The sequence below is a fragment of the Hetaerina americana genome, unplaced genomic scaffold, assembly GCF_022747635.1.
Source record: "Hetaerina americana unplaced genomic scaffold, ioHetAmer1.1.p SCAF_1, whole genome shotgun sequence".
NCBI classification, from domain to species: domain Eukaryota; kingdom Metazoa; phylum Arthropoda; class Insecta; order Odonata; family Calopterygidae; genus Hetaerina; species Hetaerina americana.
Window position 1 is genome coordinate 17,715,596 of NW_027286069.1, and position 288,358 is coordinate 18,003,953.

Genomic DNA, 288,358 nt, shown 5'->3' on the forward strand with positions numbered 1-288,358 from the left:
GTCAGTAAACTAATATAATGCTCTTATCACACAAAAATTATTCATAAATTGATAACAATGGGGAAAATTTTCCCATAACTATTCTTTTAATACTATAGATGCATTAAGTAGCTAAATCAACGGTGAAGGAGCAGTAATTATGCGTTCATACGTGATTCAAATCATCTAAACGCACATTTACATGCATTAAATTAGAAAAATTTATTCATTTAAATTAGAAATTAATACACGAAGTATTATAGGTTAGCACTTAAAAGTTTACAAGTATGCATGTTGATAAATTCACACGTTTTACTGCAACAAAATTAAAACCTAAAAATGTTATTTTTTATTATTGTTCATGAGTGTAAAACTAAAGCCTTCATTAAGAAGAGATGTCATAACCCTAATGGTAAAAACTATAATCAAGCTAATTATTAAAATACCACCTATTGAATATTTTTTCTAGTCCAATCTTACGTCGCATGAGTATCGTGACAACTTCACGGTCATGTGTGCAGTTGTCACGATTAGTAACGTCTGTAATTCTCAATTATGGGCATATATGGTGATAAAGTTTCTCTTCCGTAAAAACAAATGTAAGGTGCAATGCAAACTACAAAAACTGAAAACCACATACTTAATATCGTATATAGCATAATTCCAAAGCTACCCTCAATCATTGTTGCCGATTGCTCCATTTCTAGCTTTTAACTAAGGTAAGTTCGTGGAAGTTTAGGTCAAATTAGACCGACCATAGCTAGATAGACCCTATCGCGAATAGTTAATACGCTAGATTCACCCAAGTTCTCCAGATAAATATGGAATGCTTCTCTAACTCCTTTGACCGCAATCTTTTTCCACTTTGCTCTTGCCCACCCTTGCACACCTCCGTCGCCGGCGCGCAGTGTTCGACTCTCGCCTCTAACCTGCCACTCTTCTGTCCACAGGGCTCCGCCGACTCAAACTACTCGCAGCCGTCTTCCGACTTGTCGCTGGACGAGGAGAAGGAGACCCTTAGGCGGGAGAAGGAGCGGCAGGCCCTCGCTCAAATCGAGAAGGCCAGGGTGAGTACCTACGCCACATCCGTCCCACGTCCCTTGACCCCTTTCACCCCATCCTCCGGGGATTGGTCAAAATGGGCCAATAGCAACTATTCAACCAGTAAGCCCCTTCCTTCTCCCCGGAAACGACCCTCTTATATTCATCCCTCATAATAATATCTTACTGTAAATTTTTCAAGCATCACGGAACACTTACGTGCTTTATTGTAATGTTTAAAGCATTTCTTTTGCCTCTCCAATGTAACCAAAATTTTCACTGCGGAAGCACCGACAAGAATTCCTAGACGCCCCGCGATATTTCTGGTCTCGTCTCTGTTCTCACTCCTCCCTTACCGATTGCCTTTTTATCTTTCTTCTTCTCCCAACATTTCGTTTAAGGTTTCAGGAAATGTTATCTTCCAGACACAAAATATTATGTGACAATTTGTGGTCATCCCTTACTCAAGATGTTATATATATATATATATGTATATATATATATATATATATATATATATATATATATATCTGAACATCTTGAGTCACAAAAGGACCTTATATATATATATATAAGGTCCTTTTGTTAAGTGTCCTTACTCAAGATGTTTAGATATATATATATATATATATATATATATATATATATATATATATATATATATATATAACATCTTGAGTAAGGACACTTAACAAAAGGACCTTATATATATATAAGGTCCTTTTGTGACTTAATGGATTATACAGATATGACGGGACAGGATAGATGGCGCGCGAAGGATTGAAGCAATTATGAATATTAATATGATCACATTGGGTTTATGTTTGTATATCTGCAGCCAAAAAAAATATATTATCCACCCTGAAAGACCCTACAAGGGTTTGAGCTTGTACGTAAATTTAATGATTCGATCCTTTATGGAGAAATTAGTAGCATTGCTTAAACTTGGGAGGAGTTTTTGTTTAGTTCATTATTTGTTTACACTTATTAATAAAATTAAATTTTTGGGAATGGTTAAACAACAAAAAAATATATGCACATTAATTTGGGGATTGTTTTGATAGTAAGATGACGTTTTAGCTATTTGCTTATGTTTGCCCCTCTCAGTGTGATCTGGAACGGCGTTGGTGTCAAACTAACACCCGATGCTTTTTTTACATGATACTCATAGTTTTTGTTTTTCTTCGGTAATATAAGCTCTAAAATCGAATAGTTCAAGCGTTTGATGGTTAGAGCTGCCAAAAAACGTTTCTCTTAGTTCCTTAGATATTCTCGCTTAATTATGAGTGTCTTCTTTAAGTCAAACAAAGGTTATTCGAAACCTTGAACTCACCCCATTTCTTTCCTTTTTATTATGACCTTTCCTTGAACTCTCTCTGATGTAACCGTTTTTTCCCATCTTTTGTCCTTAATTGCTGCTTATAAGGAATTTGGAAAATTAAGTTCCAGCAATTTTTTAAATTAATAAAATGACTCTTTCCACAACAGCGTTCAGAGTTCACAGACTACATTCTTAATGGTGTAAATAAATTGGTACTATGAGTGATTTCAACGAAGGTCTTTATGCGTAGAAAAAATATCGATAAATAAATATCTTAGATCAGTGTATCATTTTCATCTGTTTGTTGCACAGCTTATAGTTTTATAGCACAAGTTATAGTGTTTATAGCACAGATTTACATGTAATAATATCATTATCCCTTTCCATATATCGGGAGAACACTTTACTATCATCCTTTATATTTAAAATTTCTTTCATCTAACCTAGAACTGATACCTATGACGAAGAACACTGATCAAATTTCATTTTAATTAAAAAATGTATAATAACAGTTCAATCATCTTATATTCTACAATTTTTAACATTTTATTGGAAAATCAATTCAAACATTTGAAGAAAAGAACGTCAAATATCTTGTTTGCAATCACAAGTTCTTTATTTAATGGCTGTAATATTAAATACACATATTTCTTATTCTAAAAACTTCAAATAGCTTTTCAAAACGATTGAAATTGCTGAAGGATCTAAATGGTGTTTTAAAAGCGATATAAAAAACTTTAATTGATATTAAAGCTAATAAATAAGCTACTGAATAAAATATCCATGCAACTTTATTCAATAATTTTGGAAAAAATAAGATGTACATGGTCCGGTGTCGAAACATACTATTAAAACACTTTGAACACTCTCCAAAAAACTGAGTAGTTAAATAAGAGAAATATAGGATCATTGGTAAGATTTGGATTTTACACCAAAGTTTGAGGATCAGAGAAAACAAGAAACAACTACTCAATGAAGATCACTTTGAGTATAGAAATAAGGAGAGTGTGCATGGCGTTTCATCGACAGAGGGACATTGAGGTAATGAAAATAATCAAATAGCATCATTTGTTTGTTCATTTGAGATCAATAAATATTTCAGATAATTATTTTATGAAATTGCAGAATACGTTTAAAATTCACTTTCTAAACCTACGCCTATACCATAATGATCGGTCTTTTCGCTGTAGTGCAAAATTTACTAGTCAGCTTTATTAAATCACTCTAATTATAAATGCAATCAAGGTGAACTACATCATAGATTTAGCGTGAGAGGTGTGAAATGAAGAAAGTATTAAGATTACAAAGCAACAGATAAGTTGTATTGTAATTTATGTAAGCGGCTGACTCCGTCAAAAAGTTACTGTGGCGGCATCTCCCGTAGTTTCTTGGAAGTATTAAGATAATGATATTAGTTAAACTCTCAAAGGAGTATTTAGGACATTATGATCATTTTGGTAGTCTACCGCTTAAGGCAGATTTTGGATAGGCACTGTCACACCTCTAAGCTCAACCTAACAAACTACAACCTGACACTCGACAATGCATTAAACTCTTCTATACTTCAGTATACATTCCAAATCTCCTTAATCCGTCCACAATGCCTATTTTTTTCCTACCACTATCACACCTGCCTAACTTTTTTCCATTCTATTAGTCTTCAACATTATATCACCAATGAAAATGCTCTGTACCCTCCTTTTATGCTTCTTGTAGACTTCTCTCAATACTCCTCTTTCCTCCCTCAACATGCTTAGCACTAATTTGTTTGTTTTTATTTCCGTCCATTTCATCTCTTCCATACTTCTCCACACCCACATCCCATAATTATTCAATCTATTACTATCACCTTGCTTCAACGACTAAGTTTCTGCTCCGTACAAAACCACAATCCACATCAAGCTGTTCATTAATACTTTCTTAACAACCTTACTCAACGTTCCTGTCATCAGCTCTCTCGTCCTTGTGAAAGTTTCTCTGCTTGGTACAATTTTTCTTTTTATGTCCCTAATACTTTTACTAACTTGGTCCAAAACACTTCCAAGATAGATAATATGCTGCACCTGCTCTAGTATTTCGGCGGGGTAACGTCCTCGCCTACCAACCCATAGGTCGCGGGTTCGATTCCCGCCTAGGTGGTTTTCCCTCCATCTAGGGCTTGGTTGTATGTGATTGTCTTCAATATAATGTCTGCAATGTAAGGGTTAGGTGGAAGAAGGGACTTGAAGTCTCAACCTCGCCCAATTAAGTCGATAAATAAATAAATAAATTTTAATATTTCACTTTCCCTTCCTCCCTCTTGAAAAACTTGGTTTTGCTCACGCAGATGCTCATCCCAAAACTATCACAATGGTTATATAATCAGCTCAGTAATGATTTCTATCCCTAGGCTGACTGAGCCTGAATAAACTAAAATTAGCTTAACTGAAGCTTGATCAGCCACAAATTTAAGTGATTTTACGAATCCCATAACGACTTCCATTCCTATTTCCAACACTCTCCACCCCATTCCTAACACTGCACATTCCGACTCTCCATCCGTCTCTAGCACCTGAGCAAGCTGAGACGTACACACGTTGCGGTAAATCGCGGTTCTAGGTACTCCCATCGTTTATAATATTTTTTTCAATTCCACAAGATTTATTCTGTTGACGTGGTATTTAAATTTTCGAAGCCAGTATACAAATTCTATCAGTGTTCTATCACTGAGGTTGCTATTAGTGTTCTCACGATTTCTACGGTATCACTCGTACCTCTTATTCCTCCTAAACTCATGCTGATTATCCCTCAATTAAACATTTTCCCTTCTCTTCATTCATTTATTGATGATCCTGAGAAGCACTTAAGCGTCGCGCACTCTCAAACTTATTGAGTTATTTCATACAGCTGCTTTGCTCTCTTTTCAATTGGAACTAATACTGATCTGACGAAGTCTTCCAGACAAATTTCTCTCTCGTTTAGGATACGAAAGAGCGCAAAAAAACTTGACCTTCCACGTTTTCCTGAACCCTGAAGTAGTTCCATGTGAGGTTTATCTATCCCCGCGGCAATTTTTCATTTCCCTAAATGCCCTTACTATCCCTGTAAGGAAGGATATACATTACAATTCATTTCGTATGATTGCAAGAATCAGAGCTGGTAAAATGAATCGCGAATTTTGCTAATATATAATTTAAACGTCAACTACAAGGTGTGAGGAGAACATTTACCCGGAAGAAAAGAGCATATAAAAATAAAGAAGAGGTCTTGACCGGGACTCATAGTAGAGAAGCAAAGGAAGTATTCCCAAGAAATTTAATATGACTCGTGCGTAGAAATTTGTATTTATGGTAAAGAAAGTTTGCTGGAATGGTTTCAAATCTAACTATCAGGGCCCTTCATTCATCTAATCACATCTTTAGATATATTCCATAGTTCGTGAGATTTTATATTGTAGTACGTCTCTCTACATGAACTATATTACACTTAGATGAGCTTATAATTTTGCATAAATAGTCTCAGTGCCTAATATTTTTAACTGGTGAATACATAAATATTCTCAATAATTATACGTTATTACCATTATTTTAACTGAAAAGAAAACTATCAAAAGCTCATAAGTCATCCCGATCTTTATTTTGAATTTTTCATACTATAATAGATGATTTCATGATAACTAACTTCCATTTTTTACTGCACGATATATTTAATCCCGTCGAAAAAGGATTTGGTAATATATTTTTTTAAATTAAGTCGTTTACCCTCACGAAGATCTGACGCGAAAAGGTTAAACTACTTTCAATAAACTTAATTCCAAATTTGATACTTAACTGATTAGCTGTCATCAAGAACTAAAGGAAATTTGGACTTAAAGTTTTTTGAGTGGGGGTCTCTGTAATAAATTGAGAAATCATTCTAAATTTCCAAATATTTTATCAGCAACTTATTTTACCCTACCTCGCCATTTCCAGGTGTACACTTATAGATCCGATTTAGTACTAAAATCGTAGGAATTATCAAATTTTGTTTGTAATTACATAAAAGAGAGATTTTGAAAATTAGCATTGAGTCTTCTAGTTAGTGAATCCATTGAGTGGTCGTTACTTATAAGCTACTTTGGTATTATTCTCATATTTATCGAAATAGTTTTTTTATTACTACATAAATAAAAATGGTATAATGTTCCCATGGGCACTTCAGCATTTTAGATTTCCAGAAACCTCTACCATTTTCAATACGAAGCCAAAAAGTGATCAATTCTTTTTTGATGCGCAAAAAAACAGTTTATATGAAAGGCAAAAATCACGCTACATAATACAGAAAGTGTTGGTCTAAATATTGCGAGAGGATGAATCTTAAAGCATTCTCATTTGCAGTCCTGATCGCAAAATCGTCAAGTGGGTTTGCGTGTGCGGAGGTAATATATTGCTTTTTCCAGGGGAACATTTTTTCATCCAGGAAAAAAATAATATAATGCGGAAAAATGCATCCACTAATCAAATGTGCCCGCTGGTACTTATTTTTTGTTGAATTTATTTAGGCTAATGCAGGAAATAGAATAAACGCCATCATCTCAAGGCATTCAGTGGATGTGATATATGATAAAAAGCATTCATGGGCGTTTTCCTAAAGTATTAATAAATATAGAATGGTATTGAAAAAACTAGCTTGGATCGCAAAAATGACTTTAACATGTTGTTTCTCTCTAATGGCACGTCCGCAGAGCAAGCCCGTTGCGTTTGCCGTTCGCACCAACGTCAGCTACGATGGCGCCCTCGACGACGACTCCCCCGTCCACGGGTGTGCCGTCTCCTTCAATGTCCGGGACTTCCTGCACATCAAGGTAAGCCAATATTCCTATATTCTATTCCACTTGAAATTAAACCAGCAATTTTGTCCATGAGCCCAAAATAACTGAATGTGCGTGTATTTATCGTACATACACACTCGTGGAAGAACGCCGAAGGGCGTCGCCACCATTTATAACAATAAAACACGTAGATGAGATTAGAAAAGAAAACGTGCTTGTATATTTATTCCGTTCTGCCGTTCATGTCTCCTGTAACAGATGAAGAGGTGTCTGATGAAGGTGAGCACTTCTCTTCATCTGACGAAAGCGACGTGATCATCGAAACGTAAACATTATTCAAACGAGTGTCCATTTCTATTATGTGGTCCTAGAGTGATTGGCTTGAAATAAATCATTGTCTAAACAAATACATTTATATGTAATGCCATCATGTCTTATAAGTGTCTTTATGGATATATGTTAGAGAGATACTGTATAAACTTGAACAAGATACGGCGTAATTATGGAATAAGAGTATGCTCCCGTTCTTCTCCATTCCGACATTTCAGTAGTTATTGTTAGCCGAGAGGCCAAAAGAGCTAAAAGGAGCTCATGATGGATTTACTATGGTAAGAGACTGAATGAATATAAGGAAACATGCAATAAAAGCAAAGTTAGTCTTGTTTTATTAAGAAAATGGTAAAAACTATTGAATAGAATAACTAAGCATCAATGGCAAAATACTTTGTTCGTTCATTAACTCATCAGTTTAAAATAAAAATGAAACAAATTATTTTGAGTATATATTTTATTACTTTTTTAACATTATCTCCTTTTAGCTCGATGGGCTTTTCCCAGCGTTTCTCCAACTTCATCAAGTTTCCCTTACTTTCAAAAAGCAGGATTTCGGAAGATCCTCTAAATGGGCATCTGTGTTGGTGATGACTTTCTCGTTCAACGTGAATCGTTTTCCGCCCGTTCCGTGAATTTTTTTCCAAGTTCGAAAATTAAAAAGATCACTGGGGGGAAAACCTGGTGAATACGTTGGATTTGTAATAACGTGAGCTTATATTCCATAATTTTTGCCGTGGAAACTGCGAACGTGTGCACCCATACCTTGTCTTGATGGATAAGAATTTTTCTTTGCCTGACGGGGACGTTTTTTCTTTATTTCTTCGCTCAAACGGTGAAATAACGTCGCATAATACTCTCCACACATCGTTTGTCTTTTTTGCAAGTAATCTATATAGATTATATTGTGTTCATCTGAAAAAAAGTGGTAATCACCTTGTCGGCCGATTTCCCCGCCTTTGCCTTCTTCGGAGCCGGATTGCCTTTGGAAACAGCTGTTTCGACGGTTCCTTTGTCTCTGGAGTGTAATGTGTAATCATTTTTTGTCCACAGTTGCGAATTGACGCAGATACTCGTCAGGGTTGAACTCCCTCATACATTACCACATTGAAATGAAACTTGTATATGTAGGAATAATCACTAGGATCGGCTAAATTCGTAAGATATAGGGTCCTCGAGGAGTTTTTGTAGTCAAAATATAAGAGAGAGTATTAGGAATGAATGGTTCTTGCAAGGACGTAGATTAGACACATTGGTATAAAGGGGAATGTGAAAGAAATGTGCTGAGATGAATAATTATGTCGAAGGAATGGATGAGAGAGAATGAGGAAAACACCAAACGGATGTATGAGCAAAGAGCACACTTTTAAAGACCAAGTGGTTTTCCAGAAATTTTATGGGTGAATATAGTTGAACTGACTATGAAGACCTGGATTAACACAATTAATAAATCAACGTATAAATTCAGATGAACACGAGGAACGCGAGGAACACAATTAATAAATCAATGTATAAATTCAGATGAAGCAAAAGAGATTAGGAAATATGGAAAAAAGGCAGGAAAATTGTTTGCTTTGTTTGATACACAAGATATAATAAGTCCCCAGGATAGAATAAGTCCCCAGACATCTTTAATTTAAGCAATTTTGATCTTATTTACCTAAAAATATCCACTGAAAGTTATGAAGGATATTCGTATATTTGTGCTTATGTGACCAGAACAAATTGATTCCGTTCTTAAATTTGAGCTGAAGTTTATGACTTTTTTTATACCAAGCATCCAGTTTTGCTAATCTGGAATGATAATATATATTAGACATGTCTTTGTATACGTGACGATAGACGTAGAAAGAGATGGTAGTGAGGAAGGAGACAACGGTTTATAATTGAAAAATGAAAAACTCCAGTAGCCGTAAACAGTTTACCTTTCAAAACAAAATACAAGGAGATTATTTGGCTAATGCCACAAGTCAAAGGATAGGGTAAATGGAAAATAAGGAAAGGGATAAGAAAGGTGATTACGTGTTCACCTTTCTTATCCCTTTCCTTATTTATCATTTACCCTATACTTGTGGTCAAATAATCTCATTTGAATTTTGTTTTGAAAGGTAAAAGGTTTAGGGCTATTGGATTTTTTTATTTTTCAACACTACTAGCCGTAAGAGCTCAATTCTATCTTTAACGGTTTATGAGCAAAGAATGATCGCGGGAAGAAACAATAGACTTTTGCAAGAGACAGAGCTTACACATAACAAACAATTGATTTAAGCACCACAACAGGGGATTGTTCACGTGTTAGCAATGCAATGTAGAATCATCAATCGGGGGATTATTACGTTTTGAGGTAATAAAATCATTCAGTTCGGTAGCACTTCAAATTAACATGTTTTCTTCCAACAAACGAATTCTTTCTTAATTATTTGTGTGGGAATATTTCACCGCCTATTTAATGCAATCAATCCTCTGTAATTCTCCCTTGATCAATTATGACCTTCGGTTAATTCTCTTTCATACATTCAAATAGTTTCAGTCTTCTTCGTAGGCTTCTCTCTTCATCCGATCTTCAAGGTACTTCAATTGTGACTTTTTTTCTCCACTTAATTTTCGCCATTCTTCATTGTTACCGCATTTCGACCGCTTCTAAAAGTTTCGCTAATTTCCTATCGTTCATTTCTCACCACCTTTAAAATGAAGCCACACATTTTTCAATAATTTGCTTCTTTACATCTGCTAGAGTAGTAGGTAGGTCTGTGGTAGTTGATTCTTCGAGGAAAGCCATCTTCACTATTTCTATTATGCTAATTCAATCCCGTTTGAATTTTACCAGTCTCCATCAATCTTACTGCCTACATATCAAAAACTGTTCCACTCATTTCAACGTGTCTTTCACAAGTTTTGTTCGAATATTATCTCATTTAATTACAGACCATTATCTTGCCTTCACTGTCTTCATTCCTTCGTTCTAGACTTCTTTTTGCCAGTTGGTTCAAGTCTTCAGAGGGTAGAGAAACAAAAAAAAACATAAACACAGTAATCAACCCGAAGGTCGGTTTGGTAGGTGATGGTAGAGTTCATCCGGTACGAAGCCCGACGGCGTGTGAAATCCACACATCAGGGTAGAGGGGGCAGTTCCTTTCCCTGTGCCGGCTATGGTTTTCCAGGGAGATCTGGTACCCGAAAAATCACAAAGTTTGGTTGGAGCTGAGGGTGCCCGGAGAGGCTTGCAAAGGTTAAAATTAATTATTCTCTCTCTTTTTGCCCGCAGGAGAAGTACGACAACAACTGGTGGATCGGGATGCTGGTCCGAGAGGGGTCCGACGTGGGGTTCATCCCGTCCCCGGTGAAGTTGGAATCCTTGAGGCTGCAGGCGACGCAAGCCGCGCGAAACTCCCGCCTATACGCCTCGAAGAATTCCTCCTCATCCAACCTAGGTGCGCTCTCCCCCCCAACGGCCACACCAGGCGCGGCCGCCGCCCCCGAGGCCAAAGGCAGCAATTCTCGAGGCTCCACCCCTCCCACCCCCGGTACGTTCCCTTCCGGGCGCCCCCTCATCCCTCCCTCCCGACCCTAACACCGCCCCTCGACGTCCCCCCCCTCCTTTCAACTCCACTCACCAATTGTGTGGAACGACCCCATCCCCCCCTCTAAAAAAAAATAACTCCCTCTCTCAACGTTCACCTTCCACTTCTACTCCATCTCAAAATGAAAAAGACGACAAAAAATGTCTCTGATCCGCCTCTTTTTCCAGGCGCCCAAGGAAATATGTATGTCTGTCTGTCTATCTCTATCTCTGTCTGTCTGTCTCTCTATCTGTCTCTCTCTGTTTTTCTCTGAGTGGTGTTGGTCGTCCGTGGTGGTCGCATCTGCAGCTTGCATCCGCAACCCCCTTCCGCACAGTCACTTTTAACCCGCAACCAAGGCTACTACCACCGCCCGTCGTCTGAGGCGATCCGTTCGAATGCAAACGAAACTGGGAGGAGCAAAGGCGCGACGTTCGTCCGGAGTGACTCGACAAAGGCGTTGTCCGTCAATCTAAGGTCGGGCCCGGGAGCCCAGAGGGCACAAGGATGGAAATGCGCCTTGTCTTTAGCCCAGAGTTTCATTAAAAAAATCGTTTCTCTCGGTAGTGGCGTCCGAAATATAACTACCCGAATATTAAGTAATTAATTAGCATCAGATTCTCGAGATACAGTATTGCTCTTAGAGAATTTAGGAAAAAAGAGGAAAAAGTGATTAATTTTATCTTTAAATTCATTTTATTTTATCAAATAACGTAATTTACGGAAAGTACGCGAGACATTCCAACCTACAGACTAGAATGAGCTTGGTTAGAAATATACTAATGAATAAGTTGTAATTTATAGGTACGTTTTGAGGCTATTAGATGGATTGATTTGCGTAAGTTACAACTATTAAGGATAAAAGAGTGTCATATCATATCATATTCTAAGGCGCCTTCTGCTGACATGGACCTTTGTCAATTTTCTCGATTTAAGTTAATGCTTGGCGTTCGCTGTAATCAATCCGAGTTTTTACCTTTTAAAATCGAAAAGTATAGCTTTCATCATCGTTTAGATGATTTAAGCGATGGATAAAAAAGCCGAAAAAGTTACGAAAGAGATATTATTCGCAATTGTGGGTGACGGACAGGTTAGATGAAAAGGGGTATTACTTTGCGTTATTTGAAAATCTGTTTCAATAATATGCAAATTTCTTATCCTATGCCATGGTTTTGATTAAATTATATTTAGTAACAGTGATTTACCAATGGAAAAAATGGAGGAGTGCATAATGATGAGCTGAAATGCAAAAATAAAAAAATTGTCTGCAAAACGTAGGAATTCAGCATCATTACAGGATTGCAAGAGACTATACAGACAACGAAAGTGAAATCGAATACCAAAAGGATACGATGTAAATCACAGCGAAGTAAACTGAGAAGATAAAAACCGTCTCTGGAGGAATGAAAAGTAAATTATATGGAAAATAATCTGTTAACGATGATACAGGAAAGCTGAAAGAGCGTTTCATAGTTATCGAAATATGAGATCATTTATCGTAGATCATTTCTTATGCTTTTTGATGCACGAGTAGTTAAAAAACGAATAAATATCATTAGCTTCTTAAAATTGTATCACATCATCCAAGAATTACATCGCCTAATCACAATTCATCCATAAATTTTACTGCTTTTGGCCTAGATTATCTGTGATAGGTAATAAAATTGTTCGTTAAATGCGCATCTCCTCGCCAATTTTTTTACTCCGATCATCTTTCAAATACACATTTCATGGATGCTGCAATGAACGTCTTTTACAATATTTCAGCCAAGTCACCTTCCACAACTAATCAACGCTTTTCATATTTCTAAATCATATACCTCTTAAGTATCCAGTTTGAAGCACTTCCGTTGCATTATATATGTGTATATATATATATATATATATATATATATATATATATATATATATATATATATATATCCCTAATATTTAGTGCAGAAAAATAGTAGCTCAGTTGTACGAGATATTCTAAGACATTTAGTGAAAACGTCCTGACTGCATGAGCATACGTTAGTTGGTAAAATTTTGAAACGTTAGTTATCCATCAGTGATGGTTGACTAATGCTTGTGTAGTTGGCCACCACCGCAGAGTATGTCATTCACAGCTATCATTCAGCACACGCATCTCTTGTTTATAAGATGTAGTATTAGACGTCGTCATTGGCACAAGCTACCCAAGTCATCACCTACCATCAAACCTCATTCAAACCTCCTAGCTTTTCCAGCTCGCTTCGCCAACTTTGATTAAGTTTCCCCGCCAGCTATGTGTTTTTGTGATTGTCTATGCATTGGCTTTTGTGCATTTTTGTGTTTTATTTTGCATACTTATTTTGCTTATGTGTTGAATCATTTTGTTTTAACGTTTTCAGTGTGATACTGTATTACGTATTCTTTTTACTAATTTTTTTTTTAATTTACTAAGCATCTCACTTGCCGTGTTTGCTTTCCTGTGCGCTTTTTGCTATCTTTGGTGCTTGCAATCAAAGATACTTTTTTCCATTTCCTCACCCTTAATTCAAACTCTCTGCCTACTCATTTCACCAATTTTTTCGATGCTTAAAGGCCGGGACTTTAATATTCCTTTGACCGATGGATTGTAGTAGTAATATAATTCTCTACAATCATTTCCAACATTAGCTTATTTGTTGAAAGTATATATCAAAGGGGAAGAACTGTTTCCTTCATGGTAAGACCTTCCTTCAAAATTGCTGAAAATTAATTTTTTTAGATTATTTAAGGGTAGAGGTTTCAATTTTGAATTTAAGTTCCAAGGGATACGAAGGAAACCCAATAAAAGTGGAAACGCTATGTCTTTCATTTTTTCTTCGTGCTTTACAAATAAATTTCCACAAAATATCGGCCTCAATCACCTCTCAAATATTTATTGATTGGTTTTTTAGAGGATTTAGTCGTTATAGTTTTATAAATTCTGGAATATAACTAGCAGATTGCAAGAACCTTGACCATAATTACACTTCCGCGCAGTCTACCTAAACTTGATCTAATCGACTATCCATTTTCGCTTGTAAAAATCATATTGTAATCGCCGGTTCCGAAAGACTGAGACGTTCAATTATTGTTTGCTATCATATGCGGACGAGCATACGAGAGATTTGCCGCGGATGGTTTGGAATAGCACCGATGTTTCTTCTCTGCCGGCGAATTCGTCAGATTCGTAAAATGATTTTTTTCGTTGAAGCATTGTGCATAATTGTACGTACATCATGACAAAGTCACCAAGGATAGAAGAAGAAGCGTTGGTGGCATCTCAAATCTAACGGGAAAACTCAATAATGTCCAACAAATGGACCATGCAATTTGTAATAAGGTGCTAAAAAATAGAGCATGCAAATTATGAACTCTGTCAAATGCAAATCCATCAAATCCCCCCAAGGGAAACGACTTAATTACCTCAGAACTAGTCTAAAACGTGGCGTCAAAGCATTAAATCCCGCAAATAAATAACGGGATTGATTGGGTTGAGGCCAACCACTGAACTTAGGATTAATACCATCCTTGCTATCCATCTATATTACAAAGCACGCCAGATTTTTACCAATCCAAGGTCAAAGTTTCACCCTCTTTCGCACGGCTCCTCTTTTTCTTCACTCGCGTAGTTCAACGGACAAAGATGATTTTCATAGCGCATCCATCATATTCCAAGCCATTCGCCGCCATCCAGCTCCCCGTCGAAATTTCACTTGCGCCAATCGCCCCTGTTTTGACAATGGAGGATTTCACACTCCTGACCCGATTGAGTCGAACGCGAGGGACGATTGGGTGTGGTGGGTGGGGAGTTAGCTTCGTTGATTCCCTAAGGCCGTCCCGAACTTCGCCCCCCTTCGGCCTCCCGCCTTCATCCATTTGTATGCCGAGGGGCGCATCCCCAAGTTCCAGCGCCGGCACTACTCTCCTTCGTTGGCGGGGAGAAGGGAAGTGGAGGGATTTCTCGGCGATTGGCGCATTTTCACAAGAGTAGGTGATCTATTTTATTCTGGCATAGGCCTTCCCTCCCGGCTACTCCAGCTCATGACTCCCCCTCCCTTTCCCTTCTGCTTATCTCCCTCCCATCTCCGTGGCCCATCTCATCTCTCTCCGTCGCCCCCTCCTCACCTCCCCGCCGTCGACTTCTTCCTTCCCTGGAGGCAGGGAATGATGAGTTCATAGGTTTCGACTCGGCTCCAAGACCTTGCAATTCATCAATGTCGTCCCTTACCTCTCCTCCGGCTCGGCTACCACATCCGTTCCATTTCCTCCACATTATTCGCAACTGGCCGCGTCATCCCCATTATGCCCTCAAAATCTTCGTCCCCCACCCCTCTTCCGGAACCCCTTCCCCATTTTACCGCAGGCGAGACGTTAGCCAGTGCTGTCTTTTGTCCGGGACGACTCGACTTTGCGAATTCATTCTGCTTCCTTTCTTTGAAAGTGCATCGCACCCGGAGGCATTCGTGTCTCTTGGGCGTGGAGAATTATTTTAGCCATACCGTTGATGATTTCGATGGTTTTGGTTTCTTTTAGCAAATAATGGCATTATTCATGCTCTTGATTTTTTTATTTTTCTCTCAAATTGACCTACCGACATTTTTTCCAATCCTTACGAACGGGGTTACTTCGTCCATAGGATGATATTTATTCGAAGATGCTTTCTATGCTAATTCTTAAGTAAAGTGTCTGATTTTATTGAACTTACTGAACGGCACTGGGTTTAACGTCAAGCTGTACTTGTCGAATTCATTCATATTCATTCACTTACCCTCCCCATTACCTTCATCTACTCTAAAATTTTCTTTTATCGGAATAATAATTTCATTCACGTGAATCTCACCGCGTCTCGCATCTTACATCTTACGACAGATAACATCTCCCACTATTGCCATCTCACTGTGAAAGAATAGATTTAGGGAGATAGCAGTTTATAGTTACTTTATTTGGCAATCTCATGCAATTTTCGGTGCAACATCATGACAGCATAAGTATCACTCATTTTCCAACAGGTGAGGCACAATAATTGCTTATGGTTTTCCTGCAGTGCCATGATTTTTATTGAAGTGGCTAATTTCGTTAAATTGTCCTCTTTCCAGTAAATTAAGAAGATCATGTTAGTCGCGGATTAGAACCTTTCTTGAGTTTGCAAGGACTAAAGATGAGATTAAAAGCTTAGTCCAATGCCAAGATCTTCGATGGAAGCAATAAATATTTGCTTCAGCTTGATAACTCAAAGTTGATTTAGACTTGAATATCGTTTGCGTGTAAATCAGATAGCCTTTCTCGCATGAAATTTTGAAATTTTTTAATTATTTAAAAGCTAATGAAACGTAAAAATCAAAATTAAAATGGATTTCTGTTTCTATAAGCACAAATTATTTTCCATCACCTAGTGAAGAAAAGGCTAATGCTCAAGGAATAAACCATGCAAGGTGGCCACAGAGATAAGCAAGACACCGGCTCGTGACTCGCCACAGATCACGATATTTCCTATTCTGCCATAATTCATCCTCGACTGACTTCTTGGAATATCTGAAATATCACTTTCTGAACAGAAAAAAGCTAACTTCAAATAAAAACGTTGCTTCATACTCGAGAACATCTTCACAACGCTTCCATTCCATCAGTGATGACGGTGGTCATAAAAAATAATTAGTTCCCTGTTTTGAACAATCTCAAAAATACTTATTCAGCTGCATTGGCTTCAGCTAGCTAAGACGTCATGAAAATATATTCTATCTCTCGCCAAACTTAAATTTCTATGAATGTGTTCCAGTATTTATCTAAGTATATAAATAGACTTTGAATTAAAACCCTTATTTTTCAGATTCTGAAATCATTTCTGTAGAATTCACCATGCACATTCATTTAATGAAGCAGTAATATAAATTTGGCCCAGGACTCAATATATATCATAATTAAAAATGTTATTCCTAGTTGCTACAAATTTCTAAAACTACTCTTCTCGTTGGTTCAACTTCATATATTTGTAAACAAGCTTTAAAAATATCCACCCATATGAATTCGTTTCACTTGTATCGATCAATGGTGCCTGTAGACTGCCGTAATACCTATTGATATTTAACAGTAACATTTTTGAGAAAATAAATATGTATTTCATAGCGTAGTTACTCCTCTAGAATGCCAAATAAATAAAAAAACAACGAAGTGATGCATATATCAGAAAAAGACCACCGCATTAGTCTTTCCTCAAAACGGTACCATAATTATGATTATTCTCCTGACATACTTGTAATTGTTTTAACATACCTCTGATAACCCTGAACTCGCCAGCACCCATTGTTTTAGATATCTGCTCTCCAAACTCATTGCTCGTAGATTTCATTTGGTTATTTATTTCTGTGTTCAAGCCCCTTATACCCCATTGACATTTTCCCGCAAAGAAAATCATTATTCTGGGCAATGATTTGGTCTAAAATTCTAACATAATAAACATCGGAATAAAAACCATATCACAGTTTTTCATGAAATTCAATGAATTCAACACTTGTACGAAAATATTTCGAATGCCTACTTCCTGCACCTTTTTCAAAATATAACTCCACGGGGTCGAGATGAATGTGCTCGGACGGAATAGAGCGAGTTGAGCTCGAGCCGAGTGATTTCCAACGCATACCTTCGCGAGAGGATCGTTTCCCCTCCCCCCCTTTTGTCCACGAAGCCGATGAAGGGTCGATGGCTTGGCACAAGGCGGCGTTGCTCATGGGCCAGGATTTAAAAGAAAGGAGACACACCCGAAGGTATTTAAAAGAGACCCCCTCCCTCTCTTAATTGCTCACCGATCCCTTACTCCTTTTATACTATTCACCCCATCCAAAACTCCTTCACCCCCCTCCCCCCAACACAGCGCGCGCCCCACCCCCAGTCCAAAATGCCCTCGGGTCTTCTCCCATTTCCGCCTTTCTTCTTGCCTCCCTTCCCCCTCTGCCCTCCCTTTGTAAACTCTCTCCCACCTCCTCCTCCCCACGCCCCTCCACTTCCACCCCAACACATTTTAGCAGTCCTCCTTTCCTTTTCATGAATATAGAGAGAGGAAGATATGCCTCTTCTCTATACTTCCCTCTCACTTTCGTCTTCCATCTTCTTTTCTCTTTTGTTCCTCCCTTCTCCTCTCTCCGAAATCACCTCACCTTCACTTTCCCGTGGGTTGGTTCGTTCAACTGGTGATATGACCCCGTGAACTGCGGTGAAATATCAAGTGAGATAATATCATTTTTCCTTTTCGGTTGGATTCTAGCGTTGAAATATTTAGCGCTGCTCCGAGATACAGCTTTTCGTCAGAATGCTGGATTTTAATAAATATGTATGTACGAGTACATGCGTTTTGCCATACTTTATCGGTCGTATAACACTCTCTCTGCCACGGTGCAGTAAAACGGGAGGGTCCCGTCATATAAGGTGGCATCTGTCGTTTAACGGAGTGACGGAGACCGAGAGCAGAATTTGACGGAAGAGGAATAGCGCCGGGAACCTTAGACAAGTTAAGAAGCAATGAATTCTTCGGCGAAGGAAACGGGGGACTGTTTTGCATTGTGTCAACACTCTCGTAACGCGAGACTATCCATGGTGATCTAATCTAACATTCGCGATTCTGTCCTATTGGGCGCTAGGGTTTCAACGTGGTAAATCACTTTCCTGATGGCTATGCCACAGTTGAATAACATTGATTATGCATTGACGTGGCATACGTCTTTAAGCGGTCGAAAAATTAAGAACAGAAGTGGCAATAAAAGTCAGCACTAAAAAAATTTTAAAAGTTTGGTTACAGGGAGCGGAGGGATTGAAATGGAATAATATGGAATACAACTCTAGGTACGAAACTTAGGACGAAGAGAAACCGAATATGGAATTACTTCATCGCATGCTGTGTAACGAAACGAAAATAAATTCAAAATTATATAATTTGAATACCAGTAAGACTACGTGATTCCTTTTTGTTTGGCTTACTTTCGCAGCACAAGTCAAGTGGGAAATAGTGACTCAGTTTCATTCAATTTGTTGTAATGCTCTTGCGTTTAGTTAAACTTTGATTACTTTAATATAAAGTCGTCGATAAGGACGTGAGATCTAACTCGAGAGTTCATTAGCATAACTTACAGTTGTGTTACTTTTTCAAAAGAGATTAGATCAAAATAAGATATATAATCAGTAGTGAACAACGAAGCAATGCTATGTTCTCGAATTTTTTTAATTCAATTATTATTGGCAAAGTAAAACTAACTTTTCGAGTTATCACGCACCTCACCCTCCCGTTGAAGTCACTTATTGGATCGAAAATATTGCCACTTTTCCCCCTCAACCCCGTCCTTCTGAGACAGGCAATAGACCAAGTGTAAAGGAGTTCCCAACAGTGCCGTTTCTCGGTTTTGAGAGTTTAGTATTTCATTCCGTACTGGGAGGAAACGAAACAAGAACATTCTAGTTTCGGTTCACCCCGGGTCGAAATGAAAATCATTCGTTCCGTTTCCATCCCTGTTTAAGGATACCCGAAAAACATTCGCGTGCCTAAGTATGGGGTCAATTTGTACCGCGCGAACGATTAGCTATTGTGAGCCCTTCCTCCCTCTCTCCCCTCCCTCTCACCTTCTTTCTCCTTTCCTCAACTTCATCGAGTTTCCCATCCCTTTCCAATCTCTTTTCTCTCTCTCTCTGTCCCTCCCTCCCTACCTCTAGTTCCAAGTATGACGATGTACACGACCTTTAGATCCCCGGCCCTTCTTACCACGCATCGAATGCACCCCGGCCCGCACTGAGTCTTAAAATGACGAATAGCAATGGTCCCCCTCCCCCTCTGCCCACACTCCCAAGCTCTTCCCCACCCCACACCTTTCCCGGCCTCGCTATGTATTCTACTTGGTGTGATTTTATTTTTTTTTAATTTTTTTATTGTTAATGTTAATCACTGTTCACTCTTGACTTGAGTTTTTTTTTCGATAAGTAATCTAATATGAGTGTGTGCATTGATTAATTTAATGCTTTTTTATGTACGTGTTTGACGGAGTCACTAACCTTTATGAAACAAGGAATGACTCTTGGAACGTATTCCCTTCGAAATTTTAACAAGCTGTTTGACCGACAGTTTGTTATTTATTTGCCGGTGACGGCAAAGGTGAGCCAGTCCCCAGCTCTCTACGTATCAATGAACAAATATTAACCCGTATGCCTTCAAGGTACTGTCTCTGCCAAGAAGAGTTAGTCACAGGATTTGTTAATAAAGAACAGATATGCACTGAAGTCTTCCCAAGTTACAAACTACAACTTCGTGAAGAAAAATTCCGTCCGAGTAAATGACTGATTTATTACGCTATATTAATCCTTTTACTATCAATATCTCATTATTTACACCACTTCAGTTTCCAGTCAAAATTGTCGTCCATCAATCAGATTCTTAGTAATGTATTTACCCAATGTTTGTTCATTTTGAATATTTCCACTCCATTGCAGTATGAAGTAACGTGTCTAATGAGGAGAGGGAAAATATCAATATTTTTTTCGAAATATCTCTTTCAAAGAATGCAGTCAAGTATTAATCCTTGAATTAATAATTTCCAATAATAGATAATATTTTTACGGTTTCAGAAGTATGGCATTCTGGCATTGTTATTTTGTGGTAACTTCCTTTCCTCCAATGTGTTAAAATTATATCCAGGCTAATAAATAGAAAATTACAACTGCTCAAATCTTACGGTAGGTATATTAAGAATATCGTTTATTTTGAGGACGTAGAACTGCATGGAGTAGTTGGTAATAACCTTAAAACAGATGATTGCTGAGTAGCTTTCCTTCATTATTCAATCGTATTTCTTACTGCTAAAATGTTGAATAATTAATTCTCTTTCAGAAGGAAGAAGTGAACTAGTTTTCTCTTTCAGTATTCTATCATGCACATATTTCGTTGTAAATACGTTTAGTATCGACTCTTGGCACCGAAGTTGAAGTTAAAGTACAGTAGGTAGAGACTTAGAACAAGCTACCATTGTAGATACATCCCTTGGAATGGATACAGTAAAGCGAAAACCCAGTAGCATGCTCTCTTCCTATGTCAAGTAATGCAGTGAGGCTTTAGAGAACCTTGTGGATTAATGGTGGATCAATTGAGAAATTAAGAAACAGCTCTGTGGTGTGATGATGTTTTGAAAAAAAATGATTATAGAAGGTCACTTCATTTTATCCTTAGTTTATTAGTATGTCCACATATTAGACAGCTGTTTCTCGGCCTTATAGAGGTACTTCTCAGTGAAGTATATTTTTCGAGTGGCTCTGACACTTGTCATGAAGGCCTCCTCACGACTGGCTCACTTTTCTTAGCGCCGGCCTAATCGTCTTTCTCCGACGGTTTTACTTAAGCAATTGTCTTGTGTGCGTGTGTGTGTGCGCGTGTGTGCGTGTGTGCGTGCGTGGATGTGTTTGCGCGTGTCTGCGTGCGTGCGTGCGTCGCCCCTCTCTCTCTTTCCCTCCCTCCCCCGACCGCCCGTTGTCGGACTCGCAGGGGATGACTCGGATTCGGTGGGGAACGCGAGGCGGGGTGCCGCGGCGTCCTCCCTGACCACGCCGCCCCCCACCAAAGAGAAGCGGAAGCCGTTCTTCAAGAAGCAGGAAAGTCCCTCGCCATACGACGTGGTGCCGTCCATGCGACCCGTGGTGCTGGTGGGGCCTTCACTTAAGGGATACGAAGTCACGGACATGATGCAGAAGGCTCTCTTCGACTTCCTTAAGCACAGATTCGCCGGAAGGTAAGGGAAAGCTCACCAACCTCTCTCCCCGCTCACGTGATTTGTCGTGGCATCTGCGCGGGCAATTAATTTGGTCATTTCGGCGCCATCTAGGACGTATCTTCCCAATCGGAGTCTTACCAAACCTTAACTGTCTTTAAACACCGTGGGCAATCCCTACTCTTATTGTTCTGAACTTAATCATAATACGAATCTCAGAAAAGGTTTTGCAATATGAATACTTTTTTAATATGTTCGTGGTGGATTACTTACCCACCACCCTCGCTTGCTTTACCGCAAGGTCCCACAGTTTTAACCGATATTCATTTTTAATGTGAATCCGATGACGAAGACTTCAAGATGACTTGAAAATCTAAGAAAGGAAAAAATCGGCATTTCATGAATGAACGGGCAACTTGAATCGCCCAAGAGGAAAAGAAAGAATTCACTTCCGAGCATACATTTCCTGTACACTGAAATAATGTACGCTAGATTATTTTTCTTTTATTTTCAATTTAACGCATCATACGTTATATATTTTTCCAATGATTATCATTTTGCATATTTTCAGTAATCCGCGATAAATATTTGTTCATCAGCTAATGTGATTTGACTGTCTACCCTGTTTTTTTTAAGTTCAAACCTTAAATAATTTCAGTGACAAATCAATCAGTACATGATTTCTGCATGAGGAATTTCTGCATCTGCAGGTTGGGATATTGATTATGTTGCACTTCGTGAAGAGTAACCTCATGTCTACACCATTTTGCAAGTGTATTTCTGCTCCCCTCTTCTTACCTAAACCCCAAAATCGTATTTATTTCAACATTACTCACTTACTCCTGATGACATAAATTGCGTCATAATAACTGCAGTCGCTTAAGTTTTGTTTATTGAAAATACTATAACAACTTGGAACGCGAAAATTTTTGCAGCATTTTACATTAAAATTTTGTTCCAGAGTTCCGTTCGAGAATTATTATTAAAGCATGGACATACTTGATTTTGAATAAAAATGGAACGTATCAGAAAATTTCTATGCAATGAAAACTATAAAAATATCAAACAAACACAATTTTTTTGGCAGTGAAAACTTTAGAGTACCATTTAAGTTTGTTAAATAATTGCTGAAGACTGGATATTTTGTTGCCAACTCTTAACTATGATTTTTTTTCTTTTGTCAGTTCCTAATTCAAAATGGGGCGGAAATGCCAGTATTAACTCTAATGGGGAATGATTCACTACCAGGATGGAAAACCTGTTTCTCCCTCGTTTATTCATTGCCAAAATGAAACATTATTCCAATGTGATCCATTACGATGAATTGATAATTAACCAAATTAAAGATATCTGATATATTAAGGTAATATAAGTGCGTTATAATTGATATTCAATCTCGACAGTCTCCTCATGACTCTTATAGCTCCTCCAAATCACTCTACCAGGAGAGTGATAATTTTATAATGCCTACGTAAAAATCTGCCAGTTCCATCAGCGACAAAATTAGTGGGATACGCATTAGTTTAATCATTTCCAGTCAGTTCTCTAAATAGCTATTTTCAAGAGAATATTTTCCATTCATTTTCATGTGCAGGTTTTATTGCTTCAATTTGAAATTTTCATTGCAGAAAATATCCACCCTTTCGTATTTTCTCTAATTGGATTCATAATGATAAATGAATAGCAATATTTTATCAGTTGTTGCAGCGGTGGTAGAGTAACCAAATTTTGGTAATTTGCGCCACAAGATAAGTTATGCAAGGGTAAAAGTGCATGCGACGTTGAAGTTGGCCCATTCAAAAAAAAGTAACAACAGTTAAATTCACATCCTAAAGATGGGTTATTGTGACTGAGCTATTTACACGAAAGACGAGGGAGGGCTACAATATCACAGGGATAAAAATTCACCACTAAAGTAATCGAGCCCAGACATTTGACTTAGGAGGAATGTAAATTCATTCACCTCTAAGATCCTATAAATATTTTCTGATTGAGCCAATGGTCGCCATCGCCCGAAATCGTACGTGTGAAACGCTGTAATAATCCGAAAATCGATTAAGCTCTACTTCTTTGGAATCAACTTATTAAATAAAAATTTTGAGAAAACGATTTCAATAGATTTTTGATTTTTCCCATAAAAATTATGAAAAAACTATTTCAACCCATTGAAATTTCTCTGAAGTGGGCGTGGTGTGTACTGACCACTTCATTATGCTGAACGTTTCTTTTAAGAACACAGCATTTTCATCAGGGTGGGTTTGTGGTCAGATCAATATATCGTTTTGGGACAGAAATTACACCGGTAACTATTTTACTTTGCTACAAGGATAATGGAAAATTGTTCTTGATCATGTATTGTCCTTAATTTCACCGAGCATGTATATTTATTAGTAAAGTTAGAGAAGCGGTGGGCCCAACAGCACTTTGGTGCTTGGCAGTTCGGTCCTCGACGAGAAAATACTGTTGACCCCGGTAAATTAACCTATTAATATCAACAAGACGGCTATTTTTAAGTAGCATTTATTGTGTTCTATTCATTTAGACAAATTTAAAGATAATAGGTAAAGGAGGGTTTGTCTAAACATCATTATTTTCTTAACTGTGGCATCAGTAGAATTCCCTCCCCCTTTCATATAATTGGTTCATCCTCACTCAAGCGCAATGGCGTTATAATATATGTGCATAGAAGTGAATTAAAATTACCTCGAGACATGTAATGCATAGGAAGACCCAAACATCATCCTAGAGGAAGGGAAGCTACATCTAACTGATATGAAATAAATTATTTCACAGCATTGTTTAATGCACATACATTTTACTCAGAAAAATGAAGCGAGGAAATTGATAGCATGCCTCGTTAGTAAGTAACAGCTGTAGCTATTACTTGCTTACGTGGTCAGTGGTGAGTCCAGAACACCTCTAAGAGCTTACATTTATCAACAGAAATAATGGTAGAACATTTTTATCTACAATGAAAGCTGAACAATAATGCTGCATTTGAAATTATTCGCACTAATTTAGAGACTGTAACTCGCCCTGCAGTGGATAATTTTATGCTCGGAGGGAAAAAAGTTTGCAAAATTAGTGCCGGTCATTCATGCATGCATAAAAACTTATTTTGAGTTGCAATGAAATTAAAAATATTGTGCAAGGGAGGATGGGTGTAAAAGGGATTGTATTCTCAGAAAGATCAATTTGGTAGCCTTCAACATGACCTATTTGCTCTCTTTTGGCAAGATCAGTTTTCCACTGCACACAAGCTTATTCATTAATTAATTTTTAATACTGCTGACTGAGAATTACTAAATTAATGAAACTAATACGATAAATCATTAATTGAATTAATTTCATAAACAAGAGAAAATATATTGATGCTATGGAGGATCTAGGAAACCTTTATAGGGGAGGGAGTCCATTTTCACATGCAACCAGAAATAATTTAGTAAGTTTTTTCTGCCCAGAGAAATGAAAATTATTTTAAATTTGAAAATAATTACACCTATTTAGAGAACAAAACTCACCCTGCTACAAAGAATTTATGTTCAGGGTGTAAAAGATATTCAAAATCATTGCCCAGTATATAAGCGGTAATAAATTTGAATTGTATCAGATCCCTAAAACATTTTCTGCCAAGGTAGGGTGAGTAAGGCATGACCCCCACCCTCCTAATTCCTTCACCCTAACTCCACCATCCGCCAATCATATGACGGAGGGTATGTTTTTTCACATGTCTTACATATTCCCTTTCCTTTCCCCGTAGGATCATTATTACGAGGGTGACAGCGGACATATCGCTGGCGAAGCGTTCGCTCTTGAACAACCCCTCCAAGAGGGCGATCATGGAGCGCTCCAACTCGAGGTCTTCGTGTCTGGCCGAGGTGCAGGCGGAGATTGAAAGGATCTTCGAGCTCGCGAGGACGCTCCAGGTAAGGGGGATCGTAGGGCGTCTGCCGCCGACAAAAGCAATCCACACGGGAGAGTGGAAGTGCCTCCGCGCTGGACGGAACCACCCGCCCTTCAGCAATGAATTTATGTGAGAACACTCCCAGCGTCACGATGCTAATATAGGCAGCTTGCACCGGGATTTTGATGCACAATTTCAACACCAGTGTCCAAAGTCGGCATTTCATTTCAAACGGCTATTACTCACAAAATGTTCTATTTACGCCTAGGGCTTAATATCAATGATAAAAATTTTGTCACTAATAAATTCTGATACATAAACCAAAGGCATGTAAAATTTTCCTCCTGAGCGTTTTGCTCCATCATCTCACTTTTGAAAAATGTTGGTGATTTTTATCAGCCGGATTCTGCAGATTAGATACTATAATACATGATGACACCGTATAAATGCATTTCAGAGTGAAAATTTTATAAATATCGACATCCAGAATCAAGAGGATATTTACCTTCTCGCAGCTGACAAATGTATACCTTTTACTGATTAAAAATGAACATGTTTTGATTAATAAGATTAACTAACGAAAATTGAGATTTAGTAATGTTTGACACATGGTTAATATATATGTGGAAAATAAGCACTCCTCCGTAAACTTACTCATATCCAAGCACCAAGAAGATATTTAAGGAGTATTTATATTCGATTATCTTCCTTTAAGTATAATTAGTATGAAATCATCCAAAGTATCTAAATGCGTATAAAATTTTGAATAATGGTCTAAAGAGAAAATATAATTTGTTTTGCTGCTTTCCACTTGCATTCCTTTGATAAAACCAAGTTCATTACCCACGACGGCTTCTTAAAATTGAATCGGTCATGTAGAGAAAAATATTCTCGCACAGGAATTCTTTCATTATATTAAATATTTCATCTAATTTTAATTTTGTATCGTGCAAGGACCTATCATTATCTTTAAATTTAAAAATAATATGTTATTTCGCATTAACACACGCAGCTACCATATCTCATTGCCGCGAGTTAATTCATTCACGTAACACTTTTTTGATTGCATCGGTACTCTTTTCATACCTTATTAATTGATAATCTAGTCTTACTGGTCAGTTTGTTTCTACTTTTAAAATCTTTAACTCCAATTGTCCTTTTATTTGCAGCTGGTCGTCTTAGACTGCGACACGATAAACCATCCGTCGCAATTAGCCAAGACCTCACTCGCACCAACAATTGTATACCTGAAGATATCTTCTCCAAAGGTAAGAGAGAAAGTACCCATCACATGTTTTCCGTTCCCCTTAAAAATCCTCGATCTTATAATTTTTCTGTTTGTTTTGTCTAAAGATTTTTTGTGATATTTAATAGTTATACTACGATTAGTGAGGAGCATTATAAGAATATGCATTCTATTTATTAATCTCTAAAAGGTCCCAAGCTAGGTCTAAGCTAAGAACATACTAAAATCCAGAATAAATAACAAATGAAATGAAAATCTCTCATTAACCGTTTAATCTATGCTCACTCTGGATTTGCGATGTTACGAAACCTTGATAAGCCAATTATGCAGTCGTGCTCTAATATTATGAAAAAATGTTTTTGTCCGGTTTTCAACATTAACGGATTTAATTACTATTGAATGGTTACAAGAATAAACTATAGATAATAGATATCAAAATATAATAAGTTTTTTTCTTTAAAAAGGTAAGTTTATCTCCAACATAGAGAGCTGTTAAAGCGCCAGCTTTCCTAGGGAACAGCCAAAAGAATTGGTTAAAATTTATTTTAAAATGTTTTGAAAATCAACGTTACCACTAACATTGAGACAACTTGATGAACAGTACAGTTTTAAATGCCAAATATCAATTCACACATACAATAATATACGAATCATTGATTCATTTAATTAACTCCCAAAAGTAGAGCGTAGGTACATATGCATCCTTTAAAACTAAGGCGAATGATTTTTACACTCTGAAATTATTGCATTGAAATGTATATTAGCGGATGACTCCGTTAAAAGTTACTGTTGCGGCATCTCGCGCAGTTTCTTTGGAACTTGAGGAAAGAAGAGTTAAAAAGGTATTACGCAATATAATTATGATTCACAATTTCAGATAATGGTTGAAATATTTTTGTATAGTTCGTCCTACTAGCAGTGTTGGAATATCATCACTTACTCGTATTTAGTCTTAATTTACCAACATGAACCCAAATACCAAGGTACTTGAAGGAATATGGGGATCACGATAGAGCAGAAGCTAATATACTGGTTTCCCACCCCGAAGGGACGGGTTTGGATCCTGGAAATTACAGTATTTTTCAGTCATATCTCGATCCCTACTTGGGGTACCATATGATACCATATGAGGAGGGCACTTAAAAGTGGAGTACGCTGTCCGTAAAATAAGATGCTGAATTTTGTGACCCCTCCAAGTCTTTTATTAAATAGAGTAGGGTAATGCCGACGCCGGGTCTCTCTCTTCATCCTACCTTCATGTCCTGAACGTATTATCGCTAGCAAATTTCCCACCTATCCCTAATTGCACAGTTGACCTTAGGTGCCGGCCGCCTCCCCTATAATGATTACTACCATTCGAGGAGATGTGGCGCGTGTAAAATGTAACCCCGAGTGTGCTCACATTTCACCTGAACACGTTCGTTAAGGAAAACAAAGTTTTGCTTTGAGTGGATTCATAAGTGATTTTGAGGAGCTTGATGAATGCATCACCCAAAATACGAGTGAGTATCAACGATCAATGACCATTAATTTATTGACATTATGAAATTAAGGTGTCTAAACATTTAGCCGATTATCCTGTATGGGTGGCCTGAAAAACAAGTGTGATTCTCGTAATGCCTAATATACAGGCGCACCGAGCAGCACACGCTGCCACCTTGTAGTCCCGGTGTAGCACGATATCAAAATTTATCTGACAAATAAAAGAGGCACTTTGAATATTCTGTGCGATCTACTGAATTTTTAACTCGCTTGTGAAAGACAACCTTTTTCAAGTTAGTCAAAGCAAGTGTCAATTTTCTCTAGTTAATGGACGTTAAACATTAATCATTTTTCGCCCTGAAGGTCCTGCAGCGCCTCATCAAGTCACGAGGAAAGTCGCAAGCAAGAAATTTGAATGTCCAGATGGTAGCTGCTGAGAAATTGGCGCAATGTCCACCAGAGATGTTTGACGTCATACTGGACGAGAACCAGCTGGAGGATGCCTGTGATCACATTGCGGAGTACCTTGAGGTATCTCACATCCATCCGAATTAAGAGCACCAGGACATACAGTTTACAAGCATAAATCGTGCAGTTACCTTCCCATTTTATTCATTCTTATAGCAAACGCATTTGAGCCTTGTGTACTTTATAGCAGTATTACTTAGAGATTGTACAAGTTACAATATCCATATTATTAATAGTAATCTAGCAGTAAAGGTGGGTTTTTGATGGATTCAATGCCTAAATTTTGCTCTATTTATAAACCCAACCTAACATAACATCAAATGTATACCCTAAGGCCCACATAGCAGCAGGTTATCCTTCAAATTCACATAACTCTACCCTCAATTCTTTTCCTCCCACTTACTGGCTAACAAACACACCATACAAGACCATGACCCATATCAAAGTTTTCAAGATAGGGATCATACCATCGGGTTTATTAAAATATGGGTCCATAAGCACATACTCTAGAAGTTATGAATGAAGTCTCCATAGTCAAGTACACAGCTTGAATGGCTAATTGTTGACGATCGAATTGTTGACGTTTCTAATTTCTTTGAAGAAAAGTTCCCAATTTCTCTTTCTCATAGAGTTCCCAATGTTTTGAAAAGCAGTTTGTGCTAGAGTACATTTTCCTCACAAGCCATTTTTTTTAAAGTATCGATTAGCGTGCCTTACACCCATCAGGATCATGTGTACTTTTTTATTCATAAATTTCATTTGTTTCTAATTTGAGGTGCTTAAAGATAATAGGTCTCATTTGAAAAAGCTTCAAAATAAGCCAAACGTAATAACTCCAAACATTGCATATTGCACTGAGTATAGTTTTGACTTTTTTGGTACCACATACATATATGTTGTCCATCTATAGCATATGGTGCTCATTAAATGGTTTCATTATCTCTTGCATGGCACCTTATGAAATATGCTTAGTAACTCCAGTTGAATCACCTCTATCAGTGAAGTAATAATGTCTTTTGCCAATGTTATAATTATTTGAAATGGGTAGAGAGAATGGATAAAGAATTTCTATGGGTGGGCAATATTTTTATTTCAATGATAAACTTTGCAGAAATGACGTCTATCGGTAGGATTTGTGAACGATAGCTTTTGTTTACTAATTTTGTGGAAGTTCAAATGTATGGAGCTATTTTTTTCAAACAGAAATAAAGTTCATAGAATTAGCCATATCACAGTCAATAAATTTAGGAATTTACTGCCTGGCATTATTAAAAGTAGAGAGAAATGGTAAGCCATGAGTCAAATGAGATGAGGGATTGATGGCATTACCAACGTATGTATAAATTCTCAAAGATAATTTTTGTGTATAGTGATTGAGGGTGCAAGATCCCCATATTTTGACTTATGTACAAAAAATTCAAATGTATGACATATTTTAGAACAGTGGATGGAATGAAAGAATTAATTTAGGAAATGATGTGAAAAATATCTAAACATTTCACTTAAAAAGCACTCTTTTGAAATTTAAAATGAACCAGGGGACAGGTGTATAATAAATGCTAAAGCAGGGTAAATATTAATGGTTGGCTAAATATAGTATGAATTTTATCCCTTGGTTGGTACACTAAAACCCAATTTATAACCTATGACTATATTATCTATATGTTCCCACTATGTAGTCTTGAATCAACTAATTTCCTCTCCAAAACCAAAACAAAATGTAAACAATATTGGCGTTTACATTATAAAATATAATACAGATTACAAATTACAATGTTAGTAAGTCTAAATAAGAAAGTAGCAGTAATAACTGTCTTAAATTTGCAATGAGAAACAATATAATCATGAATGTTGAATTTAAATCAAAATTTCACTTTAAGAATCTAAAAATTTCATTGATCACTCAATTCTATATTTTTATGAATCAACGAAAAAAATTATTGCCCATTCAGAAAAGAAGTTATGAAAGTAATTCCTTTCTTCCTATAAAAGGTTTTATGGAATGAAGGCAGTCTAAAGGATTAATTGGATCTTTGGGATGAAAGTGCTAGGCTGCTGTAAAGGAAAAAAGCATTTCATATGTAACTATGAGCATGAAAAATATGATCTAAGCAAATTTTTATTCTGAACATTTTTGAGGATCACATTTATTAATAAAAATGTTGAAATTCCAGTTGTTCTATGAGAAATGTTCAACAAAAAGTGGTCTTAATGTTTAAAATTTGCATTATCTTTTGTACAAAAAATTAATTTTTTATTAAATTGTATGCTTAATTTCCTTAGTACATGTAGTACAAGTTTCATTGCTTTAATACTAGTAATACTCCGGTGACAACCATTGCAGTTTTAATCATTCAATTTGTCTACACCTGCCTATGATGATAAAAACTCCTTTCCACAAAAGGTTTTCTTCACATTAATGAATATAACAAAGCCAAATGGCACTGGGTCGGGACTATAGGGAAGCTGAGGAGAACACTTCATATTGTTTTGTGAGATAAATCAACCATGCACAGACGTCTCTTTTGCAATTTTTCTGCTACCAATATGTGGTTGGCTCCAAACGAAATTTAAAATATTTTTGATAGTGCCCTTTACATTTATCAAGGATCTTCTATTAAAATGGCAGCAGCAGTGTTAATATTTACTCCCAATTGAGCAGTGACTGGAGCTTCAGGTCCATCATCCTATGAAATAGATGATCTTTCTCCTTCAAAAATTTAAACCACCTATAGCTGTGCCACAGGGAAGAACAGGCTCTTCATAAGTCTTTTGTAATTTACATATTCCTCTGCTGATGACTTGTTCAGGCAAAAGCACTCATTTCAATGCAGCATCAAATGTTACTTCCATTGTTGCTGAGATAAAATTGATCATGTTTCAACTTGCAACAGCTGCCATTGGCAAAATATTGGAATCAAATAGATGGACAACAGGATAGTAATTTTGGAGAGAATTTTATCTTCTACTGCACGCAGTAAAATTATGATTCACAGGAGTTCATAAATATTACTTTAATATTGTAAGAGAAATGACACCACCTCTCTTCTCCTAGCCTAGCTTCCATGTTCACCATCATCCTCGTTCAGTGTAGAGTACATACAACAGAGATTTAAGATATCTATAATTCATGATTATTCTTAAGCAAAAGCTTCTTCATTACTGCCAAATAATTTTTTATTGTCAGTTTCTTATGAATCAAGCAATTTATCATCAAATATAACCAGCATCTGTCATGGTTACATATTCATTCCTGTGTGCAAGAAAATAGATTACCCTTATTTTGTTCATCAGCATTCATATCTTTATCATTCAACATGAAAAATGTCTGTTTTCAAAGTTTCATGTGGTTAATCAGATTCCTCAGAAGGAGTGTTTGCTCACAAGGTATCTATATGTTAGCAAGATTTTAGTCAACTTCAGTTGGCTGATAGAATGTCTGATCAGTTGCCATTGAGTTACACTGGGCTTATTATCATATTTTCCCAGAATTCATCTTCAGTGACCTATTTCCCATGCCCAAAGCACCACTCAAATCCTCAGTTTTTGGCTTAATAGTCAATCACATTACCCGCCACACTTGTCCTATCTGCATAGCTCCATTCCGCAAATATGTTTATTTTTTTCAAATAGAAAAACTGATACATGACCGGTAAACTGAATAATCAGTTGTTTTCTGAAAAGCCTAATGCAGATTTTTTGAAATTTCCTGTCATAGGCATACTGGCGGGCAACTCATCCACCCACAACGGGGCCATCAGCAGGGCCGACTCCAGCAGCAGTAGCTGCAGCATCTTCATCAGGTCTCCAGCCAGGAGGAAATTTATCAGCAGCCAGACCATCACCCCATGCCACCCCTGGCATGGATCACAAGCTCAACTCCACACCTCCAGGTAAAATTAAATGTTTGTCAAAGTTGTAGCAGTTTCCATCAGAGAGCGATGGATAATTTATTATTTTCCAGAGAATATTTCTGCCATAAACACACTAATCAATGTCAATCAACATTTCTAATAATCATAATTTTTAAATAAATGAAAACATTTAAAGTTGGCTATCATTTGTCACTTAAATGAATTTCTGGTACCTTACACTATAGTATGCTTCAGTTACAACTATCAATGACCTGGGTGACATGGAATTTCTTTGGTGTTTCTTGGTAAAATTATTAGCCACTTGGTGAGAACTGCACTTCATTCAAAATACTTATGTTTCCTTTGGTGAAATCGACAAAGCACCTTTCTCCCGTAAGATTGAAGGTACAGCAGTATATCTCTTAAGATAGTTCAGAAGATCTTCACTGAAGAAATCTTAGGTGTTTGAGTGAACAGTAACAAGTAAATATTTGCATTACTTTTTATAAAAGGATCATCATTCTAAAAAGTTTATTCAATAATTCCTTTGATTTAAAATTATGTCATGCAGGTATATTTTAATACCTTTCAATGGCATAGGCAGAAGAATAAATCAGAATCAGAAGAGCAACGAGAATCAGAAGAATAAATCACCTTGCTGATGTGATATTAATAGCTTCAATGCTTTACGATAAACATTACAACCCTAATTGTATAACAGCTAAAAAGAAAGGAACTACTCACTCAAATAAAGGTTTTCCATTTTTGATATTTCCTTATATTTTCTCCATTATTACCACATGGTAGATTACTTTGTTTAATGCAGTTCATAAGATTAACCAAGTACCTGGGACATCACAGAAAACAGGATAAAACACAATAGAAACCATTTCCTTAATAATCAATATTCTAACGGAACAACTTTAGCAATGTCTAAAACATCAGAAATTCAGTTAATTCTGAAAGCTCTAGATCTCTCCAATAAGCAACTATTTGTCAAATGATGTAGGCATTTTAAGACCCCTTTAACGGATCGCATTATCCTCTCAGAATTAAGTGGTTGTGAATTATTTGTAAGCTGGCATCAATCAAAGGGAAAAGTTCCATTTCAATTCTTCTAGAGTCATTTTGTTCCACATTGAAACAAGCATTTGCCATAGTTTACAACATACAGTTGTGATTAGTTTTAAAGGTAACATAAAAAGTAGTATTATACAATAATAACCTTTTCCTATTATGAAATCAAATTCATACCCACGTTTTTGTTTGACATTTCAATCATTTTAGTTCATTTATTTTAATAGCATTTTGCTGTACTTTCCAGGTCTTCTTCCAAGCCCATATTATCCCTTCTCAAGCAAAGAGAGTTTAGGAAGCTCAAAATGTTTACATATAGGAGTTCATATAAATTTATTTCATAATATAATGTTATACTCAGAATAAGGTATTACTCTTCATAAACTAAATGTATAGTCCATATAAGTTTGTATATATTAGATGATTGAATATATGACCAATTTTAGATTTAAAATTTGTTTACCAAGTTCCAAATTTGTCATTCGAGACCAACATAATTTCAGTTTCTCATATTTAACTCCAATCAAGCTCTTTTCCATATGAATATTGAGGCACATATACAATTGAATTTCTACCTTTATGGATTAAGAAGAAAATATTGAATTAAACCAATTCAGATTTAGGCAGGCATGCATACTGTATTAGGATTTTTCTGCTAAAACATCATGCAAATTGCTCACAGTTTCAATGTACCTAGGTTACACACTCTAAACAAAGCCCAATTTAGTCTAGCATTCATTATGATAGAAAACTTCTCCGAATACTTATGAAGATGCAAATGATGCAACATTGTACTGATTATGTGGCTTGCTAAAAGGAGGTGGGTGCTAGTTAAATAATAATGGCATTTTTCTATTAGAGGAATCTTCTAGAGTATAGATGGTGCTAAGAAAAGAATTCCCGATTGATTCCCTTTACAGAGTGGGCAGAATTTCATACAAGATACCTACCTATCTTTTTAGAAATCAAATCACACTATCACTTTTGCAATGAGGGAAAATTTACATGCTATATTTTTTACCCCCTCATAACTGATATAAATATCAATGATGAAATCAAGAAACAATTAAATGAACAATGCATTACGATATTTCCAATAACTTAAATGAATATTGTATCATATGACCATAACATAGATGGCAATCCATTTTCTAATTTTGCTGCTAATTGGACTAAGTTAGTCCATATCACACTTTTTTCAGTCTATGTTAATAGGCTGGAATGGTGATCAAAGAACTTGAAGCCTTATTAAAAATCTAACCTAAGTTATAGATTTTGTACTGTCATTTGATGTTTTCTGCTTGCAGAGGGCTATCATGGAGTATGATTTCAACCAGTAGCATTTAAAAAAACAAACATATCAGGCCAGGAAAGTTTAAGATGGTGAGGGAAAGTTATTACATCATGACTTATCACATCTTTGAATCTTTTATAAATAAATTTTCACTGAAAGATGCAACACTTAATTTTAAATTTTTTGTTTAGATTTTTAAATTGATTGAGCCTTTATTGTAGTTTCAAACCACATGAAAATTTTTCTGTCTCATTCAAAGCTCTGTTGATAGCAATCAATGCAGAAGACTATGGCATAGCATGCTGATGATCATGGCTTTAGCATAGTGAACAGATCTCAAATCAGGAGGGACTCTATTGTTCCATGGGATATAGGCTATTTATATTCTTTTTTTGACTTTTGACTTCTTATTGCTCAGTTTCCCCCAGTTGTTAGAGAATGTCTGATGACTCTGGAGTAGTCACTGGCCTATTTGGATGACAGTATATAATTTCATTAACATCTAAGCCATATTTAGTTTTTGATAGCCCCAGTTCACTGAAATACTATGCCATATGCAGGTTCTAACCCAGATTTAGGATGTTTTCTACTCATGCTAAGCACATGTTTCATTCATGGTCTTCTTTGAACAGATGATGGCACTCATAAATTCACATCCAAGGAATACCAGTTTGCACTGAGCTTACTTGTGTTATACTGCACTGTTATACTGCTTCTGCTCATCCACAATGAGCAAATGGATAGCACCAATAGCAAGCAAATCTTGTTGTGCTTTTCATTCAAGGCTTCATCTATCACCAAAGACCTTTCCACCAGTATTAAAAAAATCGAATGGCACTTAGTAACTACTCACACATATCACAAGGATATATCTTCATGGTTGACCAATAACTTTATGATAATTCCACTAGAGTCATTAAAAATTTTACCTTAACTGAAAAAAATTACTCATTTCCAAAAGAGGTTCCTCAAATAATTGTGTTTAATGAAGCTCATGACTGATAGGCAAGGAGAAGTTTGTGAACAATGTAAGTAGGAATAGTGAGTGAGGGTTAAAGGTCTGGGGTTAATATGACTGAGGACAGGAGACAAAGTCAAGGAAGAGGGAATGGAAAGGGATGATGATGTTGCTTTCTCATTCAAAATTTTTCTTGCAAAGTAGATTTTCCAGTTTCTCCCACATATCTATCCTGCTTCCCTTTCATATCATGTTGAGAGTAATGACCCGGAACTTCAAATGACTTGAGTCTATGAAATGTCTCACAAATTAACACTTGTCTTTCTGAGAAGATAGGAAGGTTTGCTGATGTCTTTATGATCCCATTCTTAAATTATGATCCGTTTGACCCACATAAAAGCTTTTGCAATCACTGCAGTTGAGTTTATAGAAGTCCAAATATTGTTGTCGGTCTTTTTTTCCAGATGATTGGCAATAAAGCTTTTTAGGTCTTATCCCTCCAATCTACTCCTATTCTCAGTAATAAATTCATTAATTCTTTTCAATTAACAATATTGAATGCCTTCTCAAAATCTACTTCAAATTCATCCTGATTGTATTCTATGTTCTCTCTATTATTGACCTTGTTGCTGCGATTATATCACACATGCCTCTCTATCTTGCCTGAATCCAAACTGATCATCCCCTGAGTAATCAATTGCTCCGCTCTCCATACCTTATTGATGACTACAAGTATCACTTTAAATGTGCTTGAAATCAAAATTACTGTTGCATAGTCCTCACATATGGGTGCCTTTCCCTTTTTCCAAATAGGTACTTACATTGATCTGACAAAATCTTCAGGCCCTATTCCTCCCTCTTTATTTCCACAATTTAGCCCAAAAAATCTCTTCCTTCCTTGTTTTCCTAAACCCTTAAGTAGTTCCATGGGAATTATATGTTCATATGGCCTTATTTGACATCAACATCCTTAATGTCCTTTTAATCTTGCAATCAAGTGTGCCTAGACCTAAGCATTCCATCTGTGTCATATTCTCTTTTTAAATCTATAATTTTTGACCAAATGTCTTCTCAAAATAGATTCTCTATATTTTCCTCCATCTCTCTTGAATCTTTCCTGGTTCAATGAATATTTTTCCTAACTTATCTTTGATTGCTTGCATGAAGTTACCTTCAATCTTCCTAGCAATGCTCTCACCTTCCTGTTAGGCACACCAATTTCACCCTTCCTTTGTTAATTCTCCATATCCTCAAACTATATCCCTTTTCCATTTACTGTTCCTTTTTTCACTAGCAGCTTTCAATATTTCTTTTTTGATATGTTCACAGATTTCTTTTACGGTACCCATCTCTCTGCCCTCACTCATAATTTTATCGATGACTTCCTTTCTTATCCCAGTTAATGCCTTCAAATTCATTTTTCTATATGTCTTCCTATCTTCCTACTCTACCTTGCATACCTTTTTGAATCGGATGTTACCCTTCATAATTACCTAATTATGGTCTGAGTCTTCATCCGTTCCCAGGAAACTGTGCTACTTAATCACGCTGTTCCTAAATCTTTAGCTAACCATGATATAGTCTAAATAATACCTTCCTGAATCCCTGGGTATTTTCCTTGTATACCTATGGATTTTATGGTGCCTAAACCATGTATTCGTGATGATTAACCCTGGTATCCTACAGAACTCTATTGCTTTCTTCCTGATGTCATTCCTTGTTTATTAACATAGTCCCCCACTTCTCTACCATCTTCCCCCTTACCCGCTGTCACATTCCAATCCACCATCATTATAAAATGCTTCCTTCCAAAAACCCCCAAAATCATTTCCTCCAATTAATTATATACACTGCCGAATTCTTCCTCCCTTTGATTGCTAAGTGGCATGTCGACCTGAATAATTACTAAGTGCATTGGCTCAGTTTTTACTTCCATTAATAATATTCTGTCACTCATTAGCTTTATATTTACTATGCTTCTTCCTACATTTATACTCAGTAGTATTTCCAGTCCTTAATGGCTCTCTTCGCCTCCTCTGTATATTACTTTACAACTATCACCCCAGTTATCCGTGCTGTCCTTCTGTCTCACCTGGAGCAACCCAAATACTTATAATTCCTCTCTTTATTTCCTGCATTATATTTATTAATTTCCATGTCTTTAACATTGCCCTATCCTTCTAAGTCACTATTTTAATTGGCTCGGTCCTCCTCTGTCTCTTCTTCACTGCTAATTCTGTTCATTCCACTTGACAAGGATTTGAGCTGACAATCATGGATGCTTTGCCTATCCCACTGCCAGTCATGCACACAGTCTAGTGGCCTGAGCCCCATAGTTGCCTGGATTCAGTCTAATATTTATTTCATCATCATTTCTTGGGATAAATAATTGAGGTGGTTTCCTGTTGCTTTCCTCAAAAGTGTTTTAATGAGACAACATCACTCAAATGTCAGAAGGGAGAGTAATGTTGGGGGTTGAGAAATATTATTTCAATTCAGAGATCATTTGCATCCACTGATGATCTTCATAGGTCCATCTGTTCAAATGCATTTGTATTTAAGCCCTTAGGAACTACGTGTAACTACTGAAGTAAAAATGCCTATGTATCTTTAAACTCAATTTTATTCACTACAACTAGTTTCGATGAATTGGCGTCATCCTCAGGTAACAAAACTAGTTGTATAAAATAAAAATGAGTGGAAAGATGCAATATTATTTTTAATTCAGTGATATTGGGTTTCCACAAAGTTAAGCTTGAAAGCATCGAATATGTGTAACTATTTAAGCTCAATGTCACTTTTGTGGTTATCCAAGTGTTTAGCAAAATTCAAAGTGAAAGCTGTTTAAGTGTTAGCTGATTTTTTAAACTGTTTCAATTGGTCTTGGAGTATTTATCGATATTTCTTCTGGCCTGCCCAATTTAATAGTCAAATTCTGTGAAATATTAAATTTTTCCTTCCATTATCATAGATATGTACAACTTCCACTGTGTGAAGCCTTTATCCATAAAGTGATGTGGTCACTTAATTATAGAACTGCAGAGATAGAAATTGCTGGCATAGTATTGAACTGTAATGCTATCACCATTTCATCCACCAAGCTGGTAGAATAAATTAATGCATTACAGAAAATAGAAGTGGACTGGAAGCATATGAGGCTTATCCAAAGCCTGTGCATATCTCAGAGTGCACAGGTGCATGTGGCAGATGGAGAACTGAGATTGGCCACAATTATCAAGTGGCTACAGTAATGGGGCTTTCTAATGCTAACAATGGGGTATAAATAGGATTTTGCTAGGCAAAGAAACTTTTACAAGGTGGGACTTGAGACACAGATATTGAGTACAGAAGTTGAGAAAAGATCTTTCATCTTTTCCATGAAAAATTTTAATGAAGCCAAGTTTTTTTATGGTACAGAAACTTGGTTATTGAGGCAAAATGATGAGCATATACTGGAGGCACAGGTGTGCTGAAGGATAGAAAATGTATAAAGGTCAGAAAATAAAAAGAATGAAGAAAAATTAGGCATTTTAGGGCAGATGGAAATGTTTTCAAGAAGAATATATTCAAAAGAGGCAGGAAATAAAGATGCAGTGTGGGTTTATTGGCAATGAAATGTTGTATACAGTGATAGAGGGGAGTGTTGGTCATGTGAGATAGGGGAGGAAAATAATATCCATATTGGTTTGAATGAAAGGAGGCAGAAGTTATTAAGTATTAAAGAATGATTTTGGTATTCTATGTTGTCACATATATTGTGTTAAGTGAGGCTTAGATATTTTGAGCTGTTTGTTAGTATGTGCATTCACCCAAAGCCTACGTTAAACAGTTGACTACCACAAATAATGAAATAGTAATGTGGGGCAATTCCAATTATTCATAAATATGACACACATCATCCAATGCTCAACTTGAAGCAAGTTCTTAAAAGGGTTGGGTGAGTCATTGTTTAAAAATCACAATTATAGAGGGGGAAAACAAAAACAGGCCCTAGGTTTTTTGAGTGATTCATAATCTGAAATGAAGACAGACTTTTTATTTTATATTATGGTCTGGAAGATATTCATGAATGTGAATCAATCCATACCTTAAAAGAAATCAGAATTGGATAATGATAGATAACTTGGGTATTACTCTTTAAAACCATATGCATGTTTATTTTCTGGTTTCAGTATAGTGCTAACTACTGTTAATGTTCCATTTACCATTCATGTATATAATTCCATTCTATGTGCAATACTCTGAAGCATAATAATGAAACCAACTTTATATGCAAGAACTTCAGGCAAATCAATTTGGAAAAATATCACTTGATTGGTAAAAGAGAGGAATATGGTTAAATTTTAGCCATGGCTATATTGATGGGTTATAATTATCAGAGCCTATTCAAAAATAACCCTCAAATACTTTTAAGAGATTTGATACAGATCATTAATGATAATAATTTTGATTATTTGATTCTTAGAATGATGCATCTACTTTTGAATTTTTCTCATATTTAAGAAGGCCTAAGAATCATATACAAACTGATGAGATACCAAATTGTCCTGCTTCCAGTGGCATTAATATAGTACCATTTTACTTTTTTGGAAGTCTCTTCTATCTTATTAAGGGTATTATTAATTTTAAGGTAATTACATATCTTGTTTTTATTCTTAAATACTCCTATTTATATATACATGTAGGTGAATTTGTGAATAAAAATGCAGTTCATACACACTGTAAGGACAGTTTGTACCTATGACTTCTCTTGATACTATTTCTATCTATACTCTCCATAATTAAGAAGTTTTCCAACATTTTCATCTTTTTTGTGTATTATCTAATTGGTGAATTCATCAGCAGTATGCACAATTATTTTTTTACAATTAATATGCAATGAAAATGAAATAGCCCACTTCTTACTTCCAGTCATCGATAAACAACAGTCTTCGGTTGCTACCATTTTGCTCAATGTGTACATTTGAAAATTTTTTTTTTGGTTGAGTGCAAACTGCTTTCCTAGAATTAAAAAAATGTTCATGTTCTCCATATTTAGAATTGTGCTTCCAAATCCACATATCCATTAAGCACCATTCACTACCCACACCACAATACTAGGTCCCATATGCCATCCTCCTTCCTATGTGATGAATAACATAACACTTGGATAAAACTTGTCGCATACCACCCTCAAACCATTAGGTCCTTCCACACCAAAATGGATCATAGAGTGAGTGATGGCTAAGTATGCAAATTGTGCTTTCTCCTGTTCTGACCATTATTTAAGCACTTCAGGTTGTCATGCAATCACCCTCCTACCCTGGCTTTCATAGAAAAAAAATACTATTTGCACTTAGTTCCTAGGAAGCTATCCAGTATCTTTAAAGCCAAAAAGCATCATGTCCACATGAAACAATTAACTACATATGTGTGGTTTTTTGAGAGAGCGAGTGAGGGAGGAAGAGTGGGAGGAGTGTGGCAGGCAGGAGGAGAGAGTGGGGAAATGGGGACAGGATGACCAGTTTTCATCCCTCCTCCTTCCCCCTCCTCTCCTCCCCTCCCCATTTCCCTCCCCTCAAACCCTTTCAAGCTTCTCGTTTTTATTTTGTCTCACTTCCCTGTTCATATTTGATTATGTCTCTCTCTCTTTCTCCCACCCCCCTCACTTCCCTGCCTCCCCTATCTCCTCCACATGTCCCCTTGTTGCAAATGCTGTTGCTGCACACCCTACCGTGCCTTTGCAAACCCTTGCCACTTGTCCCCAAAAACCAACAGCGCACCACGACACCTATGGATACTCACACGACCCAAGAGGTAAATGCCAACCCCTTCCTCAAATTGCACTTTTTTAAAGTATTCCAGAGGCACTCCTTAGGCATAAATGGGATGAGATTCAATGAATACAATTTTAAATTTGCTTGATGGATTGATAACAATTTCTAGTTTGCTGAAAGAACCACCAGCTCCACAATATATAAGAGTCATTGTTCACGTGAATTTTAAATGGTGACTTTTTGAAAAATATCAATATTCCATTGATTGAATAATGAAATTTCACTTTCATGTAATTGAAAATTCAGAGATGGTTCCCTTCAGCAAACTCAAGGATCGGGTTGATTATTCTGGGTATAAAAAATCATTTGTGAAATATTCTTTACATAGAATTTGCTAAGGAGTGTCTTAATTGGATACCTTATGTGTTGTGTTGATGTTTTCTTATATCAGAGTGTCTGTTTGGCAAGCTCAATGCATAATTTGCATTTCTTCACAACTAAATAGATTTTTTCTGCTCCAGCTAATGAATTCCTTTGGCATAAGTGAATCAAATTTAATTTACTATAACATTTTATGAAGCTTCGCACGCATAGCTACTGGAATGAAGCCTATTCACTATCTATCTCTATATTTGTCTCTCTCTTTTCTAGCAGCATCTTCTATTTCATCTATTTACTTAACTACAAATTTTGTGTTCCCATTTCATTTATTTTGTGGATATGAGCAACGTGGAAGATGAATTGTGCTACTGATCTTCATTTTCATGAAAATAGGCTGTTTATATTTAAGTACTAATAAGTGGTGATATATTTAATTTTAAAAATTGTTTTGCAAGTATTTAACTCTCAAGTTATTAATTATAAGATAGTTTTTCAATCAAATGCATGGATCTAAAACAAACTTCCCTCAGAGGTCACCAATAATCTCTTGCCTCATTATAAATTAATACTTTTATTACTCTGAATACTGATATGAATATATGGCCCCATATTTAAGAAAGAAGCTATTATTATTTTATTCTGAGATACCAGTTTTTAACTTCACCTATTCTTTCTTGAATTGTTAACAATTCATTTTCACCTAATGTCATGTTCAGATTCATTGTAAGGTAACATGTTTTCATCAATATAAAGCAATTATAAAAGCCATAGATTATTTTCTAAACAAAAAACAGTTTTAATTATATCATTTTGTTATGTTCAAAGTATCTACCTTTCAATGACACATGTAAGCAAAGATTTCTGTCTGCTTTAGTTTAATGTATTTGCTTTCTTTTCTTGTATTTTATTTCTTCTTGGCTATCTTTCCCCCCTAGTTCCCTCAACAGGTGTTATTCGCACTATAACTGAATAGCAAGAATAAAAAAATGGGCAGAGGAATTTAAGTTAGACAAGTGATTGGACAAGGGCTTTAGAACATCCACTGATGAGTAAGTACTTAGTATACAATTATTTCTCATTGCAAACTAACCCAAGAGGACAGTGGAACTAACCAGATCGTTGACACATAATTAAAGAACTTATTTTAGCATAGTTGCAAGCAGATAGCACTTTACTAATCATCAGTGGTTTTACTAATGTTTAATATATTTCATTATCCCACTTTAAAGCTTTATTTTAATGGTCTGACATTCCATATTTACAGTAAAATTTGCAAAATGAGGTATAAATTAGGTAAAATATTATTCAACAGAAAGCACATCATTAATCGCAGATTTTAATTTGCTAACATGATAAGAGAAATAAAAATGCCAATCTACCCATGTGAGATGACATCAGTTTGTGCAATTACATTTGATTTTTCCTACACTTTTTATGTTGTAAAGAGTAATTCTTAAAAAGAAATAATAAAATAGATTGCTTTAAAGCATAATGACTTTTTTAGATAAAATTATAAGACTAAAATTCAGTGTGCACTTTGCATAGTTTTTTTCTCTATTTTACATACCGGGGAGATATCTGAAGAGGTTATAATATGTTATTTTGATTTTAGATTGAGCAATAGTTTTCCATATTGCAATCAACCAAGTATCAAGGAAAGCCAGAAAAAAATTATGACAGAAGGTAATATCAGGGGATTTCATTCTATTCTCAACAGGGAAGTTTATAATCTCTATCTCTTTGCATATTCTTTGATATTTTGTACAATATTATTGATACTTGACCTCAGTTAATGTGCATGAGTTTTTATTCTAAATGACAAATTGTAATTATATAAGTAATATTATTATTATTGTGTAAAATATATATTTATGTAGTACCTAAATAAATGACAGGGGTATGTATCTGTTAAAGCATTATAATGTTGGCATATATGAAATCAGCACTATATCATTTTTAGATTAATATCAGTCTGCATGATTTGAACTGCTTTTCATGATCCATTAATTTAAGTAACATGAAATTTAGCCAGTACCTACCTAATAGCATAACAAAGTATTTATGTATGTATGCAAAGCATGTATACCTGCTCCTCTTCACTAAACTTAAGAAGCAAAATTAATATGCTTTTATAAAATGGGTTCAACAAATATCTTCAGAGCAATATAATTTTGATAGAGCTTAAAGATATTGTCTGTGTATTGTGTATTTTTTCTGCCTAAACGTGAAAAAATGCTAACCTCAAAGGTATGCTATTTATTTCTGGAATGATAAATCAAGTCTACAAGTTAAACAGGGTTATTTATATTCACAATGACTAGTTTTTAGGACTATATATGTATATGTATACACTGTTAGAGTTATTTCAATACTGATATCCAAACCTTGTAATACAGGCAATCAAAATTAACATAATTTTGTAAATTTAGATGCATTTCTTTATTTTTATTGTGCAATTTGGTGTTTTGATTTTTAGCCCAGAGCTGATAGAGAATGTTGAAAAAACAAAGTTTTAATATTCTGTATTATTTTTCATGAAAGTTTTGAAATTAAACATTCGGTATTTCTGAATTAAGAAACATATGTAGAAAGTGATTCTCATTTTCTTTTTTCAACATTTCAACTTCATTACCTTGAAATCATAAACGGTATGATTTCTGATAAAGCAGTTGGCTAAATAAATATTTAAAATTGGCTTCCATACCATGGATGAATTCTTTTTGAATTAATATAAGAAAACTTTTAAAAATATCAATGTTGATAGCATCTGAAAAGTTGAATACTATTTCTCTTCTCATGTAGATGCTAACAGTATTAGTCAAGGGTGCAGACATGTTATTTTTAATTCTGGTAAACATATTCTATTATTTTGCAGATGAATATAATCAAATATGATTTCAGTGGATAAATAAAATTATTAAATATTCAGCCTTAATAATTAAAATGGTACTCAATTACCGTGGTATGTGTGTATGTTCAGCGGTCTTGGGTGAAACAACCCACAAATTTAGAAGGAATCACTACCTTGAAGTTAAAAAATTAAGTGCAGTGTTTCATCCTACACTATAAAATGCAAACATAATCCACTCAGAAGTACCCTATTCATACTGTCCTCCCTTAGGAAGGAAAATAACCAGTTTTATCAAGAATTAATCCACTCAGAGCTTGTGCAGTTCAGGGCAAAACGTGATTTGCATTGCATGTCTATTGCAATTTTCCCCTGGCTCCCTCTGGGGGATTGCATGCATCCACCGAGCTGGCCCACTCTCTTTCCACTCCTCATACTCATAAGCAGCTCATTTGCCCCCCCATTCAGCAGCCTACCACCGGCACCGATCCAGGGGACGTTCGCGTCCGGACTACGAGGAGGAAGAGGAGGAGGAGGTGGAGGAGGGCGAGGAGGAGGAGGAGGAGGAGGTGGAGGAGGAGGAGGGAGAGGAGGAGCCGATCGACGAGGAGATCGACGAGGAGGCTGACGAGAGGGCCTTCCACCACCGTCGCGCCCGCCGGGGGCCCCCTTCGGGGGGGGGCGCGGCCCCACGCAGCCACCGCTCTGCGAGGGCGGCTGAGCCCGCGATGGCATATCACCACCGCCGAGGGATGACCGAGGATACGGGTCAGAGGGCGGGTGGCGGCGGCGGCGGGGGGAGGCAGCGGATGGAGGACGGGGGGCGTGGTTGGGCCGTCGAGGACCATTCGCCACACAGGGCATCTTCGCGCAGAGCCCTTAACGCCATCTGAGGTACCGCCGGGGAAGTGGAAGGAGACTGGTTTTAGCCTTGCGCCCGGGCTTTCAATCTGATCAGGGAAGTGGAATCTCTTCCGATAAAAATCACTCAGTACATGTTAATTGACAGAATAGGTGGCATGATGACGGGGCAGAGTGCACTTTTGGTCCTGAAAATTATATCATTTTCCCCGAGTGTTGATTTAGTTTTATCTCTTTGGAAAAGCATTGAGGCACAAGAATGATCGGAATTATGGTGCAAGGAGTGATGTTGTCCTCAAAAGGGTGCAAAAGAAAAGAAGAGCATCTATGAAAGCAATGCATACCAGTGAATGCTCCATGCTGTGGGTGAGGGAAGCAATCGCCTGAGAGTGTGTGAGGAATACCTCGCCGAGTGGTAGTCATCTCCTGTGGTTTAATGGCATGCACGCAGGAAGTGTTGTGTAATGAAGTGAGCTGTTCCTATGGTCCACTCCTCCCACGTGTCTGACCACGAGGTATATAGTTCGAGCAAAGGAAGAGATCACAGCCTAGGGCCAAGGCTATATCGGTACAGTTGAATTGCAAGTGGTGACCCTTGATGAATTAAGGCCTTCAATTTTTTGCGATGCACACAGATTACTAACCCTCCCATCCCCCCTTCCTCAATACAGGGTTTAAAGAAATCTTGAGGTCATCAGCCTCTTGGTCATTTCAGCTCTGTAGATTTGTTGGTATTGTGGTCCAAAAATTACAAACCGTGAATGGAACTTTGGTGTTAAGCTTTCTTTCTTAATTGGATAATCTAATTAACAAATATAGACCAACAATGATATTTCAAAATTATTAAAAGTAATCCCCAATTATGTCAAGGTTCTATGAAGTACAATGATCTCAGACATTGTGGATTCATTTACATCAGACCTTGCTCACTACGTACAAGATAAGTGAACATCTCTTAGAACTGAAATAATTTGTGGTTTACAGGCATGATAATCAACACTTCCTGACCACAATACCCCCTAGCAGTTAGATGGGTACCCCTTGTTTATTCATGTGGACTATGGCAAGGTCATTCATGTGTACTGATGGAACAGGTTTGGTGATAAGACCTGGCTGTCCCCTTATTGACTCTCACTTCTGAGCTTTCCCTACAAGGGAGTGTGATCCTTTGTTCAACTATATGATCAATTGATTCCTTTCACTGCGCAGAATATTAAGTGATATATATTGGAATATCGGACAATGACTATGCAAATTTTTTTCTAATATTGGGGAATACAAAAGACTGTGTTTAAAGAAATTAAGAAGAGGAAAAGGAAGAAGGTTGAAAATATTGTGTTTTTACATGACCAATGCGACTGACTAATGCTGAAGTTAAAAAACAAGAGTGTCAGATTAAGAGAGAGAGAGATAGAGAGATATAAACATTTCCTGCCTTAATTTAGCGAGCCTGCTGTTGATATTTAATAATTATCTAGTGAGTATGTGAGTACGTATAGCCTTTCCATGGGTATGCATGCACACATACATGATGTTATTGTAAATACATATATAAATATACACATAAATTCTGGATTTTTTTGATAAAAATATCTTATATCATTTACCTGCTTATATACTGAGCTATATGTGTTATCTGAATTATTTTTATTTCCATAGATAAAGTGATTAGGAATAGCACATATAATTAAACAATGATTTATGCTCCTCATGAAAACAAGTTTAGTTGAGAGAAAATTACCCAAATACTCAGAAAGATCATCAACATGATACCACTATGCATATCCTTATAGTATTGTATTAGTTTGTTTTAAGATAAATGATATGAAAAGGGAGTGATGCTATTTGACAGATTATATTGAATGTATTTGAATTTCTTTCTCTGCAATACAAGAAAGAAGGATTCCTTACTAAGAATCTAAGTAATTTTTAATAATTTGCTTATTTTTGGTATTTGAACTAAAGAGAAGCTCTATTTTTCACACTCCACATTGGAAGAGATACTATTGGAACTCATTAGCTTAAGAAGTGGTTGTGGTGTTTTATAAAATACCTTTTGCTTCAATAATATGTGTAAATATTTCATGGATCCTTGCTTCCCAAAACAATATACACAGCATTATGTTTATCACATGAGAAAATGTCAAACTTTCATTCTTGTGAAAATTGAATTTATCTGCCTGGATTCATAGCTTATCCTTATTGCAGTTAAAATGATTATTGGAAATGTGACACTTTAACACATTAACTCTTCAATTAAACCTTTTGATCAAAAATATCTTCCTCCATGGAATTTCCAGAGGTACCTTTATAAAATAATAATGAATCAGCCCTTATTGTGTTTACTTTCAATAATTGAAACTGCATCAACAATAAGTAGGTATCAATGCATATGACCTCTTGAAATTTTGATTAAATATTAAATAAAATTCTTAATCATTTTCATTTCATGGCTGCACAAATCCTTATTTTATTTTCTTCTCCTATAGTAGACACTGAACTACATTTCCTGATACATACACGAAACATTTTTCTCACCCGTAACTTTTGGCAATTTGGCAACATTTTGAAATAATCATGTTTCCATTAAAATATACCTACAAAGTTCTTCTTTGTCTGAAATCTCACATATTTATTAAAGTCAGCTTTCAGAGGGAAGTATCAAGATGATATCCCATATCATATGTTTACGAAATGAGGAACCCTTTATTTCCTTGCCGCTATCAGTGTTAAAAGCTAAAGGAAAGCGAGAAGCTATATTGTTATCTGGTAAGTCAACTACCATTACAAAATGATGATATTCTGTTTTAACATTTTGGGTTCACTTAAACCCCATAAAATGAAATTTAAAATAAGAAAGGTAGCTAAACTATTGCTATGTAAAATACCTGTGTAGTTTGTAGCAACGAGTTAAAACAACCTAAATATTTAATAATTACATTTAACTTGAACTCAGAAGTTACATATTTTCATCAATGACAGTAGACACCTCTCAATAATTTTCTTTACCAAAAATCCACTTATGGTCGAATAAGCCTTGTTAGAATTAAACATGCTTTGATAAATTTTGGAGTTCCTTGAATCAGAAGTGCAAACATCATCACAGAAGTGAAACTATGGTCACAGGCAAACATTTTGATTTTACATTAAAATAATTCATTTTTAGTCATACACGTTTATTTGTTTACAAGTAATGCTTATCCTGCAAATGCAGATATTCAATAAAAAGCCGTCAAGTTTTAGCTTAAGCAGCCATTGGATTTCAATAGGAATGTGAGTGTATATGCCAGTGGTGGCATTTTTATCATGAGAGACCACGGAAAATGGCACCATTCTAAGAGCCAACTCCAAGCAAACATGCACATGGCTATGAGTATAACTAATAATAATTAATTCAAATTCGCCTACATGGTGCAGCCATTATGAACAAATGATATTTCATCCATCAAAAATCAAGAATATTCTGAATTCAAAACCTCAACCTTTGAATCCTCATTTTCAAACTTGAGTCATTTATGAATAAATGCATTATACCTGCAGATTTACGAGAGTTCCAAGTTTAGGAATTTTTATCCAGGAAGCATATGTTCAATACCACATCAAATGTAAACAAAATAATAAAATTCTATTAAATATGTACTAATCAAAGTTTAGGGAGTAAGCCCATGAAATGATTAAATAATTAAAAATGCCAAAGTACTGATGTTATACCAATATTACCAGGATTAAAGTTAGGAATTCATGTTTGCGTACCTATAATTCTATTGTCACTTCTGTCAAAAAGCATCCATTTCCACCAATGAGGAGATATAGAATTCTCAACTGCTCTAAGTAGGCTTACTTACAAACAAACTTAGTAAAGTCACCAAGATTTCAAAATGGCACACAACTCTTGGCACAGTGTGAAGGGTATTTTTTGATGTTACTCATCTCTCTCTCTCGGTAGAATTGTTTTTACAAATGAATATGAATGACTGAGAGTATATATTGCAGTTGTTTCACCCTTGCATGAGACTGAGAACCCACACCTTCATTACCACTAACTATATTTTATCTACATACAATTAAGAAGTAACTCAATTATCACTGTTAATCATGTAGAATCTTAGTCATAAGCTGAGCTTACATATATATTTTTTCCAAAGGAAATACATCGTGGGAAAGTTAATTTTTTATTATTAGTCCTCATTTGTCAAAAATGTTTGTTTTTGAAAGTATTACTGTTCTGTTAAATATTTTGAGGAATGTCCATATCTTTAGAGAATATAAGTTTTAACTGAATTGTTCCTGCAAAATATCTCCATATTTATAGGATTTAAAAAATAGCCATTGGAAATAATAATTACATTTCTATTCATTTTGAATTATAATGTTTTTATTGGCTCTGAAAGATTAAAGGCAAAGGAATATTTATATTATTTAAAATTTTCTGTTTTCAAAGCCAACTTCATTTCTCTGTATGTTATTTATGCATTAAGTTATAACAGAATGATTATGATTTCATAATGCAAGTGTCAGTACCTATATTTGCATTAAGCTTTACTACATCATTTTACCAGCTATTTAAAAATGTATAACTACTATTGGTCTTTAGCGGTCATAGCTCAGAAAATGAAACAATGTATTGGTATATTTTACCATGTAAAGTTAAATTTCCATCTTGAATATTCAGATATTCTCAATTTATATCCAATACAGTTCAAAGCATTTAAAAATGCTAAGTGACATTAGATAAATTGGTTATAATCATGCTTTTAACAATTGAAAAAAATCCAATTTGCAGCTTTCAATGTAGCCATTAAAAAAGAAGCAGCATTTGTAAAAAATGATCAAAATTTCCTCTTAGCAATGGAGCACCTGAGGAATTTATTCAAAAGAATATTTCATTTTTATGACATCCAAAAAAATGAGAATATCTATTCGTGTTATCTTACATTTATGACTGAAATTTATTTTTGTCAATTAACAAAATTATTTTATTGAGGCTTGGCCAGAATATTAGTTAAAAAGTAAGACACATAAATCATTAAAGTAATGCCTATTATTTGAAAAATTATCATTCTGATGCCCAATCAGAGCACACATAACAGTTTCATTTTGCTTTGTGTGTTATCTTTCCCACTTGAAGACCAGACACTCTTGAACCTTACAGAGCAAGTATGTATATGATTTGTCTTGCTTTTCTAATGAATTACATTCATCAATATTATCTGGATAATACAAAATGTTAATTCTCGGTAATGCTAACCATCACCATAATTATTCTTAGTGAAACACAGTGACATTGCTGTGAGAAGAATATGCATCCTTAGCCACAAAATTTTTTCTTACTTTCCTCGCATTGCAATATAGGATTATTGTATTGTTCTATATACGTTTAAATGAAGTCTATATTTACAAATTCATCTGCTATTCCTTAGGGAAAATTTAATTAAAGAATAAAATAAAAGAAGTTTGTCCATAAATCAGCATGTAGAAAGTTAACCTCCTAATAATAAAATTTAACTGTTGGCTGTGGTTGAGTCCCTTGGGATTGTGCAATGAATGACACAATGCTAGAAATGATTATGTACACTATTTTTCTTTAATTTAAGCAATTATTATGGTTTATCGATAAAGCTCAAGTACTATAATAGCATTTTTGCACAGATTAAGTTGAATTTAGGTCAAATTTGTATGCATTTTTAAACAAAAAAGACATTCAAGTTCTGAATACACTTTAGTATAAATGATTGATTAACCAAAATTTTGGTTTCTATGGAATTAAGAGAATTCTGAGTGAATTTCATAATTTTGTTGACTAGTTGATTTATCTAGCACAGAACGTGGTGAGGTTAATGCATGTATCAGTTGTTTTGGGATGGAGGTTTTTTGTTGAGAGGTAACAAGAGAACTTTGTATAAAAATGTCAGCCTATGGTTAAGAAGTGGCTAAAAGTTAAGAAATTAATATCTTGGAGGATGTGAAGATGTGGAAAAAACAAATTTCCTTCCTAAATATCCTTCCATGTGGTTGGAACCAAATATTGTAAATAAATACTTTTTATCACTGAAGAATACCACAGGTGTTTTACTGTAACCTCCCTTTGTATGACTCTTAAGTTGAAATTCTCTTTAATGAAATTATAGCCATTCATTATTTCTGTTCTCATACCTATCCATATCATAACTTAATGATAAACACAAAACTCACCTCATACGTACCATATCATAGCCATTAATCTAATACAAAATAGATTTCAAAGTTGCAGTCATACAGTAAGTGTCAAATTTCCTAAGGGTTTGGCCTCTTTGAATACACTAAGTAGGCTACAAAAATTACAAAAAACAGGGCTAAGTAGATAAATCTAATTAAAACAGACAAGTAGATAACTCTCACCAAATAATGAGATCATTATCAAATGGTTTACATGAGCTTGCAGCTCCTTGGTGGGACTGTAAAAAAATGGTAAATAGAGAATCCATATATACTGAAAGTATATGCATCAATATGTACCTTAATTGAGGTGTGTCAATGATATCACAGTTGATATTAATATGTAATTGGCAAACATGTTATTAGCATATTAGTAAAGAACAGGTTAAATAATTGCTAAAATGAGTCTTGAAAGTATTACATGCGTGCAAAATTTATAAAATTGAAAATATATTAATTTTGCTAATTATTAAGTACCTTGACAAGTTTCGTAAGGGAAATAATAAACGATTTTATTAGTACAGTCATATATCTTCTACTTGCAATTTTGTTAACCTCATCAAATAATAGTTGTACTTCTCAAAAAATACACTAAAAAAACTAGAAATAAAGATACACTTCCATTCAGTGTCAAAAAAGTAACATCCCTTTTTGAAATAAATGTCAGTTGCAAGTTCTAGTTTTTGGCAATTCATTATGGAGGTAAAAAGGATGTATCTTTACAGTGTTTCATCGTGTATGGTGCATCTTAGTGTTCATATATCTCATAATAAGATACAACAAATGAAGTGCTCATTTCATAATAATTATATCGTTTATATATAGGTCATAAATAGTCAAACTCAATGGGCAGTAAGGACAGAAGTTGCCATGGACATTTCAATTTAGGAAATGGAATCAACGGATTCAAGGCATAAAAAATCATTGATTTTCATTTCTTAAATGTACTGAATAGAGGAATAAATGTAATGAAATAATTGCAGTAGTAAAAAGCTAGGACTCATAGAAAGAGTGATACATTATCTCAGTAAAATTAAAGTCATTTCTGATATGACCTGGAGGCCACGTCGATCGTTGAACCCGCCCCTTGTTACAAACTTCGGAACATTTTAGAAAAAATGTCCATCTTAAATACTTTATAATAGTCTATTACAGTCAAAAAAATCTTTCAAAGCTATCATAAACCAACCACCTAGTTAACCACCCGAAAGTTGGTTTGATATGCGAAGGTACAGCCCCTTAGCACTAAGCCTAATGGAATGTGAAGTTCGCACATCAGGGAAGGGGAGCAGTTCCTTTGGTATCCGAAAATCACAAAAGTAGATTGGGTGAAGCAAGCATAGGATGAACTCTGCACCGTTCCACAAAACTCTTACAATATAAAAAACAAATTCGATGAAGACTGTACAAATGGAATGACGAGATGGGTCCGGCGTTCGTGGTGAATTCAGTTAAGATGGGGAGAAATACTTATTCAAACAAGGAATGAAGGCAAGAAATGTGAGGGCAGAGGAGCTTGATCATTGCCCAATAAATTAAAAGATGCTTTTGAAAATTAGTACCAGGGAAAGCTATTCCAAAAAGAGTGCAACTCCTAGTACTGGCTGTATGAACCATTCAGTTAATCAGTGCAAGTAATGCAGAAGACTTAATACGTGTACGTATTATATTATTATTTGTATTATGTAATAACAAATACAAATACATCGTCTATGTTGCTTCTCATTTGTTTCCGTTTCATCTTGCATAACCTTGTCTCCCTTTCGTCTTACTTTACACTTTAAGTAATAATCTTGAAGATAATTACGCTACTTGAAAATAAAAGAGTAAAAGGGGGTTTTTGGGTTGGCACAATGAACACGGCTACATTTCTAAAACTCGGCTGAAAAAAACCCAGCCTGGAAACCTTACACTAAAAGAAATCCTCCTTCAATTCCACATTCATTCTATTTAATTCCGTTTAATACAACTATCCTTTCCCTCCCGTTCCCCGCTCGTCTAACTTTTTTATTTCATGCCAATCCAAAAACAGTCAGGTTTCGATCTTTTACGTCGGATTAAAAACATGCAACAACGACAACGACAAGAGCTAGTGCTCAGCCTTTAGGTGTATGAAATTCACACATCGGGTTAGGGGGACCAGAGAGTTTCCCGGTGCCGCCTGTGGTTTCCCAGGAAGATCTTGTGCCTGAAAACTCGCATAGCCGGGTGAAGCTGAGGTTGCCCCAGGGCCGTCACCCGAATCCTCGGGTCTAGTGCTGTTACAACTACATTATTACGTCCCCAGTCTTTAATTATATATTTGTACATTGTAAAATAGGTATGCATGCCTAATATAATTTGTACAGACTCTTGATTTCATAGGCGGCGGCCGTTTAACGGGCGAAGCTCAGTTTTCAAGGTTCTTGTGCTGGTAAGCACAGTCCCGCTAATAAGTACGTACTCGTATGTAATAAGAAGGCTGGACTGCACTGGGCATTGTACCATGATAAACTTCAAGAGAGCAGAATCATCTCAGCGATAGGTTCAATGCTCTTCCCTCTCTTAACTGCAATTTATTATTTCTCTCCCCCTCCCCCGCTATGCAATGTATTCCAGTTGCCTCAGGAACACCAAAAATTGAAGCCCTTCCCACCGACAGCGGTAACAACGTTGAGGTATTCCAAGGGACTTTTTCGAGTGGCTTTTAAGGCTTCACGCCGCACGCAGAAATTGAAAGCAATGGGTAAGTTCACCTAGTTTTGAGTCACTTTAGGTCCAATTGCGAATTTAATGATTGAAGACAAAAAATGACTGTTGGAAATATTTACGTGTTTTATTGGGTGTAGGTACATAAGAATTTAGGATGCAGGTTCACTCCTGTGGAGCGATGTCATTCGGTCCTCGGTTGAATTATCCTCCCTTACTACGACCAGCAATAAAAACTGGACAGCATGAATAAGAGGAAAAAACAATTTCAGGTCACCTGAATTTGAATTCTATTTCAACAATTTCTTATCGGGTGTGTTTTGCGGATGAACTTTTAATCCTTGATGACATTATTATCTTATATCTGCGTCGCTTTATTTGAAGTTCACACCTTACTTTTACTAACCGTATACACCTGAAAAAGTTAAAGAGTCCTTTGGTTTATACGTGAATTGACTACACCTCTAGTACGTTCTTACCTACTGGAATGCAGGATTACACTGAAAACGATGAAACACGGTCGAGATGTATTGTGACGCAATACTTCACAATGTGAGGACTTAAATTTGACAAAAAAGTTACAAGTTTCCGTCGTTTTTTCATTTCGCGATTCCCTTGAAACGACTTTGACATTTCAAATCCGAAATCTTATCAGTGCGCCAATAATGATATAAGGGGAGGAATCCCTGGCGGGTTTTCGCTTCGCCCTGTCTATTTTCAGTAATTGGATTGAAACTGTGCACGCACTCAGTAGTGTGAGTGTTAATTTTGCCCGTTAAATAGACTTTCAAAGTTATGTTTTGCTATTTATGTCTCGTAGCGCTACCAACTACCTTTCAGAAAAAGCTTAAGCTTTCCATATCAACAATAGTTTTATTTTTTACTTTAATATCAGCTCTTCTTATCAGTTGGTTTAGATGAACATACTTCACGGCGTGATTTCCTCAGTAACTGTTTGAAAACACTATTCAAGGATTAAATTTAATCTCATCACGAATTTAAAATTTAAAGGTCCGGAGAAAAAATGAGGGAGAACTTAAGAGAATCTGCCTTCCTTCGACTGCAATAGAGCATACTTCGACAACCTACACGGATTTGTATTAACATTGGCTAAATGAAAGAGACCCCACTTACCATTTGGATTTCTACGGCAATTACCTTCAGGGCATTCGGGAAGTAGTGCCTGGTGCTTAGAGCGAATGCTGGTCTTCGATTGTAGCACTGGAAATAATTCACAAACACACACCAAATCCGGGGACACTGGTAGAAGGAGTCACTTAAACACTACACTATTGAACATTGTGGATTCATTCGGAGTCCATATTGGGAGTTTTCTTTAGTTAATTCACTGTCAAATAATAATTGCGACACCGCAGAAGCGTATGACTTCACATTTACCTTTCAGACTATGGTCACTCAAAGCAATAAATCAATATCCACAGCTGCCCAAGTGAAAATTGGGTTGGTTTTTACATTATTCGGAAGAGTGGCATTTTTCGTGCGAAGTACACCACGTGAAAAAGGCTCTCTCGTGATTCTTGGTTTTCAATGCGGAAGACTATCGCCGACTAATTTCAGACCCAAAAATTCCTACTGGGCGTTTCTTTGTACAGATACCTGAGCAGGAGTACCTAACGAGCGTAGCTGACTACGTTGAATCGAGGTCAAAGCTGATCATTTGAACAAGTGTTTTCCCGTATTCAATCGAAGAGGCACGAATACCTTGAGTCCGATAGGGCTAAAGATTGAATGGTCAAAATGGTGTAAATACGGGCAGATCAAATCGTCCAAGTATATCACAGGGCTTGCTTTAGTAATTACCCGAGAGTTCGGATTGGTTCGCCTTAGTGTTCGGGTTGTGTGGGGCAAACATGTTATTAAACCCACCAGTACAAAACATTTCCCATGGCATTATTGAACATATACACGGAAAACTGAACAAAAATATTAGTTTCTTCAGTAAGATTCACATTTTCTTCCTGGCATGATTATATATTACATGCCTGATTTTATATATAAGAGTGTCTCTTTTGAAGAAGGCCTCTGAGAGGGCCGAAAGCTCGAACAATTTACCGTGTGAGTGTCCTTTTAAATGTTGCTATTCTATTCTATTTGTGTTATATTGTGCCGCTCGTGTGAGTTTTTCCGTACAATCGTTATATTTATATATTTATAATATAAATAAATAAATATATATATATATATATATATATATATATATAAACACAGATGTAGATTTTTAGAATATAGAGACACAAAGAAAGGACACTCACAATTTGTTATTTTACGTTTCGACAGCACGGCTGTCGTCTACAGATATATATATATATATATACATGTATGTATATGTATATGTATGTATATATATAAATACTATATATATATATATATATATATATATATATACATTAACATACATATATGTATATGTATGTATATATGTATATATATTTATATATATAAATATAAATACATATATACATATATACATACATATACATATATGTATGTTAATGTATATATATATGTATATACATGTATATATTTATATATTTATATATATATATTTATGTATGATTACTTCTATGTCTTCCGATGAAGACGGGAGTGATTCCGTCGAAATATCAAGAAATAACGTGTGAGTGTTCTTCTTTTTTTGTTTCTATATTGTGTGTTACTGTGTATTGTACTATATATATATAAATATATATGTATATATATACACATATATATATAATAAATATATATATACAAAATATTTATATATATTTATATATATACATACATATATACATACATATATATATATATATATATATATATATATATATATATAAACACAGATGTAGATTTTTAGAATATAGAGACACAAAGAAAGGACACTCACAATTTGTTATTTTACGTTTCGACAGCACGGCTGTCGTCTTCAGAATCAGACTGATGATTCTGAAGACGACAGCCGTGCTGTCGAAACGTAAAATAACAAATTGTGAGTGTCCTTTCTTTGTGTCTCTATATTCTAAAAATCTACATCTGTGTTTTTATATATTTGTGTGTCGCCGATGAGCGTTCCATTTCGAAGATATTTTATATATATATATATATATATATATATATATATATATATATATATATATATATATATATATATGATATGCTGGGGCGTCCAGAGCGAGGTTCGTCATTGGCATATTCTCGGCCATCTAGGAAGAGTTTGTACCATCAATTAACAGTTTTTTATTCAGAGCAGACTCTCAGTATGCCACTTTTAACACTTCAAGAGTTGGCACTTGCAAGTGGGAGCACTTAATTCCATTTTTTACACAAAATGTTATGCGAATTCTTGGATCCATTTGTTTACAGCAGAAAATCGCCGGGCAAACCTCAAACACGTCTAATATTTGTATCTGTCAATAACAAACTAAATATGCTACATAGTTGAAACGGTAAACAAATGTTTGGGGCATGTGAACCAACACAAAAAAAACAAAAAAATCGAATGTCCCGCGAAATTTGAAATTTGTTTTCCGCGAAATTTGATAAGTCACCTTACTTTTTGGACACACATAAATAATGTGCATGAAGTTAGCACTGTTGGACAAAGAAGAAAGCAAAGAAACACAAAAAGAAAAGAAACCCACTAGTTTTAGAATTTTCGGTGGTCCAAGCCACATTTCTCAAGGGAGAGAAGGAAAGACTGAGGAAAACTGGGGAAAAGAAGGGGCTTGAAATTCTGGATGGAAGGGGAGGTGGGGAAAGGTTTGCGAGGGGAAGAGTTGGGAGGGGGATTTTTAGAAGTGTGGGGATAATATGAGAGGTGGTGGGAGCGGAGGGGGGATGAAAATATTTGAATATTGAGGTAATTAATGTCAAATAATGATACCTGGGCAATTCCAGGATTCCAGTAGGTAGATACAAGACACCTGTAAATGCCTGCTCTATTGTTTTGAGTTTCAGTTGAGGGTCGGGGGGGGAGGGATGTTACAATGGATACACTATAGTATTTATCAAAGGGAGTGCTGTGTTTTTGAGGCGTGTTTTGGAATTGGGAGCATCCCAATCAGGGAAAAATTCTTGCATGATGCATGGTGGTTTTTTATTATAATATTTAGGGGTATGGTACACCGTCCAATATGCACTTTCTGCACTGTAGTTTACCTTTGGAAGTGCCAACTATGTCCTGCCTTTTATTTATTGGAAGATAGAAAACTAAAAATCTTATTAAGTCTTATTATCTTGAATAGAGGTAGATTGTTGTCTCATGGGATAGGTATTAAAAAAAAGCAAGTGTTCTTTATGATAGCTTTCATTTATCTGTACAAAACATTTAAATGTATCATACAATGAAATTACAAATACATATCTTTGGTATCAGCAATGCATGCCTTGTATAAATGTTTTTTGTGAAACAGAATACTAAACAACACATATGTAATGATTCAAATATAATAGTACAAAACATATTAATAATGAGCTCTGCTAACTCCTTCATCACACTGAATCTCTTATAACTGCCTAAGAGAAAGTTGATGCAAAGCACTTTTCTAATTCTACTGACAACACACTAAATAACGATTACACATCAGGGTAGTAATATATCTTTGGATTTGTCCTTCACAAGTACATGACAAATTTATACTTGCAAGTTTTATATGATAGTAACTCTTAAGATTGAATGTTTCAATCGTTTACAAAACATTTGGCTTCAGTATTCATGCTTTGGCAATTATTCACCTTCAAAACAAGGCACCTTATAGATATACATTATGTACTATACATTCAGGAAGTGGATTACAAATAAAATTTTCAAACTACATAAAATACCTTGAAAGAATGAGCCATATTTTTTTAGTCATACATTCATTTGATATCAATAAATGTCAATGATAAATCCAATTTTTCCAACCAAACAAAGGTATAGAGAAAATTAAAAAGGTCCAATTCAATAGTTTTTCATTTTAATTCACCTTTCATTCACTCAATTGTCAGCAGCCTTTACTCCCACAAGGGGCAATAATAATTTCCATTAATTATAAAAGAATTTCAAGGGGCACATTCTATATTCATATCTATGCAAAGGGATATAGCAGCCTGAAATAGCTCTAGAAGCCCTTATTTTGTCCTAACTAAACTTCACTATTCGTAAAGCACTTTTATGTTGACTTTCATTCCTTACTACACCAGGTGTTCCATACAAGCACCTGCATAATAGGGATGGAACTTTGGCTTGGAAACTAGTATCAGTTGGACATCAACGTTCATGAGGCCAGGAAGTTCCAGCATACATGCACAAATAATTACAACCATAATTTTAAAGAAACATCCTCCTTTGCTCTTCAGCCAAAAGTTATCAGCATTGACAGCCTTTGCATTGAGTTCTGAAATGTAAAACAAATACTATCAGTTCTTAAGTCTTCATAAATCTGTTTATTTTGCATAATTTTAAGTACTGGCTTTGAATATAAATTAGCATGAAGTAGGGAAAAAGGTGAAAAACCATCCATGGTGGGAAAGGATTTTGAAATTCATTGTAGATTTGCATGCATGTGGATTTTCATGCATTTGGGGTTGAAAGGAAAAATTTGTTTTCCATCCACTCCTGACGCATAATTAAAGTAAAATATAAAAATATATAGTACATAATGCAAGTGGAATGGTTATTGGTAATAGGAATGTGGAATGAATCTATTAAAAAAGGATAATTTTACTAAGGCAGCAAATATGATTTTATTACAGTGTCCTCCTCCCCACTTTACAGAAATAAAACTCGAGTATTTTATGATATGAGTAATTGTTGAACAAATTCAGTTGGAATGTGATAACTTTGGGATAGACATTGTGGGATAAAAAGAAAAGAGGAAGGGTTATGAATGAGTGGAGTCATGTAATAATCTGAAAACAAAGCACAATTGACAGACAGATAGTAAATGTCAGAGGTGGGGCTTTGGTCAAGTTGGTTACTGATAAATAACTGAAGGTCAAATAACCAAACCACTACATATACTGGAGAAAGTATGTGGGGTTGAGAGGAATCAGAGGAACAAGAGAGTCAAGACTGAATGTGGTTGAGGAGACTGAACATTAAGAATTATAGAAATCTCAGGGACAGAAGAGGATGGGACCAGGATACAAGTTTTACAGAGGTGAAAGAAGTATGCAAGTATAGTGCAGTATGAAAGAAACCAGTAAAAAGGATGAAAGTCCTTAGAAATAATTATTCAGCAATTATCAGGATTTGTGTAAAAGATTTCACATGAGCTTAATAAATGTATGTTAGCTTACAAAAGTATTTTCATAATTGAGCACTTTATTGTGTTCAAAATATTTTTAATGAAACATTTTCATGTTCAATGACATCCTTAACATAGGTGTGTTGATTAATAATTCAAAAATCCCCAATTCATGGCTTCCACCAGCCATGTTCATTCATTTCTCATTTGTGTGTATTCAATTTTGAATATCTATTGAGAAATAACATTATGCATCAATAATAACTTCAATGATAGTAACTTTGTTCAAATAATACCACATACAGGGTAAGCCCAAAAAAGGTTTAGGTTTTCCTATATGAAACTCAATTTTTGAAATTTCACAAATTCCTTGAGTGTGTGATAATTAAACATGCATCAAAAAGTAAGAAATCTTTGGAGAAACATGCTGTTTTAATTTTGATTCACTAGGTTACCAAGAATCTCTCCATTCTCAGCACATCCAAAATGGTTCTGAAATAACTTAACCCTCAGCATATGGTTATGATAAAAAATTCATGCGTGGGAAAGTTATGAAGCAAAGAAATATCGTACACTGCACTACTAAAACTATATTTTTAAAAGGATTTCAGTAAGAGATGAATCGTCTTTTTCTTAGAAAGCAACTAGTAGGGAAGTGATGGTCTTTTGTCATCAAATAATTTATCTCCAAAGAAACTGCGGGAGATGCCGCAGCCTGTGACATTGAATGTACGGTATTTCGTCACAACATCTTGTTCCTTTGAAAGCCCCAAAATTTCAGATTTTATCCCGCAGTTTCTTTGGAAATTTCAAGGTATAAACAGCCGAAGTGTTGAATGTTGGCTTTTACCTCGTGGGCATTGGCGCATCGCGCACGACCACGAATGCCTGTGACATTCTATGTACGGTAGTTCGTCACAACATCTTGTTCCTTTAAAAGCCCCAAAATTTCAGATTTTAAGAGGACACCACGATAGCTTAACTGGCTAAAGCACTCGACCGGATATTGAGGGATCTGGGTTCCAATCCCAGTCAAGGCGAATGATTTTTACACTCTGAAATTGTTGCATTGAAATAGTTTATCAGTGTACATTTGGATTAGTGGGGTAATGATAGCCAACATACTTTGTGGTGCTCTCTCCTTACTCATATTTTCAGGTCTATGCCCAATGGACGATCCCAATAAATAATTTCATATTTATATTTCCTATAATTAACATAAAGTATGCACTTGGAGTGCACAGAAACCAAATTCAAACTTATCTAGCCAGCAAGAAAAAAAATTTACATAGCATTGATGATATTAAAAACTTTTATATGACATAATTCATGGTAAGTTCATGTTTACATTCCTACATGTTGGATATTTTTAGGCGGACACCTCACTCACCTGTTTACATTCTGGCTCTTATATGTAGAAATAGTTCTCATAGTCTCCATATGTTGCTGATGTTGATAGGGGAAGAGATCTCAATCTAGCCTGAACCTCATCCAGAGGTCTCTTGTGCTGCAACAAGAGCAGTGAGGATGTTGGCCGGTGAATGTGGTTCTGCAGGCAGCTTCGGCTGAGGGCAGGAGAGCCCATTCCTGATGACTGTATTCCATAGAGAGGCTGAACCTAAAATTGAAGGAATCAAATTGTATTTCTACTTTTCTTATATCTAGATAACAACATATAAAATTAATATTAAGAAATCAAGACAAGAGATTGAATAAAAAGTTGCAAGTTTTAATCAAATAATGCTCTTCATATCATTATCATCATTATATAGGCTCGGATTTATAATGCAAATGAATCCGAGCATTCGATTCAATGATGATATTGCAAATTCCAAAGTTATTAATAGTTTTAGCATTGTTTTTATGAAAAGGTATCAGCTACGAGCTTTTCAGCACTTTCCACTTCAGAAAATTATTGAATTCGAGCTCAAATCAATACAATTATCTTTTAACGTAGGTTATTTTTTTTAGGTGCACAACAACGCTAACGTTAGATTTGTCTTCTGCTGAGCAGTCTGTATCAAAAGGCACTATTATAAACGCATGAGTATGAACTCATTATATGAAGTTGATATCAAGATGCCAGCCGGAAATAAAGTGGGAAAGTTAAAAAGCAGTAAATGAGTAGTTATCACCAGCTCCGGTGATTTCAACGCATGGCTTTAACGGTTAATTGAGAAAATACCGATAGCTACATCAATATCGTCGGTGCAATGGGTCTTCCGCCCCTTCCCGTAAGAGTCAACACTTACACTTCTCGCCCTCTCCCACTGCCTCTGGTTCAGCTGCTGCTGCAGTTGCGCGTGCTTGCACGACATCGTCCTCTGGTGGTCGCCCGCACAACCGCCGCTGGCGAAGCGCGGGTGGTGGTGTGACTTGGGCGTGCTGTGCGAGATCCTCTGCTCCTCCTCATCCTCCTCCTCCTCCCCCGCGCCCCTCTCAATCAACCTCTGTGTCTCCCACCTGCCCAGCTGCCCGACCCGTCCGCCCTCCCCCTTCCCCACTGACTCTTCGGCCTCTCGCGACCCCAGCGTTCGCAGGATGCTCTGCTGCTCGGGGTTCCTGCGGAGCAGGAAGTGGAACCCTTCGGGGGACGCCTGCCACGCCATCTGCACTTGGAGCGGGGAGTCGTCTGGGTGCAGTTTCCTCTCGTACTCCTCCCCTTTGCACACCTACGGTGGTTGGAAACGAATAAAAAAATGCGACGATTTTTTGAGTAAAATTTTTCCGGAAGGACAACTACGGTTGCATGGGGCCAACGGGCCGTGATCGCAACCGGAAACATCCGAATGACATAAGGGAAATATTTGAAAAACAGTTACAATCTTTCAGAAACATTACGCCTTCTAGATAAAACACAGTGATCAAACTATCCATGTTTACAGATTCCTACAATTGCATTAACATAGTAGATATACTTGTGGAAATAATAGGGTAGTAACACAGTGAAAACGATTATATAAGAGTAAAAAATGGAGGGCACGTAGCGAAAACCACAGACGCGATAAGCTAAATTAAATCTATACAATTCTAATATTTCGTGAAAACCTGAGAACCTCATAAAAAATTTCTGATCCATTTTTCAAAGGAATAAGGTAATCCACAAACCTTTGTAGTTCACTCAAAGGACTATAGCAAAAATAAATATTTCACAACATTTATCACATCTGTACATTGGCAATAATTTAGGATGCTTTACAATGCGTTTAAGAGTGCTTAATAAAATTTGTATTTATCAAATTGTCCTTGAGCTTAAGAACCGTAGAAGGCACTATGCTTGTTTATAAATACTCAAGGATGGTGAAAAGTTGGGTACCTAAACTATTGGATATAAGGCATTCCATTTAAATTCCATTGCGGGTTCGAAGTATGGATACACGCGTACCTCGTATATTAATAGTGGTCTGAGGTGACGATATTTTTCCTGATTATTTGTATTAACCTCGTAAAACAATAGAAATCTGTATAAACATCAAGTTAATTAATGCTTCCAAACGTACAAAAGTAAGTCTTACCTCATAAAGGGAGAATTGTTCAACACGCTCCTTGCTGTTGTAACAGTTAAGAAGAATCTGAATGAGTTCGTCCACTGTTGTTCGATCGGAGATTAAGATGCTCTTGTACTGTGACTAGAATGACAAAAAAATAAAAGAAGTATAAGAACCAAAAGTAGCCATCCAAATAGTTCATCACATTAGCAATCTCAATTCTAAGAGAATATTGAACATATTGTGCACGTAGTTTATCATGACGAGAAAACTGATTTGTTAAGAACCATGGCATATTGAACGATGTCCTACCATGGCAGTATTATCAATATTTTATGCGCTTTATGAATTTTTTAAATGTTTTCATTTCAATATGCTTCTTTATTCTTATAGGGTAATCCTAATTTTCTGACATGATCTCAGTATATGTCAAAGAAGCATCCAATATTTATGTAGCATGCTCAGTATAAACTGAAATAATGGTTTCAACTTACCCCTGTCATAAGGACGCTGTCGTAGATTTTCACGAGACCACCTCTTCGAGTTTGCAAGGAGAACCTGAAAAACGTTAAAAATACATAGAATTGTATATTTAGGGAGTAACCCTATCAACAAATTTAGAATATATGCAATATAACGTCTAGGAAAGCCGGACGGACATTTAAATAATTAAAGGTATTCCTCCTGTTTTAATCATCAATGCGAAATATGAATGGCATTTAAATTTACATTTCATACCCCACTGTTTTCGCACACATAGGGACCGAGATTGGCAATCCTTGCTATCGGATTTCCCATGAGCCCATTCAACAGATTTCAAACAAAGTCAATGACCGAGGATACTTGAGTTAGTTAAATACAAATTCACGTTTAAGAACTTCAAGCTCAAACAGCCATGTCATATAATTCGCATGTAAGTGAAAATTTATCGTGGAAAAATTCATGCAAGTACATAAATTTGCATTAAAATGGCCACCGTCGATTTTGGAGGCAAATCGCCCTTACCTCGAATCCCCGCGAGGGTGACAGGATTGTAGCTCTGCAGGCCTCGCTTCTTCATCCAGCACAAGAACTGTGTGATTACCTGTTAAAAGAGAGAAATAGTTTTGTTCTATCAATATGACCAAATAACTATCGTCCACATAAATCAGATTTTAATAATCCACTCGACAAACCTATATTAATTAAAGTTAAGGAACTAAAAGGAGAACTATTAAAATGAATAAACTCCTACCCCATTGGTGGTGCATCGGCAAAACCATGGGTGGAACAACTTTATAAGTCCCACATTCGGTGCTTAATACAATTTTTTACGTACCCAAAATTTTTTTTTAGATTTTAAGTAATTGGAGGTAGGGAGAGGGGAAATAAGAGTTCAATGTGCTTCATCCAATAGAAAACATTGCCTTGTATACATTTTCCACAAAAGTTTTAATATTGCAGTATCAATATTAATTTTGGTGAGTTTTATTCACCGGGGAATATTTCAAATACGTGATGCCATATACTTCGGATAAGAAGGAAGTGTTCTTCCGCAGATAGCAAATTCTCGTTTAATGCATTGATTTGGTATACAATAACCGAGAGTGCTAACACTAGAGATTTTCGCATCAAGGGCATTTACATAAGTTGAGATGGACAATATTCATCTTGCATGAAACACATGAATGAATGGCTCCATAAAATTTTATTACTGCTTTGATACGTTATTCCTGCATCTTTTAATATATTTTAACTCGGTATGATAAAAAATAATGGGAGATTTCCTACTTCGGCCAATAAGTCATCATGTATAATTATAAATCATCAAATTCGTGAAAAAAGGCAAACGATAGTCAAAATAATCACTCTACGCCACATTAAAGAAACTGATTTTTCTTTTTAAACAGATGTTCCCTTAAATGAAACATTCTCAAGAAATGCTCTTGGCTCTTCAATTCGAACGCCCAAGGGAATCTATTTCCAGGTAAGACTAGGTATTAATGAACAAGGGAAACAATTATTAGCTACTGCATTTGTAACGTTTCATTGACTGATTTCGCAGCATTACTAATTAATCGTATCCATTACAGGTGACTCACCGAGTCGACCTCCTCTCACACCGACTTCCATGGTCAAGTAGAAGAGATTGGGGTCCCGGTGCCTCATTCGGTATTTCCCCAGAAGTGCAGAAACCACTTGCCGGCTGGTCGTGTCGAAAGTGACGCCCAGGGTTTTGTACTCGATGTCCGGTCGGAGGCACCTTGCGTAAACCTTGATTGTCGTCTGCAGGCCAAGCAATGAAAAGAAAGAGAAAAAAGTAAAATTATAGGTCATGCCGTAACATTTCAATCATTCCATGACATTAAAGCATAAAAACCATACCCACATAATGTCTACTCATCAATGTTTCTTTCATTAACTAGGCCTAGCATGCGATAAAAGCCCAATTAAACTTTCAGATAATTTTTTATTAGAAAATAAAAGATTGTCAACACTGACCTATAAACAATACAGCCTCCTTCTTCGAAGATATATAAGATAAAGAAATGAGATGAAGAAATATACTTCTAAATAAGTCAGGATAATATTTGCTAAGCCTGAATTAAAAAGGGGTAATGTCGAACGATTTTAGACACAAACAAAATTTAGAGCCCGAGTTAGGAAAAAAAAGGTTTGGATACATTGAAATGAATAATTTTTTCAACAGAGAGATAATTACGTAGTTAAAGCCACATAGAAGAAGCAGGAAGAGCATCGAACCGAATTATTCCCTCTGCCCGCTTCAAAGGCACTAAGCCTGTAGATTCGCCGAGAATTCATTTCGTAGAACGCTTTGAAGTTTCAATTGAAATCAAGTTGAATACAGTTGCAGTTTGGGAAGCCAACACTGATGACACCCTATTGGCGGAAACGGAGTCTTCATCATTACACCCAGGTTTCCACGCAGAAGGGTGGCTTTCAAAACTACTTTGCTGGGGAGAAGCGAACGACCCCGCACTCGATTACACAATGATCGCGTTGGTGATTACCCCACGCTGCCCGGCTGGATTTAACCGGCATTCATTACGCATCACTCGAAACGCCTCGGATTAGCTGTAGATAGGGGAATGATGAGAGAGATGCCCCCCAAGAGAGGAGGGAAACCTGCAGAGTCACATCCTCGAGGAAGCATTCCCTCCTCCGTTCATTCAAACGTGATTTTTTTCACGTTCCCCCGTGAGATGGGGTGGGAGAGGGATATTTGAACCGGAAGCCGAACGGGAATAAATAGAATCTGAGGGGACGGGCAGGGCTCACTAGTGGGTGCACGCAAAGTCCAACGTCCTGTCCTCGGGGGTACAGCGGGGGGGTGAAGTGGGTGGGTGAGGAATGAACTGAGGGGGGGGGGCGAGGAGGAGAGAAATGGAAAGATGCCGAGGCAGCGACGGATGCAAGAAGGCTCAAAAGGCGGCAGAGTGACAGACGGTCGCGCCGCGGCGAAAGTGCAATTGGGATGGGAGAGGTTCCAATCAGGAGGGAATGCGAGCCGGGAGCTAGCGTTGCAGGATGAACGAGCCACGTCACGTTGCCATGGGGTGGATTCTATTTCGCACGGCCCGCAATGCAGATAGCGTTGCTTTCTCGCAGCGTCGACCGCATCCTCGAAGGTAGATTGCGAGCGCTTCCTGCGATCAGAGTGCTGACCCCAGCATGAGGCCGACGGCAACAGTTACAGTCGGAGAGGGGAGCCAGGGGGATGTGACACCTTACTCTTAACACGTGACACTCCGATTCGAAAATGTTTCCCTCCCTCGATAGGAAATCATAAAATAAATGCTCATGAACATTCAACTCAAATATAAACCTTCTTTAAAGTGGAAAAACTTGCCATTAAATTATCTGGTTCAAATTTAAACTTGCAGAGAGACGGGAATCTGAATGGACAGTGGTATGCGAACAAAGTGATGTAGGATGAGAAATTTTATGTGGAAAAAAGGTAGGACAAGTGGATTCAGGAGATATAAAGAGGTAATATGTGGTATGATTAAAACTGTGATAGAGGGGAGAATGTTAAGAAAATGTGTTAGAGTTAGGAAAATAATAGGTGTTTTTAATGGAATGAAGGCAGGTAGAGCGTAGAGAAGCGTATCGAAAACTTATCCTGACTCGATAGACTACATACTACCAATAATAGATTACCAGCTGATATTTTTCGATAGTTCGCCACCAAAAAATCAGATTAATTAGAAGAAATTTTAAAATTAGGGGGGTAAAAGTGTCTAGGAAGGATTTCTACAACGAAAAATGTCAACAAAAAATAATCAGCAAGTGATTTAATCCAATTCCTGAAATCTAAGAAGCAGAAACAGGCTCACAATATTTTTACTCGCACGAAACAAGGTGATATAGCATTAATAATGGGACGAATTAAAACGCATGGAGAATAAATTACTGTGTGGACGAAAGCCTAAAGTAATGGGTAAGTGATGAAATCACCATTTGGATCGATAATAGCTATTGGTATTCTGCAAGGGTGGTTTCATCAAGTTTCTAAAAAACAAGAGAACAAATTTCATAGGAAATTAAATTTAAAGGTATTTTATTAAATATGAAATAAACAAAATACCAAAAACCATAATTAAGAAAATATGCAGAATCAGAAAAGTTGAAATCCATGAATCTACTCAATTTCATAATTAAATCCCGTATCTTAAAAACTTTTGTCAAGCAAAATAAATACTAAGTATGTATTTGCTTACTGGTATCTTCCCAAACAGAAATGAAGTGGGTACCATCTGGGACCGAAAATGCGAGTTATCTATACTCCCCCTTGGATTTTCAGTATTAACGCAGAGTAGAAGCTGCTTCTGATCTTCACTGGTGCTCTTGAAAGTTTTGCCTAGTTGGCGTGAAACTCAAGTTTCCAATTTTGACCAATGACTTGGGAGAAATTTAAAGTTTAAAGGTATTTTTTCTACTGTCTGATTAAAAAATACTTACGGGTTGTCCATAAATCGAATTCCCCGATTTTTGATTTTTTCCCGCCACTCTCAATCCAGAAAAGAGCCAACAAATCCACCTTTCCATGACAAATTGAATTAAATTTAAGACACCCGATTTGGAATCGTGCTATCATCAGAGCCTCTTACTTATCATGGTCAACTGTACAATCTTATCTCTTCGTCCCTCACTTTATCTTGGTTGTGACGTACGGACCTGGTACAGATGGTTCCGTTGAATGATTTGCACCAATTATATTCTAGATTCTTCAACCAATAAAGGCTGTAATGCTGACTATTCTCCGCGTAAAGGACGACCAAAATTTTCCTAGTCGGATGGCCACATCACATACTATATTGCTCGAATCAAAAATGTTTTACGCGCTTCCGTTCAAAGTTTTTCTTCAAGGTTTCGAGTAGTTGAGGTGGCGCCCCTATTCGTTTTTTGAGCATTCCGCTCCCTCTTCCCCCCCTCGAACTAACTAACATAAGATCGTGCGGCGCGGGGATCGCGCGTGCCGCTGGAGATGAGGGCGTCTGCCGGATGACTTCCGGTGACCCGCCTCCGTTGCCCGCCACCGCCGGAAATCGGCCCTCCTGCTCCCTTCCCCCTCCCACCTTTCCATGCGGGGCCGACGACCGACACTGGAGATCCAGCGGGAGCCTTGGCGACGTGCTCCCGCTGGAAATATGTGCGCGCCTTCCACCTCCTCGCAACCCGCCTCCCCAACCAGTGGATAAAACGCCCTCCCCCTCCACGGGAGAGCGCCCATTAACGCATCCGCCTCGGAGTTAAAAAGATCCATCAGGTAGCTTAGCGCTCTCAACCGCACGCCGCCAAGACGGGTTCCCCTCTGGAGAACCTGAAGGGGCGAAGAGGGAAAGGATTTGATTGGTAAGAGGGGAAGGGAGGGTGACTTAGGCATCCGATTCTTCACCGGCAGTAAAGGCTGCCAAGACACAAGTGGGCTCGCCGCACGTCATTTACGTGAACGGATGCTAAGACTGTAACGCGTGGAGCATGACGACAATTTGTCGTAGATGAGATAACGGCGAGACGATCCAGTTGACTCCAGTCTCGCGACTGGTGGAGTGTAACTGGGCACAAATAATCCCATCAGAATGTTTAAGGGTGCGTTTCAAGTAATGAGCTCTTTTTATTGTGACTTGAAATTGCAATCTTTATCCTTTGAACTAATTTTAATCCTTACTTCGAGGTAATAAAGATGAACGCGGATAACTCTCTACAAACAGCAAGCAAACAAAAGTAGCGAGTTCAGTGCCTCCAAAAAATACTTTTTCGAAGATGAAATGATTATTTACTTGAGAATTCCTTGCACTTTTGGTAAGTAATTACATCATGCCATCATAGCCTAGACGTATCCATATATACCTTATAATGTTTCAATGTCTGTAGTGATAATGAGAAAATGCTACAGTAACATAGGATACAAATGGATTGACTTGACAATTTGAAAAAGTCGATAATTTAATGAATGAAGACGTTTTATTCGTCCATCACCTCGCGCCGCCATTCCATATTTTTTTAATCATGCACTGGCATTTCCAACACTCTTCTTCCAATCATGATAGTCGCACGTTATCCTATCAATGACTAAGTTAAAGAAAATAATTTAAATGAAAATTACTAGGGAATGGTTTGCGCTTTAGGTAATTTAATTAAATGTGTTTCATTCCTGTAAATGTCCGCAAATAAAAACGACTACGTGCGAAACCCTTGGCTATTTGCATATATCTTATCTCACTTCTTGGATAGCAGGTGAAATTCCTCATATGCTTGCCATGGTCTTCACATATCCTTCTTTTCTAATTTGTCTTTAATAGAAGAGACGGTAAAGTAAAGAATAGAGCAGAGGTTTTCGATGGTTGAATTTAACTGTGAAATATATATATGTGCCTGAGGGATAAAAACAATAAAAACCAACACACGAAAAAACGAGAATCGCGAATACGCTTGACTAAGTTGTGTCATAAAATTCGTCCTCGAATCTATTGGATTATACCGGATGTCCGCAAGATCACAAAGAATTAAAGCGTATTCGACGATCCTGGAAAAAATAATATAATGGAGTTTCTCTATTTGGTTTTCTTCACACGCCTTTATTTGCGCCGCCACAATGATTTTTCGTTCTTTTTTTCATCGTCAAATGAAAAAATTCACGGGCCAATAAGTCAAGTTAAAAGGCGTTTACGATTCACGCGGATGGATACTGGGTACATAACGGACTTGGTATTATTTTGTAAGTTCATCGCACACTGAAATTTCAAGAGAAGATTATCTCGAACAGGAGATGATGGAAGCTATGGCACGCGATTAATTTTTCTTTTAGAATCCTTTCTGGGTCTTCGCCTATTTTCAGGTTCAACTATGAATGATATCGTTTTTTCCTATCCGACGCATTATTTTTAATAGTAGCAATAATGTCATGATTGCAACATAATTTTCAGTATGAAATGCACAGATAACTGTACTATACTATGCACTATTTTAGGAATGTGTAAACTAATTCGCTAATAAGAAAACAATTTTTGTACAATTTCTTTGATGATATTTTATTTTCAAAATATCGATGTGATATTTTGTAAACGAAACTAATTCAAACGGGTATCACACGAACAGCAGGATGTATCCATTACGGCACATTAAAAAGTTAGGACGCTTACGGAATTTTAATTTGTTGATACCATCAAAATTTGTTGTCTCCTATCTACCAGTGCGAAAATCTAAAAAAAGAAATAACCTGGCTGCCAAGCTAATAATGGGAAATTCGCAAACCTCAAACATTCGTAATGACCAAGATTTTAATTTACTTCAGTACCTCTGTCCTGTTTAAGAAAGGAAAAGAATAATCATTTCGGAGCAAGCGCTACCTCCTTGCACGCCATTTCGAAAGCTACCACTAAACTACTCAAGACACTTCAAAACAAGTGAACCTGTTGAAAACTGTAATTTAAAATTATGAGAACACGCATGATGATTGTACCGTAGCGCCAATAGGGGAAGTTTAAGAAAGGCCCGAGGGCCGCGTTCCCGAAGACTTCGCGGGATGAAGGCGTCAAGGATGGAAGGAGAGGGGCGGGCTCACCCTCCCTCCCGGTTGGATGCACCGAGGGAGAGGTCGTGGGAGGAGCATCGGGGGAGGGCAAGTCGTGACCCCTCGCTCTCCTGCGTCTCACGACCTTTGGCAGATGGGGAGGAACGAGGGTGAATTGAGTTCGTCAGGCAAGCGCAGAGCGAGAGAGCGTGGAATGTTACCTGCGTGACTCAAAAGCCGACAACGCTCCCTTCGTGAGAGGGCTCTCCCCTTTCGCAGAATTGCATGGAGACAGACCGAGTTCGTCGCACAGGCACGCGGCCCGAAGAAGTAGATTCTGGGAAATTGTGCTTCGATGTGGGGGTCCGGAGACCTCAACGGGCGCGCCGTATGTTCACAAAAACTCGAATTTTGCGATCCCCGACATATGTTCACTCGCCGCCAACGGTATTTAAGCGAGGGTTTTGGTCTAAAGAATCACCGAACGCTTGCTGCAATTTCTCAATAGATGATTTGAAAAATAACAATGCGTGTGTCACTGAGATTTACTGCAACGTGTTTATCGAGATCAATGCACCTTTAAATTTTTACGATCAAAAAAAGCGTACACCATCGATTACATTAAGCGAAAAGGAGCTAATAAAAAACAAGGTGGACATTGGTCCCTATACTTCCAGCTCTGAGCTTAATCATTTCTGTACTCGAACCTCGGTGGTTAACAGATTGATGTATTTTTACAACTTAATAATTCTATATATAACGGCGTCATTGGCATCAGTATGAAGAAGGCTCAAATCTGCTGTGAATTGCTCCACCTTTTAACTTACGTTTTTCGGGGTCTCCCTGTATTGTCAATCTGGCCTTTTGAAATAGGCAAGGGGTGCTGCCTCTGATGACTCACTTCCTTCGCGTCGCTTACTCCCTTGAATATGCCTTAGCCAATCGAGAGACAACGACTTTGCTAGGGATACTCCGCGGCACAAGCCGAAAGGAACTCAACTATCACGTTACAGTTATGATGGTCAGCTTCCAACGAACGCAATATCTCTCTCATTTTTGCTAATCAAGAGGAGTGGGCTCGTGTATGCTAAGCAGTCGAAGAGGAAGTCTCCAACTAAATGGTAACGACGCAAAAATCGCCCCCTTCCTGTGGCGCTAAAACGTGACTCTACATGTTTCGCTGGCCATTACGACTTGTGCACTCCAACATTTGCAATCGTCCGTTCGTTCTCTTGTCTTGGAAGCCACGCGGCAGCACCATCAAACCCACATGCTCTCACTCTAATCTGCTTAAATAATTTCCTCAACAGTTCACGCACGCCACTTTTCCAGCCCCGTGACTCCGACGTAACTTTGGAGACAATTCATTTCCGGGAGATGGGGGAGGGAAAATAAAAAGACGACGAAAAAACATCTAGAATCCGAAACTAAACATCGTTCCCCTCTGATATATTTTTTTGGGTCGACCCTTCCATAATCTTCCAAGGGCGCGAGAGTGAACGCAGCGAGCGGACCGGGTATACAAAGCAAGCCGCGGGTCGTTCTGTATCGAAAACTGGAGAGTGGAAACTAGGTGCGTGGGCACATGAGCCTATTTGAACCATAGGAAGTGGATTCCATAGCGATCGTGTGCGGTGGATGGACTTGGATTTCTTTGTAAAGATCGGGGGCAGGGGGGTGGGGGCGAAGAAGGGGTATAATGGTGATTCGGGTGAAGGAGGCGAGGGAATTCTCTCTTGGCGTGACCGCAAGGGACTTACGAAATGACCGTGGGATGGGCATGTAGCGGGGAGGCGGGGGATGTGCGGGTGGAAGAGATTGAAGGGAGCCTAGAGACTTGAATGACTGGGGCGCTCAGCCAGATGGGGCGAATGTGATTGGAGGAGGAGGTTGGGGATGGTGGGGGGGGGGGGTGTGAGGCAAGGGAAAGGAGAAGACGGGTGAGAGAAACATTTTTTTAAACGATAACATTTTACGAACTTTGAAAAAGAAAAAGAGCGAATGATTTCCCGGGGCTGAATGGAGCCATAGAATGCAGGCGTTGGGCAGGAAGCGCACAATGACACTTATCTACGGTTACGGAGTGGGGTGATAGCGGAGATTAGAAAAAGAAAAAAAATGGCTGATAGTCCCCGAATAACAGGCTGCTGGGCAAATCAAAGTTCGAAGCATCACTTCTTCGAATGTCGTGACCATCTTTAGATTACTGCGACGAACTCTGAACTTGGCATCCACATAAGCAAGCTGCTTGTAACCGAGAGAAGTAATTCAGATTGTCTTTTCTTAAAGAAGTAATTTTTTTGTGATGAGCAGGTGAAAGATCTTAAGTTCTTAAGATCACTACATATCGAGTGATGCCAGCGATACATCTGTTGGGAAGATAAAAGATTCGCGTCCTTAATATCGGTGAATATATTTAGAAATCCTCAATTGGCATTTGCTGCCTCAATGTTTTTTATAATAATTAGGTCCAGGTAACCTATATTTAAATAATTAGGTATTTTAACTCCACAGCGGAAAAATGCGAAGTGAAATCTGATAACTGAATTCTAATACTGAACGAGACATAACTCAATGAGCCATAATAATCAACGTTCCTTCGAAAACACCATCCACACAAAACACTATAATTTTCAATTAGATGAAACTTCCTGCAAGAAACAATAGAAAATTGATATTGATCTAAACCTTGGCCATGACAAGCAACCTGATTTTGATGAAAGATGCCCAAAAACAAGACGAAATTGGAATAGGAAAGATATTTGAGTGGCATTAGATCCAAGATTATTAGATTTAAAAAAGACCACCTATACTTTCTTCAATATCTTCAGTCTATTTCCCAATTGATCCAGATGAGACACCCTTTAGCTCAAGAAACACGTGCGACCAGAAGGTCCAGTTTTTCAGAAGAGTGATTTTAAAGTGGAAGCTGTAATAAAATCAGTGATATTGACATATGCTAAAGGTCATGCCAACTATCAGACACTGCTGACCTTAACTTGAGAAACTTCCTCGTTGAAATTTACTCTTTTTAATTACTTTGTCTAGTCAAATAATACTACTAAAAATTTATTTAAAGTTACTTGCCACTCTTCTCACCAATTAATAATATATTTCTATGAAAAATTATTAAAAATGAATGATGGCTTACTAGGTCTAGAGAAGTCGAAAATATATTCATTATGGGCACATTATAGGAGTACTTTTCTCAATAATAATAATTTCATAAATACTTAATGTAGAGTCATCGGCACATTTTAGCGAACCACACGTGGAAAGAAAGGATTGCGAACAAATAAAACATTTGATCATCTACACCCTAACGCATGCACGAAAATATAACACACGTCGGGAAAAACCGATGACAACAAAGTTGCGGCGTCTTCCGGATGCGGCGCCGTTCCATTCTACCAATTTAAGAGCTCCGAGAAAATACGGGCCTTCGAAAACTTCAAACCCACGCGGAGGAAAGCTAGAAAGGAAAAAAATACAGCGGATGGTTGGGATGATTGCTTACCGTTGAGCGCGTGCGAAACTTCCCCGGACGATTTCGGCGATGCTGTGCTCAGGTCCGGAAAAGTTTCAACGAAGGGCGTTGGCAAAAATAAATTTGAAAAGAATGAAAAACGATGCGGAGAGGGACGGATTCGGTGCGTGGACTCAGTCGCGGGAGGGAGCGGGTCCGGGAAGGCCGCTTCCCTCTTCATATTTTTTTGCGAAACGGCGAGGAGGCGTGCAGTGGCCGCTCCCCTTACTGTCATCCCTACGACCGACCCTTTGGCGCGCACGGCACGCCGCCGCTCAACCACGCGATGCCCGCAATAACTTCGCGAGGCCCATTAGGTTACCGAGGAGGGAGGGGTTCAAAGGGGAAAACGAGAGGGAAGGAGAAGGGGAAGCGCACGCGAAGGGATCTTTTGGGTACTTGGTCGAGGGGGAATGGTGAAGGAGGGGGAGGAATGGGAAAACGGTTCGAGGGGGATAGGAGATGAAATGTAGATGACAACTATCTCTACGAGTAGGTTTAACTTTCAAAATCGATTGTCATGTTAAGCAATACATCAAAGGAAGACCATGGCGAAATACTATATGCCCCATGGGAACGCTTCGAGAACCTGAAAGGATCATAAGTCTCAATCAAATAGATCTACACAATCTTAGAGAACTCCATATGATGCAAATTAACAAATGTACAACGAAATCTAATTTTTTTAGAAATATTTGGTCACTCTCCACAAGGAATTCTTGGTGCGAAATCACACAAATGAGATCAGTCAAGAATGTGAAAGTTCCCAGGACATAAATCATTCGATCGCCAAGGATATTTCATTGTTAAACTTCCTGATTACCGACCGCTAAGGGCCGTGAATTTCTCCTTTTCCCAACGTCTGAACCGGCATTCATGACCCAATATTTGTTATACAGCCATTTATGAATTATGAGAAGGGATTGGTTGGTAGCGTAAGAACAAAATATTCGATTTCACTTAAGAACGGCTTAATATTATCTATCTTTATTTGGGAGTAATCGATGCTGAGAATAGTGATTGCCGTAAAGATTTGAGGCCTACTATCCGGAATTTCCGACTCTGCCACAGTTGTTTGAACTCGAGAGACCCGCATTTGACGAAAGTAAATTATTCTCTAGTTCTTGAATGATCCATATCTATTAGCGACTTACGAATGATCTACGCAATTATTGAGTTCATCACAACGTCAATTCTATAGCGATCTATTTGGGCACCAATCTTGTCAAGGCATTTGATTGTCAGTAAATTTTGAAGGGCACGGCGATAAAAACGCCTTCTTTTCCGATATTAACTTCCAGATTTTCATGAGCACCATTCAAAGTGAACGTTTCATGCACCAAAGTTGAGTAAATGACTGGATTAATGTTGCGGAGATGAAGAAATGGAAGCACCACGGGAACGACGGCGAGGTGTGAGGGAGGAGTGGCTGGCGGTTAAAGAGGAGAACTGGGCATGAAAGCAAACTTACCTCTTGACTAGGGAAAATCGATGCTTAACGGATCCATCGCCCATACTTCCTTTCATGAACAATACAGAGGAAGAGTTGAAAAAAATTAGACGAAAGTGGAATAGACAAGCAAATAGAAGGTAGGAAGAAAGAGATGGTAAAGGAACAAAAAATTGATTGGGTGAGCGCACAGCAGGATTGAGTAAGGATAAAAAAAACGATCATGTAGCAAATGGAATGAGAATTTTTGGTGGACAACATGGGAACAAAAGATTGAAAGAAACTTCTTGTGCGTGGGAGAACGTACCACGCGTTTACAGAAGAGCTCGGTTAACAATACCAAAAGAAATCACGGAACAAGGAAGTATTGCAGCTTTCTAGATTGGAGGCTTTTTAGGATAACATGCGGAAGAGAGGAGCGTTTCTTTTGATTTCCACGACTGTGCCGATGAGAGGAAGTTAGGACAAATGCTAACGCCACTACTATACCTCGGGTCGACATGACTTACTAAGATCACTTCAGTGACCTTCAATCGAACAGTAAGAGTACAGAAATCTTTCTCTTAAAACTTAGAAATATTAGAAAATTCATAGGTATTAACGTTTTTGACAATTTCAAAAATGATTTAATGCGGATGGATATCATTTTAGCTTTTGTGCATTCAACTATGAATGAAAAATTCCGGCTGGACAAGCCCAGAGTTAAGTTTGTGAATCGAATTCTACCACGGATACGAAGAGGAACGCTAAATGGCTAATTGGCTCCATCCAACGGCTTTAGCTGATTGAAGTTTAGTTGATAAATGACTCCAGGCATCGCATCGACTATAAAGTCAAACAGAAAAAGCGTACGATGGACCCATTTGATCACGCCGCCCCGCCCGTTCTTGAGAACCTTCAGTGTCGGACCGTCGAAAATCAACAAATGACCCCGAGCATTAGTGATGCATTTTGTGCGGTCCTATCGGCTTCTGCATTCCATGAAGACCACGCACACAGATCTTCGAATAAGGAATGATAAAGTTTCCCCGAGGGCAATGGAAAAGATTCGAGAGCAACCTAGGAGCATCGATCGATTATATCTTTTATTAATTTACTTCGATCCACGCATTCATTTCTGCCGAGTGACTCAACGGAACCACGAGGTCGAACCTATAATGCGAAACCTATCAATAATGGAGCCGAAGGGATAGATTTAATTAAGATTCGCCAGCGAAATGTCTTTGGGGTCTCCTGATGCCACTCCAAAGAGGCCGCACTAATGAGCGGATCAGCCTGGCGTAATTTCATTTCGGTGCGGTCGCAAGGGAGCGTGGGCGACTAAGATGGGGCGAGGAAGAGTCGGTCGTCTTTGGTGGTTGCCGACGCCGAGGAAGGCGGATAGGAGAGTGCGTGGGACGTCGGACATCGCGCTTGTGCGTGTGTGTGTGACCCGCGCTCGGTCCACTCATCTCCGCCTTCTCGGCCCCTTTCTCTGAGATCATGCGACCGACCCATCCACGCTGCACACGATCCGAATGACGCATCCGAGAAGGTGATGTTCAAGACGGAGGATGCGCCATCGCTTTCGCTGGAAAATGGACAATGGCGCCGCCGAAGTCACACGAACGCCCGTGAAATATTGCGAGGAGATATAGCAGATGCGAATGAGCAGACGTATTCCCTCACGAACTGGAGATTCCCCGAAAGAGCGAATAACATCATGACTCAACTCCGGAAGGGCCTCGATCCAAAAAGAAAGCGCTTCGCGAGAGCGGCCCATCATATGTATGACTATAACAGTGGTTAGTTTATTGGGATTCACCTTCTCGAAGCGGCAAGTTATTCGTGGCCATTTTAACCTTGCCATTTTCCGAAATGAAAGGGTGCATTGCACGGATTTAACGCTTGGGAACAGTATTACGGAAAACACTTCATGATATCCGTATTCCACGTATTACGATTTCGACAAGTACGTTGGCATTCAGTGCGTGGCAGACGGTGAACTCTCAGAGCAACGCTTGACTATCGTATCCTGTCTATTAACCATTGAATGCCAACGTTGCGTTTTCAACTTTCGCCAACTTTCGGAACGTCGGTGACTGCATTAGCACTTGGAAATGATAGTAAGTTTGATGAATACATTCGTATTTTTTTAGCCACTTGAATTGAAGCAAATTGAACTGTTGTTAACTCACCATGATCACCGAGCAAACAACAATATGCTGAATTCACCAGTCAGTTTGTACAACATATTCGATGAAAAAAATGCCGTTGACATCGTGCCTGCAAAATTTACTTCAAACATGTTTAAAAAACTATTTAATTATTTTTGGTGGTATTTAAAACACCTTCCCTGACTCTATGGCAGAATTCTCTGGGCAAAGTTCCTTAAAGTGTGGCAAAAAAAAACAACTCCAAAGAGTTATATTCATTAGATAAACGTTTTTTTCAACCGTAGCATATTATGCTGCTTTCGAATTTGCCGCTATCAATTCACCCGTTGAAATAATTTAGTCCTTGACATTACAAATCTCCAAAATAGGACAAAAATAATGTAGGGAACACATGGGAGACACGCAAAATGCGTGCATCGACATTCTTCAAAGATCATAACCGGGTGATGACCTAACACCCCCGCCACTCGCCTTTGCGGCGGATTGCGGGGTATTATGTAGATTAAGATAACCGAGTTAGGAAATCGGATAACTTGGGTACTTGAAGGTTTTTATTCGTAGATGTAGGACCATAATTGCCTTTTTGAAGTGTTCGAGTTCCAATTTCTTTCGTAACGAAAGCCAGAAACAAAAAACGACTCTCCTCAAAGATACCACCCAGATATTTCATAATAGCGCAGTAAGGGATATATACTATAAGTTCACACAGGCATTTTCACTTATTTTCACTCCATGCACTTTCCTGCACCTGATATAATGCGGCCATTCAAAACGACATATCTTCCATCCATCGACCAATATACACGATCTCGAAATGATCGCCGGGGAGCGGCGAAAGACTATAAATATTCCACATCAAGGCTGGCCGCCGCATTGGCCATTACCTCTCTGAACCATACAAAGGCCTCGGGGTTCCTCGTATATCAGTACTCTTTCGTCCCCTCAAATTAGCGCAAATGAGGCCCTTATTTGGGGGTCAGTCCGAGGCGGTGCGTAGTATCACGTGCGTAGTGCGTAGGTACTCCTCTACATCACATCCACCCTAACCAAACGATCGGGAATAGATATTAGGGCTCCCTAAGTCATGGCTTACCACCGTCACGCCAAAGCCCAGTTTGGCAGCGCCTCCGGATAAAACTGCGACATTGCCGCATAAGGCATCATCATCTGGATCGCTCCGCCGGCTGGATTTAACTGGCCGAGAAATTAGGGACAGGTGTGACTGGCTGGGATGCTACGTTAGAGTGGGGATGCTACGTGGGCGAGGGATGAATGCATCAATCGAGAGTGCGCTTTCCACTTGAACTTGACTTTTGAAGGACTCGGACGCCATTAAGTGATTAGCACGCAAGCCTGTCTCGCGGCCATGAATAAGCGACGGCTCGGAACGGAATGGACTCGAGGAACAAATCGTGATCACGCACTGCCTTTCATGTGTGAGAGATCTGCACTGCTCATATACCGTAACATATTGGCAGCAGAAATTCGAAAATATCGAATGAAAAAAAATATAAATACATATTGCATGACACTCCCGTATGATTCATTATGATTACCCCGTCATCGCCGCGGGCATATTTCAAACAGGTTGGTACATAAATATTCATTCGAATGGAGTATTTTTAATCGAACGAAAAAACGAAACCTACTAAGGGTATGGATGAACTGATTAGCACATCACGAATTTGACATGAGCACGAAAAAACAAACCACGCGCTGAAAGCCTCAGACAAAATTTTTCATCGCTTACAAAATCTTTTCTCGACATCGACTGATAATATCCAACATCCTCAGAAATCAAAAATATTAAAAATTATCCACGGAAATTATTTCCTTTCCAATTCTCGAAGCTTGATCTGATTTCAAATGCAAATAACATACTTGCAAAATATTAAACGGAATGCAAAGTACCCCTATAGGGAAATAACATTTTATGACACAATTCTACACTCGAAATAAAAATATCAGGATTCAATTTACTTAATCCCAATAATAGAACTAAAACTTTGCTGAGATTTCAATTTTTCGGTCCGACCAAATCGATTAGACATTTTTGGGATGAAGAAGTCGAGGAATAATATTATGAATTTTATCATTCTTCGGTATTTCTGGCTAATTTTATCAGCTATTTATTTCACAAGCTCAAGTTTCGCAGTGCATTTCGTCACCGAATGGACATTAACTCTGTAAAACAGAGAACCTCATTCATACTTTCACCAGCCCTGTAACTTACATTAAATTTGCCGTCTCGATTCTCAGTGCAACTCGCATGTATCGCATGCGTGAACGCACGAAAAATCTCTTCGGCGCATTGAGATTTCGAACGACGTCGGTTGAGGCGGGAACCGCGATGACCTTGGGCCTCCCAATAGAAATTCAGCCGGCATTCGCGATCGCCTCATCGCCTACATCTTCCCCATCCACTTAATAGATGGCACCACAAAGTATTCCTCCCCAACGATGAGGTTGAGAAGGAGGGAAAGGTATCTGCCATCTCTTCTACAACCCGCAGGGCCAAAAATGCTAGATTGAGGGGATGGGGGAGAGAGTGAGTGGGGGAGCCGTGGCAACGTTAGCTGCTCCCGACCCCACGCCAGGGGAGAGCGAGCGTCATTTCGCTTCGTCCGACGCCTTTGCTACACCCTCCTCCCACCCTTTCGTGCGGCCGTGATCCTCTTCTCAGGTTTGCGTGGAGAAAAAGTTCTCAATGGGGGGGAGGAGGGAAAAAAATCCCTTTTCCTCTCCGAGGAGGGTCGGATTCAGAGCGCAACTCCCCCACAGTTTTAGAGCGGCCTGGTGTTAGTTTGTGTCTTGGATTGCACACTCGCGTTATGGAATCTCTGGTCCGTATGTATGTGTGCGTGTGTGTATATATATATCTATATACATCTTTTTTTCTCAATTCGAGGCGAAGCAGCAGATGCTTGGGAAGAATGGGAGGAGGAGGGATGGAAGGGTTCGCGTGGAACAGACGTCACCCCTTGGTGGGATGAATCTTTCTGTTCCTTTTTTGTTGAGATCTCAAGAGCGCGACACATTATGTTTCCCTGCAAACCACCGCAGCTGCCCACTCAATTACGTCTTCTCCTTGCGCTTTACACCCGCTTTCAATTTTTGCTCTCGCTTAAAGCTCGTGCGCCGGATTGCGCAACGTTCGCCATTTTAGATAGTGCGTGAGGCGAAACTAAGGCGTCGTCGGAGAAGAGGGCGCTTAGGCTTCTGGGAGAAAGGGGCTGCCGCGGGGTTCCGCTCCCCGAAGCCGGAAGGGAGTGGAGGGTAGAACGGGCTCGGGGTAGGGTTATCACGGACGAGATTTTTTCCCGACGGAAACGATTTTTCCGCCGGTGGGACGGCGACGCAATCTTTCCCTTGGTGCCCCAGAGTTCTGCTCCTTCTTTCCGGAGACGAACGCGAGGCGCTTCTCTCCAGATCAAAATGCTGGGCCAGATAATAAGCGAAATTACTCACATAGCTGATTATATTATGCGTAAACAAGCAAGACTAAAAATGACAGATAAAAATTGCGTCGCCAGTAGAAATTTACGAGAGTTAAGGGACAGGCAAACATTAGTAGGGAACGATTTCGCAGCAAGAATCAGATTAAATACTATATTCACTCAACTCTGGTGTCGTTCAATGGTACCGTTTTCCAACATGCGGTCACTAGTAAATTTAAACTTTCAGATTTTCCTCAGTAATGTATCATATCGTAGTCTAGACTTGTGATGGAACTCCCTAGAGTCTAAATTGCATAATTATCCAAAGAAGTTAAAACTCTAGTTAAGGCAGAGGTACCGTATAAATGTGAAAAAGTTTAACGGACAGGATTAAAATAACCGTTGCTTAGTTGAGTGGTTGCTTGTAGGGCCTGATATTTACATGAATGTCTGGCTCAAATGCCAATGACTGCCTTAACTTCTAAATATGCAGGCATTGGTTGAAAAGTCTTTCTTCGTCTTTATCGAAACTATAGAGCTGTTAACTAGAATCGGATAATAAATTTTGCGTACCAAAAACTACAGGCCATTCTATCTTTAGTACATCCGTTTCAATAAAAAATACCAATATTCGTAGCGGGTCAGAGTAATAACCAGAATCCCGGAATGTGCCGAGGCCTTTTACATAACAGAGAGGAGTTTCGGAGGGGGTGGAGAGGAAGAAAGATCATGTTCCCAAACTTCCGCTTCCTGCCCATTCTCTCTCTCAGGGCATCCGGGCCAAACAGATGAATTCCTGCAGACGGCAACCTTCTCCTCCCATCCTCTTCTCCCCCCCCCCCGTCGTTTCACTTAAACAGCCATGCTGCCCAGCATCTCCGCAAAGTCAACATCGCCCTGCATCTTACCCTTGATTATTTAACGCCACATTGAAATTCAAGGGGACTGGACGAAATTCTTCGGCTAGTAAAAAGATTTTTTAAATAAAATATTGATATGAAATTATTTAATAAAAAATAAACAAGCAGTGGCAAAATAAGGATATAGCTATTTTGAAATTCCTCATTGATTGTAAGTTAACAAGTCTAAACTTCAGAAGAAATATATTCCCAGTACAGCCAAATCCATCGCAGGAGCCGTTTCCATTTGATGGATGAAAGATACAGGCAACCTGATGAAGCGACGAAACCGGTCGTGTCGAAAATTAATTTTGAGAGAAATCGACCAAGTCGTTAAAATAACCCTTTAATTTTACTCTTTCCTAATAACAGCTTGTATGGGTAATGAAATTAATCCGACCGGTAAGGAATTCATTCGACTATTCCATTGATGTTTAAGGCGGACCAGAATGCTGGATGTATACTTCATTTCAAAGTTGAATTTTAAAGGATAGTTTCACATTTCTCTGAGATGCCACTGACACAGGTTACTCCGTCAGACTACAACCGAGACGGACCGGAATTCCACGCTAAGAGATACTAAGTATGGAATCAAAGTTTAGCAGTGAATGTGTGTGATGACGCTTATAGAAAAAACGGTTTAACCAAAATTGAGACCATAAAGTGTACGTTAAGGAATTACCTTTTGGAACCATGACCTTGGGAGGGGAAGAAAGTCCAATCGAACAGTAACAACTCCGGGAACTCACAAACGGTAACTCAAAAAAATCAGCCGAATACCTACTCTTCTCTTCGTGGAGATTGCAGAATACAGCGTGACTTTCCGATTGATAATACAGAGGGCACCGTTGCGGTTCTCTTCGGTATTCATTGCAGAGAAAATCTAGGCTGAGTCCTTTCGAGACGGATCCTGTTTCCCGGAAACCGTCCGATTTAATCCAGAACGGCTGTTTTTCTTACTGTGGGCCTCGGTTTAATTCCACTACCTCTTTTCTTCGAACCGCAATCCTGATGAATTGGGAAACGAAGTTCCCGCGCAATAAAAAAGTACAATGCAGCCCTGGTGACCAAACCACGTTCATGGGGCAGAGGCAGAAAAATCCGAAGGCCCCGCGGGGAGAGCAATGGGGAAAAAATTGGCGCAGACCTACAATACTAACAGGCGTGACATCACGGCAGCTGCAAAAACATGCGCGTAGCAGAAGTGTTTCCTGCGAGACTATAGGCCCTAGAGGCCCTGGAAGTGCGCGGAGCGGAAAAGGAGCATTAAGGGGTAGGGGACGTGGAGGGGGAGGGAAATACAAGGCGCTCACGGGGGTGAAGTGGAGAGGGGGAGCGGAGAAAGGCGACTTTTAGAAAGAGAAATGGTCGAAGGAATTGGATGGGCAATTACATTACCTTCACCAATCAAACACCAATCATCCTCCATCACTTGAATGCCCTCCCCCGTTGGAGGGGACTATAGACCGCTTGTCCAACTAACCCATTTTTTCTGAAAACTAGAGTAGGAGCCCAATTTTTTAGGTTGCTATTTTACGAGCTGCGCTCAACAATCATTAACGTATGAATGGTTGACCACAACTGGACTGAAACCAATGAGTACCTCCTTGTAACTGGCAATTTTGTTTTTAATCAGTTATTTCTCCTTTCTCTCTAGTATGTTGGTAATGAAGATTATTTACTGATATCCATTTTTAATCTAGATTTTAAATAGATGGCATGATGTTAATTTAAATCGATCTTTACATATTTTCATCATTGCAAAAAAGCATAGATTATATACACATGCCTTCACCAATGAAAGCAATTATAATTTTATTGCAACTACCCCTAGTTAACTTTTGATGGCTTATTGTGACCTAAATATTTTTTTGATAATTTATTACTTGTTTCAACAACGGTGTAATATTCAGCCACAATTATCAGTCCAATTAGGTGTATACAAATAAACACGTCACCTCTCTTAATTCAATTGGTTTGGAAAGAAATGGTAACCTTTTTACTAATTTGGTAAAACAATTCAAAGACCGACTTAAGCAAAAGAGACCAAGATTGAGAAGTTGGTAGTTGAAAATTGAGGAAGCAAATTCGAAGCCATGATAGCAATTGGTTTAAGTCCCTATTATAACGAAACCATTAAATATATTTCTGGGTTTATTATCACGCAAGAGACCAAGAAAAGATTAAATGTTTGCATAAATGCTTAAATACCGTGGATTGACCAGCCAGACGGAATACACATTACACCACAAAATTCATTTCAGGAGCGAACAGAAGAAGTAAGAAACATTGCTTAACTCTGAGGAACGGCTCCAGAATGAATAAATGAGGTTTACGTTCACATGCAAAGAGGGAGTTGAAGAAGGATGAGAGAACTGGAGCTCGAGGATAGGAGTGTGTGTGTGAGGTTCTGGGCGAAAAAAAAGAGATCCAAATGACCCACTTAATGACGCTGCTGGTTCGAACAGTTGTCAGCATTAAGATTCCAAAGAGAGTTGTTTGACTGGAGATAGAGAACCCCTCTCTCTCTTTCAAAGGATCCCAAGGGTCGAAATGCTTTAAGGGGATTGGGAGAGAGAGAGCAAGGGGAAGAAGATTGACTACGAAGAAGAGTGAGAGCGATGTGAAAGGTTGGAGGAGTACCATTAAAGAGAAAGATCCAACGCAGTCGGAGAGGAAGTACATTAAGGGGCATAGAATAAATACTTTAAAAGCTTTCGCGGACTAAGTTAAGAGAGAAAAAAAGCATCCTCATACGGACTTCCCCTCCTCGGAGGCGTAAATTAATGCCTCTCGAATCTTCTCCAGAATAGAAGTGGTTTTTGATTTATCACACAACCTCTGGAGACTGCGGCAGCCCTCAAGTCTGCTTCAGCAGCCGCATTTCTTGAATTTAATGTCGTTTTCAAGGTGACCGACTCCGTGTGAAGCGAGAAGGTCACGGTGGCGACCCGCGATGATGACGCAGGTCATCTTTGGAGACCGTCGCGTCAGAATGCGCACCCATGATAGGAGAAAGAGCTAATCCCTTGAGTCATAAAAGTCGGAGAGAGGGGTATGGAATACCTCTCTCTGAACCTTCAGAAACCTCTCGTTGAGGAGGCGGATTCATCCAAATTGCAGAAATATTTATGCCTACTTGATGCCCTGCATGACACCACGAGAGAGTGCGGCTGGCAGGGTGAGAGATGTACGATAGAAGCCGTTGTGGAATGATGGTCCGTTTATTCACTTAACAATTCAATGGGTACTTTCGATAAGGAAACATTGAAGTGCAAATAGTGAAATGCCATGAAGACGGCTGATTGGTTAAGGGTGTGATTGACGTCGGCATTAAGTTGAGGGAAGAGTGGGGAGAGTGAGGGAAGCGAGGGTAAAGAGGAGACCATGACGTCGCGATGAAAGGGATAGAGGGATGATCCACGGAAGATCCGCCTTGTGAATCATTCCAGGATGAGCCGAAGGGCATGGAGGAAAAAAACACACACATAAGATCATGGCTACCTCGTCCACTCTCTCTCCGTTCCTCATCGAAGGCTGCTCGCAACACGAGTTAGCGCGAAAGTCAGGACGAACAGAAGAATGAATGGGGAGAGAAGGCTTCTCTATCAGATAAGAACATTTATTCACCGTAATGAAGCCCGCATCAAACCTATCATTTTGGGGTAAACCTTTGCTCCTGCCTACCTTACTTCCTAAATTTCAAATATGTCATTTTTTTACCCTCGCTGGGAATGAAATTGTCTGAAACTTGATCGCTTCGAAAAGACAGTCTGGTATATGTGCTATACTTGGTGAGCATCTCCTCTATCTTTCTCATCGACAGAGAAGGAAATCGATCCAAAGAATTTTAGCAATTAGAATTATCCACGATGCGTGCCAGCAATGCCGTTTTTTAAGTCTAGACGATCATGCCGAAAAAAATTTAATATCATTCACAACTTACATCCGGAAATTTCAACACTCCTATTTCCACGGTAACTACTTTATTCACTTAGAAATCTTGTATGCATGATGTTCCTTAAGTCGAAAGTTTTTGTTCTCTGCTCTTCTCTTATAAAATCACAACAGCCAACTCAAAGGCTAGTTTGACAGAAAACAGCAGAGACTAACCTGGTATCCACTAAACCCTCCCAATAAGGTGTGTGAAATTCGCGTAAGCATTAACACAGTAATGGAGCATGTTCCATTTCCGTAGCTGCCTGTGGTATCCTAGGACGATCTCGTGCCCAAAAGGTCTTGGGTGAAACTGAGGGTGCCTCCCGAAAGCGCCATAGGTCCTACAGTCAGCAGCTTAGCGCTTCTGTACATAATAGACTACCACGACATTTCTTCTCTGAAACTTCCTGAAAATTGAATTTCATCAATAAAATCTCACGAAATATCCCATGTATGAAATTGCTACAAATACAAATTGAAAAATCACACACCACGATGGCGATGATGCAATGTTTCAAATGTATTGAGCAGATGATAATATTGGTCACCTGCATCGAAATACCTACGTTCAACAGATCGAGACCATTGCAAGGTCATAGAAAAGAAGAGTTAAAACATAGTTGCGTCAAACCCGGAGGTGAGATGAGTCCCGCTCTGGAAGGAAAGGTAGATTCGTTCGGAGAGTGAAGTGAATCGTACGGATCGACCTTCTTTAACGAGTTTCATTCATTTGGGCCGCTTGTGGGCTAAAAGGTCGAACGCCGGATCCGCACGCATTCATGATCACGTAACCGGTCCGGCACCTCGCCTCCATCGAGGCGGACGGGAAATGATCGAACTCGCGACCTCCAACGCGCGCGCGCACGCGGATCGGAGAAGGATGGGACGGATTACGTGCGTCGCAATAAACAAGCCTCCTTGCGAATACGGCCCATCCGGAGCAGCAGTTACGAGACGCGAGGAATGTGGCCGGATCGGTAGCGAAGGGGCGTACGAGAATGGAGTGAGGCGGGCGGGGAGGGAAGGAGGGGAGGGGGGTAGGAGGTGGGGGTGAAATAATAATGAGCGCAAGAATGAAGCGAGAGGTACGGATGGGACGGGGGGAGAGTAAAGGGAAAATGTGGGGGTTGTATAGAGGGAAAGTAGGGGTGTGTGTGTGTGAGGGGGGGAGAGGAGGGAGAGAGAGGGAGAGGAGACGGCGCATAAACACGGCGAAATGGACCGGAAGCTGTAACGGGCGGCCCGGCGATCTTCTCGTCCGAGATATCCGCCCCGGAGTGGTAGGAATGCTCCGCTCCCGAAGTTGCGACTGCTACTCTCTCGCGCGATATTCCGCAACCCGGTGGAGCACACGAGAACGTTCCTCCCCACCCCCTTCCTTATCTCCTTTGAATGGGACAACCCCGCCCCCACTATCTTCACCTAGATGCGCTTCTATTGTCTTCCAAAAATTAACGCGAGGCGGAGAGGGGATGGAGACTGGAGCATGGGCTCCGGGCGGTCCCCACGACGAGACATTAACGCGAGACGTTTTGGCCGATTTTCCGCGAAACAGCCGTTACGCAATTAGACCGCCCAGAGTTCGCGGGAGGGGGGGGGGGAGGTTCGGTGGGAGATTTTAGACGGAGGACCGCCTTTTTAGACGGAGGACCGTTTATTCGGACTATCAAAACGGTGGTAAGGTGTAATACACAAACGACCTTAAGGGGAAATGTCCGTTTCGAAATACTACGAATATTCAGCAGTAGTAAAATATTATCGCCAATGAGCGACCTTGGTCTCGGCATGGTCCTATTTCTTTCTATAGTCTTATCTGTTTGATAAATTAAGCAATATAGGGTGTGGTAGTCCAGGGATAGAGCGTTGGAATATTCAACAGAACCCCGGCTTCGATTCCCTAGTAGTAGCAGTATTTAGGGGAGGCGACCGACAGCTAAGGTAATTTGCGCCATAGGGGATGGACAGGAAAGGATTAAGGGTGGAGAGAAACCCAGCATCTGCATTAGCCTACTCTTTACGAAAGGCGCCAAGGGGTCCGCAGCTTAACGTCCCATCCGACGGACGGCGTACTCACTCAAAGTGCCCTTCACAAAGCACCTCAAGTAGGGATCGAGATACCTTTGAAAAATATTCAACACCGCCGGGATTTGAACCCGGGCCCTCTGGGTTGGAAGTCAGTACGTTAGCCCCCGCACCATAAATTCCCTTATACACATCTTTGGACAACCCCAGTTTCACCCGATCTGTGTGATTTTTCGGGTACCATAACTTTCTGGGAAACCATAGGCGGCACAAGGTAAGGATCTGGCACCCCTAAGCTCATGTGTGAATTTCACATGCTGTTGGGCTTAGTATTGGGTGAACTCTATCATCACCAACCAAACTGGCCTTCGGGTTGATAAATGGTTTATGTTTATGGTTTTACATTAAGCAATACCATATAGATTCATATTTCACGCATATTTCCAGCGTGTGTTTAAACCAATAGTTGTGGATGTATTATTCCTTACCGGTTTAATGAAAATTAAAATAAGTATAAATCAATCATTTGCAGTGTAAAACGTTTAAAAATTTCCATCGTTACATTTTTTGTCCTATTTGAAATCGGATCGATATTTATTTATAAAGCGATACCTTGGTGACCTTTTGTCTGTGACTCTATGAAGACCTGATATGCATTTGAACTCTAGTACCCATGTCATAATGACGGTAAAGTAAGCTGAAATAACTATATATAGTGCGCCCTGGTACCTGCTACTACAATTAATATTAATTTTGAACTACATTACTCCTGCCGATTGTTTGATAAAAAATACCTGATGGACTGTAATCGTGATACAACACCAGAAGCAGGATTAGCGGCAATATTCCAACATTTTCAAACTTAAGTATCCATGCTAAATTATCGGTGGCATAAGAATATTTTTCACCTCTAGCTTGGGGAATTATGGTGAGTTATTTGTTTGTTTCATAGCAAGGAATTGAGCATTCCTGAAATCCCGTTCGTTGGGAATGAGACTCACTCCCTCCAGTGAAACCCCTAATCACGCCCCATATGGATGGGTCAATGCTTACTCAGGTATTTTCCAGGAAAATGAAAACTTGAATCAAATTATGACTTACAATATAGCCCCACATGGCCATAATATATCGCGATTTTTTAAAAATTAGACGTGAACAAAAACTCCAGCGAATTCTGTGGGATGGTCTGCGTGACCGATTGCCGAGCGTTTTCATTTAGATTGAGGGCCTTCCTTCTTAACGGTACTTAGGGCAGAAAAAAAGGCGGAGCCTTGTACCTCCATTAATATAATGTGGGCCGCCGATTAAAAATGAAAATATAATTCAACAAAGAAACTTGAATAAAACAATTCAAACTGGAGGGATACAGAAAAAATATCGCCGTGTAGTTGCAATATTATCTTTAATGTGTAACAATTAGATATCGTCTTTAGCTCAATGGTGTATATATTTAATCAGCAAGATTACCGAAAGTTGCTTAAGTGGGCATCACTTTTAAGGGTGAAATAGAATACAAAACCATTTCCTAATATATGGCTGTAAATGTTGCTGGTGATTTAAAAATCCTCAGAAATTTCACAATGCTTCATGTTTGTATCTCCAATTTGAGATTAACACCAATTATTAGATAGCACCGCCAGAGTTGTTTAAAATAATATCGTTACCTGAGATAGCAGTTAACATAATCACCAACTCCCAGACAAATAGAAATAAAATTATTCAAGAAAGGAATCTTTTCAAGGAAACAAAGATTTACTAAGTAGAAAACAATTGTATTTTTACCCCCATCTTACTACTAAAGGAGAGATCATATTAGTAAAATGACAGAGATTACTATAGGTTATGTAGATATTATGTAGATTTAAGTGTTTGTCTTTTTTTCCACGAATGGTAAGGAATCACAATAACATTGTTCGTCCGTGGTAGGGTCATGTTCGGGTAAAATTAATCTGCCGTGCATTCACCCCCTGCCTCACACCCTAGCGGTGGCTTGCAAGGTATATACGTAAATAAATAAACAAAAATCCCTCGATGGAATTGCCCAAGACAATCTGGGAATTGTTAGGTCTGGAAAATACATTTATGCATAATCTGTGAATTTTATTCTATTTCTTTGTAAAATTTCAGTTATTTGCGAACCAATGATTGCACAAGAGCAGCACCGAGTGGAGCTTTTATTGATGGCATTCGCCGTTTGACATCTATTTCGTGATTTCATTCTAACCAACCCCAAAACGTGCTTGACCATGGGCTAATGTGGATCCTTGAGCTCCAATGACTCAATGGTTCTTTGCGTAATTGCTCAACTTGCCGTTCTATATTCACACGCACGTAAATTAAGGATTTAGAAACTCCCCTGTCTTTGGTGCCTGAGATATGGTACACCGGATGGGAAATCTGTGCGCCGGGGAATTGAATGCTGATAAGTAGTTCGAATCTCAATTACACTCCTTCGAAGTCCTTCCCTTTAGAACTAATATAGCATACTATCACTGTTTTCTCGCCTTTTATTCAATTAGCCAGCGAACTATTGATGCGATAATATAAAATTTTCATGATCTCCATACCAATTCAAACGATCACATCCATCAAAATTATAGGGTTAAAGGCTCCTTTACATTCCAACATGTTCCTATTTCCTTCTCAATGTGCATGCAAGTGAAAGCGAGAACGCAAGTAGTACTTAAGACAGGTAGAGACGGGAAATCAGAGATTAATGGGAAGCGGTAATAGATTGAAATACAAATTACAGAAGAAGGATACGACGTAATTCCGTACCGACAGTGAAAATACCGCTTTACAAGTTTAGATGGCGAAGGAGAAAATCGGCAGTTGGATTGCGAAAGACGCACGTGATGTTAGTTTTTATGACTTAGTTAAAACATAAAAGAAGAAATTTGATTTGACAATAAAAATGCCATAGCTCAAAAAAATTTTAATTTGTTAAAAATTCACAATATATTCAAATTTACGGCATTAAACATAGGTGCACATTATGTTAAATGAAGGTGAGAGAGCCCTTTTTAATACCGATTAAGCCCAGAACGGTTTGAGGTGTGCTGCTATTAGCAATAAATAAATGTTACACCGGAATACAACACATAGGGACTATTTATACAATTGTCCTTCGTAACTATTGAGAAGAAGTTATTGATTTGGATTTTCTATTTTGAACAATAATTTTAGAGCCAAACCACTGTAGTTTCATTGCGAAATAAAACACTAGGCATGGATAATCTTACACGCACATGGATGGGCGTAAACGCACATGAGGACCGTATGACGTTCCACCACACTTAGGCGCATAACCATGCACGATAAAAGTAGGCCCCAGCCCAAAAAAAGCACAAAAAAGATGATTTTCGAGAATGTGCAAGGCGCTGGATCTTGATTCGCTTAAATGAAAATTAGCCAACATTTTACTTTGGATTCTTTCACCGACGAAGTAATAAAAAAGCAAACAGCGATTGGAGAGAAAACGGGAAGAGACAATATTTTTGAAGGAAAAAAAGCGACTTGATTCCTTTATTTCTTCCGTGTCGTGAACATAAAGAAAGTACCTCGGAAATCTACAGAGGTATATTTATTTGGCGTCGTGCCTTGGAGCCGGATATTAACGAGCTATCGAAGCGCATAGCCGTATAAGTCATAAGTAATAATGTTACACGACATGAGAATTCAGTGAAAAGATACGAATTCGGCTTGTTACTCAAAAAACAAGCGCCTTCGCCTTTTTTGCTTCGATTAAGATGGCGCTGCTTACGTTGCCTGCGAAACGCCAGCCGAGATTTGCAATCACCTTGACTACGGGGTCCAACTGAATATGGTTCGGAATTGGAGCCATAATTTGAAAAATACATGCGTTGAAAGAACTCTTACCTCACATGAAACATTACACAAGAATTCAATACTTTAAGGCTCTTCATGCGTTTCCCATGAAAAAATTTTCAAGAAAAAATGAAGCAGTTGATCACCGTCAATGAATGGTTTGGTTTCACATGGAATAAGGGTCAAAGGGTTAAAAAGGATCTTTGACGGACGAAACTCTGACAGATGAAGGCTGCGCATAATTTTGCCACGCTTTTGAGGGTAAAATAGAATATTAGAGGGTGTCTCACCATCCATTTCTCCCCATTCACTCAATATCCTACCCATGCCACATTAGTTACCTATTCCTAATAGGGCAAATCACCTAAGTCGTCGGACACTCCCATGAAAACTGCTATTACTACTCGTTTAAGACTAGGATTAGTTGAAAGTAATTAAAGTATTACCCGACAGTAATAGGTAAAAAGAATATATGAGACAATGTGTCATTTTATTCAAATCATTATGGGGTCGTCCTACCACAATTAGAACTCGTGACTTCAGACATTCTCCTTATTTATAGAAGTTCGTGTCTGCATCGCGGCAGGAAAATCTACGATAACTATACGAAGCATAACGTGAGGTTCAAGCACGCGTTTGCTCAAGGGACGGAGGTCGGGGAAGGGGGAACGAGGATGGAAGGCAGTGCTTTAACACTGCCAGGAGAGGGAGCAGGTCTTCGAAAGCGATCGTCCCCGCAACAGGTTCCCATCTCCCTATCGCAGAGCCTAAATCATACCCCATCAGCCAAAAAATTCCTCATTGAACCTTAATGATAAGACGTCTGGTAATCAAGAATTTAAATAGATTTTCGTAAAAGGATAAGTAAAAGATAACAATGCATTTTAATCTAACATTTACGGCGTTTAACAATAACTTTGTCGCAATTCGTACCAGGGCCAAATTAGTACTATTGTATATCAGTGCGAGAGTTTTTATGCACTCTTTTTTCCGGAATATTTATGAAATAAATATTCCGGAAAATGAAATAAATATTCCGGGGTCTTTACCGTTCCATCAGAGACAAGTACACTCGAATGACCTTCTGAAAGCCTCATTCCTGGTTTGCTCTGCTCGCGACTGGAGGCGCTCGTCCTAGTTTCTCTAATAAATTGTGGATCACGCACTTTCTTCACGTCAACATTTTCAACACAATAGCAAATCCTTATCTCACATCATTTAATTCCCTAACTGAGACTTTCTCCGGCGGTTACCATGTGCTCATCTAACTGTGAACTGTGAATACTAACATCTTTCCTTCAACCCTCGTAATAAAGCAAAGTTTCTTCAAGGAGGATGCCCAAATATTCTTCTAGCGTCCCCCGCCCCCACCCTCTCTCCCATCCCAGGGCCGAATCCTAAGAAACAACTCTGACGAGTGCACGCGAATCGTTTTTAACGATCTTCTCTGCCCGTCCATTTGTCTTCGGTACCACGACGAGGAGGACGAACGATTTACTCACCGATTAAAGCGTTTTAAAACGCGAACCCGTTCGGGGCAGGGTATAGCGCGGGAGGATCGGACGGGAGGAGAGGAGGGGGGTCGCTGAAGAGACGGCTCGACGAAAGGGGTACTACCTACCACATAAAATACGGGAGCAGTGCGATGAGTTTCCAATGTCTCCCGTTTTTGCCGCCGGAGAGATGTTTCGGGGTTGCGGTTGGGATGCCTGTCCGGAGCCCGTTCCCACGGCGATGATCGGGTGGCGGAGGCTGGGTAGAGGAGCACGAGAAGCTGGAGGGGGGACCCGGGAGATGGTGGGGAGAAGGAGAAGGGGGGAAGAGAGAGGAGAAGGACGGTGAGTGGGAAGGTCGAGCGCGGGGAGGGGGAAAGCATATGGAGGAGGCGCGGTGGAGTGAAGGGAGGGAAAGGGAGTTTGGGGTTGTGTAGGAGGAGGATGGGCATTCCTGGCAGAGATACGGAGCATTGAAGGGCCCACTCGGTCGCCTAGCAACGTGTAATTTGCAAGTAGAGATATGAAGGGAATGCAATGGGTAGAGAATGGGACCGAGTGTGTGTGAGTATTTGCGTGAAGAGGGGATGAAGGGGACGAGAAAGACGCGATGAGTGGGGGAGGGGGGGTCGGAGGTGGAGGAGGAATGCATTATGAAGCACGGAGAACGAACGCACGGAGGTGAGGGAGGGACTGGGATAAATGCAAGACCATCTCAAAAGGGCGGACTGCGAGGATGGATTGCAAACGTGTATCACCGTCGCGGGTCGCATCCTTGTCCCGAAACCTGAGTAGTAGTGCGTGATCGGGTATGGGCATTCCACGGATGCGATACCCATTCAACGGGGAGCTCGAAGCAGACTTGTGCAGCGGTGATATTTCGATAGAGCGCATCGATATCAGAACAATGTTGATCATACTATAGACAGTCAACTTGACGAAGCACGTAGGGTCATATATTGCTGACGAGAGTCGCCCGGACGAAGGATGCCAAATGTCATGCAGTATCGAGTGGATATCGAAATAAATCGGTGTCGAAGACGACGGACACAGGAGGAAGTCGAAGATTTTTCTCCAGCGTCGGAGGATGCGGACCAAAACCCAACCTCGATGCTTTGCAATATACGTATGTCAAATTTCGATTCGGATATCCTATGCCCGGGATGTCACACGGGACGTAGTTGAAAGGATCTAATGAGCGGACGATGAAGACGAATTTCAAAACGTGCGGGATTCACCAGGGGAATCGTATCGCATCCCGTAACTGAGTCATGCGCGATCCGGAATGGGTGTGACATGCATCCGACCGTTCTGCGTGGGAGGAATGGCGGGGGGCTGAAAGGAATGGCTGGGGGGCTGAAACGAATGGTGGGGGTGGGGGGTGAAAGGGGTTGTCGTGCTGGAGAATGGGGTGGTGGGCGTGGCGAGGCGAAGTGGTTTCGTCTGGGGAGGGAAAGTTATCGGGTGAGGGGCAGAGACTGTAGTGGAGGAGGGAGGGGGAGAGGAGAGAGTGAAAGTAAACAGTGGAGGGGAGGAAGAGGGGGGATGCTGCGGTGAGGAGACGTGGCGAGGCGAAAGGAAAACGAGCAACGTAAGGCGAGGGATGGTGGGAAGGTATGAGATGATTGCAGAACTAATTGCCAATTGCCACTGTTTCAAAGCCGTTCGAGGTCAACAGCCACCGGGATCGTCATTATTTCCACGCCGCGAATCTAGAATGTGCGTACACGAAGCCTAGAAGCCGTGTGGGTGAGCAGAGATCATACCTACGCAAGATTTAATTTTGATCATGCGCAGTACATATTCGACTTCAAGCACTACATGTAACCGAATAGGTGAGAGATGTGAAAGATACCTTTTGAGAATACACCCATGTGTGGCGATTGTTCATCGATTTAATCAAATTAGTTCGACATATGTAATAGTCAAATAATTTTCAAGCAGTAGTACCAAGGAAAATAATAACAAATGAATGTACCAAATTTCTTGGATGACAAAATTCACGTAGACACCAATGCCACTGAGCCTTCTACTAGAGTGTATATCTCAACAACTTTTTGAATGACACTGAGAGACACACTACCAGACATCAAAGGATCGGATTCAAGTATAAATGCTTCAGTGCGAAATAATGAGCTCCCGGGAGTTGATGAGTTTCCTTGGGTATACTTTTCTAAGGAGAAGAAAAACAAGTCTGGGAAGGCTGAGAGATGTCGACATGAAGAATAAAACATGACAGGATCTAGGCTGGTGGGAAAAAACCTAAGAGGATTCCGCTCCAGACCATCTGGTGATGAATACCAACGGAGATTAAGGTAAGAAGCGGGGACATGAGGGGACGCATCTAGGTATCAATCTCATGGGATAAATGAGCCCAACACGAGCTTTGGGACGCGGATGTTTACGAGTTTTCTGTTGACTTGCACGTAGGTTGAGGAAAGCATAATTTCGTAACCATTTACCTCTTAAAATAGAAAACAAAGCTACGTCTACACATATCACGTAAATTAACATGATTTTTTAAAATTAACTGTGCTATCTTGCGCTTCAAAACATACTCAGACACCCTACATGGGGAGTCTCCAGGGTTGTGAGTCAAAACTGAATGGGCGTAGACGACTAGTTGGCCACCGGAATGGCAATTAATTTGAAATTAAGGCGGCCCATAGGCGGCGCCCAATGAAGCAAGTCTTCTATTATTTATTGTTGGAGGCATCTAAACTTTTGGTCCAACTAACTCCTTCGTCAAGAGTCAGCAGGCAACAAGAAAAGACACCGCCCACACTCTCCTCCGTAATCACGCATTAATTGGACTGAATGCCGTTTAGTTAGAAGAGCTAGAGACGGGTGCGGTCAGCGTGACAGGCAGAGAGAAGGGGGAGACGCGGGGTTGAGTGAGCAGCTGCACGGATGTGTAAGGAGAGGAAGGAATTGCACACTCACTCTAAGAATTTCAGCATACACAATAACATTACTCTTTACGTCCTGTCTCTTCTTTGTGTTTAATGTGTTAAATTTATACTAGAAGGTTTATTCAATTAAGGAAGATGTGGGTTACTTTCATTCATTCATCACTATCATTATTCCGTAAAATGCGTGAGCTTTTAGAGAGAAAAAAATTATAACTACGTTTACGACACTAAAACGATATTCCTATCTGAGAATTCCACTCTCTATGTGGTTGGGACTCGTGTATATTTAACAACGGATGGTTTTTTACCTGTGATTTCTAATATCAAAATCTTTTATTTTTCCTCCAAGCATATTTATATAACCCCCTTCGTCGAACGATGGACAAAGAAGCCTGGCTCCACCCAGGATAAACTTAGGGGAAAGCGGTGAGTCGTCCGTGGAGTGGATGTACGTAAAATTTGGACACCGCGGGGTTCCTCCTCGCCCTTCTCCCTTCATCCCCCGACAGCGCGCCGTCGCCCGTGACTCAGCAACCCCTCGCGCCCCCAAACCAACGCCACCACCCCTCCTCCTCTCCTCTTGTCCCCTCTCGAATCCAGCGTGGTGAGCATTCCACGCGAGAGCCGGCCGCGTCGAGTCAGAGGACGTCCGTCGCCGGGAGCCCCCCGACAAAGCGAGGAGGGCAAACACTGGGGAGGGAGATGATCGGTAAGGGGAGAACAATGGTGAATTATGCGGCGGGGAGAACGAGGTCTGGAGGAGAAGAGAAGGGAGGGAAAAAAGGTCCGAGGAGGAGGACTCAGTGCAGGGATGGGGGTGAAAGGAGTGAGCTGAGTGGGTTTGCGGGGGAGGGAAGGGGGTCGTGAGAGGGAGAGGATCCTGGGAGGGGGGGGGTGGACGGTGCACGCCGCCCGCATTCTTCCTCATCAACGTGATCCGAGTGGCTGCAGGGGGTTGTGGTGGGCAGGCGAGGGTTGGCGGTGACGGGAGGGGCAGTGTAAAGGGGCGAAGGGCTACGTGGGAACCTCGGGTGAGAACGCGGGGGCGGGTGGGGGTGGAGTGAGAGGCGTGGATATGGGAGAAATATATTATAGAATTGGGGAAGGGGTTGTTTTTGGGGAGGAACGAGTTCAGGATGGATGAGGGTGGAGGTTTTAGGGGTCGGCGGAGGCGAGATGTGCGCGGAGAACCTGGGGAGAGTGGGCGTGGTGCAAGAGGAAGAGGGCGACAGGTAGAAGAATTCTTTGGAGGTGAATAAATGAGCACCCTAATGAGAGAAATCATCGAGAAAGGGGAACCAAGGGGAGCGGTGAGAATGAGAGATGCGTGCTCAACAACACACCAGATGATGAGGATGGTACATACGTGTTCGTACCGCATGTACTCATAATAAATATCTGACGATGCATTTGCGACGCAGAAATGCATACACTATTTTAAGTGTACAGTAGTCTACATTTCAAGATCGTAAAAGTGATCACCAAAAACAAATCTATTTGATCTTATTAGCAAACGATCGGAAACATGCCTCTAAAAGGAGACGAACGTAAAATAAAATAAAACCGGGATCGTTAGTATAAAAAAAATGTCTGTCGTAGGAAATTATACCGATGGCAAAAACTAACGGATGCTAGCCAAACTGAAGTGTAAACGAAAAACGACAAGGAATAGAAAGAGAAAAGTATAACGTGTTTACTTAAGTCAAAATTAAAAACCTTAATGATAGTTTTTTGGCTGAGATGGATTCCACATGGTGATCGGAGAGGGTGGAAAGGATTACGGTTCCACGTTCAAAAAACCAATGGGAGACAAATGACGAACGAGTGCACGTGGTGGGCACGTCCTCGGACGGAAAATAGGGGTGAAGGCTGCAAAATTCCTGCGACCGGCTCCGGAGAGGATGGGAGGGATCACGTTCTAGAGGGGAAGGAATGTTTTTGCAAGGATCAGTCCGCGGAAGGCTTCCCTCCCCGTTCCCCCACTCCGCTCTCTGAGCCAGCCAGACTCACTTTCGCTGCTCGGGATCGTGTTGGTGTACAGCCTGGAGACAATCAGCCTTTAACGCTTCAATATCTCTTTCCGATTTATCCTGATGGTCCGCAATTCAAAAAACACGCGCAAGACATGAAATCCGATTTCCCTCAAAAGTATGAGTTTGAAGCTTACAAAAATATTAGGTGGAAAAGTATGTAGTGAGAATATTTGCCACTTCTAGATCTCGGCTCCACTGGCTAGTGAATAAAGCCAAACCACAACAATTCATGTGAATGTTGGTTTGATACGTAAGGATGGAGCTTACTCGATATTAAGCACTCTACAGTGTGAGATTCACACATTATTGGTACATATAGGAGGCCTGTTCCCTTCTCTGCGCCACCGGTGCTTTCCCAGGAAAACCTGGTATCCGAAAAATAACGCAGCTTGGTTGAAACTCAGTAAAGAGGCATCACTTGGGATCGAACCCGGGCCCTACGTCAGTAGGTCAGCGTTCTACCCACTTCGCTACCATACCCCCTGACTAGCAAGTAGGTAAACGAAAAGGGGATGAAAGTTATTCGTGTCTTTCCTCAATTTCAATGGCGAAGGACAAATACATTTCACGGTTGCTGATATCAATGACTGAGCAGAGAATCACATTTATTTCCAAGAAATGATAGAAGGGCAGGCACGTTATAATGATGGGGATTCTCCTCTTTTGATAATATCACCTGGTCATTACTTAGTGGGGCATTATTTTCCGGTGTGCAGCGCGATCGTAAATATAAGTCTTCTTATCAGGTAAGGAAGTTAAAAAGTGCTGATCCCACTACGCTAGCGACCGATACCACCAATTTATACCCAGGAAGGTTTTTGTCGTAAGGTGATCGTACTCGGTGTCAACGAAATGACCCGAGTGACTCGCTCCGATATTATCTGTCGCCATACCTATATTTGACCTGATGGAGATGCGCTCACCGATTACCGCACCTACAGGTATGTGCCCCGAAGTCTTGACGCTCGTTTTCGGTGTTACCTTCCCGAGAATGAGCGATAAGACCATACCAGAAGGGTTCTTTTGAAACCGAAACGAGCACCTACGAATGCCATTCAAACGTTCCTCCCATCTCTGGAGCTTGCTCCACGAAAGCATTTATTTCATTCTCACATCTTTCGAAGCCGAATGGGTAAACGGCTCCGGTTTAATTCAAGGGTCTCGGAATTCAAGAACTCAATTAGTCGTCGTCCGGCCACTTAGCGGTGGCGGAGGGACGTGAACGGAGGGGCGCGGAGACAAAGGGAAGGGAATGGGAGAGTGATCCCCCCTCCTCCTGCCCCCCCCCCAACACCGCCCAACCGACGACATTCTCTGTGTGCATCGACGACGACAGGATTTAAAGGAATGACGGAGAGGAGGGGAAGGATGGTGCGGGAGGGTGGGGAGCAGGGATGTGGGGAGGGAGGAGTGGAGAGTTTCGATTCTCACGATCCAAAACGGGAACCGCATCCGCCGAGACCGCAGGAGCGGGGGAGGACTCTTTTGCTTTGCACTTCGTCCGCGGAATACAGGAAATGGGGACAGTTGAGCTGGGCCGCCCCGCATCCACCACCCCCGTCGTCGTCGCATCATCGCCCGCCCCCTTCCGCGCGGTCTCACGCACGCACGGATGCGTGCTCTCCGCGTGATGCGACAAAGGGGATTGCACGGGGCGACGGAATGAGGAGAGGGACTCGCCGTGCACTGCGCGAGAGATGATGAGGAAAAAGAGGGGGGGGGGGGTAAAGAGGGGTACCCCTGCTGCCCTTGCAAGACTGAGATAGTCGAAAAATTTGGAGTCGAGACATTCAAGAATCAATCGATAGTGTCATGGGATTGATCCTACAATACCTGACCCCCGATGCGAAAGTGACAAAATAATTGATTTTCGGTTTCGTACTCGGTTTTTTTTAATGCGACAATATTATTGATACAGTGGCCTTGCCCTCGCCACAAGTGTAGAATGAAAACGTATATACTCTCTCGGCGGATCTTGACCCGAGGATTGAATGCCTTGAGCGGTCAGTTGCTTTTTGACTGTGTAGGTGTTTACTGCTTCATTTACTTCGGAGGAAAAACGGAGATTTCCCCCCAAATTTTTTGATGCAAAATAATCCCTAAGGAATGTTTCTTTGTAAAATCTGATTATCAAATCATTGTGTTCATAATCCAAGCGGGAGCACAATCATTAATATTGTTATCTATTAGAATCGTAATTTTCATTATAGAGTCAGATTATTCATAAAATATAATAACAATCAAGATGTAAATTTAAAAAAAAATCAGATGTAATAGATTAAATGAGCTAGGAGTCTGCTTAATATTTATTTTTGAAACGTTTCGAGAAACAAAGAGTTACACTGTGAAGACTTACGATTTAATTCATGTGTTTTTTAACTAGTATTTAACAAATATTTAGTCAAAATTAAACAAATGAGACAGTTATAAAAAATCTAATTCAGCGGTCATGATTCTCTTTTTATTGCTAGACATACATAAAAACGACTACCATAATCCTACCGTAAACATTCATTAAGCTTTCATCTGCTTTCCAACAATAATCTAACAGCTGTTTGCTTCTCGAAAAATTTTCACAGCACCACCATCGTTGACATATGAAAGCAACAACATCATTCAGCTATTCGGAGGGAGATTTGAACTATTTTTCCTCCCTTAGATAATCCCGTGTGCACTCGAAAAAAAGACATCATAAGCGGCAGGCATCCCATGTCTATGCTGTCATCGTTCGCTGCAACAACCCGTTTTTCCTACGCCGCCTGAGGCTGGGTGCATCATACCAGATTGTCGACACGTTTTCGTGGCCATGTGTAATGATTTTGTGCTCGCTAACATGTCAACAGGATGTCGGAGCCCGTCAATGGTGAGGTCGTTGCCCTCCCTCTTGCATTGCCCAATGGTGGTCCGCGGTGGGCGCCAGCCTGAATCAAAACCAGCTCACGCGAATGCTATGAAGAGGAGAATCTTGGAGGAATCGAGCGATGTAAACAAGAATAACCGAATCGACGTCAGTCGGATAAAAAAATTGGAAAAAATTATCTTCGCTGCGCTGCCACACTTCATTTAGTTTTTGCGTTGAATATCGATTTTAAATATACAAGCAACCTGTTTTTTCACCAATGTTCAATATTCCACCTTTGGATGACGCGATAAAGAGATGTTTCTGCATTCCTAGCTGATGGAATGGAAATTAATGCCGTTCAAAACGAGTTTCCCATTGAAATCAATCACTGGATCGCATTTATTCTGCAGCGGAATCTCGGATGTCGCACTATTCATTTTCTCCTGATTGGATCCCATTTACACAAACATCCCCGGAATGTGGTGGATTCCTCGGCGGGATTACATCTACCACGCCCCCGAATATTCAAATATTGTAAAAATATGTTATAGTGCGGAGAACGTCGAAATGAGAGAGAGATAAATATTACAAAATGAGCAATAAATTTAAATGTTAAGATAGGAGAGAAATGATAAAAATATTCATTCAAACATGAAGATTTTGGTTTTTTTGTAGAGTGTCAACTGGGGAGTGAAAAATATATAGTGGATGGCGAATAATCCTAAATTCATATCCAGGTGCGTACTTCTACACTCGATGAGAAGCGTTCAAATACAAACCACTGCATAGAATGTATAGAGGTATTTCTACTCTAATACCGAACAATGGCATTTATTGGTTCTTCCGTTCTTCATTCGTCTTCGTTAATTTCCCTAATCGAAATAAAAATCCGGGATATATGAAATGAAAAACATTAACCAAGATAAAACAATACAATTATGAGTGAATGTTTCTCAATAAATTCTGGCGCTTACCTCATTAAAGAAGGAAAAGTTTATGATTCCTAAAAATATGCTTGCCCGTAATTTACATTACTATATGATTTCTACTGGGCAAGCGAAAGATTAGCAAAAATTCCATGATAATTTCACTATTGCTACGCACTTTTACCATAAATGTGCAAACATTTTACGAAAAAACCAAAATGTGCATCATTAAAATATTTGTACACGCCACCGTATGTAAAACCATTTGCACGCGCATGGATGTAAAACCAATTATCCGAAAGGTAACTAACAATTTTGATTCAAACTGATTTATTCAACATTCTCGATAAAAATACAATCTGCAGATTTGAAGAAAACAAAACAACAGTCAACGTCTGGGAACGGGGAGATCGAGTGAACTTAAAGGCCGTTCTTTTGCCCCATATATTTTTGCAGCCGCGGTAAGGCGGACGGATGGCTGCCGGAATCCATCCCTTTAAAGACCGTCGGGGGCGACGACGCCTGGGTTCCTTTGCACCTTGGGGCAGCCACCCCCTAACCTCACCTTGCCGCCCGCTATCACCTGCTCCACTTTCCCACGGGGTACAATGGAAGCGGAGGGAGGGGAGCGTGGGTGGAAGAGAAAAGGAGGGGGCGGAGGAGAAGCTGGGAGGCAGTCGGCGAGGGACTAGGGATGGGCGACAACGGAGGGGGATGGTCACTGCCCTGCCACCCGCTCCATCTACGGCCGTTCCCGTTCGGTTTTTAAAGTCTTCTCACCATCATTTTCATCCCGTGTTCAAGCCCCTTTCCCCACTCATTCACAACTTGTTTTCCACCTCACTCTCCCCTCGACGCGTGCATATTCATACGTCGTCCTTCCGAAGGTTGCGACTGGAATTCGTAAAACTTCGCCCAGCGCAGTCCCTTCGATGAAATTCATCAAATCAACAGCATTAAAAAATTTGCTTTGTAATAAAAAAATATATTTATATTTATATATCTATTTATATAGTTATTTATATTGTATATTATATATATATATATATATATATATATATATGTGTGTGTGTGTGTATATATATATACACACACATATATAAAACCCGCCTTGCCCACCATTACTGTGTTTGCCCTTTATATGTGTTCCTATTCCTTTTCCTTATATCTATTTCCATGTGAAATAGTATGTATATATATATATATATATATTATATATATATACTCACACACATGTGTGCATATTTGTATACATATAAATGTATGCATATGTATGCGTGCCAAATATATATATATATATATATATATATATATATATATATATATATATATATATATATATATATATATATACATACATACATACATACATACATAAATCTTGATAACCACGAGCGATTGGGTTAATGGGACTCTTTCAAAGAACATTTGACAATTTTCCTTCCTTTTGTCAAGATTTTCACCCATATTTACCTATTGCCGAGCGGATACTTGGAGAAACGTTGCTACGTTACGTTTTCACAATAATTCACCTTTTTAAATCAATCATTGCTCGAGTGTGATACGACATGAAATAAATTCTTCTTGCCTTATGAAATTCTTTCCTACCCTGGTTTTCTTTAGTCATTACCTTTTCCGGTTTCCCATTCCTTCCTCTAATTCATTAATGCTTTTCTGATTCCAGTTTTTCTAGGTCACCCAAACTTTAGGTCTTAGTCTAGTTCATTTTTTCATTTCCACATCTTGCTTCAGAACAGTTTTTTCATCTCACATTTTAAATCTGATTTGGAACTGGAAGCAAGCATAAACAAGAACAAAATCGGATCACATCTGTTACGAAAATCTAAACAACAGGAGTATTGAACTTATAAAGACAACCAAGTTTACATTCCGATGAGATTATTTTGCCCTAAAGGAACATCCAAACTTAAAAATTATTACAAATACTTCTCTGAAAGATGTTTCAAAATAATGGATTCGAGTAGGATTATCGTTTCCAGGAGGCATGATGATTATACGAGTACAATTCTAATTTCAACTCGTAATTAGAACGATTTGGTATCATGAGAAAATATATGCAAAGAGAAATCGTTTGCGTAGTCTTATCTATGGGGTATAATTCGCACTTAGATATTTTAGTACCCTGTTGGCCACCGCTAAGGAGTGTGGCCGAGGGTGTATACACACCAGACTAATTTTGACCCGAATATGACCCCTACCGCGGTCGGAAAACGTTATTCTGATCCCTTATTGTTTGTGGAAAAAAATGGAATTTTAAATATCTGTTGAAGACTATATATCTCTAATTTTATAGACATGATCTCTCCAACCGTATTACGATTGGGGTAACAACACAGTTTCAACATCACTGCTAAAGAGACAACCTTTCAATTTATGCAAGAGATTTAATCTGAAATTTAACCTTCGCTCCGTGAGTGATTCCCAGCGTAGCTACCATGAGATGCAGATGTGACACCAGTCTCTCTTGATTAATTCAACCCGTCCCCTTGCGGAAAAAAGTGAGTGCTAAGCACTACTGCACGTACAGATTAAGTAGCGGAAAAATCTTTCGTTCCCTGGCTGTTGAATCCACTCTCCCGTGGATTCACAGTACCTACTCCACGTATTATACGGAATAGGAAATCAAACATTTAACCCGAGTGAATTCGTTTTCATTGTCCTTGCAGGAGCCTTGTTCCTTATTCAGTCCTTCCCCTGCTCTTTTATCCTCCTCTCTGGCCCTTAAACGTCCCGTTTCTCTCTTTCTCTCTGTCCCTATCGCATCGTTACCCCACCCCAATTTAGTTCCTTTCACTACGACACTCCCCATTCTCCTTCAAACCCTTTCCTCGCGAGTCTCTTTCCCCCACTCTGCCCCTACCAATCCTCGTTCCCATCGTCCCCCAACCAACTCCAAGCACAATCTCTTGAGTGCCACGCATTCGTCAATTGATCGAATACCTTCTCCAAACCCATTGTTGGTCGTCCTAACGCGACTTTTTCCCCTCGAACGGCGCAAATGCATTTTTTTTTTGTTTTCACCCATTCGAAAAAGCACGAGAGAGAAATCTGCGCGATCCCACCGAGTGAAATTGCATTGTGATGATAGCGCGCTGGAAGCAGGGCATTCACGGGGCCACTACATTTATTTTTCGGCCGAGCGCTTTCGATGTTTTGGTTTGGGGAGAGGAGGAGGAAGGCGAGACATTCTTATGACGAGGCAGTCGGAGGAAGTTGATGGTTTCTTTGTGTGGGACTACTGTGGCGCCGAAACTCTGGGCCGGTGATTTTCCATTGCTTAATAGTTTCGGCGCGATTGCCTGCGACGAATTCCGGTGACAAATAATGATTCATCTGCGGAACTGAAGAGTCACGTAGCCAGTTTCTTTCTTCACTCAACGCTTTTTTCCTGATCTACCGTAACTTTTTGAATTGCGAGAGAATTGCAAAAGGTTAGGCAAGGTGATTCTTCTGTCGACAACGGAATCATTAGGTGTACAAATAGAGAACAAATACAACGGCAAATAAGCAAACAGGTACGGAATGGTTGATTTGGAAGGATTGAATGAGAACTTTCAATTACAAATACAACGTTTCAAGCGGGATTCTCCGACGACACAACGTCTTAAAGTTGCACAAATGGAGCTGTCCACATTGCATAATATTCCACGCACGTTTTCATCAAAGCACAGACTCTACTGCAACCACAAAAATCATAATTTGTTTTGATAATACGCTCTAAATTTCAAAAAGAATATTGCAAAGTTATTGATTACTTAATGAGTTAAGAGCGTGTTTTAACCAAAAGGCTAGCCAACTTTGTGATGAATACTTGAATTGAGCACCAATTGAATGAAAGGCAGTGCATGAAAATTATGGTAATGTCTCAAGTAGATACTGCTATGATGGTCTCAGTCTGGAGTCAGTACATCCTAAATGTAAATTTACCCCATAAGCAACCAAACGGTAACAAACTACGCTCATATAAGCTAAAGCGTTCCAATAGCATGTAAGACAAAAATATGCAATTTTTATTTCGCATAATTTTATCGAGATTAAGGGTTCAAATTGCTGAAGAAAGCAAGATAAACAAGATTCCGAAAACGGCGCGCGGCACTAAATGAAGTAGCGAGAGGAGGAAAAAAGAGGAAGGAGGAGAGTGCAAACAACTTCAAAATTAGCCTCACACGGAGGAACACGAAACGCGGAATGACGCTTTGAAGGAAAGCCCAGTGAATTCAGCGTTATTTCGGTCAGTTTTGTCGAAAAAATAAACACCCTTTCCGGGTTTCTTATAGAGATGACTAGTAGTTACCCCAGTAAACCAGTCAATGTACTCTATAGGCTATGATATAAACGACCAACAAGAGGAGGAGTACTCATGGTATCGATGCGTGGGCCGAGGGGAAATTCCCGGCCGCGGAGCAAGTAAACATCGGAAGCATAGGCTTAAAAGCAGCAGCGGTGAAGTGCATTCCCGATGACGTCAGCGCGAATAGTGCTTCCGCCACCGCCACTTCACTTGTTTTCGCTCCACCCACGCAGCACGAAGCTATGTGGATAGACCAATGACTCCAGCAACCATATTAAGCCGATTTCAGGTTTCGTGAAATATGACCACCCGCGCTCACTAAAATGCATTCATATTGCTCCCGCTCGGGCGGATTGACGTCACAAACAAACAGCAATGCTAGCTTGGCACAGTTTTGATAGCTCAGGTTTTGCAAAAAGCTAAAAATATGTCAGAATCAGCAACGGCCTTACAAGGAAAAAAAATATATGAGATCTTCGAAATTTTGCCGGAAGAAAAACACTGATATTTTCACACATAATTTTAATTTTGTCCACGACCACGTTTTCGTAGCGACGCAACTTCATCACTTTGCAATAGGAACAACCTGATGATGCAGCGTCGCAAAGAAACCATGGTCGTGATAAATAAAATTATGCGTTAATTTTTAAATAATGAAAAGTTTGTACCATGCTACCACCATTAACTTTTTCTTAAATATATTTCATCTTGAACGTCTCGCACAAATTAATTTTTAGACCCTCAGATAGCTCTTATCTTTGATTCTGGCGAAACAACATGAATTCGCATTCATATACTTTGAGATGGCGTGAATATAACACGTGATACAGCCCACGGACGCAGTTCGCACCGAAGATTCATGCTTCGCAGAAAAAAAAGCAGAAAGCACATTTGGGCGTCGTCCTCTTTCCGGAGCGAATTTCCGTCAGCACCCTCCCATTTTTAAAGGGATTCAAAATATCCCACGCTTTTGAGCCAACCGCCACCTTCCTTTTCAACGGTGCCTTGTGGTCAGCCGCGGTCACAGGAGAAGGCCGCTTGGGGACGTCCGAAGCCCTCTCGGTATTGTCTAACCCCTCCAGCGGAAGGGTTGGAAAGAACCAGCCAGCGAGGAGAAGGGAGGGATAAAGGAGGGGGGGATCTCGGTATGTGCGACCAAGCGGAACGTGGATGCGTGGATTTCACCCGGAACTTTCAGCAAGGGAATCGCTAATACTAACGTTCCTATCAAACATTTCCGTGTAAAAATTTACACACAAACACACATAAACAGTTTCCTGAAAGTAACCTTAGCCAAGGTGATCTCAAACACGGAAGCGAGGATACCGGGATAAGTAATTAATACAGTAATACCCGTGCGACCAGCAAACAAAAAAATACAAACAATTTCAATCTCTTCAAACTTATCTGTCTATTCCTTCTAATAATATCTTTGACTTCACCACTAGTAAATTCGAGAAGATGCGTCGAGTGCTGAGCATCACGAGGAAAATGCATGCTGAGTATCAGGGATCAAAGAAATTAAAACAAAAAAAAAGTGCAGTATTCCAGCAAATATAGGCAAGAAATTTCTCCAGATGATTTGCATATGGCTCCATCTAGATCATGCAAAAAAAGTAAGGAACTGGGGCGATTCCAAAGACGTGATGTGGGACGGGCGCGGAAGCATCTGACCGACTGCCGTGATTATGAAACCACGTTACTCATTTGATTCACGAGAAACACGCTGCGATGACTATCTAAGCGACTGTTTTTAAAATAAAATAATTTCCTATCTTCCGTATTCCACCTCCTACGACCGCCGAAGGGCGAACGGAACCAAGGGAAAAGTATTCGCAGGCTTTCTCGAACCACGGAAACCATTCGTTTGTTTAAAACCAAGCGAAAGTCGAACCGATATCAATCGGCCCCGAATCGGATGCGGAATAATAAAATCCTCCACATCCCGTCGGGGGAAAATTTTCGGGATGTTTAGACGGAGGCGTCGAGGGCCAACTCAAAACGCTGAGGTCGAAATAAGGGAGGGAGAAAAAAAACACCGGGGGCCGCCGCCCCCCACCCCCTCCCTTTCTGGGTCGGATCGACAGTGTGGCGAGGAGATGGGATGTAGGAACACTCCACAGGAGGGAGCAGGGGTGGAATGACGGCGGAGGAGGAGAGACCCCTTCAGCAGATGCAGGCGATGAAGGACCGAGTGGGGAAGAGTGGGAACGGATGGGGGTGCTACGCACAGTAGAGGCGCCCGGAGGCCATTGTGAACCAGCCAGCGCCGCCGGGGAGCAATCGAAAGGCTTCCGGCCGAGCCACGGGGGCGAGAACATTGGGGCACATTGGGGGCAGTGGGGTTAGGACTCCCAGGAAGGGGGTTGACGTGGGCGAGGGGAGGAGGAGGAGGATGAAGGATGGAGGGAGAGAGAGGTGGAAAAGAATGAGAAAGGATTGAGCGAGCGAGCGGAAGGATTGAGGGAGGAGGAAACGGTTTGAAAGAGTTGGCTGGGAAGGGTGAGTGAGTGAGGGTTTTGGTGCCGGTGTGGTGCTGGCGTCGCTCTGCCACCGAAGGGGTTTGACGTGGGAAAAAATGTCGAGGGGGATGGATTGAATGACTCGTTACGATTCGCAGCACGTTTCCTCAAACCTCCATGTACTTCTTACGCCCTCATCCATTCCTCTTCCCTACTTCTTTTTACTTTAAGTTTTATTTTCGACAATCAGTGGACGTTAATTGCGTTAATGGCGGCTCAAGGGGGTGGAGGGTGGTAGAGAAACAGAGTGAAAGTGGGGGCAGGTTAAATACTAAACGAAGGCGTTCCTGTGATTTGGTGGACCTGCCCTGAATGGCAAAAGAGATTACGTCGGAAACATGAGCACAGGTGAAAGTCCCTTCTCGAGATTGGGACGAGTGGTGGTGGAGACCCTGGTCCAAGTAAGCGTCCAATTATTTTATTATGTCCGGCGGCGGGAACCCTCCGACGATTTGATAATACGAAAGTTCTATTGTTTGTATACAGTTGGGTCTTAAGCGGTGAGGCGCGACTGCTCGCTTAACGCGAAGCAAATCCCCATCCTGCTGTTCAGTTGGAAAACTCGCGCCCACTTTAAGAAACCCACATTAAACGTGCATTTTTTAAATACATGAAAAGGACTAATAGCCAATCATAAACAGCAGAATTGTTGATAGATCTCCCTTGAGAATGCGAATAAAAATCCTTTGAGCAGCGTCAGAAATACCTACGGGTATAGTAGAAGTTAAAATATTTATTTGGTTAAGTTTAAAGAAATTTCCATCCACATAAGTGCATTCAAGCTGTTTTGAAGAAAGAGTTTACTTACGTACACAAAACAACTGACTCCTACACCGGTGGCGCATTAGGCATAAACAACAAATGAAAGATTTTAAATACTTGCTTGCTTCATTAAATCAAATGAAAACTCATCACTAATGTTTCCCGACAAGAGTGTCTTCTTTCGTTGAATAAACAGTGGTGTTTCTTTCCATGAGGTCATCCTTTTCATTACTCGGACATACCTTAAAATAGTATACGCACGCTAAACAAAGGTCGAAACACATAAGCACTTGACGAGATGAATAGGACGGCATTAAATGAAACATCACAGACGTGGTGAATATTTAACATTTCTCAAGAAGGCAATTCCTTAACTTTGATTATGTGACGAAACACGAGCGCAAGAGGCCTCGCAAGGTATAAAGTATGCCAAGAGACGCAGCAGTTAAGATACATATGTGGGTGGGGTAGGGTATAAATTTATCAATTTCTACGGCACGCATTGCCGACATCAAGCCTTTCGATAAATGCCAGTTGCTCGCAAACTACGCTCGAAGGAAATGACCAGTCGCATTCCTAACTGAAAAGGGAAGTGAAGCAATTTTCTCTTCGATATCATTAGCAATCGAAAACTCGTTTTCGGGTCACACAGTTGAGGTTCAGCAGGCAAAAACAGTCTAACGCTGATATTTCTAGCCTGGAAAAGTGGGTATTTATCCATATTTCAACATTTTCTATGACTCGACTTTTTAGGTTGGTCATAAAATGCTCATCCCTAATTTCTTGGGGATAAATTCCGTTGTAAAAAATTGAATTCGGCATTATATGGCACACAAATTGTAGAACTATTAAGTTAAAACTCAGGTGGAGTTATTCATTAATGGATCTGACACCAAATGGTGGTTTAAGTATTACTTTGACCTGAATTCTCTTTTCAAAGAAACACGCGGAAGTAGCCCAAGAATTTTTTTCCACGTAAATTACACCAGCGAATGACGCGCTTCGTGACATACAGACCCCGTCGAAAATTAGAAGAATTCAAAGATTAGTATGAGCTTAAAGGTTAGTCCGCGACATTTCTCACGGTCTAAAAGTAAATTATCCTTTTCCTGGAGAAAAAAATCATCAAAGAAAGAGGTTCTATTTAAGAAGGTTATGTATCCTTCGTCCCCAAAAAGTATATCGTCTCTTCTATTGGTTACATTCATATTTATTATCTCCGCTTCCCCACTAGTTCTTGTTCAATACGTAAAAGGACAATGACAGTTTGATTCGACTTAATTTGATTCCACTGACCCGCTGTAGTTCTGAGTTACAGCATGAAGTCGTTCCGAGGGAACCTTCCCACAACCTTGTTCCTCTACGAGCTCCCAAAATCGGACCGGGGGGGGGGGAGGAGCAGGAAAACGAAGAATAATGAGGAAGTAGGAGAGGAGCAGTGAACGAACGACAGTGCGAATGAGGGAGGAATCCCTGGCGACAGAAAACAGCGTCACAACCTCATTAAAAAGCTTCGGACGACCTTATAATGCCTTCCTCCTTTCGGGCGCTCGTCGAGGAATTAACGGTCCGATGGCGACTCCAAGTGGTGCTCGGCGTTCACACACGAAGGAAAGAATGCGAGGGAAATAATATACCGCGTGCGAGCGAGAGAGGAAGCGATCGTGTGTAAGTATTCAAATCGAGGACCCGTTCCGGATTACATCGGTGTTGAACTGGAAACGGAGGGAGAGGTCGTCGGAGGAGAAGTCGTGGCGGTGATCGTAGTAGTGTGGATTGTAGCAGCGCGGGAAGACTTGCGTGAGAAATAGTGAGGCCAGTTATTAGGAGGAGAGAGGAGGAAAAGTGGGGAGGGGGTGGGGCAAGGCCTCTCTCAGCCGATGGCCCCCTCCGGGAAGGTCGCCTGGCTACTGCCACCGCTGCTGTGCACGGCAGTGTGAGTCTCGAGGAGGTGTGGGAACGTGGAATTGGGGAGAGGCGACCGGCTCGAGGAAAGGTCAGACCCAAAACTGTCAGCCGCGTGAGCAAGCCGGCACGGTCTGAAACCTCGAAAAATACGCAAACAAGACTTAAGTGGATCGACTACCTACGCGTTTCCCGTTCTCCCGTGACTTTTTTCCAATCGGCGCGACGATTTGATTCATTTTTATCACCGATATTTCGGTGGCCTTTAACGGGTGCTATTGCTAAACATTTCTTCTTTTTTACTCGGAATGTAAATGCAACGTGAGGTGCCTACGCTCATGAACACGTTTCAGTGAGTCCCACAATGTCCTATTAGTTGTTGACAGATTCGAAATTAGTTAACGGAAGGGTTAGTAATTTACTCAGACGGTAAATGATTTCATGACAACATTACGGGAATTATGAGCACACTCACGGGTGAGATCCTTAAGCATTACAAGTCAACCTGAGGACTACCGTCGCCAGGTAAGAGGAATTCCATCCTAATCATGATATTTTCTCTGCTAACAGACGAGTGCGCCAACTGCCAAGCTAATTCTCAGCTGGCTAAACTACTCGACGTCATCGTTAGTTTCTCAGATCTTGAACTTTCGCCGCAAGATGCTTTTTATGACTTACAGTTGCTGCCAAACTAGTACTTTTATGAGTGAATGGACAAGTGGGAGGGGACATGGACAACGAGGAAGAAATAAGAGAAACATTTTTGCAGTTCTCTCCCTCTCTATCAAGAAAGGAGCGGGGAAGTCATAATTTTATGTCCTTTTCAGCAATAAAACTGTTTCACGACTCTCGAAAGCCATGGTTTTCAATGACTGTGAACTCCTTCGTTGAAGGGAAATAGTATAATCACACCTCTTCTACTAGTCGAGAAGTAAGGTGAAAACGACTGTTCAGCGCTAAAGACTCAATGACAAAACGCCCAGCCGAGTGGGTACCCTACCAAAGATTAACCTCTCACCACCAAATGAATTTAGAGGCAATGTCTCTCTTGCATCTTTGGAATGCATAGGAGACTGGAAAGAAGTTATATTTTTTCCTAAGTAATCAAGGAATAGTTGGTTCTTAAAAAAAAGAATACTTGTGCCTGTCACAAGATCGTTTTTACCTAGCTAAATTACTTAGGTTTCCTTTTTGTCCACAAATTTCATTTTTCTCCTTTCACGAAAGAATGGTAACGTAAGAATTTTTTTAGCAGAGATTTTTAACGTTCTAACGATAACTCCATTAGAAGAGAGTGAAATCGAGTGGTACGGGCGGTCAGAAAATAAGAACACCTCAAAGAAACTCACTTCCTTTGAAACTGGGGAGGTAACATCTCACGTTCGTAAGAAATAGTTTAAATTGAAAATTAGCCATAAACAAGAATGGAGCACTCCATTTGAACATGGCTGCCGATGTGGTAAATTATCAATGTCTTTAAACATTTCGTTAACAGTGTGTATGGAGATAATTTCTACCAAAGATCACCTGGGGATTTTAATTCGTTTTCCGCGGTCGATTAAAGGATAAATTAATCTGATTGCATTAAATGTTGAAATTTTTTTAGCTTTTCTTTAACTCTTACATCTAGATTATTCGAGGTACCAGGTTGGGAATCACTCACTGAACGAAGTTTAACTTACACACTAAAACTCTAGTATACATAGGAAGCGGGTCTTTTTAGTGATGATATTGAGATTACACTATTAGCACCAATGCAACGGTATGAGAGATCAGTGTAGAATCAACTAGCAACATGAGTATTGGGCTCGATCTCCCGAGTATTTTTTCAAGTGTAATAGCAAAACCGTATTTCTGCTTCGTCAGGTGGTTGCACTAGTTCATATTTCGTGGAATGGAAAATCAAAATGATAAAGGCCTTTACTTGGGAACATTGAGCATATGGAAATTGAATCTATCTACCTGATGTTCAAATCGCTTGAACAGTCTCAATCTGTAATTCGAAGCTCCAAATCACGAACAGGTACCGTCTTCTGGCTAACACTTGCATAGTTTATTAAATGCACGTTTACCTCTTAATTTCCACGATGTATAATTTTGTCTCGAATATCATCAGCACACATACTTATATACTTAACAATAACAGAAATAGCCTACTTTCATTTCCATGAGTGCTCTAACAACTGCAGATAATAAATGTTTCTATCGTTTAAATCCGACCATAGGCATCTCTCTATGAAAAAGTGAGGGATAAATATAACTTACTGTTGTACGAACAAAGGTTACAAAAATGAATATGGAATTTTAAGCCTCGTTTCAGCAGCAGAGATGGTACTTGATTCGAGTTCAACTGCGAGCGAGCAAGAGATTTCCACGCTGAGGTCCCCTCTTCCTCCATCTGGCTAGACGGCTCTCGGGGTTGAACTGTGGGAAGGAATTGTGGAGGGAGAACTGACGAGAAAGAGAGAGAGAGAAGAAAAAGAGAGGAGTGGTTATCTGGGGGTAAGTGGGCGTGTTTCGGAGGGGTTGAGACACATATTACTCCCCGAGAGAAGGAAGCGACCCCATCTGCACCCTTGGCATGAAGATTCTCCTCCCATGCAACGGAGAGAAGAAGTTTCCCGTACCCTTTCCACCCTCGGTAGGGTCAGAGGCACCCTTGTGGGTCGCGAAACCTTTGTGTACAAGACACCCGACACTCAAAAAAGAAGCGAAAGCACGAGGGTTGCGTAAAAGAAGCGGAGTCTCTTTTCTTCCACTCCTCCCCCTCCCCCCTATGGGCTCTCCCTTCGCAATCGGGCTTTCCCACGTCCGCCTTTCTCGCTTCCTTTCCAATAGAAGGTTAACTAACCTTTTGAAGAAATTCTGGAAATATTGGGTGGGCAATTTGCTCCTTTTTATCTTACGTGGGAAATGCCTAAAAGGTTCCACCCTCCGCTGCTGCCTGGGAGGAAAGAGAGGAAGTTAAGAGCCAGTCTAGGGTTATCAAATTAGCAACGCGCCACCAAGATGATGAATAAGACGTCCGAGCTTCTGCTAAGGGGCAGTCTGCTAATGAATCTTTCTGCAAGTTAACTGCACTTTGCCTTACTTCCACATGCTGACGAAAGTAACTTGAGAACATTCAGAAGCACTCGCGAAACCTAGCTGAGGGATACTTGGCCAAATTCTCTACTTGACATCCTGAAGAATATAAAAAATTAAAGAGAGTCAAAGTTAAAATTAAACAAAACAAAGGAATGGGGATGTCCGAGAAAAATGAGTTAAGTATGGAAGGCATTACTTTCTTTAGTTTCCCGGCGAAGAAGCCAATGATAATTGTAAAATGACGTGGTTTTATAGTGTCTTCGAAATCCTCGACAATCATTCTAAAATGACTCAACAATGTGAAACTCTCACTTGAATCACGTGAAACAATTCATTAAGCTTAAGGTACATAAAATATTGTTCCATTTATTTAACTCCCGATTGATGTTGGTCAATTTATACTAAAAGGTTTTCTGCCTCATAATTCATAGTATCAACGAACAAAAGGGAGGACTTTTTTCTAGGATATCCCTCAAATAAATTTTCAACACTTTTATGGGTTTAGAAAAAATATAACGACCTCAAAATTAAATTTAATGACTCAGCAAGCAATGATAATTCAGTTCCAGGACTTTTGCATCCCACTTGAATCGGAACTAACCAAAGAATTACATTTGGACTCCAATTACGTGTAAAATAGAAACATTTTATAAAATAACGTGACTCAGAATGTCTCCAGTTTTCACAAAAAATTAAGCCTTGAAAGAAATCGGAGTCGTTTTGCCCAAACTGATTGATTCTTAGGAACGTTAGAGCGTCGTCACGTCATTTAGCTACAGCTCAGCATATTTCACGCTAGGTGTGAAAGACACAAGAGTAAGCATCTGTTCCGTTGATGCTCCATGCCTATCGTGGAAACCGATTCGAACCGCCCGTCAGCTATGAGCGGACTATGAGGAATAAACTTCTCGTTTCCTCTTTTGGAAATCTCAAGGCTTCTGTCAACACTACGTTATTCTCCCTCCACATCCCATTAAAAATATACTCCATTCATCGACAGATCTCTCCTTCCATTATATGCTCTCCCGGTGATTTCTAGGTATTAAATATGAGCAATGGGGAGATAAAGAAACTTGGAGAAATCACTTAGAACGACATGTAACGAGGTAATTTGTCATTGTTTTGACCAAAATTTGATCCACTCATGCGAAACTCTTGGTAAGCGACGGATTTATCACAACCATCCCCAGGATATGGAAGGTAGGCGTAACACTCATACGGTCTTATAGATGTAAAATCAAACCACCACGAGCAGTGATATGTACATATACTACGCACGAGGGCGGTACAATAAGTACCGCGAAATCTATTGTGCCGTCCAAATGTTATATTGCACTCATGTGTGCTTTTACATCATGGATATAGGTGTGTATACATATAAATAAATAAATAAATAAATATTTTTACATACATAGTGTCAATTGAAATGATAACTAAGAAAGAGGAAGTGGGAAATATTTCGAGTTACGGGGTAAGGTACATACTTCAGTTGGACAATAGAAGCCGATAAACCAGATAAGCAGACCCGTTGAGTAGGCCGGGTGGAGTGAGCAAGAAAGTAGGTTTTCTATGAAGACATGTAGAAGTTTCGAAGAAAAAAAAATACATATATACTTTATGGAAAAGAAAGAGGAAGATCTCGCAATACTTAGATGCAAAGAGTTGTTGGGGACTGTCCTAAACATATCTTTAAATAGGCAGAGTACTTTGAATGGAAGTGACTGAAGATGAATATGATTCATCTACCTACGGAACGAAATACCTTAATTATCTTAGACGTTACCTGATAACCGTACACTAACGTCGATTATTTGGAGCTTGCAACATCCATGTCTGGGGTGTGTGAAAAAGGGGTGGCTGTACCTTCTTTGAAATTGAAACCGGTATGGCGAAGGCGGTCATGAACGTTGCTCAAGAGACGGTGTCACTCGAAGGATACTCACACGTGGAAATGGTGTCGGGATATGCTTCTCGACCTCTTTCGAAACCCTGCGCTTCGGAATCCCTCGCCCGAGAGGAAGTGGGAGGGAAAGACAGGGATGGCGCAAAGGATGGAAGAGACGAACCCGACCAGCGAGTGCATCGGGCAAATTTCGTGGCCTTCGTCGAGTTTTAGCTGGAGATAAAGACTGCACCAAAAAGATCACGGTCGAAATAGCACCAAAATCACAATATTTATCACTAGAAGCATTGTCGACGTCAATGCTCTGCAAAAGGAACTACCGCCACCGTTGACTTTATAAATGCTCAGGAACCAAAAGAAATTATTAGAATATAGTTATAACCTACAATCAAAAGTGGATGCCTGTGAATGAAACTCTGAAATTAAGTATAGTCCTGGCTGTAGTTGCAGATATGGTTAGACACACATCTGCAATAAAGGAATCATAAACTTTCGCCCTATAGAAATTATTCGTTGTATAAGTATGCCTAATTTTCAGATTTTTCTGCAATAATTTTGCAGACGCTAATACAACGCTCCAGAAAACAAAGCATTTTTACTAAACTATCTAAACAATCCGAGGACAGCCATATACGAGTTTATTTAATAAAATAATGCAACCCCAAAGCAAAAAATAGAACTTAGATTGAGTATTTCAGAATGAGTTAATATTATTGCTTTCACTGAGACGAGTTTGAGTGGTAACACAACAGGTCATTCCCTTAGATGTTTTTTGTGTGGAAAGGAGGGGAGAACTGAGTCTGAAGCGGCGAAAATTAAATAGAAAAAAAACGGAATATCTAATCTATTACCATATTCTATTTTCACCGCAGCTTTCAGGAGTTGATGTTAGCTCTGTTCTTTGACTAGCTATTCAACCAGTAAATAGAACACTCGGGATTAAGTATACTGTACACATAAACTAATTACATAAGGTACATATTACACATTTTAATGGATTTTTAAGACATCCATTTTCATTATCACATCTATAACACTTTGCTGGAGTGGTATTATTGGGAGTCGGATAAGCATCTTTCTGTTTGAGAGAAATTCAATAAATAAATGCTGGGAATCTGTGAAGTGGGGTGCAACTGGAGAAAAAAATATTCCTTTAGATGCCCCAAAAAGATACAAATGATCGATTCTACGTGAATGACAGCGCGCAGGGCGTCCTTCGACCGTTGAGATGTGGTGCTCTCAAAGCGTTCCACTGTGTTTGAGCCTCAGTAAAGCTCGGCGCTACTTTACCTCCCCTTCCTCACGCCTTCCTTCAAGACACGATGATGTATACACATATCTCCTTCCATACGAGCGAGAGAGAAGTAGGAGAAGTCACAGCGGAGTCGTCCATTTGGGTCAGTCGTCGGAAGGGAGTCCCTGCCATCCATCAACAGGGGGGGGGAGACTCTCCCACGCGACGCAACAATGAAGGCGAGGAAACAAAGACGGGGGGGGAGGAATGAGGGGTGTGGGAGGCGCTGAAGGGAATGGAATGCCCCTATTTCCTCGCTTTCCTACGAAAACAATTAAAGGGCGATAATAGCACAAAAGAAATTCCGCTAAAAAGATGCTGCTTCTCATTTATCCCCAACTTTTCTCCGCCACCATTCTCACCGCAGAACCGCAGAAAGGAGCAAATTATCCCGGGAATTCCACACACGAAATGCGGAGCCGAAATGGAACTGTTATCTTTTAATGGCTGATTCCGACTTTCTAAGGGCAGCCATTGCTCGCATCACGCCATAAGTTTTTCCTCCTGACGCTCTGTGATGACTTCTGTTTATTATCAACTTTAAACTTTTTGACGTGATATATTTGATCCGTTGATTATTACAATATAATATTCAGGTCACACACTACAGCACTATGGTGTATTTAGCCAATTAATAAGGAATGATAAAAAGCTTAAATTCGACATCAATGAAATGTTTAACGGAACCATAGCACACACATTTAATCCACAGGCGTATTCGAAATATATATATACTATATATCAACATTAAAAAAGCATTAACGAGTTCATAAACCATGTATTCCCATCAACAACATATCAATAAAACTCGGAAAAGGGATTTAAATATGGGATTATAAATTTAACTTGCACTGACGGCTGCATCGCAGTTGATTCCCCAGATGGCTATAGAATCAGATGCAAGGACGCCCAGACTCTCGAGGCTCTAACTTTGACGCTTCATCGTGAGGGAGAGCCTCGTCACGAATCCGTAGACGCGTAAAGAGGCGTCGTACATCACGACGACGACTCACGTGCATGACAAACACCTCTCGGATAGATATGTATGTGTGTCACTCGAGAGGTTCTCATAAGAAGGGCGTAGCCGTTGAATATGATGGGCGTTTTAAGGGACGGGCGGTCGAGATGGATGCCGGGGGGGTGAAGGGGGGAGAGGAGAATGCCAGCGACATCATCGAAATAGGAAGGGGAGACGAGGCGGAATGGAGACGGGCAGGAAGGGCTCGCAAGGGATTGAGGTGGCTTAAGTGCGCCGGGAATAAGGAAGGCGTCCTTATGGCCCCCGTGTCCTTAGGGGGAGAGGGGGGATGGGGTGGAGGGGGAGGGAGCCGCTCGGGGAATTGCGAAACAGTTCCCACGTGTAAACAGGAAACGGAATTATTACATTACCTGCCCGAGCTCGGGGAGGGACAAGACAAGGAATAAAAAAAGCGATAAAATTGTTCGCTCCCCTCCTGCATTGGAGAGCGAGAAGAATTCGCATTTTTGAGAAACCATGGGAAGTTGTTCAAAGGCGGAAAAAGAGGATAGACATAATTACTCATCAACCTTCACGCTAATCACCGAAATTAATTAAGAAATACACCCAAAGGCGTAGTGGTAATTCCCAAGCCGCTAACATGGTTTATGTCGGGCAGTCATTAAGACCAAAAAAAAAGAATTAGTGCAGGTCAATCCGATTCGTAAAACTATATTCTGTCATGCGTCAATTCAGAATCTAAAATATGCTCTTTGACGGCTACTTTATGAAGATTATCTTCGTTTCCAGGAAAGCCAGCAACAGCTATAAACTACCAATGCCCCAAAACGTTTACTCCCTTGAACTCCTACCTCCACAAAACGATAAGGCTCAGTACATAATTTATACGCTGGAAAAAAGTCTTCAGTTTGGTCGCTAAGCATATTTTCCAAGCTTGGTTCAGCGACCGCTCGCTTTAACTACCAACGCCGTAGTGTGCTTATGTTGGGTGATTTGCAGCTTTTGGCGAAGCTCGTACAACATGTGGGATAATTCTGAAATTGGTAGTCTGCACGATGTTTCTCGAAAAGTGATGTCGTCCTGTTGAGTTATAAACACGGGCATCAAAACGAGACACGCAAGAGGCATGTCAATCGTATTCCTACCGGAACTCACTCAAAATATTTATTTTGCAGATGTATTGTAAACTGAATTCGACAAGGGCTAAAAACGTTTTCTTCTGATGGTCCTTCGGCAGTCGATTTAAAATTTAGCCGGTGCGATTGGGAGCTCGCTATCCTCCCGCGCATATTACATCTCTCATACCTCCAATAAATTCAAATCTTGGATTCTGATGGGAGGTTCAAGACTTGATGGCTCTCGAAGGCGTGACTCGAAGAGGGGTATAGAAGGGCACACGTCTGTGATAAGGAAGGAAAACATAGGTGAATCCTATGAACGAAGAGGAAATCCGTCCAATCCAGAGAAGGGAAGGCGAAGGAAGGGAATACGAAAGGAAGAGAATGCGATATGGGTGAAAGAGAAATAAAACGGCGAAGAAAGGGAAATCGGCTCAGGTGGCAAGAGTAGGAGGCATTTTACAAGGTACGGCTATAATTTCTACAGTTCCAAATCTACAAACCTCAACTCTTAATTTCTAATATCCAAAATACGTTATTCCAGCTTAATTCGAAAAATCTCTACTTCGGAATCATATTTGGATAGTCTTTTATATCTGTGAAGTATTCCTCATACAATCATTACCTCTACTCTTCGGGTTATTTCACAAATATTACAATACATAAGGACAATAACTAGTAATTTAGTGGGAGAGAATGTCAAATCGTATATTCATCTATTTTTCTGCGCCGGATTGTTACTAACATTCCTTTTTCAGTTTAACTAGGACCACTTAATCGAATTAAAAGTTTTAAATATCGGGGTGAAGAATGTTCACAACATCTAGAAGGTCTATAACTAGTAAACCGAAAAAAACCAAAAATAAAAGGAAGGAAGGAGAAGGATGGAATTAAAGGAGAAGGCAAGGCTTGGGCTTAGATTACAGCCATGAAATTGTGAGAATGAACAAAATTTCCACAACACATGTTAACGAGAATGTGATTCGTTCGGCTTCAAGGCGGCCAAAAGAGCGATTAAACAATGTGAAAGATCATTCAAACTCGAAGGTAACATAATATGATCAAATTGAATACTAATTTATTAATATTTCACAAATTCTACCGTTTTGGGTAGGCCATTTATGAAAATGAAACCGAAAAGTGCATGAAATTCGTGTGACAGGGAGTATTGGTCCCTCACTAAGAAAACGTCAATAAACAGTAATTAAAACGTTAAATTTGTTATAAATGTGTCTGATAAACATATTTTAACTTCGACCAGGTATGAACGAAAATAAAAAGGAATAGGTTGCATAGGAACGGAATTTCTTAGCATGAGAAATGTTTTTTCCCGATTAACAAACGCAATTCCCAAAAAGAAAGTACTCGCGATCATTTTTAACTATTTTGCTGTTGCTTTATTTTCGAGTGCCAGGAGGTTTGTTTTCCCCCCCTTTCCCCCTATATATATATATATATATATATATATATATATATATATATATATATATATATATATATATATATATATATATATATATATATATATATATATATAATACTCTCATTGGGTTAAATAAGTTGCGATGCATTCAGTCAAACCATCGCCTAAAACTCAATTAACTCTAAAATAAATATACTTCTCCCCGGCTCGGAAGTGCTCACGTAGCCTAGGCGCTAGGAATGATAATAGAGAAAAGAAAAGATAAAGAAGGTAGCCAAGAAGAATGAAGTAGGCAGGGTGAGATGGCGCGCGAAAGATGAAGGGCGAGATATGATGGGGGCGCAAGGCGAAGGTGAGAGGAGCGGGGAGGGAGGTTTGGAGAGAGGAGTGGCGAAGGGTGGGGAAGGAGAGTGTTGGGAGGGAAGACCTCAGGGCGAGGGAGGAGAGGAGAAGGGGAGGGCGGCGGAGGGAAGAGCAGGATGCGTCGCGGGAGGAATGAATACATCGTTGAAGGGGTGGCTGACGAATATCGAGGCGGCCGCATACGCACGCGTGGCGACGTGCGGCACATGAGCAGGAATAAAGATCCACCATCTCCTCACGGGCCTCGGGGGCGAGGGAAGGGAAATTAGGAATTCATATAGCGCGGCTGAGGCCGGGGGATTCGGGGTGGCGCGAGGGGAGGGAGGAGGCGGTTGGTGGCGGGGTGGTGACCGCGACGGGGGGTGTGTGTGGGTCCCCTCTCCCCGCGGTAAAGGAAGAGAAGAGACTACTCTCGGAGGGAGGGATCGCTCCGTTGGTCGCTCGTGAATACGTCTCGCGGCGGATTAAAGAGGTCCCTTCCTTGACCTTCGGCCGTCTTGATTTTTTTCGCATCTCTCGGGGAAATGTATTCCGCGCGAAATTCCATCACCCGCTGAGGGCTTGGGACTGCGATGACCGGACCTTGCCGTGCCAGATAAGGTCAAGAGACGAACGATTCTCATTTATTGGGATTCCAATGGATATTCCGAAGGCGCCAGACGGTGTGTAAATTCAAAACGTTCAATTTTAATTTTTCTTCAAAACAAATGGTCGAGAATGAGTTGACAGATTAAACACTTAAAATACTGAAGAAAAAAAAAACTAGGATGTGATTCTGTGTTGGAGTGTAAGAGTGAGAGATAATGTTTTTATTCAAATTACTGCTCCCAGCTTGCCTACACGGAGGAGTGTAGTTTTTTTTATGAAACCGATGAGGTTAGGCCTACTAGATGCGTGTTTCATTCCTTTACAACTAGTCTTTTAATCGAAAATAAAACCTATTAAAACTGCGAATTATCATCTTTTCTTTCGAAATCTTATGAAATGCAACAATACAGTAACAGATTAGAGTATTATAAAAATAGAGGTGTTGAACATAGAGGCACGGCTTCGAATTTTGGAATACCAATCAATAGTGAACGAATAGCAATCGTAGAAAAGGATGAGGAACATGATGGAGGGAGTAGGAATTCCGGGGAGCGGTAAAGGGAAATAAAGCGCGACAAAAAGCGATTTTTCCTTGAAGAGTTCTTGAGAAGATGGCACGTAATAGTTTTCAGAGGCTAACGAAAAACTATTTCAGAACGATTCAATACCTCTCATTGCTTCATTCAAACGAAAATGTGTTTTTTTTTTAATTTATTTTGTTCAGCCCAAATTTAAGCAAAAGCGGATATGTTGATCTAATTAGCAAGAATACCAACTCATGATTGAAATAAATATTAAATTTTAAAAATCGTCTGAAACAATGTTTATTTAACTTAACATATTCTCGTATGACGAGTGAACTATTGATGCTGGTGAACCTGGGATAAGAGGTGCCTGTAATGAACAAGGGAATTCAAAATTACAAGCGCCGGCGAGTTGGTTAGACAGGGCGAAGATTGGTACCTCGGGACGATCGACACATTTATTTTTCTTTTTCTTTGAAGCAAAGAACACGGTTGTACAAGAAATCGCGGGGTGGGAGAGGAGCGGCAGAGAGCGGAGCCGGTCAGAAGAAGAAAGGGTGGGAGGGAGAGGGGTGTTGGTTGGTGCGTGGGTGTAATGCAAGCGTCCGCGCGAGCGGGCGAGGTGAATGGCTGATGTATTGTGAGAGTGCGTGTCCGTGCGTTTGAGTGTGTGGGGACAGCCGGCAGGTGAGAAGGGGTGGAGGCAAGAGGGTGTGGGTGGAGTGCGGGGGGAAGGATTGGAGAGGACATGCGGGTGGGTGGGGATAGAGACCTGATACTGACAGGCAGACGGTATGACGGAGGACATACCTATTTCGAGGGAGGGGGGAAAAGAGAGAGAGAAAGGGAAAGGGAAAAGAGAGAAAGGGAAAGGAAAAAAGAGGGCTTAAAGAGTGGAGAGACAGAAAAAGAGAGAAGGAATAAATAAGTGATGAATAGAGATAGGGAAGGGATAAAAGAGAGAGAAGGGGGAGATGGGGAAGGAGGGGAATCAGATGAAGGGGGTGGGTGGTTGCTTGCTGGTGGTGGCTTCGGAAAGGGTTGAAGTCGTGACTGGAGTGCACTGTTGGTGTAGTCGAGAGAGAGGGAGTGGGATGAGTATGTGTGTGGGGTGAGAGGGGGCACGGGGGTCAAAACTGAGGCTACCCCCCCTTTCAAGGACGGGCACTCTCGGACTTCCTCTGACGTGTCCGGGAAGAAAATGATCGCATATGGTGTCCCTCTCGCGGTACCGTGCGTCCCCACCCCCTTCTTCTCCCTCTCTCTCTCTCTCCAACCTCATGGAATCCCTCCCATAAAGTATTTACACCCACCCTTCTACTCCACCCTCCTCGACATGACCGCTCAAAGCCCTCGAAACCCGCGCCGACGGCCAATCCATCCATCGCTTCTCTACACACTTTTCGCCTCGCAGCGCCTCTTGTACCTACACCTTCTGCGCACCCCTCCCCTCTCAATCACTCTCGCTCACTCACTCAACCCGTTCACGCATCCGTCTCTCCATATTTCGATCTACGGATTGGAAGGTTGAGGAGGAGGGCTGAGGCAGGGCGAATGGGGGGAGAGGAGGTTCTGACATGATCTAAAGGCCCATTCCGGATCGGGAACTTTGTTTTAATTTTTCCTTTTTTTTCATTCTCTGTTGGTGTCAGGTGTGTACGACTCAGTTCCGTGTACATTAATAACCTCCTCTCCGAGGGGATCGAGGAACATTAAATGACGAAATCGTATTTTTATCGCAAATCCCAGCGGTAGTCCTATCGACGACGTAAGACTATTGGCCGACGTTTCCCACCGTCGGAGGTCCGATTCCTCGCATCGGGTGTTAACGCAGTGCTGTTCTACGCTCTCGCTTTATAAAATACACGATGCCAGGCTTGACTTTATTGAGCTTACCCTCCAGCATGAAGGGAAGCTTAAAGAACGTTACTATTCTTTCCCTTCGCGACTCTCCATTGGTGTTGGTTGGCATTCGTGGTGGGAAATGCTGTCTGCAGTGGGAGGACTCACAACACCTCAAATTCACAAAATTAAATGGAAAAGAGATTTCCATTTGACCGAGCATAACCGATAATTATGTACGTGATGCGAGATGTTATGAAGCCTTTTATACTAATGAGACATGGAGCAAGACTCCAGTAAAATAACTGTGTGAAATGTGTTTCCATTAATTTTTTTATTGCATTTAAACGCAAGCCGTACAATGATCATATGCTAACAACAGCTTTGGGAGTAATTTCATGTTTCATGAGAACTTTTATCTTTCGAATCTGGAAGGCGATTTCCCAAGGGACGTACTGCCATGGGATCGCGCTAATTTTGAGCTCTTTTCCCTACCGACTGATGTTTCTCAATACCTTTTCTATTTCCGTTTCGAGCTCAAGGTACAAATTTAATAAATAAATAATCTTTTACATATATTAAATTGTTATATGTCAGTTTCTACTGATAAAAATCGAAGTTTTTAATGTTTATCAACAACAAAACATGGGATAATTAATAAAGATACTCTTCAATTTTTGTTCCAATTGTCTAAGCTATGAATTTTAAAGAATATACTTATATAATTTGGCATTCATATGTAACAAATATAACATTAAAAATGGTTTGTAGTTGCACCCATAGTTTTCCCAAAGATATATCAGATAATACCGGTCTAAGAGTGATGTATGTCATATCATTATTTCAAATCCCTTATTAGATACGACCGTCAATCAAACCTGTGTCACCACACCAAAGAATGAGGAATGAGGCTTAATATTCATATCGAGGCGCAAGGCCGACGGATATTGTGAATAATACGGTCCATTTGAGCCGAATGACTGAAATTGTCACGGGGAAATTGGGTGCCTGCAAAATGGATTGCTTTTAGTCCTGGGAATCAGGAGTTGCGATGCATTAGCAATCCGACGAAAGAGATTAATATAGTTCACTTTCCCAAGCGAGGTCTAGACGGGAAAAAAAAAACATTTGGTTACTCAAGACGGAAAAGTATTCGGAATGTAAAAAGACAAGAGAGCGCTTGAATATAGTAACTCTGATACGTTTAGTCCATTTTTAGTACCAGCAAGTCATCACGCAACCTTAGACACAGTACTCCACGACATTCGATTACGATTGAGGCATCTAAGTCATTTAATGCATTTTTATCGTACTTATAAGGAATTCAAAAACAACCTTGGAAGAGCATACGCATTTAATCACTGCTCAAATGAGAGACCTCTTTGTCAAAAATCAGATTTCCATTTGCAATAAGTTTAAGTTTATTACCAGCTTGTGAAATACCCTTGTGAATTAAAAATTTCCTCGGAGTCAGCGCAGTGTAGAAATTTCGTATGGGAATCTACGAAATATGGGCGCCTTAGTTTGCATGCCAATCACAAGGTATGCAATGTCACATGAAAAGATATTAGCTAGATCAACGCGATAAGGAATTCCACCATCATTTCAACGTACAATTTTCCAGAGAAAGATAATTCGGCAAACGAAAATTAAAGATAATATGCATTTGCTCCGTCAGTAGAGACCATTCAAGCATTTAAATAAAAACACAAATTTTGATAGAAACAGCAAAACATTCCTTTTGAAGATGAATCGAAAGTACAACGCGGAGACTTTCCTTATTCATTCATGGAACCTTCCTTTTGCGAACTACCGGAGGGACACGCATTCGGCTGATGATATCAGAAGCTCGCGGAAAAGTTGAGAATAAACATTTCGCAATCATCGTAAAAACCCCCTATAAGGAACGTGTCAAACCGGACAGAGACAAATGTATTCGCAAATGGCTGAAAAGTGCTTTCGCGCCTCTGGAGAGAGGGATAAATTAGGGGAATTGGGGGCTGAGGGAATTCACGGAATAAGTAAAGAATCTCCGTCTCGATCTGCCAAGAAATCACAGCTTTTCTGGTTAAATCGATCAAAGGGCGACTTTACTCACAGTCGCCGCCGTGTGCTACGATGGGTTTCCACTTAGTATTACATACGAGGAACGTGCCCGACACGAGTTTCCGCTTTTATCCCGAAACCGCACATTTGCACACAAGTTCTCCACACACACCCAATCACGCAGAAGAGTTAACAAAAGCGATAGCGACGTGGTCACCGGCCGCGCGTCTCAGCGGAGGAAGCCAAGGTGACCGGAGCGTTATTGAATCACCCATAAGGGGGTGGTCTGTGGGTGGAGACTAGGTAAGGGGGACGTGAGGGAAAGGAAACAGAGTAGGCGGGTACATTATTGTGCGGTGGCAAACGTCGAGGTGTCGCAAATAATTCTTCCCCTAGACGCGACCGCTTCCCCGAGGAGGCCCCACCCCGCGCCGCGCACCACCCTCCACCAACACGACACATTCCAGATTGTGCGCCGGGCGCCTAAGGGCGACAACGCCTCTCACAAACTTCATTCTAATTGTCTTTATACCACTAGGAAATAAAGAAACGATTCCATCGATTTATTTCTCCACTCTTACGTCAAGCAGATAATTTTCTATTTGCCAAGCGATGGAAAACATCGGTATTGGACCACCGGATGATTACCTAAGGTCCGCTACAAGTTTCGAAGGTAATTCCCCTACATTTCAGGTTTTAGCGTCCGTGGTATTTCCCTCTGAAATTCCGCTGCCATACTTTCGCCCTTTTCCCCGCCAAACTCAGCCTCTGAGATAAACTTTCACTCGGAGCGACAATTTACTCTAGGTAGGGATAATTCTGTACTTCCTTTAAGACACTTGAACGCTGAAAATAACACGTACCCTCCCACCAAACATTTAGTGCTAGATAAAAACTCACTGGTTCCGTAGGAAAATATCTTTAAAAATATAAAAACGAATCTTTTCGAAAGTTTGTGTCGCTCATATACCCAAGCGTTTTCAATATTTTTAGAGAATATTTCGGGAAAATGTAGGACCACATTTTTCATATTTCTCTGGCTCTCAGTTCGCTGTTCATTGAATTTGTAAGAATTTGGTAATTTCGCAAAACATTTTCAAATTGCGTAAGGTAGATGCTGGAGTATTGAACGTTTTGATGGCCGAATTTGAAATTAATTAAGCATACTCTTTCACAACGACGATTACAATCTGGCATCACGGAGTTGCAATGCATGCTTTTGGTGAGCCTTTAAGATGCATAACAACAGAGTTGTAGGACGTCAAGTATATCCAAATGCTTATTTTTATGCATTAGAATGACATTTAAAATACCGTGTGACGTCCGTTTCATTGGGAGAATGTCATGGGATGCTGAGGAAAAATCAACGATTCTACGAAAGCAACCCGGAGCTTCTTCCCTATCAACCTCAAGCACACGGCACGAGCGGTCACCTTTAACTAATACAAAAATGACGTGATCATCCAAGATATAGTAGTCTTAAGAAATGAATGGGTGACGCAATAAGGTAACCAATTAAGGAAAACCATTCTTCTACAGTGAAAAATTAACTCCTGAAAGAACTCGACACTTGTAACAGGATATATTTGAATAAAAATAGGTTAATTATTTCGTCATTCCACACTATTAGTTTTTTAAAGAATAGAAATTTATTGTAGAATTTTTACCCAAATTACCCTCGCGCCAGTCTAGAGACCAATATTAAATGCATTTAGATAAGAATTGTTTCTGATCTATGGATTAAATTTCTTTAAACCTATGCGAATAATGTATTCAAAACCAATATACATTTGAAACAACATAACCATAAACAAGTATATAACAACACTCGTGATTAAGAAATGTGCGTTCATTCCGATTTACAAATATTTGTGAGGTACAGACATCCACATCCACTTAGTAGGTAAGTGAGACGGTGATGGTTTTGGAATTGGTACTTACATCATCAGCCACAAAATATGTTTCGTACAAGGAAGAAAGCAGCAATTATTCATTTATTCTTACCTGGAAATGAGAGAGAAAAAATAAAATTTAAAAAGACAGCCAGAAAGGAGCTGAACAAAAATAAATGCCATCAAATGATTTAATGTGAAAACAATTCATAAAGAAGATTACAAATGCGATTGTAAATATTTTTGAAATAAAAATGATTCGCCCATGAAATTCAATACAAATGAAGAAGATATGGATTCGAGGGCCTCCATCACGTGAGCACATGGCTCTTCCCATCACGTCAAGTTTTACGACCGATGATACTTGAGTAAAGCAACAAAAATTTGGCGTTAAGCCATAATAAGCACGGAAAGCGTCCACATTATTCTTTGGGGGGTAGGAAAGCAAAGAGCCTTAATTGACGTCGATCGGTAGCAACTGATCGGACGGGCTGAAGGGGGAAATGGACGCGTAAATAGAAGCCACGAATAGAAACCCATTCCTCATCTCTCTCTTCTCTCACTCCACTTTAATATTCCCCCGAGTCCCTCTCTACTCACTCGTCCCCCAACGACCAGATCCCCCTTCCCCTCCATTCGACCACATTCCCCCCCCCCCCCACGAAACCCACTGCATCGCAGCCTGTGCACCTCCCCTCCCTTTCCGCCCCCCCCCACCGCGCATCACTCATCTTCTCCCCCGCCCACCCTCGTTTCCAAGGGCATAAAATAGTTCCAATTTTGCCCTCTTCCAAAACTCTTCCCCCTTCCAAAAACATCGCCTTCAGATTGTTCTTTTTTCCTCTTTTGGTTAAGAAGGCCCTCCTCCCTTACCATCTGCACGAACCATTCAGGAAACGACTTCAAACCCTTAACCAATGACAGCGGCGGGAAAAAGAAATCTATGAATGGGAAGCATTAATGTAGAATGATTGTACTTGTGTAATATACTTAAAAAAAATACTATGGTTAAAGTTAACTTTAAAACTACATTGCTATATGATTGTCAAAAATATTGACACCATTTACAAAAATTAAAATGAATTTATATCACAAGAGAAAATAAATATTTTTTAATAACTACAAAGTCCTTAATAAAAGGGCGTGTGCAATTAAACCAATCAAACGTTAATCAGTAAGCGTGCAATTGTGAATGACCACGCACCAGTCTGATAGAAATACCCAAGTGAGAAACAAAATGTGGTGCTAATTATTAATTTAAAGGAGCCATACTCAACACACACACACACTGGGTGGAATAGTCGAGCAGTAACAACACATAGTACATGTTCTAGACATTATAAAAAACATAAATACAAGTAAAAAAGGACAGTCGCAGAAATATTGAGTTTCGGCGGGTAGACTGCCGATATGTGAAATATTTCTGCGAATTTCCTCCCCCATATGCATACATATTTAAGTATTGTTTATGATATAAATTGTGTTCAAGAAAAATATTAATGATTGCTGAACAGAATTGAATGAATAAAATATTGAGGTGATTATTTATTGCCCACCGAAATAAATATGAATATATTACAATCTTCGGGGAATGACTATTTAGGAGATTGCACCGCGATGTAGAGGAATGGCTTCCACAGTGCTGGATGGTTGCGCTAACGAGTTGATAGAAAGATTCCTTCCCTTTATTCAGTTTGGGTGTGCGTGCATGCGGGGGTGAGGACGCAGCCTAGGCAGGGTATTTTGAGGGAGCGGGCGGAAAAGGAAGCGTCGGCGGACATTTCGACGGCGCGAGCCTGCGATGATTTAGTACCCTTTTCTAACGTCCAATTTACCCCGGCTTTTGCCCCCATTGGGAGTGAGGCGAGAAGGCAGGAAAGAGGAGGGCGGAGTGAAAGAGCGATGAACGCCTGCACCACCGCCAGCACGGAGTGCGATGACGCCGGATGAAAGTAAGAGTCGGTGCGGGAGCCTAATTGGAGAGGCTGCGCCGCTTCCGCCCTGAGTCTCCCGAGTGAATCTCCCCTCCATCCCCTGCATCGGGATCAACTAACCAACTCCCTCCGCCGCCAAAGGGTACATGAGCCAACGTAATGCACGGGGCAACTTCGGCCATTCTAGTTCAGGCATCTAATCTTCGTGTTCGCATTCAAAATTGCAGGACCTTCCAGGTTGCAAGAGGTGGAAAATCGAAGATCTATTACGTAGAAAGCGGCATTATACTGGCATTTTAAATCACCTACTTAACTTTTTCGATTTTATGTGCCTTAACGTCTATTTCACATCAACTGAGGGAATCAATGCAACAATTTCAGAGCGTAAAAATCATTCGCCTTGACTGGTCCCAGTCAAGGCGAATGATTTTTACGCTCTGAAATTGTTGCATTGAAATGCACATTAGCGGATGACTCCGTTAAAAGTTACTGTTGCGGCATCCCCCGCAGTTTCTTTGGAACTGAGGGAATAATAATAGGGTGAAAAACAAAACAAGGAAGAAAAGGATAAGTATGCTGCAAGTCGTGAAGAGACAGTACTCGGAGTTGAAGAACAGTTTAATACTAGTCCTGGGGTTCAAGATATTGTCTTGTTAAACGAAGTTTAAAAATGTAACTGTGACCAGTCTATATTAATCCAAAACTTTCTTTAAAAGGTAGACTTATTATAAAAATTACATGTTCTATCACGATTCGAAACCGCCACTTCTTACTTGAATGGCGGGCGGGCTACCAACATAACAATACGGTCGGTCAGTCGCTGATATTAGATGATATTTATAATATATTATACATAATAAATAAGTGAAAAATACAATATTTAAAACCCAGTGTGGTTTCAAAAATTTCTCGTAGCACAAAAACGGCTTGAGGATATACATGCGCATTATTGAATAAAATCATATGCATTACTTTCATAATGGAACATGTAAAATCTCACCGGCTTCTACAGAATTTTATATTTAGTATTTGCCGCAGCCTTGACTTAAAAATTTCTCAAGGGTGCCGATGGTAATGTAAACATGACATATAAAAATGGGCGTATATGAATTCACTCGCGTACATAGGGTAACAGAAACGTTTCCCTAAAATAAACGCTGAATAAAAAATACTATCCTCAGAAATATTTGAGATATTTTAAATTTATTCAATCTTATGATAATCTACTCCTGAGAGTCAAATTTTATCAGCCCCCATATGAGTGTACATCCAAGAACCACACCCACCATAGATATTATCTCAAATCAGAGAATTTGGCAACCCATTCAACACCGTAATAAATAACAGAGTTTCAGGCGTAATATGGTGGAAATCCTTCATGATGAAAGAAGACTCTTTGCTTTTCCACATGGAATATATTTATTATGACCTACGTTTCGTTACAGCGAACATCTTCAGGTCTAAAGCCTGAAGATGTTACGCTGTAACGAAACCTAGGTCGTAGTAAAAACATTCTATGTGAAAAAGCTGAGTCTTCTTTCACCATTCAACACCCTTCAAATTTTAATTCTGCACACCGCCATGCACTCTAGCAAGACGCTCTCAATTCCTCGAGACGCGAAACACTAGCTGAATCTATGGGAATAGCTCAATGAAGGTGGAAATCGGTACTCTGGTAGCTGGAATACGAAAGTGTCGCATGAGAAGTGGACGACTAAATAGAATACCACGATGGGATGCACATCATAAAAGCGTTCCTTCCGCCGTCGAAAGAAGCTAGAGCGTCGTCATTTTCTCGCTTCAAGGGAGTTGAAAGAGGGGTCAAACCTCTTCATTATTACTCATTTCATTTGGTAGCTTCGAAAATACGGATGCTGGATCTGGTCCGGACGTAAAAGTCGTGATGCAAGAATACGATAGCAGGAAATAACGATGAAAAATTTCATTGAAAAAAATGCAACTTAAGGATTTGGATAGGAAGAGGGCACGGAATTGGAGAGAATTTTGGAGAGGAGAAGTTTATCTCAAGGTTATCGCCCCACACTGATTAATTGCTCCGGGAAGATAATGCAAGAGATGGGAGGGAATGGGGAAGAGGAGGCTAAAGAACGCGGCGTTCCTCTTTTGAAAAAAAGGAATGCGTCGGCTTGAAGCGCAAGGATAAGAGTGGGAGAGGCATGATGAGGGAGCAGATGCAGGGGAGGGGACGGTTAATAGGCCGGAGAATTAGGGAATTAAAGACGGTGGCCGCAGTGGTGGGGAGGGGGACGGAGGAAGACTAGAAGGGAAAAATGATGGGAGGGGTGAAGCGGGTAATGGGTGGACGGCGGTGGCAAGGGAGGGAGCGGAGGCGGTTCTAGTGAGCGCTGCGAGGGAGGGCGACAAGCGATGAGCCGGACGCTCGCTTATCTTCCAGCGAAGGGGTTTCGAGGATTAAAAAAATATCCTGGGAAAGACGTGGATGGGGTCGAGTTTTCACGACAGAAATATAATTTGGTACCTTCTCCTATTTTCTTGGTGGGAAATCCGGAAGGCAAGGAGTTCAAAACCGCCAACGCTAGCATTAGACGTTCGTCAGCGCTAGGTTAAGGGTAGTCGAAAACGAAGAGGGAAGCAATTGAACGCAAAATTTGGATGGAAGCAACATCTGATAGCTGATTTAAGAAATACACGTATTATGTATTCATTATCTTTATTGCATTTTACCGCTTAGAATACTATTTGGTTCTTTTTTTAAGATAAATGTTCGATCATTTCATTTTGTCAAATATTAACATTTATTCGCTCCCCGCGAGGGATCAACAAATCCGCAGCTTTTGTCATAGCACAATGATAATATATCTGGTCATATGGTGCGATGTTCATTTAGTATTTGATAAATCTTAAAACATAGATCCACAACAATGCATTACTACGAAAGGAAAAATAACGATGGCATTAAAATGGTCTTGTAGTAAGACACCCACCAAGCGCTTCAACTCACCGAAACATGGCGAACGAATTTTGACTAATGTCTTTTCTAGACGAATCCAATGTGGAAACTAAATTTTACTTATGACTAAAGTCCTAATTTACCCGGGAATCGAATTCGGGTGTTTTGGATAGAGGGCCAGTAGCACACCACCGACCACTTCATGGATTCGGAACGACCGCAGGGGAGAGAAGCGGGACATGCTGAAGTGCAGAGGGAAGTGAGGGGCTGAGGAGAATAAGGGACGGGATCCCAGGAGCAGTAATACGAGCGGAAAAGAAGGCGAGAGTGAAGGGAGAGAAGGAGGGGAGGAGAAAGAAGAGAAGAAATTTGGACGGAGGCACATTGTAAGATGCAAAGGTCCCCTCCTACTTCCTGTCGTCATGGCAGAGGTGCACACACCCCTTCCCTCCCCCCTTCCCTTCCATCCTACCCTCCGGCCGACCGGTCTCCCCCCAAACGTCAAGAGCGGCGGCGCATCCCACACCCCTAAGCCCAGATCGCCGCAGACTCCTCATAAAAACCCCTCCGCACAGACGCAAACAAGTCTCGAGCCACCCCTTCGGAAAAAGACGGAGATCGCACCCGGCCCCGAGTGCGGAGGTATTCGTATTTTTTTCTCAGACACCGACGCCCCCCCCCCCGTCTCCTCATCCTCCGCGCCTCCCCCGAGTCCCACCCCGCGTTGAAAGACGCGAGCGAAGTGCTGCGTCGCTCTCCCCCCCGACGACCACCGTCAACCCCCATCATCAACTGCCGCCCGCCGTATTCCGATCGTCACCCACTCGTGCTTTATGGCGCGTGAAATGCCGCGTTCACGATTCTTCGGATAGGTATATATTTTCGCTATATATTTCGACGTTTACCCATCTCGACTGACTTTTATGGGGCCTCGCACCCACTACCGACCTCTTAATTCCCGGAATCACCTTCCCTCACAAAAACCATACAACTCGGGGCAATTTTTTCGGAGAAGAAGAGGAGCAAAAATTAATAACACCAAATTTAGGCTTTCAGGGAACGCTGATCCTAATTTATTGACGACGATTAGCAATTAAAAAAAAACGAATGAAACAAATAATGCCAATACATATGACTCTTACTTAATGTCTCTGAATGAAAATGAACTAAACATAACAATTCCACCAAGAAGCATATGACAATTTAACTAAAGTCCGAATACGTGTTCAGAAATCTTTTCACTGGAGATCTTGTATTCTGTCTGCATGAGTTCACACGGTTCGATCTCCCCAGTTTCAAACCTTCCCTGGGTGATGGTATGACCTCTGTTGAAATGAATTTCATATCCTGGGCACGGTTATTATCCGCGTGTTGTTGTTTTTTCTCTTCCGGCAGCCCCCGTAATCAATTATATCTATACATCACACTTGGTTAATATTTAACAGATGATATTTCAACCTAAAATTTGTCCCCCGAGAACGTGTCCCGCGCGTCTTTTTCGTCATTCTTCTCTTTTCTCTCCGTCTCATTCCTCGATCCTATAACCCTAGTCCCTATGTTTACACTCCCCGCGACTCTTTCACCCCGTGCCGCACCCGACAGACACCAGGAGACCACCCGTCATTTCTAAACCACCTTCGTCCCTGGAGGGACACCGCGCAGATGTTCCAAAAAGGAGAACTAATAAATATTTATGCGACCCAACTCCGTCTGGTTTTATTATTGGGTAGAGAGCGTGCGCTGCATTTCGCCTTACTTCTCGTCACGATCAAGGCATGCCGGAGAAATTTTTATCTCTTACTTTCCAGCTGTCTAGGACCCTCAGCTCCATTTCGTCGGCAAATAAGGAAATCATCTTCAGAAGCAGTAAAGCGAAAGGAAACCAAGCGGATGTTGGCCCCATGGATCCATATTTTTTTTTGATGAATGAGTCCAAATTCTTACTATCCATGACAAAGAAATGACGTTCACGTGTTGAACACCTGATCTTTTGTGCTAATCGCACGAACTTAAGGTTAATCTCGTCACAAATAGAGCAGAGTTCAAACAAAATAAGTAGATTTACAAAAGATTTGTCCACATATTTTTTGCACACTTGCAAAAAAGAATGACAATACTTGAATGTAAACATCTAAAATTCACCAGTAGGTTGGTACACTTTTAAGTCCTATTGTTGCCAAGGATCGCGCGTTGGCCAATACGTTTCTTTTGGCATTTCATATTTTGTCACGTAAAGGAAACTAAGAGAATCTATAAATGTGTGCAATTTCCTCCTACCTTCCTCCCTTAGCATACCCGTACACGGTATCACTGTAGCTGATTTTATGGTCTCCATATAATGGGCCGATATATTCCCAGTGGAACATCATTGTCCGTCATATTTGCCGGAATAAAATACACTGCCATGGCTACGAATACGTATGCTCTTCGCGAGAAGGACAAAGAAAACCTGTTGTTCCTGATAAAAGATATTTGCAACCGGAGAAGAATCGTTCTCAATTGCCGAGGACGCAAAAACTCAACCGAGGAAACGAGAGTATTATTGGGAGATGGGCTTTTGAGCGTCCCCTCCAATTCCGTCAGGCTTCAGCCGGAGGAAGGGACCGGCGGAGGCGGAGCAATTGATGCCGCGGGAGGAAGGGGCTGCGCCAATCATTGGGCACTAAAAAGGGACAACTGCAACACCATCCGTTGCCCCTGGGCATTTCGGACTGTTAAAAAAAAATTGTGGCGTAAAATGATGGTTGATGATAGGCTTAGACGGGTTAACCCCATTGGGACAATTAAGAGTCCCCTCTCCTCCCCTCCCCATGTTTTTATCCGGGAGTCAAGCAAAAGGATGTATGGTTTGCGCACTGCGAGGTATTGATGCAAGAGAAAAGCACGGGAAAACCGCTTTCGGAAATGAATGCTAAGGCGGCACTTAATGCTTCCCCTTCAAAATGGGTCATCGTGTAAATTGAAACCGGCCATAAATAATTGGCGTTCCCTTTACTTTGTGCACTCGCCTAAGTGGATCGCACCGCTGAGCTAGGGGAAGAAATCCACTGGATGAATTGCAAGACCCCGTGGTATTGAGCAAAGAAATCTTTGGAGTCTCCGTGGTGGGAAATCCGGTCATATGAGAATTGTGTCGAGGGTGGTCAACGTGCATGCCTACGTAAGTGCACGGAGTAACACTGGTCACAGATTCTGACTCAAGCATGATTTTCTGTACAGGTTCGTGGGAAAGAACTTATCCATCCGCTTGAAAATTCTAAAGAAACCTCAATCAGACTTACTGAGCTGTAACACGACACTTAAATTTTAGCAGGCGGCAAAAGGAAAAGGAATCAGTCCTAACTTTCATGAAATGACGCGACGGGGCAAAAAATTATTTGCGAAAGGTTCCTGGCCCGACACATTAAGAATTGTGTGCTGACCAAATAGTTGTCTTGGTAATGGTAGTTACATTAACATTCTACCCTGAAAACCACCACGTAGGGGTTTTCGACAGGGGGTTTTAGACCACCAGCCATTAGAGTAATTTTTATTTGATTTGAAGTAAGCTTACTACTCTCTACCTATTGGTCCTCAAACGGATACCATACTATAGATATAGATTTGGAAAGATTTGGTTGAACTCTGACTCGCTACCATCTCGGCGAAAATTCCGTACGGCTGCGATGCCAACTTCGATGCTCTGGGTTGCTTTTGCAAACGGTACCGAACTCACACTAAATTTGTTTCTCTTTGCAGATGAGGAGCGAAGTTATGAGTAAAATTAATTAAGCTAAGCAATTTAGTTGATCATGACACTTTGGTATTTTTTATATTTTTACGAAATTTTCAAGCTGATTGCAGTTTATTCCTGCTGAGGAATAAAAGTGGGCCAGAAGCAGTGCAGGGCAATCATAGAGAACAAAATAATTGACAGAAGAGGATCCCAAGTTGAACTTCATTGGTTGGGGGAGGGGGCTAGCAGGATCACGGCTTTAGAGGCTGGCGAGGCCGGCCGACGCTCACGCTCCTCCGCTCCCGCCACCTTCGGACTTAACTCCCCGTCGTCGCAAACGAAGCGAGAAATGCCTTCGAAGGGATAAAAGGCATTCACTCATGAATTCTCGTGAGAAGGGCACTCGGCACGCAGGGGAGGACCCCCCGCCGCGGAGTTCCACTCAACCGCGTCAACGGTAAGTCAATCGTAAACGGTCTTAATTCGAAATGAATTATTTTTACTCGCCACCAATGAGAACCATTCAATCCAGCTGGAGTTGTCACTCCTAAGATGGTGTGTTTGTGGGTGTGATGCTGGGGTGCTGGGAGGCGGGGAGGGGTTGGAGGCTATGGGAAGGAAAACGGATTTGAAGGGAGAACGGCTTGACTCATGAGCCGTAGTACTGTGACCACATTCACGCGGAGCGAGGAACTGGAATGCATGAAAGGGAAAGACAAATCGCGGGGTGAACGGAGAAGTGGCCTTTTCGTGCTTTTTGAACGTTTTTCTCGACGGAAACATGAGAGTGCGTGCGGTCTTTCACATATTTTGCGATAAATAGCACTTGACATGGAATGAAATGCCTTTTCACTAGATTTGCGGGGATGTTTTTGCGAAAACTTTCAAATTCTTCATTCCAGGCAAATTGCTTGTTCATTAGACAACAACAGTTATAAGACCTTGGCTATCATAACGATAAAAAACCGAGAGCTGAAACAAATATTATTACTCCTTTCTGTATATTGGCCTGATGGATATATCCAACAGAGCTCTGCTCCAGAGTGGCGTGAGCAGTATGTGTCGTTTACCCCCACGCTCTATGCATGCAGCACATTGTTTTACTGGACCATTAACACAAACCTTTCAGTGCTTTAATAAGCGGGTTTAGTACAAAACTAAAGCAAATTATTCATTCAAATCCTTAAAAATTATCTGTTTATCATTTGGCAAATCACGAGAAACTGCGGGAGATGTCGCAAAGGTAACGTTTAACATATTCCCTGGGAGTACGAGCATACCGGCACGAGTTTTAAGGACTAAGATGTGAAGTGGTTATCGTTTACCCAAAGAGAATCAATTTCGGGACATAAAATTAAAACGGAAACAAATCATATCCAAATATACGCGTTAAGGGGAGTTTGAGTTTTAATACCTGGCGATAAATTTCCCTTGGAAAAAATGATAATGTAAAACCAAAATCAAGTCAGATCTTTCTTCAATGACCTTAATGAATAGCAAAATGCACGATATTTTCACAGGAGTGCCTTACGAATTTCTAAGGAACCGAAGGTCACCTCTTCGTCACCTGGTCCATGCCATGTGGGCAGGAGAGAGGAGATCATGCACTTGGGGCTTCGTATGCGTAGGGATTGTGGATAAGTGGCGGGCACCTTGGAGGAAAGAAGGAGAGGGTGTGTGGGGAGGGCAGCATCTGGAGAGAGGGCGAATGGATCCTCGGCGATGAATACCTTTTTCGAAACGTTCCCGGACGAAGTGAAGGGTTTGAGTGCCGAGATGGCTCCCCTTCGAAGGAAGGAAGAAGGGTTCTCGGAACTTCTTTGGAGTGGCGAATGGAAAGAGGTCGCGAGTGAAGGTGGGGGAGGAGGAGGTGGATAGGTTGCGGTGTCCGATTACGCAGCACGTGCTCCGTGGACCACATGGTTTTCAACGAGATTGGGGGAAGAGGGCGAGAGAAGGGAGCGAAAGGGGACCCTTCGGAAAGGATTGTCGGGGGTGGAGAGGAAGGGTGAAAGGTGTGGAGGAGGAGGAGGAGTAGGTTGCGGAAACGGGAAGGGATTCTCCAGAGGGCGAGGGGGGCTTTTTCTTTTCTCAGATACTCTACTGATGGACCTTTATATAAAAAAACGACCCGATTCGGGAGAAATCCGGATCACACGTCCCTCTGTTCCACAGAAAATGGCATATAGGACACGAAAGAGGCAATTATGGGAGTCTCCGTCGGTTCAGTTCACACTCACAATAGATGTATAGAGGAAGAAGTTCAAAAGGAATAAAAAAAATTAGATATGTGCGAGCGTGAATGCTGGGAAATCCCTCGGCCCGGTCGAAGGTGGTTGACTAATGGAAGGCCTTTTTCCAGGTAATCGCCCGCGAACGCAAGAATTGAAAATGTAGTAATTGGTTGAATAAATTATTTACGTAGGCATGTACTTCATTTTCATGAGATGCGGAAGGATCCTCTGAGTAAAGTGCGATTCTCTGAACTGAACGGAAGCCTCAGGCATATCGCTTTAGAACTGGCATAGGTAACCAGTAGCATTTAAATTCAGAAATGAATTTAATCGAATCGTCAGAGTACATGATGAAGGATTGTTTAATTCAAGCACAAGCACGCTTCTTCCGTGGAGGCAATCATTTAAATAGGGGGCTATCAATGGCCTTAGTAAAATAATTCGAGTCCATCACTTTTCTCATCATCCACAGCAATGATTCTCTATGGAAGGTGATTCCGCATCACTGAAGGAATATAGTTCGCCAATTGCGTGAAATAATTAGCTTTCTAAAATGAAAAAAATAAATACACATACACACGCACTTTTGAACCTTACAGTTCCGTGACGGACCTCGCGAGCGTCCCAGGGCGTGAAACGAGAATTAGGGGCGAGAGGGAGAAAGATTATAAGGGTGGAAGTGGTGATGGGACGAACCAATGAGCTTAGGAATTTCCGGGACGACAGAAAGGCATTTGAAAGACAGTGAAAAGACTGATTCAGAAAGGAGAGAGAGATTTGAAACGGATGGGTTAGCAGCGGGGGTCGTATGAGTACCGGGGGAGATATTGGGACGGAACCTCCGTCCGTAACCATAAGGTCCCTCTCCGAGTGATGAGATGCAGATAGGGGAGTCGGAAAGGGGGGGGAGGCAATAATACTTTCTTTCCACTCAAGAGGAGACCAGAGCCAAAACAAATAGAACGCACCTCGAAATATCCGCTCTCCCGCCTTCCTTGTTTCCTCCCATCCCGGCGCGCTCCCCGAAGCCTACTCTTTTTTCGGTACATCCAAAAGGGGTCCCTCCTTCCCCTCTCGCTTTTTTATATTATTCTAAGGAATCAAGTGAACCGTAAAAGTCTCCTTAAGGTTGTTTGTGCAACAATGCTTCCTCCCCACCGCGGAAGCACAAAGGGATGCCGTTACGAACAGCGGCACATGAATCGAAGGAACGAGCGAGGGGTAGGTGGTGGGTTTCCGGTAATGAAACGAACGCGTTTTCGCCCCTCCCTCCCCGATTGAAATCCAATCACGTCCCAAAATACGACGAAAGAAAGTCATATATATTCGATAATCATTCAAAGGAAATGGAACCTGAATAGCCAGGAGGCGTGTACCCAGCATTTTTGACCCGAGGGCAGGAGGTGGGGTGGGCGTTGGGGCTAAGGCAGATGCCTCCTCCTCCCTCACCCCTTCCCTCCATTCTATTCCGCTTGCGTGTAACGAATTTCGATGGCGCCCGCTCTAATTTCGACCACGGTGGCACGAAATAATGCACGCGGTCGGCCAATTGAAGTTTCATTCCACAGAAATGGTCCCTTAAATTGCTGCCGAAATTAGTCGGCGGGACTTAAATTCAGATTAGCATGCAGGGGACAGGATGGTGAATGCCAATTGGGCAACATTCTGGCGTGTTAAAATGTAAGCACAATTTGGCCGAGACGAGAAAGAACGGTGGTGCCAATAAGGTTCGTACGACGCTCTCGCTTAACTCTACAAACCTCCCAGATTCCGTAGAAATGAGCCCTTGTACGAGTATGAGAGGGGAATATCAAGTGGTCGGAAGTTTTTTTCATCCTCTTTCTTTCCGAAAACATCGCTCCTGGATGGCATAAAATATTTATAGTTGGTTGCCGACGTTTGATTCGAGGGAGACTGTGCCTTCGACCCTCTTCAGTAGACGTGGCATTTATCGACGATCGCAAAACGACGTATAAGGGTCTTGCAAATGCATAAGAGGTATTCGTTTGGGCGCACGAGGTCAATAATTGCTGGGTCAAAAAAAAGGATGTGAATCGTGACCTTCGATCAGATCAGAGATAATATCTGCTGCGTTGAGAAAAAAACACCACGGCAGTAATTTAATAAATGATTCCGGGGATCAGATCAGAGATAAGATCTGGCGCTCGGAGAAAAAATTTAAAAAAAATTAAAGAAAATAATTCAATACACGTAAATATTTCCGGACTGGATCAACTAATCCCCTCAATGATTTCAACTTTCTAAGCGTGAGACTCTGTGATCATGACAACCCATAATTTTCGGAAACATGGGTTCTCGGATTTTGTTTGCCTGACTAACGATGATTCGTCCCATTTACAAGATGCGGAGAGGAGAGAGGAGAAACAGAAAACCTCCCAAACCCATCTTTCCAAACTCCTATCCTTAATCATGCACTAAGGTAACTTCGCTCACTTAGGAACAGCGATGTTCTCAAGACCAATGCGGGAAATGGCGGGGGCTCCAATCCCCGTCCGCAATGGCCATCGGGAGTGTCTCCCTTCCCGTCGGCGGGCGCCCCTCGACCCAAAGGTGCAGCAGCGCTCGGGACGGTACGGCCGATGAATACGAATTCTCTCCCTTCTCTCGTGCTCCCTCCCCCAACTCCGTGACACATTGACATCCCGGCTCGAAACGCAGTCACGTTCGAGGACAATTACTCGGAATCGCATCGACGCTCGTCGGAATGTGGTCGACGTTGGGCAATAGTCGACTAAATTATTTAGTTTACCGAACGTCCTGGTCCTAAGATATGCCGAGTCAGGAATGCTACCTGATTGATAAAAAGCGAATAGATGAAATTATGGATTCCGCTCACGTTTTGCGACGCTCTAAATGCTCACAATTGCTATTTTCCAGCAAATTCATATGCATATCCCCTTCACTCGATCTCTAGAGCTAATTCGACTATTTTAAAATTGCAGAATAAATTATTACCAACTTCAATTTCTGCCTTTTGCCTCAGTGCCAAAGCCATAAATATACATTAACCATATGTGGAGAGCTACTCTTGGAGTCATGGTGGACTAGCGGGTATAGCATTCGGCTACTGACAGAAGAAACCTGTTTTCTGTTTTGAAGTTCGGGGTGATACCTGTGGAAACCAGCTACACTTAAGCTGGATCATTTCCTAAGCACCACATTCTGGGAAACCAAAGGTGGCACAAGGTAAGGAACTTACACCCCTACCATGTTACGCGAATTAAATACCAAAATTCCTTCACCTACCAAACCAAACTCTGGACTAATTACTGTGTTGGTTGATGAAGAGAGTGGCATATCCAATATCAGTCCAATTATATGATATGCCTGTTTGAAAACTGAAGTAATATTTATCTGGGCACTTATTAAACCAAAGATAAGGCATAAGACTTGAACTAAGAAGAGCGCCACCCACCGTACACATTTTGGCGGAGTAGAACGTTACTTAAAATGACTGTTCTTGTCTTTATCATTGAATTATCCAAAAATAAAAGACCACATCTGTAAATATTATGAAATACATTGAGCATTAAACAGGAGATGAGTTTTATATAGTTTTCCTTTTACAGTCTCTTCGGGGGTTTGAGTGTTTTGTGGTGCATGTTCGTGTGGTAGTGGCGTTTCACATTCTTGCTTGTTGTGTCCTAGCTTGCGTGTTGTAGGATGGATTTCGTACTGCATCCTGGGGTGCAATTTTTTGTTTTTTTTTTGTGGTATGTGTGTTTGCATGAGTGCTGAATGAAGGGATTTTTGCATGAGTGTGTGCGCTGCTGAGGTTGTAATTTTTCACGCTGTTGTTTTGCATGTGGTATTGTTCCTTTTTACGGTTGGTGACCTAACACCCCCCGCCACACGCCCTTGCGGCGGCTTGCGGGGTATTATGTAGATGTAGATGTATATATCAACTGAAACGACATCAAATCAAAGGCACATTATTTATTCTGTGGTCAATAAAAACCTCAACAAGAGGAACCATTCAGACCTTAGAAATCCCTTTTAGAGCCTCAAATATCTAAACAAACATGTAGTTCAGATATCCCTGGCGGTTACTACCGATTGCCATAGAAAAAACGTTTGACCTACTGCCTATAGGTAGGAACGGTGTTCTCACAGTATCAGTATCGTGAGAAAAACTGCCTTATCACGTGAAGACTATGTCCCAATGCTGCGACATTTGAGTCTTTATCGTAGTTGGACCGACAAAAAATCACGCGGGAAAAGACGGAAAAAGAGAGATGACACTCGCGACTGGAGTCGAACTCCAGGAGAACATACGAAAGAATGATATAAGCAACGATGCGGAATTCAGTAATGGATTCCCAGCGGATTGCTACACGTACTCTTACGATATTGGATTCGGCTCTCCCAGACAGGCTCCAATGAACTGCGCATTGGGGCATTGCTGGCTCCAATGTACTGCGCACGCCTGGCTCACCACTTGCAAGGAGGAGTTGCGGTGTACGATAAGAATACGACCGTCTCAAATGATTGCACTTAAGTCCTTGCCCCATTTACGCCGGCCCGCAAGTGGGATACTGACGACTCGAAAAATTGACAGAACCGCAGTAATGTGAAGATTATGAAGCAATGGGCGATGAGAGACACTCGGGGTGATGTTTGCGCTTCATGAACTAGCAGGAATAACATCTACACAAATTTCACTATTAGAAAATTTAAATTCAAAGTATAAAAAATAAGTTGATCGATTTTTTTTCCAGAAGTCTGACTGCTCGACGTCCGACTCAAAAAGGTTGAGCGTTAGCTGGGATCTTGACAGGGGCATGAATGTAATGAACTAAAATGCTATCGATAAATTAAAATTAAGTAACCATGCTATTGTGGGTCGCGGTATTCCAGGGGTTGAGCGTTGGACTACTGATCGGAGGGCCCGGGTTTGATTCCCAGACAAACCTCTCTGAGCACCTGCAGCTCGACCCAAGCTATGTGATTTTTCAGGTAGCGGATCTTCCTAGGAAACTATAACCGGTATAGGGAAAGGCAGTGGCCATGATGTGCGAATTTCAGACGCCGTCAGGCTTAGTAATGGGTGCTCTCTACCATTACCTACCAAACCGACCTTCAGGTTGATTACTGTATTGATGGATTTTTTAAACATAGTTTAAACGATATCATCCCTGGATATATCTAAAAAAAAAGAAATAGGCAAAATTGACGGGAAATAAGTAGTCAATTTACCACCCGGGGGTCATCGGCGTCAGTATTGCAAGCGGCGGGGGTCCATCAAGATTACAGGGCCCACGGGCGCCTACCATATTCGCCCCTCCCCTCTCTCCCGTCCCTGCGAACTGTTCGTCCTTGTGGTGAGTATGGCGGGGGTGGGACGGCGGGGGTGGAGGAGGAGGAGATGGAGAGAGGAGAGGAGCCCACGAGCGGCTCGCTTTGAATAAAGGGTTCTTCAAGGAACAGCTTGTTCTCCTCTTCCACAACGCCTTTCTTTCAACTCCGTCCGATGGTTTCCTGAGGGACCACGGCGAAAAAAAAGACGAGCGATATGGCGCACAAGGCGGAAGGAATAAAGGGGGTATGTGGGGTAGGGGGAGGATTTGTTTGTGTTCATGGGAGTGGGAGGGTAAGGTGGAGGATAAGGTGGGATGGGAGGATTCGGGAGGAGGACGAAGGAAAGGGTTTGGTGTGTAGGGATAAGCGGGGCGTCGGGAAATTTAAGGAGTATAGTGTTATTAAGCCAGGATTAGGACTTCTTCAAAGATTTTGGAACCCGTACGGGATGCCTTTTATTTAGTTGTATCGATCGTACTGCAAAGCGTGATCTAGGTCCTCCGACTCCGCAACTTCCTCGGTGCGCTTTGAATGACGAATCTTATCTCTGCTCAGAAATGTCAGTTCTAAATATAACGCAGCTCCCTTGTCCTTCATGTTTACGACGAACATTATTTCAAAACGATCATCATGCATGAAATGCATTCGTTCAATTAAGGCTCGAAAGGTTAGCAAGCGGGAGGAAAAGAATATCCAAAGGCATGTCTCCTGGCATTCAAATACGTGCAGAATCCATTAGTTTTCTGCGAATGCCGAAGTGAATGAAAATGAAAAATGAGAGTAATAAAGCGGCAGCATAAATGAAATGGAAACATCGAGGACTATCCAAAGAACACAAATAAGGACTTTAATGGAGAGGAATGACTGCAACCTATAAAACGATGACAGAGAAAAAACTAAATCAGAACGAAGGCGATGGAGGAATTCGGATGGATTATGGGGAAAGAGGAAAGTGATGACTAAAAAGGGAAGGCGAACAGGTCGCTGTGATGAATGACAACTAATGCCAAGGGATAACTAATGCATGTTACTACGACTCTAGCCTTGAGGTTAATGAGCAATGGACGAAACTGCAGGCGGAGTAGGTAAAGTGAGAGACGCTGGAGGGAGACGGAAAGGAGAAGTCAACAAGGGGAATCGCGATGAGAGGGTGGAGGGGTGGGGTGGAAAGAGATGTTGGCTGAAGAAGTGAGAGAGAGTGAAAAAGGAGGACGTAGAGTGGAGGAAGAGGATGGGCAGATGGACGAGAGGCGATGGCAATCGTGGAGAGGGAGAAGAGGAGGCAGGGAATGGAGGGGCAATGTTAGGAGAGCGGATTCAAGGAAGTGGATTGAAGGGAATAGTAGGACGAGTAGGAAGAGGTAGGGGAGTGGAGAGGGGTGGAAACTTGATAACGCTCGCAGTGGGAGGATGGGGGGTGCTGAGCGGAGGCCGCGGGAGAGGGAATGCCGCAGTGGGACAGCTTCCTCGCCCCGTGGCATATCTCAAGAAAGGAGATGCTGCCACGTCGAGATACCAAGTCTTTTTTCCTCTCTTATCTCTCTCTCATACTCTCAATCTCTCCTTCGTCGCAAGAGCTCGCTATCTTCCCGAAAGACTTACTTGGGAAAAGATGAGGGGAGAGAGAGTTTAATAAAGTTTGTTTTCTTTTTTTCAAGCGGAATATATTTTACACTAGAGGAGGAAATGAAGGAACTATCCCCGCGGGAGGGACGGGCCGGGCATGCGTGAATGCAAGGAGGTCGTAATTCCCGAAAACGATGTCGAGGTTCCTTTGACAGACAGAGAATAAAAGGGAAGGAAATTGTCGGAGATGTTATATCCGAAAAGACTTTGTTGAGACACCTAATCTTGGCGGAGGTGCAATTCGGAGTGTGATTTGGAGACATCGTTATCGGATGCTACACGAAGAAAAGCTCTACTTTCGGAGGAGGACAAATTCGTAAAGGGATGGAAGACTATCTCCTCGGTATTCGGAATTAAACTAAGAACGGCCATAAAAAATGTGAGGCTTAGGCACATAAAAATAACGAAATATTTATTGATAGAATATATTTATATTAATTATTGATAAAAAATTATTTTTTAACCATAAAAAACCTCGAATGGTTTTTGGATGCCAAAACGGCCGGAGGGAAAACTATAAACAGCCATTTTGAGAGATTCAAGGAACTCGGATAAATAGATCTAGAATAATCAAAGACTACCTACTGCAGTTTGAAATCATATACAGCTTTGTATCTATTATGCAAATGCGAATACCCCTCACGAACGGCGGTATTCCTTGAATTTGTAACTCAACCGGTACGTCGAGGTCTGCGAGTAGTATTCTTGGGATTTTATCTGTTGAAGATTCGCCAACTTAAGCTTCTGTTCGGAATTCCTCTCTCCATCAAGAGAGACAGGATCAAAAACAGGATCTGGCGCGGTGACATGCATCTCTTATACTCCAGGCGTGCACTGTATAAGCACGTATTCAAACACCGCGGAAAATATCATGATTCCCTTCAAAGCTAACACAATAAGAAAAAAAAACTGGAAGCTTCCACGCACCTACCATTTCTCCGGATTTACGAGATATTGAGCGAGAAGAACTTAAATTGCGTGAGATACCGTATAAAACGATATTGGGCGTGAAATGAGAGTGGTGTTCAAGAGCGAGCTCTCCCGGTGGCTTTTACGACACTTGCGCGTAATGACCGACACGATACGAAGCGGTCGTTATGAGTGAATTTTAAATGGCCGCCGCTCGCTTGGCGGGAAGGAAGAACTGTTGCTGAGCTGACGAGGATTTTTCCGCCGTTCGGCGGCTTCCCTTTGAGGAGTGAGCGGTTTTTGAGCACCGCTCCCCGCAAGAGTGGGAGGACGTCTTCCTCATCAATGCGTACAAGTCCCACGACCGAACAATCGGGTTCGTATTTACTCGCAGGATACGCACACAACGAGTACAAGGCGACGGATTAATGATCTCATGTTCTGTTACCTTCAACCCCCCCTCCCCCCTTATCGAACTTAAGCGGAGCGCATTCCCCGAACATCTTTCGTAACTCGATAGTCTTCATCACTTAGGAGTACACACACTGCGCACGGAGGAAAACATTTGCCCGAGCTCCGCCTACGCTTTCCACGCCGGATGAATACGCTCCAACGAGGCCACTTGTTTCCTTTCAGTCATTCTTCGTGCTTCCTATGATTTGCTCGATTTATTTTCCAGGATTCGGAGCATTGATGATCACTGGTTAGAGCATGGTGAAATAAACTAAAGACTGTAATAAGGAGTAGGATACAGACGATTTCTGCAGTTTTATCGTATTTTTCCGGGATTATCAGAGTCCTTGTACATAGGAGTGAAGGTCAGGTTAAAGGATTGAAGCGATACAAAAATGGATCATTTAAAGTTTACCACAAAGATTCTGAATTAACTTCTGTTATTGTAGCAAGAAAACCAATGTTTACGCCGCGGTCACATGATATTCAGATGGGAATTAATTTGGGCGAAAGACATAATTTTGGTGTTAGTAACAGGTAAAATGCAATTATTAATGTGAAAGGGAATGGAAAAAAATAAAGTGGGAAAGAGGGAATGGAATCCATTAGGGCGAGTATATTTCCGTGATGTGTCCAAAGTCTGTTCAATTTTCCGGTATGAAGAACTCGCAAGGTCAAAGTTTTATCTCTGTTAACTTCATTTAACTTGATGCGGAAAATAGAAGTGGAATACCTGCTGCGGAAAGCAACCTGAAAAAAGCGAAATTTAGTCAAAGGCAAAGGCACTGTGCCATGCATTTATGAGGGCACGGGACAACTTCTCAATCCTACTGTATCAGATGATTTATACTGCAAAAGCAAACAGTTCAAGACTTTGAGCGCGTTGCCCAACAAACCAAAACTAATCTTGATGCGAGCAACTAGAACCTATTAAAATCAAAATCAAGTTTTGGCTAAAGCCGTTCAACTGGAGTTGGACGCTTTGTCCAACAAACGTCGGAAGTAATAACCCAAGCTAAATTTCATAATTTTTTCTGAAATATAAAAAAAATATCGCATCTGTCTTCCTGACAACCTCCGCTACTCCCAAGGGAGAAAGGAACAATAAAGCTCTTTGACTCAAATTCTCGCGGGATTTTTGCCCCACATTATTTCCTTCTCGATGAACATTCCAGAGAAAAAGTTAATGAACTCGGATTCTTCTCACTGTTGTCATTGAACAACTTAAAAAGTTCGAATCGTGATGAACAGATGGACATTTGATAAATTACCAAGAAGATAAAGGAGTGAGCAAAAAAAAACGAAATTGGAAAGGCGAAGCTAAATAAAAGGAACGAACTTATTTTTTCTCCTCCCACTCGACCTAAAAGTTGATACCGCAAACATTTAACGACATATTAGAGACATCACAATTTTCTAGAAAATGTTTACTCACTCGGAAAAAAGGACGCGGCGTACAGGGACTTCATTACCGTGGTGTTAAGAAGAAATAACTTTCGCAATTAGGTCTACACGAGTATGCTCACTGAGCTTCAATCACTTACACTTTCGGCAAAGGACGGAAAAGCGTGCTGCGGGGGATGATTCCGAGCCCGATGGCTGAGGTGACTCGATCAAACATGTCCCTGGCGGACAGAGACCCCGCAATGATTTGCACGCTCTCCGACAACCGGGAAGGATAGGGGTAGGACGAACCAGGGTGGGGGGTGCGGAGAAAATTTCGCCACCGTGCGGAATGGAACCACGGAGCCATCGGGGAGCGAAGAAGTTGGCTTTACACGCCCGGGACACCTCAAACGGCCCAAGGGAATGAAAAGAAAGACGAGAGAGAGGAGTAGATGGGAAAAATGAAGGTGGAGGAGAATGGAGAAGGAGAATGCGGCGGGGACGGAAGAAAAAACCGGAGTAAAAGGAGAGGGAGGAGAGGCAGGAAATGGGGGCGGTCGGCGGGGAAGTGGGATGACGGAAGAAAAAAACGGGGCGGCGGCTCCAGATCTAGAGTTAGGAGGACGGGGGAGAGGGGGTGGGAGGGAGGGATCGGGCGGTGGAGACGATGTAGGGGGGGAGTGTGTGTGGCGGGGGAGGGAGTGGGGTGCCGTGGAGGGGGTGTGGGGTGGGAGGGGAGTTGGCTGGAGGCGGCGAGACGTCACTGCGATGAGGGATGGACGGGGAGGGAGAGAGTTGAACGATCGGAGGGAAACGTAAAAATTGAGATATCCCCTGGGGCGCCGAAAACACGAAGGAGGCGAATGAATACCCAATTTAAATGTCTTCTTCATTGGACGCAGTTGGACGCTCTTTTGCGGCGGAACGATAAATATGAGATTTTTTTTTGGGAAGAAGCTACATGGGATCATTTGCCTGCGAAATAAAGCTGGGTCCACGCTCAATAAGTGGCCCACTCTGAATTTACGGATTTTAGGATGTGGCTATCACACATTTCGCATATGATTTATTGTATGTGATAAAAAAAGTTGTAATCGCTTCAAAATATAAATAACCCGAATACATAAGGACGCAAAAACGGGGTGTTTGAACCTGAATTTAGATTTTCTCCAGCTAAATAGTCTTAAAAACCGGTTCGCTGAAAAGTTATGCGATTGACTTGGCCGTTTACTCGCAGAGGATGTAGAAATAACTACTCCCGTGAGAAAGCCGAGGAGATGAAAGATTCAGTTCTTCAAATGTTTCAACCTCACCAAAGCTCATGTAATCTTTTGCAGGAAATATTTTTTAGCAGTTTTAACCAGTCGATTTTTGCGAGAAATTAGTCCTTGAATTATAGTTCGGTAATGGTTAAACAAAATGAAATGAATAGCCGTAGGCTGACGATTTTTAATGAAAAGAGGCGTGGTTGTCGACACTTGTTGATAGGTGGGAGTCTCCCAAGCAACTACTAGCTAATCGGTTAAAATGTATAACCACGATGCCTTCGTCAAACATACGTCGAAATGTTAAATGCCCAAATCCACCACAAAATTAAATTGAAAAAGAAACTGCAAGCTAGGCCATTAAAAAAAATAGACCTGTAGGAGGGAAATAGTAGTGTCTTTCGCGACAGAGAAATTATAGGAAAAGAACGATTATTTTCAACTATCCTTTTGCTTCCACACAATAATCTATCGAGTATATCCGTCTACTTCCACTTAAATTAAAATAAACTCGGGAAAAAATATTTTCATATATTTCCTGAGTACATGAACCAAAAGTAAAGCGAAGTGAGGCAAACTCGGCATCGGAAATAACGAAAACCCCGGGACGGAAGAAGGAACCGCAACGAGGGACGCAGATCTTCCTACATCCCAAACAACCACACGAGGACGACTGAACCAAGGAACGAATCTTCCGAGCACCTCGATCATCCCAAAAACGCAGTCACGCGCGTTTCTCCTCCACGCTGGAAAAAGAAAGGAAGCGCATCATCGTGCAGTGTAACCCTTCTACCACCTTGCCCAAGGTTAACTTTAACGCGAGCACCCGGCAAGGAGGGAGAGAGGAGGAGAGGGATGGGTGGGCGACGAATGCGGTGGAGCAGCGGTGAAACTGAAACTCGAACATCCCGATGGTGACCAAAGGGCGTCTCGCGGGAGTCCATTCATGCGTGTAAGTTTCGGGAATCGACCTCCGCCACTCACGTGCCCGAAAATTTGACGAGGGAGAGGGGAGCAGGAGGGGGAGGAGCAGGGTGCGGTGGGTGGGGACGATGGAGAGGGAAAGGGACCTTGGGGTAGGAGATTAAGGCGGAGGGGGGTGGGCGGTGGGTGGAAGGGCTCGTGCGCGGTAGCGGAACGGATGAGACGGGACGGCGGCGGCACACCTCCTCCCGGTGATTACGGGGGTACCTTCCCCCTCAGCCCCCCGTCGAGCATTGGAGAGTCCTCCTTCCCCGGACCCCGCCACACAGTCACACACGACGGCCTGAAATAAAGCGATTGGGCGCGGCTAGGGTATTGGTCCGCAATGGGGAAGGGCGGATGAGGGATCCTTGAAGGGACGCGAGTATGGGTGGCACTAAAAAAAGCTTTGAGGAGAAAGTTTCTAGGCGAGAGGGATGAGTGCTGGCCTTGACGTGAGTACATACTGGGGAATACTAGAGGGACATATTCTGAAAGCACTATCACGTACTCTTTGATATAATTTCGACCATTTTCTTCGAAAGATAAATATTCTACGAAACTGAAAAATGAAAGTCTTGGTACGAGATGTATTTCGAACGTACTTCCCTTAAACTGGAAGAACTGGCGATACCCCCTGAGTTAAAAAACCAAAAATGGCAGATAAACATTAATGACGTATTTGAGAAATTGATAAAAGCACAAATCTCCAAAAACCTACTGAATTTTTAAATTTGAGACATGGTCTCCGTCGTAGAAAGCCCATGGAAAATGCCTTTCCACTTCCATTGAGCACTTCCATAAGGTACCAGACAATTCCCATTACCACGCATTATTCATATTAATTCTCTTAACTTCTGCCCTCGTCAGAGTATTTTTCATCAAGAACCAATTTCTAATCCGTAGACACGACATCAAGCACAATCGCTAACGGTTTCTCCAGGGAAATGGCGCTGCCGTAATTCTCCCGGAAATAATTGACGGAAGGGGTGGGGAGTGGCGTAAAATTGTGGGCACGACCCCCCTGCATTACCCTTTCCCTGGCTTCCATTCGAGATATCTAATGGAAGCACGGGGCGTGAGGGTCGGCTCGGATGAGAGATGGGAGGATCACGGGGTCGGGCCACTGAAAGGAATCTTGAACGGGTGAAGGAGGCTAGGGTACGCTGAGGACGGGGACCGAGGCTGCTGAGGAACGGAAGTGAGCGGGAGTCGAAGATGAGGGCGGGGGAGGGCGTGTGTAAGGGCGTGGAGAGTGGAAAAAAGGAGAGAAAATTTGAGATGTCAGGGGGGGGGGAGAGAGAGAGAGAGGAACGGGTCAGGCACGGAGAAACGACGACTGCCATCCTCTCTCTGTCATCAGGGAGGAGATGCGGAAGAAGAGGACTGATGGAGAAAGGGAGTCTGCGAGGGTGTGGCGGGAAGATGGGGGAGGGCCGTCGGGAGGGTGACGGGGTGGAGGCACGGAGGAAGAGGGTTTCGGAGGGGACGGGCGGGTGGATGGGGGTTTCTAAGGATCGGAGAGTTTAAAGTGGGGGAGGCGGTGGCGGAGGAGAATGAGGGCGGCATTTACAAGGACCCGGCGCACGTGTTCCGTGTCAAACGGCCCTTTTGGCGCGTCGGTCGCAGGGTGTGCTTCAGGGGGGTGAGGATGGAGAATCGGTGGAAAGGAAAATGAGTGCGGACGGGAGAAACCGGAGGTATTTTGGCGCCCGAGGGCGAAATGTTAAACTAGAACTCAACAGGCAGCTAAAATTCCAAAACGTCGTTTTTTTATGTTGAAATTAAAGTATTCCAGCTATTCGGAAGACAGAGAGAAATTTGTTACGTCTGACCGAGGAGAAATCTGAACTAATTTTTATAAAAAATTTAGAAAATTCTTGAGAATGGATAATAAAAATTGTATTCCCGTTGGAATTCTTCGAGTTTACGTGAATTTAAGTTTTGTTAAACAATGACCTAGGGTATTGATTGTCATGCCATTCGAGCTAAAGAAAGACACATTATTTCACATATTTTGGAATGAAAAACAACGGTATCCCTTTGTCTTTTTGAGCTACATACGAAATTGCCTTGTTCCTTCAAACCATAGTGCCATAGGCTGAGAAGAATTTAAAACGCATTCACATTAGTGGTAGAGAGGGAAGGAGCGACAGAAATCCCTCCGGTTAAAAAATTCATTTTGACACACCACTATTTACGTGTTGCTATAACTGAAGGTATAATCATATTTTTTACGGGAAAAACAGAGGCGCACTTTGAAGTGGAGTTGGGAAATTTTGAGTTTAGAATGATATCTTAAATCTGGAACGAAATTCACTCGGTTTAGTCACACGTGCCTAGAAAAACGTCAAGAAATTGCAAAGTAACTTGCTGATGGGTGATCAATTTATTTAGTATACGCGTATGTATCATGATCGCAAAATTCGAGTTACCTCATCCATCTACTATATTTATTCCCCGTCATTCTAGAATCACAACTAAAAATGAAGTTACTGAAAACAAAAAGATTTCATCAATGATTTCTATATAAATGTCAATTTCATGAAATATCATTTGGCGTTTTTTCGATCGAATTTATGTAGATTCAAAATTATATGGCAGTGTTCTTCAATATTCCATTTGGGAGCACTCCCAAATGAAAGTAACTAATAATTAAACTTACTAGGGTAAACTCCAGCCCTTAAATAAATATCACCATCCTTCCGAACTGTATTAACAAGAGACACACGACCGCCCAGCCTTTGGCACGGGGTTCAAATTAATGGGACTTGGAAGTGCGAAAGACAAGCATAAGGGGGAAAGCAAAGGAACGGAAGATGTCAAAAGGAGCAAGGAAAACAATTCGGACAGGCAAGGGAAAACCTTCCATCCCTCTCCATCACTTACTGACACGGCTAGAGCAGAAGGCTTTTGGGTTCGAAAACTTCCTCAATTATTTTCCTGTGTTTATTATTCCACCGCGAATTTGAGGAAACCTCTTGGGAGTAAGGAGGGCTCAAATTAACTCTTCGAATGAGCCACTCCGGAAATATAGATTTTATTTACGCAAATTACCCTTTAAGAGAGTCATAAATTGACAAAGTACGACTATTCTAAAGAGATTTCACTAAATACGCTCCTATTTTTTTCTCGGAGACCGTGGAGAGAAAGTAATTTCGCGGCTTTACGGGTGTTGCCAAGGGATAAAAAAGTGCAGGCTCGGAGCGCGAGAGGGAAGCGTGGCAAACGTCCCCGGATGGGTCTGGGAAGATTGGAGGAATGGACGCCGATGCAGACCGGTAGCGAAATAGATGTTCAAGTGAAGGCTTATAGGCAAGAAATTGTGATGCTCTTAATGGGAAAAAAATAATGTAACGAGGGTGTAAAATAAAGGAAGTCGGCGTGATCAGAATTTAACTCTTGGAGTAATTTGCATTTTCGTCCTTGAGCATCAAATTAAAACCAAATCTAAACCACTGGGCAGATACATATGCAGTCGAAAGAATGGGCAAAAATCAATCAAATTTCAGCATCTGGACATAAACAGTCAATATTTTCACACTGGGTGCGCTTTGCATCCATCACAGGGGATCATTTTTGTGTTCTCACTTCTTCATCGCCCAAGAAAAACAAATAGGAATTACAGTGCGGAGCAAAATCACTTCTTATATATTAAATTCGTTGATTTTGTGGTATTTTTCTGCTATATCAACTGCGATGGACATACAGTTGCATCTCTTGAAAATGTCTTCAAAATATTCGCGAGAGAAAATTCTCCATTCCGCAGCATATGAGGAGACTACTAAATATCCCTACCATTGAATACTGCCACGTGGATCACGTTTAAATTCAATACTAATTGAATTTCAAAAACCATTATTATCAAACAATTAGAGCAGGAATCTAACAACTATGCAATCAACTCGCAACATTGTCGGCTAATTTCAGATTACGATAATAGTGCTTGTATCTGTTTTGCATAAATTGGCTATCGGAGCACAAATGGTACTTCCGTCATATTAAGCGTTGACGATGTCGAAGCAATCGCAATGGATATTACACCAATGTAATCTGTGGCAAAATGAGTGAAATTATACACACGCGTACGCTCTGATTTGAACACGAGGACATAACTTCGTGATTCCGTACTTTATCCGTAGCTTTATTTACGTATGCGGTCCTCAGCAACATATCTGCTTGCTAACCACGCTCACGAGAATCTCCGAGTGGTCCGAAACTAACTTGTGTCCAACATCCTCCGTCCACTTCTCTCCCTCCCCGTCCTGTTTACTGCGACAACCCCCTTCGAGGTTTCCTTAAGGGCCTCTCCAAGAGAGAGAGAGAGGACGGGGAGGGCTCGAACGAGTACTTTATGGTGGCTACGACTGCCATGGATCTGGATATAAGGGAAGGAAGGAGGGGGATTGTTAGGGCCGGGTACCCTCAGCGGAAGGAGGAGAACATTTAGGACGGGGTTTCGGGTGACGTGGGGGATGGGGGAAGGTTGAGGGCGTTGAGTTGGATCTTGTTGTGTTGTGAGCGAGAGGGGGGTGGGCCACCGGATGCAGCGCTAAGAGAGCCTCGCTTCCTTCCACCGGAGAAGAGTGGGGAGGAGGGCCAAGGCGGCGAAGGGATCGCTACCCAAAAATATATGCCGCGGTCCTTCCGTAAATTACCCAAACTTCTCCCTCTTCCCGCCTACTCCTCAAGAAAAAAAACGAGCCTCCCCCATCCCTGTGCCCTCCTCGCAGGAGCACACACGCCCCGCTCGTTCGCTCGCCTTCGGACCCAAAATTGCGCCCCGCGGAGCCTCGCCTTTGCCTGTGCCACTCCTCGTAACCCCTCCCTGCCTTATGCACCGCTCACTCTGCAACCGGAATTAACCTTCAAGCCCGCTGTATCAATCCCAGCCACCGCCACTCCCGGTTTCTCAGTGAAAAATGTCTAATTGAAATGAAATTTTTGTAGGTATAAACGACATAGAAACGACTGGTTCAGAAAAAAATACCGGGATCTATTTTTTTCCTAAAATAAAAAATCGTATCCGTGCAATCTAATAGTTGGACATGGAAATATAATACTTCTCCTTCCAAATAATAACTGAGGCATGGGGGTTACATAGTATTTCAAAACAGAGATAAGAATTCCCATCACTCCCGTAAATAAAAATTTTCGTGTTTTTCTGTCACTGCTACCTTAAGAATCAATACTCGATGGGTTTTGATTATGAATAACTGAAGACGGCAGTCACTTATTGCCTATCCAGCATTTAGTGCGGTCGTAAAACAGACAAAATGGAATTATTTTATCGATTTAAAGTGCCTTTAAAAATTCACATGAAAACCGAATGGCATCAATAACTGCCTTCTGTTCACTACCTGTGATGAAGTTACTTAAAAAATCGCCGACCACAAATGAAGTAGATAACTAAAATCCATGTGAGATGTTATGTAAATGGGCTCTTATCGTAAGCCAAGTCATGAGCGAACGGTCGGCAGGTTAGTCAGCATATTATAATTCCACAGTAAATGAGAATCCTGAGCACCAATCAAAAATCCTAAATTACAAGGTCCTTGTGTATTTTTCGAGTCTGTTTGTTTATGTTATTGCGTTTTCATTATTAATGTCCTTACTCAGAGAATCTTTTAATGTCTAATTATACAATTCCTAATACATAATTTCAAGGATGGGATAGGAAATTCCTGAGAGAAATTATGTGAAATTTGTTGGTGATGTGAGGGGATTTATGGGGTAATTAACAATCCTATAAGAGTGCTCATGGAGTGTCCATAGCAGAATGTGAAATTCTCTCATTTCACAAATCACTTCTTCATATCAACTATTCACCACCCATTTCCTCAGGAAAGGTCTTGGTGACAGATTTCCCTGGAAATCACCTCTATCTCAGCCATAAAGTGCCATTAAGCACTTCAGTAGTAAATGACGTGCATGCAACCTTGAAGCAGGGCGACGCATTACCTCAACCTCACCCTCAGTCCTGTCGCAGGCGGGGCGCCGGGCAATCTTATTGTTATGCAGACCCGTTTACGGCCCAGCCACCTACATCTCTCATCGAACCCTCTGCCACATCCTCATTCCAGCACCCGCACGGGTAAACCCGCCAATCTCCGCACTATTGGGAGTGTTCGAGTTGTTTATGCACTTTACGTGATCTGGATAGCGTCCAAGATGGCCATGATGCGTGTTAAAACGGGGCGCGCAAGCAAACGATGAGGGGCGGATGTGCAAGGGGGATTGTGTGCGTTACGGAGCAGATCGCGTTAGTTTCACCCGAATGATAGCGGGGCGCGAATCCATTTACGAGGCAGGCAACGCGCTTTATTGAGCTTCCAGGATAAAATAAGCTCCTCTCGACGAATTGTTCGCCACGTGTGCAACGATCACACATCCACCTTCTTTCAAGCACGAGGGGGGATTCATCAAAAACTAAGAAATATGCATGCATTGAATATTCTTAAGAATGACCCAAGTAAGTTCCTTTTGCCTATGATATTGATCATAAGAAATGTCCTAGGTTTAGAATCCTGAAGCCAATAATGTACGGTGAATGAAAAAGCTCTACAATTTCGATATTTCAGTCAACAGAGTGACCAGCGACAGGGAGAAAATCTATTTTGATTAAGACAGTAAGAGTTCAGTGAAGAACACTTGAGATCTTGTACATCTACAGGGAAAAAATAAACCCTGAAAAGAGTATCACTGAGCGCTTAGCGTAATTTAAAAACGCTCTTCATCACAATTCTGTGATCGCCAACCATAACGGTAACAGCCTTTAAGACCGGCTTAAGTTTTTTTTTTACTCAGCTTAAGACCAGCTTAAGTTTTAACTCAACGCAGTATTAAACTTTCAACTGCACGTACATCGAGAAATAACTATGAACAATGAACCGGATGTAAAATGTACTTCAAATGGATGTAATTCAATTTGTAATACAATTTCACAAAACAACCGCGAACCGTAAAAAGAAGCTATCTAAGGACTTCCATGCACCATTCCTCCCCCACCATCCTCTCCCCATGTCCTCTTTTACCTCTCTAAGATGTCTACTCGCCTCCATCTCATCTTAAAATAATGTTTACGTAGAGAGTACCTCTGCATTATCACTTTTTTCGAGAGTTCTTTGATTTATTTGCCCCCCTTGTTTCCGATGTACGTGAAATGCGGCCACGTGTTATCAAAGGAGTTGCCCTCTTCCAAATGTTGACTTCTTCGAAATGCTACTTACTGTAACACACATTTTTCACTGATATTCTGTACGGCGGAGACACTAATTAACAAGATAAGAGATGTGTCATGTGCCATCGGAAATGTACGTTCAATATGCACTTTCTTCGTAGGAAAATGATAACGACGTTGATGAATTCGTTGATTTTTTAATATTTCAGGTTCTTTCAACAATAATTTGAGTGATGGTGATTGGGACAAAAATGAAATGTAAGAACCTAGAAATATGCCGAGTAAGGAGAAAACGTTTTGAAACGAAGAGAGATTCTGAACAATAAAGAAGTTAATTTCCACACAATCCAATTCACGACGTCTTTTTTGTAATAAAAACCTTAAATGCGGCGATTTCTTCGCCCGCAGGGAAACGCCTGCGCCCCGCCCAGAAGACCTCTCCGTCTTTGCCCCCTCGCAAGAGAATATCGGTCAACTATTCCTCCGTACCTTTCACTTGTCCAGCCCCATTCCTCACCCACCGCACCCCACTCCGACGATATTATTTCCGGTGCTTCGAGGAGTTCGGAAAAATCTCAAAAGTCACGGCGCGAAAGTGTTGCCGTCAGTTATTTCAAGTCTTCCTCGCCATCAACCTCTAGTCTCGTTTCAACCTCTTTTGAAATCTCCAGAGTGACCTTAGTGCTAACCAGACCGAGACTGTGAAGCAAACGTATATTGAAGGTAGGGAATATGGTATGTGTTTACACATTGGGAGATGCATATCAGTCGATGGACGTGAGAATAATCGAATTCAAATAGGTCACGAGCTTCCATAGTTCTGAAAAATCACAAATTAAGCTCATTTCATTGAGACCTTAATGCCACCCACATACGCTGAACGTTTTCGGGAAGTTTTATCAACTTAAAGCACACGGATATTCATTCGAATTGGTGGATAGATAGGAGGTCGTCTTTTCTCAAGAGCATCCGTAAGAGAGGTCTCAACTAAGCAGCGTGTACATATTCTCCCAGTTTAACTTACGAGCCATCATGCACCCCACCTTTGCAGTCATGGGTAATTCCGCAGGCAGCGACAAAGGTACCGCTTCACTGAGTGGAATGCGTAATGCGCGCGGACACTTCAAGGCAACAGAGTAGGGACGTGGAGTTAGCGATTCCTCCATTCCAGGGATGGAAAAACTCGTTGACACAAGAGCTATATGAGTACCTACATCCCGTGCAGACAGGAAGAACATGTATAATACTCGGAGCATGAATTTCCAGGGTTCTTTAAATTTTATTTGCCACCGGTTGACATTAAGCGACAAGAAGAGAAGTTCTCTGGCAGTCGTTTCCTACGCCAACTATAATCTACGCCAACCCCCGCGAGAATCTTATATATTAATTTCATTTGCAGTAAAAATCCATTAAAGCGGAGCATGAAGTTTAAGTATTATTGCTTCCTCTTACTGTCACAACAAGAACGTAAGAAAAAAATACTAAATACTAATCATGACCACACAGTTGTCTCCGAGAGGTAATGTAAATGTTGTTAGCGTGTACTTTCAACCCTCTCCCCACCCCAGCGAAAATTATGACCACTGGCTATGAAAGAAAGTCAACGAGAAAAAGTCCAAAGAAAAACTCATGCGAACTTTGTTAAGCACAGGAAGCTATTCGTTCTCCGACTAAACGTTTGGAGGTTATAGTACCGCAGGCGATTGCTAGCTGAGAGACCTTCCCTGAAGATTAAAATGGAATACGCCGGAAAGGTTACAGAGTTGAGAGAGAGAGAGAGGGAAAGCATGCCCGCCCGATAATGCCACTCCAGTAACGGAATATTACAAAGCATAAAGGTTATTCAATCAAATGTGGCGGCAACGAGGGGAGACGGAGAGGAAGTCGTTAGAGGGGGCGGGTAGAGAGAGGAGTAAGAGAGGGAAGGGAAAAATATTTATGGGAGGAAGGGGAAGGAGGTTTGAAGGGAAAAAGACAGGAAGGAGGTAGAGGGGAGGAGGATAGGGGAGAGGAAGAGAGGAATGCAGGAGGAAACGAGACGAGTGAAGGAAGGGGAAGGAATGAGACGTCGCAGTGCAAAACCAAGCGCCGTAACCGAGATCATTTACCTGTCTCTCTCTATCGCCCTCCCTCCTTCCATCTCGCGGTCTCCCTTGCCTGACAGTGGTCTCGGAAGTGCACCGCACCACCCCGTGTTTTAAGTCCACCCTGCGTGGAATACGAGGGACGAGCGAACCAGCCCTATTAATCTCGTTGCAGCGTCAACTCGCACTCTGCGACATGATCGTCCACTAAAAAACCACTCATTTGTAGGAAAAATTGTGCAAAACCCATTTAAATTGGTTTCATTCAGAAAAACTCTTACTATTATTTATATTCGTCCATAGTTATTAATATCCTTTTCTTTTTAAAGAAATTATGATGTGCCCTACTCTCAGCATTGGATCGGTGAGTTGGGTGGGGGAAGAACGAACCTTCTCAAGAAACAAAAAGGTAACTATAAATTTTCCCGGACAGTGGTGCTTCAGCACAAAATTCTGGGAAGGTCAGTCCCATTGAAATTAGGCTATCTACCATGAAGACGGCTGTCTAATGTGTGTAGGCAATATAGATTGCGTACTTTCGCACACCACCACCACCGCGTGAAAACCTGATAGACCTGCCCCGTCTCCCGAACCAAATAATAGTAACCTCCAAGCTTTAATGTCCACCACAAAAAAGTGATTGTTTATTTCATTTAAGTCCGATGCATACTCATTGCCAGACGCTATTAAACGCTCATACGTTTTTGTGGGGACCTTTTCAAGAAATAGGCGCATCAATTCGATCCTAAGAAGGTGCATGGGATGCTGGCAGTGCGCAATTGATTCCGTCTGGAAGACAAAAACTTGGAGGAGTCAATGGAAAAATGATCAATATTTTAATTAATAATCCGTTTGATTTTTACTACAGATTTGGTCAAAACTATAATTTGAATTCCAAGCTGTGTTTAAAGCTAGAATCTGGATCTAATACCTTGTTTAAATGCTGAACTCCATTTTTTTTAATATTTACCTTTGCGATATAAAAAAATAAATTAAAATTGAAGAAACATGAATGGAAATCAGCGACTAAAGATAGTATATTGGGTAATGCAGGCAAGGCACGCCTTCAACGCCCAAACCTTTATTAACTTACAATCCATATTAAGGGATTCCACTAATTAAAACCCTTTACGGCTACATTTTTTTGAAATTCCAACAATAGGTTTTGCTTCAGGTTGATTAACCTCACAACAACATTTATCACATCAATTTATTCAAAATCTCACTAATATGAACTTTCACGGGTGTATATCTCTCAGCTGCAATAAAATATTGCGTGCAAGAGGGGACGAAGTAAGAGAAAAATAACGGTACCCCAAAAAATCAACTCTGCACCCTTTTACATTAATGTTAACACTCTTGCACTTCATGCTGGAAAGGAATGAGACAAGAATTCACGCATGAAATGTGGTGTCGGGATTAATTTCAGCGTCGAGCGTAATAAACTCAGCTCCCTGAGAAAAGGAGGCAGGATATAACACATGCATGCATCGCCGTTATAATTCCCGGTGAGACGATCGTAAAAATGTTCAAACGCACGCCACTGCAGTAAATCAGCATTAGGATCGGACTACAACTACAGGAAAGAATAAAAGGAGTGTGGCTGTGAGGAAATTAGGCTGAAAGAGTTAACAACCACGAAGGAGGAAGACAAATGGCCACCGATAGAGAGAACGGAGATGAATGGAGTTTGGGGTGGAGGAGGAGGGAACGAAAGGGAGAGGGGGAGGGAGGGAGGTGTAGACAGGGAGAGGGTGGTCCCATCCGTCCAAACCCCGTAATAAGGGTAGATGAAGGGGAGTGTGGGAGGTGGGAAGGGGGGAATGGGCGATAAATAGAGCAAACAACACTTGTAATTCAGACGGGATGAAATAAGTATGCTTAGGCAGGGAGTGAGGGGGACACGCAAGGGCAGACATACGGACGGGAGGAGGAAGCTGGGGATTGCTTGGTTACGTGACGGTCCAAGGGGCGTTTAGGCTTACGTTTAGCGGACGGTGGAGGGGAAGAGTGTGAGAAGGAGTCGGGAGCGAATGGGAGAGGAGTCGGCGAAGCGACGGCTCGGGTGGGGCCGTTACTTACCCCGCGGTAGCACGGGGCATTACGTCAAAAGAACGGGGACCACATGCGTACAGGGTAACACGTATAGGTTTCCAAAGGAAAGAGAGGCACAAACACAAAGTAGGGTCTCGGGAGGGAGGGGGGGAAGAGAAGAGGATTCAAGAGGAAGGAGTGTGCGTGTGGGAGGAAGAGAGGGGGTGGGTTTGACTTTTGGGGTAATGAATGCTTCCGCTCTTCCCCGGCACCGCCACCCACATGGACTTAGAAGACTTGTCCTGGGAATTACCCCTTCCTCCGAGAGTTGAACCCCTGGGGGTCAACTCGACGCACGTCGCCTCTATTGGATAAGAAACGAGCGACTTGCGCGGCGGAGGAGGGCAGGGGGTGGGTTGAGAGGTTACGTCGTAAAGAGGCCTAAAGGTCGGGCCCAATTATTTTCGGTCTTGCTCTCCAGAGTTATTGAAAGAAAGGGGACGATTTACACTTCTTGCATTCACGCAAGGAACTCCTCATGCTGTAGTTTTTGTTGACATTGAATTCGGGCACAAATAAAGCTTAAATTCAGCCCACGTCGGGAAACTTAACATTTTGTTGCAAGCTTGAGCTGACCAAAGAGATATAACGTAAATGAAACGACGAAAATTTCGTTTTCTTAGGTTTTTCCGTCACATCTCTCCTGCATTGATAAGACATAAAAAGCAGAAATAGAGGCATTAATTTTAAATAAAATTTTATTTAAATAATAATTGATTCACTGTACTTTTCAGCGGTCACTTTCGGATTTACATGAATCTTTTTTATTCATTTAAAATTCGTACTCACATAAATAAATGAACTTCTGATGATTTTATCATTTGGGATAACAAACAATTTTAATTTTTTATTAAATATCTAAAACTGTACGCGGTATTCATGAGAAATGCCATTTTATATCAGCGTAACAAATACCATATAACTATATAAGAGGCCCGTCAAATTCAATTCAGTTTCTTGTTGTGGCACTCAGTCATGTGATTAATCGATTTACTGGTCCGAAAAACAAATTTCTATGGGTCTCAGACAACTGATACACATAAATACATACTTATGTCAAATACCCTTAATGGTCAGAAAGTTGAACTGAAAACTTTGGACCACTTCGCGATTTAAGGATTAAAAAAATAGAGCTGCAGCAATAAATTCATTGATGTTAAGAAACCCTGGGAGGGGAGGATAATGTGGAAACGGGAAGACAAATCTTCAATAATTTTCACTTTCAGACACGGGGGAGCATTGGCCAAACCCCGGTCATCAGGTCAGTGGCGGCTGATGAGATGGCGGGCGCGTGCTTCGCGAGGGGATCGAAGCCGCGTCTCGTTGACGCGGGAGCAAATGCGACGATCCCCGAGGGGAGATAGTGCGCCCCGTGCTTTCTGCCCCCCCCCCCAAACGCCCCGTTCAGTTTCCTGCGCCGTCACATTGGAGAGTGGTGGTGGACGCCAGCTTCTTTGTTCTCGTCGATTCCGTGGAAGTGTGCATTGCCAACAAACGGGGCGATCAAGATTACTCCAAAAGCGGCGAGGGAGTGAGCACAGAACCGACTCCGCTGATTCATGAGGTGGAAGCAGTCGCATTAATGAGATGTAAATTTCCAAGCGGAATTTCCTTTGTCTCTGCCTCCCCTCCCCGAAATTCTTTGATCGCAGATGAATGAACGGACAAATGCAAGAAGTTCAGCGTCTTAGCCGCGATTCCACGCTCTCGTCCATCTCGCGTTAATGCACTGTCGGACCGGAGCGCTGTGAAAAATATATCCCTATTTCAATATGCCATGACCATTTTAAATTATTGTCGCGAGGAAAATGACTTGCATCCGTTTGGATGTCAAAATAAAATGAAGCATTCGATCGACTCCCCCACATATTTGGGTTGAGGAGATTTGAGTTCCAGTCAAAAGAACTGAATAAGCCTTGTCATACCTACAACCTCGAGGGAAATCGGTCCTTTCAAAATATATTGCAACCAAATTACTTCGCCTTTACCAACCAAAATATATAACACAGGTATATCTCATAATCTATGGCCTTCCAACACCTCTGACTTCCAGGGTGTTTTTTTTAAATATTGAGACGGTGGAGGTTAAAACAGGGCGGAGATGATAGTCAAGCAAAGATGTCACGCAGCACATTCCCATCGCTATGGTGCTCAGCATGAAATCCTGTGCAATATCGGCCTTCCCACTAAATAGCAAAATTCGCGTGATACAAGAGACGGTCGGGAATCAAGAAAATGTTGCGGTGGCTTGGATTCCCACGGATATTAGTGGGATGGCTACATCTGTCCAAAAAACAACACTTAATTAATTTTCCGTTCCTAGTTTCCCAGCAACGCGCACACACCTTTGATAACAACATTAAGGCCTAGAGAAGGAATTAAAATGGCTCATAACAATAATTAACGTAAATACCAGAAACAATATGCTTCCATTTCCGACAATAGTCAGTGGAAAACACCGGCTCTCGTCCGATCATCGAAGTTGGATAACGTAAGGCCTGGATAGTAGTTGAATAAACGACCACTTGGAGACACAGGTTACCGTATGCATTAAATTTTTTGATTTATATGTTCTATTTTGTCTCTTGACTGCGTTTAATTGCCATCTAATACATTGAATATTTTGTACTAAGAACTAGGAAGGAGACAATTTGTTCCAGTAACACTTGTGATCGTTTAATGAGTTGAACAATAATAACATTTCTTCACGATCATTTTTCCAACGGTAGAGATGGCGCCAAAGGTAACTATTTTTCGCGATAAAGCACCATTCCAGACAATGAGCGTGAATATTTATGTAGAGTATTCTTATTGTAAGAAAGACCTTTTTGCTATTACTTACGCTCCAACTTATGACAGGCGCTGCACTTACTTTTGTCTCGGCAGCAGGTGTAAAACAGCCTGCACTCGTGAGTTCAAAACTTCATATCATTCCATTAATTCCGTATGAACGGAAGCTTGAAAGGCATTGAGAAATGTTACGGATTTACTAACCAACTTCCAGCAAAAAACATTTAGGCAGCATTCAACAACGCAATATCCTATACATATGTATGGGTGTGTTTATCTACACACACATATGCTTTTAAATATATATACATACATGTGTACATCCTATACATCTGCATGCATGTATATATAAAGCGTCTTTTACCAAAACGTAACGGTTGACACCCTTTCAAATTACTAAATGTGCATCACGAATTGGAGCTTGCAAGTACTTCATCACCATTCAGTGCGTGGATTTTCATAACAAAAAGTTCTGCGAAAACGCCGTAGAAAAAGGAGCAATTCTTCAATGCCACGCGTGGCGATGAAAACAACAAAACAACATTAGCCTCGGAGAGCAAAATTAGCTTCACAATGACGCCACACCCATGCGTGGAAAACCTAAAAATATAACCGCTAGCCTACTCGCTTATATTTAAAGTCAGACAAATCCACTAAAACAAGCGTTATAATAATATTAATAATAAAACAATAGGGCTCACCACGAGCGCTCGGTGCCGTAAAATAACACAGCCGGAGCGGAGGGGAAGAAGCCTAGATTCGGAAACTGTTTAGCATATAAAAGATGAAAGTCCTTAATCTTTTAAAAGGAGTCGGGCGAACAATGCAAGTGTCGAAAGGATGAGAAAGCGAGAGGAGGAGGGGTGGTGAGGATGAGCGAGGGTTTTTGGGGAGGGGGGGCGTGGTGGGGAGGGCGGTTGGAGGAATGGAGGCTGCGCGAGAAGTATAAGAGGGCGAGCGGCCTCAGCCGTTCGGTTGTGAAACAATAGAAGGCTGCGGGGCGCCCGGGGAAGAAGAGATGACGCGGTGGGAAGAGGAATGGGCTAGGGTCGGGTCGGCCGGGAAGGCGAAAGACTAAAAGGAGAGGGTGGGGGCGGAGGGGGGAGGTTCGGAGAGGACATCGTTACAGAGACAAACGAGGTGAATCACCCGCATCCTCCGCCTCGTCCCCCCTCGCATACCCTCAACAAACCGTTCCTCCTCTCCACCCTTCTCGCAGCACTCCCAAAAGTGTCCATCCCCCTCCGCACCCCCGACGCCCCGACCCCCCTTTCTCTCGTAAATGCTCGTGCTTACGCGCAGCATCCCTTCGCGACGAGGCCACGCCACCCACTCCATCCTCCCCTCCCTCGTCGACCCTCCTTCCTTCCTCCGTACCAGAAACCAGATCCACGCCTCGTGCAGGGCGAGCGGACGCTCCTCTCCTCCTTCGGCCCTTGCACCTTGTTTCGCTATCACACGACCCACAGTGATTGATCCACTAGTTAGATTTTGGATTAAAAATCATTGAACGCCCTCCAAAGACGAGGAAATAGGGGCCTTGGTTACTCGCTTTAAGATTGACTTTTTACACACCCCAACGCTGAAACATTAGTGCGAGTATAGCATGCACATCTCGAAATTTGATAAGAAGAACGTGATTCTTAGTAAAAAAATAACACTTCAAATTAACAATTGCAATCTTACAGTCAAAAAAATGAACATATCTCACCGTGTACATAAATTTTAATCACGTGATAAGCCTGAGCGTTGAATTATAAATGAGTGTCATGACCTTTTTCAAAATAAAGGTGCAAACTGTTCCTGTAGATGCGTTAAAATAACAAATATTTTCGAAAATTTGACTATTCAGGGGGTTTTAGGCAAGCAAAAGCATTCAATTCAGAAACAGAGTGGACATTGAGAACATCGCCAATAATATTCTTGGACTTATGATAGAGTAATACAGGTAGATCCGGCCATAGCTGTGCCTGTGATGTTCGGAATTTCTAGTCAATTTGCACAGAATCAACTGTAAAACCTGATGATTTCACCTGATCAAATAAATCGCATGAAAGGTCGAAGGAACTCTTTTACAGTGGGCGTATGTGGATGTCAAAGCTGCGACCTAAACGAAACCCACGCAAACTCCCCTCAACTGGCATTCAACACTCTCCTATCCCCATCCCTCTGGCGGTCCCAAATGGGACATCTTCCGGAGCTTGCAGACTCCCTCGCCCTCTGCCCTCCACCCCCAGGAACACCCACCCTCTACACACATCTCGCAACCGATAGGACGTGTACTTCTCGCTTCCCCACACCCTAGCGCCTCTTTTCGGTTGAACCCCCGCAGCATCCCCTCGACCTCGTCATTACGTATACACTCACACACATCCTCCTCTTCTTCCAATGGACCCACCTCCTCCAACATCCTTTCCCTATCTCCTGCACCCTCCTCGCGGGGCCCACAAACGCACGCGCTCACTTCTCGGCTGCTTGAGCCTGAAAAACATTATCTCCATTCAGGTCTCTTGTTTTCCTATCGCCCATACTCCACGCTCACAGGGAATATTTTGAGCGCTAACTTCCTCCCACTCTTTTATCGCTCGTTGCCGTCACAACTCGTTCACCCCGAGTGGTGAATTATTGCACGTATGTCGCGTCCCCCGATAATTCCGTTTATATGTCATCGATCATTCGTGTCGCGAAGACGTTATAGCTCTCCAAAACAGGATGTGTGCTCATCTACTTCCTGGGGCAGAAACAGCGCCGCAGTACTTAAGATTGGTTTCTCAAGGATTTCAGCACAACTCTGTAGGAAAAGCAGGATTTAGAAGAGTTTAAGCTAAAGCTGAAAGTATAACTTTTGTATGGTTCATCTACATCTACATAGTACCCCGAAAGCCGCCGCAAGGGCGTGTGGCGGGGGATGTTAGGTCACCGCCCGACACTATTTCATTAATCGCGCTGACATGAATAAGCAATAGATGATACTAATTCAAAGTTCTTCGTAAACGTTTTGACACCATGCAACATAACTGTTGAAGGTATACATTATTGAAAAATATTGATTTTACAATTAATACGGCAAAGAATTTACATTTGTTGCATATAAAAACTAGGCAATTCTCATGGCCTTAATTTTACGCTCATCGTGTCACTAAAACATTTCCACTTCTAACGGATATTTTCCTGAATTGATTAGTTATCGACAAATGACCCAAGATTAAACGCGTTTGGATCCGTAATGACCATTGTTTACACTAAGCACACAAGGACGTTGAATTTTTGCAAAGCGATTTCCTTCCCTCCTCCTCTCTATTATCTTCTGCAAAAATAAACACACACACAGGAAATAAGAGGGCCGATTTCTGGAGATGAGGTCGAGGGCGTTGCCTCCGGTTTGACTTTATTAGCACCAGAACCAATCTCAAGGGTGAAAAATCTTATTGTGCGTGATTTTCCAACCCCGCCCAAGGAGAGGGCGGAGAGCGTCTTTGGGGGTGAATTTGCCTGCATTAGCCTTATAATCAAGTTGATATTATTCGCACTCACGCTGATATGCTCGGATGGTTATGAATAATACTATCCCATTTGTGATGCCTGTCCGCGATCAGATTCCAAACAAAGAAAGCACAAGGATATCCTGGAAAAATAAATACGCCTGGAGCTTGGGGACAAACTGCTCGATAAGGCCGTGACGGTGAGGGACGCCTCTGAAACTAAGGCCATAATGGCTGTTCTGATGCAAATTTTTGAGCGAAGAAGGATAGAGTTGTAATATGATGCTTCTGTCATGCCAAGTTTCGAAACTATCTGATAAAATGTACACACTTGCTATCGGAGGGATGTTACTTTAAGTGGAGATCATTTGGCACATTGGAGGGACTAACCTGAAGGGTGCGAGTTAGTATCCTACTTCAGAAATGGACATGGGCACGGCACGGAGGATGTGAGGGACGGTGTTAATGGTTTTAAAGCCTTAACCGAATACCTGATTTTAATTTAATTACTACACGCTAAATCCTACTCTGTTACATCAACAAGTTACCAGTTAACTGCTAAAAAAATGATATTCATTCTTAATCTTCAAAATTGAAATACCGGCAGTATTCAAGGGGATGTGTCTTTACGATTCATATTTCGATTTAAACTGTGCTAACGGTGTCAAATACCGGCGGTCATCGAAGCACACAGGACTCAAATGCTCTTGGAAACGAACAGAATATGATATAACAGAAAACCACCAATATCTGAAAATATCGCCTGGAGACTTCAACGAGCGTCTCTCCCCGGATGTGCACACCAGACCGCAAGGCTTCCTAGAGAAGGGGAAGGGAGATCATTCGGAAGAATTTCATGGATGACTGGCGAGGAGGTCCCCGGGTACCTCCACGAGAGAGGCGAAGGAAAAAGCAACCACAAGGTGACTGGGAGGGAGGGAGGTAGGCAGGGGGAGGGTAAGTCTGTTGGCAGGGTAGGTACAAGGGTGATCCGCGGAGGTATAGCACATTGATTCTGAAGTGGAACGCGAAAAGAAGTTGCGCGCTCGACTTTGGAATTGAGGAAGACAACGCAAACGAAAACTCTTGTCTCTCCTTTTTTTTACATCCCTCCGACACTTCCTTTTTTGAACTCTGGACATCCTCGGATGGTCGTTCGTGCGGATCCAGGTTGAAGAGAATAAACTTACTGGTCAACGAACTTTTAGAGCTCCGAATCTCTTCTCACAGGTCAAGTTGTTTCCGCATGTTTCTGGGGGATCAAGGCTAAGGCTTCTTCATAAATGTTTGGGACAGCGAATTAGGAATTCATTCGTGAAATTTTTGAAAGTCCTGTGTCTAATTTTCTAAAATATAATGGCTAGAAATATGCTACCAGCTCTGTGAGCCCTATCTATATTGAAATCACTTTTCTGATCAAATAAACCGTAAAATCCTGACCGTAAAATCTAACTAGTTGAATTTTCTTCATTATATTTTCTCTTGTGAGTGAGTAGAAGAGTTTTTTACTTAAATGTTTCAAGCAGAGCCATAAAGTTACATGTCACCGAAATTCTAATAATACTTGACAATTAATCTGTAATAATACTTTACAATTAAATTCCACGAAAAATATGATGAATATAATTAACAAACCTATTGTTTAAATGTCAACACTTAAACCTTTGCTACAAAAAATGTAGTTTTATTACTAAGAAGAATAGCGTTCGCTATTATATATTATTTAAGTAGATACTTAAATCATCGTTTATAATCTTCAAACTTGCAAGTTTATCGTTCAATTTGACTCACCTCGTACTAGAGTAATGAACTGAGTGCTTCAAAGGGTCACATAATACTCGTCATTTAAACCAAAAATACATACATTGGCAATGTGTTCTATGTACTGCTATATTATTCATTACATACACAGAGATAATCGTGTGTAAGTATTTACTTTATTTAGAGGAAATATATTGGTAAAAAAATGGAACTTGAAAAAAATATCCGAAAGTCCTTGCTTCATAGAAGCGATATTCCTGAACCAATTTATAGTGCTTTATCTGTACTGCAGCCCTTCGAACTTCTATCTCGTGGAGTGAGAACTCTTACAATGCTCGATTTAGCCACAGTCCCGAATCATGAGTCTCTCCGTGCTGCGCAGTTCCCACAACCGAAAACAACAGCTTTCGACGGATACGAAATCGAGTTTCTCACACCTTTCCCTCCGATCGCCACTTTTCATTCTTTTCCTTCGCTCCCTTTCCCGCTCCCCTCTCCCTCCACACCCCGCGTTCCTTTTCCCTTTCTTCCTTCCCTCCGTATCGGTTCCGAACGCTCCTTTCACTCTCGCTTCGACTCCTCGAATTTCTTATCAACCGCAAAGGACTGGAAGCGTTCTCGTCTCATCGCTCCCCCGCCGAACGAACATCCCCCGAAAGTCCCTCCTCTCCCGTCACTCTCCTTATCCACCCTACTCCTCTATTCTTCCATCCCCCCACCCAAACTTCCGGCCCGACTCACCCCCGCCCGCCCCCCTCCCCCCTTTATCCTCGACGTCCCAGTCCACCCGCGCTGCCAAAAGAAGTTCATCCGCTCGCAATCACCGAAATTTCTTCAGCCGCGTCGGGGGACACCTTCTCCGTCTTATCTCTCCTCACTCCCCTGCAGCCTCTCGGGTCGATAAGGGTGCTTGTGCGGGGGCTTGGATGGAGGAGAGGAATGGGGAGGGGAATGGTGGGGTCGAGTGGCAGTGGGAGTAAGTTCGAAGGCGGTTGGTTATATGGAGTGGGGGATGGAGAGGGCCTGTGGAAGGGGCGAATGGGGGCGGGGCCTTAATTTTGGTAAGGTGGGGTTGGGGGTCGGAAGATTGGGATGAGGACTTCGCCCTCCATAGCGGAGCGGATGTTTGCTTATGGTTGTTCACGTCCGAGAGGGGGGGGGGTGGCGACGGCGGCGAAACAGAGGACTGCGGGAGGAAGTCAGTGGCGGGAGCAAATAGTTAATAATTGGAACTAGTCCGGAAAAACACCAGATTCCCTTCGGTTGAGTCGAAGAATGACTCTTAGGAACAGATTCATTGGGTACATGTCCAAAGGCTGAGACAATACAGGGCATTTCAGAGGAAATGAACCCCAGCAACTTGATTTTGAATTCAATGACCGAAGCAAGGGCCGAGTTTCTAAACTCTAGGACAAGTGTCTCGTAGCCAATTTGGTTTCTTCATGCATATTATTGACCAGAATGCAATGGAAAAAATTGTTTAAGAGAAACACAACAGCAAGGTTTTTTCTAATGCTCTTCTTATTACGGTTCTTCGAGAAAGATTTGTTAGGTCCGTTAAACGTATTTCCAAAATAATTTCCAGGGAATGCTGAGTATCATAGCCAATATTTTTGGAGACTAAACAAACGCAAAAATGATAAAATCAAGCTTTTTTTAACTATCTTTAGGTAAATATCGTTCTTTACCAAAAATCAAATTCATATAAATAAGATTTTTGCGTTAGAAAACTTGAAATTTGGGAAGATATATACTTAAATTCTGAAAGTCCACGCTAAGTCCAAGAAGGTATCTACGACCACGGCCAAACAAATCTGAGTTAAAACCCCGCGGTCAATAGCTATTCGTCAGGTTACATTCACGCTACGCTCACCTTTTCCTTTGAGCGAGTCACTCCGGGGAATGAGTAATGAACGGAGGGGAGGAAGGAGAGTGAAGAGATGAAAAGGTTGCAAAATATTTCCGATGAGCCATACACGGCATGAGAAGCGCTACTTTCTGAGAACCAAGGTCTCGAGGCTAACGGACTTCCAAAAATGAGGATGAACACAACAAATTTTAAAGGTGGGATGGTGAAACAATTGATCGTGTGAAGACTACCAACCTATTAGACCTAGATTTATTTTCTCTCGGTATCTTATATAAAATAACTGGTGATTAATTTACACTGTTTTCATAAAAAACTGGTCGTCTTTTAAATAACTTGATGCAATGTGAAAACGAAAATCGAGAGCAATTGAGATAAACAGCAGGAGTCTTGCAAGACTCAACTCCAATCATAAATTGAAGACCGCGTTCTCAGATGTCCCAAAGAATTTCAAAAGATACAATTACTTTTAGCCATGAATTGGACGCAAATACGGACCTAATTGCCTGAGTAATTAAGTTACCGCTACTTTTAGACATAACTGCAGATAATAAATAGCAATTCTGAAGACGATTCTGCCGAAATGGTTAGTGAAGGATTGTTGTTCAAACCTCAGATAACACAAGATAACAGCGAGAAGAGTGTTTGATTCTTTGTCGCCCGACAATAAAAAGAGAACAAGTACCCTTAATGGACAATCCCATTCCTTTCCCCTCCTTTAATAGCATCAAGTCACTTAAATCGTGGAATAAACAAAATCTTTAAATCATAAAGTTTTCTCATTAACGCAGATGTGCTCTAATCGCTATTTGGTGAACTACCATTGAAACGTTAGCCCGCTATTCAAGTGCTCCTCTGAAGTTATATTCTATAATGTTCTTATTACGACTGAATTAAAATCGATTATTATGATTGTTCTCAATGACCTAAAATGCAATGATAAAACTAATTCCGATAAATTATTTAAGCAGTGAGCGTATGTAGGTAGGCCTTACAGCATCGTTGATCTTGAGTCTGTTCCACTTCGTGAAAAGTTTCTAATGTGGAAAGAGATAAATCAGTTCGAAAAAGACCGTATCAGCTCACACTTTTTGACGTTAAACAACTTCCAATGAAAAGCATTTATCTGAGCCTTGAAGAATTGATTATTGAATCACTTAGATGCCCAATCCTCCACAAAATTTCCAAAACTCTAAAACCGCTTGGAACCGAATGGGTGCACACCATGTCCGAGTGTGTTACGGTGTGCTGCGATGGAATGAGGACGTCTGAGGCCGTTTCGCCCTCCGCTCGGGAATGATAAGGGACTCTCCATGACGAAGCGATACTTACCTCCCAAGGGCGTCGGATGCACCGGGAGCAAAGGCGGGGGGGGGGGAAGTGGCGGTGGATGTGGGAGAAGGGGGTGACGTGGATAGGCCTGAAAGGAAGACGATGAGGCGGGGTCACCTCGTTGGAGTCCCGGGACCAAGATGCCGAGGATGAGGGCCCGAGAGGAATGGGTGTGAGAAAAGAGGACCAAGGGTGGCGCGGGAGGAGGTGAGTAAAATGGGACCAGAGACCGCAGCAAGATCGCGTGACGCAAAGAACGGGGAGGAGCGGAGTTGGCGAGGGTGAGGGGACGTAATAGGAAACGATGTGAGTGGGAGGTGGGAGTAATTAGCGGGGAAATCGCTGATCTTGGGTAAGGGGAGGAATCACGGTCGCAACGTGGCGACTTTTAAAGGTTATTGGCAAGCGAACACCCTTTGCACATTCGCCTACATCCCTTCGGCAATGTAACCGGAGTTGGTAAAAAAAAGAATGGGAATACTCACTCCAAATTCGGATCGCAATATAAAAGAAGGAAAATGGGTGTTTCACGGTACGCAGTAATAAATGGAGATCGTATTGTAACCAAAGAAATGTAAACGATTTGAAGACTTTCGCATTAAACTCGAATATCACATTGCCACGAATTAAATCCAACAACTAATTTTATTATGTTTTTCATAGGCTTATTCATCTTCACTGCATCTACTTACAAGCGTGAAGCAACATAAACATCTTCGAAACTGCTTATCGTAAGAAAACACCAAGAATCAACAAATCTACTCTCGGGCGTGTCATTTTGTTCAGAAGAATCTATAAAAATACACACATTCAGTCTCATTCCAGGGCGGTTTAGAATCTCTTTCGGTGATTTTAAAACTAGCAGTTTACCTTTCCATCCATGTAAAATAAAAATAACATGTTTGCGTTTGATAATTATAGAGTTATACATTATACAGTAACTTTTTTTAACACTTTGATAAAAATTAATTTGTCAAAATATAATCGTGGCCCTAATTGCCAATGGCGAACAATATAAGTGTGCATTAATTCCGTCGCCATGATACGAGATTCGTAAATTCTTAGCTGCATATTTTTACCGAAATTACCTGGATTGAACCTTCTGTAGACACAAAAGGTATTTTCACGTCGCCTGATAACCAGCTCCAACTCAGAAATTCACGGTACCTGCACGAGAAGCAAGGTATAACTCGGTTAGTAGTCCAGGTCCCGTAAAATTAGATAATAAGACTGACCGAAAACATTGCGTGTCGGCATGTCTTGTCGACGGCGCCTTTGGGACGGTGCCGCCGGGTCGGCTCCTCTGTTGCTTCTCTCCCTTACCGACGATCATCTTTCTCCGAGGTCAATTTTGAAGTATTAATGGAAAATTGGCCGACGTTATTTTGCCCTCGATGGAAAAAATTGCGTTTTATCTACTACTTAAAAAATGCAAAAAAAAATTCCAAGGCTGGTATTCACTGCAATTCTTAGTTATTTGACGCGATATAAAAAAGAAATTGTACGGCCATCTGAGCACGTACGTGCTCAGTGAAATCTAGTGGTGAGGTTCAAAAAATAAGCGACATTTTTAGTAAGAAAAACCTGCAGCTAACTAGAGGTCAGTTTGTACGGGACTTTCGTGAAGAGTATAAAATCGTCAGTTTTGTCAGACCGATATGATTAGGCGGCGTGCATCGTTTTAATTTGCTTACACGGGTCTGAAGTTTTGAAGTTTGACTCTTTGGATTTCATATATTTGACTATTTATGACCTTTACAATATGTACAATAAACTCTACATAAATGGCATTTCTTTTGGGGGTTTTGGACCACTATATATTTCAAAAAAGATTCTTGAACTCACAAGAAGTTTCCAAACTAATTCGTCGAAACTATGCTAAAAATCCGTGCTGAACGTATTCTCCCCCTCCTTAATAAAAATGTCTCTCGACAAAACTGTGTCAATTGCAAACTTTCTGGGGAGTTTTATGAATAAGTAAACCATACGGAAAATATTTGCAATAGTAAGGCAATAGGCAGAGGTAAAAACATTCATATTTTTGTAGGGATAACTTTCGCAAAAATTCAATTTCGGTACGCGTCGCCTAAGTTTACGTCAAAACCTCATTGGGATCCATTCACAACCTAAAGCAAATTCTGCTCCAAATGCCATGCAGTCATTAAACAAAACATTTATTACCAGCTGCTCTCATTCATTTCATTTGGAAAAGTTTGTGGCTTCACCTCTATTAGTACTCGACTAATTTTAGCTAGAGATTATGGACGGGGTTCGAGAGATTGTGAATGAACGTTGATTTATACACCCAATTTTCAGCGGCGAGACGTAAACGCCTCATCGCCACACGCAAAAGTCTTCCTAAATGATGTATCAGGGACTGTGATTGTTAAAATATCTTATGCAAGATTGCCATTTGTAGAAGAGAAAAATGAGTCGCTGAACTTCCCACGCAAATGTCTTCATCTTTAAGACGCTCACAAAGATTTCTGGCTTTCCCCAAACAGAGGTGAAAAATTGACTGCGCTCCTATTTTTAGGATGATATGGGCACACAGGACGGTGTTCGCTTCGCTCGCTTGGTTGTCCCATGTGGGCCCCGAGGACCACACCTATGACACTCTCCGAACTACTATGGTCGCGAACAGGTTTCCGTTTCATAACACTCCCACGGATTGAGTGATTTTGAAGGATTTATCGCCTTTATTCCATTTTTGTCTTCCTACCTTCCCGCAAAATTTGGACCGCTTAGACCGTGAAGATTCTAAAAGCGGAGTCGATGATGTTTCTTGAGCTGAGGGCGCCGGTCTGAGAATGCCATCCCTAAAATGTGCACCCACGTGTTTTCCCTCATTGTTCCCGATAAGTTTCTCGCAACAATTGAACATTTGCACAACAGGTGGAACGGAATTCGTTAGTTGAATAGCGGCATCAAGACCAAAGGTATGAATAAACAAGGGCTTTTCCCTTCACACTTCAATGTACATATTTATTACTTTTCTCTTACAGAAGGGGAAGCCGGAAAATAAAAGCAGTCACAATAATTTCAATGGCACAGCCCCCAGCGTGGTCAAAGGAATTCTTACCTTAGTGGAAACCTGTCTGCACTCAGTGGGTTTACGCGTCAACTTTTTCATGCGCGAGTGACCGATCTTGAACCTTGCGCAGCCTTGCGGCGACGCTAAGCGAAAAAGTGGTGAGGTGCTCATCGATGATATATGGTGCCATTCCGTCCGTGCTGTGTTTAGAAAGTTTCGAAGCGTGTGGAGACGAATGATTCCGATGAAAACTTCTCGCTACCGCTACCAGACTTCTGATAATATACGACTCGATTGATGAAAGGAGCTGAGACAGCCATAAGCGATTACCTTGTCCTGATCGAGCTCGATAAGTCATCAAGAATTTACATAATGTCGATTTCTGCAACTTATCTTTTTATGGTTTTATTTTGATACATATGCGAGTCTCATGGGTATCATTTCGCAAATTGTTAAGTTTTTTGAGCATGATTAAATTTTAGTTATTAATACCAGACTCCAATTTTATAAATTATTTTGAGAGATAGTTGAGGCCGTTGCTTTGTGGAAATCCATTTGTAATGCAAAAAGGAAGAATCAAAAAGCCTTCTTCTTTTTCCGTGCATTTATAAATTGTAATTGCAACCACATGGACTTAAAATGCTAGTAATTGTATTCATTTTTAAGGTGAACTTTTACTTTCCCCATAGGCGATATTTTAATATCCCCGACAAACTACGCTTAAACGGATTTTCTATACGATATTACGCTGAAATATAAATAGTCTATCAAAAACATTGACAAACGACGCCAAACCACACGTAGTTCAAGAAACTTAGCATGCAAACTAAGAGTTGTTTTAATTAAAACAATTTTAGAACCTAAGATTTTTAAAAAATCATCATGAATCTATATTATATATTTTTAGAAAAAGAGGCAGTTGTAAGCTGAAGCCGGCGGCAGAGGTGAAAATGATGGTAAAAAAAAGGAGAGGGAGGGAGATAATAAGCATTTTGGATTGAATTGATGGAGGCAGAAAGTTTGAAGAGCGAACGAATGACTTATTGCAATATGCAATATGAGGTTTGAGAATATTTATTGCCACTTTAGTCGGGATTCAGAGTTACGGTAACATGTAGCGCTTGACGTCATCGAAAACCTACCCTATATCAATAGACATTTGCTAATAATAATACCATTTTAATACGCAAAGCTGCGACAAAATGGGGCATGTATGGATCAATATTATTCCTTGGCAGTATTTTACATAGCTAATATGATGCTAAGTTGGGGACCTTGCCTTTGGGATGGAGTCCTTCACGATAGCTGAATGGAGAGAAATTTACAATGGAATTGGCGAAACAAATGAAATGAGTAGTTCCGCACAATTAAAATCTCTACGGCAGAGTGACATGATGGAAAATAAACCCACTCCTTCCTCTTATTTTTTTTTCTAGCTCGAAATCTTACAACCACGAGAGCCATGGGAACGGTTGCATTCCTTGAATCCAGTTACACCGGTCGCCCTCGGGATTTTCACGCAATCGGAAAAGCCGCCGTGCCGTATATTTTTTTCCACCGCGATTATTTTTCAGTGGCGGTGGGGTATTCAACATGAGCAGGAACATGCACTTTTTTTAGGGGGGGAGAGAGATTTTCACATTCCTTCGTCGCAGCATGGGAAAATAAGCAATCTTTTGGTTTCCTCGAAATAAATTCTACCGACTAAGTTTTCGTCATGTATGGCGCTTGTATTTGATTCACGTGCCTACTTCGGAGGAACATAAAAATAATCATGTCAAGAAAGGAAATGAGTCACTTCAAATGTCAAGAGAAAAAAATCGACGCAAGAGATTTGCGGATACTGGCCAAGAATACATATTGCCACAGTTTTAAAGATTAAAAATTAATTTCCACGAAAATGTCAAGCGCTGCTTTGCAAACTGATGAAAAACTGAAAGCCTGTGTGAGTATACTGAAATTTATGAATCAATAAAACTTCGCCAAACAATAAAAAAGTTTATTGTCGAAAAGAATCGCTATAACGACGCGAAAAAAACATATTTATGCACTTCACTACTATCGTAAAATAATATCCAACTAGAGTATTCAAGTTTGCTTTGATTGTGATGGTAAAGCTCACCAAATACTACACCTGGCTATGAAGCGATTAGAACTAATACATTAACATGGTAGGGGAGGAAGATAAGGTACAATAAAAGTAAATATAATATGTTATCTAAGAAAAATATTGACTAGAGAATGACTCAACCAATAAAATCCATCCTCTTTGACATAAATGATACACTTATCCAGTTCGTAGCATTTTGATTGTCTATTTTTACAAATAAAATAATTAACTAGTTTTATCGTGCGTTTTAAAATTGTCAGAAACAGGCATTTTGGCGCGTATACTCTGGTCCATACTCATTATGATGGAAGTACCACGAGCGCCGAGTAGTGAACATTTCTTTCTGCCCCCAATGGCAAATGGGGATGAGGCAAAAGAATTTGAGGCGCCCCTCGGCAAGGGCACCACCAATCGCGACGCGGAGCACGACCTCGAGTTGCGGATTCAACGAAATCAAGCGTCAACGAGCGAATGGTGGGACCGGTCAAGGGAAGAGGAAGACGAACGAATATGCAATTCCATATCGCCGTCAATCGTCCTCACTACCCACTTCCTCGTTATCCCTTTAACTCCCCTTCCGTCTTGGCGCTGGTGACCACGACGCGGATACCGAAGCAAAAGAGATGGAGGGGAGTGGAGAAGGAGACCCAAGCCCATCCGCGACTCCTGGCATCCCACGTCGCCCTCCCCCGCACTGCCTGCACAGCGCGAACATCCTCTGCACGGCCACGCGGCTCCAGAGGGGAGGGAAGCAAGTCTGCTTCTATCATCCCATCCACCTGACCTCTCTCTCGATCGTCTTACCGTCGATGTGCGAAGACTCTCTGGGAGGAAGGAGGCGTTGGAGGTGGGAGGGGGCACTTCCAGCAGGAAAGGCAATACTTTTATGGCTCTCGTACGTACAAAAGATTGGTTGACTTGAGAGCGGGGGGGGGGGGGGGATAGGCGAGTGGGTGATGAAGGAGAGCAATCGCGGGCGAAGGAGAGGAGAGGTGGGACGGAATGGGCGCGGCGGGGGAGCGGAGGAGGAAGAAAAGGAATAGGAATCGGAATTGAAAAAAAAAGAGAAACAAAAGAAGCACGACAGCGCGAGTGCCACACACACCCGTGGGAGAGGCTTCGCCGGTGGGCGGGAACGGAGAGGGGGGAGGGGTGGTCAGGGGTTGCGAGGGGAGGCGAGCGGCGGGTGTAACAGGGGAGGGGACAAAAAGGCGGAGGCGACCGGCCTCACCCTCCCACCCACCGCACACCATGGCACACTCTGTATCCGTGGGAACTGCTCCACGCTCGGATGCTGCGGGACACGAGCGGCACACAAGACAACCCCACTCACTCCCCATCCCTCCCTTCTGGAACGGAATCGAGCCAAGGATACGCCGGGTGGAATGACATGCGCCACTTATACGTGTGGGAATGTCGCCGCGTGTGGTTTGCGGGGCGGAAAGGACTTTCGCAAATGAGAATCAAAAAGAGGAGGACGAAGGGGTGTCCCATCACCCCATCCCCTTCCGTGGCCCCGCTGACAGGACCCCTGTCCCTCGCCGACGGTCTCGACATTGATCGCCCCGTACTCTTCGGCGAGGGCGACGCGTGACCAATTCGGCCGAGAGGCAGGCATGCGTCTCTGTTATGCGGGCGCCGCCGCGGGCACATGATTACGTGCGGGGTGTATCATCGTCTGGGAGGCAATGACTTTTGTCCCTTCAGGCGGCGAGTGGGAGGGGGCGGGAGGGGTGGAGAGAGGTTATCGGGTAATTCGAACATCTCGCGTGGCGAAGAGGAATGCCTTGGATTGATTCATGGGGTCTTGGGTAACCAGAGAACGGAGAGGAGGTGAACGGAGGCCAACGTGAAATAATAATCACCCGACGACATTTAAAACGAGATATTCCGTTCGGAGGGTGCAACCGCATGGTATCTAAATGTTTTCCAAATAGGTCAAAACGACTTGGGTAGCTGGTCCATAGATTGCGTCCATAACTCATGGCTGAATCCTAAGATACCATCATTTTATTGTACATAATTTAACTACTTGAATTCTACAATTCTACTTTTTTAAATCGCTGATTAATATATCTTTGATTGTATCCTACATTTTAGCAACCATTAATGCTATCACAACGTTAATAGGACAGCAAAAACTCACCCTCCAGAATTACGACTTAAGATAGAGTCATGATAAGGTTAAAATCCCAAAGATTGCCTCATTTGCATTCGGATTTTAAGATGAAAAGTTCAACACAGCAATCCGTAGCGCGGCGTTTTACTTCACAAAAAGATATAGTAATAGACAGAATTTATAATAGTTTCACGTGCAAAAAGGGACCGAAATCCGGTTAGTAAAGATTTGATAGAAAACAAAATTAAAACGTTATGAATTCTTTGGCAATGACCACACCGAGTGAAAATCAAAAACAAATCTGATAAAAAATAATTTGTGATTATTTAAAGCAGTCCACCAACATAAATATTAATCACATGACACAGGTACCACATTTACAAGCATATAAGGGAAATGAGAGCGGAATTAATTCAACTACAACCGGCGAAGCATACAATTCTCCTCGCTCCGTTTACTCTCTTTATGTTCCCCGGAGGGTCAGACGAAGAAAAAATAGAACCACGCAAGGCCCAGTGTAAGTTGCGGGGGCGCACTGCGTTTCCCCCCTCCGCCATTCCCCTTCCCCAAACCTTTCGGTCCAATTTTCGATGGGCGACCAGCGGCGGCCGAGGTTGGTCCGTCAATTAAGCGCTCTTCCAAACAGCCTCAACACACACTGTTGAAGCGTATCTCTCTCCTCGCTCGGGATCCGTTTATCCCACTCCAGATATGCCCGTAGGGGGTGCCACGGAGTCAGCGCCACCAAGCAACCACCCCCTTCCAACTAATCCTCAGTAGGCTCCCTCACCCCACAGCCCCCCTCCCCCGTGGGGTACGCCCACTCGAGAGAGAGAGCACCCTCTCAAAAGTTAATCCCGCGCGCGATTAATCACGTAACCTTCGCGAGGAATTCAGTCCGCTCGGCGAGCATGCGACTCCTTTTAATGCCTCAAGGTCCTAATCTCCCATTCCGTCGTAGTCGGCACCGCACTGTGCGAACGTGTATGCATGTGTGTGTGTGTAGTACTACTCCCTCGCTCTCGAGATCCGCCCACCCCCTCATGCAGCCCCGGGGTAGGGAGTGGGGGAGGGTAGGGAAGCGGCCGCGTTTGTATTTATTCCGCCGCTCCCCGTCCTCCATTGTCTCCTCGCTTTTTGCGACTCTCTGTGGTACTCCGCGATTGTTCCATGCCTCGCCCCTTCTTTCCTCACGATCCATCTCTCTCTCCGACTCCATCGTTCGTCATTTTCGCCGACTTTTTCAGTCGGCCTTCGATTTTTAAGTTTGAAGCCTAGCAATTTGTACATATATATATATATATATATATATATATATATATATATATATATATATATATATATATATATATATATATATATATATATATATATATATATAGCACATTACACAGTAACAAACAATATAGAAACACAAAAAAAGATCACTCACACGTTATTTCTTGATAATTTCGACGGAATTCTGCTCCGTCTTCATCGGAAGATAGAGAAGTAATGACCATAAAGAAGTAGACCAGTAATGATGATAGAGAAGTAATGTCATTACTTCTCTATCTTCCGATGAAGACGGAGTAGAATTCCGTCGAAATTATCAAGAAATAACGTGTGAGTGATCTTTTTTTGTGTTTCTATATTGTTTGTTACTGTGTAATGTACTATTCGGCACTTCCGTGTTACGTCGACGAAATCATCTATATATATATATATATATATATATATATATATATATATACACATATATATATATACATATATATATATACATATATATATATGTATATTTATATATATATATATACACACACTATCATTTCGTGAATAGCTTCTGTTTTACTTAATGCGGCCGACAGCAGAGGAGAGTTTGATATGCAATCGGATGTCTTTCAATAATTGCCAACCCGTACCTAATATCATATGCATAATTTGGATTTGCAATTTATTATTGATCGGTATTGGTTTCAAGAACTTGAACCAATCCGTGGCTGGACAAAACACCACTCTAACCTTGTATTTACATAAACGAAAGGCTGAATGAATTGCAGTTCAATCCTATTCGTTAACGGGACGAAATCAATCCGAGCAATCACACAAGAAGATTGACAAAAAGTTTTCCGCAGTTTATTTTATGATTCTTCTAAATTACAACCTAGGGGGAGGGTGAGGTACAAACCTATTACTGCGATCCATATCAAGGCAGACCGTAGAGTCATATCTCCAATCTCGGTACAGTGGTCGTTTCACTGAATTCATACACTGAAAGCCCCCGTTTTAAATGCCTTTGAACCGCTTAGCAGTATTTTAACCATGATGCGATGATAAGGTAGAGTTTTCTCATTTTTCTCATGATAAGCTAGAGTTACTCATTTTTCGTACATTTTTTTATTTCGAAAAGTTCCAATTACGCTAGTTTGTTTCAACTAACACTAGAATATTAGAGTCGATACTAATTAATAAAAATGTTAGAAATGTTTCTAATACGTAAATATTTCACCATGACTCGTGAATGCGTTCACTTGTTTAGGTGCAAGGAAAAATATACTTCATATGGGACCGCTAGGGCGTAACCCATTATGCCAGAGATTACTTTCCTTTTATGAAGACTCCTCTAATTATATGTCAGCATTTTTCACTGAAAAGTTAAAGAAAGAAATTGGCCATTATTAACGCGGTGATTTCCTTTTCCAAACAAGCAATGGAGCCAAGCCATACGCCGCTCCACTCCCTCTGGGCCCTTAAAATGGCCATTAAAACATTCTTCACTGCCTTAAAAACTTATTACAGTAAGCTACGCGTGATCACCTTTCAAATAAGCGCCTAAATCGCCATTTCAACACTTTTTCTTCACCTTTTTAATTTTAATTTATACTGCATTAACCTCTGTTGTCATATAATTTCCCCTTCAAGCATCTAAAACCCACAGCCGTCTTCCAACCATTTTTAGATTTGCATTTACATGTAAATTCACGCTTAAAATTCTGATGACCACATACATTGAATCTAGTCTTTCACTCTTACCTTCACGTGACGCCCCGCCTCCTAAATATATCCTGCTCTCTTCCATTTCAATACAGAAGAGCCCCGCATCACTCGACACGCTCCGTTCCCATGTCAATTTGACGGTCTCCTCAAGTTGGCGTCTGCGGTCACGGACGCGGCAGGAGCTTTAGTCATTGACGACGAAAAGAAAGCGGGGCAAACCCCTACGAAGAGAATCTCTCCCTCGAATTCTGTATAAGTAATTGAGGAGGGGAGGTACGGGCCTTTAACAACGTCTATTTTCACCAAAAAGAAAGCATCTTTATTTAAATCATAACCGAGTCCTTCCACGTTCGCGGACGTCAACTTGAACAGAGAAGGTTGATGTCTTTACGTCCTTCGCGAATCTTTTACGAGTATAACACTAACCCCATCCCACCTCCCCCCTTCCCCGACTTCCTCTTTTCTTCTCTCAACCTTTACATTCAAACCAGTGAATCCGTTACCTCCCTTTCCCTCCGTCTCATCTCTCTCACTATCTCTCTCATTCTCTTACTCTTTCCCCTCGCAACATCTTTTGTGCCACCGATGGGCGTGTCCCTGGAACCGTCCGTGGACTGACTCACGCGCGGCAACAACCGGCTCTCTGCCCTCCGGATCACTCTCCATCTCACTCTCGTTCCCTCTCGCTCGCGTGCGTAGATGTGGACGCGTTTGTGTGCGGGAGAGATACTAACTAAATAGGCGAACGCGCGCGCGGATCTCGAATTCAGGGCCTGGCGTATCACTGCGTTGTGGAGTTTCCAAGCTGGTCATTACGACGCACTGCTATGCTGATGACCGGATGCCGCCAGGTACGCTTGAGATGGATGAGGTGCCATTCTCAACATTGAACTTCGATGCACAAATAATCTATTCAATTAGGAACTCATTGGTAACATCTTGAATTTCCAGTATTGACCATGGATAGACCAAGGGGTTGTATGTAAATCGATGATGTCATTACTGCCATCAAAACAAAAAAAACTCTAACGTAACTGCAATGTGGCTGAGTACTTTGTAACGACGTGGGTGCCACAAAATCTATTCGCTCCTATTGCATATATTGTATATATTTAGCGACTCGCGATTAATTTTATCAATGTTAAATTGACCAAATTCCACATTCATCCACGATTTCCAACAGGACCTTATCATTAGTCAGCCCTCCCCTGCAGCACTCGCTCTGCGCCACTGAATCGGCGGATTAAAAAAATATACACTGTCATCGAATTGCATCGCAATGTCGAAACGCCGATGCTCGAGCGGTATACACTAATTCACACTGCCTTGCGATATACGGGATTCGAGGTTCGAACCCCCTATATTTTGGGAAGGAATAAGGCCGCTTGCGAAGGTATCTCGACTAGTTCTAGGAGAAAGGGGGAGAGAGGCAGCCTCTATCTGGCTCTTGCTCTCGCTCCCTCCATCCGGGCGACGCCCAAAGCAGCGCCGACACAATCGGTTGCCACCTCCGTCCATCCGCGCCCACGCTACCGACCCCCTTCCTTCACCCTCCTTCCTCTCCATGTCCTCCGACGCCACCTCCCGGGACGGTGCTCTCTCTCTCCCGCCCTCCATCAACAGCCGTCGAGGAATGCTACACTGCCACAACTTCCCTTGGAAGGCTTCTATGGTAGCCCGCAAGGAGCATTTCGGTTGAGGAGACGCGATTGGGGGGGGGGGGGGGGAGACTAGAACGGGGATTACCCCGGGCAGCATGGGTAAAAACACTGACGATGGGGAAAGGGCACTCGAGGTTGTCGTAGCGCTTAGCGTCAGTGACGGGAATGGGGCGAGGGGCTGGACAGTTTTGACCAGGACGGCGTGACATACCCCTCGACCAGTGCTGGTGGAACTACTATGTTCCTCGAAGCATTAACCCAGATCGTCACATGGCGTTTGTTCCTCGAAAATATTTACGCTCTTCAATAAATTAATTTATTAAGAGGACGATTTTAGTAGAGGGTGCAATGTCTAAGTAAATACTAGGCTAGAGTGAAGAGTAATGGAGGGTGTGAAGTATGGTTTACTGCAATATAGGTTTTAGAATATGTATTTAGTGTTTGCCAGGGATTTAGAAATGCAACAGATCAAGCAGAGGTATTCGATCCATAAAATACTACCGCAACCGGTAGATTGCTCTTAATAATTAAGAGCGTCTTTGATTATTCCAAGGCGACTCACCAGGATGATGCAAAATTAAATTCAATCCAGGTGACGTAAAATTTTGACCACCTTTCGCGTAAGAAATGCCAATCAACTTATCCAAGCAAGCGAATCCGCGATTAACTTTCGTCTTTCTGAAATTCTCGTACGTGCGCCAATCAAATTCTTCCGCAGGTTCTTATGACATGCATGAACTGGCGATACAAGCGAATCAAACATTATTGAAAAGTGCACTAAATGAAATCCCCAATATTTCTGTTATCAATAACAATCCAATTGTTGATCTACAATTACCGCATTTATTTTTCAATAATCGGCTCATTTTGATACCTTATATTGGAAGTCGGAGATCCACTGACAAAAGTTTCAAAACAAAATTTCATTCTCAATTACCATTTTGCCACCCAGCATGGCGAGGCGAACACATGGACCTTTTACAAAAAAAATAATGCAAGATAAAATTAATTAAAATTTTATATTCATTTTGAATTTCTTTCTTTGCACTGACCTGATAGATGGTTCAAGTAACATTGCTGATCTCTCATAATGGACCTAATGATTCTAAAGCGAAATATTTTACCTTCTCGTAATTGAAGTCATTGTAATGAAATATTAATGCCATTTAGGCTCTAAGGATTCGAAAATTCCTTCGAATTAAAAAGTTTCAAGTGAATGGAAATTCATAAAAAGTAAAGTATGTCTCGATGAAAACCGGTGTTTTCGAATACAAGACCAACCTCAAATTGAAAATACATCATAATGGAACTTTTGTGTCCTTGATGTCGAGATTTTTGCCTTTCAGGAAAGATATTTCGTGATCGAAATAAATCGTAATTTTTTTAATGACAGCCTTCACGTATATTACGTCTGGGGTCTCTTTGCGAAATTATCATTGTTTCAGTTAATATTTACCTTGAGCACTGAACCGGGACCCTTAATCTGAAATACAAGTTTGACAGAGGGACCGTGGCTTTGTTCACAGATGAGAAAGGGAGTGACGACGGTTATGGCCAGGCAATGGAACCGTCTGGGCGAAGACCCATAGAGTCGTTGACCGCAAGGGCGAGAAAGCAACCATCCACGTAAAATGGAAGCCGGTGAAAATAAGTCGCGAAGGCTTTCCGAAACAGGTGGGATAGAAAAGTACAACTCCTCCTCGATAAATATTACGTTACTTCCAGCCCGTTCAAATTCAAGTCTCGGATCTTGTAAGACGAAATATGCAAAAAATCATCCGCCTGGCGAAAATAAGGCGGCGAGAGAAAAGGCGGCGGAATGGTAAAATTGCAATGGAGAGGACCGTTGTCCCTTGTCTCCGAAGTTGTGTCGATGTCAAGACGTAGATTTATTAAGACTTTTCATTCTCGACTCTATTGCTCGGCCTTCTATTGAAACATGAACTGGAATAAAACAAATCCACACAGTCCTACAGTCGTTTGTCTCCGATGGACCTTGAACTGGAAGCACATACTAAAAAAATCCAGAGCAATGGAGAAAAATATGATGACGGCAAAAAAACATTATTCGCAGAGCTGGCTGAGTCATTCGTACGTCAGCGTAATAACGCAACAATGTCGCGAGTAATTGAAATAGTGGACGCGTGCTAGTGACGCGCTTGTTCAGCGGGGTGTCATGGTGACACGTTTTGTAGGTGGGAAAGCCAAGAAAGAAAATTCAAGAAAGTCGTACGTTAAGCACCCCTGAAGAGACACCTCCATTACAAAGAACCCGTCTTTTTATCTGCATGGAAAATGTTAAATTGATGTAAAATCATTCCTAGGAGAAAATTAGTACAAAGACGCAACGTGACTTCACGTAAGAGTACGCTTATTTGAATTTCAAATGATATTTGGTGGTCGAGAATCAATCACCAAACGGCTTACTTAGACCGCTTTCCGGACAAACTAAGCCGGCTAAACCTTTATCTACATCTACTTTTATTCAATACGTCGCAAGCCTCCGAAATAGCGTGTTAGGGTACCAACTATACACACAACTATTGGGTCATGTATGCGTTTAAATACACATTAGATCATATAAACAAAATTCCCACGCATACAAACATGAATGCCGATATACATCATGTTATACTTAACTAAATTATTCAATGTTTGCCTTTGAGTAAATACATTTGGAAGCCTGGGCTCGATTTTGTAATGAATGCTTATCATATCGTTATCCTACCATTGCAAATTCTTCAATGGCAGGGAATAAAAATGGTCAAATCTCAAATCGCTTGTATTTGTCAATCCTGAGCCCAAGATACTCTCTAGAACAAAGGATCTTAGGATTACAGGGCATCAATACCTCCCTGTGTACTAAGATGATGAGTCAAATTTGAAGACCACTATTCCTATTATGATAACATACTTTATGGCTCGATAGATACATAAATGAAGAGCGGAATGGCAGAATCCACACTGGAATAATACACGAAAAGTAAGGAAAAGACGGATTGGATGCGCCATAAAAGAGAGCAAATACGTGAGGAGCATTGAGGATGTAAAATTCGGAGGGAAATCTGCAAGAGGAATATCATAGGAGAGGTAATAAGTTTTTGTTAATTATCCAAAATAATTGAGCAATAAAATGAAAAAATAAATCACACGGATTGAAGAAGAATCGAGAAATGCTGTTGGCGAAAACAGCTGCTGCTACGATAATTTTCAGCAATATTCGCGAAGTGTGACCAAAGCATTCGACGGCAGAGAGGCATAAGAATATTGCGAAGAATCCGGACCCATTAGCTCTGGCTACATTCGCTCTCGACACCCATCCGATGCTCACCCCTAAGGATTCTGGGTTAGGGAGGAAATGCGGGATGGGCTCTGCCCTCCTTATGAGTTGGGACCCCTTGGGGGTGACGGTGGGGTCAGTGCGGTTTCTGCGGTTCCTCGCGACAACCCCTCGCACGACACCAACCCCTCCCGGGAAGGGTGAGGAATGTGCTGGCCGTCGCATTCATTCTCCCAGGGGAGGATGACGCGGTAGGTGAACGGGGGCCTGGCGGGACGCCGGCAGCTCACGGTGTGGGTATGTGAACAGAGGGCGGCGGGGGAAGGGGGCGGTAGGAAAGGCGACCCCAAAATTTGAGGAACTTGAGAGAGAAGGAATGAAACGGTCCGGTGACTCCTGGCGAAGTTTGAGAGGAGGGTGTTTATGTGTAGAAGAGGACGGGAAGGCGGAGATGCACAAGTGGGCTCGGTGAAAGGCGTGGGCGTGAAAGGACAAGGGACTTGAAAGACGGGAAGGAGGGGCGCGGAGATACGCTACGTAGACGCAGGGCCGGCCGGCACAAGGCAGGTATGTCGGCGCACTCAAAGTTGATGCATTCCGTTTCCACAACTTTCGGTAAGAAAATACTTCGCATTTAAATAATAATATCATGCTATATGAGGAGGTCACACAGGGGTTTATAATACCTTAAACCGGCTATTAATTTGAAAGCGTGTGGAAAATCATCAGGATTTATGAACATTAAATAAAAAAATATCCGGGAAGTGAAAGGAACAAATTGGTGTATCTTTGATGCAGCTCTGGCCGTATGCAACTGACATAGTACTTTACTTTACACCCAACAAATTTTTCAACAATTAACACAGGTCTCTAAATTTTGCGGTTCACTTCCGTCCGGCTGCGCGCTCAGTTACCAGAAGAATTATTACTTATGACGGTCTATCTTACAAAGTATGTCCTCAGAGATGTCAGATTATATTTTTAACAGGAGATTCGAACGCACGCTGATTATCATTTCTTATAATATAGGTATCGCTTAAAGTATTGTAAGGGTGCATATTCGGCGCACTTGCTATTTGGAAAAAGACCGAGTGAAGCATAATTAGTACTACGGGAAGTCAATCAATTTATAAGTGTGTAACTTGGGGACGGAATAAAAGAATGATTGTGTTCAGTTTACGTTCTGCGCGCTAATAAAACGGATATTATTTCTAACTGCCGAGATTTAGAATTTTTTTAGTAAATAATGATTAGTGGGCAATTTATTTCCCTTCAGTTCAAGTCACTCCATTAAAGTTAAAATAATCATACATAAATATATGTTTACTCTACAGTTAAAAATAAATGTTTTCAAGGATTGGATAAAATAAGACGAAATAGTAGACTGCCTTTCTAAATTTCTCCGAAAAGGATACACTCTCCTTTTAAACTAGACAGAAGAACCTCTCGAGTCCAAGGTATTTTTGAGAACTTTACACGAGGTTCAGCCTCTAATTAACCACCAAATCTTCCTTCAACGGTCCATTAGAGATCCTTGCTTCAGCTGGAGAATTGGAATTCCGGGGAAGGGAGCGAACGCAGGGAGAGAAAATCGTTTCTGTTCCTCAAGGGGCAGCGTCCAGCCAGTCCTGCTGTCAACGGAGTGAAAAGAGAGAGAGAGACCTCGACGACGGTGGGTGCAAGTCACTCGGTCTCGAAAGAGGCAAGAGGATGATGAAAAGACTGAAGCGGGGGGAGAGGGAAGGTGGTGAGGGCGTTGGCTTTTCATTCCTGCCGCTTTTTCGGGGAATCTTTTGAGCCTTTCTCGCAATATGGGGTTGCCGTCCAGCCAAGGGGGACGGCTGGGGCGAGGGCGAGAGAGAAGACGGGGGAGGAGGAGGTGGCGGTAATGACAGGGCAGGGCGGGAGGGGGAGGAGTGAGAGCAATCGTGGAGCTCGGGTATTTCGGGCGAAAAGGCTTCGCCGAAAAAAGGCAATAAAAATAAAAAGCCGACGGGCATATGGGTTCGCTGGAATTGGGACTCTTCCCTTCGACCCCTCGCAAAGGTAGGCCGGGAAAAAAAGACAACCACTCCCACAAGTCCGTAACTCAACGGATTATGCATTGTGAAGTCATTCGTCGCGGCAAATGGTCCAAAAGTCAAAATTTATGTTCGTTAACCATATTACCCAGTCAACGCAAGGTGCGGAAGTTAATGAAAAGCAGTAACAGTTAAAAATACAAGCAAGCAATTTGCCAGCTTGCTCAAATATACCTGTGGGGGACGACGTAGATGCCCCCCTGCTTCTCGAAGAGTGCGGATTTTTGACAAGCAGGAAATTTTCCTATTTGCCCAAATATAATTGAGTCCGAGGAGTATTTTGGTCTGGTGAAGCAATATTTTTCTTTGCAAAGGGTGTGGATTTTCGCTACGTTTGCTGAAAACCTAACCAAATGTAAAAATAAATATTATATAAACAAATGGAGATCACCGTAGGATATTGGCAATTGTTCTACCACTTGCACGTAAATTGGCGAAACTATTGCGTTGCATCCCGACGCATTAACCGCAGTTTACAATCGTAAAACGAGAAAATACTCGCTGTAATGCGCCTCTTAGGGACCGTTCACTAACCTAAAATGCGAGAGAAATAACTCAATACTTCCTTCAGGTTTTCCGGGAAGTAAAACCATTTCTCCAGGATTGGTATCCGGGGCTCGAAGACTCGAGGGATCACTCATGCACCGCGACAGCGGCGTCTTTTTTTTCCTATGGGTGTGACTTGTGTTTCGCTCAGTTTAGGCAAAGTTCCCAAAATGGCTTCGTGCAATATCTGGTCGTGAGTAGTAAATAACTTCCTTTGACGGCTTGTAAATTGGTCGCCGTCGCATAAACGGTTCGCGGTCTTTTCCGCAGAGGTTTCGGCGTTATGTTTTTAGCGTTAGCAAGGAAAATAAACACTATTTCTTTTCTGCCTCTGAGAGCGATCGTTTAGATGCGCAGAATAACCCGTTTCAGAAACAATAAACTCAGTTCGAACAGATTTTTCGGCGCGACGGAAGGCAGATGCTGTCTTCTGCCTCTACCACACCCTTCCCCCATTCCCTTCTCCTCCACCCCCATCTTTCCTTTCTCTCGCCCCACTCCTGTCTTCTTCTTTCCCCTTCCATTACTCGGGGCTATGACTAGCAGAAGCGCACGCTAGGAGCGTCCTCCCTTCGGAAATCACACGAAAGAAAAGGGCGATCGACACATGGAAGGCATTGAAATCAAGGTACGTTAAACTGTAATCACGTGGTCGCGCATTCGACCGAAAGATTAAACCCGATAATCGAACGACCGGAATGGAGGGCACGCAACCGACGCGTAAAAGCACGCAACACCGTGCCACCCTCGCCTGTGTTCTACATGTATGCCCCGAGGGAGGATGGGGGGGAGGGGAGGGGCGTGGCGACTAGGCGATTATTCCTCCTCCCCTCCCCCCCCGCACCCGTCCGGCGACATATGGCGAGATTTCTAGCGTTATGGGCGGCTGCTATGCGGGAAGGAGGAGCAGGGGAGGTCAGTGGGGCTTAGCCCCCTTCCCCCCGGGCGGGGGGGGGGGTTTAGAGCTTCCACTGTTGGGCACTTCCGGTGACCTCTGGTCTCACAGCAACCCTCAGTCGCTACGGAGTGGTCCGCCTCCCCGTTGAAATGGAGGGGAATCGGGGAGGCTACTACTGACAGCGGGTACGGTGGGACTGCAGGGCAGGGAGGAGAGGAAGCATGGAGCAGAGAGAGAAACTATCTCATGAAGGAACTAAACGCTTCTATCTAGCCCCTAGCATTTTAAAACGCACCCACCTGTTGGGTCCCAGATCATATGTTTAATTTAGTGGACCAAATTTATTTTTAGTTTCATGAATTGCAACGTGCTGGGCAGGTTTCTGCGACATCATCAACAAAGCGACGCCAGAAAGTGGCAGATAAGGAGTAATTATGCTCGAAAGATCAAGATTTGGAACTGGCAGCGACTTGATGCGTTTTAAATTGATATAAATTAAGAAATGAATCGAATCGCGAACAAACGTTTTACAAAATTCTATGACCGAAGTACAAACATACACAATCCGAAAGATAGCACCTGAAGAAAATGGAACGCTTTGATAACAACACGCAAGGTCTCCCGACGGGAAGGCGAGCGAGAAGAGCCGAGCGTACCCATAGAGCTCCAGCGAAGCGTAATCTACCGGAAGCGGAGAACACAGTTTGCGGGGCGCTGCCTTCGGACAATGGGATTGCATTGCACACCGAAAAAGAAATATTGATGACCAATCGGTTACGTACAAACCGATGTAGTATCCGTGGTTACGCCAACATTGATAACGCAACGATCTCTTAGCAGTCGTAATCAAGACGGCCTTAACAAAAGACTCCTCCCAATGAAAGGGAAGTTGCACGCAAGAGAAGGTGGCTGAGAGGATAGTGCTTTTCGAGGCGCACCCCCTAGAGGGACCGATGTCGAATATTTTTGCGTCCGAGGAGGAGCCGGGTCGGGACGGCCGTGTGTGTGTGGGGGAAGGGGAGAGGCAGTCCCTCTCGGGGGGAAAAGCTGGGAGTCCCCGCCGGCGGTTGACATATTGCATCCCGTCAGGAAGATTGACTCCGAGAGACCGAATAAGGAATCGGGAGGGATCATGATGAATGGTGGCATAAAGGGGGACATAAAAACGTCAAGGTTGTACCACTGGGGCGATGAAATGAAACACAAACCCCGCCGTTGGACGCGGAAACTGGATTAGGAATTGAATCAACCCACTCGAGGATGATTACATTGTGTCCGCTCTGGACGGACGACCGCGAGTGATGCGGAGAATTAATTGATTACCTCTTCTCTTTCTTTGGTTATCACGCCTAATTGTTGGGGTACAATCGATTCGATGCCTCAATCAAGTCTCTCTCTAACGTGATCGAAAAGGCACGCGATAAAGGAGATGGGCGCCATGAATTCACCCTGAGGGCATTTGAAATGAATGCCTCAGTATATTTATATGATGGATGAATCATTAGGAAAAAAGGAAGATGCTGGAATTTAATGGGTTGTTTGAATTTTCATAGATAATAATGGAACTGGGAGAAAACGAACGGATTCACCGCTTTGTAGTTGCACTAAAATAACGATCCATAAATTATCGCATCCAATCACGAAACAGCAGGGCATTAAAATCGCATGAAAAAGCAATCCACCGGAAAAATAGTTATAGCGGCTCACAAAACAATCCATTTCTCTGTAAGCGATGGTTATTTCGGAAAGGACGGCAATGGAGGAAGATATTCAAGTACTTTAAACTCTATCGTGAATGTAATCAAATTGTCTCCATGCATGCATTTTCAGTTAATTCATCCTTATCGCATAAAATTGAAATCATTTTCGAGAACACATAGATATATCATTCACAGAACAAAAAAATGTATCAATAAAGAAATAAAGGCAAATGCTAGCATGAAAAAACGAAAACAACCAAGGGAAATATTCTGAACTTCGGACGCGAGGAAGTGAGCTTTGGATAACCCCAGGAGGCTCCTAAAACCGGGAAAGAGGAAGTGTTTTTTATAGGAGGAGGTTAAAAAAGATGTCGTTTATTCAATGACTATACTGTGAGGATATCCATCACATTCGAGTGGGCGGAAGATAACAAGGGAATTGCCCTCGGGCGCGGGGAGGTGGAGACCCGAGCACAGTCGGACCCATTCATCAAATGAGTGGATCCCCATCTCCTCCTTCCAACATGCTCGTTCGTGAGGAGATCAAATGGTGGAGGAAGCAATAGGGAGAGTGAGGGAGAGAGGAGAGAGAGAGTTAAAAAGACAAAATTCCGAAGTAGTAATACCGAGAGATATTGAAGTGGCGTGCGGAATCGGGGAGGCTACCGTCCCCGGATGTTATGAAACAACGACGTGTACCTCCTCCGTTCCACTCTCTCTGTCCTTCCAGGGCTGCTCCATATTACAATGGATCAGTCCAGCTCGCCCGGAGCTCCCACACCCCTCCCTCCCCGCCCTAAACCCTCTCTCTTCCTCGAGTCGAAAACGGAATGAAGAAGAGCACGGAACGCCGGGGGTAATCTAATAGTAATTACTTAATGGCCCCGAAAAAGGGACATAACGAGCCGAAGGATGTCGAAAAAATATTGCTCCATTCATTCATGGGACTTCGCATCCGTTTACTCTGTAGGGAAAGCGGGTGGTCGTCCGTCGTTTCGACGGCACACTCTTTCCCTGAGCGTTTGCACCGGACGGTGGGACCTACCGCGGTTCACACCGCGCCACTGGGATCCGGATCTCTGGAGAAATTCCAGAAAAAAAACAAAACTCGTTTCAGCCCCCACGTAAATTTTCGAGAGATTTTCCGAGGGCAGTCGTATAATAGGTGGTGGTTCAGCGGAGACGGCGCCCCTCCGTGGCAAAGTATCGTATCTGGCGGCCGGTTCCTCTTCACCCTTTCCCGCAGTACCCAGCATTACTGCGGTTTTGAAAAAAAAACCGCTGGGGTCCAGGCATGTAGCCAGTGGAGGTGTGATCGTTTGATCCACCACCGTTGATAGAGAATCGTTGTCTGGAATTTACTAGGCATTTCGGGGGCAAGAGGAGATTCTAAATAACCTCTATGGTGAAAGTGTCATGCACTTAACTGAATGTTGTCTTATCACTAGAATCTCTTGGAATTTGATTACACTTAGGGTACACTGATATCGTTGGGCATTGAAAATAGGGGTCTCAACAACACCTCATCTTCTCGTATCCGGATTCACCCCTGCCTCAGTGAGGTATTTTTTCCTTTCATTTCCCTTAGTAACTATTTATTAGATTGGACGGCATTACAAAATGTTTTTTACACCAGCGCAACTCATAAGTACCTAGAGCAGCCTAGGATCATCTAGTCAATCACTCTTCGAATATTACGATGCCTAGTTCCCAAGTAGGAATGTTTTCTCCTTAAAGCCTTTTATAATTCCGATTTGTTTGTCCGTTCTTTTTGTCCATCTATTTGTGAAAGTAATTCGCAAATCTTTCTTCCTAGATCCCATTTCTGCCTTGGAATCAAAGCCACAACGATGGGATGTTTCAACGCCACCGGGGATGAGCATACTGCATCATTTGAAACGGCGATAACAAGCAATGACCTCCTGGGAAACTTCTCCTCGATTCGTGGTGATAAACAGCGGCGGGAGGATGGCCTTGGTAGGAATAGAAGCTATAAATATCTGGTACGAAAATCGCTATTATATAGAGTTATTGCCGGAAAGCTGAGTCGCGGAATGGAATTCCGACTGTAGCGTTGGTGTCATGTTCCTTTCGGGAATCGAAAACACTGAACAGGGAGGGAGGGGGAAAACCTGTGTTCAAATACGCCTGTGTGTTCAAGTAGCCTGTGAGTTCAAATACGTAAACTGGACTAAGAAAATGCTACCTATAAGCTACCTATTTCTTGCAATTTATGAAAATCTTCTAATGCAGAAGTAAAATTAATATTTTTTGGTAATGCAGAGTTATTTCATTTGAATTCGAGAAAACGTCTGCTGACTACTAGACACAGGCATTAAACACCGATCAAAAATTATTTATTCACGATGAGCCAAAATAAAAGTTTCGATTAATTGAGTCAGGATGTTTTATTACTGCTAGAGGTATATCCAAAGAATGAGGGAATGTTCCCATCCGCGTAATAATAAAAGCAATCCACGCCCGTGTCTTGTAACTTCCCTAATTTGTATCCAACCTAATTAATCGTGACTGAGTAAGAAGAATAATGGTCCATTCACGCACGAGTATGAAAATCAAAGCCGTCATCACTGTGGTAGGGGCCCGAATTTCTATGCGGGTGGGCTGTTTATTTTTGTAAGACACTCATCCCTCGAATGCGTGATTCATGGAACCATAAAATGTTATATCATCGGCTAAAGTCTGTTAACGAGCAATCGCTCATTCGCGAAAATGGAGAAGAATAGCAGGTATTCAATCCATTACGATAAAATCTGCGGGGAGCCAAGAAGTGGCTGCAATGTGCTTTGGCCACCTCGGGTCAAGGCCGTTGGGGGGCGTAAACCATGACATCACAACTCCCGGAAACAATGCGATGCCAACTGGCAGTTGATTCAATGGGAGAAAGTGAATTTTTCGAGGTTTGGGGGATACAGACGGCCTTACTGAGCGCGGATGGTTATGAAGTAGGAGAGGCGTGCGAAAGGAAGTGGATTTTTGAGGAAAGAAGGGGCGACCCCGGCAGGTTCACGTGGACACCTAAAAGGTCCCGCCTGAATGGAGGTGTGGAAAAGGTGAGAGAACCCTCTCGCGGGCCTTTAAAAGCAGGAGGGTGTGTTTGAAACTTATACCTCCACTCGCTTTCGACCCTTGCCTTTCCTATCTCTCTCTCCCTCTGTCTACTCCCGCAACTCCACCTCCAAAGCGACGGCGGCTCCACAGGTGTTGGGTTGGTGGACGGGGGTGAAATTAGCCGCTTGCGCCCCCCGCTCGATTCTCTGGGCCGAGGGGACGACACGATTGTTGTGCCTCAGCAACACTCTCTTTTCTTCCCCCTCCCGCCGCTGTGAGGCTGAAGAAATACCACTCCCTCGTCTTTTTGTGTTCCACCGGAAAATGGCTGCCTAGACGACCCCGTTCCGGATCTCCCACAGGAAGGAGGGGAGGCGGGAGGGGATGGTTGGGAAGGGGGATGTGGGAAAGAGGGGAGTAGCGGTGGGGAAAACGTCTAAGCGGAAGGGGTATAATGGTGATGCAGACCGTGAGATGATAGGAGACTCCCCATCAAACCAGCAGTTGTAGCAATTCGGTTCTCTTGGTGACCTTTTATATTTCACCATATTAGCTAAATAGTAGTACCAATACGAAGCATATAAAGGATTAAGGACGAGGGGGAAGTTTCTCGTTCAATACACATGCATGAAACAAGCAGAAGCACCAAGGGCTGATCTTGAGCGAAGATTTTTTTTGAATCTCTAAACATTAGAATACGACTATGGAAAGTCAAATATTGGGACCTGTTTTTTTTACATAGATTCAGGATGTTTGCATTCTTCATTTGGTCACATAACGGGACTTTTGCAACACGAGAAGAGTAGAACTAAATAATTACAGTGAACTTTTATAACTAAGGGGACCTTAAAAAATGCTTCATCTAATTTATAAAATGCACACGATAATCAAGGATTTAAAAAAGTAGCTTATATCAGCAGCTTTTCTGAATCCTTGATCCACTCAGGCAAAAAGGGATTGATATCTGCCGCAATTGCGGTCTGCGACCGGAACAAAGTTTGAATATAATGCTTTCTCGAGATAAATGAAGTATTAAGGGTTTCACGTCACTCCGTCAATCGCGATACAGTGGATCGAGACACACAACCGGGATACCGCCAACGCGAAGCCACGACTCCGGGGACTACTTTTTTGCCACATGACCTAACCGCCCAAAACTCCTGAAGTTTTTCAGCAACGCCCGATTTAATCCTTCGGGGCTATCGCGTAACAGGCTGGCGGCAGACTGCGGGGCCACCTTTTTCTCCACGGCAATCAATCCATGCTAATGGGCAAAAGAGGGATCGGAGAGGGAGTCGAAGAAAAAGAAAAGTGACCGACCCCGCTGTCAACCCGTTAAAAAAAGTTTACGGCGTCGGCGCGTCTTCACGGATCGTCCATTTGCAAACTAAAACCTGCGTAAATGATCACCCTTTCGACAAAATCACGATCGGACGGCGCGAGGGAGACGGAAACTGAGGAAATTTTGAATTGGATCGAGATGACGGGGGAAAGAATCGAAACGCAAGCAGGAAATGCCCAAAAGGTTAACCTGACGGCTCGAGTCGGCCGGGTTGGAAAAAAAAAGAAGGGAGAAGAGGGAGGCAATATGGCGAAAAACGAAAAGGGTGAGTCTCGGGAGGGATGTGAGGTGGATCGGGGGAGGAGGGGGAAGAAGCGGGCGCGGGGGATAGGGTGGGGAGTGAGAGGAACGAGATTTCGTGGCGAGTAACGCCCACGTCGAGAGGAAGGACCCCCTGTCCTTCCACGCCCGCTAGCCTCTTTTAAGTTTTATGCCCTTTGCCACAACATATCCCTTGGGATGCCTTGTTTGAGCTGTTACCCATCCTGTTAATTCTCAAAAACATTTTTTTTCCTCATGCTCTTGCGAACCTCTGAGGTTGGTATCTAATTTGGATGCGATGGGCTAACCTGGAGCATAATAAACAATCTTCTCACTCATCTCCCCGCTCCCGGGCCCCCACCATCGGCGAACCTTCTCCCTTCCCTTTCTGCTTTAAAAAGATATCGCCTACTGCACCTCGGAGTGCCCTGTGATATTGCCCTGTAATGAAGTTTCATTCCGTTCCACTTCAAAGGCCGACCATCCATATAAAATATATCTAAATATAAGTGACGAGGAAATGTTTCACGGATTTATGGATGTTATCACTCATGCATATATATTTAGGTGTCGATATCGTTAGCACGGAGTCAATGGAAACCCAAATCAATATGCAAATCCATTTGGTCGTCAAACCCCTCAGTAAGTCAAACTTAAAAAGTACTTATTGTACTGTCATTACATCTTATATCACACCTAGAGTGGGCTGGTTGAGAAAAATTTTGAATCGGGGGAGAGGGAGGAGGAGGGCCTACCGTAACGACACCATAGAAAAAACCTGAATTTTGTACGCTTAACCAAACAGTAGCTAATAAAAGCTTTCCTTGCAACATAGCGTGGAAGGCCACATGTGGAGTTGCTGATGTTTATACGAAAAATTTTCGGTGCCTCTAGATTGAATATTCGAGGATTTATATACATTAGACTAGAATTAAAATGGGTGAGATCAAGTGGCTGATAGGTGCGACAATATGATAGGGAACATTCCATGCAAATAATTGGTCCCCAGTTCGAATCCAGACATCACTAAAGAGAGAGGGAAGTCAGCTCATTCAAGAGCATTCATTACCCCATGTAGGGCGGGAGTAATGAACCAAATGTTGGCAGGAATTATTCTCAAAATGGATGCCACTGGGTAGATTAGACGTGTGCTTTGTCGTTAACGCAAAGGAAACGTTGCAACGATAATCGTCTGGAAAATATCACCATGAAAAGTAACATAATGACATGGCATCTCACTCGGGTCGACTTGGTTGAGCCGAAATACACACGATTGGAAATGATGCCCGGTAACTTCCTAATTAGTTATTTATAGGCCGTACGTGCATTACGCGCGAGAGGGGTATGGCTATCCGGGAGGGAGGTACATGAGCATTAACTATTAATTCAAAAAGTTCGATAAATGCCGCGACAGTTACTTTAACGGAGTCATCTGCTGGTGTGCATCGAAATACATGTATCAACTATTAATTTTATCGAACGGGAAGTTTGGTTAAGGACAGATGGTTTATTAAGAAGTTATAACAACTCTCCTATTCCTGCAAGTCTAACGAAACACTGAGCGCGTTTTAACAGAAAATGCGAGACTAATTGCGAAATGCGATAATTATATCAGTATGGATTCAGTGGAGTTATGGTGCATTTTCTTTAAAAAAACAAGCCAATAAGGCACTTTTTTCATCTATTTAAAAAAAAAATAATTTGTCGAAAAGGGTTTAGTTCCTACAATTATCCATGATTAAGAATTCCTTTGATCTAGGTGAAATAATATTTAGGTTATTCACAACCTATTTGACTTAAATCCTGGAACCAACTATCTTTAAAATAATCAATCACGACCCAACCAACCTCACATCCCATTATCGCACTTCCCTCATCTCCACTACCCGGAGAGCAAAGAGTGTGAGTTCATATTTTCCGTGGCGCCCCACTGAGACGCGAAACGCTCGTTTACCGAGGTGCACTCTTTTATATTTTTTTTAAATGAAAGAAGAGATCAGCGCGGCGTCCAGAGATGGTCGTTCTCTTTGCATATCCGTCCCGCAACCCGCGAGCGGAAAGACGGATTTGAACTTCTAGCAAATGCCTACGAAGGAAACGCTAGCTCGTCCAACCCCCCACCCTTATCCCTCGAGTCGACAGTCCCGGCGCGGTAAACCGCCGGAGTCCCGGAAATAAAGAGCTATCCCCGCTAATCTGCGAGTGGTTTGAGTCGGCTGGAGGCTTCCCTTTCTCCGAGGAAGACACTTGGCGATGCTCCTGTCTCGTCCGAATCACATCTTCGGCACTTGGAGGGTCGGAGAAACCGAGGGGAACACAAAGAGAACTCAAAGAAGAATCGGCCTTGCAAGTCAGCAGCTCTCTTATCTCCGCATCTGAAGCTGCCAGAGCCTGTCTTCCTTCATTTCGGTGGCAAAGGAAATTAATGAATGCCTTAAGGGAACAAAAGCGGATAATATCTTTCATGTTCATTTGAAACATGAAAGGGGATCCCGCTAATTTTTTTTTCAAATTTCGATTTTAATTGGACGCAATAGAAATTTTTCTGGTGGATTGCTTTTTTTGCACACTCAAAAGAATTACTGAGGACACCAAAGTTAAATGTTTCCATAAGGTTGTTGGACGTAAAAAATTAGTGAAGAATGAATTGGTTTAGATCGAAGAAACCCTGTCATTGAATAATGAAGTTTTTAACAAATCCTGAATAAGAACTGCACCTTAACTGTATTTCGAAAACCCATGCTTTTAAAGTTTAACTTTAACTACAATCTACCACAAACGGATGGTCAAAAGATCGAACAAAGTCTAATTTATAATAAGACAGAGCAGTGGGCTTAGATTTAAAAACATTTAAGTATTTAAATAGTACACATACATGTTTTAAAATATTATCAAATTTATTGTGAGAAAAATTTGATTTTCATGATCTGATAAAATCAACACAACAAGGCCATTATTTCTTCAATACGTGTATTAAAGACAGTGGGAAAGCATAACTTAATGCTACCCAATTCATTATAAGGGTTTGCTCAGAACTCAGTTTTGAGAAAACAACATTCACACCTGAATATGGCATAAAGACGGATTGAAATAACCTGTTCTTTGCAGAAATGGGTTACACTAACAGATATTTCCATCCAGTACTTAAGGACCTGATTTCCCATTCAGGTGACTTCCATAATCGTATGATTCTTCTCTGAGAAAACTCGCACGGCGAGCTTTTGCTACACCGCCAAAGGGCTATCATCGCGTCAGAAACCTTCCGTACGCTATACAACACAATTCGCGGAAATCTTCCGCGCGAAATACGCGGAACCGTCTTTAACAGCCGTGTAGCGCGTGCATCATGCCCCCCCTCCCTTTCTCATTTCCCAGGTATCGCATGACTCGAGGTGGAGAGAGCCGCTCAGGCCTGGCACATGTCTTGAGTGTGTACGGCGGGCGCTAACTCAACTCCTCCTGACTTGGGTGCCCTTCGCGTAATCGCGGATGCTAACGAGCGGAGAGGGAGGGGGAAAAACAAAGTGACGTTGAGCGGGCAGGTGGAAGACGGACGCGTCAGTGATGAATGCGATGCGTGACGCGTTAGCCTTCACTAATTTATACGACAATTTAAGTTTATTTTACTCCTGGATTCAAAGGAAAGAGGAAATTGATAACAATAAGGCAGAAGGTTTTTAAAGGTTTTCCCAAGGACACAATAAAGGCTGTCGCCCTATCATTAAAATGTTTAAACTAGCCTCCTCATATTCATTCATTTAACTAAAATAGTTTAACTTGACTGATTCTTTTAATACATCATTCTAATATATGTAACTAGACTGCATTAAAAAAATAATTTACGCAAATGGTGGCTAAGTTATGGTGGTGGCAAATGGTGGCTTAGGTGCGTGCTCTTGTAATGCCTTGTAGCCCCATTCAAAAATAATATAATTTAAAAATAAAATTTGAGGTTCTCGAAATCAATGAAGTATTCTGTGACAACTCAGCTCAACTTCAAAGCCGTGGAACTTGAAAAGTTTTCGTTTTACAAATTTCAATGAAATAATTTAAAAAAAAAGGGAGATACCAAATTATATCTTGCGAAAAGCCTGGAAAGCAATTCAAGTGAACGAAAGAGAAGCGATGTCTGCTGAAAACTCCTTTTTTTCCAAGTTGATAATATCCATTACGTTCGTCCCAATATAATTCGGTGGTAGAACTAGGAAACACCAATATCGTAAAAAAAGTGCGCCCTAACAGCATCATTTGCGTCCACCGACTTCCTAGAAATGTTTACTGGCATGTATCTAAGGACTCCGGTAAAAAAATTAAGTCTTTACTCCCAAAGCTTAGAATTCACTCTTGTGTACGCGTGCATGACAGCGACGGGGTAATAATCGAGTCACAAAGGGGAAATCCTCCACTTTCCACAGAAGAGGAAAGGATAAAAAGAGAACTCCCACGTAATTGCAACCCGAGACGTCTCCCGATCCGCCCGCAGTATTTTGGCTCGAAAACAAAACAATAACTACAGTTGCGCGAGTTTTAGCCCTCTTCGGTGCAGCACGAGGAGGCTAGGTAAGTGGGGGAGGAGGAGGAAGGGGGGCGTGGCGGCAGGCGAGGTGGGAGGGAAGGAGAGAAGCCGAGGCGCGCGCGTTCTTCTTCGGGGGCCTCAGGACCAAGAGGATGGGGAGGGGGGTCGGCGTTGGAGTGGGGAGACTCACGGTGTGTGAGGCAGGTTGTAAGGCGGATTGGGGAGGAAAGGGAAAGCGTATCTTGGAAGGTCGACGAAGGCCTTTCACAAACAACGGATGTGGCCAACTCTACAGCCGCGGCGTGCGATATAGATCGAATCATCACTTAAAAGGCCAAAAAAACGGACTTCCTCCTTAAGACCACCTTAATGACTTGTGGATTCATTAATATAAATATATGTATCTTCACCTGCCTTCTAATAACTCGCTCTTTCCCTGTCTCTCTCCCTCACTCTCTCTCTATCTCTCTATCTCTCTCTCTCTCTCTCTCTCTCTCTATATATATATATATATATATATATATATATATATATATATATATATATATATATATATATATATATATATATATATATATATATATAGTGTGGGACCACTTGGCATAATCTCATCCGAATTCTAATCAATGCAATTTTCTGGAAACAGAACTCCTGGGGAAATCGCAGATGGAGCACAGAAACATGCGTGCTTTCTTATCGGAATATATGAATTTAACAAGCAATACAAAATTAGCTCAATTAATACTTTCAGACCATAAAAGAAGGTGAACTGATTTATCAAAAGGGACTCGCAGTTTGATTGTGGCAGCGGATTAGGACATTGATATTTTCAGTACATTTCAAATTACGGCACCTACACGCCTCATAGATAGAGGTATACGTTTTATGCATGAAGTAAACTTAACACACGATGATGACTCCTAAGATATATTTTTCTACAAGATTGCCAGTCACCCTTATTTTTTAATTATTATTAGAAATTTAAAACTCAAATTACCATAATTCACATTGTAAACATTTCCCTGGCATTTCAAATGGAAGATGGATACCATTACAATGCCTTTTTTCTGGTCAACTCCCTCCCAGAGCCCCCTTAGTCTACCTTGGTTCGTCAGGCTCAAATATGCTAGGTAACACAATTCCATACAATCAATTTACAGCTTCAAAAGAATATCGATGATTTAGTTAAAATATATCAAACGTTACATATTTAAAAAAACAACTTTTTAGTTATTCCTTAATTTCTATTCTTATTTGTTTTCGCCAATGCAACCTTTCGTAATTCCCCCGCATAACAGAAGAATTATTTAAAATTAATACCACGAATTCTTGATACTTACCTATCTACTCTCTCTCTCTCTCTATCATTGGCTGAATTAACCAAGAATTCAAAAGGGGAGGAAATATTCAGTATGGGATTCCCCTTCCTTTTCTCTTCGAATTCTAACGAAAGTCCCACACCCAGAAATGCCAATGATACCGAAAGACTGAGATGTTAGAACTCGGGATAAGGAATAAATAAATATGAGCTCGAGCGATAAAGGACTGTTGAAAGGAAGGATGGCTTCTTTCTTATTTACGGGCCATCGAATCACACGTTTCAGAACCCTTTCCCGAATGATAAACGGCAGGAAGGGCAGGGGAAGAGGAGCGGGTGGGTGAGGTGGTGTGTTAAGAGGGTGGTCTGAGTAGGGGGTTGCGATCCGGCAAAGATAAAGAGGAGGGGGAGATGGATTGATTTAAGCTCCCCATGACGTACGCAGAGCCCTCGGGCGACTAGACTCATACGACCGGAGGGAAAAATGCCTGCCGGGACCGAAAATTCTTAGCTACCGCCGTAATGACAAGGGCTGTCACGCCCTTTAGGGGAGTCGGGCGAGGATATTGGGAGCGGGGCGGCCGGGCCCCAAATTACACACCTCCCATCCTTGCACATCAACTCATCAGCGACTTAACTACTCGCCTCTCTTCGGCGGAAGCGATTTTTACCAGGAAGAGGCACATTCAAGGAAGGACCTGGCATGGGAAAAACCGTATAAGGTGAAAAACTGCACGACCCTTCGAGGGTTGAGGAACAAAGAGTCAAGATTATTCGCTTGGGAATGTTCACCAGTGGTTCGAGCCCACCGAAAGCAAGGCCCTCATGTTGATTTTCTCCGCTCCGAAGAGGATATGATTGGTACGGACTATAGCTAGACCCACGCCAAAGTGCAATTCAATTGAACCCATTATGTGGAGATTTACGGCGCAAAGGAGTGATGATAGCGACGATTAGGATGCAACTAGGAGTCAACTTTTTCGTGGTATTCTAAGTCCCAAAATATTTTCAAGCGCTCAAAATTCTTCGGGTAACTTCGTCGTTTTTTCAAGAATCATATGCGAACCCATTATTATCTTATATTGAAGAAAGCCCTTATAAGCAAAAATACACGCTTGAGCTCAATGACTTGGGTAGGCAAGTTTATGAAGTTCCGGGACGGAATATCCTCGCCTGGCTGACATAACGTCACTGCTTGACCAAGGTAACCAGGTGAATCTTGACAACTACCAGGGAGGTCACGCTGAAATCTTATGAGCTGATAAAAACACTTCCTGCTCCGAGAGGAAATCGCTATCACGATAAATCTAAAAAATTACAGTTCCACATAACCCATTAACACCGATAACTCCTCAAACTGCCAGTCATGGCTTGTGGTATTTTTCATTTTTATCAAATATAGCACATAGAAGTAAGAAATTAATGCTGTATTGAAGTGCTCCTAGTTCAGAATGAATTAGAATAGTTGGAATGACTTTTATTTTAATGACAAAAGCCGTACGTAGCTTACGTATCCGGCACTTAATTTATTTTTGTTGCTGGTGCAATAATTAACCACTAAATATTTACGTTAGGATAAAAATTAAAATATATTCACCTCTATATTATACACGCCACGCGACAATGCCACTCCTTTTTTTTCTTCGCTGGAATTAAGACGAGATTCAACATCTAATCTAGAAGAACTTTAGGGTTAACCTTTGGAGAATGGCCCGGAAACAAAACCAACCTCGGAAATAAAATCTGGGAGGGCCCAGACCTTGTGGTAGCGTGAACTTATTTCTGCCGATTCTACGATAAAGAGATTTCAAGGAGGCTGGGGACACGAAAGTCACCGAGTCGTGAAATTAACTCCGGGGCCAGGGTTGAAGTGAAGCGACACACCTCAGGCCTCATTACGCCATCCCCCGAATCTGGGTTTCTTTCACAACGCGCCCGATGCACACTCCGATGCCTAACCCAAGCGGGCACTTTTCGTTCTATTTTACGATTTATTATACAATGTTTTGAAAAGAATACTGACTGATTATCTTTCACAATTTTCCAATTCCGTGGACGATTCAAGATATTTTTCTTAAAAATTATGACCCAGCTTAATGCAGTCTAATGTGCTCAAGGCCTTCTGAATAGCAGCTGTCAACCCTCGCTATCTTCACTAGCTCGTATGACCCTCGCCAATTGGGAGTCACAGTCATTGTGGCATACCCGGCCATTAAAAAATAATTAATGACATGGGCATGAAATTTACTACAGCAGTAGAATTTTTGCGAAATGAATATTAATACATAATCTCATCACTTGAAAATTCCAGCAGCAAGTAGTGAAAGAGAAAATAACTCGAATATTTCGAATTCGAGAAGTAACATCACTTACTGGGGAAGGCCACCAGCAGCACTATTGCTATTTTTGCCATTTGGTGAGTAATTTAGAAGGGGAAGAAAGTTCAGGAACTGGAGGAAGGGCGGAAGAAAACTGGCGTCGGCATTAGCCTACACACTTGATGAAACGCTCCAAGGAGTCACACAATTTAACGTCCCATCCGACGGACGGCGAACTACGCTTTTAGTGCTCGACACATGGCATCCCAAGAAGGAATCGAGTTACCCTTAAAAGGTTCTACCACCGCCAGGGTTTGAATACTGAGCCTTCTAGATGACGGGCAAGAACTGGCCATCAAATTAAGACGATTACTTGAGGAAGCCGATAGTAACAGATTTAAATAAAGAAATAAATATCAGAACTAATAAGTATTCGGATATTATATCATCGGTACAAGTAAGATTATAACCTACCACATATCACGTGGTGCTATTGACGACGCGATGAAATGGGAACTTACATATATGATTTTATCTACGGAAAAATGAAGTCTGTCTCAACAGGAGAACGAAACTACCGAATGATGCGTTCCCGAGAGAACAAAACCCGAGACGGGATGACATTAGGACGCGACACAAGGGATTCGCACGTTGGCGTCAATCGGGGCGGCTAATGGGGCTGGAGGGACGCCCGAGGGAGTTGGTTGTTGGTCACGGGCGTCTGGTAGAAAGGGAAAGGTGGGAAGTTGGCGTACCTTTCGGAGGGGAGAGGAGGTGAGCGCGAGAGGCGAGGCGGGAATCCCCGACGCGCGCACGCGTAATAAAGTCCTCCGCAGTGTTTGCATTGCTAAGTGAGGCGGTATCTCGCGAAAGTCTATTGTCGAGGCGATCGCTCCCAGTGGTCGATGTTTACTGTCATCCCTACGGCATTACATTATGCGGAAGAGATACAATTTTATTTTTAGCCGCCAGGAATGGCTGGCCGTGAATTGGTTATCGGGAAGACTCTCGTAAGACCGGATGATAATCTTCGATCGAGCCTTGCGCGTACCTACTTCGAAGGGGCTCCGTAGCAACACCCGAGGTTTCGTTGCTGCAAGCCAAGATTATTTATGACCTGACGGAATGAACACATCGCCCTCTTTTGAAAGCCTTTGCGGAATTCTCATGAAAACTTGAGATAATTTATTCTACAATTTTCAATATGCCAAAAACCAGGAAACCTCCCCAGATTTCAACATTTCTTTCAGATTTCGATATTAATCCGAGATATTGACCAAGTTGAATTCTCATTGATGTTTTTAATCCAATGGGCGCTAAGACGAGAGACTACCTAAAACGCTAAAGATGTGATTGCACAGAGTGCGATAAAATGATGATTTAGGATGTCAATAGGAAATTACGTTTCAATAAAGAGGTACGTCAATATTTTCGTTAGACGAACATGTTAATACCTAATTGCAAAGAAATACAAAAGTTAGTATTCCTATTGCGATGAATTCCAAAGAGTCATGGTATAACAAACGTAAGTTACTAGACCAAAGACCTAGACCTTTGACCTAGTTCACCAACCACTAGATTTAATCAAAATAAAAAATGATAAATATAATCGTGACGTAATTTTAGGATAAAATTGTGAACCTTAAATTCCATTTACAGTCATTCACAACGAAGTGTTTTTACCGTAATCGCCTTGCAATCAGTTGCTTGACCGTATAATAGTATCAAAGACAGAGTGTCACATTAAACGCAAGTCTGAAAAACGAAAACAAACAAAGGTTAACCGCTTAGCCACTATCGTCAACAGGAGATACACTCTGGCGTCCATTTTAAGCCCACAAATTAACATTTGGGGTCCAAAAGGCTAATTGTGCTCAGAGGGGCGAAAGAATTATTTGCGAGGCCACCGCTCTAGAATAGTTCAAGTTCACTTATTTTTTCGGAACTTGAATTACAGGTACCTGTATACCTGTATATTGATGCAATGTCACGGCTTAGAAATAATAAAATGTTAGGAAAGGTAAAAATGAACTGTATGGAGTTAGCCTACCCTCAATGTCTTCGAGACAATACCACATTATTTCAAAATAAACACCGCGTGACATTTTTTTATGCACACACAAATTTTAAGTTTTCAATACTTTAAAGCGTATATGATGACTTGAATGGTTAACAGTGCACCTTGATGCAACGCAGGAGAATTAGGGAGGACTAATTACGTGTTTTTTTTAATTCATGGTTTGAAGAAACTACCCTTGACATGGTGAGAGGGGAAAGATTACCATAAAGGTAATTAAGGTCGAAATGTTCATGAAATTCTCAAACAAAAACTATAAGCTATTTTCCAACATGGATTTCTTCATTTGTTCCTTTTATCTTTACAAATTAAGTTGCGACTGATACATAATTAAAAAAATCAATGTGCACTTTTTCTGGTAGACTGATGGGTATATTTTCCCTGGCCTTGGCTTTTGTGAATTTTGACCACCTTAATAAAATAAATTCTTCCTAACAGCAACAAGGAGAGAGTATTTTCATGAATGGTTATTAAATGGCAGAACATATTAAGCTTAATAGCCGCATACTACTGTTTCGAAAGGAAATGACTGAACTGTGTAAGAGTTATATCACGCAGAGAAATTTGGAGTTCATTCAATAACACAGAGAAGCATGAAGATCAAAGTTGCACGTTTTCCAGTCTCTCGGATGTAATTAAGCTATCACGGTAAATGGCGTCACCGCGGAAATGAAAAATAGAGCGTCACCTCTTTACAAATGACTGTTGACTTAGGACCAGTGTCAACATTAGCGGAAAATATTTACGCGAGTTCGACTGCCTTCGTGAACAGCGGCTGGAAAATTGACTACCAGCATCGCTGGCATTGTTGACATTGAAGTTCACTTATATTACCAATAGAACGCAGCATCAAAGCCATATTAAAAGACACTTTTGTACTTTTCCACAGACTTGAACTGTGAGGAAAAGTACAAAATCTTTTAACATGGATACCAAATACTTCCACGAAATGAAGCCTAAACTCGTATAGTGTAGCAGCATCAACAATTCAAATCGTAAAAATTAAAGCCAATTTCTGTACATTTGCTATTCGCAGCAAATAAGGAACAAGTTTTTTAAGTTCATAAATGGACATTGTATATCCTTTTCAATGGCCTATATAAAATAATTATAGAATACTCATCTAATAAAATTTAGGCACATTCTTTCTCCTCTCCACCATAAATTTAGGTTTTCACTCGACCAATATCATTACGTGCAGTAAAATTAAAAGCGTTTTGGAGAAGGTGGTTTGGTTACCGTTGAGAAACTAAAATTGATTTTGATCTGCTTTAATGTACTATTGTCACATGATGTGATTTTGTGGACGAGAGGGGTAATATTAGCTGAAAAAATGTTTATTTGATGCGAGAGATGAAGCCATTCGGTCCCGTTTATTGCATGATGACACACGACACAGCCATAATAAATCAAAACAATACTATAATTTTTAATACACTCAATAAGATTTAAATATAATTCATGTAATGCAAAATCTCAATGAATGTCCTAATCAAATAAGAATTTTGAAGTACCCATACGCATATTTACGGCAATCAAAATTTCTTTCAAAAGCTGAAATAGGTATTCACTGTGCTCTCGGGTAAAATTTCCCCAACAACTTAACTGGTCATTCAACAATATTCATCTCTAAATATGGTCCAGATTCGAGTACATGATAATTTTGTTCTGCAATCTCAATCAAGAAAAAACCAATCTTTTCCTCGGGAGCAGTGAGGGATTAGAGGCCTAAAACCTACGAGAAGAGCAATTATACAACACAGACAAAACTTTTCGAGGAATCCCTCTCGGCCCGCACTGCATTCCAAAAGAAACACATGGATCGACCCTTCATGGGCGGTAGTAGCCTGCCTGGGTGGTCTTCGGCTCTTACCTCCTTAAAAAACAGAATAATCACGGTATTCAAATGAATGCAGTGGCTAGCGCATTGGCATCAAACTCATAGACTCTAGGTCCGTATTCCGGGGCTGGAATTTCCATCGGGTATTCAGGTACATACCAAGGTGCGAGATGAAGAGAACTTAATGCGCGAAAATCGTTCCTTCGACTGGGACGCTACAGCAGTGGTTTGCCTTATTAACATTTCCTTGGGTAGACTTCGTGCATTTACTAATTTATTTATCAATCAAAGATTAAAAATACACTATAGTGAATAAAACTGGAATTTATATTTACAAAAAATCATTGAAAATGTGTTGAGAACTACTTAGGTGATGATTATTCACGCTCTATCAGCAAATTCATAAATATAAGAATATTACAGCCTTAACATTCTCAAGTGTATAAAACAAACTATTTTAGAGTGTAAATATTGGATAATCTTATAAAAAAAGAAGTATTAATGATAGCAATTTTTAATTTTTTCATATGAAATCGTATTAGAAATCGTATTAGAAAAAGTTCAGATATTGTATAAAATCGATTGAATTTGTTCGCTTTAAGCACATGCCATGAGCATGGCCCTTAGCAAGTAAAGGCATAACAATAATACAGTATCAATTGATAATAGGCATTATTGACTCTAAATTTTTAAGAAAATTCACCCGACCATAGCCTAGCCACCCCTATCTCCCTCCGACCCACAAGAACGGCGCATAACCTCAGCTGCCAGTCGCATCACTCGTAGACTGAAACAGAAATTATGCAGTCATCCTCCCGAGAAGCGGGGGTCGCGCTAGTTGAAATTGACGGGACTCACCGAGAGCGGCGTCGGAGATGGAGACGTGGAGGACGACGACGAGGAGCAGATGGACGAGGCGTCGCTCAGCGATGAATATGAGGAGGCGCGGGATGAGGCCAGGGTGCAGCGGCCCCCGGTGTCATCAGGCCCCACGCCCCCCGGCAGGGAGGCGTAGCTGAGCGTCGAGGACAGGCTCACGCTGTCGGATCTGCTCCGGAACGGAGACAGCTGCACGTGCTTCAGCATCTTCCGTCGGAGGCGAAACCTCGGGGGCAAACGAGAAACGGAGAGAGATGGGTAGAAGCGCAAGGGTGTCCTTACTTCCCTCCCACGTCGAGGGGGCGTGGCGGGTCAAAGGGTCTCTTCCCAACCGACGAGATACCACCGCACACCACGTTCACCGCTCTTTTATTTGTTACTACCGGCGGCTCCTGTGGTGACGGCGCGGGATAAAATCCCCACGTCCCGCACAAAACTTCGTCCGACGGCGGACACGGAATTCGAGTCTTGTACTCCGCCCAGCGATATCTTGCCACCAACCGATCACGGATTCCCGGAGTGACGCAAGAGGAGGGAGGCGTAACCGCGGAAGAGAACGGAGGGGACCACCCTCCTTGAGGCGAGAGCTAGAATATCTTTGCCAATACGTCACGGAAAACCCCCCCGAAGCCACAACGGCGAGAGCCTCGGCATAATCGTCGAAACTATCCACTATCCGCAGTCGAATAATATCCAAAGGTTTCCAAACAATCGGGAGCACACCACATCGGCGACGGGATCAAACACACACAAAATCACACACGACTCCCCTCTCCCCCGCCTGTCCCACACGAGAGCGGGGGGAAGAAAAAAAATCCTAGGTGGTGGCGCACCGGGGGATTCCGGGAGCAAACACCGGGGACTCCGGGAGAGCGCACGACCGACTCTGCACACCGATTCGGAAAACCAACCGCCTCTCGGCAACGGCGGGCGAAGAATGACGACTCTCGCCGGGCGAGCGCTCAAGGGAGGCCTCACGCCGTCCTCACACCCCCTCCACCCGTCCCTTCCGCCCTCCCCTTCCGCCCGCCCCCTCCCCGACCGCTCTCCCCGCCGCCCTCCCTCGCCGCCGCCGCAGCAGCAGGCCGCCCCTCCGCGCCGGTGCCCACCCACAGCCGCGGCGGCGGCGCGGGCTCCTCGGCGAAGGTGCGGATTCCGCGGATTCTCGGAATCTCTCGATTTCCTCAGAGTTCGAAGTTTGCGCGAATTACGTCCCAAAGTTCCAGGGTGAAATGAAGCAAGGGCGCTTGACGATGTTCCGCGTACGTGCCTACTATATTCACCCATAAACTTATTCCTTTCGCCAGAATCCGAGATGGAAAGTGTTTGCCAGGTGGAATACTATGGCGGCTCATCTGATTCAGGAGAAACGCTACTCTTGAAGGAAACCGAAGCAATTGCAGTTATCACGAACACTTGAGACTGCTGAGGTCGTTTTATCTATTAAGACTTGAATATCATGTAACAATTTGTTTTAGAGCTAAGGATGTTGAAAAGAGATGTTTAGAGTTAAGGATGTTGATGTGGTGTTGAAAAAAGCTTACTCCTCACGAAAGGCCAACTTCACAACAGATTGCAAGTTTACTGTTTTCTAGTGATTATCATCATGTTGAGTAGTTATGTACCAGAACACCATTGTGATACCTCAGAGCATGAAACCTCGGTCATCAGATTTAGGAGCCGATGACCACATTAACCAGCGAATCAATCAAATTCTGCATATATTTTTCTTAAATATTGTCAAAATGACCAATTTTAAATAAAATATTTAATGACAACAGAAAAATAGACCTATAGATAGAAATAGGAAACGTATCAAACGTTATATCATAATTGTCACGGAATTCGGCTTGATATATTTTATCGTGTATATTGTTTTACACTAATGATTCTGTTAAACCGCCGACCTCTTATATTCGTAGTCCATTCGAGTGACTTGGGATTGGCATGCGGTTCTATTACATGGAATTCAAACCTTCTCCTAGCACATGCAAGTCAATGTTCAACGAAGTACCGAACATAATTCGAGACATGATGTCAACACCCTCATTTCTATCGACCTTGTAATTGGTAGGGATAAAAAGTTACGTTTACATATTACACTTCTTCTGACCGTCATGCTCGTAATTAAAAATATGAAACGCTTAATAGGCAACACCCATAGTGGAAGCGATTGTATTTTAGGAGGCAGCATATACAAAAGAGTGGAGAAAATGAGGTTATTAATAATTCGTATTCACTGTAATCGCTGAAGTTGCATAATTTTGAACATTCACGACATGCTATGACATATTTTTCATAAAAATGTTGAAAAAATTATTAGTGAATAGGAAAGAATAATTTAGAAGCAATACGTATAAATTGTTACCGCTCTTTGGTGTTCTATTCCCTAAAAGAAGAATTTATCGTAAAATGTATTAGGCGTGTAGGACATGCCTTGAATCCTCCATCTACGCAGCGGGAATGAGTGCGATGAGTACAAAGCGACGATCATTGCATTGATAAATGGTGACACCGAATACTTGCGGATTCTTCAATAATACGCAATGAGAGGGACAGTGCCTATTGTTCCTTCTAAAGTTAAATAAAATTAGAGTTGCGTGTGTAATGATGAAACCCAAATGATGATTCGATGTCGCAGGTTTAAAATACCGCAATAATCCGGTGAAGAGTCATTCGAAAAGCTAACATTTTTGAACTGCTCATCGAATTGATTCAAGGGACATACTTCGCATGATGGTTAGTTATTAAGTATGAAAGAAGGCCCCCGACACTAATGAGGAAGTAGACAAAAAATAACACCACAATTATCAATTGATATAGAGTATTAGTGCCTATTTCCATTCGTGGATACTCGTATTTAAAATAAGTAATCGTGGAAATAAATCATGGAATCATTTTTGCCCTAAAAAAATTTTTGCGACAGAAAATATTACACATTGGAACTGTTTCACGACAATTAACGAAACCAATGTACTCCCTCCCTAATACATACATTAAACCAAACAAAATTATTACGTGAGCTATTTGCTAAGCTTATACAACCAGTCTTGAGTCTAACATAAACTGGTCTCCAGATAATACAAGTATATCCACTAGTAATATTGATAGAATTGAGCTCTTACGGCTAGTAGTATTAAATGAATGAAAAACTCCAATAGCCGTAAACAGTTTACCTTTCTAAACAAAGTACAAATGAGATTAGTTGGCTAACGCCACAAGAAGGGGTTAAAGGTACAAGGGATAAGAAAGGTTATATATCCACTAGGTCCCACTGGCTACACTATTTACTATATCCACTAGGTCCCACTGGCCGGGGTTCGGTGGGTAACGGGCTGGCTTGCTAATCCGAAGGTTGCGGGTTCGATTAACACCTCAGGCATGAACGTTATGTCTCCATACTCCAATGGTTCGTCCCTATGGACGCCTGATAAGACGCCAGGAGTGGTTCGTTGGAATCCCCAGAGCTGGAGGGCCAACAAATACTTCCGGAATATTTAAAAAAGATCAACACTTCTCACCTACTGCTATAGGGTGAACTAAAAGCACGGAAAAACTAAAATGCGTGCATCACATATTAAATACTCCGATTTAAAATGCCTATAACTACCGAACATCGAATGACTCATAAAAAATGCTGAGTTCAAGGATTTCTGTAAAATATACAAGATACGTATCCATTTTGGTAACTATGTGGATTAATTATGCAAAGAAAAATATAAAATATATAACCGTTAAGATTAATAATATAAAAATAAAGTCGGCATACTAGCATATTTCTTTGAAAGGGTCATTTTATTCACAATACTTATTTGATAAAAGCCAAATCTAAATGGCGTTATTAAAATGTTAACAAGATTAAAACATTGAGTTCGGTTCTGGCAGACCAGGATCCTCGTAAGGGCATCGGCGTGGCAAGTCGGAAGATCCAGGGTTCAAGTCCCAGTCAAGGCAATATTTTTGCCCTAGTGATTTGCTCGATTCCGCCTTCGCCATCTCTCCAGTGTTTGTCTTTTATGCGTGTTCCCATCCCTTTTCCTAATATCTATATCCATGCGAATGAATGAATAAGTATATATATATATATATATATATATATATATATATATATATATATATACTATGCCAAGCGATACGATATAACAATGCCAAACGTTGCACACAAAAAAATGTTTCGCCTCCGTAATCCCCCTCAAGAAGCAAAAGAGCCGAAGTGGAACACATTGTCCTTCAGGTGAGATCAAGACCATTCCCACATCTGCTTAAGTCTTCAGTTTTGGATGGAACGAGTGTCTCAAAATGTTCGGATCATCTACGCGGGCAATGAGAGAAGGTTCACCTTTAAAACCTGATGACCTCGAATGAACTCTTGTATTTGGTGTGCGAAGTCGCACTGTCATTGCACACAATGACATACTCTCAGCGGTTGAGAGAGGCAATACTGGCTTAGGACGAGCCCTATTAAGACGCGAGAAAGTATTATACGGAGAGCGCCGTAATTTAAAATCTCTCAAACCATCAGCCCACACATTCGCAATAGTCTGTTTACAACCCGACTATTGCAAAATGTTAACGGCATGTGGTCCAGGATAACCACCCCTCACGACCGATATTTACACTCTGACCCGAGAGGTACCACACCAAGAGAAGTGGGTGCACGCTCGGGAGGGAATGGGTAATCGAGGAGAGAGAAGTCGCAAAGAGGAGTGGCACGGACACACGATGAAGTATTCATCGAACTCATTCATCACGGGGTGAGGTTAAAACGTGATCTTTCAATAGGCGACCTCGCATTCAATGGAAACTGGAGCTTTTTGAAATGGCAACCGTGCGCTTTTTTTGCGAGAAGAAATAGCATGCATATGGTTCAAAGAGCGACCAATTCTGTAATTATACCTTTCCGCACAATTCCGCCCACGTTGAGCGAGGTTTTCTAACTACTCTAAGCCACTTACTTCTCACGCGACCCCCGGTGCTCGGTTACTAGAACGAGGCGAGACGAGATAAAAAGATTTTCTTTGATGCAGTCATCACGGGGAGAAGGGAGGGCAACCCTTCGGACTTTTTAATGATGTCATTGTTCGTCGAGGAACACGGGGCGAAACGTGTGCGCACTGCTGCGGCGGATCCCACGTCTCTAGGAGGGAAGAGGAGGCGGTGATGATCCCTCGTGCAGAAGGGGGCGGGGAGAGGTCCTGTGGGAAGAAGCTTTTATGTGATGACGCTTCGTCTCGAAGAGAGGGAGAGAGAGAGCAAGCATCCTTATCATCCTTATTCTTCAACCGAAACCTCGTCCCACCCCCATCGTCCCACTCCCCCACTCTCCCTCCCTTCATTTCCCCGTAAATAACCCCGGCGACCCCGCCCCACGAGTCGCTTTTACGGCGGCGACGCGGGGACGCCCTCCGGCTCGCCCCACGGGACGGATATTGTGTGTGTGCGCGCCGCGGTGTTTATGCGTGTGTGCGTACTCGCGTGTGCGTGAGCTCACGAGATGGGCGTGGACGTCTCTCCTTTTCCTTTCTTGAGGGGCGAGACGGGGGAGAGGTGAGCCCTCGCACAAGGGAAGACTTTTCGAAGGTAATGAAGAGAGATGGAAAAAGAGTGGCGGAGGTGGGTGGGTGGGGGGGGGGGTGAGGAAGGAATAAAAAGGGCGGGGTGGATGCGAGGAGAAGATGAGGTACGGATACGCCGTGCGACCTGGGCAACTTTAATAAAAGAGAAAAAAATATGAAATAATGACGACGACGATCGAACACATTTTTTTAATTTTATAACTTCCCTACGTCATCGGCACGAATAGTACGCGTATCCATCCACACACGAAAAACACTTCCCATCTCCTCCATCTCGTGGAAGGAGCGTGGAAATGTGAGGGCGCCCCCTCTCGCTTGATGACCTTTTTATCTGTTACGAATCTGCATGGGAGGGAGGCGAGAGGCGGTGGGTGGCGAGACGAGAGGGTGGGTGAAGCAAGGGAAGGCTACGTGTGAGTGTTTACCCAGCCCTGAATGCCCCCCACCCCTCCATCAAGAGGCTCGCGTCAGTCACGGAGTGCATTACGAGAGCAAATCGAGCGCGCGTCGCAGCTTGGCTGGCTGCGGTGATTCGGGAAGCGATCGCTGATGCGAGGGGCTGGCCCACGGGCGAGGAGGGCAAGCTGCAAACCGATTTTTCGGTTTCGGTCAAGTGACCGTGTCCTTCGAGAACAAGCCATCCTCCAGTGGGGTTCTTGGAAGGAGGGTGAAATGGGAGGGGGAATATTGAAGGGGGTCAGGAAAAAGACGCACCCTTCATTGCAAAACCCTTTACAGTTAATAGACTCGTTCTGATGAGAAAAAATACTGAAATCGTTCGTAGCCAGTGCTGCAACGCGTGGCAAGTAGTAAAATAGGAATTCTGGGAAGTGAGTAAATATTTTAGAATGATTTATGCTATCCTTCGCTTGCCTTTTCTTTCGATTTCAGAATGTATACATTTTCAAATGATTTAAATCAATTATTAGGGCTGAACTTAATTTGTTTCTCCGATCAGGAGTTGAAAGAGTTACTTCCAAGAAACGTTTTGACGGGGTCATACGCTAATATGCATTTGAATGCAACAATTTCAGAGTGAGAAAATCATTCGCCTTGACCGGTTTAAAATTTTGTTAAAAGTTGTTTAAAGTCGGCTTTAACCTCGTGGGCTGTAACGAATCGCGTACTACTACGAATGCCTGTGATATTTCATGTACGATATTTCGTCCCAATATCTTATTCCTTTAAAGCCCCCAACATTTTTTAGTGTAAGAGAACGCCTCGATTTTAACTAGCTAAAGCACTCGGCCGGGCATCGAGGGATCCCGGTTATAATCCCGGTCAACGAGAATGATTTTTACAATCTGAAATTGTTGCATTGCACTGAAAGAGTTCAATGCGTTTCCGAAAAAAATTCGTGAAGTGGGGGAAATATTTCCCGAGCATAGAAGGAATTATTTAAAATGTGCTGGTCACCATCAGTGAATCGAGGAGAAAAATATTTGGGATGCCTCCAACTCACGGATGCTGCATTTGGGGGCACTTCTGAAAGGCCTTTGCATTTCCAGTCTTGTAAACTACGTAATATGTACCAAATAGAAACAATTCCCGTGGTGTTCTTTATTCTTGTTTTATGACCTGCATTACCTATACCCTTGTGCAGTTACTTTAAATGAGTTAATTTAATACTCTTACATATTCCAATTATTAAGTTAACAATGATTATTTTATTAACTTATTTTCTTGATATTATTTATTCCATATCAAAATTAGCAAAGCCTTAGTAAAAATATCTCATATCTTTCGAGATGAGGTCAACAATGAATGAATTAGCATATTTGACCAAATGGCACAAAGAGAAATTATTGATGACTTTGGAAAAATCTTTCATCGCAACCAAAAATATTTTAAATTCTCATTTTCTCATAACCCTATTTTTTCTTCCAGTTATTAATTGATGATTTCGTGGAAAATAGAGATAATTAAAAAAAAGCATGCTCAATCATGGCTTACTCTCCGTTAGCAACTTAGATTACTCAAATTTGCACGCCTAAATTAAATTAAATTGCGATAAACACTCTTTAATTTCCGCCAATAATTTCAACGAGAGGCTTTAGGAATTGCTTACGAACTTTAATTCATCCTATGAAAACATAAATCATCACCACGTGCCACCATATGCGATAACGTGAGCAGATATCCGAAAGAGAATAAACGAGAAATAAAAAAAAACTGAGTTTTAAAGTTCCATGACGACGTTTATCGACCTATTCCTTCCGCGACATTTGAGAGTGCAGGAAAGGCGTGTGCGAACGTTATCGTATATGAGGGCATTATATTTTTGCCAAGACCGGCGCCTTGAGAGCGTTCAAGGCTCCAACAGCAAGGAAAAAGGATGACAGTTACTGGAATCGAGTGCCTCCATTTAAGGCTCCCTATACAGCGATGACCTCTCACCGAACAGCATACCGCCTTCCCACTACGCGAAATTCCTCCGCGTCATTAAAATTTAATATTATAGAGGGGACTTAAAGGAAAAATCCCCACCACGGCCATAACAAATCGCTCATTTCACTTTTATTCATTTGTCATGATATCATCAGTCGCTTCTAAATGGCCTCTACGGAGAACTTAAAGGGGGAAAGTGATGCTCGCGCCCGCGGATGAAGGCAGATAATGAAAACGACGAGGGTGGTCAAGTGACTCGGGAGAGGATCAACGGAGAAGAACCGGAATTTAATTAACTTGGATCAAATCAAACACTTGGGAGACATCATTTCCACCAATCTTTCTCGGAGAACACATATTAAAAAAATATAACTTTAAAAAAACTCGACTTCATGGACGAGCTGTAGGATAATAACGTAACGTGAAAAGTACACTAGAGCTATTATTATATATTGACTAGATTAAATTTTTAATGTGTGGCAGGTATTCGGTAGTCATCGAAGGAAGAGTTTATAAGTTAACGTACCCTGCATGACTATCGAAAGTTATGGGTACCACGTGTAATAAATTACGTACTTCAAAGCTGAATGCCATATAATTAAATCTAATTACATTTTCTCAAGATACAAAAGATCGAACTTGTAAGCGGATGCAAAGGAGCAGTGAAAATAAGAAGAAAAGATATTTATGAAAACTAAATGTTTTTATATAGTTTTTAAACCCATAGAGTATATATATATATATATATATATATATATATATATATATATATATATATATATATATATATTTTCTTAATGCAATACTCAATTAATTGAATTTTAATTTACTGAAACCCAGTAGAAAGTATTTCGTATTTCGTCAATATGTTGTAGGCCACTTCTATTGACTATTAGAGGAGGGGGGTTGTTTGATAGTCCCACACCTTCGACGGAGACCTTTCGGTGGGCACTTTTGTCTTCAGCGATGGAGAAAGTTGCGTGAGAGATTTCTGCAGGAGATCATGGAGGATCGTTCAGCCTGCTGTAGATAATTATTAGATTTCCGGACACATCCGTCAAGTTACTGGAATGGAGAGCATAAAAAAATTGAGCACCTACGACGTTTGGCTCTTCAAAGCAAATCCAGGATAGAAACGGGGTCCGCTTGATTAGCAATCTTTGAAAACTCCGGGAGAAATTTCCGACTGACGGGAAAAAAACTCCTCCCATGAATTATGTAGCAACCGCGGGAGCCAAAACCAATACGGGTTTCATCCACATTTCTACTCCAATAAATTCGTGGTCTTCCGAGTTCAAGAAATGAGGTGATATTTTTAGCAAGAAGCCCTCGAAGAAAGTATCTCCTACTTAGTTCCTAGGTCTGAGAACTCCGTGTGGATTCTGTAAGTTGATTGGTGAAGAAAGTGTTCCTTAATCCTCTTTTCTCATTCGTTTGTTTGTCGTGAGAAATTTTACAATCATTTATATATTTATAGGTCTGAATTGAATTAATTAACTCTGCTAAACTTTCATTGCAAGTTGAATTTCGTAATTAATTGCCGGTATGGAAAGAGTGAAAGTTTAGTCACACGCTGAGAAGATTATCCCACCAACTTCGGGATCAATTGTTACCAGAACGGTTGCATTCACGGGCCGATTGTGAAGGCTAGTAGCGCATTAATTGTATTAGAAGCAGTAAGTTTCGGATGCTAAAATATTCAATGCACTCTAAAAGACCTGAGTAAAGGCTCCATCTTCATTTTTGCAATGTGCTTTTCAATTTTGTAGCTACGACATTCCCCATTATTAGTTTTATTATGAATGTGCGCATTGTTGATTCGTGTATTGGCGCTGGCCCGTTAGGTGGGGTATGAATAATGTGTGAGCCAATTCAATGGCGATTATTTACGCCCTCGCATATTTTGAGCGCACTGCCTTTTATTGACTAAATTAATTAAAACAGGCATTTCTGCCAATTCTGATATAATTTTGCAAGTGTGCCACAAGTTTGAGAACAAAACAAGAATAACACCGAGGGTTTATCTGATAACTTATGTCACTAGGACACATTTTTATATGCCCAAGCTATGTGCATACATTAATGGAATAATGCTTTCGGACAATCGATTTAAAATTCATACAATCACCTTTCACGTTGTACTTGTTAAAATTTGAAACAAGCTCCCGCATGTATTACTGACAGTAATACTTATTATTTCGTTTTTTTTGTAATTAAATAAGACTTCTTCGGTCCGGAAAATTTGCTTCCCTTTATTTCGTATCACTACCAGAAATTCTTTAAATTATTAATGCACAATGTATCGAGGAAAGTATTTTCCTGTTTATTCTTTGGGTGAAAATTTCTAGGGTCTTTTGACAGGGTTATACTTCGATGCCCAGCGCGTGCATCAAAATGTTGGCAGTAATAGAGGAACTGGTAAGAAAAATGCTAGCAAAAATACAATGGAGCTATCGTTGAAAAAATATTAGGTAGTATATAAAGTGTATTGATTCATCCAGGCAACAATCACATTTACTATGAAATACAGATTCGGCTGTGATGTGGTGGAACTGTTCTATAATAACACAGAGGAAAACTACTACAGCTTTTCACTGAATAAGTGTTATAAGGATTTTTTTATTTTTTTTAAACAAGGTAATCTACCGGTTAAGGTAGGTTTTTGGATGGACGTAATTAAATAATTTGTGGCCCCTAGCAAAACACAACATCCTACTCTACCTCAAGTCCCTCTTCATCTCTGAGTACTTTCTTCCTCCCTTCATCCCGTCCAACATCCCTATCCTGTTCCTTCCCTTTCCTCGTTTGCCTAACATTCTCCCCTCAATTACAGTCTTCAACATCCCGCTGCCGGTCAATACCCTCTTCAGCCACTTTTCCTGCCTCCATAGGATTGCTCCCAACAAACCCCTCTCTTCGCCCACCATACCAAGTACTTCCTCGTTTGTTTTCTTCTCTGTCCATTTCACCTTCTCCATTCTTCTCCACACCCACATTTCAAAAGCCTCCAGTCTACGTCTATCCTCCTGCTTCAATGACCACGTTTCTGCGCCGTACATAGCTACGCTCCAAATTAAAGTTTTTATGAGTCTTTTCTTAACATTCTTACTCAGCGTCCCCCTCATTAACTCCCTCCTCCTTGTGAAAGCCTCTTTGCCTAGCGCAATTCTTCTCCTTACGTCCCTACTACTTTGACCATGTTGGTCCAAAACACTACCGAGATACGTAAACTGTTCTACCTGCTCTAGTTTTATTATAAGGATTTTTAGTAGAAAATTGCAGTAGCCTCCGTCTCTGTTATTAATCACATTCACTTTTTAAATCATGGTACATTATGAAAAGTACTGAGGTAAATACCTCAATGCTTTAATGAGACAATAGACAACAATAGAAAGGTTGAAACAGAATTATATTAAGTTTTCTTCTCGCAATACCTTGCAGAGAACCCAAGTACACCGGAAGATTAGTTTGATAGTTGAGGGTAGAGCTCGTACCCTACTAAGACTCATGACTTGTGAATTTCAAACATCAGTTTAAGGAGGCCACCTCCTTTCCATGCGCTGCCAACGGATTCCCACACAGCTCCCGCGAAACTGCGGAAGAAGTGAGAAGTCATCTGGATTTGAATCCAGGCTCTCTTGTCAGTGGCTGAACGCATTTGCCACTAGACTGCCACGTCTTCCTCCTACTATGGATACATTTTAGACGTCCCGACCGTCTTCACATTAAAGATTCAAGAATCGTGGAACCCTTTTCCAAAGTCGGTAGACATACAGAGTTTCCGATTAATTAGCCAAAGATTACAAGGATTATTTATCTTAAATTTCTACACACGATGCTCGCAAGCTCATCAATTTTGCTAAAAACCTAAAAACCTAGATAAACACGTCCACCTTTTGAAACTGTGAAAAACAGTGTACTTAAGCAATCTTAGGTGCCGGTGGAGAGGCGCTGAATTATACATCGTTAACACATTATATTCTCGTTACCTACACTTCAATTGGTAGGTATGCAACTCTTATACAAAAACTTGGCACATTTTTATTTACCGTTAGAATTTTTCTGGGATAGAAGTTCAGCTAGTGATGTAAATCTGAATTTAATTATTATCATAAAAACAGCTGTGCATGAAATATTAAAGAAATAAAACCCAGAACTCCGGAAATCGAATTTTCACGGGGGAGTAAGTGCTTTTTTTCCGAATTTTGGGAGCATAATACTCTTTGCATTCATATTATTTTCAATCACGCCGCTTTTACTATAAGTGTATACATGAAGATTAGTCTTGAGAGCTTGAATAAGGATGCAGGACATTCTTAGCTTAGAACCGTCCTTCATTATTAACCACAGGATTGCCTCTCACGAAATAAACTACTCCTTATCAATGAGCAGACGGAGAGAGGGTGCAATCTCTCACACAAAGCCCTTTCGAATCCCAGCACGAAGCGGCCGACGCGACGGGGGATGAGGGGTCGACACATACCACTTCCGCTCTCGATCGGAGCGAATCTCTCAAGGGGCCGAGGAGGTGGACAAAAACAATGAAGCAACATCCCACTCCCCCCTTCCCATCGAATAACAAAAAAATCCCCTCATCTGCGGCCCTCTCGCCGGGGGAACACCTACGCTAATAAGCCTGAGGGACGTGCATGTCCGGACCCCGAGGGAGGGAGGTAAGAGTGGAGAAATCTCCACTGTCGAGTGTACTAATTATTAATGAAAAAGAAATAAGGGAGCCTTCCTTATCTTCTCTCCCTCAACCACCTCTCCCCCCTTCCCCAACCCCATGGGTGTGTCTTCTGTTTTTTTCTCCTCTTCCTCCTTCACCTCCCATCCCGTTTCGATTTCCATCCTCCCTCTCATTCCTCCTCACCCCCACATTTCGACCCCCTTACCTCCAACCCCCTTGCCAGTCCACACCACTTTGCCCCCTCCCACTCTCCTACCTCCCACACCCCACTCTCTGGGCCCTTCAAACACCGTTCCACCCCCGTTCGTCGGTGGCAACCTGTCTTCCCTCTTCCGGTCCTTTTAAAAATGAGGAAAACATGGGGGCTCCTTCTCTCTCTCTCTTTCTAAGGACGTTGATCGTGGAGGAGGGAGGGGTGAAGGACGGGGTGGGGAGTTGGCGGGTCGAGAGGGAGGTGAGGAGGGCAGGGAGAGGGATGGCGGAAGTGAGGAGGGATGGAAGGAGAGGTCTTGTGGAGTCGGTCGGACGTTTTACTCGATAGACGGTCGGAGGGGAGATTTTCATGAATTTCGAAAGGAGGAGAACCTGAAATCCGTTCGGAAGGTGGGCACTACTATAATTAGAGCGAGAGGGACGCCGGCGTGAGACAAGGAAATTAAACGTGAAATTAGGAAGGAATGCTGAAGACATTAGGCTAGAAATGTTGACTGAATGGACTGTCTCGCAGAAAAATTAGCCGAGTTTCTCCTAAGAACAAAAAGATTATACAGTAATCATGGATTTGTAAACGTATCCTCTTCGCTCTAATGATCGAGTGAAAAATAACCCTCCGTGAGGACTCAGCCTTGCATCAGGGAACGAATACAAACCTATTAGCAATCCATCACATTGCAGGACGGAACCTATTTATCAGATCAAAAGGATATACTTCAGAACGAGTAGGTTAAAAACGTAATTTTTTTCGCACTCAAAAAAAGGGTCATTATAATGAAAATTTAACTAGCCAAGGGGCTAATTTGATTTGGTTACCTCGTTTGTCGTTACTTGTTTTAAATGGCTTGCATTGCGTTTTAACCTAGAATCTACCCTCGCATGAAACGAGTATAAATGATACTTGAACGCTTGTACATACCAAGCTATTTGCAACATATATTACAATTTTATGTTTATTCATGTAACTTCTGTATTAGTTTATAACCATTTACCTGTCTTTTACATGGGCACTGCTTGCCGAATCTGCCTACCACACACACTGCTCCGTGATGGGCTAAATGGTGTCATGTGGATGAAATGTTTATCAATTATCATTGTAAAATTTTATTTACCACCTTTTTCTTTCCATAGGTTCTGAAAATTTTACGAGAGTATTTTCTGTCTCAACTTCTGTATTTAGTTCAGTTTCCAACAGCTTTTATTGGGATGTCTAAGGTTACGCAAATGATAGCGAAACAACTTAATCTCCAACTTCCTTAATAAACAGTCTAGTGGGTAATGACAATTTGGCATTATTTAATTCCACTTACTTTCACTGTTCTGCAATGGCTAGTGTTCTGTCTTCCCTACCTCCCACCGAAGACCTGGTTTCGAATCCTGGCGAAGGTGGAATTTATCATTGGCATACCGATCCCTATCAGGAGTGTTCAGGGTAGAGTGCTTCAAGTGGAGTATTTTTTTATTAATATGTCCCAATTTGTGTTTCCTACTATTTTAGTCATGGGTTAAGAGATGGAAGAATGATTTCTCATAGTGATCGGTTTAATGGTCAATCTTCCTTTACATTACATAGTGCCCTGCAAGTCACCGCTGGGGTGTGAGGCAGGATTACACCGTTCGTCGTATCGGGCGTTAAACTGTGAAGTCCTTGGTTCTTTTTGTTTAGAGTTAAATAATGATGACGCCGAGTTTCTCTCTGCCCATTCTTTCCCATTCCTTCAACATCCTACCTCTTCCAAATCACCCACTTATCTCTGAAGGCGCAATAACCTTAGCTGCCGTTCACTCTCCCCTAACTACTTCTACTTTCAAGGCAATTGATATTGCTATATGCATATTAATGACAAATTTAGATCGACTGTGAATAAACGTATCTGTAACTTTTCTTTGATTATTACTAAATTCTATCCGCTTCATCCATTCAATTCTCATTATTTCGTAAAATATCCTCAATCCGCAGGATGCTACTACATTGACCAGTACACAACTAAAATATTAAATAGTTTATCGAAAATATTTGGTAATCATCATCGCAGGTAACCGCATGCACATCAAAGGTAACTTTTGGCCGGTTCCTAACAACTTTCTAATCGTTTGATATTTCGCGATGTCCTCCAGGCTTTTAAAACTTGTTTGCTCTGAAGCGCAATCTCCATCAGTTCTTTAGCATATCTCCCAACAGCATGTTTGCCACCCAAAACGTTTATCTATATATTCTCCTATAGAATGCAAAAGTTATTCGCTGGTCTCTCTCTATATAGAATCATTTTTTTCTATTCTTTGCCACATCGAAATCTCAAAAGCCTCCAACATTCGATATGCATCAATTTTAGGATTCACCATATGAGCTAATCATATATTTACATTATTAAAAGACGTAGACACTCGAGCATATTTTATTTCAGCAACAATAGCTATTGCAGCACCAATAGGCATTAAAACTTTCAAGTGGCTGGCTACGCTAAACGGTATCCAATTTAAATATAGACCATCATTAATGTGAGGACTAGAATTTGTATATCTATTCACCGTAGGAGGGCAAGCGGAGGTAGTTCACGCGGTTTGGTCAATCTATAGGGAATGGTCTGCTTCATTTTGGAGGCTGAATCGTTCATGATCGATTCGGTATGTTATGGGTACAAGGAAAAACGTCGTGTGTCGTTTTCTATCCTTCATTGTTTTCTCCCTAAATGTACATTAATCTAGAACACACCTTCGTATCAGCAACATTTAAAAGCCATTCTTGTATTTTGACTTCAAGATTGAGGAGTGATGAATCTTGTTGATAATGTCCTCGGGTTGAGTAGTCGTCTTCCGTCATGAAAAGATGCGTTGCATAAATTATCTTGGCTTTGAATGATCCATTGGAAATCAGATGACAAGGGAAGCTCACTGGGCGTATGAACCAAGTGAAATTTTGCATCCTATCACCAATAGTTTACATTTTAAAATTTAATTTCATGCTTAAGTGCATGCCGATGACTGTGTACAACACATGAAAGGATATATGAGTATATAACATATATCTCATCTCGCATGTTAGATGTCCAATGAGGATGGGTACTTTAAAAATTTCAGATGTAATAAAATGAGTCTAGCATACATTTTTCGTCATGAAATTGAGGAAACGCTATATTTCAACGACTTTAATGCCTAGAAATCATAATTGGTAAACTTGGAGGAACAAATATTACGTTTTCGTCCTTTGAGACCTCCTTATCCATCTCCGAGAGTGTTTCTAATCTCGTCGAGTTCTAAAATCGCAGTTATTCTTTCAAGATTTTAACGGCGCCACAACCACCTATTGTCTGCGACTTCATTTCTTCGAAAACACAAAGCTTTGTTGAATTCGACCTTCCAGCCAGAGCCATTACTTAATGCGTGTATTATTTGCACGCCAACAATTTTTCCGAAATTCCTTACAACGTTCGTGACTTCGATCGTGTTCCAAAACTCTAGCAAAAAATCTTTTAGGATGCTCCAGATGACGCTCTGGATTGGATGTCTTTGCGTGAGGGAGATGGGCGTCCTTATTTTGCCTCGATTTCCCCATAAATAACCACCCATTAGAGTTCCCACCCTTCAAACACACGGCTCAGGTTTCGCCGTTTTATAAGTAGAAGATACGCTACATCAAACCGCCTTATCCGTTCGGCCGTGATATCATGCCAAAGATAGAGTATACTACACGCATACTTCAAGGTTTTCAAGGCCGAGATAAATTATGCGATCGAGAAAATATTTACTTAATTTATTTATCTCTTTGTTTGAAAATTACTCAATTTAAAAGAATGTTAACATGAGTATGTGCACCATGAAATGTAATAAAGGAGTGTGGTCTTTGTCAAATAAAATGAAAAATAGTACAATAAAATACGATCTGAACAAAAATTGAAAGGTGAAGAGATCAGGAGATACCTAAGATAGAATTTGCTTTAAAAGGGAATAAATACTCAGGAACATTTTTCCTAATTATTATACTTTTGTGACCGCCGACATTTGTCGTGCTGTTTCCTTATCGCCGCTCCGGCATTGCTAACCATGACCGATATTATTCCCTCACCGATTAAATCCTCATTATTCTGAACTTGCAGTTATAAATGCATTTGTGCGATCATGAAAATGTCACCGTCACGGGAAATATGCTGTCCCAAACATCACGGATCAGCGTGATATTCTCATCGAGTCAAGTGCAAGGAAGCAAATAACATTCGTGTTACACGGAAATATGCACCGTCGGAAACCTTAATCGGGGAAATAAAATATTACCGTGACGCATCGGGCGGCGATTGCACAGCTCCGCAAACATGAACGTCGTCTTCACGTTTCCGGAGACAGCGAAAATGAGATGTTTTCAAAATGACTGTCCACTATCTTTCGCGGAGTCGCCGTCTACCATCAGATGAATCACGGAAGGTCTTTACATCAGAACAGCAAGAAAAAAGAGAAGGAGTTAAATGAGAATTAATAAAAATACAAAAGATACTGAGTTTAGACATAAAAGAAAAAAAAACGAGTCTTGAATGCCGTGACTGAGAAGCAAAAATGACGGGAAATTACCTTGACTGGTGTTTTATGTCCATTCCGGAATAAAAATCTTAAGCAATTTTCATTCAATTTGATTATAACAATCACTGTTTAGTATAACATTCTCAGAAAATGCATGAATTATTAGAGATATCTGAGAGGAGTCAGTTTATCTTGGGCCGAAATTCACCATTTCCGGTAGCATAATCAAGGGTATTTAAAAGTTTCAAATTGAACAATGAAATGTCTTGCGACGTGAACACGTCTGAACAACGAAGGGTCCCGTGGGATTCAAGCCTCGGGACATTCTCGATCAAACGCGGGCTATGCGATTTGTCGGGCTTCAGGTCGTGCAAAAGGTAGTTTGCATCCGGTTTCGGTGGTTGAAGTGACTTCACAGCGTAAACAGAGCTAGCATTTAGACTAATTACAAAGCACCTGGAGTTGAAATTCTAAAATACGACCACTGCTTGCCTGAGACAGTCTAGTGTAATCTAGGTGGCATTAAATTACACCTTCCAACTTACCTCAGATGTTAAAGGGCATGTTGGATAGTATTCGGATGTATCCGGTGGATGGCAGAGGAAGAGTATAATCAACTTCATTTAATTACTGCACATGTAAATTGTGAAGATGATGGAGTTTGCTGGAACGTCCGCCCACGGTTGATATTTGTAGTTGCGTATTGGTGAAGCTGTTTTCTGGCCAAATTTGATCAATTTTTGCAATTTTAAGTTCAGAACTTCTTAACATGAGCTTCAAACCAAATATTTGCGAAATTCTCAAAACGATTTTAAACAATGTGAACGAAATTTTATTCTCTTTAGAGCTATGGCTGATTTAGGCTTAATTCAAAAATTATTAATACACTGTCTTAAAAGAAATGAGAATGAATGTTTTTTTAACTCTTTGCTGAAAGAAGGTTCTTGGGGTTTCAAAATGACAAAAGAGAAGAGAAATGTTCAAAGAATTAAGTAATTTTTTTTTTAAATGGTAACATGGGTCTGAATAAAAAAACACCGCGTTGATGGCAGAAAAGTAGTGCAATAATAGTTCGGAGTGCATTACTATTTAAAAGCTATATTGCTGAAAGAACTAAGTAAATGCGCGTCCCGTCCAGAGGGTGTTGTCAATCGATCAGATTAAAACGTTCAATAAAGAAATTGATTCACGGTTTCATTTCGAAAAAAAGAAATATTATTGAAAGCACCATTTATCATCGCGTGCCTAAACGAACTCCTCGCTAATATACCGTTGTTTTAAATAATATTCGCCGTATTCGAAATCGTCAGTTTAAATTCATGGTGCGAAGTTTTTGAAACGGACAATATGTGAGGCGATCGACAGCTGAGCCTCAAACGCCCAAGTTATGTTGACTAAAAAAACACATTAGACTTAAAGAAGCAAATCTATTAAAACCAACGCTTAAGATCGACTTTGGTGCCCAAATTTAAGTGCCACCCTCAGGACCCAACCCATTTAGGAACGCTGATGAGGGTTAGCCAAGGCTAGCCGAAAGGCGGCGTTAAAATTTGGAGATGGAATATCAAATCACTTGCGCCTTGGGGATATTTGAGCATTGGGCTAGTAATTTAGGGGTTGGCTGGATATTAGGGAGCCCAGGAAAAGTGGAGGGGTATCCAGCGTAGGCTTTGGGCCTCCTGTAAACGGAACGCCCCAAGGTGTCCACAATAAAACATTCCATTCGACGGTTGAAGAGGAGAAATATTACTGACATGACCTTTTTCCTCTTGCTGCTTTAGTCTGGTAATCGACTGATAGCTCCGTATGAGATTTTTTTCTATGCACTGATAGCAGATTAGCTCAAGGAGAAGCGATTGAGAATCATTCTCAATTGGCGGAAAATCTCTTTCGACAAATACCTACATAAATTATATTAATATAGATATTACAGGGTCAGAATCAAGCTAACTGCTGAAGATTATATGAGCGTGCAGAACCACGCCGTCTGAGTGTAGTGCAAGATCCTACTGTTTGGTCCGTGACGACCAGCAAGGGCTCATTGGCAATGTAGAGAAAAAAGAGCCAATAGGAGAGAGGAAAAAACATGAAAGTCTTAGAAATTTTAGCCGTGATGGACGACGGGAGACAACATGAAGGAAAATGGCACACAACCGCAATGCAAATAGAGATCGAGCTGTTAAATGAGCGCATTTTCACCAAAAAGAGGGACGTTTGTTGACACTTAACAGCCACAAGGAATTACCTGCCATATATTCGTTGCGTAATTGGTATCTTGGCTTACTACGATATACGAGTATGTCGTATATCGAATTTTTACTCGTATGTCGAATTTTTCGTCGATGTGACCGCCCCTCGTCATTCATGCCCGCCGTTCCTGGCCATTAGTCACCAGCGAATCCGTTCAACCACTCCTCCCATTATGCACTTCCGATTCCCTGTACCATATTTCCTTCATGCCTCAAAGCTTCCTTTCATTCCAATAAGCGAATGTTTTTTTGAAAGGATCCGGAAATAATGGCCAAAACATTTTTTTCCCTTCGTAAATTGTGGTGTCGCCGCCCTGTGCTCACTTATGTTTTGACGTGACGCAACAGTCGATGTGTTCAGTTTACCCCACTCCCCGTGCTCAAATTGGGAAACAGGTTAGTTACCCGAAAGAATCCTTTCGCATATTTACACCGGGCGAGGAGGAAATGGTCCGCGGGCGAGGAGGAAGCGCCCCACGCTTCTTCGGGGGAGGTTGCTTTCGGGGCAGAGTCGTCGAATTCCACCCACTCGTCCTGGAGGAAACACTATCAGGATGTGGGACGTCTTGTAAACACCAGTCATCTTGGAAAAGCACAACTTCCTCTTCCCTCGGGCAGGAGATAACATCACTATCTGCGGTTAACACGAATTGTGACAGGTACACTTCTGAAACGTTCCCCCATGTCGTTCCCTAGATCCTCATCCATCACCACCTCAAGTAGTCAGCGGCGGCCCAATAGGACCACACTGAGGGGGAGCTATGGGGTTGTGAGTTTTCATGTCGGCGACGACGATATCTGAAGTGTATATCGAGAGTTCGAGATAGGCACCATCAAATACCCTCCGACGTAATACAAGAAAAAGTTTACGAACACATTAGCGCAAAAATCCCCAAAAATTTGAATTTTTACACACGGGGTCACTTATGAAATCTTGTGAGAACCAAAACAGTAAACAACAAAGACAAATTGTAAGTTGTCATTGTTGCCTAAAGCGAAATTCCACAAGACTTTGGAGGCTGAGGCAATCATCAATTGGGCAAGATCATGCATGCAGCTGAAGGACAACACCATGAGCACCTGTCTTAATTTTTCAGATTGAATGTTTCACCTTAGTTAGGTATGGTGAAGTGGAAGAGAAAGAGGAAGAGTAGAACGGATAAGTTGCGTGGAGGAGTTCGGGAACAAAGCATGGTAAACCACAGTGAGATATCTGATGGTATAGAAGAAAAAGTAGGTTTATTGGAAAACTGAATGGAGTGGTATATTTCCATCCAGTACAGTATATATTAATTCGTTAACATTGAACGCATTTTCGCTACTATGATCAGAGATAATTTCTTTCTGATAATACTTCCGAGGAAAATTTAACCTCAGAGAGCAATCATTTATCATACCTCGTATTAAGAAGAAGAGATAATAATATGTATATTCCATAAGCACGATACTGATATAGGAAGTAGACAAAACTTCACCACAAGTCCCACAAGAATTTCTTTGCTACTCATTTTATTGCACATATATGAATCAAACATCCGGGAATTCCTCACCTAAGGGATGGAAATACAAAACATGTTGGTTCCATAACAGAAAGCATTACCACAAATTATTCGAATTTAAATTTGCGTAATAATACACCGATTGTGTCTTTTCGAAACCGAATCAGTGATACGCCACTGAAAACTACGCGAAATATCTTAATTCTTGTAACGTTTCATTATTGGTAAAATGTCGAATGAAAACTTCAAATGTAAATATCCGTTTTTGTAAAATTTAAATACAAAGAAAGAATTCGTCGAAGCAAATATAAATTAGAATCAACCATTTTAAAAGCCACATAAAAAATATCAATTTGCGACAGTCGAGAATTGAGTCCGAAAAAAATGTTCTTTCTGTCTATTGTTTCGTTAGTGAATCTATCATTTATACCAAAATGATAGATTCCAGGTCCAACATTAGAAAGTTCCAGGTGCAACATTTCTGGACCTGATTGTTTCCATGATGATATATTATCATAATTGACGTTTTAACAGCGAGTTCAATCAGCAAATTTTTAATGATTGAGATAACCACCACACATTGTCTAATTGTGCATTAATTTTTATTCTGCCGTAGCAGCATATATTCTTTTGTACCGGAAGAATTTACTCAGAATTTTGTTCTATTGCTGAATCGTAATGTATTAACATGGATTCAAAACAGCGACCAATAATGGCACTAAATGTCTGCTATAACAAATAGGAAAATACACAGCATTCAGAAAACATTGCAATTTGCTTAGGTAATTATTACTGATTAGTATATTTAGAAGTTAGTATTTAGTAGATATGGTAAATTTATCTTCGGACTAGAAGCGTCACATATGGCCAGCGAATTTATATTAAAAGTTCTACTCTTGGACACGATGGTCTCCTTCCCTGATTTAAGTTTTCACCAACATATGGGGGCCTCGTAAGTAAATCACTCGGTTGCTGACCATAGGGTTCCGGCTGGCTCCTCCGGCCGACACCCAACCAAAAAAAGGTTACGTGATTTTCTGGGTGCGAAATCGATCTGGAAAACAATGGGCGGTTCAAGGAGCCTGTCATGATCCTTCGGCCCTGATTTCACGCGCAGCTGGCTGGCTTGCTGCTTGGCGGGTTGGAGGGCCCTGTCGAACCAACCTACGGGTGGCAAGCGCATGCTTCTTTTCCATCTATGACCCATACCAGTGGACTCTTTGCAGAGTGAATTATAGATGTGGTCACTCACTGGAAGAGTCATATCTTTAGAAATTGATAATAAGGACCAAAAGTAAAGATGTCAAGAAAAGATTAGTGAAAGCATTGATGTGGAGAAGAGTTTTGTATGGCTCGGTAAATTGTTCGTTAAGGCAAGAGGACAAATATATTGTACACGGATAGAAAAAGATTTGAAATATGGGCATGGAGAAGAATAAAGAAATTTAAACGGACGAAAAACACTCGCAGTATTATGAATAGTGGGGGAGGAGAGACGGGTACTGGGCGAAATTCAGCAAAGGATAAAAAAGTGGTTTGCAAGGCATATTGAGTGACGATGGAACGTTGAAAAGCGTGACAGAGGGAGAGATGGTGGGTTGGAGGGCAAGAGAGGTAGCGGGAGGAAACAAACAGGTACGTTGAAATGAATGGAGACAGACAATACGTGGGGTTGATGAATTGTTTATACCTATGTAGAGTATACAATGTAAGGCATTACGACGCGTAGTGTGGTGCTGGGGGGCTACTCGGAGTAAGGGTTGCTGTGCTAAGTTCCCCTATTATGTATATGTGCGGTAAAATACTATTAATGATAATTATCTACAGTTGTTCCTTTTAAATTTCCTACCTCCCTCCCAAAGGATCCCTTCCTTTCTCTCTCTCCTTCTGCAACCAAGAGCACACGCTTGAACCATCCTCGAGGAGATTTCTGCGGTTTCTCAAAATTATTCGTCACCCCACGCCTGCGATCAATGCTCACGTAACGCGTCCCTGCTCCTCGACAAATGAGTCTTAATTCCCGAAGCGACGCGCATTTGCCATTGCTGTGTCGCTGAGGAGGACAACAAAGATGCCTTATCTAGAGATTATATCTATCTTTTTTCTTTTCTTTCCTCTCGCACTTTCATTTCCACCTCACTTCCACTCCGGCACCCAAACGTCCCTCATACCAGGCCGGAGGCAGACCCCAGCCTCTCCCACCCCCGCACCCTCGGCGGTCGCATATGGCACCCTTCCTCGCTGGGCCCTTCTGCCGCCTCACTCACGCACCTATCCCACAAGCCGCTGCAGATTGTGACCTACGTCCAGGCTGTTGTGCACGCGGTCGGCGGCCAGACAGCCGCCACCTGTGACCCTAGAACCGCTCCACGCACCGACCGACCCAGCTTAACGTTATCCGAGGCGAAGGTCGGGTGGGGGGGCTGCTCTACGGAGGCGGCTGAAGTCATGGTCGGCGGCGCAGCTGTCACTCACACAACTAACCTTCTCCCTCTCTCCGAGTTGCTTTGCTTTCTGTGGAGTGGAAGGACGGGGGGTGGAGTTCCGGGGAAGATGGCGAGATGGAAGGGATATTGTTCGTCTGCTACATTCGTCTTTCTCTCCCTCCGAATGGAGAGATGTGGGGAGGGGAAGTCCCCTCCCCTCCACTAGGAGAGTAGATTAGACAATGGGCAGGGGAAGAGCGTCGAGATTTACGACCAGCGAGTCCAAGTGGGCTACACCAAGTGGTTTTGGGAAGGCCGAGGTTCGCTTAGCAGACAAAAGAAGTGAAACGAATCAATTGCATTCTCCCCATACTGGGCCAATTTTCCAGTATTTGAGTGAGGACAATTAAGGGGCAACGCTAATGACAAGAAAAAATAATATTCACCTCATAATATTAACTTGAGGAACACTTTCGTAATCTCTTCACGCTCTGAGCAAATTTTAGGGGTTAAAAACAGATTATTTGTAATTCACTATAGTAACACACGAAGGAAATGTGGTGGTGTTCTGAAGAAACCAGAATTTGTGAAACGTGTTGTTGGGAAATTAAGCAAATAACGTGTTTAAAAGAACCTCACATTTTTACTAGATGTCCCGTCGAAGATTCGGTCAGCATTTTGGATCATCACAACAAAACGACCATTCAGGAGGAGAGCAAAATACAGAGAGAATCTCCCTGGTTAGATAAAAATCTGCTGCGAAAACACACATCATGTCACAAAATTGCATTACTATATACACGTAATGTGATCGTAGAACCTCTGGAGAATGGTAACTATATATAAACTTAAACTTATTAAAAAAGATATCAATCGAATATTTTGGCTTGCAACATGAAGGAAATAATACTATTCGCACACCAAATCGGCAAATCAGACAAGAGTGAGACAAATTAAATGCTATTCAGTTGAACAGGTGGGTTAAATGATTTGTCTCCCCTCCACACAATTCAATACCGAAACACATGATGGTACACTACATTGCAATGCACTTCCAAATTCAATACATACTACTTCTACAATACACCACCAAATGAACACCAATCACTCATTTACAGATTTCTACGAAACACGTATTTTCATGACTGGTATTCTGTGCCCCATGCATGTGCGGTGGCTTTCGAGACACTTATCGTGCGGATGTGGATATAAAGTTAATAATACGAAGGCAGCTTTATAAAACAGTTAATCGCATAATTTATTTTTAACCCACTATTCCTTTTCAGCATAAGCAACGTTTGCCTTTCATCCCACAAAATATTTTAAACAGCATCGCTTTAATCATTTTGAACGTAATTCACCATAAGGTTTCTTACTATTAATGCACCAAATAGAAAATACTCAATATTTATGGTTCTATTTTTCTCATTTCATTTGGACTACTTTCTAAGATCCACCAAAGCTACCATCACTGATAACGCCATCCACTACTCACCCTGAAGGAAAACATGCCTCATACCGGTGTTCTCAACGAAGTTTTAAATTTATAGCCACATGAAAATTGGCAATTTAAGAGGTGATTTATTTTATATTTAAGAGTAAATCTTTCCTCTCTCTTCAAAACGAAGTTTTTTTCTGGACTGAAGGGTAATAAAATTCCCCAAACACACAAGATTTGGATTCATAAACTTATTATTAGAATGCTTTAAAAATCACCATAAAGATAAAACTTTCCTCGTTACAGTGTAACCACAGCGCCACGAATAGTTTTAGTACTTAGTTTTCCCTTATTTTAAATGCTGTTTCAGATATTGACGTCATTTCTCAAGGGAGAGTAGAGAGCAGCGTAAAATCAGCATTGCTATGAATCCATAAAGGCTAGTGTTGGTGTGCGCATGGATGTTGTTCCATCATGGGTTCGTCGTATATATCAGGGATTGGTCGCTATTCCTTAATCACTCCTTAAGTCCGACATAGCCACTACCACTATCTCAATTCTATAAACAAGTAAGACGACATTATGTAATCAGCAAAACATTGCCTTTGATTCAATTCTACTTTTTCATAAGATGCATGGTCAAAACATGCAAGAGCTTAGCTTAACTGCTTATTGTTCTGTTGGCTTGTGAGTCCACATATAAAAAACCTAAAAGCCTAACTTTGTGCGTTCATATTAAAAAAATGGGTATTAAAATAGGCGAAGAGCAGAGAATGTATTCTAATAAACAGAGTTATCGATAAAAAGATAATACAAGAAGACCTTCGTGGAGCTGAGAAATGTAATTTACAATGTGGACAAGATTATAATACGACGTATCCTGGAGGAATTCTAAACAAATGAATTTGTGAGAAACACAGCAGCGTGCTTGCTTACCGTTATCCTTCATTCAATATATACGATATATGCCTGTTGACAAATTTGAAATTGGGTTGTCGTAATAGTTTAACAATCAACCATTAAAATTTCCTTAAGGCTTAAAAACTTAAATCTAATTTATTTCCAAGTCTGATTCAAACTCAAAAATTTTTAAAAAATTCTAGGTTTCGAGGATATTCCGTGCCTTTTACCATATTAATGGCCACAGACGTACCTACAGTTAAAATATAAGATAAGCGGGTGTCAAGAGCGGGGCTATATGGCCAATTACCATGCTAGCTGCTTTCTAAGACTTTTCTGGGAAGCTCTAAGATATTTTTCTTTTCTTTTCGATACTCTCTCTCTCTTGATCTTGTCTTTCTCCATGCTCATATCACGTTCTTTATACCTTCTCGGTCTTCGGTTGACACTTTTTTTTCCCTGGAGTCTCTCCAACGGGTTAAGTAATAATAAGTCTAAAATTATCCACTCAGTTGGCCAATTTTACATTCCAACGTGGAAGAGTGAAGGGATTCAAGTCACGAAACGTTCCACGAAATTATCGTAAATAACGCGGAACATTTTATCATATCCTGATGTACCTGGTGATTGAAAGCTTCAACACTCGAAAGTTTCCCCACTTCATTCCGTATATACTTACGTGCGCCATGCGTAAATATTACTGTATGGACAAGTGTGTAGGTGTAGGAAACATAAATACCCATAACCACTCCTCATATATTTATAGTTTTATTGGTGGAGCAATGTTAATGGCAATATGGCGAAGGGATAAAGGGGCAAAAAGAGTCAAATCCACTACTAAGATTTCACTTTTGGGTGCAAATATTATTTCCAAGTGGTATCCAAAGAACCCTATATGAATCCATACATACATGCATACCTATTGAAAAGGGGAAAAAAACTCCGCGTTTATCGGTACTCATTGCACTGATGCAAGTAATCGTTGCTATCTTTTAAAGACTTTTGTGTGTCTTCATTTCATTATGCACTGGGATTCATGTCGGTAGACTTAAATGAAAGATAACTCGAACTTGAAATTCAATCTAAAATGATAAACATAAAGCTATGATTTTCTAACCTATTGTTGTAACGAATAATCTATAGCGTGTAATATCGAAATAAAGTAATTCAAACGATTTCCAAAGTAATTTAAACCAAACATTTCCATTAACTCGTTGTAGTAGTAATTTAATTTTTAGGTGCCTCGACGACTGAAGTCATTTGAAACTATCTATGAACTCTCTGAATCAACCATTTACGTGCGGAAGCGAGAAAAAGGGTAAACTTTGTAATATAGAAGTTTACATAAAATATTTCAAACAGAGATACACTAAGCTAATTCTAAGTTGGTTATCTTTAGAGTATACTGATATTAAAATATCCACTGAGAGGGAGGAAAGAGAACTTTTTATGGAATTTGACAAATGCCACCATTTAATTGCTTTATGCATGAGGGCATTTATGAACCGGATACTACAATAACAAAAGGCTAACAATATAAAATCTTCAACAAGAGATAAGCATTATTCGAATGTAATGGAAGAAAACCACCCAAATATTTGCGAAAATCTCACAGTTTCATGAATAAAAAATATTCATAACATTTTCGGCTGTATAAGTCTTAACGCTCCACTGCTCTCATCTATGACGCGAGAATTCCTTCGTGGGAACGCTGGATAAGAAATTTAAACGATGAGGGGTTTGGATTCCTTAAAGCTTAAGAGTCACATAGGGAACGTAATAATGCTAATTCTATAATTAATCCTAAAACTGCTTCCTGATGTTTTTAAAGGTAATACAAATAATTTAAGTAGGCATGTGAAATTTGGATTCAAGGAGAAGTTTCTACTGACATTGTCAGACGAACAGCATCCTACTAACGGGATTTCAAGTTTTCGTATGCATTTATTCTTCCTATTTTTTTATCAAACGCCGCGTTATGCATTGGTTTATTCCTGGTCTACGATTCACTTCCTCGCCAATCAGGGCGCAAGTTTTTCTTTCACCTTTTAAATTAGTAAAGGCCATAGAGCTCAATTAATATAATAATTATAATTTCCTGATGATGCCTCCTGTATTCCTTATTTCTTTCTTCTCTCCGAAAAACTGCTCATTCTTCTTAGAACCTACATATGCGTTTGTTTAAAATAAAAGACAGGGTTGTCACACTTTACTACGATCGGAAGAGGGGAGGAAGACTGAATCTCATATTTGTTTTTGAATGTGCTAGGTTTTTTGTCAGTTGGTGACTTAATTCTCACTAACCCAACTCTAATAAATAATTAATGAAAATGGGTGCATGAAATAGAATGGAATTTCATGAACAATATTAACCTGCGTACATTTAAAACATAAAATCGTCAGAAATCAGCGTATACTATGCAAAAATGCGTTTCGTAGACAATGAAAATGTTTAAAAATACAAATGAATTCTCGGCGGTTTAGATCGCATTGTATTTAATAAAAACATTACTACTTGCCGTTGAAGAAAAATAATATGACATAATTTTATAATATAAAGAAATGCCAAAAATGCCAATATTATTTTAAAAAAATAGTAGGGTATTAATGTTAACCCAAATGGAATTCTCGTTTAATCAATTCCAATTAACTTAATTGCACGTATCGTGACTTAATTATGCATAGTTATTATGTAAAAGATTGCCTGAACATATGAATATAATTTTCATGAGGAGGCAATTAGCTTTTTTCTGTCCGAACAAGTTTCCCTCGTCTGGAAGAGATCTACTTTCACCGGACATCATTTCCAATCCTCTTTGGGCCGGCACACGAGTCGAGTGAACAAAAGAAGCTCTTCGTGCGAAACTTGGGAATAGCGGTAGCTTCACGCGACGAAAGATTTCTTCATTAACTGCGAACGTTCCCATGGAAAACAAAAGAGGAGAAGAGGTCGTGGTTTCTCTCCGGATTCTGCCGGTACTCCCAAGAGAATGACGAAGCAATGAGCAATACGCACTTTCTAATGAGTTGGTCCAGACTTCCCAAGAAGTCCTTTCTCTCCAAAATACTCTCAGCTCCTCCAAGTGGCTTTCTTCTTCCTGTACTCTGCCCCTGCGACGTCTGGGTCCAATCTCCTTTCTCCTTCAATATTATTTTTTACAACACACTTTATCTTCTTCAATGAAGACATAATGAGTCTGTTCAAGTTGGTACGAAAGCGATTCAAATTGGAGATACTTTTGTGAAATCTTGGACTTACTTCTTGCCTTTAAGTCACTATAGCTCTTTTTTTATTAACCTCTCATAATAGAAGACGCAATGTACGATTGCATTTAAAAGACTTGATTGGAAACGTTTTAAATTACCCATTTATACTAATATGCTGCATTTATGTCACGCACGTGGGGGTGTCAAGTGGAGAATCAGGATGGGCTGAGACATAGAGTTGTCCTCCATGGCCCTCGCTTTTGCTCATACACGCGAAGTAAATGATAGAGGGCCTTGGTTAGGATTTAAAGAGGGTCGTTGACTAATTAGATCATTTGTATTTAGGGATGTTAAAGCTATACTTTGCCGGCCATGGGAGGGATTGCATTCTCCACTGATCGCATTAAAGTATCAGTGTGAAACGTATAGGATGAGCTAGTATCATAAGTTAAAATTTATAATGAGATTCTCAAGAATTGGAAAAGCTAAAATAAATATCACAGCCGAGGGGAATAAACTAGAGCAAGTAGAACAATATGCTCAATTAGAATAGTTTTAGACGAAGGTGGACAAAGTGCTAAGGACAATAAATAAAATGCATTGCGCAAAGAGGCTTTAAAGTAAGAGGAAGGAAAGAATTACAAGCAACTTAAGACGTAAATACAGGACTAGTGAAGTCTTTCAATTGAGCGTGGTTTTTATGGCGCCGAAGCTTTGACATGAGGTTAGGGGGCAAGCTTAGACGAGAGGCTTTTGATAAGTGGGAGTGGAGAAGGATGTAAATGGTGACAGAGACAGAAAGAAGAACAAACGAGGAAGTTCTAGGCATGGTGGGGGATGAGAGGGTTCCTGGGGGAATTTCAAAGGTGGAAAAAGGGACGCAGGGCATTTGAGCACCAATGGAATGTTTAAGCATAATAAGAGGGGGATAAGAGCTTTGCCTAATTAAGGGAGAGTGGAGAAAAGATTGGGCATGTTGAAAGGAATGAAGGAGGAAAGAAGTGTGCCGTTTGAAGAACAATTTATTTAAGTGGTAAGGTGAAGTTTCGAAGTGAAACATTGGTGTGTCTATCAAAAGTTCACTTAAACCAGTAGACTATCACGCATATATTATATATTTATTTGGCAAAAATTGGTAGGTCTTGGAGTAAAAGTATTGATATTGCACCTGGTATTCACCCGCTGGCGACATTTTTCAAGCAATATCTTAGAATTTAAACGTAAAGTTTTGGAATTTTAAAACACAAAGTACTTCAAATAACTTTTTTCTCTAAATTATTACCTCATCGTGCTATTTAAATTAGCCTTTCCTTTTCCAAACGTTCATCGGTAAAACCTTACTACCATATCTTCCTTCCTGGAGAGGAAGTTTAGTACCAACCCAACGCTAAATTCCTCTCTGCAGTGTTCACTAATCTTCTCATAAAGATACAGACAGGCAATATGACGTGGATGGCATTATGCACCGAAAACGTGAGAATTTACCAGGGTTGGCTTACAATCCAGAGATGAAGATTTAGCACAATGAGAAGAGTTACTCATGCAACCAAACGGAGTTATAACGATCGAAAAAAACGATGTGACTTTCAAGACCCACTTCTAGCGTATCGCGAAAAAGAAATGCTCGTACTCTTCCCGGACGGAGGTCAGACGTAGCAGGGGGACAACGGTGAAGGCCCGTCTGCGGTAAATCGAGGCTATCAGGGCCCATCAAACAATTATAACCGGGGAGAGAAAGTTTGAGCGACGGATAAAAGAAGTGGCCATCACGGGAAGGGTCTCTCGGGAACGGCCGAATGGGCCATCCAGTACCACCACCACCACGCCCATATACTCATTTGAAACAAAAGTCTTTCGCCGACCGCTGCGAAGGGAGAGGCGCTCTCCCTCCCCAATCCTTTCCACCCTTTGACTTACACCTCGGCGTGGGCGAGACGCTGTCTTCTTTTACCACTCCTTCATCCCTCTCTCCCCTCGGGTCATACGCCTCCTCGCCCTTCCACCCCCGTCACCTTTGCGAAGCATCCTCCTGATCTCTCGGGCGCAAAGGTCACGATCCTTCGCCCAGGGCGCCCCTAAGGGATGACGCCTCGAACACGTCATCAATCATGCTCGCATTCCTCCTCCTCTCCCGTCCTTGGCTCCGTTTATCCCCCGCGCCAAGTCCTTATTCCTGCGAGCAGCTGGAGCCGAGGCAGCGGCGGCGGCGCCCCCCGAGTTAATCCGTGATAAGTGGCACTCGGCACCGCCTCGCACGCGCGCGCTCCTAACACCCTCCCCGCACACACCCCAACGCTTCCACCCCCGTTCATTTCCCCCGATCCGACAACCCTTTCCCCCATTCCTTCAACCCGTCCCGTCGCGTTCGCTGGAGGTCGTGGGTGAACCCCAGAGGCGCGGGCGTGTGTGCGTGTTCCTCTGTGCGAGAAGAATACCATTGCCGGATGAAAATCGTGGGCGCAAAAGATTTTAGTCAACTTTATTCCTCTCCCGTTGATATATTCCTCACAGATGAGGTATACATGGATGCACCCGTGCTCGCAAGAAATACAAAGGTATTTGCAGAACGCAAGCGAGACAATCTGTAGCGAATTATTAACCCAGAGGGCCTTGATTTCTTCTCAAATTGCACGCCAATACTCCATTAGGAGTCATCAAGGAAAGACGTGCATGGGCTTTTATTACTTTTTGATAAAACCCTCACTCATTTCATCCGTAGTCCGTTTTCACAGAACTCTCTCCCTCTTCAAAGGAAGCTCAAAACATCACCAGCACCCTAATTATATGTGTGCGTTATTAAATTAATTAAATTATAAGTTTGACTGTGTGATATGTGTGATTATATGATGTGATTGATTCTGTGAGCAAACAGTCGTGTTCAGGACGTGGATCCATCAGCAATATTTGAAATCATAAAGCTTTCTTCATGAATCGGTAGTTTTCCAAATATAAATCGAGAAATGACTAGGAAAATTCACTGCACTTCCTAGGAGTCTTCCTTGAAGAAGGCCTCGGAGAAGGCCGAAAGCTCAAACAATCTACAATGTATGTCCTTTTAAGTGTTATCCTTTATATGTGTTTTCTATTGTGCCGTCCAGATGATATATATATATGTATATATATATGTATATATATATATATATATATATATATATGTATGTATATATATATATATATATATATATATATATATATGTATATATGTATATATATATATATATACTCATATATACAGAAACATATATAAGGAAAAGGGATAGGAACACGTATAAAGGACGAACACAATAGAGGTGGGGAAGGCGGAATCGAACGGATCACAAGAGTAAAAATATTTCCTCAACCGGGACTCGAACACCGGATCTTTCCACTTGCCGGGCATATATATATATATATATATATATTATATATATATATATATATATAGATATAAGGAAAAGGGATTCGCCACATGGCGGGATTTCATGTGTGAATAAATAAATAAATAAATATATATATATATATATATATATAATATATATATATACACACATATATAGTCACCTTACTTTTTGAACACACGAGGCGTGCTCAAAAAGTAAGGTGACTATATTTTTATGAAAAAATATTTATTTATTCTTCAATATTCAAGTTGTCCTCTTTAAAGTAATCCCCCCAGATATAATGCACTTGTGCCAACGGTTTTTCCAATCCTCGAAGCAATTCTGATGAGAACTTTATGGTATAGATGTGAGCTCTTCCAGCGATGCAGTCTTTATATCCTGAATCGTTGCAAATCTCCGTCCTTTCATCGGTCTCTTCAGTTTTGGGAACGGGAAAATGTCACAGGGGACCTATCCCGGTGAATATGGTAGCTGAGGCATGATTGTGGTGTTATTTTTGACCAAACTCACTCGCTCACGAGCAACGATGAGTGAGCAGATGCATTATCGTGGTGCATAACCTATAAATTGTTTAACCACAATTCCGGACGTTTTTTAGTATTGTTTCTCGCAAACGTCGCGCAATTTCAAGGTAATACTCCTTATTGACCGCACAACCTTATCGTAAGAACTCTTGATGCACTACGCCTCGGTAATGGAAGAAAACAGTGAGCAAAACCTTGACATTTGATCGAACTTGGTGTGCTATTTTCGGTCTTGGTTCTCCTGGGCTCTTCAATTGGGACGATTAGGCTTTGGTGTCGACGTCGTAACCATATACCCACGATCCGTCGCCAGTTTTGATCCTTTTGAGCAAAACAGGATCATCACTGACGTCATTCAACAGCTCCTGAGCGATGCTAATGCGATGGCTCTTCTGGTCAAAATTAAGCAGTTTCAAAACGAACTTCACTGATATACGTCTCATGCCCAAAACATCCGCAAAAATTGTATTGCGTGAGCCAATCGATGTGCAAAAATCCTCAGAAACTCCTCTAATAGTGATTCGACGATTTTCAAAACAATTTTCTCCACTGCTTTGACGTTTTGATCTGTTGTTGACGTGCTGGGGCGTCCAGAGCGAGGCTCGTCAGTGGCATCTTCGCGGCCATCTTGGAAGACCTTGCACCACTTATAAACATTTTTTTCTCCGAACATACTCACCGTCTGCAACTGTCAACATTTCGATTGTTTTGGAGCACTTAATTCCATTTTTTACACAAAATTTGATGCAAATTCTTTGATCCATTTTTTTATAGCAGAAAATCGCCGAGCACATCGAAGCACGTCTACATTTATGTCTGCCAATAGCACACTAAATACGATGTATCGTTGAAACTGTAGACATATATTTGAGACATGTGTACCAAAACAACAAAACAAAAAAATCGAATGTATGTAGCCCGTAGCATTTGAAAAGTCACCTTACCTTTTGAACACACCTCGAGTGTGTGTATATATGAGTATATAGTATATATATATTTATATATATATATATATATATATATATATATATATACCTGTATATACATATATATATATATATATTTTTTTTTTTTAAGGTAATCTACCGGTTAAGGTAGGTTTTTGGATGGACACAACTACCAAACAAACATTTTATTACTCCCAACAAAACACAAAATCCATCATCCTACTCTATAACAGGTCCTTCTTTATCTCTGAGTACTTTCTTCCTCCCTTCATCCCGTCCAACATGTTGGACGGGATATATATATATATATATATATATATATATATATATATATATATATATATATATATATATATATATATATATATATATATATATACACACACACAGAGCGCCGGCCCGGCTAGTCGAAGGATGCCGTGTTCAATTCCCGGTCACGGAAATATTTTTGCGCTTGTGATATACTCGATTCCGCCTTCCTCGCCTCTCCTGTGTTCGTCCTTTATACAGGTATTTCCTCCTATCCCTTTTCCTTACATGTATTCCATTCCATTTCCAAATACTCGTCCCATGTGAATGAATATTTCTTCGCCATATGGCGTGATTTCGTGTCTCCTTCTGGCTATGCGTGGCAGGAAACGTACTGCTCCTCTCTTTTATGACTTTGACCCTACTATCCTTTCCTCCTGAGTGTTCTCTTCCATTTCTCCTTTGGCAGGTGAAATAGCTTCCTAGCGCCATCTCCTGGCCAAAGAATCGGGGCACTTGATTTCATAAACCCCCGCAGATTTCAATGTGATTTACCGTTCCTTCATGACTGTGCTTCAAACTTATCGATAATTCTTACCATATATAATGTTCCATTGCTAATCCAAATTTTCTTACAATTTCTTGTGAACCCTGCCTTCATTTAAATATTTCCACAATAATGCTCATGGTAAGAATGGCATATGCATTTATATGAATGTATTTGTATGTATTTATGTGTGTATATGCATATTTATGTTTATGTATAGATATATTTTTATTACAAAGAAAATATGCAGTAAGAAGAATCTGTAAGCTGACACAATGTATAATGTAAACTAACTGTGTAACATTCTGGACCGAAAATAATGAAATTGAATCATAGCTCAAATGGTTAGAGCATCGGCCCGGCAAATCGAAAGATGGGTGGTTCAAGCTCCGGTCAAGGAAATATTTTTGCACATGTGATCTGCTCGATTCCGCCTTCCCCACCTCTCCTGTGTTTGTCTTTCATATGTGTGCTGTGCTTCGCGTAATATTTCGATATTTTGTTATTATCTGGGTCAAAATCGTTGCAAACAGACATCAAATAAGATATGAGATAGCACCATCGATAGCCATCGCGCATTAACGTACACCGTACGGCCATACGTATATCGAATTTATGAATCTCTCAGCAGGAGCGGAATCAGTGGTTGTTCCCGCGTAAAATTACTTCCGTGAGCTAATCTAAAGATATCTTTTTCGTTTTACGCTCAAACTAAAACCAAAGGTCACTTCAAAAATGGCGAAAACTTAGAATAAGAGGATTCAAACATTAGACATCGCCATTATTTACGAGCAGCGATGGTCGCCTGATTTTACGTGACTCTTAAAGAAAATCTTTTAAAATATGTTGCCATGGTTTACGGGAGCTTTTATAACAAAGGGTTCATGGGTACGATTATAATCCCCTAAATAAAGAGATCAATTACCATTTTTATAAATATATTAACGATTTCATACTCCCATGGTACTTTAGAGCGTTTGGTCAACAGTAAAGTACTCAAATTGCGGGAATTAATTCTTGCAAGGGAAATATATTTCACCTACGCCAGCATGGGATCGCATGACAGAGATGATACTTCTTTTTAGCCATATAGTGACAGCATATTACAAAACTATTCTTCTTTAATCGTGAAAGTTCTTGAAGCTATTTATGCTAGAGCATGCGCCAGAATATTCTGGAGAGGCATATTTTGCATTTTCATAGTTCTCCCACTACATTGAATATTACGTTTGAACGATATGGATAGGCATTAAGAATTCAATTTATGTATCAAACAAGACAGTTTCATGATAGAAATTTTGATTTCTTTCTTATTTTGAAAGCTAATTTTTTGAAAATGATATTCCACGTTTCATATCTATGAAGTTAACTCTTTAGACTCGGTCATATTTTTGGTCTCATCGTGTTTTTTTATTACCTCCTCCACACTTACATTCCTACAATACGCATGTATCTTCTGCATTGGTTAATCGATCAAATTTATCAAGGCTTTAGACAAAAGTTTTAATTTGAGGATACTATTTTAGTTATGAATAAAATTAATAATTATATTGAGAAAAAAGAAGAGAACGCCATTAAAATATCAGGGGCAAAATTCACCACTTAATATTTATTTTGAAATTATAATACCTGTCCAAAAGAAATTGTGTCAATTCAACCTAATAAAAAAATTAGCCATCTGAAGGATTATTCCCTTTTGCTAAATGTGGTAAAAAAATCCAATGATGTATATATGACATTTTATTCATCGTAAGAAAAACACAGAAGATAAAATTCCTCTCGTTCCATTGATTCAAAGGGTTTAGCATATTACGCAACTCTTCATAAGTTGAAATGCTTTTATACAGTCGAAGTTACTCGTTATTTTTATTGATATCAGCAAGCATATTTTTCCTACCTTTTACATATAAAGCGTAAGTGAACGTTCTTTTGAGTACGTGGAATAAAATATCCTCTCTGGAAATGAAATCATTGCAGCACATTTGAGAATGAATATATCCAAAGTAACCAATTGACCTTGAATAAGACCTATTTGTAAAAGAATCTCAAACATAGAGTTTAATTAAGGGGTACTGAAATGAAAATACTCAGAATGGAGGAAATCAAGCCCAAGCAAATGACAACGTGATGCCTGTATTGTGGTCCATGGCCAACTGCCCTGAATTATGGCATTCGTTGCAACAAATCATACCATATGCGTGTGCTAAGTGTGGAAATTTCCAAAATGAGATATGATTTCGACAATCCTCGTACTTTACTCGTCATTTGACGCATTCAATGGAGAGAAACTGAATGAAATCATGCACTTGAACTAATTTTACGAGACCGTAAAAAAAATTGTTTAGTGACTTGCAAACGGATGTGCCGTATAACTTTATGCATTGTAATAGTTGAAATTTTATGTTCTCCATCAGCTAAGTCTATTTTTCACCATAAATTTCAATAATCATAATAGTTAGCACGACAACACCAGAAAATTTCCATGGCCGGATTTGAAAGAGCTCAGGGCTTTGTTCGGTGACTACACCACCTATCATCACGATAGAGCCGGCGCGGCGGGTATTAATAATTTTAACGAGCAACCCAGAAAAATTTAAGGTTTTCAGATAAACATATGTGCTGGTGAAGTGGGAGGTGTAACTCCTTCTCTCCTAAGGAGAGAATGAGACAAATGAAGAGGGAGAAACATCACTCCCGCCGCGTCGCTCCGACAGAAAGCATTCGTATATGAATGCGCCGAGGCCCTTAATGAGATTTATTGGAGGGTTAAGGTGGAGCCATTTTCCCGAGAGAGCGGAGTTAAGCTTTAATTTGTGGTACCGGACGCGTAAAGAATAAAAAATAATGATTTGCTCACGTATTTCTTTGAAAGCCAACCTGGGGCTCGTCTTTCAAAACGTCATTCTCAAGGTAAACCTCTCGCAAACCCTCCCAGAGATACAAAACTGACTACTAGTACTGTCAATAATATTGTCATAAGCTAAGGAATGGCTATTTTAATTGATCTATCATGAAAATAGGAACATGTGGGGATTCACTTGAGTCTCGGAGTATTTCATAATTCAAGAATTAGAACCAATCAGGATAAAGTGATAAAGTTGCATCTTAACTCTGTTATATTCCATCTTTTTCCACAAACAAGTTGTAAAATTTTTACCCCATAGTTTTATTTGTGTCTGCATTAAGTGATAACGGCTATGCCGATGACTGGTTTTTTTAAATGAGTAATAAAACCCTACATATTAATGGCCAATATTATGGAGTCCTTTTATTAACAGTGTAAATTGAATTCCTTGACCGATAATGGCCTGAAGTGTCTACGATACCACTAAGCTGATGCCAAATCCAAACGAAGATGAGCCTAAAATATTTCTTGGACCAATAGGAGAATGCTATTTTCTAGACATATGCCATTAACACGAAGCGTTTTAAACCTTGCGGGCTTAAAATCGGCAGGATTAAAATTTAAATGAGCAAGTACTAATTTACGCTACGGTACTCCAATTACGCCCGAGGAAGTCATCTTCTCCACCACCTCATGGCCTTGACAGCTGCTAATGATGCCTTCGATCTTGGATAAGGCAGGCTCGAATGTCACGCCCGAGCGCCCGTCGCTGGAGGAGCATGGCGTAAGGCATTCGCGGAGAAAAATCAACCTCATAGATTACCTCGTGAGATACGGGGCAAGATTCTTGTCTTCGACGTGCCCTACAGCAAAGTTCTCGAAATCAGTTAACCGGTAAGCGTGCCTGGAACACTAAACCGCCTGGCTAGCAGGTTGATACACGGATACTCTTGTTTGATTACTCTGTCGATCCTCCAGGATAAGAGCGCCCGCTACAGATACCTGTGCGAGATTCCAGGCTTGCAGTCTCTCCTCGGACTCAGTATTCCAGAGATCATCCAATCGCGAGGAGGGCAAGCCCGCATCCTTGCGAGGGACCCGGGTGCGGAAACCCGCCCGGCCACTAGGCGCAGTGGTCCGGGCTCATGGGAGAATGACGCCTCTTATGATCAAGCACAATCGCGTACCAAGCTCTGCGATTTTCTGCGTGGCACTCCCAGATCTATCAGGGAAACCACAAACTGCATAGTGACGGGAACTGCTCTCCCCACCCTTCTGTGTTATTTTCATACGCCGCGGGGTTCGGCACCAGGTGATCTCACCTGTGAAATCGACTCTCGCACTGAGGGCTGTAGACGTGGCTTTTCGTCCATATTCTCCGTCAGAGAAAGAAAAGATATTTCACCTTGGAATGTGCCCTCCACACTCGAGCTCCAATAACAGAACTGCTTCACTACTCGGTTCGGAGATAGCTAGGGAGTCATTATGTTGGAACTGGTGTAGCAGAAGTAGGGAAGGGGAGATAGGGAGCAATGCGGGGGCGTCGGGGTGAAATTCCATCGGGGCACGCGCGTCTCACGGAGTCGCCCTAATTCTCTCCCTCCCTCGACCCTACCCCCTCAACCCGAGAATACGAATGCCGCCTCATTTGTAACCCTTATCCGCTGTGCAATCTTATTCTCTGTGGAAACAAGAAACCCGGGGTGCTCACGGCGAATTCCTCCGCCAAGTCTCTTCTTTTTTCTTTAACTCCTCAGGAGATTCCTTTCTATCCCTTGCTCTCTTTAATAATGCCGGATTAAATCATTTGCCAAACCCTGACATGCATGAATATATACAGTAGTTCTCTTTGGATACCTGACATATTTTGGAATCGGTGATATGTAAAATTTGAGCGAGGCTAATTAATAAGCAGTGTATTATTCGCAAAAAGAATCAGTAGCATATAGAACATAAAAATAGATATAGGAGAGAAGATAGATATATTTAAACTATGAACATCTCCACACAAAATTCACCAAGAAGAAAAGAGTTTTAAAATCACAGCAGAAAGACCTGTCGTCATCTAATAATTCTTATACCAACAATTCATCATTTCCAAAAGTTATAAAATAAAAAGTTTATTTTCTAAAAATATATTCAAGATTGGTGGATAAAATAATCGCCCTCATTGCTAATTCTACCCTAAATAATCGTATGTATGGACGAAGAAAAATGCTACAGCCCAAGAGAATTTTAGAAATTCACAACAACCAGATAAGCATAAGTTTAACTCTAAGCGTGAAATGATTATGGGCACTTTATGATAAATTAATCTCGAGTTACTTGTTTTATATGATGCGATATAATTATCAAAGTCTGTGAACTGAAACACCAACTAAATGCTACTTCCACCCATAGGTAAGAAAAATGAATTTGAGCCATGTCGTATTTTGATGCTTTTGATGAAATTTATTGTACTCCTCCTATTTGGGCGAAAGAGACGAGGACCACCAAAAACGTGGAAAGACGGCAAATCCACCTTTTAAGATCAGGGCTAATTTCCAGTCAAAGACAGGCGACGAGGATATTTCAATAAGATGAAGAAAAAGAACTTTAATGAAAGATCTTCGAGTTAGAAAGCCTCACGCACGTATACGCGAGGCCCATTCAAATATTTTCAGAACTATTTCATGAATTTTTCGGACATCACTGTGGCCTATTCCAGTCATTCACTTTATACTCTAACTTCAACTCAGGAATCTCAAAAAAATAGTTAAGGCAAAAGTCAAAACTAATTATGTGCTCATAAAAATCAGCCAGCACTCATATCACAGAACACAATCTGCATGCACGTGAACAAACTCCTGTAATACGACGACTAATCAAAGTGAGATCATTCAACAAACTTTAGGTTGATCGCAAAGAATGCCGCTTAGTGGTACCAATTACTGGGCATTGCTGTGCTTGGCGCTCATTGTCTGAAGTTCCGAAATTTTTGAAAAGATCTCAAACTAAAGCTATAGTAGAATGAGGGATGAAATGAAAAAATAAATGAAAACAGCATTTTAAATAGCAATCAAATTAATACTCACGTAGGAAACACATCTTAAATAATAGAATTCGTATTTTTGTTACAAAAAGAAATAAACGAACTCGTACATCGGATACCTGAAGTAGTATACCTAAGATAATGAATGACTTCACTGAGCTGTTTTGAGTCATGCTCATACTTGGAACTCTATATTTTCCATACATATTAGTTATTTTTCTTATCTACTCCGTCAAAAAGGCAAAAAATATTATTATAATAGTGTGTAGAACGCACTATAAATTAATCGTTAGATTGTCCTCAAATCTGTATAAACTATGGGAACAATTTTCACAAATCAAAGAAATTTTGAATGAGATATGGCTCATTCTCATAATAATAATAGCTGTCTGTGTCTAAGGTTAGTGAGCCTGAGATCACAAAGTACCAGCCACTAGCTGAATCAAAATGAGATATTGCAGTAAGCATTCGCCAGTCGGCGGGGGCATCGAGATCCATGTCCTTGGAGATAGTCGGCGAGCATATCTCATCAGGTAAACTGGATTGAATATCTGAAATATTACTTTCTACTTCGACCGACTGTGAACAATTCAGAAATAACACAGGGAAATATTGGCAGTGTGCACCCAGGCAATGTTGGGATGGGTGGAAATTACATACTCCCTTGCATTATCTTCAAGATATCCTACTATACCCCAATTACTGCAGGTTGATAATAACAATACATATATCATAGATCGGAAACATAAATGGCATTGATTTTCCAAAACGGTATCATTCATCTAACCGTTTAACTAAAAACGGCACTCTGAGGGGGAAATACCTCCTGAGTTTTATAACGAATGCCGTTGATTCTCGCATCAATAGTGTTTCAATTAAAAACCTAAAGCTGTTTATAATCTTTTCGGACTTTATCTTTTGTATTTCATGTACATTTCTTCAGGTAATAAATTTCTCTCCATCTAATGACTGTAGTATGACCGTCGAAAAGTAAAAACTAAGCTTGTGAGCTCCCCTTTCTTCCTTATGTGCCGTCTATAAACGTCATGCTTGGTTATATATATATATATATATATATATATATATATATATATATATATATATATAAACCATAAACACAGTAATCAACCCGAAGGTCGGTTTAGTAGGTGATGGTAGAGATCACCCAGTACTAAGCCCTATACGGCGTGTGAAATTCACACATCAGGGTAGGGGGGCCAGTTCCTTTCCCTGTGCCGGTTACGGTTTCCCAGGAAGACCTGGTACCCGAAAAATCACTTTAGCTTTTTATATATATATATATATATATATATATATATATATATATATATATATATATATATGCGTGTGTGCGCAAATAAGTTCCTTTTTTTAAATATTTTGGTGCCAAAACCATCGTTTTTCACCTGAAGGAAAAAGATTACGAATACGGGTGATAAGCGAAAAGGAAAGGCACAAGTAAGAGAAGGGAAGATCAGATAGCGGGGCTCGCTCGGGTGGGGGCTTGTTACGAAGGAGAATCGACGGGAACAGAGAGGGTGCCCCATAGGTGTAGGAGTAAATACCATTATTGTTTTTTTTTGATAATGTCTGGTTGCCTCGTTCCGGAAAACCATTAACCCACATTTTCTAGGCTGAAAAACCTTTGCCGGCCACCGGGATGGAACTAGGAACTAGCGACCTTCTTCAGCGAGCTTCATTGGTAGACACGCTGCCTCTGGTCTTCCCTAGCTCTAAGATTATATATATATATATATATAAATAAATATGTATATATATATAAATAAATAAATAAATAAATAATATATATATATATATATATATATATATATATATATATGTATACATGTACAGATATATGCAAAGTTTCTGTACTAGCTCTAAAGAAATGAGTAGGACAGTTTATGGATCGTTATAGCCTAGTGTCAATTCAGCCTCGGCCGCAATATTACATTAGCCGTGGCTCGCGGCCTACCTACCAGGCATAAGCAGAAAGACCGAAGTTTCCTCTTCGTCACCTCACAGATCTACCCCTCCCCCATTTAATACCTCTAAAGACTTTCTTTAGACACTTGGAGTTGTTTTGTCGCATGCAATGCACGCACGCATGCCCCCCCTTTTCGAGGGGAAAGACTCCCTATACATATATTATTTCTTCTCCCTCCCCCCCAGCCATCCCACCCTCCCCCTCCCCCTGCGTGGAGGGAGTGCGTGGCGCATTCCTCGCTCGCTCACTTCCTTCATTACGCATTCCTCAGGAAATGGGCGTTAAGAAAGAGCACGGGGCAGAAGGCGGTGCCATTTGCATTGAACGCTGGGCGAACATGAGGGCGATCTGTTAATTCGGCGCGGTTAAATATCTCCCCAGCGAGCCTCCCGACGAACTGACGCAGGTCGAAGAGGAGATGATGGAGGAGGGAGGAACCTGCGCTCTGCGGTCGGCGGGTAAGACGAGAGAGACACTCTCCCAATGTCAAAAGTGAATAAACGCACAATTCCCTCCCGCACATTTCGCGATCACAAGAAAATCATAGAGGTATTTTTTCGTTAAAAAATTGCAACAGTCATTCGGAACTCGTAATCAAAGTAAGTGGGGTAAGATCTTGGTTTATTCATAGAGCAGTAGTTAGTGAAGGGGACCGACAACCGAGGAAATTTGCTCCATTAGGAATCGGTGGGTAATTTGTGCGAGGTAGGATTTTCAGAGAATGAAGTAAGGCTGGAGAGAAACCCGTCGTCTTAATTATCCGGTTTCATTAACGAAAGGTATTAAATAATCAGGCAATATAACGACGCATCCAACGGACGGTGCAATCCACTTGAAGTGCTCTCCGAATGGCGCACAATTAGGGATCGGGATACCGCTGAAATATTCTACCACCACCGGGATTCGTTGCCGGGCCATTGGTTTGGGTGTCAATCTGCGGAATGATTTGGAGTGGTGGCTATTACACTGGCGCCTTTCCTAGTTAGTCCGTGTTCGAAAACCAGCGGTGGCAGAATTTTTCGGAGGTGTCCCGATTCCTATTTGGGTACCACGTGGGGAGCATTTCAACTAAAGGCCATCGTCCGTCGAAAAGGAAGTTAAGCTGTGTGATCCTTTGGCGCCTTTAGTTAAGAGTATGCTCAATTCTACGCCTGGTATGCCTCAACTTATTCTTCCCAAAATTAAGCGCTTATCCATAATAATGCAAATGATTTCTGCTGCCATTTTAATTCGCTAGTAAATATGCATTGCTACAATAACGTCGGTCTTATTCCTCATATTTGGATTGAACAATCGGTGCCTTCTCTCATTTCTTTACGAAAACATACCTTATGCCTTGTAAATCGGCCATTGCATAAAATAAAGGTTGGCGTGACAAAATAAATGGCGCCGTATGTATCCGCCATATCCCTCAAAGGAAATACGCAGATGAAGACTTCCGAAAACCTTCTGGCGATCCAAAATGCCGCTTTGGTAATAAGATGCTTCCACGTTGCTCCCACCACCATTCGTTTCTATAGTTATGCAGATCATGACTTAGCGAGTCAAAGCAGTGATACCTGCGGACGCTATGAATTGAATGATGATTCCCTTGAGGCCAAGAAGAAGAGCAATCCATCGGAGAATCGTTTTCTCCGCGTTTTAATCGCTCTACAAAAATTGCAGTCTCTGAATGGAATTGAGCGCGAATCAGTTGTAAACTTTAGTAGTTTGCTGACCTTTTAAAAATGTCAATTTAAAAGCAACACTTCGTTGAAATTTCATGGATAAGTAAGGCGAAATTACGTTGGTGATTTATACCATTTTGCCACGTCCTGTGGCGTCACTGATAACCAACCTCCCCTACTTCCCCACACGTACTCTCTCGTCACGTAGAGCCACGCCGAGCCAAACCGTCTCCACTCTTCCCTCTAAGCGCATGACGTAATTTATACTCGATCCAAACCATTAGCTAAACTAAAAATGAAAATAAAATAATGCTAGATTTCACACTGGCAATCATATCCTCGGATATGGATGGACGCATAATGCAAGGCTGTTTTATTAGCGGTTAATAGAATTTGATCCCTCAGTTATCGATAATTCAAAGGAGACACGCTTGACTCACTCAGAGCGTATCACGAATTCCAAGTCATTGATTTCAGATTAAGGCGGTAAAAATTGTAACAGCATTATATTCTCCATCATTCATCTCACTAATACCGAATGTAATCCGCAAATTTTAGCAAGATTTGGAAATCAACGAGAAGCTCCATTAGGATTTACGACGTTATAGTAAGTTCTTATCTCACCTCAGGCTATTGAATTGGACATGCGAACAGCCATTAAAATGATTTACTGCATATTGTTAATAACTTAATGATTATCCAATTTTTTTCCGTTTCCTTCTTTCATTTTTCGCCGTAAATCTCTTGTTAGCTCTGACAAATGAAGGGAGAACCAACATAGCCATAATGATCCAAATACTTATCTGGGGATAGATCAATGTGCTACATCCAGCTGGAATAAGATCGATTTTCTCCCCTCTCTGAACAAGAGCAGCAGTTTAAGCGGCGGCTATTAATCCGGGAGTAAGCACTACATCGGAGACCGTTGACAAATTCGTTGCTTCCGAGAATGGAATGGTCTTCCCAGTGTGGACGTACGTCAATGGACCTTTTTTTATGTTCGGCACCACTTCCAAGGAGGAGAAGAACAAAGGGAAAATGAGAAGAGAGGAGCGGAGAGTGCACTCGATCAATTCTTATGGACGAAAACGAATGACCACGCCCTAAATCGCTTGGATTTTTTTCGGGCGACGTGATGTATCATCCAGTTCGCCTACACCCGCTCACACTCCCCAGTGGAGGACGAGGTCCTGCCAGAGGCCTGGGGCACGTGGCCGGCGTGCCGAAAGATACGCACGGAACCCACTTTTAAGCATACTAATACGTTTCTGTCGAAACGATAGATTTTCCCGAGAATACATCACCCGCCACACTTTCCCCGCCTCTACAAGCTCCCGTCTGATGGAAATGGCTCAAGGTAAACCGCACCCAATTAGAATTCTTTCCAATCATTTATGTTACGCTAGCCATTTTTCAATACTTAATTTATAATGTTCGGAAGCAAATAATCGATTACCTTTTCTTTACGGTCCAATGTGTTTCGTAGCAGTAACTTTTATAGCTTTAAAAAGATTCAAGCTATAGGACATATCCGTGTTTCCATGCTGTATGCGGTCAAGTCTAATTATCACAATAAATAATTCCTTCAATAAGTCGTTCAAAACGTTAAATATTGAGAAACTAAAGTTATTAGAGATATGTTATGCCGTAAAAATCATACAGGTAGCCGAAAAGTCGCATTTAGTGGGTCACAGACTAATATTGCCCCACGGCTTACTCGGATTGAGTGTGATATTCCAAGAATTAAAATATTAATTAAAGGACAATGTACAAAATAAATAATGCGTAAATGAGACTGCATATTAAATAATAAACTGCGTAAACACGTTAAGCATTCGTTATTTCATTGCGTTTCAGGCTCGTTTCAATTTTGATAACTGTAAATTGTTTAAGTTTGATTGAATGCAGACGCCAGACATACACCGCTGTCAGATAAGTTATTCTTATCACTTAACGTTCGTGGGAAAAATGATAACTTGAATCTATCTGTTCCACATTTAAAATCTCTTATTTTATTGGGCAAATAACACATTTCCAACATGATCGTCAAGAGAGACTAACTTCCCATTTATGTCTACAGCAGTGATAAAAAATTTACGCTAAAATATTTCAAAAACACGCTAAATTATTTTCTATTTACATTGTGTATTTTGGTCGCGGTAGTCTAGGGGGTAGAGCGTTGGACTTCTGAACGGAGGGCCGGGTTCGATTCCAGGGTAAGCCTCTCCGGGCACCTGCAGCTCCAACCAAGCTATGTAATTTTTCGGGTACCAGATCATCCTGGGAAACCATAACTGGCCCAGGGAAAGGAACTGGTCCCCCTACCCTGATGTGTAAATTTCACACGCCGTCGGGCTTAGTACTGGGTGACCTCTACCATCACCCACCAAACGGACCTTCGGGTTGATTACTGTGTTTATGGTTTTTTATTCCGTATTTAGAGGACATACAAGAGTATATGTTTACAGTTTTCCAGCCAATACACTTTACAGTTATTTCGCTTTGATTCTTGTAGAGAGTTCATTTTTTGAATTGAGGTAGTGGTAGGAAATTAGGGAAAGCGACCGACAGCTAAGGTACTTTGCACCATTAGGTTATTTGGTAGGGGTAAGATGTTCATAAAAACGGAAGAAGGTTGGAGAGAGAAACCCTGAGTCGTTTACATCATTCATTTTCCATCGTCATTTACCTTCACTTATCGATAGGCGCCACTGTAACGTCCCTCCCGACATAATGCGTAGCTTAATCGAAGGACTCTCTAGAAAAGACCTCAAGTAAGGATGCGTATAACACTGGAAACTCCTGCCACCTACTGGATCCAAACCCCAGGCCTTAGGGATGGTAAACCAGTTCTTTTGCTTTCACACCTTCTCGATTCCCTTGAAACGAGGTCTGGAGGTAACCATAATTCATGGACTTCACTTTACGTTAAAGTTGATGCTGGCGCTGATGGAAATTTTCATTCATATCCTGTGGTCTTACGCTACCCTGTACCTAAGTCCTCTCCGAAATCAATCTTTTCCCTAGTTAAATTAAGGAATCGTATTTCAAGGCACAATGAAATTCATATGTGAAAGAAATGATAATAACTATATCAAGGACGATACACCGTATTTCGGAAGACTATTTAAGGTTTATAACTCCATGGATAAAAATTTTTAACAGCAAAACAATAGTATATAGTATCATATCGCACATTTCACCACTATCCTGTAATTTTAACTCAGCAAGACAAACCCGCGAATTCATGTTTTTGGGGTGCAACGACTGCAGCTCAGAAACTCATTCATTTTACGACTTCTCCTCATTAACCTGATAAAGCGCGTGTGCTAATGTAGCAGCCGCGGGTTTCCTTGCTGCAAATGTTCTTAACCTGCGTCAAGCAACACGATCACAACCTTTTCTACAAAGTCTTTCTTCAATCAAAATATGTATACCAGAAATTATTGCAATTCAAAGAGTGCGCGTTTCAAATAATTACATATATCCGTGTAACATTTAGTGGATGTGCTGTCCTCCACATTTGCCTTATTGCCGATTCATAGCTAAATAACTTCCCAAACAAATACTTCGTGCGTTAAATATAAAGTAATTATTAATCTCATAATGAGCATAAAAAGGGCTTAGAGGAAAACGAGTGAATTTTGGTTGAATGTAACGTAAAACCCATGTTTTTTTAATACATGCTTTATATAAATACCGAGATTGACGTTGCACACCATCTCCCAGTTCTCATCTTACGGACCGCTCTCGCATGGTATACATATATTTTGATGGAAAAATTCTTCAAAAAGACTTCCCTTTCACTTTAAAGAGTTCATATATTATTTTTCCAGTCGAAATAGAACAGAGCAAGAGTGAAATTACCGACAGAAATGGGTTGAACTTCAAATCGATTTCTAACCTCATTTCAGCGAATGGTTTTCCATTTACCAAAAAAAATGTTCCCATAAATAAAGCTAATCAAGTCAGATATCAAGGACGAAAAGTTTCTACATGATTAATTTCTCTACCTTTACGACGAAAACGCGCGAACTCCCGAACCGACGAAGCGAGCCCTTTAATCTAGGCATTCAGACGCGCCTCGTTTTCTCTCGCGAAAAATTGGAGTCGCGTGCGTATGGCAATGCGATTCCCCGACCGCTTCAAATCATTAGGTGTGGATGCGAGAGTGGCGGCTGTGGGTGTGTGGGGAGAGGGTGAGGTGAGGGAGTGGGAGAGAAGGGAAACGGACCCGCGCAGTGGGGGGGAGAGAGGGAGAGAAAAATGGGGAGGGGAGAGAGAGGGGAGGACGGATGAACCAGGTCGGCACGCTTGAACGATTGTCAATGGAATGCGGCGATATGCGGCAGGAAGCCAAACCTGTCGGTCGTATCTCGGGGCCTCACACTCCCATCTCCCGGCCACTCCGCCCACCGCTCTCAGAGGTCTCCGTCGTCCTCTCCCCCTCCCCCCTCTCACAAATACAACTAACTTTCTCCCCACCTCTCGGTCGAAAATTGGCCTCCACACCCGACCGCCGCGTTAAAAACCTCCTCGAATCCGTGGAGACGGCGGCGTCATCTCCGGACGCGAGCATTCAGGACCGCAAATCAAAGCACGATCCTCCCTCATCTCTTCTTTGCGTTCGCGAAAATTACCCCCTTCCCCTTCTCCGAAGGGTGTGGAGTGAATGAGTGCAAAACGGTGGGACGATTAATGGACCAAAAAATGCGTTGGGCCTCGACTGGGCAAGCTGACTAGTCTCTCTCGACGGTAGCAGTAGTTGTAGTGCGTATGTATACATGTACAAAGAAATAGGATTTAGACGAGACTAGATGAATCTCCGAAAATACGTATAATATCCATCAAATGATCAATTTACAGAAAAATGAATGCTAAAGGTGAATCGAATATTTTATCCAAGGATTGTCTCATAGAAATGCATTAAATTTTCTTTTTTTTTCTCAAATAAGTTTTCCGTTAGTTTTTGTCGTGGTACCTTCCCTCTATTGTTCCATATTTTTCTCTCAGAAAATATATGGCCAAATACATTTTTAATACCTCAGTCTCCGAAATTTCTATGCCTACAAGACACAACAGTAGCAAGAACTTTTCATTCACTATGAATTTATATGTTACATCGTAGTGTTTTGCACCTCAGAATACACCAGGTTTCACTATAAATATTGTGAATGCAAATGAAATGACACAAATATACGAGGTTCATCCGGAAAGTAGTACCCGTTCGTGCCGCATGAAGTGCTGACGACGCGAGTAGCCGCTGGACGAGGTCAGATAGCTTCAGTGGCTTGTCTGCCTTCTCTGAGCCAAGTTGCGTGACGCTAGCATTGCCTGTGTTGTTTCTGTGATTGTTTACAATGTTTAAAAAAATTGAGAACGCCGCCAGTTGTGAAGTGAGGGCAGTGATTAAATTCCTCAATGCAAGAAAAGTTCGCCCATGTGATATTCATCGCCAATTAAAGGAGGTGTATGGAGACAATGTAATGGACGAGTCGTCTGTTCGGCGGTGGTGTCGCAACTTCAACATGGGGAGGGGGAACACACACGACGATGAGCGTTCGGGGAGACCGTCTGTCATTACAGACCAACTGGTGAGCTCAGTTGACGAATTCGTGAGGAACGATCGGCGCGTCACAATTGATGACATCTGTGAGCATTTTCCCAATGTTTCTCGAACAATTGTTCATGAAATTGTTAAACACCATCTGCATTATGCAAAAATTTGTGCAAGATGGGTCCCTCGCGTATCTCAATGAGCTGGCGGCGAAGGACTATGCAGCAGGAATACAGAAACTTGTCACACGTTATGACAAATGCCTTAATTTGCTTGGAGATTATGTTGAGAAGTAGTTTAAAGTATCCTCTTTCAAATAAAATTTTTTATGTTTGTTAATATTTACTTTTGTGTCTTTATTTCACGAACGGGTACTACTTTCCGGATGACCCTCGTATGATGAAAAAAAGCAATGCAGTTAGATAATCAAGCGACTGAAACATAAAATGCTTTTCATTAATTCATAGGCACAATACACTACCTAAGAGCCTAGTCTTCAACTTAAGGAATTTCCATAGATAAACTCTGATTTTAGATTTGTTGATAACGTTTCTACGTTGTTGTGTAACCAAGTCAACCTAGCGAAGGTCAAGGTTTATTATAGCGAAATTTTCTGTCTCTGGCCATATGACACGATTTAATCAAAGTAGCTAATACATGGGGATAAGATATCTCTGCTTGAAATGGAATTAGAACCCGAGACTTTTGAATGCCCTAAATAGCGCATCATCGACATGACTCCCTCTGCCGGTTTTATTTCGTACCGCTAAACCTTCTAATGGAATCAAAGTTCGCGTGCTGGAATCTCGTTCCGGTCATGAATTTGCGTCGTGTTAACGATGGTTTTGATTTCGGGGCTCAAGTTAAATTATTTGCGAAGGGGTCAACGGTTTGAAACGACCCGAAAATATTGAATCGAAACTTCAAGACTAGTTCAAAACTGATACCGCAGTTACGTATTAGCTCCTCGTTATAGTTCACTATACTTTTTCAACCCATTATTTCCCCTTACTCTGTATTTAGTTCCTTCTCTCTCTCTAGAGAATAATTTTCCTGCTCTTCCGAGAGTATTTCAATAACTCTCTATATGAGGCGGCAGTGCAAAACAAGTGGATCCATTGAGAGGATTTCCGATAAAGTTTACAATATCGTGATATGTGAAAGGACACAGATTTAAGGTATCAAATTATCGGATAAATTTGAATTGATGGTGTCTTGCAACGCCTTAGGGGTCATTGGCAAATGCAGAACGTACTATCGAATAAATCATTCTAAGGAAAAACTCTCACTTCTGCATTTCCCACATGTTTTATTCTCTTCTTATCCGCTTATGTTCGGGGTTCGTGTTGAGAACATGGTCGCTTGAAAGGTTCACTGGTAACTGAGATGCATAAAACTGGGTGTGAAAGTGAATTTCTTAATATCTAAGACTACGCCAGGTGCGGATGGAAAATAGTTATTTCCGAAGTGTCAAATGTTGGCAGTTGGCTCGAATAATCTAGAGAGATAATTGATGAGTTCCCTCAAAGATTGGGTCATGCGATAGCAACGCTAATGAGCGGAAGACGTACATTTAATTCTGTCGCTTAGAATCCGTTGGCATTACACTGAAAGGGAAACAGAGCGTATTGAGCTCAATCGTAAAAATGACAAACTGCAAATTTGCTCAGCACTCTATCACTCCAATCCCCAGAGGATTTCAAATTACTTAAGCATAAATAAGCAATTTACGAACCCTCCCAACCCGCCTTTCCTTTTTCACCTCTTCCTCTTCTCTCTCTCTCTTAAGGGCTATATGAACAGAAATTTCCAGCTACTATATTGCTACACTCTAGTGGAATGCGTTGTGCCACGTTCCGATAAAAGTGTGGAATATACAGTATTTTTATTAATGAATATTAATAAATTCAACAAAGTGACGCCTGGTGCTACTAAGTTCATTATTTTACCTTAATTAATAAACAACTTTGAAGTCTTAGGAAATATTACATTAAATATTAAGTAAAACATTTGTCGATTCATTTATTGAACGTCTTACACAATTTAAAAATCCGTCTGATTAGGTCGAAATTGTATTACTAATGATAAGAGTTATACTAGAGCAATTCTTCCTCTCCTGTGGAAACGCAAAGTCTTTGATTATTTCTTCGTGCCCCATAAAGAATTAGTTGTAATATTATTTTAAATGAGTTTGGCAATAAAAATGTAAATGAATTGTTGGTCCATTGTTCATGTAATTATCAGGACCACACAAGTCATAGTAAAATTTTAAAATCAAGGGATATGGAATATAAGTTCTCAATATTAGAGAGTTTTCTCAATTATTAAACCTTTACTAACTTGGTTTGTTTCTTCCAGTTTTATGGCAACAAGCTGCAATAGCAGCGGTTTATACTCGTAGCATTCAAAATACCCTCGGGGAAAAGCAAAATTTATTGTCAGGAGGAATAAGTACGAAACAGCCTTCTTTTCTCACGGAAGATCTCACTCCTCATTTTATCCTCATATCCAACTCTCTTACGAAAATGAAAGTCTGTTACGTCATCTATCCCATTTTCCCGTACTCATTATAATCAAACTCATACTTGTATAGAACTTCCTTATTATTCCATTTTATTATTGGCTGTCTCGTTCTTCCTTAAACTTTTCACGAAGTAAAAGAAAATATTCAGCTGGAAACGTTTTACAGAGGCGTTGTGAAATAATCCCGGACACATAAGTATTGTTTAAAAATATGAATTCTTGGTTAGAGCATTGAACTGGAAAATGGCTGAACATGGAAAGCGAGAACAAGAGGCAAGGCAATTCCAAATAGCACAAATGTCGCCTAACCCTAAATTCTCTAACTTTGATATTTTGAGCGTTGGGCTGCCATGACAAATAAATTTTTGATTTCAATTTGTTGATTTAAAATTACCTCAGGCGTGGAACACAATAAAAACCTATTCAGCCCTTTTGAATGTCACCACTTGTTGTGCTACGAATCTTTCCGAATTTATTTCACAATTTCATTTTACTTGAGCCTTCGGTTTTCTCATCAAATCAAGAGGTTATTTAAATGAGCAGTTGTGGATTACGTAGAAAACCTGGCTGTCAATATGGCAAGGGCCCTAACTTTGGGAAATGCATTCATACACTACATGTTGCCGCCATTTGTAAAACTCCCAGTAGAAAGAGATAGCGATAAAAAATTTACGAAGTATGTAAATATTAGAAAGAAAGGCATAAGCTGTGAATGCATTGAAAATTGAAAACAAAATTAAAGAGAGGTATCAACTACCAAAATCAGCAAAAAAACTCAAAAAGGTGAACAAAGATTTTCGCAATTATAAACTTCATAACCTGAGAAATGAACCCTCTGCGGCAGGAAAATACATGGATAGAATACATTTATCTAAAATGCAATAATCCTGTGATTTTACACAATCGTGGGGGCCATAAATAACACAAGTTCCATGCTGCAGATGCGGGCCAAGCAGCACTTAAATTTATCGACTAAATAGATTAACTTTCGAAGAGTTATAATCTTAGACCTTTACTTCTCCTATAAAATTTAGGGACAAGAGGCCATAATACAAACTAATGAGACGGAGTAGCCAGGGATGGAGCGTTGGGCTACTGACCAGAGGGTCCAGATTCGATTCCTGGGCACACCTTTAGGCCCATTCAGTTTCACCCGAGCTGCGTGATTTCTCGGGTGACATAACTTGGGAAACCTGGGAAAACCATCGGCTGAACAGGGAAAGGAACTGGCCCCCCTACCCTGAGGTGCGACTTTCACACGACGTAGGGCTTAGTACTGGGTGCTACCATCACCAATTAAACTGACTTTCGGGTTAACAACAGTGTTTATGGCTTAAGTATAGAGTACGTAGCTTAAATACCGAACGAGTATAGGGGGCTACGTGAAATTTACTTTCTAAATGACATTTTCTTTTCCTATTATTGTTACAGAATGCAAAATATGAATTTTCACTTCTATTTTAACTGCATCACGCAAGAGACTTTGGAACAAAATTCTATTATTTTTTGTCACTTAAAAACAAATATTTGCCGGTAATGTAACAATCAATCCACTGTACATATTTAATTCATAAAAACAAAACGTAGTCATCCTTTTATTGTATTTTAATTTCCTCATCAATGAATTTTTTAGAAGTCCTACTCCTGATAAATCGCCTTCTCTATACTTAAAACAGCAGAAGTACCACTTTTAATCGAAAGCTTTAAGGACCAAAAAATAAAAGGAGAATCACTACATTTAATTATACGATTATTATTTCTAACCTTTGTTTTACTGCTCAGCACAAGGTACCCAACGGTAACATTCCTTAGTTCAGGTACATAACAAAGTTGTAAATAAAACATTTTTAACATTCGTTTTCACAAAGTTTTCCTCGAGTTGATACCCTGTTAAATGGATTTCTCTCACCCAAAAACGATAGGCAACCCATTTCATCAAACTCCTTCGGCATGCTTTCAGGATAAAATTTACAAGAATTGCTCACTTTATAGTGGATGATGGAAAGCAATATTAACACGCCATACGCTTCTTCGTCACTTTATCATGGCTGGTGTCCTAACTACTTCCTGCAACACAGCTTTCAAACTACATGGTACCCTACCAGCCAACCGTAAGGTGTAGGTCAGAGGGTACATAACCCATCTGGTACAGGTGTATAATGTATAATTAAAATAAAACCATACTAAGATTGAAGGCAAATGATTAAGATTAAGCCAATTAAATGAAATATTATTCAAGTGAATTAAATTTATAGATCAGAGCAGCTTATGGCAGTATTTAGATGTGCATAGCTCAAAGTTTTTCATTTCGAGGATTGACATTTCGCAGACAGGCTGGCTCGAGGATTATAGCCGCCCGAAAGTTACCCTGCCAACATCTTCTTTCGCCAAATGTCTTGCATCACTTAGTTCTTGCAATTAAAGCTTGTCCTCTTTCAGGTCTTCCCTGCCATGTATCCTTGCAATTAAACCTTAAGAATACTATCTTGCCTAAGAATGGTCCTGAACATATTCATCTTCTTTTTGCGGGAGACTTCCAGAAACTGTTTAACCGCCCTCAAAAGAACTTCCTTATTAGTCACTCAATATATGCAATTCATTTTATTATCCTTCTGGATAGAAATTTCCCATTTCATTGAGCTTTCTTTTCCCTCCCTTTATTTCCTACGTCTCACAGCCCAGGAAACCTCTATATTTAGTTTTTAATTATTCTTGTTCCCAAGAATATTGCTAGTACCATATCTAGTGGTCTCTCCTAAGAGAAAGACTTCTTCGCTTTGCTTATTCTGGCGACTTTATCCTACTTTTTCTACATCAGGTGCTGATCCTGCGGCTTCACCAGCAAATTAATTCGATGTGCTCAAATTTGTCCTAGATTTTTTGACCTAATTACTTATTTGGTTCCACTGCCTTTCTAGTTCATTTATTTGGAGATTTATTATTTGTCAGCACCTTCGTGCCTATTGTATCTTGCTACAAGCCGGGTCTTGTCTCTTCCAAGCCAGTTATTTCTTCCGCAAGCAGCAGCATCCTTAGCCCACATCCATGCGCCGTCTTTTTCCTTACCCTGCATCTGGATACTCTCAGAGCATCACCAAAAATAAATTAATACTGCTATTACCAAACCGTTGAGCAAATGCTAATTTCGAAACGATATGAAAGCAGCGGTTTAATTTAACACGCTATAACGGCTCAAAGATTAACAGTATAATGATAAAGTCACTCGTGAGAACTCTGCTCGACTTAAACCGACTATTTCTTTGTCTTTCTCAATAATTTCGGACAAATTCTTAACCTGACCTACATCTCCTTCCATCACGGTCTCCCATTCTCACAGCAGCACTCACCAGAATCACGACAAAAATATATCAGCGTTTAATCTAATAAAACAACACTCGGTGGAGTGGGACAATGGGCATGTATTTCCTCTGAATTTATTATAATCGCAGTTGAAAAACTGTCGCAGAAATCCGAACGGGTCGCACGATTATCGGGGGACCTTTGTTCGCGCCCTCCCGTGTTCGGCCTGACATCGCCACAGAACCGAGATCTAGGGCGATGCACACCTCTTTCATTTCAACTCGCGCTCCCTTCGTCAATTTTCAGCTATTTCATTCAACTGTTTAATGGAGGGGGAAGGCGCGCTCTTCCAACCCAAGAACTGCTTTGCGTGTAGATGTGACTTTGCAGATTTATCACTTTCACGGCATCCTCCCCTTCCACACCATTCGCGTCTCCAACGAATTCCCACCTCCATGGAACCTAAGCAAGTCCTCTCACATCACCATACCTTTTCCTTGCCTCTTAAGCCTTCTCCTCCTCCTACGCCACCTCCAAACGGTTTTACGTGTCCATCACGGTGTCAGACGAATTCCTCGACGACTACGGCGATTCATCAAGGAACTCGATCACGTAGGACTCCCCTCCTCGCAGGGAATTTCACCCCCCACTCTGCACTTGGGCCGTCATCCCTCAGTCGCCCTCCGCCGTTCTTCTCCTTCCACAAATCGTCTCTTCTTCCTCCTTTTACCTCTGGTCCTCCCGGTGCTATAGCCGGCGGCGGACTTAAGATAGACAGCGGCGAAAAACAGTGAAAACGCTGATTTTCGGTAGCCCAGTTCACCTTTTCCAGCGGAGGGGTCTCATACCTATGTGGATAGAGGTTAGCCGACATTAGTATCCACGAAAACCTTCCCATCCCCTCCTCCCACTCAAGCGGAAATATTGAAATTAAGTGGAAAAAATGATGGAAGAATCGCGTGATTTGATGCTTCAGTAGTATCAGCGTTTATGACAGTTTTCCAAATGAGATAAAGAGATAGAAACAAGCATCTTACATGTGCCGAAGTGTAAAACGATGATGACCAGCGATGTCTTCAGCACGTCGATTTTTTGTATAAGTTTTTTTTTTAAAAAACACCCACTTGACGTTTCAATCATTACCATAACTGACCGGAAGCCAGAAGAAAGCTCCCCAGCGGGCTGCACACGTCCGTATGCTAATCAAAAGTATAGAATCTACTCGTGGCATGGTCATCCTCATTTATGAGAGCTGAATTTTTTTCGTTTTTGCCACAACTTTCTTTCGAGGAGATCGAAACTGGAACTATTCCGTAGTTCGAAAGGAGAGGGAACCCATTGAGTAAAAATTTGCTTTCCACACACGTCCACATAATAAATTCAATCGACATAAAGATAAAAGTGGACATGTTTATTTTAGTAAATTGTAGAAGCAAATTAAGCGCCATGAAATCCCGGGCCAAACAATTATTATCATTCCACTATTTCAGACCAGGAGAAAGGGTCACATCACTAAAAAACGAAATCCTGGCAACCCATTCGGAAATTAGCTCCGCGAAAATGCTGAACGGAACGTCGTGCTATACTACAGGGTCGCACCCAAAAGTGGTAGGACTGATTTTTTTTACAAGAATTTTATTGACGATATACTTACATCGACTTTATAATCTTCAAAGTATGCTCCTTGAGCTGCTACACACTTAGTATAACGTTGCTCCCATTCCCCGTACGCCCGCTGGAAATTTTCTCTGGGGATGCCGTTGGTGACCCTCGTCGAAGCCTCTTGAACGGCTTTTATCGAGTCAAAACGTCGTCCCTTGAGCTGTCTTTTCATCAGGGGGAAGAAGAAGAAGTCCGGTGGTGCCAGATCGGGAGAATAGGGCGGGTGCGGGAACGTGGCAACGCCGTATTTGGCCAGGAGCTGTCTGACGACGAGCGAGCCATGGCACGGCGCTTTATCATGATGAAGCATCCAGCAGTTTGCAATGGCCGGTCGGACTCTTATCACGCGTTCTCGGAGGCGGGTGAGCACCTGCAACTGGTCAGCAATTTCTTCACTGGTTAAGCGTCGGTCTGTGTTCAGCAGTGTCCTCACTCTGTCCACATTCGTGTCGGTTCTTGCCGTCGACGGCCGTCCGGAGCGATGGTCGTCTTCAACGAGCTCCCTACCCTCTTTAAACAACTTGTGCCACTGAAATACTGTGGAACGGCTTAAGGAAGTGTCCCCATAAGCCTGTTTGATCATATCGATGGTCTCAGTTTCCGTCTTCCCGAGTTTCGCACAAAACTTCGCGGAATAACGTTGCTCTAAATTCAGATTCATTTTGTTTTTCGACGCGGACAAAAAACTTGCTTCACTAAAAACGGTGTTCTCACTCAACGACAGCCCGCAGGCAACTGAGTTTGGTGTTGGTCTGTTGCTTAGAGCTCTTTCCACCTTACCCTGCCAGGCAGACCCCCCTCCACCGCTCCGTTCGCGCCAGAGAAAATCAGTCCTACCACTTTTGGGTGCAACCCTGTATGTCTCCGTCTAGTTTGTGACAACGATCTCTCGGAGTGGTTGGCTCATTCTGCTTCCTGTTATCTAACTTATTTTTAATGCTCATCGATCATACTTTAATGTAGCCATTCCTGATCAACTCTGACTGTGGAAATGAGTATTCTTTATTATGTTAAATATGCAGAACACATGGGTTAACACGCTAAAACAGTGGATGCATTTCATAGCCTCGTCTGTGAGAGCAGTTCTTAAATTGATCAATATTAATAACATTTTTTATAACAACCGAGTGACAGTCAGAGATGAAACTTGACTAGCTGGAGGACAAAACGAAGAGAATTTTAATAAATGGTGACCAATACCTTATTTTTGTTAACGTTAATACAATAATTCCACGCAAAGTGACAGAAGTCATAATACATATTCGGAACAATAAACGAATAACCGGCATGATAAATCGTCCATAATGAAGCAGCTGTCGATCTCAAATTCGTTTGATGGATGGCTAAATGTTATATATTCGTTGAATGAATGATTAAACCACGAACAGGTGCACTTATGTCTTGGCAAACTTCAGGAGAGGGTGTAGTTGAACGAACAACCATCAAACCAGTACAAGAGCATTCGGTTGACCTTTTTGCTTTTTCATTGCAACATCCATTATCACGCTTGTTTTGTCAGACTTAGAAATGCTGAATGCGAGGACAGAATACATTGGGGTAACCATTGACGACGACGCACCGTTTAGGAGCTCGGACGGGTGAGTTCGCTCGATGGTGTTTTAATAGCGACAAATGCCACGTCCATTCTTCTTACTGAACGCAATAACCATCTCCGGCCGGGGCATAAGGGGTTCGAAAAATGCGACTGAAAGACGAGGTTCGTCTTTCGAGGAGGCAGTTCACTGGCCGCCCGTCTCCTCCTCGTCCCGTCGACAAAAAAAAGACCCGAGGAGGGACGCTTTGAGGGGCGGGAGTACGGCGACAATGCTCAAGACGCTGCTGCGCCAATTACACTGATTCGGGCGGCCTTGAATCCGTGACGACTTCAACCCCCGGAGGGAGGAAGGTCCATCGCCCCGGCCAAGATGTATTATTTCTCAAGATTCTCCGCCCCCCCTGCGCCCCCACCATGATCCCACCACTCCTCCCCTCTCTCGTTCCCCACCCGCGGCTCCGATTCCCACCCCCCTCCATACACCCAGACTCCTGGGCAGCGAACGCCCGTCTCCTCCACGCGGCTCAAAAAGAGTGCTGCCGCATCTTCTTCTCTTTTCCTTTTTCCACGGCACTCACTTTTTTACTCCACGGCCTTCCGTGCTGCGAAAGAGGGTCTCGCCCCATCCTTTGCCCTCCCCCCTTCCATTCCCGTCCACCGCCCGCCTCCCGCCCCCACTCCCGCCTCCCACCTCGCGTGCAAATTTGCGGATGCGTCGCTTTCGAGCGGAGAACGGGTTTTGGTTTTTAAAGGGTCTCGGGACGGAAAGGAAAGAGACGGAGAGGAGGTATAAAGATTGCGGGGGGAGGGCAGGGGAAGAGAGGGGGGGTGAGGTTATGGTGGTGGAGGAGAGTTTGAGGTATGAGAGGAGAGGGCCGAAGGACGGGGGAAAAAGTAATGACAAAAAAGGTGCACATGCGTGGAAAAATGGAGAGGGAGACTTGCTGATGGAAGAGATGTGACGAATGAGCATTTGAAGACTTTTGTGCGGAGACACGGCGAAGGGGAGAGAAGAGGGAGGGGAGAAAAATGAGTGAATTCCGGCACAAAAGAACTGAGAGACAGAGAGTTAGCACCAAGGATTGAGTCGAAGAGGTGAGCTGAAGAAAGCCATCTGCCATTAAAGTCCCCATATAAGTATGTGTGCGGAGAGTGACCCGAATGGAATTTGCTATTCAAATATATTGCCGTGACCGCCTCGGGAGAATGTTGAAGTCCGGTAAGAATATTTTGAGCCTGAAATGTTTTCCTTTCGATGAAATATAAGATTCCGCGAAAATTCTTATGATCAACAACACTAATTCCGACTAACGTCGGGTTGCGTCTTGCATGTATTGTGAGAATGTGAGGGTACATATAGGTAAAATGTTTTGAGACGAGTTCTGAACTGACATAATTTTGTTCCATTACGCGGGGTCTCCATGATCTGGATCATAGCTAGAGGATGAGCCGGATTATGGAGACTATGAAAACTAAGAGCTCATCCTCTCAGCTCCATGAATGTCAAAGTGCAGAGGTCATTTTTAGAGGCCAGTAATTTTATAATTTTGTCAATAATCAGTAATTCGCTGAGTATTATGCAAATTTAGGGGTGAACACAAAAAATGATAGCGTTCATGATTTCTGCATGACCAATTAAGCCTCTCGAAACTCCATTCATCAATCGAATAATAAGTAACCTTCTTTGAAAAATATGCTGCCTTCCATCCTTTTACCCTGCTCTTGGCAAAGGTGTTACATTGGTCAAAGAATTACTTAAACGTATCAACGTAAGTGTAAGTGATACCCTATAAGCCAATACTGAAATGTATCGCATGTGATGACTCAAAATTTCCATGAATTCCACTTTGCATGTTATCATCATGTCAGCAAATAGCAGAAAAGCTTCACAATTCAAACGATGGAAGCAGAGTCACATGTACTATACGCTAACGTTTTTGCGCTCATTCAAGTGGGCAAGAGGCTAGAGCTGGTAATATAAAAATAATGCAACATTAACATAAAAGCAGATGGTAATTGACACTGCCTAAAATGGTGCCGTGGACATGATCAAGTAATACTCGGTTAATTCAGGGCATATTAATATGGATTAAGACAACCCTAAATTAATATTCGAGAAAAATTTTCAATTAAATTTTTTTTAATCAATAAAATTGTGCGAAATTGATTATCGTTTCCTTACCCAGATACGGCATTATAATTAATAACAAGAGCCAGTTCGATCTATCAGGATGTATTCTCTCGGAATCCACGCTGAATTTTAAAACCAATAAATCTTAGCTCTCCTGATGCCTCTAACATTTATGAAAATTTAATGGCAAAAGACCGTGGTTGAAGAGACCCCAAACGAACGTGGCAGAGAGAGGATGTTTCGTTGGCAACGCACAAGTATTCCCATAAAATACTCTCGGATGTAAAATCAAGCTCGAACTTCCTGTGAAGGCCCTGAAGTTACCTTTTAACATCTGAGCCAACCAGAGCACATTCCCTTTATTTAAGAATACGAATATTTTATTTTTCGGGAAAATCACGAATTCCCATGCAACATGGATATCGGCATAATCATTGCACTTTTGCCACAATGAAATATTAGGCAAAATTAACGTTTTCCAACATCGCTTTTAGATTTATAAACAGGAAATTTTAAAATATACAAAATAATAATAAACAATTTCATAATCAATGATGGTTTATAAGCACGTATATTAATTAGTGAATGAAATAACGATTCAAAAGTGAGACAAACGTATAAACAAGAAATATAATTAGACAAAAAAGGGTGAAAAGAATTTGAAACTTGAAAGTCAATTAAAGTTTTTTTTATTGAACTGGGAAATAATTTATATGCCGGCCACAAGACTTAATTTTAAAATTTAATAGCAAGAAAACTACGTTTTAATTAAACATAACTGAAATCATTAAAATAGAAGGCCTGGATGCTTTAAATTTGTTTTTTTTCCGGCGGGGAAATCAATGGTTAGATCACTCAAACCGCCAAAAGAATTTCTACCGTGCTCTCAATTGTCAGAAAAACCGTCGGTAATCAAACAGAAACGTCTCTAAAAATAGTATATTTTGCACCAGAGATTTTCCAGAAATTCTATGATTTGGGTACATTTTTTTAAAATATGACTATGATTGCAAAGCACAGTCATCGCCATGAGAGGCACAAGAAATGCAAGGATCTAGGAGAAAGCGCTAAATTCGGAGAGACCCTAAACAAAAAAGCAGAGTTTGTTAAAGTACGATCCTCAAGCAAGCACTCAGGGTAATGCTAGTGCAATAAGAAAGGGCACATTTTTTATTGAGAATTATTATTTTTTTACGCTATTAATGGCCTCGTCAGTGAAATCGTTCTGACCTCTTTTACGATTTATTGAAAAAGTGTAGGCCGCAAATCTAAGGAGAAGATTCTATGACTAGCATGCAGCGCAAAAACAAAGGCATTATTTTAAAATATCCGTAAGTCTTCAGTTTTTCTTCTGTGCCCAATTTATGGCACTATGTACACGAACATAACTAGAAACAGAATTGTTCCCCTGCGGAGGAAAACACTTAGTTTTTTGCAATTGAATCTGTACATGTGGCGGGTGTTGAATTTATTAAAATCGTGTACTCGGTTTCGTCCGGAGATGACCTGTTTTCGAAACACGAGAGGCAAACTGCTTCACCGAATGGGATCATCGTGTTCAGGCGCGAGTGCCCTTCATTTAACAACTCGCCAAGTGAATAAATTTCGGAGGTGTTTGGATAAACGTGGCTAAAATATAATATGTCTGTTACAAAGCAAAATAAATTTGAATCACGAGTTACAGCATGTGTAGCGATATTCCACTTCATCCTCCATGTTAAATAAGCTCTATCAGAAAAACGTTGATCCAACATGATAATGCGTTTCAACTCATACGGTCGGATAATTATGGTCCCACTTTACATTGACGAATTGGACCACCAGGGCAAATGAAGAGAGATAGAAACCACCACCGACAGATTCATTTACTTGTTTATTCTTCGAAAGATAAATATCGATAATATAATCAAGCGTAAAATAATCATAATAGCCATTCCTGCATTTTTATTCAAAACAATTGAAAAAATTAAAATCCAACACCAATTATTTCATGATGTAAGATAGGAAAGTAAGTTTGAAAGTGCACGTGCGTTTATGCATGCGCCATAACAGCCCCGCTACGCGCCTCCGGGGCGGCCTGCGGGATATTTTAGAGAATTAGATGTTAACATAAAGGATAGCTCTAGTCACACTTATGAAAATAATATTTTAATGTATATAATGCTGACCTTTAGTTGGAGAGGTTTTGACGACACAAAAGTCGACATAAGAGATGAACCACTTTCACACTTTGATACCATAGAGTGAATTTAAAACAACACACTAATACTACGCAAAGGGACAGTTCAATGAAGAAAAATCACAATTTTTCCTTTTCATAATTTGTTGTGGAAAACTTTAGTTTTATGTAATAACGATAGCTTGATGTGTAGTGAATATGTGACACAAGTTTTATTGGTTTTTAACTCCAGTAGCGCTTGCGGCATCGGTTTCAATTTGAAATATAGTATGCTAAGTTCGCATACGCCTGCTTCTGATGATGATGAATGCTTTCCAAGATGTTTTTTCACATTAGAGAATAAGCAAAAGTCATATAGTGCTAAGTCTGGACTAAAAGGAGGATAGAGAAATTCTTCACACTGATTTTCGCGAGATTTTAAGCAACAACATTCACTATGTGTGGCCCTTCATAATCTAGGTTCAGTAGCATCCAACCTGTTGCTTTGAAATATGGTCTTTTTGGATTGAAGCGGCCTCGGTGAATTTACAGCTTCTCTCTATAGTATGCTCCATTGACATTTGAGCGTGATGTCACGACATGGCAATACACTATGATGCCCTGAATATAGAAAAATGAAATGACCATTAATTTCCCAGCAGAAGCAACTACTTTGGTTTTTTTGCGTGCTGGTGATGACGGGAATTTCCACATAGAACGTTTCTCTTTAGTCTCAGTATCAAAATAATATATCCGAGTTTCATCACTAGCGATAACCTTTAAAAGAAACTCCACATCTTCATGAAACATCAAATTTAAACAAGCCTGTACGCGGGGGTACAGTTGTGCGGGTATGAGTAACCTCGGAACCCACCGCGCATAAACACATCTTATGTGCAGTTTTTCTGTTACCAACATTTGAGTGCCACCCAATGAAATTTCCTACATTTCTCACACCGTTATTAACGTTTTTCGATTATCCTCTCTCACAATGGCAGCAGGGGTGACTTTTACCGCCGCAAGAGAAGTGACTGGAGCTCCAAGTCCACCTTCATTTAAAATTGATTGTCTCCCGTCTTTTAATATTTTTAAACACCGTCTATAATGAACATCATACTCTCCATTAACCTTTTGTAACATTGCAAAGACCTCCGATGGCAATCTTTTCAGGCGGAAATAAATTTTTCATGCAGTTTCAAGTAGTACCTCCGTCGTTTCTGTAAGCGATCTCACCATGTGTCAATTTGCAACGGCTGCCACTGTCGCAAAACTGGAATCAAATCATTTAACCTTATGCTATACATATATACATTGAATATCAATGCAAGAAATGAGTATATGATTAAAATTTTGTGAAAAAGCAAACAGGAATAAAAAATACATGATCCCTCTATATTGAACAAATATCCTAGTACTCAGTATTATAGATATATCGAAATGAAATCATATTGGGTCCATATTGAAACTTGTATTTTAAGTCTAATTTTCCATGGATATGAGATTTGGACGGTGGGAACAATAGGAAAAAAAGGCAATTGAAATGTGGAACCATCGAAGAATGACGGAAATGCAAAACGTAGAGAAAGGAGCATATAATGTAGACGTTAAGAAGGGATGAAAAAAAATGAATCTTAAGGACACTTACACGCATATGAAGAAGAGGGAAACTATTTGGACACATCCTGAGGTGGAATAATTTACTGAACACCATAACTGAATGAAAAATAACTTGGAAAGTATGAAATATTCGTACAAGAGATCACTTACCCCCCACAGTATGCCCTACGATTCTGTGATTAGTGATTTGGTATTTTATATTCACTGCCAATATCTTTACAAAGCCTTGTTTGCACGGACTAGTTGATGCTGAGACAAAGGCTATCTTGAATGTAAAAGCAAGCGTGAAAAATGACATATGTATAGTGGGACGACTTTGCAAAGCATATGGTCCATTTTTTATGACAAAAATTAAAAGATTCTTTGAAATGCAGATATAATTCATCAGTTGAAATTCAAAATGATAAAATAAACTGCTACATCGCATATGAGCTTTTCGAACTGAAAATAAAGCAATGGCTTACACGGTCACACTGGAATAATGACACAGAAGAGGGGCGTAAAAAGTGTATCGTCATCAGACATAGGTTGGAATCACTGGATTTTAATCCTAAAGAAACCTACTCAATCCACTTTACCTAAACTTCCCGTTTCGTAAATCATACTTGGGAATAAAAGGTACTGTTACATACTTGCGATGAACTTTCCTTGTAAAGGCAAACCTGGAAAACAAGGAGTACGCACATCTTTTGGTTTATTGTTCTTGGCTTGTGCTGCCACCAAATACATAAATACGATCATTAAAAATGACAGTATTAAAATAACTGAATTCGATACAAATAAACATATTAACATGAGAATAGACGAAAACATTGGTGGCGTAAAGAAAATCATATTCCTCCTCAGAAAGGATGTTGTTTCACCCTTTTACTTGTACCTCTTCTTCAGTGTATTTAGACTAGAGGGGAAATACTCCATGAAAAAATAATATTATTATTTAAAACACGAGATAGGCAATTGAAATATTTCTTTGCGATTGAATCAAATATTATTTCCAAGACAGATATTGAAATTAATGTACAAGCGGTTTGCTTTCTATAATGGTCTTTTCTGGAGTTTGCCGCGGATTTAGAATTCTTTAAATAAAACTTAACCGACAACAGCACCTTTACGGAATGGAGAGACTATGCGTCTGAAAACATTTTCAAACATTACGTACGTTCCACGAGGCACAGTAATTTGAGTGAACTGAAATTTATTTTTCCGGTGAGAAATCTCCATTTTTGCATCCCAACTCTTATGAAGTCATTTAAAAGTCAAGGCGAAGGGCATTAAACTCGTGCTGCGTGCATCGTAAATCTTTCAGAATAAGACTTCCACGGTCGTTATCGGCCTATTAGCAGCACAAGAAGGGTCCCTTTTCTTTCCCTTTCGCGAAATGATTTTGATTCAAGAAAAGGAGTATAATGCTTTGGGATATTTAATGGACTCCGAAAGGGCCAGCGGGGAAGCCTTTCCATTAAGGGGATTAGATACGACGACGGAGGCATCAGGAATCGGTGAGTATAAAAGACCACTCGGGCTCGTAAAAAGACGGATTTTGTTGAGGCGGAAGAGGAGAGCGGATGATGTTGATGTTGGGAATGTGTGGGAGGGAAATTAGTGGGCAGCGTGAAACGTGATACGCTCGGAGGAAGCGGGAAAAGGGCAGCTTGGAGGACAGCTTGGGAGGAGAAGAGAGATATTTCTTTGGCGGCGCAAACAGATGGACGATTCACGTTCCAAATCTGGTAAAGTATAAACTTTTTGCCCGCAGGTCCTTCGTACAGAAACCATAATGTCGGGACGAGAGATATTTAGAGATGTCGATTGAGATATCATCCAAATTACCTACAGACGCCCACGAACTTTTCCCCTTCTTGTTTCAGATACATTTTGTGCCTAAGTTATCCTCCCTTGTTATAAAATCAGTAATATGAGTAACGATTTGGAACGATAGACAAACTTCACTTAACATCGTTATCATAACGCGTCAGCTATTCGAGGATTGGCTTCGGCAACTCTCCAAGCTATCTTTTTGCCAAACATTTATTTCACTTCTTTATAGTTCCTTCCACTGGAGTCTTTCCTATTTTATTTTTTGTAATTCATTTAGGTCATTTGTTTTAGTTTATTTCGTTTTTAGCCGAAGTTTTATTCACAGACTTCTAAATTCGTGGTAAACTTTACAAGGACCATTCTAAAGAGCGACCCACAAGCAATTAAACAATAATCTAAAAATCTCCAATTTGATTAAACATAAAAAGGATTTCCCAATGACCTATCGCATGTACTAAATAACTGAAATGTTTTTCGTGACGATTTTCCGCACTTTGTACTACACATATATAACTCGTTCTTTGAGTGTACGTGAATTAACTCTACGAAAAAAAATAATATTTTTTACGTTGCCAAAGTTTTTGTTTATTCTGAAGTAAATGATTTTTAATGACTTAGGATAATTGACAAGGATTTGATTTTTTCTTTGATGACTTTCAAAATAAGAACAAGCTAAAATACAAGAGTTTGAGTACTCCATGTTCTCTAGGATTGCCTATTCATGAAAACTCCATCATAAGGCTTCAACTAAATATTTTACTTCTAAGTTCAAATTTACAAGTAAGAATGTTTAGTTCAAGTGGGTTGAAGAGGCATTTTTACGAATTATAATCTTGTGGCTCTGCGTACCTATGCCTGGTAATGAGAAGGTTTTTTGAAACTTTCTCAAAAAATCCCCAAAGAGTTGTAGAGAATACCGTGCGGCGTAGGTTATCCCTTGTACGAATATTTAATCTTTCCCATCTTATGCTTCATTCAGCAATCGCATTCTGTAAATTATCGTGACTCAAGCTCTGTCCAATTTATTTCCCTCTTCCTTGTAGTTGGTAGTAGTTTTTAGGGGAGACGACCGACAGCTGAGGTCATTTGCGCCGTTAAGGATAGACGGTAAGTATGAAAGGTGGAGGGAAACCCGATATCGGCATTAACCTACTCTTGTTGAAAGGCGCCAAGGGGTCCACACCATAACGTCCCAACCGACGGACGGCGGGCTCTTTCAAGGTACTCTCCACAAAGCAACTCAAGAAGGGATCGGGATACCACTGAAAAATTTCTGCCCATTCAGGATTCGAACCCGGGCCTTCTAGGTGGGAAGCCAGTTCGTTAGCCACCATCTCGATCCCGTTCCCTCTTCTTATTTTGTGTCCTCTATAGACTTCTCTGTTCACGAAATCTACGTAGTATTATTTTATTGGTTACCCTCTCTGCTCTTTTTATTTTTAGAATTCTTCCATGGTGTGGCCGACAGCCTTGGAAAAAGGCTCCACGTATGACATAAGTCCTAAGTATCGCTTATTTATGGAAGATAGAAAATCTACGCCATCCCAATTGTTATCTGGTATCCGCACATTACGCCCATTTCTGCCGCAGGTTTTTCACGCCCCCCTTCCTGTGTGGGTGCTTTCCTGCTCTGGGTTTTCTCTTTAAAGATTTCAGTTCACAATCCTTACGCTTTTCCCCATTTAACAATCTGCCCAATTTTTCCATTTGTTTTATGCATGTAAATGACGGAGGTTAGTGGGAGGAAGGGACTCTGTAGTCTCAATGTCGTCACAATAAAGAAGTTTCATTATTATCAGTATTCACTATAACTCCATTACTTCCTCCATTGTTTGTGATCCTGCACTTCATTTCTTACACCACTTTCAGAGTACTAATTGCTACTTGGTCTACCTTTATTTAAAGATTGAACCTTAGGCTTTAGATTTGGTCTTAGCTCAACTGCGTACTCTTGGTTTAGGTAATCATTACCTTTGTTTTATTCATGGAATACTTGAGGTTCATGCTTTTCTCCACAAGAACACTACCATAGGGCCCTACAATCATTATTAGGTCTTTTAACTTCTCTGCAAGTGTCTTGCTACATATATCTTTCAACATCAGTAAACCGTAGCAAGCTTATCCTATTTCCACGTATTGATACGCAAACTTTTATCTTTTCCTGGATCAATTGCCTCTTCAATATTGGCATTAAAGATCTGAGGCTATTGTCAAAAGCCTTACATGAGTCCATCCTTTTATTTAACTTCTTCTCCCCTCTCACCATCTAATGACGGCTACCTACTCGAATATATGGAGCGTCGATCAATGTCCTGTCGTTTTTGCTTATTCCAATTAATATGCGAAATGTCTGCATTATCTGTGTGTCTAAATTGTTAAAAAATCAATAAATGTTGGTTAACCTACCATTTTCCCTTTTTTAATTGTTGTTTTTCTTTACTTTCTCCTCATGCAGCAGTTATTTTATTCGCGATTCATTGCTTCCTTTGCACAGGGTTTTTACGACATAGGTCCCCCAATAGCTTCTGCAGTTCTCTCTTTTTATTTATTAATCCCTGCTAGATAAAAATGTAGTCAATTTGACATATTTTAACACCCTTCACGTATTTATCCTTCGTAAGTAGTTTCGAAAGGCCGAGTATTACGTCTCCAATTTTAATGTTTGCAAAACTCCAATTATTCCTTTCCCTTCCATCTCCTTTATTGACCTTGACAGACATCAGCCAATGCTAAAAGTAGAACGATCGAGATGCATACATTCTTATTCTCCCTCGGAATTACAAAATCCATCGACCAAATGATGGCTATTTTAATCCACATCGAAGGATAGAGCATATTATTTCAGCAATCTGGAAAGTCCATGAAAGATTTTTCTACCAAAAAACCTACAAATCTCTTTAGCAAACCTGTAAGAATACATCTGCCGCTAAATCAACGTTTTAATCTGATGGTTAGACCTTATTCATTGGAGATAAATCAGGAAGTAAAGGAGTCAAGAGGGAATAAAATAATCGTGGACATTTAACGAAGCCATGACATCGCAGAATCAAAACCGCCTTAACCCTATTATCCTACGCCGATTTCTTCCCTCCCTGAGAGCTTCAAAACCCATTCCAAGAATATGTTTGCCCGCTTCTCTTTGCCTGGTCCGAGCCCATATTTCAGCGGGGTTTTCATTTATGTTGATAGAAAATGGTATATGATTGTTAAACTTTGGAATGAAATGAACTCATAATACAGAAAACATTCAATGAAACAGGTAAGGATAAACAGATGAAACAGATACGTGGTGCTTCATGGCTGGCTTATAATGGCTCGTAGAAGTTTAGCATCGTTCGCTAAAATCGAAGTCAAAATGATAAACGCTATTTGAACGATTAATCGGAGGTTTGACATATATTCCTCATTTTACTTCCTATTCATAATTTAGCGCTAAATCACTAGAAATTCAAATATTACTTTACTTGCAATAACATTATTTTAAACGTATTTTATTGCACAAAAATAAATTTCGATTTTTCAAATGTAAAGTAAACTGGCAAATAATACATAAAAGGTACATACATTTCAATAATTTTACACTTATTAACGTTTGACATTTGTCGAACACTTAACATGTTTAACTGTGAACATGGTAGTACAATGTATACCGAATTACCTCAATAGCCGATGTGTACACATATCTAAGTACCGAGTTAATTGTACGACTATGTATTTAACGTCACTAAACCCAAAGCAGGAAATCACGAAAACGTTCACACATATAGTGGCGTACAAAAAAAACATGAATAGTAAGACCATTTCATCTAAGGAGGGTTCCAAAAGCAATGAATTTATTTTTTTAAAGAAATTTATTAAACGAATTTGCAAAAACACTTAAAATTCTTCAAAGTACTGTCCTTGGGCCTCTACACATTTTTTCAGCGACTCTGCCATAACCGGTAGGCGTCCTGGAAGGCGTCTTCGGGGACCTCTCGCAAAGTCCTCGTCACGGCTGATTGGATCTCTTATATGGACGAAAAACGGGTTCCTTTCAGGGCTTCCTCAATCCAAGGAAACAAAAAGAAGTCTGCTGGAGCGACTCCAGGACTATTTGGGGGTTGGGGTATCGTTGGCACCTGGTGTTTGGACAGGAACTTGCGGACTCGTAGCGCGTTGTGGCGATCACCTTGGGCACGTGCTTGGGACACACTTTTCTCATCGCTAAATGTTCAGTAATAATGTAAAACACAGCAGCAGACGACAAGTTCAATTCATTTGCAACCATCATGATACTCAATCGACGGCCGGAGTCCAAGAATTGTCGAACACGAGCCACATTGTTGTCGATTTTGCTGGTTGACGGCCCACCCAGAGCGTTGTTCGCCTTGAACCTCTTCCCAGCCCTCCTTAAAGGCCTCCAACCACCTCGAAACTTGTGAGTAGGGCAAAGCAGAGTCCTTGTAAGCTTCAAGAATCATTTTGTTGGTGTCCTCAAGAGATTTATTTCAGTTTAGTACAAAACTTAGTAATCGCATTGCGTTGCTCGATCGTCGATTCCATATTTCTCGTGACACGGTCGGCGCGCGGAGGTTTACAATTACTGACGTCTTGCCGCTTCCGCAGCTTGGAGAGCACTTAGACTGGTTTTGCGGCAAAGCTTTCCCCCCCCCACCTACTACAAGTAAATCGATCCCACTCCGACTAATAGGAGCGGCGCGGGAAATTCAATTGCATTAATTTGTGAACGCACCCTGTACATCTACTTAGTACTCGGCAAGCCGCCGCAAGGGCGTGTGCCGGGGGGTATTAGATCACCACCTGTAAATGTTTTGCATCGCTCATATGTGTGCACGTATCTTTAAAATTAATTTCAAGGCTCTATAAATAACACTGAATGGAGAACGCAAGACAGCTAACGTCTTTCTACCTGCATTGCGCCCAAAGGGATATATACTCGTAAGCTTCAGATCAAAGCAGGTCAGGTTTTTAATGAATTCTGGCATTTCACACTATCATACTAGTAAATACTAACTAACATGATACAAAAAATAAAAGTACCTAGGCTACGAATGACAATAACTCCTTCTTTAGCGCTACATATTTCTACCAATCTTAATTTCCTTTAAATTGCTTGTTCTTTTCCTACCTCCACCTCGCTTTCCCTAAGTCATCGATAATGCGTAGTTATGCTAATATTATGGAATTTATTTTTTCATTGTTGGCTAGTAAATAATTATCACATAAAGAACTCATCTTAGAATGACTTTTTAGCCTCCAGAAGGGCCTTTTTACGTTACATTAGGATGTCGCGATAAAACTCTCAGGATGGATGACATTATGATGAAACCTATGAATAACTTATTGAATTCTAAATCTTAATAACGCAAGTTTCCTTCAAACAATTAAGCTGAAATGAAGTATATATTATCACGGTTTGATAGTATAACAATTATCACGGTATTTATTAATGATAGACGTGAGATCATATCAACAAACGGTGATATTAACTAAGAATAGTGTTGAGAAGAGAGCTGATTGAAATCAATTCTAGAAGTGGCGACTAATGATGGCAACGATCAGTTTTCAAAACCGGAAGAAATGCGACGATATTGCTATCAAATGCCGAACACTCCTAACAACACGTGCAAATATTTCACTACTCGACCAGAAGTCGATCATTTCCGTGAGCAAACTGCGAGAAGAAGCCAAAGACCTTGCATGACACAAGTTACTAAAAGAGTGTGGCATCAGAGCCACTAAATATTTATATAGACCATCTTTCGCCAGGATCTTAATTTTGACATCAAACGTAACGATTTAATACGGGAGCCAATTAATTAAAATTGCTGTCAATGTTATTTTTTTGCCGACACGCCCTCCGAATCGTCAGCAATTTAGAGGAGGGGAGGAGGCGGAGTTGAATCTTCACAATTCATCATATCATTCTAGTCATTATGGAGGACCGCAGAAGAGGGTGGAGGGGGGCGGGAAGAACCCTGTTCCGAGACCACCTCCGCCACCCCCTCCGCAATGTACCTAGTCCCGCGAACGATTCGAGCAAGATGAAGCGAGGGAAGAAGGGGGCAGTCGCCGCAGGGGAAGCCGGGGAAAGGAGGCGGACTGGAGGGGGAGAGGCTCCTGCCGCCGCCTCGGGGGGCGCTCTCGCGGCTCAGCGTAGCGTGGAGAGCGCCCTACGAGCGGCCGGGGGTGATGTAGGGGGTGGGGGCGGTAAAAGAAGTGGAGGATTGAGGAGGAAGGGGGTGGAGGAGGCTCGGGGAATGCGGAGTTGGGGAAGGGGGTGGAGGGGGTAGGGGTGGAGGCCCGATCGAGATTGGGTGAGTGGAGTGTTTCTTGATGGAGAACTAACTCTCCCCTTCCGACGCTTAAAGGCGGTGCCGACATGACATGCTACCTACGTCCATCGGCACATCTAGGGAAACAAATGCTGACAAAAATATCATTGCTATTGCGTGTGCTCCTGACATATTATTAAAAAAAATTAAAACATGAGGAGTTGCTGAAGGAGAGGGCAGGTTAATGGAAGGATGGAGATATTGTGGCACAAGAGAATAGTGAAGGTAACTCGGATACCTCTCAAGGAAGTTCCGTGAAGAGTGGACCACATGAAAAAAGGCAATATCTAAAAGAAAAAGAAATTATGATTCCGAGGCACAATAAGTTACATGCCGCGCGAAAGGAGAGGAAAGAGAGGGGGAAGGAATAAATACAGGAATAAACTACGTAGGATTTATATTAAATGTAAAGGAAATGTGAATAAGTGGAAACAGGAGTGAATGAAGATATTTAAAGATTAATAGGGTCGACTGAAGAGCTGAATCAACCAATCTAAATTGTGTCGGCAATTTCATGCATTAACACTTTTCTAAAGGATTCGCTTTACTCTCGATTCAAATACATATGCATATTCAAACTATCACTCTGCCGTTTCCTCAAATAGAAATTTTGCTTGTGAAAATAGTTAAGTGGATTGAGATGGTGCGGTGGCTAACGTACAGGCTTCCCACCGAGAAAGCCCGGGTTCAAATCCTGAAGACAACAAACATTTTTCAGTATTATCCTAATCCCTACTTGAGGTGCTTTTGGAAAGCACTTTGAGTGAGTAAGAATTCCGTCGGAAGGGACGTTAAACTGCGGACCCCTCGGCGCCTTTCGACAAGAGTAGGCTAATGCCGACGCCGGGTTTCTCTCCACCCTTCCTTTCCTATCCATCCCTAATGACCCAAATGACCTTAGCTGTCGGTCACCGCCCATCAAAAAAATTTAAAAAATGATAATAGTTAAAAATTAACTCGGAAAAATAATGTGCGAGGTCGATCTTTATTTATCTATCTATGAAAAACGTTTTAAACAACACGATGGAAATTATTTAATTCAGACTTTTTACTTCGCTACTTTTATGATACCGGTACTACTATACAAGTGTAATTAAAATGGAAAAGCTAGTCCAGGGAGTAGAGCGTGGGTCTACTGACCGGAGGGTCACGGAATTCTTCAGTGTGCCCTCAGATTCACACAAGCTGTGTGCGTTTTTTGGTACTAGATCTTCCTAGGAAAACAAAGGCGGTACATGGAAAGGAGCTACCCCCACTACCCTGATGTGTTAATGTCACACGCCGTTGGGCTCACTACAAGGCGAGCTCTCTCCCGACCCATCAAAATCAAAATCGTCCTTCGGGTCGAGAACTATGGCTGTGAAATTTCATCGGACCATTTTTCATGCCTAATATTGGCCATAAATAAAATTGGAAATTCCAAGCTGAAGCAAATGTTTGGACTAGAACAGAAGTCTTCTTCCAGCACTAGGCATATCGCAGATCATTCTCTAGCTCTTGGAAACAATTATGTGGATTGCAGAAACAATGCTTTTGCCCGAGGCTGAAAGGAAATCTTCTAA

General features: G+C 41.1%; 2 protein-coding genes across 5 annotated transcripts in view; one reads left to right on the plus strand and one right to left on the minus strand.

Annotated features, from left to right (window-relative positions):
* Positions 1 to 45,558, plus strand: part of Ca-beta (Calcium channel protein beta subunit) — a 614,731-nt gene extending 569,173 nt beyond the window's left edge. Inside the window, exons 3-14 of one of the 4 annotated variants that reach the window (XM_071586274.1) lie at positions 930 to 1,046; positions 7,044 to 7,163; positions 10,726 to 10,984; positions 21,522 to 21,765; positions 25,505 to 25,670; positions 26,818 to 26,916; positions 28,740 to 28,907; positions 32,563 to 32,737; positions 41,785 to 41,823; positions 43,100 to 43,213; positions 43,777 to 43,847; positions 45,484 to 45,530. In XM_071586274.1, the coding sequence (XP_071442375.1) occupies positions 930 to 1,046; positions 7,044 to 7,163; positions 10,726 to 10,984; positions 21,522 to 21,765; positions 25,505 to 25,670; positions 26,818 to 26,916; positions 28,740 to 28,907; positions 32,563 to 32,737; positions 41,785 to 41,823; positions 43,100 to 43,137 (1,425 nt within the window). In that variant the 3' untranslated portion in view covers positions 43,138 to 43,213; positions 43,777 to 43,847; positions 45,484 to 45,530. Of the gene's footprint in view, positions 1 to 929; positions 1,047 to 7,043; positions 7,164 to 10,725; positions 10,985 to 21,521; positions 21,766 to 25,504; positions 25,671 to 26,817; positions 26,917 to 28,739; positions 28,908 to 32,562; positions 32,738 to 41,784; positions 41,824 to 43,099; positions 43,214 to 43,776; positions 43,848 to 45,480 lie in introns of all 4 variants that reach the window. The other 3 variants (XM_071586272.1, XM_071586273.1, XM_071586275.1) reach the window with 3 other exon arrangements.
* A 13,554-nt stretch (positions 45,559 to 59,112) lies between these two features.
* Positions 59,113 to 214,783, minus strand: rau (RA domain-containing protein rau). Its single transcript, XM_071586276.1, has 8 exons — positions 213,848 to 214,783; positions 66,556 to 66,739; positions 65,480 to 65,558; positions 64,969 to 65,032; positions 64,502 to 64,615; positions 63,239 to 63,658; positions 62,377 to 62,604; positions 59,113 to 60,134 (listed from the first exon to the last, which is right to left on the minus strand). Exons 1-7 carry the CDS (start codon positions 214,073 to 214,075, stop codon positions 62,395 to 62,397), a joined length of 1,299 nt encoding a protein of 432 aa, XP_071442377.1. The 5' UTR covers positions 214,076 to 214,783; the 3' UTR covers positions 59,113 to 60,134; positions 62,377 to 62,394.
* Positions 214,784 to 288,358: the final 73,575 nt, after the last annotated feature.

Excerpts from the sequence above, each read along its gene's own strand:
- rau (XM_071586276.1), bottom strand. The coding sequence starts at position 214,075 with ATGCTGAAGCACGTGCAGCTGTCTCCGTTCCGGAGCAGATCCGACAGC. Across the intron at positions 66,740-213,847 it reads CATCTCCGACGCCGCTCTCG|ACGACAATCAAGGTTTACGC; the intron begins GTGAGTCCCGTC and ends CTTGGCCTGCAG. Across the intron at positions 64,616-64,968 it reads ACAGCGTCCTTATGACAGGG|TCACAGTACAAGAGCATCTT; the intron begins GTAAGTTGAAAC and ends TTGTCATTCTAG.